This window comes from Mercenaria mercenaria, chromosome 3 (genome assembly GCF_021730395.1).
Source record: "Mercenaria mercenaria strain notata chromosome 3, MADL_Memer_1, whole genome shotgun sequence".
In the NCBI taxonomy this organism is placed as follows: domain Eukaryota; kingdom Metazoa; phylum Mollusca; class Bivalvia; order Venerida; family Veneridae; genus Mercenaria; species Mercenaria mercenaria.
The window spans coordinates 54006571-54283536 of record NC_069363.1 but is presented as its reverse complement, the minus strand read 5'-3'; the positions used below and the strand labels follow the sequence as shown (position 1 = coordinate 54283536).

Genomic DNA, 276966 nt, shown 5'->3' with positions numbered 1-276966 from the left:
GATGCAAAATGCCACGGAACGATGACCCTAATGATACACCGCAATATTGTAATATATGTCATTATGTCTTACTTTTTGTGAGATGTCCAGAAGGGCATTGACTTTTTAAAAACTCGACCTATAAACCTGTGACATCTATCTGAATTAAATTTACCGGAAATAATCTGCGAAAATATTTACTAGGGAAATGAGACGATTGCTGAGTTTTCCAATTAGTTATTTTTTACACTTTTAAGGTGTCATTATCTTGTGAATTAATCGCATTTAAGCCTTATGGATTATTTGAAAGACAGCCCTCAAATAAGGATGCCCCGTTTCTGCAGCCATCTTATTTTTATCCGTAGTAATTTGTACGGTGTCCCATTGGAACCATTGTGCTATCGGTTTTTGCATAAAGTACCCGCAATGTTACAAGATAGTGATGAAACCACAGTACGACAACACGATTGCGGTTGATCGAAATCCTGTACAATGGTGATACTACAATGGTAGATGGCGGGGGACAATGACGCGATATTGCAACGGCTTTTCGTGATTGTGCCTTCGCTTGTGGTGGCTGATTTGTGCCATTTCATTATTTCGTTCTGTCGCAGCGACACAACGACAAATGTAGGTTATGGCGCCCCGCCGAACGTCGCCCCCCAAAGTGTCGCCCAGTCGAACGTCGTACCGCAAAAGGTCGTCCCGCCGAACGTCGTCCCGACAGATAGTCCCGCCAAATGCCGCCACGACAAATGTCGCCCCACCGAGCGTTGCCCTGCCAACGTCGACCCGCCCAGCGTCGCCTCGCTAAACGTCGCCCTGCAAATGTCACCCTCTGACACTGCCCTAAGTCAAACTTGTACGATAACGCCACCTCGTTTATTGCAGTTAGTTATACTTATTTTGGTTCGGATGTTCGAGGGACCGCATCAGGGATTATTAATTTTGTAAGCAACATACACATATGCACAATATGTACGGTAAATTCCGAGCTCCGCAGCAAAATTGAGACGTTCATGGACGTTGTTCTGGAACTTTAAACATTGAAATGCGAGTGGATTTGGGCTTACTTGTAGAACTCTACGTCGTACGATTTTAATTTTTATTTAGACCCATAGAACATCGCACGCAATGGTTTAGGTTGTCGATCGAGTTTTAGTAGCAACTAGCAAAGTGCTTCGCTACCATAATGAAGCGTAACTTTGGAACTCCCACGGATACGTTTTGCTGAAAAACAGTTAATATAGCAACTTGTAAATGAGAAATTTTAATCGTCGCAAAAACAAAATCAAGTTGGTGGAGATAAGTAACTACGACATGACCATAACATTCATCATCATCATCATAATCATCGTCAGCATCAGCATCAGCATCAATGTCATCATTGTCATTTGTTTCATCTTATCTATCATAATTACTAATGACTTATCATTATAAAAATCATCATCATCATCCAAATAAATAACATTTTCAAGTTCCTTATATAAACAAAACTGTACTGTATAAGTAAATGAGCTATATTAGATATCAATGTTTTATTTTTTCAAACTTTTGGAAATATATAAGAGTGTACTTAGCTTGCCCCGTCCGTTCGCATCAAAAGTTAGAAATGATGACAGAACTCTTGATATTGAGTGACTTATACTGATGACAATGATGATGGTGGTTATGACGATAATGGGTTGACTGGTAATTATGATGCCCTTCACAACCATAGTTCTGCTGTTTCAAAAATACTAAAATGCTTTCCATTCAATGATACTTATCAAATCATGAGTACTTTCAATGCCTATTGTCGTGGACGAACTTTGGTATTTGTTACTACCAATTTGCGTAGCTTCCATTTTGAAGAGTGACAAAGCTTCCTCTGACAAACTACCGGTAAATTTCAATATGCAGAGTGATTATTTCCTTCCCTTATAGTCTTACTTTGATTTATAATTCCATGTCATTTTCATATAATGCGGCATATAAAGAACTAAGAGATTAAACAGGAATATAGAAGGTTTCATATCGAACTTTCAATTTTTCCTATAATCGGTATTATCGGCCTTTTAACACATTAAATAAAGAAGGATAAATTCGATTTATTTGTTATATCTTTTAAATGATTTAAGATAACGAATTTGCTTTGGCGGCAAGAGTTGATTTAATCTTACCTCTAAATGATGATATAATTTTAGAAATTAAATGTTTATTATTTCACTTACCCGTTGAACATTCTATATAACCACCTTTGTTTTCCATTGAAGTCAACAGCAAGTCTAATTTTGGACAAAATTTAGGGTCATTTACGTTGATATATTGCGCAAAATACGAAAACCGGTTCAGTGACGATGGAGAACGCAAGTTAGGGTTTGTGAACATTTCCTTTCTAGAGATTTTTTTTCGAAATCTCCACGTGTAATTTTTTTTTCCTTTTAGCTAAGAACTGAGGAATAAAAGCTACAGAACATAGTCACTAATAAGTTTTATATGTTAACAACAGAACTTTAAAATAATCAAGCTGAACTAACTTTTTGGCGCTTAAAATAACATAGAATTATTCTGTGTGTTCAGGTCATTACATGTCATTAGATCTGAGAACGAACAAAGAAACAAAATAGTCCAAATTGTTTTTAGTATGGGAAAAAATGATTCTTTTGTTTCTTCATTAGAAACACCTTCTGTTTCGTCCCCCTTACCTGGCAGGAGCAAGACACAGGCACGTGGCGCGGTCTAACTTTTCTCCCTTATAAGGTTTCTTGCGTGTCGTCTGCTTTCGAATAATTACACTCCATTGTTTGCTTTAATGATCTTGCCCTCGGATAAGTCAGGCAGCGCCATTATCACGAATCAGCCAATAACACGACACACCGTCTGAGAGACAATCCCGACTCTTTCTCTGGGATATTACTTTTTATCTGCCGATTAAATCTCGCAGACCATTAGTATATTTGGTTTCAATTTTGTATCAATTTGGTTCTAGGACACATCTTTGATGAAGTCAAACAAATCGAGTCGTCCCAGGTGAGCAAGGTGCGTACTTGATTAAGTAAATGAAGAGCATGATCGGCGCTGGAATGAATTCCTAGGGAAATCGGATCTCTTTAGAGATACAAACAGCAATTGAAGGAAGCGAATTGCCTTTTTCCATCAATTAAATGGATTCATTGCTATATAATCAGGGATAATGAAACCAGAGTATTGAACTTTCGCTTTATTTATTTTACACGTTGTGCGGGTAAGTGTTTATGAATGGCGAGTCTCTTGTTTTCTTTTGATTATGACGCGGCTTATATTACGTATTGAAATTGCATGTGTCGGCTCCTGAACGGAACAATACATTGCATTTCGTGATGGCATTTACACTAGGCAGTAAAAGAATACATTATCATTTAAAGTGAACTAATAATTATAATACTGATAAAATAAAATGCAAGACGAGCGGTGGAATCAATTGCCACTCCCCGTAGCGCGTTGTGAAGTGATAATATGCATTGCGGGATGTAGCTTGCTTTAGAAATGTACAAATTGCGAATTAATTCTGACATAAATTGTGGCAGTAATATAGTTCTTGTACTCTGACCTTCCTTTAACTGGGTTCATATTGCCTGAAAATTTCAATGAAACCCCCCATCAGTACCTTTGTATATGAACCAGTATGTACCACAAACAAGCTTAAACTAAGTTAATAATTATTTCAAAAAAGTTACGCTCCGGACAAGGAAAAGCAAGAATGGTGCTACAGGATTTTATTTGTAGCAATTAAAAGGGCGAAGCAGGACTATATTTTCCCAGATCTCGTTTCACGCATGGTTCTATTTTTTTTTTCACATTTTCAAATGTGACATATGTGTTTGTCCAAAAAGGGTCACATTTTTCACAAATTCTGTCCGTATCTTTTAGATTTGAAACTAAGAAACCATTAAGCAAAAATATGTCTGATCAAAACCGAAGATATATTCCGTATTAGCGTCGAATACAGTGTTGAAAAGGGGTGGTAACTCTTTTACATTATTGTAGTAGCGTATACTTTACAAATCGCATACATGTATATGAAATATACATGATTCGTGCTTAGATCAATCACACACTGAAAACAAATAAACATCATACCAACCTTTTAGACATTGACTCATTATTTAACAATTAAATGAAACGCTTATACAATATACATATGAGCCGCGCCATGAGAAAACCAACATAGTGGCTTTGCGACCAGCATGGATTCAGACCAGACTGCGCACCGTTAGCGAACAGCATGGATCCTGACCAGACTGCGCGGATGCTGGTCGCAAAGCCACTATGATGGTTTTCCAATGGCGCGGCTCATATTTACGTTGCTATCTGTAAATATATTCAGTCATTTGACAATTCATTTGTGACCAAAAAATTAAACACACATTTTAAATTCATTCTTTAAAACACCTGAGATCTCAATTCAAAGACATCAACCACCATAGAAATGGATTGCCGCCATACTGAACGCCATCTTTCACAAATCGATAAGGTAAAATAAAATAATCGTTAGTTTCTCCAAGCAGAGAGGAAGTGCGATAGTTATTCAAGACAGTCATTATCTTTTGTATTACCTGCTTGGCAATAAATTTCATGTTTTTGTAGCACAGGGCCCCGACTAAAAGGGGGAAGTCCAAAATATAAATGTAGAATATAGAAGAAGGTATATAAAGAATAGCGAGATATACAACTTGAATGACAACCACAGCATGACAAGTTAACGGAGCCATGAATAACATTCAAAAAAACGAAACACTGAATATAAATATCAAACATTCAGTAAGAATAAAGAGATATGCGATAACAAAATACAAAATATGAATAACAAGTTTTAAAACAAGAATAACTAAACACTGAATATTAATAACACACATACAATGAGAATAACGAAATACAGAATAACAACAGCAAAGTATGCAATATGAACAGTAACGAACAAACAAAAATAATAACATAGATGTAAAATTCAGTAACATTTTTCATGACATTATCATGAATAATGAATTTAGGTATATGATTTAGCAACGTTTGACATGTCATGAGATTGATACTCCTGCATGCAGTTAAGACAATAAGTTTTGTTGGCACTACATTTAAGTAGTGTTCATAATAAACCCATTTTTGCAAAAAAAGTACATGAAAGTTTCCACTTTCCTGACTAATCCTTTTGTGTCGTATCAGTAAAAGAAGTAGATTCTACCCGAAATAAACAAACTGGGAACAAAAACAGATCCTTGTTGTACACCAGAATCATATATGAGATGCTGCTGAACGTTTCTCTGAGACCCATACATTTTTGTTTTGGTATCTTTTTAAGACTGATAAGATTTAAACCACAATAGGGTTGTTTGACAAAGTAAAGTATAGTTTTAACAGGAAACGTAAGAGCTATGCCATCGAATGGATCAAAGAAGTATAAATACAATTTTATAGCTCTTTGATTTGATTTAAAATAGACCGATGGACATGCATGAGATTATTTCTATATATTGTTCAAGATTATTTGAAACAGGACACGACAGTAATACCGGCAATATTAATATAGATCTGGAGTTGTTTTGACAGATTATGTGTATTTTTTAAAAATGTATTATGTAAAATTGACAATTTTGAACCGAGCAGGTTAGATACAAGTTGAAATACATGTACTCAGATTTATGATATTTCAACAAAGGTTCATTCATTACAGAAGTAGACACTAATAATTTAGCAAGAAGACCATGAAGAACTGTATCTTCAGTGGGGTGAAGTTCGTATAGGTAACTGTTTCGTTTTCTGCTGTTATTGCTCAGTGCTTAGCAATAACAGGTACAGTAATCTACGTACTGCGACATCAACTGAACTGACATTCATTCATAAAATTAGTTTGTTTTGAAAATGCTTGATTTCTTATATGTTATTGTTCACTGGAATGTGTTACGTCTAACTTTTTATTGTACCTGATTTTGATTTGTGTTTGTGTTGTAACGGTTACAAGATAATTATCTAACTTAAAAAGAAACTAGAAATTGAAAAAGGGATCAAATTCCCCTTTCATGAAACTTTAATTTTTTATTTGCATTTACTTTGTTACCATAGGTGTAGCATTATATACGGTATTAAAACTACGAGACAAAAGTCTTCAATTTTCTAATCCAAAGGTTAATTAAGATCAGTCAAGCAGTACTAAAATGGACTCTTCTAATTTTGTACAATAAAATTGTCATTAAATTTAATATGTTCTCAAATAACAACTACTTAAGATAATGCTTAGGCATTATAATTATGAACAAGTATTGGCCGTTGTTCTGTCTTTATTGCTGCGCTTGAATCAAGCGCCAACATTAAATTGCCCCTATTGGATGTACGCACGCATATGTCACGCCAATTGTCCAATAATTACGTGAACCCAGGTTCACGGTCGAAAAACTAGGATTAACGATCAATAAACTAGGTTTTACGATTGAACTACGAATTTCGGTCGTTATTCTAAGTTCGCGAGCGTGAGCTTATGTTTACGGGCGTAAACCAGGGTTCACGAGCGTAAACCATAGTTTACGAACGTGAACCTATGTTAACGACCGCGAACTTAGGTTTACGACCATGAACATGGGTTTATGACCGTAAACATAGGTTCACACTCGTGAACATAGGATAACGGCCGAAAATCATAGTTTTGTTCGAGAAATCAAGTTTATCGAATTATTGGACAATTGCCATACATGTCACGTCCGTTAACTATGGTTCACGGTCATAAACCTAGGCTTACGGTCGTAAACAGGGGTTCACGTTCGTAAACGTAGGTTCACGCTCGTAAATATAGGTTCATCGCCGTAAACCCATGTTCACGCCCGAAATTCATAGTTGATTTTTTAATCCTAAAATAACGACCGTAAACCATGCTTTACGATTGATAAACTAGGTTCCTCGAATGAACTATGAATTTCGATCGTTATCCTATGTTAACGGTCGTTATCCTATGTTTTCGCTCGTGAACCCCGGTTCGCGCTCGTAATCTAAAGTTTACGAATGTGAATCTATGTTTACGACCGTGAACTTGGGTCTACAAGCGTGAACCTATGTTTATGGCAAGCCAGTTGTCCAATAATTACATGAACTCCGGATCACGGTCGAAAAACTAGGATTAACGATCGATAAACTAGGTTTTTCGAAGGTAAAACTAGGTTTTTCAAATACTAACCTATATTTCCGAGTGAAAACATCAGATACCGGGCGTAAACTATAGTATTCGCTCGTGAACCCAGGTTTACGTTCGATAAACCAGGTTTCTCGATTGAACTATGAATTTCGGTCGTTATCCTATGTTTACGACCGTAAACTTGGGTTTACGAACGCGAACCTACGTTTACGAGCGTGAACTATGGTTTACGATTTTTTCGAGCGAAAACATAGGTAAGTATTTGAAAAACCTGGTTTATCGAACGTAAACCTAAGTTCACGCTCGTAAACCCAAGTTCACGTTCGTAAACATAGGTTCACGCTCGAAAATATAGGTTCACGACCATAAACTATGGTTCACGGTCGTAAACATAGGTTCACGTCCGTAAAAATAGGTTCATGGCCGTAAACCTATGTTCACGACCGAAATTCATTGTTGATTCTATAATCCCAATATATCGACCGTAAACCATGGTTTACGTTTGATAAACTAGGTTTCTCGATTGAACTATGAGTTTCGGTCATTATCCTATGTTTACGATCGTTATCCTATGTTTACATTAACGAGCGTGAACTATGGTTCACGATGTTATCCTATGTTTTCGCTCGAAAATATAGGTTAGTATTCGAAAACCCTAGTTTTACGTTCGAAAACCCTAGTTTATCGATCGTTAATCCTAGTTTTTCGACCGTGAACTAGGGTTCACGTAATTATTGAACAATTGGCTTGCCATATAGTTACAAATCGATAAACACGGTTTTACGAAGGTAAACTGTAGTTCATGGCCGTAAACCTAAGTTCACGCTCGTAAATATAGGTTCACGACCGTAAACAGGTTTACGGCCGAAATTGATAGTTGATTTCATAATCCTAGTATATCAGTCGTAAACCATGGTTTACGTTCGATAAACTAGGTTTCTCGATTGAACTATAAATTTCGGTCGTTATCCTATGTTTACGACCGTAAACTTGGGTTTACGAACGTGAACCTACGTTTACGAGCGTGAACTATGGTTTACGACGTTATCCTATGTTTTCGCTCGAAAAAAATAGGTTAGTATTTGAAAAACCTGGTTTTACGTTTGAAAACCTGGTTTATCGAACGTAAACCTAAGTTCACGTTCGTAAACATAGGTTCACGCTCGAAAATATAGGTTCAGGTCCGTAAACTATGGTTCACGGTCGTAAACATAGGTTCATGGCCGTAAACCCATGTTCACGCTTGAAATTCATTGTTGATTCTATAATCCTAATATATCGACCATGGTTTACGTTTGATAAACTAGGTTTCTCCATTGGACTATGAGTTTCGGTCGTTATCCTATGTTTACGATCGTTATCCTATGTTTACGCTCGTAAACCCCGGTTCACGCTCGTAAACCATAGTTTACGAACGTGAACCTATGTTTACGACCGTGAACTGGGGTTTACAATCGTGAACCTATATTTACGAGCGTGAACTATGGTTCACGGCGTTATCCTATGTTTTCGCTCGAAAATATAGGTAAGTATTTGAAAAACCTAGTTTTACGTTCGAAAACCCTAGTTTATCGATCGTTAATCCTAGTTTTTCGACCGTGAACTAGGGTTCACGTAATTATTGGACAATTGGCTTGCCATATGTGTTTACGAGCATGAACCATGGTTTACGGCGTTATCCTATGTTTTCGCTCGAAAATATAGGTTAGTATTCGAAAAACATTGTTTTACGTTCGAAAAACCTAGTTTATTGATCTTAATCCTAGTTTTCGACCGTGAACCTGGGTTCACGTAATTATTGGACAATTGGCCTGCCATACACGTATACTGACTAAAGTAGTGTACATTCAATGTGTGTACACTCAATGCGGGAGATTTAATGCCGGCATTGAAACAAGCACTGAGTATTAAGAGGAACAGTAACACATCACTTAAGAGGCCAATAAATGATCGATATGAAGTTGACAGTAGCAGCAGAAGCTAAAACGTAAAATTTGCAGTAGCAGAGCAGCAATAGCTGTAGCAAAAACGTGAAATTGGCAGTAGCTGCAGTAGCAAAAACGTGAAATTGGCACTAGTAGCAGTAGCAGAAGCATCAGTAGCAGTAACAGTACCAGCAGTAGCAGTATTAGCAGCAGCGGTAGCAGCAGCAGTAGCAGTAGCAGTAGAAGCAGCACTAGCAGTAGTAGAAAAAAATACAATCGACTCAGTGACTTTATTCACTGAAATATTGTCCTTTTGTGGAATCGAACGCAAATGAAATAGACCCTTTTCTTTCTTTGGATAATTAATGAAATTGAAAATGCAATAGCTGTAAGTGTGTTTTAACAATTCAAGTTACCTATGTATAAGTGCTTTCTGAGTATTTCGAATGCCATGCTCTTGTTGCATGATCTTAACATGTTTTATTTATTTACAACAGCTGGGTCTTATTGGAAACATAAATCTGCAAGTGAGATCAACAGAATAGGACCGTATGACAAATGTCTCGAAATATTGTCACATTTTCACAATTTAGGTCGATGTAAAGCACTTTTCCCACTGCGATCTGGGAAGAAAATAGTTTTTTGCCAACTAAGAACCAAGTATATTAGATATAATGTAAAGCTGTAAAGTAACAAATGGAAAATGGAATAGTGTGTGCCATCCCGCCGAGAATTCTGGGGCAATGTTGTAAATGTACTCGTAAATGTGTTTTGATTTAGTTGAGCCGCGCCATGCGAAAAACAACATAGTGCGTTTGCGACCAGCATGGATCCAGACCAGCCTGCGCATCCGCACAGTCTGGTCAGGATCCATGCTGGTCGCTAACGGTTTCTCTAATTGCAATAGGCTTTGAAAGCGAACAGCATGGATCCTGACCAGACTGCGCGGATGCGCAGGCTGGTCTGGATCCATGCTGGTCGCAAACGCACTATGTTGGTTTTCCCATGGCGCGACTCAGTTGTAGATATTGTCAGGCATCAGTTATAATGCATTCCTGATTTTGTAATCTTTGTTCAATCTACTTTGAAAGGGTTTTAATTCGTGTCTCTATCAACAAGACAGATGCGTACGTGCGTGCGTAGGTGCATGTGTGAAAATGCAATGCATAAGAATTTTACTTGAAAGAAAACACTTATTTGCAAATATCTATAGTACAGAAAAAAAATGCTGTTCCATTTCTTGCATTTAAAATTCTGTTTTCGCTTCATTATTTTTTTTATTTTTTATTTTGAAACATTTTATCGTCGTCGTCTTACATTATCCACACACTTATTTATATATATTTTTTTTTTTTTTTTTTTTTTTTTTGTTAATCAATGTAATAGTCAGATAAATACTGGATATAAAATATCTTACATGAAAGGAATAGCGATTGTAAACTGTACTTAAAAGACAAAGAGTTTCACAGAGGTACTATGAAATTAAAACACAATCTCACATGTACGATAGCTCAAAATGACAAATAAATTACAATGAGGCTTCAAGCCTATGAGTCGCAGGAACAAAACAAACATATTCATATTGTTGTTTTTCTGGTAGGGAAATTTCACCTTCAATCTTAACGCTTGACATTTATTATTCATAAGTATCATTTGGCAATAATTTTTGACATTAAGTATAAAGCAATTAGCATTTGGCATTACACACAATACACTTATACGGGGAGGGATCTCTGTGGCCAAATGATTTTTATCGCTGACTATGAATTACCTCCCCCTAACCTCTGTTGACCCGGAACATCGCATGGGATGTAAGTTTTCTTTTATATGTGAAAGGTTCCATCTAAATACCCGCCAACTACATACCCGCCATCTACATACCCGCTAATGACTGGTGAAAACGAAACAGCTTACTTGCTGAAGGTCAGTGGTTCCATCTACATACCCGCCATCTACATACCCGCCAATACCTGGTGAAAACGGAACAGCTTACATGCTGAAGGTCGGTGATTCCATCTACATACCCGCCAATGCCTGGTGAAAAAAAACAGCTTGCTTACTTGCTGAAGGTCAGTGGTTCCATCTACATACCCGCCAATGCCTGGTGAAAACGAAACAGCTTACTTGCTGAAGGTCGGTGGTTCCATCTACATACCCGCCAATGCCTGGTGAAAACGAAACAGCTTACTTGCTGAAGGTCAGTGGTTCCATCTACATACCCGCCAATGCCTGGTGAAAACGAAACAGCTTACTTGCTGAAGGTCAGTGGTTCCATCTACATACCCGCCGATGCCTGGTGAAAACGAAACAGCTTACTTGCTGAAGGTCAGTGGTTTCATCTACATACCCGCCGATGCCTGGTGAAAACGAAACAGCTTACTTGCTGAAGGTCGGTGGTTGCCGGCCAAGGCCTGGAAGAGAAACAGGGATCTTGTTCCATCATCAAAAACTAGCATAGTCCTTATATGACTTCATTTGTGCAGATGTAACTCTAAACCCAACAAAACGAAACAGGCAAGGCCGATGCACCATGCTAATTGCCAAGTGCTACATGCCAAATTCTCGATGCTAATTGCAGAATACTTAATGCTAAATGCAAAAATACATAGTGCTTGATACATAATGACAAACGCTAAATACCAAATATTAATATGTCCCAGAAGATGGAAATAACATCTCGTCTATCTCGGAAAGATCAGAGTCTCTGCTTCAGTAAGCTGAAATTACCTGAAATTAACGAATCGATCGGATTTCACGAATGTGCCTATAAATGAGTCGATGATGATAATATCTTTTCCGCATATCATAAGGGCCTCATTTGGGAATAGATCAAATGTTTTTATCCGACGATAAGTTTTAAGTCATTTTAATTGATTGGTGCAAGCATGGCGAAAAATAAATGGAGGAATGTCAACAGGTGAAAAAATATGAGGAAAAAATGTAATGAATAGTTTTCCTAATAAGCATTTATTATTTTGTTTTCATTTTTAACATTTATAATTTTTTTGTCAAGTCATATTTGAAACCTTAGAAGCATTTAAAATCGAAAGCATGACATTTTAATTCTGAATTAAGATATTTGCATTCCTCTAATCATTATTGTCTAAAATATCACTTCTTTGTACAAGAAATTCGGCTAACAGGAGCTAATATTAAACTTATGAGCTAAAATTAAATTCTCTTTATACATTTAAGCCGCGCCATGAGAAAATTTACATAGTGGCTTTGCGACCAGCATGGATCCAGCGCAGTCTGGTCAGGATCCATGCTGTTTCGCTTTCAATGCCTATTGCCATTAGAGAAACCATTAGCGAACAGCATGGATCCTGACCAGACTGCGCAAATGCGCAGGTTGGTCTGGATCCAAGCTGATCGCAAAGCCACTATGTTGGTTTTCTCATGGCGCGACTCATTTGATATTATGACGGCTTTGTTCGGTCCCGCTTGAAATGAAATAGTAACCAAAAACTTAAACAGGTCAAAAATATAATATCAGAATACACTTAATTTCTTTGTTTAAAATGTGAAAAGAAGGAACGTCATATCATTGTCCCACTATCAGATAATTCCATTATTTTACCAATACATGTAGGTTACATTATGTACTTAGGGCCATTTCTAACCCGGCACCTATATAATGTCATGTAATTCGATTATTTGAGAACGGATTTCGTTCAATTTTGAATGTAAATAATTTAACACATTAGACTCACTTTCCCGTAATTAAATCGCAATTAATAACTATATAGGTATAAAACTTAACAAGTAAAAAATATCACTGTAAAATCCGAATTCTCAAAATGGCATAACGCAAAATTCTAAAAATGTGAAAAGTAACAACAGTTTGTACGTCCGAGTAATTAATACTTCTCCTCCTGTGTTCTCCGATGGCTCCCACAACATGCAAATGCCTCTTCCTCATCGACAGCACATAGTTTCAGATGACCCATTGGGGAATATTCCTCCATTCCTGCACAAGGGCCTTTTCCAGTCCAAGGAGATTACGAGGGGCTGCTGGTCGACCCCGTACCCTCGTGTTCTGCTCGTCGTTCCAAAGGCGCTCAATAACACCGAGATCCGATGACTTAGGCGGGAAAGGCAGCAGCCGCACATTCTGTTGTTGCAGCAATATCTGCGTCAAAAGAGCAGTATGGACCGGTGCTCTGTCTTGCAGCAATTGCATGTCACGTCTACCTGCTCGTAGGTGCGGAATTGCGACAGAGACCAAGATGCCCTTCTGGTATCTAGCTGCATTAAGGTTATCGCGAACAACTATCAAATCTGTCTTGGTGTGTAACGACACTGGCCCATACCATCACGGAACCAGCGCTATGCTGGTCTCGTTGAAACACACACGCGTCAGACTTTCACCTCGATGTCTGTACACTCGCATCCTTCCCGTCGTTGTGGTACAATTTAAACCTACACTCGTCCATGAACAGGACATTTGACCACTCAGCCTCTGTCATACGCTAGTTGTGGCGGGCCCATCGCTCTCGCTGTTGTCGGTGGCGCGGTGTCAGAATAAGTCCCCTGAATGGCCGCTAGCTCTTATTCCCTGTTCGTGTAGCCGCCTGGCGACTGTTTGTCGACTTACGGGTTTAGCATGCCTTCCATTGGCCACCCTCACAGTGCATGTCGCGGTCAGGAAACGATCTCGAAGATGATCTGTAACAATTCGCGCATCCTGTGCAGACATTGTCACCCTTCTGTGAGGCTGCCTGTGCTCATCATCAACTTGTCCTGTGAAACTTCTGCCGCAGGCTAGCAATGGTAGACACATGTCTGCCAAAGTCTCGGGCACTGATAAATGTACATTTGTTTAATAATTTATTGTAAATAGATTGTTTTTTTAATTATTTGCAGTCAAGATATCGTTATATATATACAATCCGATTTACTTATGTGTCTGAGTGAATGTCTGGCTGCAGAAGTGTATACGTTTCCTACACAGTACTGAGAACTGATGTCAGACGCTCTGTACGGAGGAAAGCACTTATTTTACTGTCTTCGATGCATTTTTTTATGAAAATTTGTCAAGTAATAAGGAAAATTTAGGCAAAATGCCACCTGAATCGAAACGATTTCTCGTATATGGTATCCAAAAGTCACGTGGGTTGGCAACCGTGTTAAATCTAGAGAACTTGAAATGATAGCTAAAGCAGATTTTTCGTACGGCAAAGATCTAAACTGAGTCGACAAAACTGTGATTTATCGTTGGATTTAACAAACTAGGAACTTAAAGTAATTTTTAAAATCTGAATCGCTACTGAGACTCAAGGAACTCCAGCGAGAAGGGGGCAGATGATCCGGTGTAAGAAAAATCAAAAGATAGGATTCTTGGGAATATCAGAAGAAGCAGAACGAATATTTTACATACACAGAGAATATTAAATGGATTTCTTCCTATTTAAATAATCGGCAAGCAAAGAAATAAGACACAGCATAATTACAAGAAGGGCACATTTCAGATTCTAGGCACAGTACAGTGCATTCGAGCTAGAATAATGGGAAAAAAGACACAGTTGTCCGGACGAAATGAAATGTGATTTAGTTTGCTGTACAGTGGTGTGTGTGTTGTTGTGTGTGTGTGTTTGATGAGAAGAGATCGGGGGGGTGTGTGGGATGGGAGGAGAGAGATGAAGGGATAGGGGGCGCGGGCGGGGGGGCCTAAAGAAAATTAACGTAATACCCTCGACTATGTCTTATTCTATCAATGGATAAAGGGTGATGTCAGTTTTACGGATACAGTCAAACTTTCTCTCGAATTGGACCGGCAAAATTTGTTCGAGTTATCGGTAGTTCGAGCCATCAAAGATTGTACGTTATACGATAGGGATTCTGCCGGGACCTGAGGATAAATTTGATCGAAGGGTGGCGCTTGAATTATCCGAAGTTCGACTGTATGTACAATGGGATTTTTTATGTTGTCTAGACAAAATTTGCTCCCTGCTTTCAAAAAAAAAAAAGAAATCTGGAGTGCGATATAACTGTGGAAGTCCACAGAAGGAAACCTTTGAGCGGAGAAAAGTGGAGTGCACATTGACGCGGCATTTACAATTATTAGCTATTTATGTTTTCAGCATAGTGTCAGCTCAGATAGAGATGTTTAAAATATGTATTACATCATGTATGAAAAGATGAAACCTATACTCGCAGCTAAGCAGGATAATCCATCAGTTTTGTCTAATCAGAGATTACAAGAGTTGGAGCACCAACTGGTAACACCGTGACTGATCATAGGTACGGGCCAGTCGCAATGGAAGTTGTTCCAGATTAAAACCATTGTGCCTTTTTTCTTTTGTTGAATTTAACGTCGCAGGTCATATGGCGACATTCCAGCTTAAGATGGCGGAGGAAGACCTTGAGTGCCCCTACATGCTTATTTCATCACGTGCGGGAACCTGGGTAGAACCGCCGACCTTCCTTAAGCCGGCTGAATGACTTCTCCAAATGAAGAAATTAACACCCCAAGTGTGCATCGATCCCACATCGGTCAGGGGCAAGTAATTCAAAGTCAGCTACCTTAACCATTCGCTGTTTATATGAACTTACATTTAAATGCTGTGAGTATCTCACTGTCATTTTTATACAACTTGGTCAAGGTAACGACTTCTGCTTTGTGTTCACACCATTTATTAAATTCCGTTTACGTCTTCTATGTTTAGTGTCATAACTATTTTGAAATAGGCCGATTAATTAATTACTATTTACATATATTTACATTTCTTCAGTGGAAGTAACTATCAGAAGACAAAAGAACCCATTTCACGGCTTATTATTATAACCCTATGTTCCGTATTATAAGCATGACCATTAAATTGCTAATTAAGTGCCAAGTTGTCTTCATGTTTACATATTTTTTCTGCAACCGGATGTCATATTTTTACTGTAGTGGTTACAAAAATTGAAAAATATGGTAAGTAAAGTTTTTAACAGTTCATTAAATAAATGCGTGTGCATTTGCGATTATATTAAATAATTATTTGCCATCTAAATTTTATCACCCCAGTATGTAACTATAAATTAAACAAGGATTCGCACATATATATCTGCAGCAGCTGTAAATTATTTTCATAAAATGTTATATTGACCAAATTAATATATGGATCGGGCTTTCCAAAATCATGGTAAGAACACATTGTGGATTTCTGTTATTTTCACAATTTTCGCTGGAAGAAAATGGGGTGACAGCCAGCTTATATGTATGAACTGTGAATGCTTGTTGATAAACACAGTACATGTATTACGAAACATATTATGCAGTCAACGGTCAACCCTTTTAGATATGGACAAGGAATTACTTTCCCACCCACCAACTCTTCAAACATACTTCATGATACATTTACTATACATTAATGTATTTACAGATCTTTGTTGTCAACACCAATTTTGTTACATGGATGCTTGTACTATCTAATCTTGTCCATGTCGGTATGTGTGTATGGAGTTCTTGATTAAAATCATCAACATGCTTGTTGCAAACCCTATTTAATATTGCTAATTATGTCATGGTTATATCATTCATTCTAATGTTGATGCAAAGTGAATCTGTGATTCACGTTGACAGATTCCATTCGGGACACAAACTTTCTATAGTCTAGCTTTACTTCATATTGTATCTTAAATCCGAGAAAATTCACGTAAATACACACGCCAAACTCGGTAGATATACCAGTATGTTACAAGCATTTCTTTAAGATTAACAGCAAAATCAGTTTCCATGTGAGCGAAGTAGGTTTTGCAAGTATATACAACAGTTGAAATATGATTACACCAGTCTACAATAACCAACATACTTTTATTTTCAAAATGCAGCAGTAATAACTCTTACAAGCGTAGCAGACGACAGTCACTGGGATGATACCGGAAGCTTAGACTGGTACAATGTGGATGAAGGAAGTAACTACAGTTCAAACTCAATGTACGAAAGTTATACAGCAGACACTGACTGGTCAACTGGTGCAGATTATAAGAGCCATTCAGATTCTTACTGGCTCAATTTTCCTTCTATTCATCCAACAGCAAGTACATCTGTCTTCATTGACTGGTACGATGATACAACTTCCTATCCCGACATGACGATTTCAAACTTGGAATACCGGGATTGGGATAATTGGCTTTCAGAATTTGATTCGAAAACGTTTTCATCTTACCCATCTTTTTCAATAAGTAAATCAGTATCTAGCATTGAAGACTGGTATATCGATGGCAGAGTTTATCCTATTGCGTCTGTGACATTTTCGCATTCAAATCTCTGGAAGAGGGAAGATTGGCCGACTTATTCGGAAAAACTTTTATTGTATCCTTCAATGACAATAAGTAAATCTGTATCTAGCATTGAAGTCTGGTACATCAAAGACACAGCTTATCCTAGTTTTTCTGTGACATTTTCAAGTTCAGTTGACTGGTACTGGAAAAACGGGCCGACAGACTCAGACACACATTCATTCCATCTTTCCCTGACTAAAAGTATGTCCTCCGTCAGTGTAGACTGGTCTGTTAGAGAGGACGTATCATATTCGGTGGACTGGTCCACTTCGGAATCCATGCGTTATTCTGATATATTTGCAACTACAGATGCTATTCCGACTTCAAGCATGAAGATGAATGAACAAAGCATCCCCGACGTGTCATATCTCTCATCGCGGTTTTCAAGTTCATCCGATGGCCCAGATTGGTATGAGGAAGACACTATTTCAGTGTTGTTTTCTTCAAGAAGCGTTGATATTGATGGCAGTTATGAGACCATATTTCCTTCGAGAAGTAGTGACTGGGATAGTTATTCGCATATCAGCTTTACTCCCATTAGCTCATCACCTACAAGTAATTACATGCTAAGTGTTTCCTCAAGCCTTGCTGACTGGGAAGACAGCTCCTCAAACAACAGTGGATATGACCTATTGACCCCATCATTCGATGTACTCTCATCGAGCCTTGCTGACTGGGAAGACAGCTCTTCAAACAGTGGACATGACCTATTGACCCCATCAAGTCATATGATGTCATCGAGCCTTGCTAACTTGGAAGACAGCTCTTCAAGCAGTGGTTATGACCTATTGAACCCATCAAGTCATATGATGTCATCGAGCCTTGCTGACTTGGAAGATATCTCCTCAAGCAGTGGTTATGACCTATTGGCCCCGTCAAGTCATATGATGTCATCGAGCCTTGCTGACTTGGAAGACAGCTCTTCGAGCAGTGGTTATGACCTTTTGACCCCATCAAGTCATATGATGTCATCGAGCCTTGCTGACTTGGAAGATAGCTCCTCAAGCAGTGGTTATGACCTATTGACCCCATCAAATCCTATGATGTCATCGAGCTTGCTGACTTGGAAGACAGCTCCTAAAGCAGTGGTTATGTCCTATGGACCAGTACGTATTAGGTGACTTCTACAGTATTATCGACTAGTACATACTTGGTGACTTCTTCAAAAAGTAGCGATACCGGTGTAAGTTCTACACCAATTAGCGACATCGATTTAAGCTCTACAGTGATTAGTGACACCGGTGTAAGTTCTACTGCAATTAGCAACACCGGTGCAGGTTCTACAGCAATTAGCGACACTGGTGTAAATTCTTCAGCAATTAGCTACACCAGTGTAAGTTCTACAGCAATAGGCGGCACCAGTGTAAGTTCTACAGCAATTAGCTACACCAGTGTAGGTTCTACAGCAATAAGCGGCACCAGTGTAAGTTCTACAGCAATTAGCTACACCAGTGTAAGTTCTACAGCAATTAGCTACACCAGTGTAAGTTCTACAGCAATTGCGACACCGGTGTAAGTTCTACAGCAATTAGCGACACCGGTGTAAATTCTTCAGCAATTAGCGACACCAGTGTAAGTTCTTCAGCAATTAGCTACACCAGTGTAAGTTCTACAGCAATCAGCGACACCGGTTCATCAGGAATAAGTTACACTAAAGGAATTTCGTCAACAAGTAGCGGTATCCAGATAAGTCCTTCACCCAGCCTTGATAATTGGATAGATTGTTCTTCCGTTTCATCAACCCAATCGTCATCAACGAGTGTGTATAATGAAACGAATGTTGCTGCACAAGACGACAACAGTGAGGGTAAGCTAATGATTTTACGTATCTTATGAAAATAAATGATAGTTGACACAGAAAATAATATGTAAACAATATATTTTTTTTTGTATTTAGCGCCGCCATTTTTTCTTAAAGGAGAATTTTGTGTTTAAAAATGAAAACAAATATTTTATATGTACATGTATGTTATAAAAAGGGTTTATGGGGCATAAATAAGAAAATAGCACTTAATGCTTACATGTTTTAGTTGATGCTCTGTACACATTGCCTGTGTAAGTGTGGACACTACATTTTTTTATTTCTGTTATTTCCTAGCATCAACAGCGTCATCTTCTGTTACGACTGTTGCGATTGCAGCTGCATGTGTCGGCGTCGTCATTAAAGTGGTTATAGTAAAGTCAGCGGTTTACAGTGTCGCCGCGGCGGCGCAGGCTACTGCCGCAACTACAGGCTCTACTGGTATATCCGGTCAGTCTACGACAGCCAGTATGTCAACTGTTAATGTGAACTTACCGCCATCAACAAACATGAACGCAACTCCCCAGTGTAATACTTTAGCAGGAAATTTCCCGGCTGCTCCGCAGAACGTCCTTGCTACCGCTGTCTACGGAGTTGCTCAGGCTCCTGCAGTATTTGTCTACTAACTTAGAGAAATGCTCTGTAAGAAAAGATATCAAACAGACAGTCTTGATAAGACACCATATTTGGACTGAAATGATACAGTCTGGTACTGTATTACTTGTTTTATTATGACATTCTATCATTGAAGTATAAGTAAAATATAACAAATATTTGATCTTAAAAGTAACTTCTTTATGTTTAAAGAGTTTACATCACATTACTACTTACAGTCATTATGGCAAAGTTACATTTTTAAGATTTGAAGAATACACCGCATGCCCCCCTCCCCCTCCCCCATCCCTTGGGCATTACTTCAAGCATGGGTGTCACCTGGGTAGAACTGCTGGCCTTCCGCAAGGCAACTATCTAGAATGGGAAACAGATACTCCAAAATATAGGTTAGTCAAGTTGTAACAAAAGCAATAGTCTGAATTTCAGGTTATCCGTGAAAACATAACATGTTGAATATGCCGAACTGTTTAATCTAATCATTAGATCGGCAGTGTCGTAACAGAATAGTAAAGACAATGCGAAACTTACTCAAAGATTTTGCATCACGCTGGTTCCAAAGTTGTGTTACATTAAAATTAAATGCTGAACGTGATATATAAGTATGTATCACGGTAATATAAATCAGGTATAATTTTGTGATCGGCAGTATAAGGTCAGATTATATGTATTTTTCTGAAAATCATAGAATCCACCACGCCAAAAAGAAGACCTTGCGCTATCAACATCAAGAATGAATAATCAATCGAAGAGTAGTTTAGACCTTGGTTACATCACTGACTTCATTTAATTTCATTTGAGGTTGCACAAGATTCAACTTTGATCTCAGCCAAGAAATGCTCATGTTTTCATTCAAGCCGCAAATAATAATATACGAATATTTTGGCATTGAATCGGCGTCATAAGTAGGTTATAGCGGTGCGAGATTCTTACACGGGATGTGGATATATCATTATGGGGTTGTTTTTAATTTCTTCTTTTTAAAAAATGTGTTGTATAAAAGATTTTGTTAGAACATCAATCAGTCCTAGCGAACTTTGATTATTAAATAGATATTTGAAGTACGACTCTTTTTCGGAGCAGCCGTATTAAGCTCGCCCGAAGTCTAAACGAGTAAAATGCTATCGTCCACCAAAGACAAAAAGTAAGGGTATATTTCTCGGAAGCACAGAGCACCACAAACAACGCCACAGAGCCACGTATTTGCAAAGTAGGCCCACCAAGGCCACTGAATATTCAAGAAATGCGCGGAGTTGTCGGCATTGTCTGAGGCTCCATTTGAATTATCCGCTATAGGGCCATTATACGATTATACTTTGTCACGGAACGCGCGTATATAAAATGTGTTTTTAAAACACGTGAACGCGAGAATCTCTCTGTTATAGGGCGTTTAGCTGTTTTATGCTTACATGAAACATACTTTATATAATGTTTAGGCATCTACCTCGTCTGATTCAGGAGTTTTCTGCTGGAAAAGTTTAATGCAAAATAGAACTGTCTCCCAATAAAACTCATCTGCCACTCCGTAGATGTACAAGTCTGACGTCGCGGCATGTACATGTACGTGTAACGTCAAAAAGTGTCGTAAAATACGAACGTTTTTTACTTTCTATTTGCCGTCGAATAGGTCCAACATCAGTCCTAGCAGCACTAAACGAACCAGCATGTAATCGCGTAATCGACGGACAGTTTATTGAACACTAATAGTTCATTTGGGAGGCAGCCGAAGTATGAATACAGGCTTGTTTTTGTTTAAATGTCACTGCTGATGCATTTTTTTTTTTTTTGCATTTTGGTAAAAAAAAATAAAAATGAAAGAAAATGTTGTATTTGGCGAAGTTAAAGAGCAGTGTCTCAGCCATTCTTTCCTCTTCATTTTAAATCCGTTTTATAATAGTTCTTCAAAATGTGGTAACGGGTTATACTTTGAAATGGGTCTGCGTTTTCCCGAAGATACATGTTACCCTATGGTAAAGAAAAAATATTACTATTACAGAGCAAATGAAAAAATCTTAATTTGGTATAATACAATGTATACCTTAACTAGAGCTGCTTTTGGGAAAAGCGCATGTCTCCCACAACTGCTTTATCTGACTTTCAGTGCTTTGATTATCAAGTTTCAAGGGCCATAATTCCGAAGTGCCTGGGCCGATTTGGCTAGTTATCGAACTTGGCCCAGGTCTTACAAACACATTTTGTTCAAGTTTAGTGAAGATCGGATGAGAAATGTTCGACTTTATAGTGCGGACAAGCTTTGTGACACACACACACACACACACGCACACGCACACACACACAGGAGTAAATCAATATGTCTTCCACACCACTATGTGGTGGGAGACATAATTAATTATTCAACAGCAATACCCGCATTACCCTGAAAACGGAGTAAGCCTTAATTTCTGACGCTATAGGTCGTTGTATTCCGTATCAATTTTCATCAAGTTTATTACACTGATATATGTTCTAAAAAGATAGAAGCCTGGCAAATGCCGTATTGTGCAATATATTAATAATGTTTCTATGTACTTGACTGTTTTGCTAATATGGACTCATCAAAAATTGACGTCGTGCAGAAATACGACGCTTTTCAAATGTTACATTTCAACGGTTTATAAAAAGTAAATCCTTTGTGTTAACTTAAGTGTATTAAACGGATCGCCGCTTTGCGAAAACTAATGTAAGGGCTTTGCAACAGTACGAATCCAGATCAGCCTGCACTGGCATCCGTGCAGTTAGGGGCCAGTTGTTCGAAACTTTAACGGACGATTAAGTTAATGGTAGATAAACATTTTAGAAGACTTAGAAAAACAAAGTTATAACTTAAGGATTATGAATTCGTACTGTTTGCTTCAGTTGCATACCAGTGCTGAAACTGAAAAACGCAAACATTCATGCAGAATGGAATGATGGAGAGGAGACAGAAAGGATGTAGAGAAAGCATGACAAATATATTCATCGAAAGCAAAAACACTGTCTTCGGTAGAGGGGAAGACAAATCTAGCGACTCTGTAAATTGTCTGTCTGTAAAAAAAACTTATTTATCTTTCCTTTCTTTACAAAGTTCATTTTGACATAAGTAAAATGGTAAAACAAAGGGATCGTTCCCACGGAACAAAAGTGTATAGATACTCATATACCGTATCCGCCAATCTGCTTATTAACAACATTCAATCTTTAATTAACGTCATGAATCTATATATATATATATATATATACCTGTAATAAAAGACTTCCTGAGATATACCATAGTACCTTAGTAATTTAAGGAATGAACAAAATGGTGAAATAAATGGATTAAAGTAACCCAAAAAGACTTATTAAGGAAAACTATTTCAAGTAAATCTGTGAGTATTTAAAAAAAAATACAAGTCAAACAAGAATAATTTTTTAAAAAAAATACTAGTCATTCTAGGGAATTAGTGTTTAATAAACGGAACTGCTTTAGTTTCAAATGTTCCAGTGGTTTTCATTTTTAGACCGAAGTGTTTTCCAGGCTTTATATATTCACAGTTTGTTTTATTCTTGAAAGTACCTCGTCACATGCGTCATTTTACAGTATTTGGTGAGCGTCTAAAGGTAGTATACATTAACATGTATTGTAAAAATTTAAGGAGTCACTGTAGTTATATTCAATGTTGAAATAATTTTCATTTCAAAATCTGTAAAATAATTTATTTTTATAGCTCTTTGAACTGAAATTTTACTTAAGAAATAATGTATAAAATCGTGTTTTAACGTTATTATATTATTGTAGGGATAACGCATGTTTTTTCGTGTTATAACATCTGCAGAATCCCGAGGGATTGGTTGGTACCCGAGCCCGGTAAAACATGCGCAAACGCTATTCTAGCATAAATCGCGTTAAAACCAAGTAAATAAATACATTGTCCCTCAACGTCATTCAATTTCCATGAAATTCGCGGTAAAGTCTACGTTTTTTTCACGTTTACGTCATTTTCTTTTGAATTATCCGTTTTGTGGCCGTAATACGTTTTCGCTTTGCGACGGAACGCGCATATATAAAAAGGTGTTATAACAGCACGTGAGCGCGAGAATCTCTCTGTTAACACACGGTTTCTCTTTTGTTAAAACAGCCCCAAAAAGTGACAAAAACAGCAATTTTATGCTAGAATACACAAAACAGAGGTTATATAAATACGTCCGTGGATTAATTTCACGAGGACGTAGCCCGAGTAAATTATTCTGGCGACGTATAACCGAATTTTATCAATTTAAGTAAAATCTAGAATTGTGGTAAACCTTAAGCTAGTTCTGCATGTTCGGATCAAATTTTATTTCTACAATGTAGAATTTGATTAAACTCTGATTTTTCTAAACTTCAGAATATATTCGGCAAACAAAAAAAAATAAGGTCGGGTGCTCAAATTTTTGCTAGACTGAATTGGAATTTTTTGACCTAACACAAGTTTTCATAGTGGGAGTCAATGTGAAAATCACATTTTTGATAACATTTTCGCGAATAGCGAATAGATTTTTTTTTCTACAATGTAGATTTTAATGAAATTTCTCGCAGTCGTACTGGTGAAATAAAATGTATATGTCCGAGATATTTGTAAATGATTAAAGAGATCCGCGAGTTCGGGCTGATTTTAAGGTATTTTTTGGAATTATGTAAAATGTCTGATGTTTTAATATCATATTTTAACTTTAGAAAGATAGTACTTAAAGTTGCCGTTGTAGTAAATTTACTCACCTGCTGTCATTAATTCATAAAATGACGTTCATTGCCGTACGCCGAATCCAGGATTTATTCTACAATTTCCGGATAAATGACGTTGTGTCATTACTTACGGTTTATCAAACGTGCAGAACCACCTTAATTAAAATACATTGTATTATTGCAGACCTTGCTATATATAATAACAACAAAAAGCCGTTAAAAACGGTTTTTAAGACCACCTTTGACGGATCTATAATGATGCCATAATCAGAATTGTCCCAGGTAACTGGACCGTCCGTGCGTTCTGACGTTGACGTCATTTAGCAACTGAGAGGGTTTTGAAATCGTTTCCAAATCGATTCTCAAATAAATATAGCATTGTTGATAAAAAAAGCAATACAAATGATACGTACACGTTTGTAGAAAGTATAAAAAAAATGAAAATACCTACATGTATATAAATATGAAGAGAAGGTATAAAACATAATGGTCAGTTCACGGCTGGAGTGTGCCTTCTAGCCATAATGGCACATCTACTTTAGTTTTTTATGGCCATCGGTCAATTACAATAATGGCAAGAAGGCACAACCAATCCGAATATTTAAGAGGTTAATGCACGGCTGGGTTGTGCCTTTTATGGCTAAATGGCTCAAAAAGAGTCATAACTGCCCGAGGTTTTTTTAGGTCGTGGACCATTATGAACCCGGGTCTGCCGTCATGGCTAGAAGGTACACACCAGCCGTTTGTTAACCTTTTTTATTATATATACCTTCTCTTCCTATTTATCTTGCTATTTCAATTTTTCATATTTTCCACAAACGTAAAAACATCATTTGTATTGCTAAACCGGTTCAATTTTAAAAAAGAAATCACTTCTTTGGTTTAATTACATTACTGACAAATCAGAAATGACTAAACACTACTTTATTCCCAAAAGTACGATTACCTTGTACTTGTAAGTTCCCTGTACTTTTGAATTGGTGGTCTCTGACCTAATGGCCCCGGGTACCCGGAAAGTCCGCGAGTTCCGACGTTGACGTCATGTAGCAACGACGTCGTCATTGCGGCATATGAAAGGGTGTTGACTCGTTTTCTGATCGATTCTCAAATAATGATGGCATTGATGATGAAAAAAATCAATGCAACTCATACTTATAAGTTTGTGAAAAATATGAAAAATGAAAATATCAAGATAAATATGTAGAGAAGGTATATATAAAATAAAGGTCAGTTGTCGGCTGGTTTGTTCTTTCTAGCCAAAATGACACATCTAGCGTTATAACTGGACGAAGGCTAAAGCCCTCGGGCAATTATGACACTAGGTGTGTCATTATAGCAAGAAGGCACAGCCAAGCCATATATCTTATTGGCATCCAGTGTGAGAAAAATACAGGATTATGTGTTCCTAAATGAAATACAGGCTGAATTCGTAAGTATATAATAACAGTACGTATGTTTGGAACCTTTAGAAATATACAGTTCTAAGTGTTATAGACGCTAGTACGACCCTGGCTCATCAAAATGTGATTTATTTTGATATATAAAACATACATTAATCATTTTTTCATCTTCAACAGTTTTTTTTATTTCTACCAGTTTGCAAGAGGAAATGTACAAGCTTTTTTACTTTCTTCAGTCAAATGCATTTACAATTGCCCTTTAAATACCTTCGATATCAAATATCGTTTTATGATATATAATCAGTCGGATGTACTCGTCCGCTTCGCTAAACATTTTATACAATGTACAGATATTACCTTTGCCAATCAGGAAGTCACTGTTGTAACAGAATTATTGCTGATTATATTTCGGCTCTTTAAAATTTTACTTCAAAAACGACTGCCTGATAGAATTATTGCTGCTTAAATTTCGGCCTTTTCAACTTAGTGACTGACTTGTCACCTACAACAAACGGAACAACACAACCTACAAGTGGAACAACACCACCTTCACGGACAGACGGACGGACGGACGGACTGATCCATCTATCAGCATATAACTAACATAGTGATAAACATTTTTATAAAATAAATATTTTTATGATTTTGTCGTTTTCAGGTTTGTTATGAAAATAAAAATACTTTCTGTAACCCTGGTGCTGCTGGTTGCAACCTGTGGGGCGGCTACAGGTACGTAAAACAGTTATGTAGTGCTCGAAGACAAACAAAATTCCACAAAACTGAGAGTATTAGTTAATGTGAAATTAAGTGTCAGTGACTAGAGACAAGTCCCACAAAATATGTAATACATGCATAGACACTTTCCAGTACATATAGACCACTTTCCTGTGACAGTGAATACAAACCACGTTCCAAAGAAGCAGTGAATGTACACAAGTTTCCACTAACAGATATACTTAAGGATAAAAATGTGCATGGTTGACAAATAAAATGCGAAAAGGACCAAATGAAGTAACAGTAGAAGTAATCCATTCGCAATGCGAATACATTAAAACAAAAAACTGAAGACTTTAAAGTTTAAACACATTTTGTAGCGTCAATATCAAAATAAATTCTTGCGGGTGTACGTCTACATCGTACGTCGGCGTAGTCACAGTTAACCATCATGCGATAGGCGGTTACAGATATGGAAGTGATATAAAGTTGGAAAAGTTGGGACAGTTTAAAGCGGGAAATAGGAAAATGTTACCTATCCACGTTCTCGCCTCTTTGACCCATGAATGTCTCCGGTTACTGTGGCAGTGGCCAACCTAGCCTCATGAATCAGCTGGAGGTACTTGCAGCTGGGGCGATCATAACTAGAAATCGATTATCAGCGTCTAGCTCCAGACGAGATTCCAAACGTTTTAGCACTTGTGCGAATTCATTATAACCACTTTTATTCCGGTAATTAAGCGTTGAATCCAAATCTTCTCCAGAAGTTTCGTCGTTTTTAGCATCCATGCTGTCGAGACCTGTCAACGGACAAGACAAATTATTATTACACAATAATAACTAGTTCTGTATAACTACGCATACCAAGTCAGGAGCATCGGCTGCCGCAGATGGTAGACCGTTCCGCGTGACAATAGGTCTTGGGAAGAATAAGTTTATGTGTTTATTTTTTATGACGTAGATGTTGGTGGTTGCAGATATTTATGTTGTTTGCTTATCTGGTGCGGCTTAATGCTGGAGTAAGGAATTGTCGGGTTGAAATATCTACTTGGTTGTTGACATTTTGTACAACATTGGCCTTGGTTCTTCGACAACACAGCGTTTCCCAATGTAAATGGTCCAACATGGAAGCAATGTTACATGTATAACATTAATGGTGCCTGTTTTTAACATATCTGGCCATAATTTCTCTACTATCTCTAGCGTAGTCTGGTCCCTTGTGTAGGGGTTCCAAATGGTGAACAGTGCTCTAGGTTCAGACATACAAACGAGGTGTAGGCTGCAGTTCTAACTTCCGCATTACTGATCCTTAGCGTTTGTCCTGATTTTGTCAATACCAGTATGCGAGTTCCAGGAGAAATTATGTGTTGGGTGCAGTCACAGGAACTTTGTTCACGCCTCTGAATCATGTGCGTGTGACCATTGAGGTTATAAATAATACATGATGGGGCACCCCTTCATGTACACTTAAAGGACACTGCGTTTTAGTGTGAAAATACATACCCCATAGTTTCTCCCAGACTGCAAAGTTTTGTGTAGGTATTGTTGAAGTCTTTGGCTGTGCTCTTCAGAGTTGATCTTCCAGTATACAGCATAATTATCAGGACTTGGATTGTACGATGAGTGGCAAGTCGTTGGTTAACAATGCTGAGGGAGAATCACGTTATCGGCAGGTGTCGCTCTCGCTGTGTTTTGTGCTGAGAGAGAATCAACGATGGGTGTCGCTCTCGCTGTGTTCTGTGTTGAGGGAGAATACTGCTAACGACGGGTGTTGATTCCGCTTTTGTCTGTGCGGAGGGAGAATCCCGCCAACGACGGGTGTCGTTCTCGCTGTGTTCTGCGCTAAGGGAGAATACAACTAACGACAGGTGTCGCTCTCGCTGTTGTCTGTGCTGAGGGAGAATCCCGCTAACGGCGGGTGTCGTTCTCGCTGTGTTCTGAGCTAAGGGAGAATACCACTAAAGACAGATGTCGTTCTCGCTGGTGTCTGTGCGGAGGGAGAATCCCGCTAACGACAGTTGTCGTTCTCGCTGTGTTCTGAGCTGAGGGAAAATACCACTAACGACGGGTGTCGCTCTCGCTGTGTTCTGTGCTGAGGGAGAATCCCGCTAACGACGGGTGTCGCTCTCGTTGTGTTCTGTGCTGAGGGAGAATACCGCTAACGGCGGGTGTCGCTCTCGCTGTGTTCTGTGCTGAGAGAAAATCCTGCTAACGACAGATGTCGCTCTCGCTGTGTTCTGTGCTGAGGGAGAATCCCGCGCGCTAAGTACGGGTGTTGTTCTCGCTGTGTTCTGAGCTGAGGGAGAATCCCGCTAGGTACGGGTGCCGTTCTCGCTGTGTTCTGAACTGAGGGAGAATCCCGCTAACGGCGGATGTCACTCTCGCTGTGTTCTGTGCTTAGGGAGAATCCCGTTATCGGCAGGTGTCGCTCTCGCTGTGTTCTGTGCTGAGGGAGAATACCGCTAACGACGGGTGTCGCTCTCGCTGTGTTCTGTGCTGAGGGAAAATCCGCTAATGACAGGTGTCGCTCTTGCTGTGTTCTGTGCTGAGGGAGAATCCCGCTAAGTACGGGTGTCGTTCTCGTTGTGTTCTGAGCTGAGGGAGAATCCCGCTAACGGTTGATGAAACTCTCGCTGTGTTTTGTCTCATAAACAAGCCTGCATCGATGCCAGGGTCTTCCCTCTGGTAGACATTTACTGTAAATAGCTCGTGTGTCCACAGTGTACGTTAACAAACCAGATTCATTAAACATTTAGAATATCGTGAACTGATTTTACTATCACATTTCAATATCGACAATATCCATTCTCGACTCTAGTTCTTTTTATTTATTTTTTTATTTTTTATATATTTTTATTTTTGTTAACTATGCACAACTTTTGTCCTTCAGTATAGTTCAGTTCCTGTTGACTACATAGTGTGACTACTTTCAAGTTTCCAATGACATTCAGTCCAGACCAGGTCACCAGAACGCCATATGCTATCGCTTTAAATTTAACTTTCAATATATAATTTAATGTATCAAACTTCTTATTCCCTCGCTAATTTTTCACATTATTATTTTTTCAGATGAACCTGACTGGTATGATGGTAAGTTTAAAATCAGTAGCCATTTCGTTACTTTTTAAATCAAAGATACGTAGATTCCTATTTTTTTTTTCAATTTTGTAACATTATTTTCTGTAAAGACTGGCATATTTTCTGAATATTTATTTTATAATGGTTAAATGTATTCAACCGGAGCCAAGGCTCAAATACATATCGAAAAGATATTGCCATGCCTAGTAACAAAAAAAAAAAACACGGAAAAAGTGTTTAACTCATTGTCATGTATTTTTCAGGAACGCAGTACACTTTTCGGGACGAGCTACAGCCGAGCTCAAGCTCGCATGAGCTCTGTAAAAGTTGTGTGCAATCACTTCCCGGTTACGTCACAGATGGACCTAATATTGTAGCTACAGATTATATTCTACCGCCCTTCAATAATCCTAACAGTCGTGGACCAGATCAGTTCGCATCACAGATACGGAACTACTTTCTTCAGAGCACGGACTCATTTTCTGGCAAAAATTGTGTAGGATGCGCTCATTCTCTCCCATCTTATGCAACAGATGGACCTATAGTTGTAGCAACGGATTATATACTATCACCACAAAGACAAGAGTTACCAGATCAGTACGCATCAAAGGGGTGGAACTATTTTTATGAACGTTTCTACAATAAAAGGCCTGAATATATTGTAAATTGGTTCGATCAAGATGTTACGGTCCCAGAGTCTGTAACCTGTTCAGAAAAGAAGTCATCTTCAACTGACATTGACATTTTTCCAACAAGTTTTACAGCTACAGTTACAACAAGCTGGGAGGAATATTCTTTTAGCTTAACGGAAACAGGCATATTTTCAACCCCTGCATTAAGCAAAACCCCTGAAAGTGGAACATTGACGCCTGTCATTAGTGAACTATTGTCAACAACAAATATTGAAACAACACCTACAATAAGTGAAACAATTACACCTACCAGAAGTGGAACAATTATACCTTCTATAAGTGGAACAGTTGCACCTACGACAAGTGGAACAGTTACACCCATGGCAAGTGAAACAGTTACACCTACAAGTGGAACAGTTACACCTACAAGTGGAACAATTACACCTACAAGTGGAATAATTACACCTACAACAAGTGAAACAATTACACCTACAACAAGTGAAACAATTACACCTACAACAAGTGAAACAATTACACCTACAACAAGTGGAACAATTACACCTACAACAAGTGGAACAGTTACACCTACAACAAATGGAACAATTACACCAACGACAAGTGGAACAATTACACCTATGACAAGTGGAACAATTACACCTATGACAAGTGGAACAATTACACCAACGACAAGTGGAACAATTACACCTATGACAAGTGGAACAATTACACCTATGACAAGTGGAACAATTACACCTACAACAAGTGGAACAATTCAGCCCACGACAAGTGGAACAGTTACACCTACAACAAGTGGAACAACGCCACCTACAACAAGTGGAACAACACCATCTACAACAAGTGGAACAATTGGAACAACAAGTGGAACAATTACACCTACAACAAGTGGAATATTTACACCTACAACAAGTGGAACAACACCGCAAACAACAAGTGGAACAACGCCATCTACGACAAGTGGAACAACGCCATCTACAACAAGTGAAACAACACCATCTACAATAAGTGGAACAATTACACCTACAGCAAGTGGAACAACACCATCTACAACAAGTGAAACAATTGGAACAACACGTGGAACAATTACACCTACAACAAGTGGAATATTTACACCTACAACAAGTGGTACAACACCACCAACAACAAGTAGAATAACGCCATCTACGACAAGTGGAACAACGCCACCTACAACAAGTGGAACAACACCATCTACAACAAGTGTGACAATTACTCCTACAACAAGTGGAACAATTACATCTACAACAAGTGGAACAACACCATCAACAACAAGTGTTACAATTTCACCTACAACAAGTGGAACAATTACACCTACAACACGTGGAACAATTACATCTACAACAAGTGGAACAACGCCTTCTACGACAAGTGGAACAACGCCATCTACAACAAGTGGAACAACACCATCAACAACAAGTGTAACAATTACACCTACAACAAGTGGAACAATTACATCTACAATAAGTGGAACAACGCCATCTACGACAAGTGGAACAATTTCATCTACAACAAGTGGAATAATTACATCTACAACAAGTGGAACAACACGGTCAATAACAAGTGTTACAATTTCACCTACAACAAGTGGAACAATTACACCTACAACAAGTGGAACAACGCAATCTACCACAAGTGGAACAACACCATCTACGACAAGTGTAACAATTACACCTACAACAAGTGGAACAATTACATCTACAACAAGTGGAACAACACTATCAACAACAAGTGTTACAATTTTACCTACAACAAGTGGAACAATTACATCTACAACAAGTGGAACAACGCCATCTACGACAAGTGGAACAACGCCGCCTACAACAAGTGGAACAACACCATCTACAACAAGTGTAACAATTACACCTACAACAAGTATAACAATTACACGTACAACAAGTGGAACAACACCATCAACAACAAGTGTTACAATTTCACTACAACAAGTGGAACAACACCACCTACAACAAGTGGAACAATTACACCTACAACAAGTGGAACAACACCATCTACAACAAGTGAACAATTACACACTCTACAACAAAGTGGAACAACACACTACAACAAGTGGTAAACAATTACACCTACAACAAGTGGAACAACACCATCTACAACAAGTGGAACAATTACACCTACAACAAGTGGAACAATTACACCTACAACAAGTGGAACAACACCATCAACAACAAGTGTTACAATTTCACCTACAACAAGTGGAACAACACCACCTACAACAAGTGGAACAATTACACCTACAACAAGTGGAACAACACCATCTACAACAAGTGGAACAATTACACCTACAACAAGTGGAACAACACCATCTACAACAAGTGGAACAATTACACCTACAACAAGTGGAACAATTACACCTACAACAAGTGGAACAACACCATCTACAACAAGTGTTACAATTTCACCTACAACAAGTGGAACAACACCATCAACAACAAGTGTTACAATTTCACCTACAACAAGTGGAACAACACCACCTACAACAAGTGGAACAATTACACCTACAACAAGTGGAACAACACCATCTACAACAAGTGGAACAATTACACCTACAACAAGTGGAACAACACCATCTACAACAAGTGGAACAATTACACCTACAACAAGTGGAACAATTACACCTACAACAAGTGGAACAACACCACCTACAACAAGTGGAACAATTACACCTACAACAAGTGGAACAACACCATCTACAACAAGTGGAACAACACCATCTACAACAAGTGGAACAATTACACCTACAACAAGTGGAACAACACCACCTACAACAAGTGGAACAATTACACCTACAACAAGTGGAACAATTACACCTACAACAAGTGGAACAACACCATCTACAACAAGTGGAACAATTACACCTACAACAAGTGGAACAACACCATCTACAACAAGTGGAACAATTACACCTACAACAAGTGGAACAACACCATCTACAACAAGTGGAACAATTACACCTACAACAAGTGGAACAATTACACCTACAACAACTGGTACAACACCACCAACAACATCTACACACACGCAAGACACATCAACAAATGCACCGGACCCAGGAGACACTGATCAACAGACAGCAGATGAACGTGAGTAAATTCGACACATCTCAACATATTTATTTACTGTCATTTAATGTAATTTGTAATGGAAAGATATGAAAACAGACCCATAAAAAAGAACTACAATGGTATGTATTGTTTTGACAGTTTGTGCTAAAAAAACTTTGTATAATGCATGCTTTTAACTAAAGTCATATAATATTCATATTTTTTAACTCTTCAGTACAACTAGTTGTCTACAAATATTTCCATGCAATTATATTTTCAGAAGATAACTTTGTTTGAGAATTACATATATTTAATAGCAGCGGAAATTGTCGCTAGATTATACAAATAGTTAGTTACATGTACCGTACTATAATCTCAAGGTAAAACACTCTCCCGTATAAATTGCCTCTAGTCCCCTCCCCTATATATCTGATTTTTGACAACAGTGAAGATGATTATGGATTACCATATAAAACATATAACAGTTTTTGTCAGAAGCAGCAAATAACTGCATACATATATTCAACTATTGTTGTGTTTTTTTTCAGAGCCAACATGTGCCACTATTGTAAATACTTACATATATTTACCATTTTCTTTTTCAGAAGCAAAAATGAACAGTATGGAAGTTATTTAAGGAGTCCTGCATAATTATAATTACCAACTTTTTTTCAGAAGCAAAGAGGAACAGTATGGAAGTTATTTATGGAGGCCTGCATAATTGTAATTATCAACTTTTTTTTCAGAAGCAAAGATGAGAACAGTATGGAAGTTATTTATTGGGGGCCTGCATAATTATAATTACCAACTTTTTTTCAGAAGCAAAGCGGAACAGTATGGAAGTTATTTATGGAAGCCTGCATGATTATAATTACCAGCTTTTTTTCAGAAACAAAGAGGAACATCATGGAAGTTATTTATGGAGGCCTTCATAATTATAATTACCAACGTTTTAGCTCACCTCAGCATTGCTGCTCAGGTGAGTTATTGTGATCGCTCCGTTGTCCGTCATCTGTCAACATTTAGCTTGTGTATGCGATAGAGGCTGTATGTTTCAATTGATCATCATGAAATTTGGTCAGAATAATTGCCTTGATGAAATCTAGGTCAGGTTTGAATATTGGTCATCTGGGGTCAAAAACTAGGTCACTAGGTCGAATCAAGGAAACACCTTGTGTATGCAATAGGGACTGCATTTTACACTGGATCTTCATGAAATTTGATCAAAATGTGTGTCTGAATGAAATCTAGATTAAGTTCAGATATGGGTCATCTGGGATCTAAAACTAGGTCACCCGGTCAAATCAAAGAAAAACCTTGGATAAGCAATAGGGACTGGATATTCATAAACTTAGTCAAAATGGTTGCCTTGTCAAGTTCGAATATGGGTCATCTGGGATCAAAAACTAGGTCATCCGGTCAAATTAAAGAAAAACCTTGTGTATGCAATAGTGGCTGCATTTTACACTGGATATTCATGAAATTTAATCAGAATGTTTGTCTTGATGAAATCTAGGTCGAGTTCAAATAGGGATAATCCTGGGGTCAAAAACTAGGTCACCTAATAAAATCAAAGAAAAACATTTTGAATGCAATAGGGGCTACATTTTAGGCAGGATGTTCATGAAATTTAATGAAAATGTTTGCTTTGATGAAATCTAGGCCGAGTTTAAATATGGGTCATGTTGGGTCAAAAACTAGGTCACCTGGTCAGATCAAAGAAAAACCTTGTGTATGCAATAGGGTGGGGGGTATTTTTCACTGGATCTTCATGAAATTTGATCAGAATGTTTGTCTTGATGAAATCAAGATCCAGTTCAAATAGGGGTTAGCTTGGGTCAAGAACTAGGTCACCTTGTAAAATCAAAGAAAAACTTTGTGAATGCAATACGGGCTATATCTTAGGCAGGATGTTTATGAAATTTGATTAAAATGTTTGCTTTGATGAAATCTAGGTCAAGTTCAAATATGGGTTGTGTTGGGGCAAAAACTACTTGGTCAAATCAATGAATAACCTTGTGTATGCAATAGGGGCTGCATTTTTCAGTGGATCTTCATGAATTTTGATCATAATGTTTGTCTTGATGAAAGCTAGGTTAAATTCAAATATGGGTCATGTTGGGTCAAAAACTGGGTCGCCTGGTCAAATAAAAGAAATACCTTGCCTATGCAAAAGGGGTCGCATTTTATGCAGGATATTCATTAAATTTGATCAAAATGTTTATTTTGATGCAATCTAGGGCAGGTCCAAATATGGGCCATCTTGTTTTACGTAGACATTTGCTGTTTTGAAGCTGTGGTAAAGAAATTTGCACCACAAGTAAAATATTAGATACAGATTTCAATATTCATCTTAAATTGTCTTAATCGTGACCTACTGACCTACTTTCTCGTTTTTTAAGTTACAGTATAGAAATTTGGGCCACATGTATAATTTTTGATACCCGTACAGGAACAATTACATCCACAACAAGTGGAACAATTACACCCACAAGTGGAACAATTGCACCTACAACAAGTGGAACAATTACACCTACAACAAGTGGAACTATTACACCTACAGCAAGTGTTACAATTACACCTACAGCAAGTGGTACAACACCACCTATAACAAGTGGTACAACACCAACTGTAACAAGTGGAATAACACCATCTACAACAAGTGGAACAACACCATCTACAACAAGTGGAACAGTTACACATACAACAAGTGGTACAATGCCACCTACAACAAGTGGAACAACACCATCTACAACAAGTGAAACAACACCATCTACAACAAGTGGAACAATTACACATACAACAAGTGGTACAATGCCATCTACAACAAGTGGAACAACACCACCTATAACAAGTGGATACAATCACCATCACAACAAGTGGACAACACCACTATACAACAAGTGGAACAATACACATCAACAACAAGTGGAACAACACCATCTACAACAAGTGGAACAATGACACCTACAACAAGTGGAACAATTACACATACAACAAGTGGAACAATTACATCTACAACAAGTGGTACAACACCATCTACAACAAGTGGAACAACACCACCTATAACAAGTGGAACAACACCATCAACAACAAGTGGAACAACACCATCTTCAACAAGTGGAACAATTACACCTACAACAAGTGGTACAACACCACCTATAACAAGTGGAACAACACTATCTACAACAAGTGGGACAATACCACCTATAACAAGTGGAACAACACTATCAACAACAAGTGGAACAACACCATCTTCAACAAGTGGAACAATTACACCTACAACAAGTGGAACAAAACCATCAACAACAAGTGGGACAACACTATCAACAACAAGTGGAACAACACCACTTTCAACAAGTGGAACAATGACACCTACAACAAGTGGTACAACACCACCTATAACAAGTGGAACAACACCATCAACAACAAGTGGAACAACAGCACCTACAACAAGTGGAACAACACCACCTACAACAAGTGTTACAATTACACCTACAACAAGTGACACAACACCACCTATAACAAGTGGAACAACACCATCAACAACAAGTGGACCAACACCATATACAACAAGTGGAACAATTACACCAACAACAAGTGGAACAATTAAGCATACAACAGGTGGAACAATTACACATACAACAAGTGGAATATTTACATCTTCAACAAGTGGTACAACACCATCTACAATAAGTGGAACAGTTACACCTACAACAAATGGTACAACACCGCCTACAACAAGTGGAACAACACCATCAACAACAAGTGGACCAACACCATATACAACAAGTGGAACAATTACACCTACAACAAGTGGTACAACACCACCTACAACAAGTGGAACAGTTACACCTACAACAAGTGACACAACACCACCTATAACAAGTGGAACAACACCATCAACAACAAGTGGACCAACACCATATACAACAAGTGTTACAATTACACCTACAACAAGTGACACAACACCACCTATAACAAGTGGAACAACACCATCAACAACAAGTGGACCAACACCATATACAACAAGTGGAACAATTACACCTACAACAAGTGGTACAACACCACCTACAACAAGTGGAACAGTTACACCTACAACAAGTGGTACAACACCACCTACAACAAGTGGAAGAATTACACCTACAACAAGTGGTACAACACCACCTACAACAAGTGGTACAACACCACCTATAACAAGTGGAACAATGACACCTACAACAAGTGGTACAACACCACCTACAACAAGTGGAACAGTTGCACCTACAACAAGTGGAACAATTACACCTACAACAAGTGGTACAACACCACCTATAACAAGTGGAACAATTACACCTACAACAAGTGGTACAACACCACCTACAACAAGTGGAACAATTACTCACCACCTACAACAAGTGGTACAACACCACCTACAACAAGTGGAACAATTACACCTACAACAAGTGGTACAACACCACCTACAACAAGTGGAACAATTACACCTACAACAAGTGGTACAACACCACCTACAACAAGTGGAACAATTACACCTACAACAAGTGGTACAACACCACCTACAACAAGTGGAACAATTACTCCTACAACAAGTGGTACAACACCATCTACAACAAGTGGAACAATTACACCTACAACAAGTGGTACAACACCACCTATAACAAGTGGAACAACACTATCTACAACAAGTGGAACAATTACACCTACAACAAGTGGTACAACACCATCTACAACAAGTGGAACAGTTACACCTACAACAAGTGGTACAACACCACCTACAACAAGTGGAACAGTTACACCTACAACAAGTGGAACAACACCATCTACAACAAGTGGAACAATTACACCTACAACAAGTGGAACAATTACACCTACAACAAGTGGACAACCTACAACAAGTGGAACAATTACACCTACAACAAGTGGAACAATTACACCTACAACAAGTGGAACAATTACACCTACAACAAGTGGAACAATTACACCTACAACAAGTGGAACAATTACACCTACAACAAGTGGAACAATTACACCTACAACAAGTGGAACAATTACACCTACAACAAGTGGAACAACACCAACTACAACAAGTGGAACAATTACACCTACAACAAGTGGAACAACACCTACAACAAGTGGAACAGTTACACCTACAACAAGTGGAACAACACCATCTACAACAAGTGGAACAATTACACCTACAACAAGTGGTACAACACCATCTACAACAAGTGGAACAATTACACCTACAACAAGTGGAACAGTTACACCTACAACAAGTGGAACAGTTACACCTACAACAAGTGGTACAACACCATCTACAACAAGTGGAACAATTACACCTACAACAAGTGGAACAATTACACCTACAACAAGTGGAACAACACCATCTACAACAAGTGGAACAATTACACCTACAACAAGTGGAACAATTACACCTACAACAAATGGTACAACACCGTCTACAACAAGTGGAACAATTACACCTACAACAAGTGGTACAACACCATCTACAACAAGTGGAACAGTTACACCTACAACAAGTGGAACAATTACACCTACAACAAGTGGTACAACAACATCTACACACACGCAAGACACATCAACAAATGCACAAGACCCAGGAGACACTGACCAACAGACAGCAGATGAACGTGAGTAAACTCGACACATCTCAACATATTTATTTACTGTCATTTAATGTAATTTGTAATGAAAAGATATGAAAACAGACCATAAAAAAGAACTACAATGGTATGTGTGTATTATTTTGGCAATTTGTGCTAAAAAAAGTTTGTAGAATGCATGCTTTTAATTAAAATAAATCTAATATAATATTCACATTTTTAACTCTTTCCTTGCAATTATATTTTCAGAAGAAAACTTACAGTTTGATATTTACATATATTTAATAGCAGCTGAAATTATCAGTATATGTATACAGATAGTTAGTTACATGTACATGAAGTAGCATATAATCAAGTTAACACACTCCCCGGTATATATGTTTAAGTTAAGCAGTATGATAGTGCTATAATAGCTAAAATGCCTGAACTATAAGTTACTGATATAGTTGATATTTACTAAAAAAATGTAAAAAGATACCCATTTGTTAGGCCTTAATAAATATCCCACCACCCCTTTTTGCACAATATAACGCCCCGGTGGTGGGGGTTGATAGTAAGGGAATATCTGATTTTTATAATTTCAGACAGAAAGAGCGACCACAGTGCAGATGATTATGGAGTACCACATTAAACATATAACAGTTTTTTTTCAGAAGCAGCAAATAACTGCATACATATATTCACCTGTTTCTTTCAAAACGAACGAGTGGCATTATTCTAAACACTTACATAATATTTACCTTTTTTTCAGAAGCAGAGGAACAGCTAGTATTGAAGTCATCTATGGACGCCTGCATAATTATGATTACCTACTCTTCTTTTCTGAAGCAAAGGGAAACAGTATGGAAGTTATTTATTGGAGGCTTGCATAATTATGATTACTTTTTCCAGAAGCAAAGATGAACAGTTTGGAAGTTATTTATGGAGGCCTGCATAATCATAATTACAAACTATTTTTCAGAAGCAAAGAGGAACACTATGGAAGTTATTTAAGGAGGCCTGCATAATTATAATTATCATCTTTTTCAGAATCGAAGAGTATGGAAGTTATTTATGGAGGCCTGCGTAATTATAATTATCAACTTTTTTCAGAATCGAAGAGTATATTTATGGAGGCCTGCATAATTATAATTACCAACATTTTTTCAGAAGCAAAGAGGAACAGTATTGAAGTTATTTATGGAGGCCTGCATAATTATAATTTCCAACTTTTTTCCAGAAGCAAAGAGGAAAAGTATGGAAGTTATGGAGGCCTGCATCTTTTTTCAGAAGCAAAGATAAAGGTCATGGAAGTAAATGTTTTTGGAGCCCTGCATAATTACAATTACCAAGTTTTTTATGCCCCTGAATATTAAAATCGCACTGTCCGTCCGTGTAAATTCTTGTCTGGGCTGTAACTCTGCCATCCATGAAGGGATTTTGAAATAACTTGGCATATATATTCACCATAATGAGACGGCATCTCATGCACAAGACTAAGACCCTTAGCTCCAAGGTCAATGTCACATTTAGAGGTCAAAGGTTTAACAGGGTCTGTTTTGTGTCCGGTCCATAACTCCGCCATCCACGAAGGGATTTTGAAATAACTTGGCATAAATGTTTACCATAATAAGACAACGTGTCACGCGCAAGACCCAGACCCCTAGCTCCAATGTCAAAGTCACACTTAGAAGTCAAATGTTAGCAGGTGTCTTGTTCATAACTCTGCCATTCATCAAGGGACTTTGAAATTACTTGGCATAAATGTTCCCCATTGAGACGACCTGGCATGCGCAAAATTCAGACCCCTAGCTCTAAGGTCAAGGTCACGCTTAGAGGTTAAAGGTTTACATGGTTTGTTTCTTATCCGGTCCATAACTCTGCCATCGATGAAGGAATTTCAAAATTACTTGGCTTAAATGTTCGCTATATTGAGATGACATGTCATGCGGAAGATCCATACCCCTAGCTCCAAGGCCAAGGTCATTCTTAGAAGTCAAAGGTTAACATGGTCTTTTTCTTGTATGGTCCATAACTCTGCCATTTATCAAGGGATTTGAAAATGTTAACCATATTGAGGTGTGTCGTGCTTATGATCCGGGTCTCTAAGGTCAAGGTCAAGGTCACAAAATGTTCCATACCTAAACAATTCTGGCACATTTTGCGCAGACAACTGTAGCAATCTTGGGCACGCTTAAGGAGCATTTTCACTAATAGTGACAGCTCTTGTTTTCAGAAGCAAGAGGAACAGAATTGAAGTTATTTACAGAGGCCTGCATAATTATAATTACTTTTTTCAGAAGCAAAGATGAACAATATGGAAGTTATTTATGAAGGCCTGCATAACCACTTGCTATTATTTCTTTTTTCAGAAGCAACAAGTAATAATATTCCCATAATTGCTGGAGGTGCAGCTGCCGGTGTTGTTGCATGTGCTGTTGTTGGAACTGTTATAGCGGTGAAAGTCTGCGCAAAATCCGCTGTCTCCAGCGTTCCTCAAGCAGCTACATACCAGCCACCACCATCAGTTCCCAACGCCGCCAGCTACGACAGCCCCCCAGGCAATAATTCTGGTAACCAAGGCAACACAAGGAATAATGGTCTTCGAGGAGGTCAAGATGGGCCCGCAAAGACAAAACCGCAAATTAAACTTCCTAAACCGACGAAACCGCCACCAACTCATCTGCCTTCAGTGCCGAATGCTCCAGCACCTCCTGCTGCAAACAATGGCCTGTTTATGGACTACCAGATGCCTCAACTACCATCAATCAATGGGCAATTTCCACCAGCAAACATGAGTGGTGTTCCAGGGGCTTGCTCATATACGGCAGGCACTGTACCGTCTGCTGCAACTTACTGAATGTCTATCTTAGTACCAAATATTATGACTGCATGACAAGATGCTGAACATATCTATATAGGCATATATATACTGTCTCAATATTTAGCATCAATATGGTGTATACTACTGATTAGCCTGCGTATCAATATATGACTTCAATATTCTGAATTCTCTGATATCTAATAATTTAATACATGTAAAACAGTTCTGAAATAAATGAATAAGTGCACGAACTGAAGATATGAGAAGGAACTGGTATTGATGACTGGCTTTTATCACTGCTAATGTATAAAATGATTAAGTTTTCTACATATCTTAAGTTAACTAACTAATGCCTTCAAAAGTGGCAGAATTGTGGACATGACCCGACACGACAGTATTATTATAAAGGAACAGATCGTCAACATATATTTACAAACCGTATATTTTCCACCTTTGAATACGACAGTTCTTACCAGTTTGAGCATATATCATTATACTGTGTTTGCATATTGTGTATAATGAATGAAGTATGTGTAAGGTTGTTAAATGTTTAATAATGCAGCAGTTTCATCCAGTATAATAACGCTGTGCTATTTGATACCCAAGTCAAGACAACTTTTGTACTCCAAGGCAACTTTTTCATTTTTGTTGTTCAAATATGACAAATTTAGAGAGAGAAAAATACAGTAAGTTCTATATTTTTATGTTAAGAATTGCCTCCACATTATTGTCAAAATATCATAATTTTTGAACTAGATGAAAATGTCTTAAGGTATTGTAAAAATACATGGGTAGGACTTGAATTGACAAAGTTCCCGGATACAACTAAATTCTGCTGTTTTTCACGACAATTTAATTGCACAACTAAGAAAAGTTTCTATACATTTTACACTTTTAAGTTGTAACCTTGTTATATACAGTCATAGCCATTTTCTTCGAAAAGACCCATAGAACTTGGTGTCATATTTTGGTATATTTTACATCATTTACGCAAGCACTGTATTATATAGGATGAAACTGCTGAGGACCATATTTAAAATGAGTTATTACCATTATTATCATCATAATATCATCATCCTTCTGCCTGAAACTCTTCAGTTATTATCATCCCCACCATCGTTCTGTCTGAAACTCTTCAGTTATTATCATCACCATCATCCTCATCCTTCTGCCTGAAACTCTTCAGTTATTATCATCACCATCATCCTCATCCTTCTGCCTGAAACTCTTCAGTTATTATCATCACCATCATCCTCATCGTTCTGTCTGAAACTCTTCAGTTATTATCATCACCACCATCGTTCTGTCTGAAACTCTTCAGTTATTATCATCACCATCATCCTCATCGTTCTGCCTGAAACTCTTCAGTTATTATCATCACCACCATCGTTCTGTCTGAAACTCTTCAGTTATTATCATCACCATCATCCTCATCGTTCTGCCTGAAACTCTTCAGTTATTATCATCACCATCCTCCTCATCATCATCGCTCTGCCTGAAACTTCAGTTATTATCATCACCATCCTCCTCCTCATCATCGTTCTGCCTGAAACTCTTCAATTATCATCACCATCATTCTCATCATCTGTTCTGACTGAATCTCTTCAGTTATTATTATTATCATCATCCTCATCATCATCTCTTTTGTCTGAAACTCTTCGTTTATTATCATCACCATCATCCTCATCATAATCTGTTCTGTTTGAAACTCAAACCATACTGCTCCCACTTTCTATTTATAGTAACTGGAATAAGTGCATTCCCAGGATAAGTGTTTTTAATACTAGCCTAGACTTGGGTCTCTTTTCATGTAATCAAAAAGTGTAATTTGAAATCTGCAAAACATTTTTAAAATATACTTACCAAATCACGAAATAAACTTGATGTGAAAATTATTCAGTCTATGGTAAAAATCTTAGCAACTTATAATATTATGTTTTTTATAGCAAAAGGTTATCATTTTAGACTTCTTTGTTTTCTTTGTGTTGCTGGGCAACTGATTTATCATTTTCATGTGTTATTTTTAAACAAGTTATCTTTATTTTAACATGTCTTTGTTATTATTTACAAATAACAACAGGTCTGAATGGGCCAGGTTGGTGAACATCCATTATACAGTTGAATGTTCATTAAGTTATTTAAAGGCTTTCCTAACTGATTTTTACTGTGGTAGCCACTAAAACCAGCCATGCAGAACCAATTGAACAAATGTGAGAGAGATCTACACAATGAGTTACAGACCAAATTTAGTGAAGAGCTATCAAGTTGTTCCTAAAAAGAAATCTTTTGAAGTTTCTTTTTCTGTTTTTAGCTTTAGCAGTAAGTAAAACCATTAAGAAAATGAGAAAACACCATATAAAGATGCTGCAGGCCAGGTTTTGTTTTGATCTATCATGCAGTCCATGAGAAGATGTAGTTCCCATTTCTTTCTATTTATAGCAATGGAAACCACTGAAATGACCATAAAAGGATGCTAAAATTTGGTGAAGATCCATCAAGTGGTCCATGAGAACAATTTGTTTCTAGTTTTTTGTCTATGTTAGCTCTGGTGGCCCTACAAAGTGGTCTAGCAAAATAATCTATTTTTTAGCTCCAATGGCCCCTAGCAGAAATATTTGTATAACTTCAAAGGAGGTCCATACAAGGCTGCTACGGACCAAATTTGGTCAAGTACCATTGAGTGGTTCATAAGAAGTTACTTAAATGTGTTTTTTTTACTATTTTTAGCTCTAGCAGTCCCTACAATAGGCCAAGCAAAATTATTTGAACAAACTTTAGAGAGGTCCATGCAGGGATGCTACAGACCAAGCTTGATGAAAATCCAACAGGTGTTTCATAAGAAATGGTTTTTTAAAATTATTTCTATTTCCAGCTCTAGCAGCCCCTAAGCAAAACCATTTGAACAAGTCTGAAAGAGGTTCAAGTCAGGATGCTAGTGAATAAGTTTTATGTATTTCTGACAAGAGTTTCAGAGGGGAAGATGTTTAGGTAAAAATGTTGATGCAGGAAGACCAAGGCAGGGAAATGGATGGTGGACTTTCCATCTAAACTAATGGACAACCTTAAACAAAGCTGAAGATAGATACAAATATACTGTGAAATCAATTAATTTTGCGGGCATGAAATTTCAAGGTTATGTCCAAAATAGTTTTTTTTTGTGGACTTAAATTTGTGAATTTCGTAAACTGATGATTATACAAGTCAGTCTTTTATTTGTTTGCCTTCAGGCGATATTGGCATACTAGTCCAGTATTTGCCCTCCAGCCAATACCTCTCCTAGTATGCCAAAATTGCCTTAAGGTATTAGATCACTAATAGAGAACCTCCTTTTTGAAGAGTATTCAATTCCTACCATAAACCTACTTTTACTGCAATTCTTAGAGGGGCGTAGGTTCAAGCCCTACTGGGACCAAATTTTTTTTCCTTATTTTTCTATTCTTCTAGTAAGTTTTTACTTCTTTCAAGACTAATTATTGATTTCTTGTACAAAAATGGAAAAAGATGAATCTTATATGCGATTTCTTGGTGTTCCATGTGAATTTACTACTTAAATAGAAGGGGTAGAGTTACACATCTTTAAAAATATTGAGTTACACGCTGTGAAAGTTCTCTACTTTGCTTTCACTCTTAGATTATATATTTTGGAAGAAATTTAGGTAGGTTTTACGTCAGTCCTTAGGTTATTTTTAAATGGAGTAAGCAAAATTCAAAACAGAAACACAGCATTCGACCTTATTTTTCAATGTTGAAGTAAATGAATTCTGTCTCGTTAAATCTGTTTACTTGAGGCACCATATAAAAAAAATAATATTGACATTTTTATTTTGTGTTTTATAATTGTTTACCAATAGTTTGATGCTTCTTTTGTTAACATCTATGGTAAAATGAGTTCTCTGCAAACGTTTTGGAAAGTGGCTATCACTTTGAAATTTGTCTGTACTTGAGCTTGAGGAGCTACCATAAGTTATACAAAATTTCTAAAAAAAAAACGGCACGGTAAAAGTTGTTTAACAAGAGGACCATGATAGTCCTGAATCGCTCACCTGTCCCCACATGAACTGAGTATGACGTCGTTTTTTCTATTATTTGACATAGTGACCTAGTTTTAGAGCTCATGTGACCTAGTTCTGAACTTGACCTAGATATCATCAAGATAAAAATTCTAACCAATTTTCATGAAGATCCATTGAAAAATATGGCCTCTAGAGAGGTCACAAGGTTTTTCTATTATTTGACATAATGAACTAGTTTTTGAAGGCATGTGACCCAGTTTTGTACTTGACCTAGATATCATCAAGGTGAACATTCTCACCAATTTTCATGAAGATCCATTGAAAAATATGGCCTCTATAGAGGTCACAAGGTTTTTCTATGTTTAGACCTACTGACCTAGTTTTTGACCGCAGTTGACCCAGTTTCAAATCTGACCTAGATATCATCAAGATAAATATTCAGACCAACTTTCATACAGATCCCATGAAAAATATGGCCTCTAGAGTGGTCACAAGTTTTTTCTATTATTTGACCTACTGACCTAGTTTTTCTCCGCATGTGACCCAGTTTCAATCTTGACCTAGATATTATCAAGATGAATATTCTGGCCAATTTTCATGCAGATCCAATGAAAAAAATGGCCTCTACAGAGGTCACAAGGATTTTCTATTTTAAGACCTACTGACCTAGTTTTTGACGGCACGTAACCCAGTTTTGAACTTGACCTAGGTATCATCAAGATGAACATTCTGACCAATTTTCATGCAGATCCCATGAAAAATATGGCCTCTACAGAGGTCACAAGGTTTTTCTATTATTTGACCTAATGACCTAGTTTTGGACCGGACATGACCCAGTTTAGAACTTGACCTAGATATCATTAAGATGAACATTCTGACTAATTTTCATGAAGATCCAATGAAAAATATGACCTCTAGAGAGGTCACAAGATTTTTCTATTATTTGACCTAGATATCATTAAGATGAACATTCCGACCAATTTTCATGCAGATCCATGACCTCTAGAGAGGTCACAAGGATTTTCTATTATTTGAACTACTGACCTAGTTTTTGATCTCAGTTGACCCAGATTCGAACTTTATCTAGATATCATCAAGATGAACATTCTGACCAATTTTCATGCAGATCCCATGAAAAATACGGCCTCTACAGGTCATAAGGTTTTTCTATTATTTGACCTACTGACCTAGTTTTAAACTGGACGTGACCCAGTTTCGAACTTGACCTAGATATCATCAAGATGAACATTCTGACCAATTTTCATGCAGATCCCATGAAAAATATGACCTCTAAAGAGGTCACAAGGATTTTCTATAATTTGAAGTACTGACCTAGTTTTTGACCGCAGTTGACCCAGTTTCGAACTTGACCTAGAGATTATGAAAATGAACATTTTGACCAATTTTCATGATGTTCCATTGAAAAATATGGCCTCTAGAGAGGTCACAAGGTTTTTCTATTTTTAGAACTACTGACCTAGTTTTTGACCGCACATGACCCAGTTTCGAACTTGACCTAGATATCATCAAGATGAACATTCTGACCAACTTTCATAAAGATCCCACGAAAAATGTGACCTCTAGAGTGGTCACATGCAAGTTTACGCACGGACGCACGTACGCACTGACGACGGACGCTGCGCGATCACAAAAGCTCACCTTGTCACTTTGTGATAGGTGAGTTAAAAATTGCAAAATAGTGCAAAACACGGTTACCTTTCAGAATATACCAAGCAAAGGCCATTTTGTAAACATTACTATTAGTGACCTAATACCTTAAGTCACACCAGCCCTGTAAAATAACCTCTAAACATTTTATGTTAATCTTTAGAACTGCATTAACGTCAACTATCTATTTTATCAATATACACACATATTGCTTTCTTTCCATGTTAACACTTCCCAAATTAAGATATAGGTTAAGTTCTAGCATATATACACAGGATAATACTATATCTAGCAATAAAAAGTCTGGAAATGTAGTAACGATACCAATATAATGTGCAGAACAAAATCATATCAGAGGAACAAGAGCTGTCAGAGGACTGCTCTGTCACTAAAAAAAGTTAAATAAACACCAACAAGAGTGCAAGAATGTCACAATATACGCCCGTCACAGCAAATTTCTTTACTCTAGCACCTGTATTTGCACATGGAATTTTAATTTTGTGGCTGTTTAGTAATCATTGCAAGTCTTTTGTTTTTCCAAGTCCACAAAAAACTCCTTACCAGCTAGAGATACCTTAAAATACACCTTAAATTGGAAAGTAACATCTATGTTGTTCCACAGAAAAGTGGTCTTGGTTTTTCCCTATGGTCAATTATAAAAAAGTTACAATATAAATTATTTATAGTAACAACTAAGGGAAGTAAATCTTAAAAAAAAAAAAAAAAAAAAAAAAAAAAATTAAGTCCACACAAAAACTCAAAATACACCTCAAAATTGGATGCAGCATGCATGTTGTACTACAGAAAAGTGGTCTCGATTTTTCCCTACGACTAGTAATGAAAAAGTTACAATATAAGCTATTTATAGTAACAACAAAGGGAAGTAATTCTAAAGAAGGGAACTGCATATGACACTTCTTCTCATGATGGTGTATATTTGTGCCAAGTAACATCAAAATCCCTCCATTCATGAAGAAGTGCTCCGGACAAAGTCATTCTTGTATCTGACCTTTGGTCTCTAAGTGTGACCTTGACCTTAGACCTAGGGACCTGGTTCTTGCGCATGACACTCCGTCTCGTGCCAAGTTATATCAAAATCCCTCTATGCATGAAGAAGAAATGCTCCGGACAAAGTTTTCATTCTTGAAACCTTTGACCTCTAAGTGTGACCTTGACCTTAGACCAAGGGACCTGGTTCTTGCGCATGACACTCCACGTCGAGGTGGTGAACATTTGTGCCAAGTTATATCAAAATCCCTCAAGGCATGAAGAAGATATGCTCCGGACAAAGTTTTCTTTCTTGTATCCTTTGACCTCTAAGTGTGACCTTGACCTTAGACCTAGGGACTGGTTTTTGTGCATGACACTCCGTCTCATGATGATGAACAATTGTGCCAACTTTCATCAAAATCCTTCCATGCATGAAGAAGATATGCTCCGGACAAAGTCATTCTTGAATATGACCGTTGACCTCCAAGTGTGACCTTGACCTTAGACCTAGGGACCTGGTTCTTGCGCATGACATTCGTCTCATGATGGTGAACAACTGTGCCAAGTTTCATCAAAATCCCTCCATGCATGTAGAAGATGTGCTCCGGACAAAGTCTGTGGACGCCACCCGCTTACATACAAAAACTTTACTAATTAGGGTAGAGGATAAAAGGGAACAGGTGTGTGAGGTAGCTTCACCTATACTTTGACTAGTTCTGCTAAAAATGATGAATACTCTTTCTTTTATCACTTTTTTATTCCAAGACTGTTTTACAATAACATCACCTAAAAACAGTACTTTGAAATTGGGATTGTTTTAGTTCACATTTTCGTTTCTTGGTTCTCCATTTTTTACTTATCCAAAGGAAATAACCAGGCCTTACTGACCATCTGACAATTATGAAAAAAGTGCCAGGTTAGAGGAAGTCATTTGTCCTAAAAACAAAAACAAACAAAACAAGGCAGTCTGAAAGACAGCTATATCCCCCGCCATTGTTATGGATAGTGAAAGGGTTTATGGTACTGGGTGGAACCATTAAACAATTGAGTTGTGACCTTGACCTTAAGCTGGCAGGGGTGAATTTTGAATTCTGCACATTGTCTTGATAAATGGAATATTACAGCCAAGTCATATTAAAATCCTTCAAGGGGTTAAGGAGAAACAGAGCAGACATAAAATGGGAGGCTCAAACTTTTGACCTTGAGTTGTGACCTTGATCTTGACCCAACAAGGGTGACTCACGAGTTCTGCACATCGTCTTGATGAGGTGATTAATTGACCCAAATTTCATCAAAATCCTTAAAGAGGTTTAGGAGATACAAAGCGGACAAAAAAATGGAAGGCTCAAACATTTGACCCAGAGTTGTGATCTTGACTTTAAGCCGACATGGCTGGCTAGTGAGTTTTGCACATCATCTTGATGAGGTGATCATTTGACCAAAGTTTCATGAAAATCCTTCAAGGGGTTTAGGAGATACAGAGTGGACACAAAATGGAAGGCTCAAACTTTTGACCTTGACTTGTGACATTGACGTTGAGCCGACATGGCTGACTCATGAATTCTGCATATTGTCTCGATGAGGTGATCATTTGATCAAAGTTTCATGATTATCCTCCAAGGGGTTTATGAGATACAGAGCGAACACAAAATGGAAGGCTCAAACCTTTGACCTTGAGTTGTGACCTTGACCTTGAGCCGACATGGCTGACTCATGGGTTCTGCACATAATCTTGATGAGGTGATCATTTGACCAAAGTTTCAAGAAAATCCTTCAAGGGGTTTAGGAGATACAGAGCAGACAAGAAATGTTATGGACAGATGGAAGGAAGGACGGAGACCATTCCGAGTGGTGGGGGATTAAAAACTTGACAGAATGACCAACTTTAAGAAATGTGTTTCAATAAAATGTTCCATTTATTACACATGTATCTATATACTATTTTCTCTAACAACAAACTTAAGTAAAAAGCATTGTACATCTGACTAAAATGGTAACTACCGTTTCTTCTAGCAAATTTAATTTCTACAAAAATTGTTAGAATTTCCTCTAATGAAGGTCATATTTTCCTTTTGAAATTTAAAGGAAATATTCTGTCATATAAATAGCGAAAAATTTGATGAAAATCACTGTTTTTAACGAGTGTGTGCTCGATAACTAATTTTTCTTTAATCTCAATTTATACAGAAGGTACTCTAAAATCTATTTCTATACCTATAACATGCATGGCACATACAGATACTTCAATCTGATGCAATATAAATTATGGAATCTAAAAACATCACTGCAATGATAAAAAAGACTATTTTCTTCCTTTTACAATCTTGTATGAAATTGACTGTAACAGCATGTAATATATCAGTATATTTTGGTATTGTTTTTTTTCAGTATAACAATTAAAGGAAGCAGAAAACTACTGACAGAAACAAGATTCATGTTCCAAATAAGCTCTTGGTCTTTTGCCCTAGAGTAACTATAGCAGTATCATTTGTGCAACATTTCTTGAGGATTGCTGCTAAGTTTGATTCCATGCTCCCAAAAATCAAACCATAATATTTACTTACTTCGGTTGACTTTAATACAAAAGTCAACAACAGTCAGGCAAAAGTCAAATTAAACAGAAGACTGCTGATTCAGTTTCAACTCTACTGAATTTGCAAGAGTTCATCACTTTAATTTTCCTGAACAATTCTTTTTTTTTTTTTTTTTTTTGGATTTAACGTCGCACCGACACAGGATAGGTCATATGGCGACTTTCCAGCTTTAATGGTGGAGGTCACAGACAACTCCGGATAGTTTATAAATATGAAATCTGCTAATGTAAAGTAAACCTCTATAATCCCCTGTATTACAAATGTAATGGTCACATTAGAGATTCTATTGTCTTTAACCCATCATCTGTAATACAGGCAAACACTTCCTGTTAACAAAATTCAGGAGCTAGCACTGTTTATTTCTAAAATGATTGAGGCATCCAGTTATCTTCTGTCTTTCATTTTTTGTTTACTTTCCTCTCTGCGTCGTTTGGTAAGTGGGTTACGTGGATCATGGATCTCGTATCTATCTACATCGTGAATATTGGCATCTAGCACTTTCTTCTTTCCTTCCTCCTCAAACTGTAACTTATGATGCATCCTGAAATATACGTAATTATTAAATTAACCTTTGCCTTCTAAATTTCTAAAATGGACTGGTCTGTCATTCAATTTGGGCAGTACCATTTATTATTTGAAAGTGTGTTCACGGAAAATTTACAGACTGAATAACGAACAGTGCAGACCGAGATCTTGGTCTGCACTGGTCACAAAGGTAGAATAACTTGCCAACAGCAGTCTAAAGGTTAAATATATTCTGTCTTTACCTCATCTTTAAATTTAAACACTTTATTATAGATCCTGTAACACAGCCACTGATTATTCTGTAGGGGATGTATAACTTCTAGCCACTAAATATAAGGTTCTATCTCATGTGATGTGGATTTTACAAATGCTATAAGAAAATGTACTAAAAAATACAATATGAATTTGCATTACTATCATTTTCTCCATTGTGTATCATGGACAATGGAGACATACTTTGAAAATTCAATCCAATTCAGTTAGCTGTTTCTGTGAAAAAATTTCGTTCAAACAGAATTATAAACTGCTATATATCAACAGATCATTTCTGACAAATCTTCTGATAAAATATACTGGATTAACTGGAACAACTATAGAATGCTATTCAACTTTCAGTGACTAAAGGGAGATCACTCTTAAAACCTGAACACTGATTTTTGCTTTTCTTCTACAGCAACAACATATAGTCATGATAAGCAATACAACAATGGTTTGGCCAATTTTTGCAACAAATCTAAGAGCTTGTGTAATGCTTGATTCACTTTTCCACAGACAGTTTTTTTTTGTTAATTGATAATCAAGTATGCCATGATAATATCATTTATCCTTTTAAACAACTCTGACAAAGTTTTAAACAGGAATTTAAAAAAATCAAGGAGCTGCGTTCAATAAACGCTTGATGCCCCCGGTGGCATCCTTGTCGATACAAAGCAACCCAAGTCCAAAACGAGGTCAAGGTCAAACTGAGGTCAGGTGATGTTTGAAGATGAGGAATGGTCACAGGTTACATCTGTATTAGTATCAATTCATTCTTGTAAGCGGTATTGATGCTAGACGAAACGGTCCCATTTGGTTAACCAAGAGATGGCCCATATAAAGCAACCTTAGTCCAAAATGAGGTCAAGGTCAAGGTCAAACTGAGGTCAGGTGATGTTTGAAGATGAGGAATGGTCACAGGTTACACCTGTGTTAGTATCAATTCATTCTTGTAAGCGGTATTGATGCTAGACAAAACGGTCCCATTTGGTTAACCGAGAGATGGCCCATATAAAGCAACCTAAGTTCAAAATGAGGTCAAGGTCAAACTGAGGTCAGGTGATGTCTGAAGATGAGGAATGGTCACAGGTTACATCTGCATTAGTATCAAGTCATTCCAGTAAGGAGTATTGATGCTAGACGAAACAGTCCCATTTGGTTAACCTCGTACAGACGGACGGACAGGACGATCACTATATGCCTCCCGCATCAGTAGATGTCAGGGGCATAAAAAATAAGTTTTGAATTAATCATAAAAATCAAATTTCATGTTTGCAAGGACTAAATCAGAAATGAAGATTTCTATATAAAAATACATTTAGAACCATGAAATGAAAACAACTAAAGATTTCCTTAAAATACATGGTTCACGCAACCACCTCTGTGGATTTTTAGATGGATGTGTAACTTCCATTTGTTCCATGCAAACTTAGGCTGAAAACCTTGAAAAGCAGTTATGAAAAATGAGCTCTAACAATAGAAGTAATTTCGATCAGCAAATCTTGTAAATTTTCATAAAAAGCATCTACACATTACCAAGATAAATCTGTCGCATCATCTTCCAGATCCTCATCTTTATCTTCATCGTCCGAGTACCTGCCTGCCAGTTTTCGTGAGCCTTCTAACTTAGTCTTAAACTTGTTCAGTATAGATAATGTTATTTCCTCTCTGTTCAATCCTTTCTTACCCTGCTCCTTTCTCAATGCCTTGTACTTTAGGCGTTCACGTTTAAAATCCGCTAACGGGTCATTACTGACTGGCTGTGGCTCTGTGAAAAAGCAAAGGTAAAGTCTTTAAAAAAAAAACTGGAATGTCCTGAACAATTAAACTGAGCCTGGAAAGAAATGAAAACAAAATAACTTTTTAAATACTTATTTAGAGTCTGACTTTTTTCTAATTCCAGGAGTGTTTTGGTCTTGTATCACATCAAAATTATCTAGACTTACTGCATTCAACATGCCTTTCTGATGAAAAAGCTTTTGCAACATAACTAAATGTTTGAAAAAGTATTCAAATTACCCGATTCTCCTACCACCGCCTAACAATATTATATTTAAAGCTAAAATACAGTAAAACGTGAAGCGAATGTCTGGTTAAACACCACTAAAATGTCATATAACATTGCTGAAGAATTTTAGAAAGTAACCGGGTACATTTACATACCCTTTGCAACATGCCTTCAGAAAAGTCTGCAGAAGTCAATGACAATATAAATTTTGCATAAATACATGCCACATTTATCACAAAAGATTTCCAGGAAGTACTAGTATGCAGAGGAACAAACGAGAATCAATCTGCCTCATTTTAAGAGGGTGGGTCACATCTTTAGAAACGAAAAAAGTCCCTTGCAGAAAAACATAAATGTTATACTTAAAAACCTATCCAATTGCTTTGCCTGTGCATCATAATTTTGCAGCTATACAACATAGAAATGAGCTTACCTTCCTCCACAACTTCTTCTTTCACTTCCATCTTTCTCTGCTGTTCTCTCTTCTTTGATTCACGAATTTCCCTCTTTAATGTCCTTGCTTCCTGTTTTAGCTCTTCACTGTGAAAACAACAGAAATAAGTCAGAACATATTGATGAAAAACATTTAGATAAAGAGCGACTATTGGTAAATCATGTATGCCTACTTGACAATCCTGTGACCTCTGATGATAATAGGCCCTATACTTTTTGATATATGCACAACATAAATCTGAACAGACAGATAAATTGACAGATATACCGGGGACAAAGGTAAATCTAAGTGCCACCCCACAACTTTTTTTACAGGAGCACAACCATATACTCTGACTCTAACAACAAGTAGTTGAGTTTTCTTTCAAAGTGTTTTACACATCATCAACTGGCATCATATTTATACCGGTCAACAGTTCTTATGCATTGCTGACTTAATACTTCATGTACTTTGACACAGATGAAAGTGACACAGGAACAAATACTCTGTGAAAGACATTGATAAAATACGACCATCTCGGGACTGGTTTATTTCCATATATAAAACATTGCTTTATTCTTTATCAGTTTTTTCACTGAAAGCCAACAAAACATTACAAAATTTGAAAAGGTAAATAGGGGACTGGTAGTTCATAGCTGAATGCCAGCAGCTGTAGTCCTGAGATTTCATAGAAAGGTATTGGTCTAGCTTTCTCACATTAAACCACTATTTCAAATTTCACTTAAAAAAAAATACTTTTCAACACATAAAAGGTGAAAATAATCTTTAATATTTCTTGCAGAATTTATTAAGTGAAAATCTTGGCACAGAAAATAGAAAATCATGACTTGAGCATTTAGCATATTTATCTAAAGTGTAATGGAATAGAAACAACTCTGTATAAGGACTGAAAATTAGTTATATTTTGTTACCAGCGGTGCAAGGGGATAAGTTTTGATTTACAGAATGATATCTTGGTACTTAAGATAACTGTAGATGTGATATATGAATCACTGTATATAATTTTGCTTTGAATTGTATTTTGTGTAAATATATTGAAATATTGTGAAGTATTCCTACAAAGTACAAAATAAAATGTTTCAAGCAAATGAAACAAGAGCACCACCTTGCGGGTGCTGACGCTCATCTGATTTTTTTTGTATAATAGAAAAATTGTCCTACCCATGATTTTCTAAGTCCAAAAAGGGCCATAATTCTTGCAAAAAGCAGGATGGAGCTATGTTTCTTAATGTACAGAGTCAGCTTATGATAGCGAACAACTGTTGCAAGTTTCAAAGCAATAGCTTAAATAGTTTAGGAGAAAAGCTGACCTAAACATAAAACTTAACCAATAAATCTGTTATAATCTAAATCCAAAAGGGGCCATAATTCTTGCAAAAAGAAGGACAGAGTTATGTTTCTTGCTGTACATGGTCAGCTTATGATGGTGAACAAGTGTTGCAAGTTTTAAAGCAATAGCTTTGATAGTTTATGAGAAAAGCTGACCTAAACATAAAACTTAACCAAGAAATCTGATTTTCTAAGTCCAAAAGGGGCAATAATTCTTGAAACAAGAGGGCCATGAAGGCCCTGTATCGCTCACCTGACCTATTGACCTAAAGATCATCAAGATTAACATTCTGACTAAGTTTCATTAAGATAAGGTCATAAATGTGGCCTCTAAAATGTTGAATAGCTTTTCTTTTGATTTGACCCAGTGACCTAGTTTTTGACCCGACATGACCCAGATTTGAATCTGACCTGTAGATCATTAAGATTAACATTATGACTAAGTTTCATTAAGATGTGGTCATAAATGTGGCCTCTAGAGTGTTAAACAGCTTTTCCTTTGATTTGACCCAGTGACCTAGTTTTTAATCCTACATGACCCAGATTCAAACTGGACCTTGAGGTCATAAAGATTAACATTCTGACCAAATTTCATGAAGATACAGTAAAAAATGTGGCCTCTACAGTGTTAACAAGCTTTTTCTTTCATTTGACCTGGTGACCTAGTTTTTGACCCCAAATGACCCCATATCAAACTCATCTAAGACTTGATTAAGAGTAACATTCTGACCAAGTTTCATTAAGATTGGGCCCAAATTGTGACCTCTAGAGTGTTAACAAGCTTTTCCTTTGATTCGATCTGGTGACCTAGTTTTTGACCTGAGATGACCCAATATCGAACTCGTCCAAGATTTTATTGAGGGTAACATTCTGACCAAGTTTCATTAAGATTGGGCCAAAATTGTGACCTCTAGAGTGTAAACAAGCTTTTCCTTTGATTTGACCTGGTGACCTAGTTTTTGACTCCAGATGACCCAATATCGAACTCGTCCAAGATTTTATTGAGGGTAACATTCTGACCAAGTTTCATTAAGATTGGGCCAAAATGGTGACCTCTAGAGTGTTAACAGTCAAATTGTTGACGACGGACGACGGACACAGGTCGATCACAAAAGCTAAAAAGCAGGATGGAGTTACGTTTCTTGATGTACAGGGTCAGCTTATGATGGTGAAAAAGTGTTGCAAGTTTCAAAGCAATAGCTTTGATAGTTTAGGAGAAAAGTTGACCTAAACATAAAACTTAACCAAGAAATCTGATATTTTCTAAGTCCAAAAGGGGCCATAATTCTTGCAAAAAGTAGGATGAAGTTATGTTCCTTGCTGTACATGGTCAGCTATTGATGGTGAACAAGTGTTGCAAGTTTCAAAGCAATGCCTTTGATAGTTTAGGAGAAAAGCTGACCTAAACATAAAACTTAACCAGGCAACGTCGATGCCGACGCTGACACCGATCAAGTGGTGACAATAACTCATCATTTTTTTTTCCAAAAATCAGATGAGCTAAAAACCAAAATCATCATTTTGCTCATGTTGCTACAAATATTTATTCCAATTTTTTTAGCTCACCTGTCACATAGTGACAAGGTGAGCTTTTGTGATCACCCTTCGTCCGTCGTCTGTACGTGCGTCAACAATTTCTTGTCTGCATGATAGTGGTTTTATCTATGATTTTATTTTAACCAAACTTGCACACAACTTGTATCACCATAAGATCTTGGTTCCTTTCTTGAACTGGCCAGATCCCATTATGGGTTCCAGAGTCATGGCCCCTGAAAGGGCCAAAATTAGCTATTTTGACCTTGTCTGCACAATAGCAGCTTTATTTATGATTTGATTTTTACCAAACTTCTACATAACTTGTATCACCATAAGATCTTGGTTCCTTTCTTGAACTGGCCAGATTCCATTATGGGTTCCAGAGTTATGGCCCCTGAAAGAGCCAGAATTAGCTATTTTGACCTTGTCTGCCAATAGCAGCTTCATTTATGATTTGAATTACATCAAACTTGCACAAAACTTGTGTCACCATAAGATCTCGGTTCCTTTTTTTTTGAACCAGCCAGATCCCATAATGGGTTCCAGAGTTATGGCCCCTGAAAAGGCCAAAATTAGTTATTCTGACTTTGTCTGCACAATAGCAGCTTCATTTATGATTTGAATTTAACCAAACTTGCACACAACTTGTATCACCACAAGATCTTGGTTCCTTTCTTGAACTGGCCAGATTCCATTATGGGTTCCAGAGTTATGGCCCCTGATAGGGCCAGAATTAGCTATTTTGACTTTGTCTGCACAATAGCAGCTTCATTTATAATTTGAATTTAATCAAACTTGCATAAAACTTGTATCACCATAAGACTGTGGTTCCTTTCTTGAACCGGCCAGATCCCATAATGGGTTCCAGAGTTATGGCCCCTGAAAGGGCCAAAATTGGCTATTTTGACCTTGTCTGCAAAATAGCAGTTTCATTTATGATTTGATTTTAACCAAACTTGCACACAACTTGTATCACCATAAGATCTCGATTCCTTTTTATACGCCCAAAGGGACGTATTATGTTATCGCCACGATGTCCGTCTGTCAGTCTGTTGGTTAGCAATTTCCCTTCCGCTCTGTAACTCTTGAACCCCTTGAAGGATTTCAAAGAAACCTGACACAAATGTTCACCTCATCGAAACAACGTGCAGAGCGCATGTTTCGGATGGCTCACTTTAAGGTCAAGGTCACACTTAGGGGTCAAAGGTCATATGACTTTGTTTTGTGTGTATATTGCTCTGCATTTGCGTTGCATTGCAGTGCTCTTGTTTTTATTTGGCAGATCCTTCTTTTGTTCACTTACAATATTTTTTTTTTTAATTACTTCCCTTTTATGTTACTATAAATAGCTTATTTAGTAACTTTTTTATTATTGGCCGTAGGGAAAAACCGAGACCACTTTTCTGTGGTACAACATGGATGGTGCCTCCAATTTTTAGGTGTATTTTGACATATCTGTACCTTGTAAGATGTTTTTTTTTCTTTTTGGTTAAATTTCTTCTCTTTGTTGTTGATCTTGATAATGATTTTTTGACCTTCTTGTCCTTAAGTGCAATGATAACAGGTGAGCGATATAGCCATTATGGCCCTCTTGTTATTACAGTAAAACAGCGCTCGCTCGAGGTCGCAAGGGGATGATCAAAATGCTCGAGTTATCCATGGTTTCGAGCGACACAAACATTGACCAACATACGAAGAAAACTAAAGTTTGTTTTACGGTCACCGGGACAGTTTGCTGAGTAAACGGTGATGCGTAATAATAACATACTTGTGACATTTTCGAAAACAAACGTTTCACAAACGTTACCTATTAATAGACGTTTCAATATGTTATTTGTAAATGGCATATGCGATGAAACAACTAAGATTTTTTTTAAAAATTATTCATCAACAAATGCATATCATAATTATCTTCTCAATTTTATGAAACGGCTACATTATTTCCTTCTTTTGCATTCAAACAACCGCTGATTAAGTTACTAAGATTTCGATCCCGTAGAAAAGATGCTTTGAGTTATCAGTAATTAATCGATATTTGATCAATAAAACTTTTCTTTAAGCTTTTATCAATAATTAATCTCATCATAATGTCAAATATACCGAAAAACAAACATTTAAGATAGTCTGGGAATAGACTACGCAATTCTCACGGTGTGTGAAAATGTTTAATTAACCGATACATTCTGACCGCCGAAGGTGTGAACAATTTTGACACCTCTGCCCGAGTTAGCCAGAAGCAACAAAGAGTAAATTAATACACAGGGACCAGGTGTCATGCTTGAGCAATCGAGTTATCGATGCTCAACCCAGCCATGGTGATATCACATAGAAAATAGAAGGAAATCGGCCGGGACCACATGAATTGCTCGAGTGAGCCTGGGTGCTCGAGTCATCGATGCTCGAGCGAGCGGTGTTTCACTGTATTTCTAAACATCAGAAATTCTTTTTTATCAAACCATGCAGTATATATAATACATTGTAAATGAGGAATTAAAACTTTTCATCATAACAGAGAAATAGTACTTTTAAAACATTACCTTCTGTTAGATGGTTTCTCTACTGGAATTGTCTTGCTTGTTGGTGTAGGTTTGCTAGTGGGAGGACTACTTTTTCTTGGTGCTGCTGCTTTGACTGCTGGCTCGGACTGAACTGTCGCTGGCTGCTTGTTTGATACACTGTCTGGTGAATGTTTATTTTGTTTTACATTAATGTTTTTCTCTGGAGGTTCTTTCTTTAATTTCTTTTTTATACTTTCTCTCCTTTCCTCTTTCTCCTTTTCCTCTTCTGAATCCTGTAGCATTACAACCTCAATATATATTAAGCAGTTTCTGACAAGATTTAAGAAGTTTCTACTTAATGCATATAGGGGAACGAAACCATGGTCTCTTACTGCCAATTGGAACAATTTAAAGGGTCTTGGTAAAGAGTCAGCCTGGATCATTTATGTCAAATTAATTATAAAATATATATGTTAAATCACAGGGCCTCTGCCTGCAAAATGTAATTCAATGTTTATATCCCCTGAAAAACTTCAGTTCTGATTTTATAACCATAGCTCACACCAAACAATTAATGAACTCCTTCCAACTAAGTACTGCTCCTTTTGTTAAGTCTTCAAAATATATACTTTAAGAACTGTTAACTCAGTGCCTTTAAGCAGATTTTTTTCTCAATTTTCAAATAAAATAACCTCAGTTTGACAATGTTGAATCAGAAATATCATTATAAATGTATACAGTTGAAAATCGTTAACTCGAACTCGACAGGACCAGCAAAATTTGTTTGAGTGATCGGTTGTTCAAGTTATAACAAAATTCATTATACAGTGATTTTTCCGGGACCCAATGATGAGTTCGAGAGAAGTGTGGTGTACAAATTATCCGAGTTCGAGTTAACAATGTTTGACTGTAGTTACAATGTCTGAGGAATCAGCTTTCCGCTTCTCTGTTTTTTCAGGGCTGATATCTACAGCTGGTACTGAACTCAGTCGTGGATCATTGGTCAGCTCATGACTGCTCTTGCCTTTACCTTTCCAACCCTATACACAAAACAGAAAAAATAAGCATACTTCTACCGTCATACCTATATAAAGCCTACAACAACTTTTAAATCCAATCTCATTTAGGATAAGTTTATGTGGGAAAACACTAACATTCTGTTATATCATTATGTTTACACTGTAAGATCCACTGGACTTGCTGCTGAACATAATTATGTACATGTATAACAGTGTCTTGCATTTTGACCAACTATATCTGAACCAATGTCCAGGCTGTCAGATGAAGTAGTAAATCAGAAAATGCTGCAACATCTTGCTGATGTCATGTCCATAAACACAAAATATTAACCTTTAGCCTGCTGGCGGCAAGTGATTCCGCCTTTGCAACCAGTGTGCAGGCTAATCATGGTCTGCACTGTTTGCTATGCAGTCAATAAATTTTCATTGAACACCCCCTCAAATAATAAATGGTACTGCCTAAATTCAATGATGGACCAGTCCATTTGAGAAATTTAGCAGGCTTAAGCTTAAACCAACATTTACCTCAGAAACTTTGGTAACTTGTTCCTCATCTTCTTCTGCCTCTTCTCCAAATGACAGCAACTTAAAATTCCTGTAATATAGTACATTGTGTGTATTCAAATAAAGCAATTTAACAAAGACAGTTTCTGTTTTGTTTGTATATTTATTATTTTAGTCAGGTAACATTAAACAAGAGCTGTCCGTAAGACTGCCAAGCTCGACTATTCGAAATATTGTCCCAGAAGCAGGAAAATATTACCCAAAAAGGTTAAATATTAAAAGAATTTTAAGTTCAAAAGGGGGCATAATTTGACCAAAATGCATATCAGTTATGGGACTTGCTGCTTTCAACTAGTTTTATAACCCCGAAGGCACATGTGAAGTTTTAATTCAATATCTGCATTAGTTTTGGAGATAGAAACTCGCATGTAAAACTTTAACCAGAATTTTCAAAGTCCAAAAGGGGGCATAATTTGCCCAAAATACATGTCAGAGTTATGGGACTTGACCCAGTGAGGTTGGTAATTGATCTAGAAAAAGAAAAAAAAAGTTTCAAATCTATATGCCTTTTAGTAATTGCTATATGTACTTGCATGCAAAACTTTAACCAGGATTTTCTAAGTCCAAAAAGGGGAATAATTTGCTCAAAATACATGTAAGAGTTATGGGACTTGATCCAGTGAGGTTGGTAATTGATCTAGAAAAAGAAAAAAATAAGTTTCAAATCTATATGCCTTTTAGTAATAGCTGTATGTACTTGCACGCAAAACTTTAACCAGAATTTCAGAAGTCCAAAAGGGGGCATAATTTGGCCAAAATGAAGGTCAGAGTTATGGGACTTGCTGCTATCAACTAGTTTTATAACCACAAAGACACATGTGAAGTTTCAAATCAATTTCTGCATTAGTTTTGGAGATAATAACTTGCATGTAAAACTTTAACCAAAATTTTCTAAGTCTAAAAGGGGGCATAATTTTCCCAAAATACATGTCAGAGTTATGGGACTTGACCCAGTGAGGTTGGTAATTGATCTAGAAAAAGAAAAAATAAGTTTAAAATCTATATGCCTTTTAGAAATAGCTGTATGTACTTGCACGCAAAACTTTAACCAGAATTTTCTAAGTCCAAAAGGGGGCATAATTTGGCCAAAATGAAGGTCAGAGTTATGGGACTTGCTGCTATCAACTAGTTTTATAACCCTGAAGACACATGTGAAGTTTCAAATCAATATCTGCATTAGTTTTGGAGATAGTAACTTGCATGTAAAACTTTAACCAAAATTTTCTAAGTCCAAAAGGGGGCATAATTTGCTCAAAATACATGTCAGAGTTATGGGACTTGACCCAGAGAGGTTGGTAATTGACCTAGAAAAAGATAAAATAAGTTTCAAAGCTATATGCCTTTAATTGATGGCTGTATGTACTTGCATGCAAAAACTTAACCAAGGTGTGACGCTGACGCCGACGCCAGGGTGAGTAGAATAGCTAGACTATTCTTCGAATAGTCGAGCTAATAAATACTGAGTGATTTTAATTCAGGATTGCATGTTCTTAACCTTTAGCCTACTGGCACCAAGTGATTCTGCCTTTGCAACCAGTGCAGACCAAGATCAGCCTGCACATGCACATGGTCTGCACTGTTCACTATTCAGTCAGTAATTTTTCAGTGATCACCCTTTCGAATAATAAATGGTTTTGCCTAAATTGAATGATAGACCAGTCAATTTTAGAAATTTAGAAGGGTAAAGGTTAAAATAACCGTGATGAAATGTGAGTCAACATGTACATGGGTAAAATTTTAAACTGCACTAATCCATACAATTCTACAGTACAATGGAAATCTGACATGTCACCAAATTATACAGTATGTGTTATTTGGTATAAAGCAGGTGCCCTATGACTCTAAATATTTTCCTCATATTTATTTTCTTTAACTTTGCTGATCGAAATGTTAGCATACTTTGTTGCCTTTGATTTGCTCCTTGATTTCTTTTCTAAGTCACCATCTTTCTTGGATCTTTTTACCACTCTTGGAACAATGTCATCATATGGGTTTGCTAAAACCTAGAAAATTGGATAAATAAAATTTATTTATTTATTTTGTTGGGTTTAACGTCGCACCGACACAATTTTAGGTCATATGGCGACTTTCCAGCTTTAATGGTGGAGGAAGACCCCAGGTGCCCCTCCGTGCACTATTTCATCACGAGCGGGCACCTGGGTAGAACCACCGACCTTCCGTAAGCCAGCTGGATGGCTTCCTCACGTGAAGAATTCTACGCCCCAAATGAGGTTTCGAACCCACATCGATGAGGGGCAAATGGTTTGAAGTCAACGACTCTAACCACTCGGCCACGGAGGCCCCTAAATAAAATTTAACTGGGAAACAAAATACTTATTTATTTTTTGGAACAAAAAATTTGAAGCTTACAGTGTTAATGTGAAGTTTTCTTCTACATCAACAACAGAAAGATATTTAGCAGTATAGGTGGGTACATAGGTAGGTAGGTACGTATGTATTTAGCAGTACAGGTGGGTCACATGTGTATTTAGCAGTATAGGTGGGTACGTAGGTAGGTAGGTATGTATGTATTTAGCAGTATAGGTGGGTACGTAGGTAGGTAGGTACGTATGTATTTAGCCACAAATGTTTGTTTCTATGTGACCAAAGACATGTACTATGCTGATTGTCAATAAATTTGATACATGAAACTTGAATCATACTAGATGCCCAGGGGAAACATGTCGAGCCTGCCAGCTGTCAAAAGGACTGGGAGTTGCACCTGACACTCCCTGTCTCATTGAGGCAAACATTTATGCCAAATAAAAAAGAGATTGCAAAACGTTACAATATAAGTTATTTAAAGTAACAACTAAGGGACGTTAATCTTTAAAAAAAAAAAAAAAAAATTCTAAGTCCACACAAAAATCCTCACCAGTAGAGATAGGTCAAAATTCACCTGAAAATTGGATGTAACATGCATGTTGTACTACAGAAAAGTGGTCTTGCTTTTTCCCTACGACCAGTAATAAAAAAGTTACGAATATAAGCTATTTATAGTAACAACAAAGGGAAGTAATTCTAGGATCTTGCGCATGACACTCCGTCTCATGATGATGAACAATTGTGCCAAGTTACATCAAAATCCCTCTATGCATCAAAAAGAAATGCTCCAGACAGTCATTCTTGTATCTGACTTTTGACCTCTAAGTGTGACCTTGACCTTAGACCTAGGGACCTGGTTCTTGTGCATGACACTCTGTTTCATGGTGGTGAACATTTGTGCCAAGTTACATCAAAATCTCTCTATGCATGAAGAAGAAATGCTCCGGACAAAGTTGTCATTCTTGTATCATTTGACCTCTAAATGTAACCTTGACCTTAGACCTAGGGAACTGGTTCTTGCGCATGACACTTTGTCTCATGATGGTGAACAATTGTGCCAAGTTACATCAAAATCCCTCCATGCATGAAGAAGAAATGCTCCGGACAGTCATTTTTGAATTGGACCTTTGACCAGTAAGTGTGACCTTGACCTTTGAGATAGGAACCTGGGGTTTGTGCATGACACTCCGTCTCACTGGGGTAAACATTCATGCCAAATATAAACAAGATTGCTCAATATATGTCAAAGTTATGGTCCGGACAAACAAATCCGGATGGACGCACGCACGCACATACACCGAACCGCCATTTGGACAACTATGTCTTCGCATCCGCAAGCGGGCTCGACAAAAATGGGTGAATGGTTTAAATTTGTTTGGCTTGGAAGACTAAATACAACAAAAACCACAGTAATTTCAAGGTGAACAATCACGAATCTCATATAATGGAAAAGAAATATTAGTTTTCTCTCTCTACTGATGACCATTTTCCCATCTGTATGATTTCTGAATCAATAAAGTTGAAAGCAAAATATTCTGTTTAATAGTAGTTTTTAGAATCTTGTTTTAGATTTTGAAATTTGTTTTGTATAATCCAGGTCCTGTTATTAAAATGTTTTGAAGCATTTGACCCTCACACACCATGCCAATCAACTGTTTTCTATGTACTGGAGACTTCATACCTGTGTTTTAAGAATTTTATTTGGATAAACAGGTCTGTCCTCTGGACCAGTCTCACACTCCTGCAGCTTAAGCATATTGTAGACTGTGTTACCAGATACCTGAAATGTTAATTTAATCTGAGCATATTGCAGACTGTGTTTCTTGATGTATTTTAATGTAAATGAAATATGAGTACATATACGTTGGAGATTGTGTTACTTGATACCTGTAAATGTAAAATGAAATTTGAGCATGTTGTTCACTATGCTACTGGATACCTGTAAATGTAAAATGAAATTTGAGCATGTTGTTCACTATGCTACTGGATTCCTGTAAATGTAAAATGAAATTTGTTGTTCACTATGCTACTGGATTCCTGTAAATGTAAAATGAAATTTGAGCATGTTGTTCATTATGCTACTGGATACCTGTAAATGTAAAATGAAATTTGAGCATGTTGTTCATTATGCTACTGGATACCTGTAAATGTAAAATGAAATTTGAGCATGTTGTTCACTATGCTACTGGATACCTGTAAATGTAAAATGAAATTTGAGCATGTTGTTCATTATGCTACACGATACCTGTAAATGTAAAATGAAATTTGAGCATGTTGTTCACTATGCTACTGGATTCCTGTAAATGTAAAATGAATTTTTTTGTTCACTATGCTACTGGATTCCTGTAAATGTAAAATGAAATTTGAGCATGTTGTTCACTATGCTACTGGATTCCTGTAAATGTAAATGCAATATGAGTATATTGTAGAATGTGTAACTGAATACCTGTAAATATATCAGCAATATGAGCATGTTGTCAACTGTGTTACTGGATACCTGTAAATGTAAATCACATTTGAGCATATTGCAGAATATTTAATTGGATACCTGTAAATGTAAATGCAATATGAGCATGTTGTAAAATATGTAACTGGATAACTGTAAATGTAAATTTGTAGACTGTGACTGTATACCTGTAAATGTTGTAGACCTTGTTACTGGATACCTGTAAATTTAACTGCCATACAAGCATACTGTAAACTGTGTTACCAGACACCTGTAATTGTAAATGTAAGTAACATTCTTCCATAAATGTTTAATGAATGCATACACCATGAAACACTGCACAATGCACACTACAGCATCAATAGCTAGCTTAAGCAATTTGTGCCATCCCTTGGCCATTTTTCTTCTATTTGCTATTTTTGGATCACATGAAACCCTGGAAAACTGGAGCATTTTACTTACCCTCGTGTGAGCTCCAGAAATTTGTGATTTATTGTACCTATCACTCAAAAATTCAACTTAATTAAATATTAAGTGGAAAAAAATCATTTTTTACTCTTACCTTTCCAAAAATAGTATGTTTATTCATCAACTCAGGAGTCGAACCCATTGTAAAGAAAAACTGGCTCCCATTATCATTGGGCCCAGCATTTGCCATGGCAACCAATCCTCTGCGGACAAATCTAAGCCGTTGATGGAACTCATCCTGAAGACAACAAGCCAGCGAAGAGATAAATCTTTACAAACAAGAAGACTACCTTATATATCTATTTTTTTGTATTGGCTAGCTAGCTCAAATTTGCTCTTATACTTAACTGAACTACAAATTAAATGATAAATGATAAAAACTGGTAAAGATCTTCAAGACAAAACTGATAAAAATAGAAACTGTTCAAAGAACCTTATTTGGGCCAAAGATTCTGTTAACTGTTATATTTGTAATTCAATGTGTAACATGATGGCAGTATCCTTCTCTAGAAATTCTAACACTATATAATAGGAAACTATTTTCCTAGTGAGAAGGTTTATAGTATTATGAATACATCATGTCCAGTGAAATAGAATAGCTAACCTTGAATGGCTTGCCATATATACTCTCTCCGCCATGACCAGAACCTGTAGGATCACCTCCCTGAACAATGAAATCTCGTATCACTCTGTGGAATATAGTACCATCATAGTAGCCTTCCATACATAGCTGAACAAAGTTCCGTGCAGCTTTTGGTGCCTCCTTTGACCACAGCTCAATATCTATATCCCCTACAGTTGTTACAAGGAGAACCTGAAAGTAACATTTATAACATTTAAAGATCTCAAATCAGAGCATCTTCCCATGAATACTGACATGAATAAAAAAATCAACATTGAGACACAAGACTTTATGTGAACAGGAAAGCCTACAGTGTTTATTCCAGAAATTGACATCCCTCTTTGTCTGAAACAAGAGGGTCATTGACCCTAAAGCGCTCACCTGTGTACAAGGCTTAAAGTGTGTTTGTATAAGTACAGAGTTAGGTTTCTTCTTTGTTAGCCTATATTATATACATGTCACACACACTTTTGAACCTATTTCAAACAATTATGGTAGACATTACAAATTTGATATCACACACCAAATATCAAGGCTCTAGCTATTATTGAGTCAGAGAAGAAAAGTGACCACACCCCCTGGCAGCCATGTTTTTTGACGAATCAGAAAAATTTGAACATTATTGGTAGAGGGTCACACAAGGACCAATTGTGTAAAATTATTTAAAAATCGGGCCAGCAGTTTCACACAAGAAGATTTTTTAAGTTTCCACTATATACATATAGGGAAAAAACACCACGCCCTCTGGCGGCCATGTTTTTTTGACGAATCAAAATAATTTGAACAATCTTGGTAGAGGGTCACACAAGGACCATTTGTGTAAAATTATTCTAAAATCAGACAAGCAGATTTTTTAAGTTTCCTCTATATACATATAGAGAATAGAGAAAAAAGACAACGCCCTCTGGCAGCCATGTTTTTTGACGAATCGGTATAATTTGGATAATCTTGGTAGAGGGTAGCATAAGGACCATTTGTGTGAAATTATGTCAAAATCGGACCATCGGTTTAGGAGGAGATGTCATTCGAAGTTTTTATATTTTTAGCTGTGGCAGCCCCTTCCTGCTCAGGTGAGCTAAAAAGGGAGATATTTAAAACAACAACAGGGGGATGCCCTCAGAGATGTGCAGAATGTCATATACTCAAGCAATGACTTTTTTTATGATGTTTAATACAGGTAACACGGCAAAGCGGCGCCGGTAGCTCTGCTATTAATTATCTGTCGAATTTGCAATCTACTTTTCCCGGTATTAAAGAATTATAAATACTTATGTAGCAATAACAGACGATTTCTTTTCTTTTAAATAAATGGCACACACTATATACTGTTAGAGAGGTCTATTTTTAAGAGAAACAATGGTGAAAACCATTTTTTAATAGCTTTATCTGTTAAAAAGTTATAACGAGTTAAACCTGGTGATTGTCAGAAATTCATATATCAAAACTAGGGCAAATCCATATCGGAAAATTGAAGAGTATTTGTCAAGGGAAGTAATTTGTTTATTTATAAGTTTATCATTAGAGCGCACCTGCTGAGGGGGGTATTTGGAAACAATGGCGCAAAAAGCGCAAGGTTAAACATATATTTTTATGTTATCAACTTTTTCTTTAATGATTAAATTCGATAAAAAAAATGGGTCCTGGGAGGTCCGGTCAATAGGCAATGCCACAATTCGTCACCAAAAAAGACCTATTTTCAGTTATATTTTTTTTTAATATTGCTTTAATTTTCCGAAAAAAAAAAATTCACCCCCTTTGGAGGCCTCTTATGAACAGAAATTAGCCTCGTTTTAATAATTTTATATATAGTAGGATGCGTGTACAGCTATTTTTGTTTCCCATATGATACTATTCGAAACAAAAATGGCAGCCGAATTCCTCGTAAACTAGAAATTTACCGCTTAAACAAGGTAAAACTACACAATCTCAGTTTAAAAAATATATACCGGTAGATATTTTTACATATTTGAAAAGATAAATCTTTCCTTTATTTAACAGGTCCCAGAAAAGTCACAAATTAGCTATATAGCTAAATCTAGCTTTATATAGCTAGAAGTAGCTATAAAACCAATAACAATAATGCAAAATATGTCAAAATCAAATGTAAAATGGTCACAATCGCGTCCAAATGTTTACGAGAAGAAAGACAATAACACAAAATTAAGGTCTTTATAGTCACATTTTCAATAAATGCAGCAGTATTTTGCGATAAATCATTACTGAATTTTTCACTTGTGATAATCGTCGTAGTTTTAGACAAATTTATAAAAGACTTATCGCAGAAATTCGCAACATGTACGGAAACTAAAACTGCAAATGTTCTTCGTGATTGTCTTTTGTCTCATAAACCATTTGAATGGGAAAATAACTAATATTTGATATTGACATATTTTGAACAACTTTTATTGGTTTTATAGCTATTTCTAGCTATATATAACTAGATTTAGCTATAAATCTAATTTGTGGCTTTTCTGGGACCTGTTTCATGAAACTAAACAATTGTAATTTAATTAATGAATAATGAAACTACAGCCGATTGAAGCAGGTAAGGTTTATAATGGTGATAGATAGCGCAGCGCTCAAGCGGCCGATACGTTGTTATTCCTAACTTATGGGCCAATTCGTTTCACTCAATCCGGGGCACGCCGGTCACATGGGCAAGAAAAAAATCTCACCAGTTTATTGATAAAATGAACGTTTCGGCGTACGCCAGCCACGAAAAGTGCAAAAAAAATAATAATAATAATTTTCCAATTTATTATGATTTTCTCTTGCGGCCTTTTCCAAATAAGTTAGCAACTAGTTCTTGCAGCATGTTTCTACATTTACTGGTACTAACAAAAATTTTCAAATGTTTACTCGATTTTGTATCGCGAAAATATATCCCAGACTCACCAGTTTCGACGCACATAACAAGCAGCATGGCCGCGCTTTTTCATTCAGTAACATACTTCATTCTATTAGATATTGCATGTACACTAACCTTTTATGCATTGAATCATACCAATAACATCTTATTCTAAACAACTGACTGCCAGAAATCAAATGGTAAACAACAACTAGTGTGATCGGCCATACTTTTTCTAACACACCTATTTCGACGCATCTTACATGATACTTGTTACGAAGCTTTTGATTGGCTTAAATATTTGTGCAATCACTGTAAGTAATGCGCTACACCATAACTGTCATGGATGCTGCAATAAAACTTGACATAAAGGCAGATGCAAGTAGATAATCAATATTAAAGGCCAAATGATAGTAATAAATGGGAAAACATTTAAACATTCATCAACATAAGGGGCTAAGAACATAAATAATCACTTTGCTTTTTTAATACACACTGTCTGATTTTTTTCTTTCATTTTTCTGGACTGCAGTGTTTACAGAGGAATTTGGCACATTTTGTTTTATACAAAACTTTAGATGAACCCAGTGTTCGCAGCCTAGTTGAAAAGAGAAAAAAAACGAAGTGTGTAGTAATGATCGCATTGATATATAATGCGTACACCTTCCAAAACAGTGCATAAAATGTGCGATTACATATGTCACGTGGCAGTGATGTGACCTTGATAGCACCAAAGTCGGCTGCAGACGTACAACAAAATTTCCCGTAACTTTTTTAATCTAAGCTTCCACAGGGACGTTTTTAAAATGGATGAAAATTTGCATTAGTAGAAACATTAAAAATCATGTATGGGGTAAATGTAAGTTGATAAATATCTTCAAATTCCTGAACTTTCCAACCTTTTTATCGGTAAAATTAACCATGATGTTTTCTGTCATTACACCGAGTAACTACGTCATCGGAAACCCCAAGTTAATCGAGAACGAGGTCAAAACAAAAATGGCGTCGAAATAGGTGTGCGTAAAATTACGTGGTGCGACGATATGATTTGCCGATTAGCCTATCTAGAAAGACCAGGGCACATCGGCATACGCCGGATAGACCCGGGCAGCGCCGGCAAGCCAAACGAACGCCTAGCCGGTTGTACGCGGCGAAACGGCGTATGCCGCATAAGTGAAACGAATTGACCCTATGTTTCCTGTGACTAAACCATGCAAGACATCGAGAAAAATATAAAAATATAAGAACAAACTTTTGAATACACATTACTTTAAATTGTGTTTTACCTTTCCATTAGTAGGTGGCTCCTGGATGTAGATGTTACTCATGGTTTCAGTTTAAATCTAAAATTTCTTGAAAAATCTAAAAACGAAACCATTTCCTTATGGGCGCAGCCATTTTCCGAAAATACAGTTAGTTCATAAATTAAAATAAACTGTATAAACATGTAAAAATCAAAATTTCTTGTAGATTCATTAGATCTTATTTCAAATTAATTGTCATAGCAAACTGAAAAATTTTGATATCAAATTAAACAGTAAAAAGTAAGTTTTTGTGGTATTTTGTTTATGAAGTTAAAACTTATTAAAGGGGCGTAACTCTTACTACTCGATTGAACAAGATGCAAGGTAAATTAAACTAAAGAAACTAAATTTTCTTCAGGTTAATATGGAAAGCCGACGCGCCATGCGTTTTGTTAAATGCGAAATGCGCAATGCCACATGCGGAAGGGTGTCATGCAGTATTTATAGATAGATATCATAGAATTGCACAATGTGTTATGCTTTTTGCTAAATGCAAATTTCCTTTTTGCTAAATGCTTAATGCTTCATGTGAAATGCGTCTTTCTTCTTGCTAAATGCTTTATGCGGCATGCAAATGCGACGTGCTACCACGCGTGATTTTGTTACTATTTATAGTGATGCTTGCTAATTATAGTATCATAGAGGTTTAAGTTTCGACCAGTCAGATATAGCAATTGTCGGTACTGCCGTACATGGGGATTTCCGTAAATTTCCATGCCAAACTGTCATGGAAGCCGCATGTAAGACGAGTGGTGCGTCCCTAAGTAAATTTCCTGCAGCTCACTTTTGTGTGGACAAAACTTGTATTCCATTTCGCAAGTGAAATTGCATCTCAGACAGGTTTTCTTTCTCATCACTTTTGCCCCACAATATAAAACAAACTGTATACGTCGGATTAGTTCGACTACAGTTTGACCGTCACAATATAAAACAAACTGTATACGTCGGATTAGTTTGACTAGGATAAAGGGAAACTGGATTAAAAAGTAATAAGAAAAAGCACAAAATTAGGAAACCTATGTTAGTATGTAGCAAGAAACAACAGATTTTACAAGATTGTGCAGTTTTTGTACTAGGGTAGTAGAGGAGGGGCTGGGGCAGGGGTGGGGTCCAAGTCACACGCAGAATGCATGTGAGTGTTGTGTAAATCTAGTCCCAACTATAAATGTATGTGAGTCACGATCGCTACTCCTGTTTCTCGTATTCTCAGGGTTTCTCATATTCTCGTTTTTTGCCTTAAAGTTGTCAAATAATTTAATGTTTGTTATTTTCTAGACAGGAATGGTTCAAAACTAACACACTGAAAATTTCAAGTGATTTGAACGCATATTGACGAAACTATCGGCATTTTACTCAGTTTTCAAAAAAATCGTTATTTTTTTCTGGTGGTTTTAGCAAATTTGCCATAAATTATTGATTATGCAGTTAATTGTCATATTTCTTGATGTATTTACTACAGAATATATCTTTTTATTACGCAATGGTAATTTTAATGTTTTAAATTCTACAACTTCTTTGTGATGAAAAGTCAAATCTAAATCCACGGGAATACGAGGAACTCTTGGTCCATTTTTGCGGGTGAGGGTGGTATGAAATACAGTAACAAAATAATTATAAATAGGATAATTTCTGTAACATTTTATTACTCCATCTGAGAGACAAGTGAATTTTCTACAAAACAAAACCCAAATGCTGTTTATGAAATGGTTATTCTGTTACTGGGAATAAAAACAACCCCTTAGGCCCCCGAGAATATGAGATAACAGGATATAGTATGGGGGTTTGCGGGTGTCCGACCACAGTTGGTGGTTCAAAATGCCTCATGAGGGTCCCGTGCCCAGTTTGGGGTTGCCCCACGGGGTTTAATCTCACCCCAAGTGTTTTACGTGTGTGATTGAAATTCGACATACCGCTCACACGTAGTCCCTAGCTAAAAAGCTATATGGGTAGAATACGATGTATTATTAATCGTATAAGACAAGCTGGTTCTCACTGAATAAGTTTTAAATATATTTGCGGTTTAAAGTCAGTAAAAAGTGTATCATATACCCCCAGCCTGGGTTAGTTTTACACTTAAAATCAAGTAGGATTTACTGATTTTACCAGGAAAACAATATCCTGACGCAAAAGCGCTTTCGACCCGAAGGTCTTCTTCAGTTGCTATAAAATCTGAATCCTAAGTTGTATGAGATATTTTCAGTATATATCAAATATCGGTACTTTTATGTGGGTTCCGATTTATTATAGCCTTTTCTACAATTAGTTATATATGTGTAAGTGCATATAATTGTTTACGCTGGTGTGGCGTAAGGTTTATATAATTTTGAAGGGTAGGTTCCTTCGCTCTAGATTAAATTTCTAGAGCAAGCCTAAAATGGCTTGTATGCACATGCACTTTAAATAAATGCACTTAAGATAAATGCACTTAAGATAAATCAGGGTAGGTTCCTGAATACCCAGAAAAAAGAAAATTTCTGGGATAATTTGTAATCACTATAAGCGAGGTAGGTTCTCGTATAAATATAGTGAGTTGGAGAATAAACAAATTACCAACAAAAACGTTTTAAGAAACGTTAGAGATTTATTCCGTAGGTATGTATTTCTAGAACAAAAGAATGCCAAGTATGTTTGGCAAATGCACAGTTCTACTGAATCAATAAGACTGTGAGGCTATTTTAAGTATTTCTTGCGGACACCACATAAATCGATATTAGTGATGTATTATTAGTCATGGTGAGATTTTTTCTTTCAAGATCATATGGTATAAATGCAGACTGATTGATGTATTAGATGAACACCCGTGACGGTGATTCTCAAAGGCCGCCGCCATTGATAGACTAATTGATCAGTCGTTGTTTCGTAAGTGTATACTGGTGAAAGGATTTCAAGAATTCTTTCTAAGGCGCGGTTGATTAAATAAATAACATTCGCCTAATCAAATTATCCCACGTGAAACGTCTATATTGCGTTAATTTTCAAAAAACTTTGTATGTTACGGCTTTCGGATTAACATATTAAATATTGTTGAACAGTCTATTAGGTAATAAGACAATCCTGAGTAAGCTTTGTAATGCACTAACATATGACAAGACCCGTAAATTTAATTGTTTTCTTTTGAAGATTTTTTTTTTTTTTTTTTTTTTTTTTTTTTTTTTTTTTTTTTTTTTTCCTAAATTAAAAAGTTTTAAAGTAGTACGTAGTTTGGAAGGTTATCAGCATCAATTCTATACCGTTTTTGTAATATCACTAAAATATCATTTAGGAATAGGCATGTGCTCATTATGTATCATATTTAAATATAGTATCGAATAACTATATAGGTTAATAATTTTTGTCCGTAATAAGCAGACTTTATCAATTTAGTCACTTATACTTCACTTTGAATAAAATCGCATTTTGAAAGGTTTAAACACATTTTTCGTTTATTCCCTTTTCATCTTTTCGTTGATTATGATTTATTTAGTTTTTAATCAGATTTCATTTTTATTGTTTAAGTTGTTTGTATTTTATTAATTCTGTTCCACAGGAATGAGTCAATACTTTGTTAATTTGTTTATGTTTCATTTCTTGAGATTCGTGAGCATTTATTTGCTGATGTAATCAATCAATCCGCACATCAATCAATTAGTCAATCAGTCAGTCAATCAATCAGTCGACTAATCAATCATTAAGTCAATCAATCAATCAATCAAATAACCAACAGAACCACCAAACAGTCAGTCAATCAATCAGTTCAACAGCCAATCAATCAATCAATCAATCAATCAATCACTCAATCATCAGTCCATCAATCAACCAAACAGTCAATCACTTCATCACTCAATCAAGCAGTCAGTGAAGGATCATTCACTTATGCTCGAACAAGTACTTGATGATTGTTTAATTTAGATATCATCCTTATTCATTCATTCAATCAATCAAATACATGATTAATCAGTCGGTTAGGCTTTAATCAATCATCATTTTTTCATTTAGATATTAAGTGCGTAAGCAGAAATGCAGGTGTCACTGCAGTGTATAACCGTTTAGTTCATTCACATAATGTCATTTGTTGGTATTTGTTCGTTCTTACATCAGCAACTCAGTCAGTCAGTCAATCAACTAATCAATCAGCAAATCAGCCCATTTATCAATCAGTTTATTCGACGTTTACGTAATTTCTCTTCATTCCGTTTTTTTAAAAACACATTAACAGAATGCTCATTTATTCAGTAAATCAGTAGATTTAATGCATACGTATATATATTCAATCAGTCAGTCAGTACTCATTCAGTCAATCAATCAGCCCTCGTATTGGAGTCTAAAAAGTCAACCACCATGTCTGCATCATACAGAGTCGATCAGTAGATCAATAAATCAATCACTCACGAAGTCAGACAGTAAGACAATCATCAATCAGTCAGTTACACCATTGATTGATCAGTCAGTCAATCAATCAGTCAATCAATCGGTAAACAAGTCAGTCACTGATCTGTTTCCTAGAGATTATTTATATGCTATCTTTTGAAATAATACTTATCAGTTGTTCTAAGTCATCTGAATCTGACTGTGTATCAGATAATTTCGCTCTTACTAGAGAGTCTTTTAAATTTTTCTCTCTTTTGAAAGCGATCATTGGTTTATCTGGGAAGACATTTTTTAAGTATGGATCCTTCTCAATTATTTCCCAGTGTTTGATCAAGCTCGCCCGTAATCCGTATACGTGCGGGTTGTATTTTGTGACAAGTATTGGGGGTATGACTTTTTTGATCGATTTCGGTTTCTCTTTAAGATATTCTTGTCTGTCAGAATGGTTTATTTGTTCATATATTGAATTAAATTCGTGCTTGCTGTACCCTCTACTCATAAGTTTTTCTTTAAATAGTTGCGCTCTAATTTCGTAATCTTCTTTATTTGTAGAGGTTCTCACAAAACGTAAGAGTTCGCCCTTGATTAGGCCGGTAAATACATTTTCTGGGTGTGACGATTGACGGTGTATGTATTGGAACTTATCACTCGGTTTTGTATACGGTTTAAAGTCTAATATGTTCTCAGAGTTAAAGCGTTTTCCTTTAAACACAATGACGTCTAAAAAGATGCCTTCTGTGTAAGACACGTTATATTTGAATTTAAGCGTGTTGTGTAACTTATTTGCATTTTCAAAGAAGGAGTTTTTGTTTAGGGGGGTTGCGGGTGTCCGACCACAGCTGATGGTTCAGAATGCCTCATGAGGGCCCCGTGCCAAGTTTGAGGTAACCTCATGGGTTTAATCTCACCCAACTCTTTAACGTGTATTTTAATAATATATATCCCTGTATGTATGCATACCGCTGACACGTTATTATATATTGTAATTTAAATTTTTGCGGTATTTGCAATGTCAATTAATGACGTATTTTTTGTCAATTGCTGACGTATTTTTTAGTATGGGGGTTTGCGGGTGTCCGACCACAGTTGGTGGTTCAAAATGCCTCATGAGGGTCCCGTGCCCAGTTTGGGGTTGCCCCACGGGGTTTAATCTCACCCCAAGTGTTTTACGTGTGTGATTGAAATTCGACATACCGCTCACACGTAGTCCCTAGCTAAAAAGCTATATGGGTAGAATACGATGTATTATTAATCGTATAAGACAAGCTGGTTCTCACTGAATAAGTTTTAAATATATTTGCGGTTTAAAGTCAGTAAAAAGTGTATCATATACCCCAGCCTGGGTTAGTTTTACACTTAAAATCAAGTAGGATTTACTGATTTTACCAGGAAAACAATATCCTGACGCAAAAGCGCTTTCGACCCGAAGGTCTTCTTCAGTTGCTATAAAATCTGAATCCTAAGTTGTATGAGATATTTTCAGTATATATCAAATATCGGTACTTTTATGTGGGTTCCGATTTATTATAGCCTTTTCTACAATTAGTTATATATGTGTAAGTGCATATAATTGTTTACGCTGGTGTGGCGTAAGGTTTATATAATTTTGAAGGGTAGGTTCCTTCGCTCTAGATTAAATTTCTAGAGCAAGCCTAAAATGGCTTGTATGCACATGCACTTTAAATAAATGCACTTAAGATAAATGCACTTAAGATAAATCAGGGTAGGTTCCTGAATACCCAGAAAAAAGAAAATTTCTGGGATAATTTGTAATCACTATAAGCGAGGTAGGTTCTCGTATAAATATAGTGAGTTGGAGAATAAACAAATTACCAACAAAAACGTTTTAAGAAACGTTAGAGATTTATTCCGTAGGTATGTATTTCTAGAACAAAAGAATGCCAAGTATGTTTGGCAAATGCACAGTTCTACTGAATCAATAAGACTGTGAGGCTATTTTAAGTATTTCTTGCGGACACCACATAAATCGATATTAGTGATGTATTATTAGTCATGGTGAGATTTTTTCTTTCAAGATCATATGGTATAAATGCAGACTAATTGATGTATTAGATGAACACCCGTGACGGTGCTTCTCAAAGGCGGCCGCCATTGATAGACTAATTGATCAGTCGTTGTTTCGTAAGTGTATACTGGTGAAAGGATTTCAAGAATTCTTTCTAAGGCGCGGTTGATTAAATAAATAACATTCGCCTAATCAAATTATCCCACGTGAAACGTCTATATTGCGTTAATTTTCAAAAAACTTTGTATGTTACGGCTTTCGGATTAACATATTAAATATTGTTGAACAGTCTATTAGGTAATAAGACAATCCTGAGTAAGCTTTGTAATGCACTAACATATGACAAGACCCGTAAATTTAATTGTTTTCTTTTGAAGATTTATATGTGTTTGTCAAACAATTTAAATTCACTTGTTTATGTTTTATACCACCAACAAAATATATTTCGCCCCGTCTCTATATTATGTTTATTGGTTTAATTAATCTGGAGATGTTTTTACACCCAATTAGTTTGTTTTATTTTAGCATGTCTTTAAATAATCTATCTCCGTTTTCATGTTTAAATTATTTTGTCTTTTTTAGTTTTTATATTTCTTCATTCTTTTTACATAATCATTTTAGCTTTTGTTTAATAGTCAGACTTTATTTATTCCGACCTTTTTTCTTTGTCCATTCAGATCTTATTCATTCATTCATTCATTCATTCATTTATTTATTTATTTATTTGTTTATTTATTTGTTTATTTATTTATTTGTTTATTTGTTTATTTATTTATTTGCTTATTTATTTATTTACTTATTTGCTTATTTATTTATTTATTTATTTGTTTATTTATTTGTTTATTTATTTATTACTGGACTGTTTATCAAGGTCTGGACTATGTTTTCAGTATTTTATTGTGTGACAATATTCTGAGAGGCCCACTTTCGATCTGTGTGGGTAGCCCTGAAAAGGGCTGGGTAAGAAATCTCAGTTTCTGGCGGCTATTTTTGTGGCGTCTGTTGCGCCATCGTTTCCTTCAGAGTCCTGGCTATCAAAGCAACCATTGTCGTCATATTTTCGTCCTGCTTTTCTTGGATCATTTTCGCCATATCACGGACCAAGTCTTTTTCTTCCGGAGGGTTGTTTTCTCTTTCCTTGGCTTCCATTTCGAACGCCTGTAAATGTAGGTCAATAATTTCCCTACATTTAGTCTTCGTTTCTTCTAAAACCTCATCGATTTTACTGCAGAGAGCCTCCTTATTCGGCGCAAGATGGCAGTTAGTCGGTCGTGGTAAGAAAAATCGTTTCTCAAGTGACTTTTGGAAGTACGTCTTCCAGTCTCTGGCAAGGCGTTGATCATCGATCGCTTTTGCAACCACTTTTCCTCTGTCCGTGCCATCATGGTTTAAGAGTTCTGGCGGAGTAGCCTTAGGAAGATGCAGTCCAAGGTCTCTGGAGTAAGGTGTCGGTCTACCTCTACGGCTAGCGTTGCCTCTGGCTCTGAACGAACGTCTTTGCGAGTGCATTTTAATCAGTTGTTTGTAAGATGTTTGAACAAACAAGATAATTACTCCTTTTAAAAGTAAACTTGTCTTGTATGGTCCATCCCGATTGGTCAACGTGATTAACCAATCAGAGCATATCTTTGGTATCTGATCCCAGTTTTCTGCCCTAGCTTAAAAATCATTGGATAACACAGTAGGGAATATCCGTCAATATCCCTTTTATCATATTATCCAGATGTTAATGTGCCAAAATAGGCGGAGACACATTTTTAATTCATTAAATTCATGTTTCTTATTAACTTTAATTTCTTTTCCCTTTTTTTTCCTAAATTAAAAAGTTTTATTGAACTTTTTAAACATATTAAAGTAGTACGTAGTTTGGAAGGTTATCAGCATCAATTCTATACCGTTTTTGTAATATCACTAAAATATCATTTAGGAATAGGCATGTGCTCATTATGTATCATATTTAAATATAGTATCGAATAACTATATAGGTTAATAATTTTTGTCCGTAATAAGCAGACTTTATCAATTTAGTCACTTATACTTCACTTTGAATAAAATCGCATTTTGAAAGGTTTAAACACATTTTTCGTTTATTCCCTTTTCATCTTTTCGTTGATTATGATTTATTTAGTTTTTAATCAGATTTCATTTTTATTGTTTAAGTTGTTTGTATTTTATTAATTCTGTTCCACAGGAATGAGTCAATACTTTGTTAATTTGTTTATGTTTCATTTCTTGAGATTCGTGAGCATTTATTTGCTGATGTAATCAATCAATCCGCACATCAATCAATTAGTCAATCAGTCAGTCAATCAATCAGTCGACTAATCAATCATTAAGTCAATCAATCAATCAATCAATCAATCAAATAACCAACAGAACCACCAAACAGTCAGTCAATCAATCAGTTCAACAGCCAATCAATCAATCAATCAATCACTCAATCATCAGTCCATCAATCAACCAAACAGTCAATCACTTCATCACTCAATCAAGCAGTCAGTGAAGGATCATTCACTTATGCTCGAACAAGTACTTGATGATTGTTTAATTTAGATATCATCCTTATTCATTCATTCAATCAATCAAATACATGATTAATCAGTCGGTTAGGCTTTAATCAATCATCATTTTTTCATTTAGATATTAAGTGCGTAAGCAGAAATGCAGGTGTCACTGCAGTGTATAACCATTTAGTTCATTCACATAATGTCATTTGTTGGTATTTGTTCGTTCTTACATCAGCAACTCAGTCAGTCAGTCAATCAACTTTGATTGATTGATTGATTGATTGATTAGTTGATTGATTGATTGATTGATTGATTAGTTGATTGATTGATTTCATCAGTAAATAAATATTCAAAAGTTGCAATTAATAAAAAAGAAAACGAGTCAACAAAGTATTAAGATTCATTCCTGTGGCAACGAACCTAAATACAATACAAATAAATCAGAAAGATAAAATCTGGTTAATAACTAAATAAATCACTATTAACATAATTATGAAATGAATATTGAAGGAATAAATTGAACAATGTCAATAAATCTATCAAAATGCGATTTTATTCAAAGTATAATACAATGTCTAGACTGATAAAGTATTCCTCTTACAGTCAAAGATTATGAATCTAAATAGTTGAATAAGACTTTATTTAAAGTATAATACAAAGTCAAAACGGATAAAAGCGCTTCTTCTTACATTCAAATTTAATATATTTAAATATTTGAATTAGAAGCGCGAAGGAAAAATATTTGAGTACAAAAACAATAATCGATATGCGAAGTAAAAATCGAAAATGAGCATTAATTCATCAATTAATTACGGCCACCTTTGAATCTCTTTGACAAGGGTGCTGGTTAATTAAACCAATTAGTCTGCATTTATACCGTATGATCTTGAAAGGAATATCTCACCATGACTAAAATGTTACATCCCCAGGTATCAATTTATGTGGGTACCGTTAGATAAATATGCCAGAGTCTCAAGGAATACTCGCAGTTCTATATTTTAATGTAGACTGTGTACTAGCTAAATTATTTTGGCTAGCATTATTCTTTATAGCATGCATTGGAGATAGTAAATCTATTGTTTGTTAGATCTTACTAACAATGCAAAAAAAGCCTGCATTACTATTTCATTTTTACACGCTATACAAAATAACGAGAACCTACCTCGTACATAGCTGAGCTCACTTACACCAGGTTTCACCTGGATATTCAGGAACCTACCCTGACAGAGCATTAACACAATAACAGGCTTTAATAAAATCTAACGTGAATCCACGTAATATTGATTAATAATTTTAAATGAAAAATGAATACAAATATTAATACAAATCCATAAGATTCTACTAACGTAGGATTTAGATTTTATAGCAACTGAAGAAGACCTTCGGGTCGAAAGCGCTTTTGCGTCAGGATATTGTTTTCCTGGTAAAATCTTCCAATCCTATACCAGTGTATCAATTATAAAACGATACAACTGCTCATACTATGGAAAAAAATACGTCAGCAATTGACAAAAAATACGTCATTAATTGACATTGCAAATACCGCAAAAATTTAAATTACAATATATAATAACGTGTCAGCGGTATGCATACATACAGGGATATATATTATTAAAATACACGTTAAAGAGTTGGGTGAGATTAAACCCATGAGGTTACCTCAAACTTGGCACGGGGCCCTCATGAGGCATTCTGAACCATCAGCTGTGGTCGGACACCCGCAACCCCCCTAAACATTATAAATAGGATAATTTCTGTAACATTTTATTACTCCATCTGAGAGACAAGTGAATTTTCTACAAAACAAAACCCAAATGCTGTTTATGAAATGGTTATTCTGTTACTGGGAATAAAAACAACCCCTTAGGCCCCCGAGAATATGAGATAACAGGATATATAGTGATTATTTTTGCATAGGTCAATATCTCTCATCCACAAAGAGAGGGATTCTGCCTTATCACGAAAATATCTCCGAATCAGTTCTGACGTCAAATTATTTGGACTAGTGTAAATCAAGCCCACCTAACACTACATAAAAATGCATATACAGTAGTAGTGTTATTGCAATGTCTAAGATTATGGATCAATTTTAAGAGGTTTCTGCTTATTATTAACAAAATTAGATCTATTTTTAGCTCGACTATTCAAAGAATAGTCTAGCTATTCTACTCACCCTGGCGTCGGCGTCGGTTAAGTTTTTGCATGCAAGTACATACAGCCATCAATTAAAGGCATATAGCTTTGAAACTTATTTTTTCTTTTTCTAGGTCATTTACCAACCTCTTTGGGTCAAGTCCCATAACTCTGACATGTATTTTGAGCAAATTATGCCCCCTTTTGGACTTAGAAAATTTTGGTTAAAGTTTTACATGCAAGTTACTATCTCCAAAACTAATGCATATATTGATTTGAAACTTCACGTGTCTTCGGGGTTATAGAACTAGTTGATAGCAGCAAGTCCCATAACTCTTGACTTTCATTTTGGCCAAATTATGCCCCCTTTCTGACTTAGAAAATTCTGGTTAAAGTTTTGCGTGCAAGTACATACAGCTATTTGTAAAAGGCATATAGATTTGAAACTTATTTTTTCTTTTTCTAGAACAATTACCAACCTCACTGGGTCAACACCCATAACTCTGACATGTATTTTGATCAAATTATGCCCCCTTTTAGACTTAGAAAATTCTGGTTAAAGTTTTACATGCAAGTTATTATCTCCAAAACTAATGCAGATATTGATTTGAAACTTCACATGTGTCTTCGGGGTTATAAAACTAGTTGATAGCACCAAGTCCCATAACTCTGACCTTCATTTTGGCCAAATTATACCCCCTTTTGGACTTAGAAAATTCTGGTTAAAGTTTTGCGTGCAAGTACATACAGCTATTTCAAAAAGGCATATAGATTTGAAACTTATTTTTTCTTTTTCTAGATCAATTACCAACCTCACTGGGTCAAGTTCCATAACTCTGACATGTTTTTTAAGCAAATTATGCCCCCTTTTAGACTTAGAAAATTTTGGTTAAAGTTTTACATGCAAGTTATTATCTCCAAAACTAATGCAGATATTGATTTGAAACTTCACATGTCTTCGGCGTTATAAAACTAGTTGATAGCAGCAAGTCCCATAACTCTGACCTTCATTTTGGCCAAATTATGTCCCCTTTTGGACTTAGCAAATTCTGGTTAAAGTTTTGCGTGCAATTACATGCAGCTATTACTAAAAGGCATATAGATTTGAAACTTATTTTTTCTTTTTCTAGAACAATTACTAACCTCACTGGATCAAGTTCCATAACTCTGGCATGTATTTTGGGCAAATTATGCCCCCTTTTGGACTTTGAAAATTCTGGTTAAAGTTTTACATGCGAGTTTCTATCTCCAAAACTAATGCAGATATTGAATTGAAACTTCACATGTGCCTTAGGGGTTATAAAACTAGTTGATAGTAGCAAGTCCCATAACTGATATGCATTTTGGTCAAATTATTCCCCCTTTTGAACTTAAACCTCTTTTGATATTTAACCTTTTTAGGTAATATTTTCCTGCCTCTGGGACAATATTTCGAATAGTCGAGCTTGGCTGTCTTACGGACAGCTCTTGTTATAAATGATAATCTGAAAATATATCTGCATACAATATTATTTTGTTTATAAATCTTAGACTGCATTAAAGTTAAATCTCGAGGCGTGAAAAACCTATAAAATATTCTAAACAAAATGATGTAAGGAATAATATGAAAGTAGCTGCTACCTAAAAGGAAGAGCTCCCATGGAAATTCATTAGTGCTCAATGAAAAAAACTTAACGAAGTGATCAAGGTTTGTGTTATTCAGGAATGGCAATGTCTAGGATTACGGATCCATTTTAGAAAGGTTATGTTTTGTAAACAAAATTATTTGCATAAGTATTAATCAAAAGTATTCCTGAATGCAGTATTAGACTATTAGTGTGTTTACGAATCATAGACTGCATTAAACTTAAATCTTGACATGTGAAAATCAGGAAAGTATTCTAAACAAAAGGAAGTATGGTATACTACAACTGCAAGATTAGAAGAAAGAAAACATAATGGTCTCTCTTTATTATGTTTATCATGATTGTATGAACAATAATCAAGTTTACATAAATTATCATTAAAGAAACCAATGTCTGTTTATAATAGCTTCCTTGTTATGTGAAATATTTAAACATAAAGCACCTGTTTAGGCGTCAGTTGAAATTTTTAAGTAAACAACAGTTACTGTCTCTTTTCAGGTGGGTGTTTGGAAATAAAAACTTGATGTAAATATCTTATGTTCTTTTGATAGACTTCTATAATCCAAGTGAAAATTCCAATGCATATAAAAGTATGTAATTCTATTTACTGTCTATTTCAATTCTTTTTAATGCTTGATTATTGTTGCCATGGTTGACCTCTGATATGTGTGAATCACTTGAATGTTCAAATTTTGTAAAATTCAAAAGAAAAGAAAAAGTTATTGACCAGAATTTTACCCAGTACAATACTTCCCCGGACATGCATTGAGGAATCTTGTTTATATTCAGCATGAATGTTTAACTCAGTAAGAGGGACTCTATCTCAAATACTCAATACTGAACTCATAAACAAATTGATTCTCAGATACATAGAAAAACTTGTGGACAGGCTAGGTGTCAGGTTACCAGACAGCTAAAATATAGGCTTGGTGTATGGTGACTTGACAACTCGACTCTTCCGACTTACAATACGGCCTTTAAACTTAGTACTCCTTTCCAATCCATATACAGAAATATCATTGTAATTATTTCTTTTATTCAGCCAGAATTGGCTACCAGTAAAACCAACTTTATAAAGGACTAACAAAAACTGAATCTTGATAAGATCATGTTATGTGATATACATGTATTTCTTACAGGTCTTGGTATCTTTGGGAAAAAGTCCAGTGACGGGTTCAAGTCTGCATGTAAAAGATGTGGCTATGGTAGGTAACTTAAACTTTCCATATTGTTCAGCGCTTTTGAACGTTTATGTCATAGATGAAAAGAGCGCTATAAAAATCTGGTAAATAATAATAATATTGTCATTGAAAATAGAACCAACTTCAGATACATGTATGTTTATGTGGTTTCCTGTCTGCCTTTCAGTGCAATTTATATAAAAGGAAGTACCACCACACTTACTTTAAAGCTTCTAACTCTACAGTAAAGTTTTTTTAACAAGATCCTTGGGAATATAGTGTGCAAACAAGCTAAATAAAAGCTGACTTTGTTTGATTTAGACGCAGACTTTAAGTAATAGAAAGAGCATTGAAACTCGAGGGTAAACGATTTGTACGAGGGGCGTAGCCCCCGAGTATAAATAGTTTACCCGAGAGTTTTAATGTTCTTTCTGTTTTGTATCATAGCCATCCATATATGGTAGTTGTAGGCGTTCCACATTGCCATATACAGCAGTTCAGTGAGTACTTAAAATCCTTGCTTTACAAATGTGTAAAGCCCAGGTAGAATAAACCAATGCTAGAGCAGAAAATCAATAAAATACACTTCGCTGTCTACTGTAACAGTTCTAGACACGCTGGCATACTTACCTATCCAACAGTGCGGTAACTAGCGTGCGGGTATTAAATACCTGCACACTTTTAGTTACCGCACCCTGTACTCAGTGTATACAAATTACCTGCACCAAATTTGCTAAGAAAAAACAACGAGCTATGATACAAGTAATAGAAAGAGCATTGAAACTCGAGGGTAAACGATTTGTACGAGGGGGCGTAGCCCCCGAGTATAAATCGTTTACCCGAGAGTTTTAATGTTCTTTCTGTTTTGTATCATAGCCATCCATATATGGTAGTTGTAGGTGTTCGACATTGCCATATACAGCAGTTCAGTGAGTACTTAAAATCCTTGCTTTACAAATGTGTAAAGCCCAGGTAAAATAAACCAATGCTAGAGCAGAAAATCAATAAAATACACCTCGCTGTCTACTGTTCCAGACACGCTGGCATACTTTCTTATCCAACAGTGCGGTATCTAGCGTGCAGGTATTAAATACCTGCACACTTTTAGTTACCGCACCCTGTATTCAGTGTATACGAATTACCTGCACCAAATTAGTTAAGAAAACTCACCTAGCTATGATACAAACATAATTTGTGTCATAATTACATTCACAGATGAAAAATGTAGATGATAATTATATAAGAAATATTTCAAATTAACTTTTAAAAAAAGGAGAAATAGAGGTTAAAATTAGTATGACAAGCAAATGTATTGAATTGGTACCCCCTGACAGATATGTATTTGTCAGTTGAGTGTTGTTAGACTGTAGGGAAGCTATATATATGCCATGATCATATGGACTGATGTACCGCAAGGGTGAGGTACTTGTGATTTATCTTACAAGTGGGGAAATTGGTTTGAACCTTGCAAAGAGCAATGGCAAATTTGATAAAGAAACCATATGGAATAAGTAACAAATCATCTTGATAATTTCATTATGTAATGCAAAATCATAGTAAATTGGGCAATCCTGGTTCATACATGAAGTCCAAGGCTCAAATGTTTTGACCTACAGTAATTATCTTGATCTTGATATTTGGCTGGCCCAATTGTAATAAGGGTACTGCATTTCATCTTGAAGTAGAGACCATTCCACCCATTTTTTTTAAAGGTGTAAACACAAGACAGGCTTGGGAAGCTGATGGACAGATGTAAAAAAAAAAAGTATCCTGCCATCTTTGATAAAGGGGTGTACCACTACAGTGTGTTAATTATATTACTGTTTAAAGTTGTAGCAATGGTTTAAACCTTTTGAAACATCAGATATAGGACTGTACACTGATGATTTGAAGAAAAAAAACATGTTAAGTTTATACCAAATGCTTTTTCAGTTATATAGATAGTTGTACAGTGTTGTTGAAACCTGTAATTTTTCAGCTGGTCACCTGACATTCCAGTGCCGTAACTTTGTGAAAGCAGATCCAAATAAGGATGTTGTGCTAGATGTTAGCAGTACAAGCTCCGAGTCGAGTGAGGAGGAGTTTGTCTCCCCGCTTGTCAAACTCAGGGAAGGTAAAACATTCCCTCTCGTCGTTTATATATTCATTTTTTGTTTAGGGTTGCTAGGTGACAAACTAAAAAATATGAAGTCTTGCATTCAAATGCATTTCTAATTTCAGTGTTACTTAAGAAGATATAAAAGGGCTTTTCATGATCTGTCTTGCCATTTTTTTTGTGTTCCTTTTTAGTTTTACTAGGTATACAAAGTTTATGATGAGTTATACTGCTCACTGAAATGTGCATCAGGGTTCAGATTCCTGGTTAAAAGTTCTTTTGCAATGTTCCATAGGAGATCTTCGTTAAAAAGCTTGGCTGCCAGTGAGCAGAACTAGTTTTCAGTGTATGGTTATAAAAAAGATTTTAAAAATCTCTAAAACTGCTGGTCTGACTTCAAAATAATGAGACAGCAATGTTCCTTGGGTGACCTTCTGCCAAACTTGTTAAAAAACATGGCTGTACCAGGTTAGGGCTAATTTTTTGTACATGGCTAAACAGAAAACTTGTGAAGCTGGACAGAATTCAAAAAGTAGTTTCATACAAAGGTTCCTTTGACCATCTACCAAATTCCTTCTGACTTCCGCCCACATTGCACATTTTTCATGTCTTTGGTAGCATTAAAAATTGTGGCCGCCAAGTCTTGAAACATTTTGCTTTTCATGCAATTTATTCTCTATCTGTTACATCGTTGACAGTGACAATAATTTTTCAGATGAAGGTGTTCGAAGAGAGAAGGAAAAAAATAAAGACAGGAAGAAAAAGAAACATAAAAGGTACCATGCTCAGGGGTCTGTAAACAATCCATTTCATTGGTTAGGTCTCACCAAATTAAAAAAGTTGTTAACTGAATTTGCTTACAGGACTTTTTCAAAAACATTTTAGCTCGACTATTCCAAGATGCACTCGCCCTTGTGTCGGCAATGGTTTAGCTTGCCTATTCCAAGATGCACACGCCCGTGTCGGCAATGGTTAAATTCTTATGCCCTCCTTCGAAGGAGGGGTATATTGTTTTGCAGATGTTGGTCTGTCAGTATAGAGACCAGTCGGTTTCTGGATAACTCAAGAATGCTTGGGCCTAGGATCATGAAAGTTGATAGGGAGGTAGCAGATGACCCCATTATTGATTTTGAGACCATTAGGTCAAAGGTCAAGATCACAGTGACCCAGAACGGTTAAACTGTTTCTGGAAGATATTCAAGAACGCTTGGGCCTAGGATCACGAAACTTGATAGGGAGGTTGATGATGATCAGCAGATGACCTCTATTGATTTTGAGGTCAAAGGTCAAGGTCACATTGTTAAACCATTTCCGGAAAACGCTTGGGCCTAGGATCACGAAACCAATAGTGAGGTTGATCATGACTGTCAGATGACCCCTATTGATTTTTAGGTCAGTAGGTCAAAGGCCAAGGTCACATTGACCCAGAACAGTAGAACTTTTTTTTTTGCCAAATAACTAGAGAATGCTTTGGTCCAAGATCACATTTGATACAGAGGTCACTTATGACTGGTAAATGACCCATAATTATTGATTTGAGGTCAGTATGACAAACGTCCAGTGCACAGTGACCAAATAATTTCTTCATTACTTACAGTTACAATTGAAATTTACGCTGCTTGCTCACAATGACAATGTACATTAATATGACAAGATGCATAAATCTACCTGCAGTTTAAGTTATGCTCCTTCTTAACTTGGAAATTTGGGTGAAGTTTTTCAGAAAGTACAATACCGTGCTTTTAACCATTGCAGATGCTATGTTAAAATTTCACACTCGTCTTCCAGGTAAAAACATGAGGAATGGCATGAAGTCCCATAACTCTTACAAAATTTTAACAAAATTATCCTTTTTCTTGGACTTAGAAAATCTAGGTTGAAGTTTTGCATACACATTGCTCTCTCCAGAATCAATGCAGGTACTGTATTGAAACTTAATACAATAGCTTGCTTTTAGGAGTAGCTCCTACCTTGTATCATGTATATAAATTACATTGGTGCAGAAGTCATCCAGCTGGCTTGTAAAAGCTTGGTGGCTTTATCCAAATGCCTGTCCTCTAGAGGCAACTAGGGTCTATCTCCTCTTTTGAATGTGAAAAGTTTTCCTAGTAAGCTTTCTGGTATGACTTGAAACTAAAATAAAATATTGTTAGAGCATCCAAAGTTTAAAGAAATTAAACCAAATGTGCCTTAACCACAGTATATGTATCACTTCCAGTTTCTATGTTAAAACAGAGCATAACTTTGCCAGAGTTATGAAACCTGCAGCAAGATCAGTACATGGTGTCAAAGACTAGTTTTTCATGCTATTTCTGTAGTTACGAAGGGGCATTATTTGGAAAAATTTTAAGTTATGAGTTATTTAATGTGACCTATTAGAGCCTCTCATGATGCCAAAACCTTATATGGAGTTTGAAAGCTCTCCGCTCAGTAGTTTTTGAGAAACCTGCATACATACAAAATTTTAACAAAATGTAGAAAGTTAAAAACGACAACAGTTTTGAAAAATTTAAGCTAAAGTAATTTAACTGGTCTGTGATGTGGGAGACTTACGCATATGAGGTTTGAAAGGATTTAGCTGGATAGTGTTATTGTAAAGGCAAATGGTCACATGGACCAAATGTAGTGATAATACTGCTTGTACTCATAGATCATTTTGTATAAATTTTAGGGACAGATCAAGATCACCATTGAAAAAGAAGTCACACAGGAAGAAGAAAAAGAAACATAAACATAAAGACAGCTCAGATGACTCAGATATTACAGACAGCGAAAGTGAGGATATAGAATCAGATAATAAATCTCACAAGAAAAAAAGAAAGAAGAAAAAGAAGCATAAACATAAAGACAGTTCAAACGACTCAGATATTTCAGACAGTGAAAGTGACACTGAATCTAGTGATGATGAATACAAAAGAAAGAAGAGAAAAAAGAGAAAGCACAAAAGGAAAAAACGGAAACACAAAAAGCACATGTCTGGCGATGAATCGGATAGTGAAAGTTGATGTCTAAATGGAGCAGATGACATTTTGTCATAATATTCAAATATGAACGTTAGAGAAGGCTATCTACATGTAATATGAAATTGATGTGAAATAAAAGTGTTCAAAATAAATTTATGCTTTTTTTGCTCTGTTAAGGAAAACACCCAGACAAAATGTGGCATAGATTTCCTGATGGAGAAACTTTCAAGTATTATGGATAAAAAACCTTTTGAATATTTTAGTCAGCAACTGAATATATCAAGGATCAATAAGTAACAAGCATTGGTAGCCATTATTCTCTATCTCCCTTTTCAAAATACTGCATCTGCTTCTTTTAATGTGAAAATGTATATGATACACATTTACCATGATGTTTGGATACTAAAGAATCTCAGTGACAATCTGATAAAAGACATTGCATCTGAAATCAATCGTCCTCCATCTCTGATTCATGTGGGCAAGTTGGCAGTTAGGCCTACTCGAGAACAGGTTTTTACTGGTACAGAATCCAGGAACACTGGTTAGGTTAACTACCTGCTGTTACATAACTGAAATACTGTTGAACAAGCAGCTAATGCCTCCGAATTAGGTGATGAGTTAAAGTTCTAATAAAGGCATACAATAAATAACCCCCTAATTAATATGCACTATTGAAGGAAAAAAGGGGAAAAAAAGAAATGGATAGAAAATGAAATTAAAGAAATAAATTGGTGTAAAAAAATCAAAGTAAGAAAAACACCATTTTCAATGTTTAATCCCTGTGACCTTCGACCCTGAAATCAATAGGGGTCATGTGCGCATCAAGACCAACATACCTATGAAGTTTCAAGGTCCTAGGTGAAATACTTTTCCAGATATTGAGCGGAAACCATTTTCAATGTTCAGGTCCCCGTGACCTTTGACCCAGTGACCCCATTCTCACTTTGGACCAACTAAGGTAATAGGGGATCATCTTGACCAAGTTTCTTGAAGTTTGGATAAGTAGTTGTGAAAAATGAAAGAACAAAAAGGTTAACATGAGACTCATCATCCCATCCATCCGCCTGGACATCCCTAATGTACAAGCCGGATTTTTAGCTCGACTATTCATAGAATAGTAGAGCTGTTGGACTCGCCCATGCGTCCGTGTCGCGATTTGGTTAAGTTTTTGTATGTAAGCTGGTATCTCAGCAACCACTTGTGGGAATGGATTGAAACTTCACACACTTACTCACTGTGATAATCTGACTTACATTGCACAGGTTCCATAACTCTATTTTGCTTTTTTACAAAATTATGCCCCTTTTTCGACTTAGAATTTTTTGGTTACGGTTTTGTATGTAAGCTGGTATCTCAGTACTCACTAATTGGAATGGATTGAAACTTCACACACTTGTTCACGGTCATGACCCGACATGCACAAAGCAGGTCCCATAACTTCATTTTGCTTTTTTACTAAATTATGCCCCTTTTTCAACATAGAAATTTTTGGTTAAGTTTTTGTATGTAAGCTGGTATCTCAGTATCCACTAATGGGAAAGGATTGAAACTTCACACACTTGTTCACTGTCATGATATGGCATGCAGTGCAAAGGGTCAATAACTCAACTTCACATTTTACACAATTATGCCCCTTTTTCAACTTAGGAGTTTTGGGTTTAATTCTTATATGTAAGCTGGTATCTCGGTACCCCCTAATGGGAATGGATTGAAACTTCACACACTTGTCCACTGTCATGAGCTGATAAGCACTATGCAGGTTCCATAACCCTATTTTGCTTTTTTACTAAATTATGCCCCTTTTTCGACTCGTATTCATTCAATCGACAAGGCTGTTGAATAGTCGAGCTTTGCTGTTCTCCGACAGCTCTTGTTCTTTGAAAACCCGGCCAAAAATGGTGTTGTACCAAAAACAAACAAACTAAGTCATTATACTTAAGTACCGATAGTCTGCCCCCTTCTATGGGTCCATCTGCCCATTTTTACAGTCTTTATGTAATAAATCCATATATCAAAGATATATCTGCCCACTTCTACATTATTTTAGGGATTATATATATCAGTCATGATGAGAAGATATAAAAAGGACAAATCTAGTTTCTTATTTTATTCATGGATTTTGACTCTGTTACATTATATACAAATTTTAAAACTATTTTGGAAAAAACAAAACAATACATGATCAGTGTCTTACATTAAGGTTTCTTTTAAACAGAGATAAACACCAACAGTTGTCCTCTTACCCACTGACAGTAATTTTCCGGGGGACCAACAGAAGACTTTCAAGGGGATCATTGAACTCTCAATGCACTAAAAATTCAGAAGTTTTCATTCTTAACTTATGAAGCCTGCAGTCAAAGATGTAATGTGACGTGTATTTTGGCCAAATTATGCCCCCTTTTGGACTTAGAAAATCCTGGTTAAAATTGTGCATGTAAGTTTCTATCTCTAAAACTAATGTAGATATTGGATTGAAACAGGTATTTTAACATTTAGGGTAATATTCCTTCAGGGACAACAATTCGAATAGTCGAGCATTGGCTTTCTTACAGACAGCTCTAGTTTTTAAAAGGAACTGAAATATTTTGTGGATAAGTGGGACCACTTGAATTTTATGCAGACAACAAGGTTTTAAAAGCTGACTGACTGTCCTCCAGGTCACTAGGAAATACAAATTAGTGTCTATCCCTATATTACACGTTTTAAAACTTTATCAAACATATGACATTTGAAGGTCTGATAACTGTTGGTTGCCTTATGAGTAAGTGATAATTAGGTGTCTGATTATAGTTCAGTGCCTGAATAATCAGTCATAAAATAGTAATGTTTCACTGACCTGTTCAGTAACAGCACTTTCAGCCATTTCTCTTCAACTTTTAGTTTTTCTCAATATATTGATTAAGTTTTTTTTTATATTTTTCATCAAAAACCAGTTTTTTTTCAGTTGTGAATTTCGGCCATTTCTGACACCATTTGATCTACAATTCTTACATAACTTCCAGGATATCTTAGTTTAATAGCAGAACAGCAGTGTGTTTATGTTACAAACTGATCATTTTCTTCAAAATACTACCAATAGAGCCTTTCCTATAAAAGATACATTTTTCGCCATGATATTGAAAAACTAGCTGAGATCGATATAATGATGTATATTATGTTTGATTCTGACAAAATTAATAATCTACTTTTGACAGTATTACAGGCATTCATTAGGGAACTTCCATGTTTTTGTTTCTTCTTCACTGACACATACCGTTTAATCCACTTGTTTTGTAACCGCAATGCAAAGGAGGAAAGCAATCCCATGTTGCTATTTCTAATGTACACGCAGATGTTAGTTGTGATTGTTGTCATAATCTATGAAAAAAACCTCTAACATCATTTTCTGTTACTGTGTAGAATTGCACACACATATCCAACATATAAAACAGGTTTCATTTCACAGCAATGTTTACTATACATATATCATCATGAGGTTTGTCTGTTTTCGGGTTTGTTTTCACATTTGCAATACTCTGTACCACTTCCATCCCCCTGGTGACACGCCCAAACACTGTGTGCTTGTTGTCCAACCATGGCTGAAAGAATAAAAGGTTAATATATATTTCAGACGTAACTGACGAATACATTTTATATCCTAAACTTCACTGCATTCTATATGATTATCTTCAATATGAAATTGTTGTTTGTAAGTTAGACGTTAAATCGACAAAATCTTAGGTGATATGGCATTTATCCAGCTTTTGATGGTTGAGGAAGACTGTAGGTGTTTCTCTAGGCATTATTTCAGAGTTTGGGATGGTGTGGTTGCGGGGGGTGGGGTGGAGAGGGACACTTGGGTAGAACCACACAGACCTTACATAAACCGGCTGGATGCTAAGTGTGTTAAAAGCATGTGATCTCCTTTGTAACACATTTACTCTCCAGTTCAAATAACCCTTAAAAATGTCAATCACAGCAGTTTATGCTAGAGTTATATTTACAAGAACTACTGTTAAACACATATGCCTTCCCATTATGACTTGTTGGAGATTACTCAGTATGTAAAGTCTATTTAAAATATACCGAGAACTTGACCTTTGACCCCCTAAAAAGAAGAATAAGGAAAATACTTTTTATACGCTGGTCTGAAAGACGGGACATATTATCGGAACGCCCTTGGTGGGCGGGCGGCATCCACAAACTTTGTCCGGAGAATTTCTTCTTCATGCATGGAGGGATTCTGATGTAACTTGGCACAATTGTTCACCATCATGAGACGGAGTGTCATGTGCAAGAACCAGGTCCCTAGGTCTGATGAATGTCTGGAATACTTACAGTGGGAACAACTGTGATAAAGAATTGAGATCCATTTGTGTTTGGTCCAGCATTTGCCATGCTCAATGTGTACGGTCTGTCGTGACGCAGATTTGGATGGAATTCATCTTCAAACTCACCACCCCATATTGACTCTCCACCCGTACCATTACCTGTAAGGCAAATTAAACTGTGTTGTGGGTTTTAAACACATTTTTACTACTTAAGTTTTACGTTTAATGATGCCCAAGTATGCTTTAATTTCACAAAACACTATCTTACTGAGCTAACTTGGCAGGCTTGAATTTATAATAGTTTCTAGAGAGATGCTTCCTTCTAGCCAGTATAGATATATATGATACAGCTTCTCTCTGTCCACTACTTACATCTGTAAAACAGCTTCCCTAGGTTCACTGCCAACTATATGTTACAGCTTCCCTGCATCCACAACCAACATAATTATGTGAATGTTTCAGATTTTCTCCATTTACTACCAACATATGTTACAGCTTCCCTCCGTTCACTAACAATATCTATAAGTTACAGCTTCCCTCTATTCACTGCAAACATATGTATACCCGTATGTTACAGCTTCCCTCTGTCCACAAGCAACAAAATAACTGAAGTATAAATACAGTTGCTTCCAAAAAATCCTTTAAAATTTAATTCAAGAAAGGATTTTGACTTACCCAGTGGGTCCCCTGTCTGTATCATGAAACCTTTTATAACTCTGTGCACAATATGACCATTGTAGTAACCATCTCTACTGTGAACACAGAAATTCTCTACTGTCTTTGGGCATCTGAAAAAACAATCTAGAGTTCAAATGAGATGTTTAGAGAATAAAATACAGCGTACATAATAACAAATGTGGTGCCACTGGTACAAGACACTTCATTACAATAAAAACCTGGTTAAAACCAAACTGGAATATTGGTATGACTAGAAATAGAACACACTCTAGGCGAATGAACTTAGCAGCTTCATATTGGAACAACTGCTCTCACTACAGAGACATCTGGATCTGTCCACTGTCTAAGTAAGCTTTGAATTGTGTCTAATGATGGGATGAGTCTAATGTAGAGAACATTTTTGTTTTTGTTTGGTTTAACGTCGCACCAACACAGTTATAGGTCATATGACAACTTTCCAGCTTTGGTGGTGGCGGAAGACCCCAGTTACCCCTCCTTGTATTATTTCGTCATGGGCAGCACCTGGTTAGAACCACCGACATGTAAGCCAGCTGGATGGCTTCCTCACATGAAGAATTCAACACTGAGTCCAATGTTGAGGTCTGTCTTATGCTGAAACCTGTTTGATATTGAGAACTTTTCAATGTTGAGGTCCATCTAATGTATAGTTCTTTCCAAGCTTATGGCTGTCAAGTGCTGAATTGTTTCATTTTGAAATCATGTAAAATATTACAGCCACAATGTAGAAAAACCGTACTTACTCTTTTGAGAATAATTTACATGTGATATCTCCTAATGTTGTATAAATCACACAGGTATCTGCTACCCTGGTGTATGATATGTCCTGTAAAGGTAAAATGTTATTAAGTTATGCAACACTGTTCTGTACATGACCTTGATTCATTACATGTTTTCCACTGAGTTATTGAAATAGTAGTGAAATATACTTTTTCACAGTAAAAAATATCAAGTACATTAAATTTAATAAAAACCACTAAAAACACATTAAATAAATACATAAAAAATTGCTTATTTTACGTGTAAGATAAAATGTCTTTTACATGTGAACACCAGATTTCACATTCACATGTTGCTCTAAAACTCATAAAACATACTGCATCTGGTGTTCACTCCATACAAAATAGATCAAATTTCTTTACATGTGAATCCCAAATTTTACATTTTCCCATGTGACTATGCCACTCATGAAAATAATCTGCATCTGGTGTTCAAATATTCTCTATATAAATAGATATATAATAAGTTGCCATTCAAAAACAAACCTAGCAAGCTGATGAACGATGGACATTTTAAAATGTCTATTCCTTTGTTTTCTCTGCTAATCTAATAGTGACAAAAAATAACGGACATATTTCCTCTGAATGTGTAGATTTACAGTTAATGTTTTGATCACTTTCACATAAGTACTACTTAACAGAGTGGATGGACATACTAACAGATCAACGATTACCATAGGGCAGTTGCCAAAGAGCAATAAGGCATAGGTGTCATTTATCTATATAGGTGCTGTCCTAAGAGCTTCAAAACTGAATGAATGCAGTATCATACTGTGAGAGTCCCATAAGACTTTTAGGTCCATTATGGTATATCTTTTACCAAATCGGGGGCCTTAGGTATGACATACTGAAAACCCAAGGTACATATTTATATGCTGAATAACATTCCTACAAAAGTCTTCCAAGTGTAGTTATTTTCAGATACACATTAGCCCCTTTACACATGATTGACAAGGTCAAGGGCCATAAGTCTGGTTTTACTGAAAAATCCCAAACAAAACCATAGGTGCACAACTTCACATGATGAATTAAATTCCTATAAAGTTCCATGACTCTAAATCAAATACTTTTTTAGAGTTACATATTACTATATGGCCTATATAAATACATTTTGACCAAGCTATGGGCCTTAAGTCTGGTCTTACAAGAGTAAACTCCCAGACAAAACCTCAAGGTGCATAATTTCCCACGCTGAATAACATTCCTATAAAGTTTCATGACTAGACCAAACACTTTTTGAGATATATGTGACACAAATTTTGTCAGATAGATAGGCAGACAATTAGACAAGTGCAGTGCAGGGGCACAAGAAATAAATGTAAACAGAATATTAAGTGAATATACCTGAGTAGCTGAAATAAGCTCCTCTTTTGAAGGTTTCTCATTGAAAACATCTCTGTCTGCATCAGCACTGTAATTTGTATAAAAATTTTATGTAGTAATGTACAGTATCTTGACATTTGAAACTATTAGTATTACAGTTCATAATCTGAGTCTTAGGTTATAAAACTAAACTAAGTTTAAAATCCAGTCTTACAATGCAGCCTTTCTATTGGTCAATTTCATGCTCAACAAGAGCTGTCCGTAAGACAGCATGCTCGACTTTTCTCAGTGCTCGTCCCTGAATTAGAGCTTTGCCAGTAAAAGATTTATAAAACTTTAAACAAAAAAAATCTAAGTTAAAATGTGGCAAAACTTTGTCAAAATTCAAACCAGGTTATGGGAGTTGTTTCTCCTGGTGTAGACTTTGATAGTAAAAAATTATTTTAAGTTAAAAGTCAAAAGCTTTGATAGTAATGGAGATATCTGACTTTATCAAAAACTTTAACCAAAAAATTCTAAGTTAAAAAGGGGCATAACTCTGTCAAAATTAAAATCAGAGTTATGGGGGTTGTTTCTCCTGGTGTATTTGACTTTATCAAAAACTTTAACCACTGGGGCGAGCGCAATTTAGCTCTACTTTTTCTTCAAAAAGTCGAGCTAAAAACAACCAATCAGATGCCTGAGTTTTCAGACTGGGCTCCAAATTCAGTTTTATAACCTTGAATCCTAACTTTTTTATTACATTCGATCAGCATGGAGCCAAGTACTTATTGAACAGAATCAAATACACTTATGAGGATCCTCATTCAACTGAGTTACTGGGAAGCATTAAGCAACCAAGATATATAATACTTAGTCTGCCATGAAAATAAATGATTTCATAGTTTTGTTGTTCTAGACATAAAGATTATATATTACATTTAATACCTGCTTTTGTCAAATGGTTCCCGGCGGGTAAACATATAGAACCTATTTTTCTTGTAAGCTGTACAGAACAATATAGGATCCAGAACTTGTGTCTGCAGCAGTGGATTATCGGAGGCAGCTGTAGGAACATCTGTTGCCGCTTTAGCTTTCTTACCACTCCCTTGGAACAAAGCAATCTGTAGAAATCTCGGGTTTTCTGGCTTTCCCAAAATCTTCATACAACGATTTGTGTGAAGATTTATAACTGCAAAAAAAAAGGAAAAAACAAGTTATTTCTCTTACTTTAGTTATCTCTTACTTTTACATCTTGAGTGCTACTGTTAAAAAAACAACCTTGTGGCTTCGCAACAAGCAAGGATCTAGATCAGCGCACATCCATATTGTTCATTTATCAATTTCAGTACATGTACTTGTATGGTGATGTGATTGTTATGTCATTGCGAGTACAACTGCCCTCATTATTCTTTGAAAAGTGGCCTAAAACCATATTAGTAAATACCTATAGATCTCAAATTTTTTATACCCCAACAGAGTAGATGAAAACAAATCATTAAATCATACAATAACTATTTTACCTTTCACACCTAGCATGGTTCCATATAACAGGAAATACCCAGTCTCATCAAATACTGAAAACAAACCATAAATACAAGATAAATACGAAATACAAGGCGATAGTTTGACTTGTAATGTAACCACCAAATATCTAACATAGGTTAATAAAAAGATGATTGGATTACAATGTACACAAAGTATCTGCATGTCTGTATGAACTCCTAGTTCAGTATAACTTGCATGTTTTACCTTCGTGGACACAACTTTCAAGTGATCATACTGAATTAAATATTCTTGGATAATGATTCCTTTTGTACAGCATTCAGTGATTTCTAACATCAACAGTGCAAACTTGCAGTGCAATTCAAAAGCTATCTTACCATAGAAATCGGCCCTACATGAATGCTTTCCACAACAAAATTCTGCCCTACTTTACAGTTATCTGCCATAAAAATCCGCACCATTTAATTCCTTTCAACCATAGAAATCTGCCCTACTTAAAATGTTTTCCATTATAAAAATCTGCCAACCTCAAAACTATCGACCACTGAAATCTGCCCAACTTAAATGCTTTCCACAATAAAAATCTGCCCTACTCAACAGTTATCTTCCATAGAAATCTGCCCTACTCAACAGTTATCTTCCATAGAAATCTGCCCTACTTAAAAAGCTATCCACCATAAAAATCTGTCCTACTAAAACGCTATTCACCACTGAAATCTGCGCTACTTAAATCCTATCCACTATAGATATCTGCCCTACTTAATAACTATTCACAGTAGAAATCTGCCCTACTAAATTGCTATCCACCACAGAAATCTGCTCTAGCAATATTTCGGTCTACCTGCATTTATTCTGCATGGAAAGTATTTAAATCATGTCAGTATACTGTAATCTTCAAAAGTACAAACAAGAAAATTGACACTTGTAATCTACATACATATATTGCAGAGATTAAAAGCGTCTGCTTTTTCTAACTCCTTCTCTAAAGCCAGTCTTCTCCCAAACTCCATGTTAGACAACTGTTGTTTCATCTACAAACAATACATATCAGTTACCAGCAGATCTAAAGGCAAGACATCATCCATATTGTAAATAACAAACAGTACCACATGACTACTTTAAGATTTTCCATGTAGAGAACCAGTCTCTTCATTGAGAAGCTGCTAGTTTGATCCCACTGTGAGATGTGTTTTCCACGTTGTTTTGACAGAAAACAATATTTGAGCCGCGCCATGAGAAAACCAACATAGTGGCTTTGCGGCCAGCATGGATCCAGACCAGCCTGCGCATCCGCACATTCTGGTCAGGATCCATGCTGTTCGCTTTCAAAGCCTATTGCAATTAGGGAAACCGTTAGCGAACAGCATGGATCCTGATCAGACTGTGCGGATGCGCAGGCTGGTCTGGATCCATGCTGGTCGCAAAGCCACTATGCTGGTTTTCCCATGGTGCGGCTCATTTTATGTGAAGTCATATGTCCTCCATCTCTGATTCATGTGAGGATGTTGTCATTTACTTGTGGAGCACATGTGAGTACCAGTACGGATCCAGAAACACCAGTTCAGTCAACAGAGTGCTATCACAAAACAGAAATACTGTAAGGCAATTTCTGTGGGCTTTGAATTTCCTGGTTTTGGCAAAAATGGCCATTCATGGTGACATAAATTTATGACTTTCAATGTTTGAAGAGATAATATAATAGTAATTTCATGAGTTCATTGGGATTAAACTTTGTGGATTCAAGCAAACTTGTAAGTCAGTACTGTAGAAAATAAATGTGTTTAATATGTATCACTGTATACTAATATTCTGTTCTGTGTGTACATTATAAACACAGAATATGTTCAAACACAATCACACACACCCCTCAAATTATTAAAAAATTAGATGTCATTGGTATGCAGGTAATAAGAACAATTTAATCAACAGACCTGTTGTAAATCTATGATATTTTGCAGTGATTCATCTAATACTTTCACCATTTTGCCTGTCAACACTTTGAATATTCGCACCTGAAAAAGAAAAGCCAATGAAACCAATACAATAATATCCAGTTACAGCAATCTCCACTGGACCATTTAAACATGTTCTTTATATCTGGTGTTTTTTTTATAAATGTTTAGCAAATATTTTTTAAGCAGATTTATACAAGGAACTGACTGATTTGTCTCTTTGCTTAACCTTTAGCCTGCTGGCGACAAGTGTTTTAGCCTTTGCGACCAGAGCGGACCATGATCAGCCTGCACGGATGTGCAAGCTGATCTTGGTCTTCACTGTTCGCTATTTAGTCAGTAAATTTTCAGTGAACATTCCTATGAATAATAAGTGGAACTGCCCAAATTGAATGATAGACCATTCCATTTTAGAAATTTAGCAGGGTAAGGGTTAAAAGTATACAGACAGGAAGTAGTTTAGTAAACTGACAAACAATACGATTGTTTATGTTCTGTCAATCTCCTTGAAAAACTGACTTTCAGTGCAACAGTAACATAACTAGAAAATGCTTTTGTAAAAAAGCGCATGTCTCCCCCAATGCAAAGTCCTATAGGCAAGAAGTCAATAGGGGTCAGGAGCGAAAGTCAAAGAGACACTGATGGTTGGCTGCAATAGGGATCATCTACTTGGCATGTCCAGTCATCCCGCTAAATTTCAACACCCTTTGCCTAGTGGTTCTCAAGTCACTGTTGAGGCTCCTGTGACCTTGACCTTTGATCAAGTGACCTCAAAATAAATAGGGGTTATCTACTCTGCATGTCCAATCATCCTATTAAGTTTCAACATTGTAGGTCAAGTGGTTCTCAAGTTATTTCCAAAAAATGATTTTACATGAACAGGCCACTGTGACCTTGACCTTTAATAGACTGACCCCAAAATCAATAGGGGTCATCTACTCTGCATGTTCAATCATCCTATGAAGTTTCAACATTCTGGGTCAAGTGGTTCTCAAGTTATTGATCAGAACTGGTTATCAATGTTCAGGCCTCTGTGACCTTGACCTTTAACGGAGTGACCCCAAAAACAATAGGGGTCATTTACTCTGCATGAACAATCATCCTATGAAGTTTCAACATTCTGGGTCGAGAGGTTCTCAAGTTATTGATTGGAAATGGTTTTCCATGTTCAGGCCCCTGTGGCCTTGACCTTTAGCAGAGTGACCCTAAAATCGTTAGGGGTCATCTACTCTGCATGACCAATCATCCTATGAAGTTTCATCATTCTGGGTCAAGTGGTTCTCAAGTTACTGACCGGAAATGGTTTTCAATGTTCAGGCCCCTGTGACCTTGACCTTTCACAGAGTGACCCCAAAATCGTTAGGGGTCATCTATTCTGCATGACCAATCATCCTATTAAGTTTCAACATTCTGGGTCAAGTGGTTCTCAAGTTACTGACCGGAAATGGTTTTCAATGTTGAGGCCCCTGTGACCTTGACCTTTAATGGAGTGACCCCAAAATCAATAGGGGTCATCTACTTTGCATGTACAATCATCCTATGAAGTTTCAACATTCTGGGTCAAGTGGTTCTCTAGTTATTGATCGGAAATGGTTTTCAATGTTCAGGCCCCTGTGACCTTGACCTTTGACGGATTGACCCCAAAATCAATAGTGGTCATTTACTCTTCATGACCAATCATCCTATGAAGTTTCAACATTCTGGCTCAAGTGGTTCTCTAGTTATTGATCTGAAATGGTTTTCCATGTTCAGGCCCGTGACCTTGACCTTTGACGGAGTGACCCCAAAATCAATAGGGGTCATCTACTCTTCATGACCAATCATCCGATAAAGTTTCAACATTCTGGCTCAAGTGGTTCTCTAGTTATTGATCGGAAATGGTTTTCAATGTTCAGGCCCCTGTGACCTTGACCTTTGACGGAGTGACCCCAAAATCAATAGGGGTCATCTACTCTTCATGACCAATCATCCTATGAAGTTTCAACATTCTGGGTCAAGTGGTTCTCTAGTTATTGATCGGAAATGGTTTTCAATGTTCAGGCCTCTGTGACCTTGACCTTTGACGGAGTGACCCCAAAAACAATAGGGGTCGTCTACTCCAGCAGCCCTACAACCCTATGAAGTTTGAAGGTTCTAGGTCAAATGGTTCTCCAGTTATTACTCGGAAATGAAGTGTGACGTACGGACGGACAGACGGACGGACGGACAGGGCAAAAACAATATGTCTCCTCGGGGAGACATAACTGTAACTATTATTATGAAAATAGCTCAAGTTTGGGAGACAAATGAAAAAAGTTTGGAAATTGTAATAAACTAGTCAGGTGGTCAATGGATGGCACAGTGACACCTGTAAAACACAATTTATAACAAAATGGCATAGATTTGTATCTTGTACATATAATGATAGTATTTCTTAGACTTTATTTTTGATACATAGAAACAAGGTATATTTTAAGTAACAAAATAACAAACCTTTCTGTCAGTAGATATACTTGCAAACTTTTTACCATCTGGTGAAAAACACAAATCTGTTGGAACACACTTGCACTGAATAAATATCGAAGTAAAAAAAATATGCAGACTTGCTGGATACGTACCATAGATCCACATCATTGAATACATATGAAACAGGAAAAGACTGACAAATACTGTAAAATTGTTAAGACGTCATTAATATTCATAGGGTACTGTGGATATCCTTGTTGCATTGATCAATTAAATTAGATCTTAAAGAACTTATAAAATTCCTATATTTCTCTCTAAAACTTTAAAGCCATAAAGTCATGTCCCCATTATACCCAAAAGAATTTAAAAGAATGCAATGTGATTAAGTTGTGTCGAACAATTTGGTCCACAAAAACTGCTTAAGCTTGTTTTTGTTCTGAAGTTGCCCTAGTTGCATTTACAAGTATTAGTGGAAAACCTTTTTAAATAATCAATTGTGAACTGAACATGCTGAAATAAACTATTTCTTGCAGCACCAACAACAGTCTATCTAGCTTATCCTAATTTAGTTTAGGTCAATTGTGGTGAGAACTTGAACCTTATCTGAATCATTCTTGAGTCTTATTCCTGGAAAAACCAGTACTGGTGTCATATGACAAGGCATGGGCGTAACCCTAGTATGGCTGCTCAAACTATTGAAGTTCAATTTAAGAAGCTGACACATTAACCAATATAACATCACTCACCTGTCTATATAAGACCATAAATAAGGTGTATAACTTAAGACCTTACCTTGACAAAATCATACAAATCTGTGTCTGTCTTGTATTCCCACTGTAGGTTTTTCGGGAATTTATAATCACCTTTTGGTCCTGTCCACACCTCCAACATACCTCCTTTATCACATGATAGCACAAGGTCACATACAGGATTATACTGAAAACAGAAACATCTTATTTATCACAAGACAACAAAATATCACATACAGGACTATTTTTACTGAAGAAAGAAACACCACTTCACAAGGTCACTTAGAGAATACACTTAGAAACAAAAAACATATCAATGACAAATAGGCACACTGGTCAAAAACAAAACTTTCCTACATGGTTTCATGCCACGAGGTCAAATATTTTTTAAGATATATGCAAATCAAATATTTATGCACTTAATGCGTATCTTTCACTAAGTTAAGGACCATAACTCTGGCTGTATGAAATTCCAATTAAAACACAAGTTACTCTGAATCAAATACTTTTTGAGATATAAATAAGACAAATTCGGACGGACAGATGGACAAACGGACAAGGGTTACTCTAAACCACGCCCCCCTCCCCCTTCAAATCTTGATTTTACATGTTAGCTGAAAATATTTTTTCCCTCACCAGATTTTTCATTTTCAGCCACTCTTCAAAAAATATTGCATCTAGAGTTCACTCGGTGAAAGACATTTTGATCTTACACTGAAACATACAAACACGCTTTATCTTATATTCATGAAGAAAGATACAAACCTTTATCAGTGTAACAGGTTTATAGTGAAGTTTTTCTATAACGTGTAGTGGTGTGCTGGAGCCTCTTCCGTCATATATATGTACTTTTGGTGTCTCTTTCTCAGCTCTTTTGGAAAGAAAAATATATCTAACATCAGGCAAGATAAACTTACAACACAATTTCCTGGACATTTTTGTCTCACATAATTAATCTATTCCTATGTGTAATATAAAAGTTCAAAGAGAAAATGTTTTCTTCAGTTTATAGGTTGACTTTAGTTTTAACTTTTATTTTTTGATACTGATGTAAAGATAAAGAAGGTACATTTCTATGTGGAAAAACAGAATACAACATAGATAGAAGATATGCCAAAATATGATGCCTATGCAAAGACAAACAAATAAGAGCTGTCACAGGAGACAGTGTGCTCAACTATTTCGATGCTGGATAGTGAAACTGGGCACATCTGAGAAAACTGGAGCTGTCACTGGAGTATTTTTAACTCCAATGGCGGGTGAAGATATTGCACAATAGCCTGAGTCTGTGTCAAAAATATTAAGTAATAAGAGAAGTACAGATAAAGTGTATCAAAACACTATACAAGTACAGCCTAAGAAAAAAGGGAGCATAATTAATTAAATATTGGTGCAAGAGTTATGCATCTTGTATCATATGATGTGGGTGATGATGTGGAACAACTACTTCAAGTTTGAATCAAATGCATTTCATAATAACTGAGATATAGTGAAAATGCATCAAAATTAACTTCTAATTCTAAGTAAAAGGGGGCATAATTCATGAAAAATTGGTGCCAGAGTTATACACCTTGTGTTAAATGGTGTGGGTGATGATGTTGAACAACTATTTTAAGTTTGAATCAAATCCATTCAGTAATAACAGAGATAAAGTGAAAGTGCATCAAAACTTTAACCTGAAATTCTTAGTAAAAAGGGGGAATAATTCATGAAAAATTGGTGCCAGAGTTATGCACCTTGTGTCATATGGCATGGGTGATGATGTTGAACAACAATTTTAAGTTTGAATCAATCCATTCAGTAATAACTGAGATAGAGTGAAAGTGCATCTAAACTTTAACCTGAAATTCTAAGTAAAAAGGGGGAATAATTCATAAAATATTCGTGCCAGAGTTATGCATCTTGTGTGATATGATGTGGGTGATGATGTTAAACAAGTATTTTAAGTTTGAATCAAATCCATTCAGTAATAACAGAGATAGAGTGAAAGTGCATCAAAACTTTAACCTTAAAAACTAAGTGAAAAGGGGAGATAAATCATGAAATATTGGTGCCTGAGTTAGGCCCTTATGTCAGATGATGTGGGTGATGATGAGGAATAACTATTTCAAGTTTGAATCAAATCCATCAAGTAATTACAGAGGTAAGTTGAAAAAAGAGAAAATGTAAAAAAAACTTTAACTAAGGTGGGGACGCGGAAAGACGCCGACGCGGGTCGAGTAGGATAGCTCTCCTTATACTTCGTATAGCCAAGCTAAAAATGTATACCAAAATACAATGTCAATATGGAGAAACAGAAAGAAACAAATAATATATAAAAAATATGATGTCTACACGGAAACAAAGAAAAAAGATAGATATACCAAGATATGATGTCTATGCAAAGGCACATAAAGAAAATACACCAAGATATGATGTCTATATGAAAACACAGAAAGAATATTATCAAGATATGATGTCTATGTGAAGACACAGAAAGAAGACACACCAAGACGTGATGTCTATATGAAAACACAGAAAGAAGATTATCAAGATATGATGTCTTTGTGAATGCACAGAAAGAAGATACACCAAGATATAATACCTATGCAAAAGCACAGAAAGAAGATACACCAATATATGATATCTATGTGAAGGCACAGAAAGAAGATATAACAATATATGATATCTATGTGAAGACACATAAAGGTACACCAAGATATGATATCTATGCAAATGCTCAGAAAGAAGATACACCAAGATATGATATCTATGCAAAGGCACAGAAAGAAAATACACCAAGATATGATATCTATGCAAAGGCACAGAAAGAAGATACACCAAGATATGATATCTATACAAAGGTACAGAAAGAAGATACACCAAGATATGATATCTATGTGAAGGCACAGAAAGAAGATACACCAAGATATGATATCTATGTGAAGACACAGAAAGAAGATACACCAAGATATGATATCTATGCAAAGGCACAGAAAGAAGATACACCAAGATATGATATCTATACAAAGGCACAGAAAGAAGATACACCAAGATATGATATCTATGCAAAGGCACAGAAAGAAGATACACCAAGATATGATATCTATGCAAAGGCACAGAAAGAAGATACACCAAGATATGATATCTATACAAAGGTACAGAAAGAAGATACACCAAGATATGATATCTATGTGAAGGCACAGAAAGAAGATATACCAAGATATGATATCTATGTGAAGACACAGAAAGAAGATACACCAAGATATGATATCTATGCAAAGGCACAGAAAGAAGATACACCAAGATATGATATCTATACAAAGGTACAGAAAGAAGATACACCAAGATATGATATCTATGTGAAGGCACAGAAAGAAGATATACCAAGATATGATATCTATGTGAAGACACAGAAAGAAGATACACCAAGATATGATATCTATGCAAAGGCATAGAAAGAAGATACACCAAGATATGAAATCTATGCAAAGGCACAGAAAGAAGATACACCAAGATATGATATCTATGCAAAGGCACAGAAAGAAGATACACCAAGATATGATATCTATGCAAAGGCACAGAAAGAAGATATGATATCTATGCAAATGCTCAGAAAGAAGATACACCAAGATATGATATCTATGCAAAGGCACAGAAAGAAAATACACCAAGATATGATATCTATGCAAAGGCACAGAAAGAAGATACACCAAGATATGATATCTATACAAAGGTACAGAAAGAAGATACACCAAGATATGATATCTATGTGAAGGCACAGAAAGAAGATACACCAAGATATGATATCTATGTGAAGACACAGAAAGAAGATACACCAAGATATGATATCTATGCAAAGGCACAGAAAGAAGATACACCAAGATATGATATCTATGCAAAGGCACAGAAAGAAGATACACCAAGATATGATATCTATGCAAAGGCACAGAAAGAAGATACACCAAGATATGATATCTATGCAAAGGCACAGAAAGAAGATACACCAAGATATGATATCTATGTGAAGACACAAAAAGAAGATACACCAAGATATGATATCTATGCAAAGGCACAGAAAGAAGATACACCAAGATATGATGTCTATGTGAAGGCACAGAAAGAAGATATACCAAGATATGATATCTATGCAAAGGCACAGAAAGAAGATACACTAATATATGATGTCTATGTGAAGACACAAAAAGAAGATACACCAAGACATGATATCTATGTGAAGATATACCAGAAGAAGATATACCAAGATACAATGTCTATGTGAAGGTAGAGAAAGAAGATATACCAAGATATGATGTCTTTGTGAAGGCACAGAAAGAAGATATACCAAGATATATATGCTGTTTATGTGGTGAAAACATAGAAAGAAGATATACCAAGATATGATATCTATGCAAAGGCACAGAAAGAAGATATACCAAGATATGATGTCTACGTGAAGGCACAGAAAGAAGATATAATAAGATAATTTATGCTGTTTATGTGGTGAAAACACAGAAAAAAGATATACCAAGATATGATGTCTATGTAAAGGTACAGAAAGAAGATATACAAAGATATGATGTTTATGTATAAATGCAGATAGAAGATATACCAAGATATGCTGTTTATGTAGTGAACACACAGAAAGAAGATATACAAAAATATGATGTTTTTGTATAAATGCAGAAAGATGATGTAAAGACAGAAAAAATAAATAACAAATTAAGACGTCTATGTAAAAACACAGAAAAGAAATTTTGTTCTTTAGAATGGAAAATCTTACATTGCAACAGCAGGTATGGCATCACCAGAGTTGTAGATCCAGCCACAACAACCAGGCACAAATTCTAACTTGTACATGTTGATCATGTCTAAAACAAAAATATACGTAAATTTTACAAAAATAAATACACATTCTGCAGTAAAGTAGCTCTGTCTTACTGAGTTAAATACTTAAAAAGTATTCTTGAATTTATCATCAAGAAAATTTTCATAGAATTGTGTCTATTACATTCATTGAAAGTCCAATGACTTTCTGGAAATCTTTTAACACAATCTGAATCCATACCAAAAATATCTCCATTTAGGATAGAACCTCTCCTGTTGTTCTAACAAGTAAACTAAAACCCCTCCCTTTTGAATTTGATTTTCAAAGCCTCTACCAGTAAAAAAAAAGATGGATAAAACCTTTCCAAGATTTTGAACAAGTATGATAAACATCTACCACTGTGCTGTAGAGATATTATCTATGGGACGAATTCTGTCCCATTTGCATAAAGTACAGGAAGGGGTTTTTGCCAGCTCCTAAAATATCTAATATACTGGTAATATGGATCGAACTCCAATATAGTATGAAACTAGACGTGTGTCCATAGGACACAATAATGTGTGCCCGTTTACTGCCACTGTACGGTCATAATTATGATACTTACAATATTATCAATGCATGACCAAGTACACTTTCATATTATCTTTATTAAGAAATCAGAAATGGAAAAAAATTATGTCTAGTGATGGTATTACTAATAATACAATATCATCAATATATATAATCATAAAGATACAACAAAGGCAAATCTAAGTCCCCCTCCAAAACCACCCCCCATCCCCCCAAAAATAAACAAATATTTGGAAGGCAATAAAATAGGAAAGTTTTGCAGGATACTTCAGGGAGTATCTGCAGCTTACTTCATTCTGATGGTCAGATTGTGATTCTCATAGTTTTATAATTCATACATACCAAAGTTAACAACATCAAACACTTTAGATGATTTATCATCAGAGACTGTACAGGCCAGTTCTCCATTGTTGCTCACTTTCATGTCCTCAATAGAACCTGGAAATGCACAAATAAACAATATCTCATAGTTCTTTACAATATAGTAAGCATTTGTCTGAGATGAGTATTTGAAAGGTGACTTATGAATTGTCAGGTAATATGAAATCATTTAATTTCACTGATATGACATTTTGCAGTTTCAGCAAAGACAGTAACATTCATCATTGTGGAGACATGAATTCTTATACTTGAAATTTTTAAGAAAAAATAAGTATGATTTTTGGTTATTCACCAAGACTGAAGCAACAAAATCCACTAAAATCACCAAACAATTGTTGATTGGTATAGTACTGACTGAGTTTTCATTGGGGCACTAGTAATGGCTCCTAGATGATACTGACAATACACACATTTAAACTGTGTTTAAAATAGGTGAATTAATTAAAGAGGAAGACAACATTGTTCTTATACTGAAACTGTCTGCTAGGTCATCATAAAACATTTAAAAGACACTTAAAGAATTTCAAAATCTGAATAAAAATGAGAAAGATATGAACTTTATGAATATCTAAACAAAAAGGCAGCCATTCTGTTTCCGTTGCAACATAACACAAAATGGCTGATTCAGTCTTTTTCCAATTAGAACAAAAGAAACTGTCATTATTTACACCTAAAACTCAAGAGACTGTAAAAATTAATTGTTTCAAAGGATTTTAGCTAAATGTTTAATTCAACACCGTGACATCATAAACACTAAAATGACTGTCTCCACGGTTAGCCATTAATTTTTCTTAAATTTCAAACTGCCATAATCTTTCTTAGTAGTTGTCACTTTTTAAAAATTCTCTCGCATCAAGAATGCTCTGAGGGTATTTTTCTTTTCAAATTCATGTATCATAAGTTAAGTATTCCTTCCACTTTTGTTAGCAACTTCAAGATTCAAGGTATCTTGTCTGCTGGTACAAGAACACTGACATGGAATGTAATAATTATAAACAAAACATTTCAATGTATTTACTGAAGAGTTTAATTACCCAGCTGATTAGATAATTACACATGAATTGGTTAATGTTGTTTGTAGCAAAATTAAAACAAGAGGGCCATGATGGCCCTATATCGCTCACCTGAGTACCATTGCTTTAACCAAAAACAAAAAGAAAAATTCTTACAAGGTACAGATATGTCAAAATACACCTAAAAATTGGAGGTACCATCCATGTTGTACCACAGAAAAGTGGTCTCAGTTTTTCCCTACGGCCAATAATAAAAAGGTTACTAAATAAGCTATTTATAGTAACATAAAAGGGAAGTAATAAAAAAAATATTGTAAGCAAACAAAAGAAGGATCTGCCAAGTAAAAACAAGAGCATTGCAATGCAACGCAAATGCAGAGCAATATTCACATAAAACAAAGTCATATGACCTTTGACCCCTAAGTGTGATCTTGACATTGAACTTAGCCATCCGAAACATGCGCTGTGCACATCCTTTCAATGAGTGAACATTTGTGTCAGGTTTCTCTGAAATCCATCAAGGGGTTCAAGAGTTACAGAGCGGAAGGGAAATTGCTAACCAACATACAGACAGACAGACAGACACAAAGGCGATAACATAATACGTCCCTGCGGGCGTATAAAAAAAAATCGAGGTCTTATGGTGATACAAGTTGTGTGCAGGTTTGGTTAAAATCAAATCATAAATGAAGTTGCTATTGTGCAGACAAGGTCAAAATAGCCAATTTTGGCCCTTTCAGGGGCCATAACTCTGGAACCCATTATGGGATCTGGCCGGTTCAAGAATAGAATCAAGATCTTTTGGTGACACAAGTTTTGTTCAAGTTTGATTAAATTCAAATCATAAATAAAGCTGCTATTGTGCAGACAAGGTTAAAATAGCTAATTCCGGCCCTATCAGTGGCCATAACTCTGGAACCCATTAGGGGATCTGGTTGGTTTAAGAAAGGAACCAAGATCTTAAGGTGACACAAGTTGTGTGCAAGTTTGGTTAAAATCAAATCATAAATGAAGCAGCTATTGTGCAGACAAGCTCAAAATAGCTAATTTTGACCTCTTCAGGGGCCATAACTCTGGAACCCATAATGGAATCTTGCCAGTTCCAGAAAGGAACCAAGATCTTATGGTGATACAAGTTGTGTGCAAGTTTAGTAAAAATCAAACCATAAATAAAGCTGCTATTGTGCAGACAAGCTCAAAATAGCTAATTCTGGCCCTTTCAGGGGCCATAACTCTGGAACCCATAATGGGATCTGGCCAGTTCAAGAAAGGAACTGAGATCTTATGGTGATACAAGTTGTGTGCAAGATTGGTTAAAATAAAATCATAAATGAAACCACTATTGTGCAGACAAATTGTTGACGGACGGACACATGGACCGACGCACAGACGGACGCACGGACTGACGACGGACAAAGGGTGATCACAAAAGCTCACCTTGTCACTATGTGACAGGTGAGCTAACAATGAAAAGAAGAAATGTCGCTTTTGATGCTGCCGACGCAGTTAAATGAAATCTAATTTCTAAATGATTGAAATAAATTTAAATAACTATAAACATGTTTGCTACTGAATGCCTGTAATTATTATTATATCTAAACATAAGTGGTATGTCGCCTCTCACAGACTACTGGCTCAAATTTTGGAGCCACAGGCACCAACTTTTTCTGATTGGCATTTGTTGGCGCAAAGTGAAATTGACCCAGAGAAAACTGTGCATTGTTGTTAGTTTTTACCAATCATGTAAAAAAGCACCTTTTATACAAGCTGGACAGGCAATAGATATAAAATAAATCATATTTTTGATTATATCATTAAACTGTCTCCATGGAAAATATGGCGCAAACAGAAAGAATATTAAACCATACCTAGGTGGCATCTAAAATGTTTCACAAATTCTATGCCAGCCTCCTCTGTTTTCCTCCAAAATTTCAAATGTCCATCAGCACTGGCTGTGAGTATAAAGTCTGTCCTGTAATAAGTACAATTAATTCATCAGAAATTATTTTATAAAAAGTATTTCAATCCTCCATACCTACATGTACCAAGCCTCCCAAAAAAAAACTGTCACCAGACTCAACTTTGGTATTTTTGGCCTGCCTAAAAAAATCCTGAAAATGAACATGAATTTTATGTACTTGGGAAAAACACAAAATTCCATCTAATTTTAAGATAAATACAAAAATTGGTGAAAACAAACTATTTCCAACTTCAAACTATTATTTGATGCTTTAAATGGTAGAGTGTCATATGCTAGTAGTAAAAAAAAGAATGATGTCAACACTTACAACATATGTCCACTGAAAAGGTTTAATTAAGGATTACTCTTAGAAAGGGGCTCACTCCAAAATAAGTCGTCAAACATAGAAGTCCATATAAAATACTCATGTGTATTCCAGGTTGGTGACATATACAAAATTTCATTTGAAATGGGTAAGACTGTATGAGTAGCTGAGTACACAAGGTACAAATGTAGCTGCAATATTGTTTAAATCAGACGAAAGTCCCTATCATATGCATATGTCCATTTCATGCTGATGATGTATAATACCAAGTTTCATGTGAAGTGGAAGGGTGTTGATGATGTGTAATAAGTTTCATGTGCACTGCATTGGTGTTGATTGCATATACCAAGTTTCATGTTGAACTGGATGGAAACTGTAAGAGGAGTAGAATATCTAAACTACAAAATTAAGGTAGCTGTAATACTGTAAATTCCAAATAAAGCGATATAATTTAAGAAAATAAACAGACACAAAGGTTCTGGCAATACCAGCATGTTCACTGTATGAATGGGTCGGAACCTGTTGGAGTTCATTACACAATGTACAGATGAAGATGCAATGTTTCAAAGTCCAAAAAAAGATGCTGAGGTTAAAGAAAAAATATTGGACAATATGCCCATGTCCAGTTGATGATGTATTACAAGTTATGTAAGAAGAGCTGAATATAAAATGTCACGGATGAATGGACAGACAGACAGTTCAAATAATATATGCCTCCCAGGTCTATGAAACTTGCATAGAAACTTAATAATCAGTCCAGTCCAAGTCATGTAACACACTTCAACCTTTTGCCTGCTAGCAGCAAGTGATTTTGCCTATGCAACCAGTGCAGACCAAAATCAGTCCATGCAGGGCTGAGGCTGACCATGGTCTTCACTATTTGCTATTTCGACAGTAAATTTTCAAAGAACACCCCTTTGAATAATAATTGGTATCCCCAAATTGAATGATGGACCAGTCCATTTTACAAATTTAGCAGGCTGAAGGTTAACAATTAATCTTCATACCTACTTACTTTGTGATTTTGTTTGATGAACTGAAATATTTCTTGTTACTAAGCTATACATCTAGACTGAAAGTTTTACTGCACTGAATGAGATATTAAACAGCAGCTGCTGTTCACCTTTTACATTCAACATAGAGACAAGGAAAGTTACATATTGCAAAACTTATTTCAATTATTTTTATTCTAATATACCTGTCTCTGTTAAAACACGCTTACGCTAGAATGACGTCACACTAACGTGCGGTGACGTCAATGTTTTTGTTGCGGCCAAGAAAGAGCGCTACTGTATTTTATCTACTGTTTTAGATTAAGGCCATATTAGAATCAAAATAATTTATAGCAAAACCGTGTTTTAACACTATTTATACACTCGGGCGCTAATACGTCGTACAAATAATTTCACTCGGGCTATGCACTCGTGAAATTATTCCGCCCAACGTATAACCGCCCATCGTGCATAAATAGTGTTAAAACACTCTTTTGCTATAAATTATTTCTTAAATGAAATCTTACTTTGTTACGGCAACAAATTTGACGACATCTTTGTGCATGTAACTCTTCTCATAAGACTCTGAGTTAGGCAAATTTTCCAGGTAAAGCTTCTCAAATTCCAGAACTGAAATATTTCAAATAATATAGTTTTATATGTCAGTGCTATAGATAATTTTTCCTGAAATAAGTATGTTACTCACATTATTTTTTCACAGCTGATTAATATTTGTGTTAAAAATGCTGCTACTTGTAAAGTTACTGTCATTGTTTAAAAGCCTTAACCCATATTATGCTGGACACAATTTATTCTGCCTTTGCAACCAGTGCAGATGATGATCAGCCTGCACATCCATGCAGTCTGATCATAATCTGCACTGTTCGCCATTCAGTCAGTATCTTTTTGACCCCTTTTAACAGTTAATAATGGTACTATCCAAATTGGAAGATGGACAAGTTCATTATAGAAATTTAGCAGGGTATGGGTTAATATTATTCCAATGTTACTTATTGTTGTTGGTATTTACTGTGTGAAGACAAATTTTGACAAATAGCAGTTTCAAAGACAACCTTAAGATAAAGTTCTGCGTTAGAAGAAAGTAACAAGAAATGACAGAAATCCTCTTTCACCAAGCTTGACATTCTTAAACAAAAGTAAGAATTTGCTTTTAGAATTTCTTTAAACATCTTCTGCAAATCATTCCTTTATCTATTTCATTTTCTTCATATCTCTATAGAAGATATTATTGATTTAATTCAAAATTTATATATTGTGTCTATGAATAGTCAATAAGCAAGTGACTTGTATAAATGTACTGCAGTGACCATTTTTATCTGTTGAGAAACAGTTATCAAAAATCTATTGAGTTTTAGTTTGAATTCAGCCTTGTATGTACAGGTAATTTCTACAAACAATATATATATATATATATATATTTTTTTTTTTCTTTTTTTTTTTTTTTTTTTTTTATTTGGCACAAGTGTACATGACATGGCAATATAGCGATAAAACAAATGACAAATGCATAATAAATATTACATAGTGACAAACCAACAAATCATTAGACAGTTATATCATATTATTCAGCAAAACCATGTAATGCTCACCAATACCAGGGATAACACAAAAAAGATGAAATGATTCTTCTTATTTCCATTGTGGTCCCTGTTATTGGCGGCATGACACAGAAAGTCATGTTTAACTGTTATATTTTGAGTAATAAAGCAAGATACATAATCTTAAATACTGAATAATTTATGAAAGCTAATTGAGATCACATATATGTATCACAGTTAAGGATTTATCACATAATATTTCATGAGGAATGATCAGTGAAGGATAAGATGATCACAAAGTTGTCAGCCAAAATAGAAAACTCACTACTTCTGACGAAAATAAAAATATTTATACTTTAAAAATGTAAGTATAGCTACATTTAAATGAAATCAGTACAGCAGCAAAAATAAAAAAATATAAATGACTGAGATAAGAATTATATTGTCTGTTTAAATCAATTAAAAGATTTCAATATGCTACAACTAAGAGACTATTAAAATAAATTAGGCATTAAAAAGGATTTGATGGCATGCTTAAATGAATGGGAAGATTCAATATCCCTAAGATGTCGAGGGAGACCATTCCACAAAACAATCCCATTGTAAGCAAAAGACTTTCTACCAAAGCTACCCATCCTCTCTGGCAAAGAAAACCGACCAGTATCAACAAAGGAATAATTAGAATCAAAAGAATTTGATGATGGAAGTGCAGACACTCTAGATCTGGTGAAATGGTCATGGGCTGGAAAATGGGATGTAAAATGCTCCTTAAGATATTCCGGTGCAGTGCCTGACTTTATTCTATGGACATGACAGAGAGTTATCTGATCTACTCTCTTTGAGACAGGCAACCAATTTAGAGACTTGAATTGCTCTGACCCAACTTGAGACCTACTATCGATGTTCAAAACAAATCTGATCATTTTGTTTTGAGTAGTTTGAAGCCTATTTTTCCAATAGTTGGTCAATCTTGGATACCAACTAGAGCATACATAATCAAAATGACACTGTATCAGAGACATTACCAAAAGCTTCTTAGTATGAAGATCCAAGAACTGGTTCTTTCTATGAAGGAATTTTAACCGAGCATTAGACTTTGTGACCACTGAACGTGCAATTTCATCACCGGAAAGATTTTGGTCTAATGTAGCACCCAGATACTTCACTGAACTGGTTGCTTGAATGTTTGTACCATTACAAGAAACATTTAAAGCATTTTGTGTCTTTAACCTAGGCTTAGACCCAAAGAGAATAGACTCTGTTTTACCAAGATTGAGTGAAAGCTTGTTGTCAATAAGCCATTCACTTACATTTTCCATTTCCATAGATAAAATAGACTCAATATCAGCTATACTTTTACCATATACAAGAATTCCAGAGTCATCAGCATACAGTAATAACTTATTTTTGACCACAGCTGACATATCATTGACATAGATTAAAAATAAAAAGTGGACCAAGGATTGAACCTTGGGGAACCCCGCAGGTTACAGGGGCACGATTGGAATGGACACCTGAAACAGCAACTAACTGGTGTCTATCAGAAAGATATGATTGGAACTAGAGAACAACATCTGAACTAAGGCTATTCAGTTTCATTAACAAAATACTATGATTAACTGTACCGAATGCCTTCTGTAAATCCAGCAGAACCATTCCAACCATGTTACCTTTATCCATTTGAAACTTGACAAAATCTGAAAGATGGATAAGACAGGTATCCGTGGAAAATCCACGTCTGAACCCCGACTGAAAACTGTATAAAATTTTTTTCTCATTCAAGTAACCTTCCATTTGATCATAGATGACCCTTTCAAAAATCTTGGAAAGTATACATAAAATAGACACAGGACGATAGTTACCAACATCTGTTTTATCATTCTTCTTATAAAGATGGATAACCCGGGCATTCTTAAGATCATCGGCAACAGAACCCTGGATAATTGAAAGATTGATAATATGAGTCAAAGGACTGGCTATAACTGAAGCACTGTCCCTTAAAAACCTACAGGGGATGCCATCTAAACCAGTAGCCTTATTAGCACTGAGTCTGTTAAGATACTTCAAAATCTTGTTTTCAGAAACAACTGAAAATGAAAAACTATTTGGAAAAATACCTTTAAATAAATAAAATTTATTTACAAATGATTTACCATATTTAAAACAACTACTTGGCAGTTTTTCAACTAATTTTGATGCAACGGTTATATAAAAACTATTGAATTTTTCAGCAACATTTAAAAAATCAAAGCTAACTTCTCCATTAATTTTCAAACCAATGTTGCTAGAAGAACTAACACCTTTCTTAGATGACAAACCAAGCTGTTTTAAACATTTCCAGAGAGATTTAGAGTCTGATTTATTGCTTTCTACACTTTCTTTGAAATAATTTTTCTTTGCATTATCAATAAGAGTTTGAATACTATTTCTATGTTGTTTAAAACTTTCATAATGTTCAGCTGTTTTATTCTTTTTGTACAAATTAAAAGCTTTGTCTCTAGCATTGATACTTTGTAGAATGTCATCACTGATCCATGGCTCTGTTCGCTGTTTAATGCGAACTTCCTTTACAGGGGCATGCATGTCCAAAACAGACATAAAAATGTTTTTAAAACCCATACTTTGTGGAGTCATCTACAGACCACCAAAACAGCTTAACTTTTATAACATCCTGGAAACACTGTGCCATTCATGTGATGAATGTGTCACAATTATCATCTACAACAATTGACCTCATACTTGTTTCAAGCAGTTAATGAAGGATCCTACCAGAATCTCACAATTATCATCTACAACAATTGACCTCATACTTGTTTCAGACAAAGATAAAATTTCAAATAGTGGTGTTGTTGATGTATCTTTGAGTGACCATTAATTCATAATGTACATTATCAGGGTTGTGCCTAATTATTTTATAAAATAATTTATTATCGTACAGTTACCTGAATCAGTGGGGCACCAGAATCGGTGTATTTTGTTTAAGCATGCTCTTTGTTTGAACAGGGAGTCGTATGACATAATAAGTTTTTGCACTGGTTGTGTAAACTTATTAACTACATCACAGCTGTCAAACTTTGCAAAATGTGATTTTAAATAAAAAGTAATGATGATTTAAAATACCCATGTGTAAATTTTCATGAATTTCTTATTACTTTTTACCACTGTTACAAAATCTCCCCCACTTCCAACACTTTTTAACCATTTGAAACACTATTTTGTATGATGTAATTTCAAGATATTATGCCGAAATTATAAATATATGGTAATATGATATGCATTACCCAGAATTAGCATACAGGGTATTCCCAAAATTTCATCTTCTTATATATTTTTGTTGTAAAAAGTACTGTTTTAATTACCTCCAATTGTTTCACATGTGAGTGTAAATAAATCTTGTTTTTCTGCCAGAAATGGAAAGATTGCAGTTAAGTTGTTGCATCTCATTTGTATTCCCTCAATTTGGAGAATGTAACCATAAAGGATGTCACCATCATCCACCTCTTATACTGCTGCTTGCAAATGGAGGCTAGACTGCATGGTGGTTTTCGCTGCTAGTGCTTTGGTTAACCTTATTTGTTACAAATATTACAAATCCCAGTAAATATATTCATTTTCATGATAAGAAAGTATTGCTTTTATGATAACTTTAATGTTTTGGACATACTTTTCCATTTTAATATCACTTAACCATATGGACTGTGAGTACACTGATTCGGGTGACGGCATTTAGACATACCGCTTATAGGGGTCATGTTATTAAAATGGCTCTGATTTTAAATTGAAAGCTACTTATAAAGAATGTGGATCTCTTTAAAGGTGGATAATCAGATTTTGGCCATGTAACGGATTTGTTCGAAACTTTAGCATCTGATCATTTACACTCATTTATGTTCACTTAACACTTAATACAAATTAGATTTTCAGTGGAGGTATTTTTAAAATTTCATTTTCCTATCCTGGTTGCCCAACCAAGATAGAGTTATTTTATCATAAGTATAAATTTGATAAACATACTTTGCCTAAGGAATGTATAAATATTAGACATATTGTAATATATTTGTAAAATATTTGCATTAAACATTATATATTTAGATGGAATTCATTAGATTTAGAAACGCAAGTTTGAAAAATTATTATTACCTCCCTTTGCCTATCTTGGTTGCGCAACCAAGATAGATTGGAAATAAATGAATTCAGAAGCTACACACAGCTTTTAAACTTGCATTTTGGTTCAGATTGTTCAGTAGTTGATATGTCTATCAAATGCAAATGTAAAACTAGACATTGTATCGAAATAAAAAGAAATACCGAGCTTTTTATATACTTTCATATTAAAGGGGAGTAATTACAAAATTTTATAAAAATAATAAAATATACATTTCAAATAGGAATCTAACTCTATGTAATCGGTCTTTTTGTTCCTTAAATAATTCTCTACCAGAATATACAAAAAGTAAAAAATGTCATTAAATGTTGTTTAAATGTGACTGACCACCTTTAAAATGCACAAGTAAATAATGTATCAAAATAAGTTCATTTTGATATATTCAACCAAAGTTTAGACAAATGCACAAGAGATGAATCCTTATCCCCACCAATACTGGTAACTCCAGGCTAATTACAATTATTTTGGCAATCTTCTCAATTAAATTACAATTAATTACTTGCTTTTTGGGACAAATAATTAATTAATTACAATTATTCTGAAAGGGCAAGTAATTAAATAATTAAATTTCATCAAATTCTGCCTTAAAATTTCCACTTATATCCTTCGGCAAAATAAAATGTTTCAATGCAGCCAAGTTCAATTTCTAGGTGTCTAATAATCAGTTAGTTTATAAATAATGTAACATTATTTATTGTATATTTATAAACTAACTGATTATTGGACACTTAGAAAAACCGTAGATGATAGGCTAGACTCTCAATTGTAGATGGCTAGAACGTAAGCTGGGCATCAGGTTACCAGATGGCTAGACACTTCCATGAGCTTAGAAACGACAATGAAGTGGAACATTTATCAAAAGAACATAGTGAGTGGGTAGGGTTTTAACTTTCGACTCAGGTCAATGTAAACTCAACTGGTACAGTCTTAACTATTACGGAAAAATGAGTGTGTCGCGAAAATGGATGATAAAAAGAAAAGACAATGTTCTAACAGGTTATATCAATAATCTTCCACATTCAGTGTAAAGACCTTTTTGTTTCTTGTTCAAAGAAGATGTATCCGGCATAGGTCCAATACATTCATCATCCTCTTCGTCAACATCTTCGTGTTCCCTTTTTGAAGTCATGTTTACCAACACACAAACGCTCTTTTAGCCAAGCGCTTAAATGATACCGAAGAGGGTTTATCAATAAGTTTCAGTGCTAGCCACTGTTTCGGTTAGTTTATAGTACAAATACGTTTCAGCGGATAAGTTGATACATTCTATAGTTATGTTACAGTTTTTTAAAAAAATAACGTTTTTTTCTAATGACGTTTAAAAAAATGGATGCAAATGTGTTTAATTAAAAAATGTTCATAAACTACAATACATTTTCTTCACCCTGACTTTACTCTACATAAAACAGGGATAAACATTGGGGTTTTATATTGCTATTTATCGACTATACTCACCTGATAAAACTTTATTTCAATTGAGTGTAACATCCCATATATCTGCATGAATATTATGTAAATGATTTACATAGATTAGGTGGTAGAACCCAGTAATAATGGACATAAAAACGCATTGTATGCCATTTTACCCCGCCCCCCTTTATCTATTCCATTCCTCGTATTATTTCTCATACTTTATGTACTTTGAACATCTAATATACAGATATTAGATATGGCACTGACAGACCTGAAGTGGTAACTAGCACTTCTAAGCCAAAGAAGTATAAAATACTTTATTTAATTTTTATAGCTCTTAGCCTAAGCCTATACTGGCAAATATAGGTTTAGTCATGCTAATTACAACATTAGACCAAAGAAGTATAAAATACATATATTATTTTTATAGCTCTTTGTTTAGACCATCTCTTATAAACTCCCAACAAGAGGACCACGATGGTCCTGAATCGCTCACCTCTTCCCACATGACCCAGTTTTGAGTATGACATCGTTTTTTCTATTATTTGACATAGTGACCTAGTTTTTGAGCTCATGTGACCCAGTTTTGAACTTGACCTAGATATTATCAGGATAGAAATTCTGACCAATTTTCATGAAGATCCATTGAAAAATATGGTCTCTAGAGAGGTCACAAAGTTTTTCTATTATTTGACCTATTGACCTAGTTTTCGAAGGTACGTGACCCTGTTTTGAACTTTACCTAGATATCATCAAGGTGAACATTCTCACTAATTTTGCATGAAGATCTCATGAAAAATATGGCCTCTAGAGAGGTCACAAGGTTTTTCTATTTTTATACCTACTGGCCGAGTTTTTGACCGCACGTGACCCAGTTTCGAAAATGACCTAGATATCATCAAGATGAACATTCAGATCAATTTTCATGAAGATCCATTGAAAAATATGGCCTCTAGAGAGGTCAAAATATTTTGATAATTTTACACCTACTGACCTAGTTTTTGACTGCAGTTGACCCAGTTTCAAACTTGACCTAGATATTATCAAGATGAACATTCAGACCAATTTTCATACAGATCCCATGAAAAGTATGGCCTCTAGAGAGGTCACAAGGTTTTTTTATTATTTGACCTACTGACATAGTTTTTTAAGGCACGTGACCCAGTTTCAAACTTGACCTAGATATCATCAAGGTGAACATTCTGACCAATTTTTATGAAGATCCATTCATAAGTATGGCCTCTGGAGAGGTCACAAGGTTTTTCTATTTTTAGACCTACTGACCTAGTTTTTGACCGCACATGACCCTATTTCGAACTTGACCTATATATCATCAAGATGAACATTCAGACCAATTTTCATACAGATCCCATGAAAAATATGGCCTATAGAGGGTTACAAGGTTTTTCTATTATTTGACCTACTGACCTAGTTTTTGAAGGCACGTGACCCTGTATCGAACTTGACCTAGATCTCATCAGGATGAACATTCAGACCAACTTTCATACAGATCCCATGAAAAATATGGCCTCTAGAGAGGTCACAAGGTTTTTCTATTATTTGACCTACTGACGTAGTTTTTGATGGCACGTGACCCACTTTCGACCTTGGCTTAGATTTCATCAAGATGAACATTCTGACCAATTTTCATCAAGATCTCATGACATATATGGCCTCTAGAGAGGTCACAAGGTTTTTCTATTTTTAGACCTACTGACCTAGTTTTTGAACGCACGTGACCCAGTTTCGAACTTGACCTAGATATCATCAAGATGAACATTCAGACCAACTTTCATACAGAGATCCCATTAAAAATATGGCCTTTAGAGAGGTCACAAGGTTTTTCTATTATTTGACCTACTGACCTAGTTTTTGACGGCATGTGACCCAGTTTCGAACTTGTCCTAGATATCATCAAGATGAACATTCAGACCAATTTTCATGAAGATCTTTGAAATATATGGCCTCTAGAGAGGTCACAAGGTTTTTCTATTTTTAGACCTACTGACCTAGTTTTTGATGGCACATGATCCAGTTTCGAACTTGACCTAGATATCATCAAGGTGAACATTCTGACCAAATTTCATGAAGATCTTGTGAAATATATGGCCTCTAGAGAGGTCACAAGGTTTTTCAATTTTTAGACCTACTGACCTAGTTTTTGACCACACGTGACCCAGTTTCGAACTTGACCTAGATATCATCAAGATGACCATTCTGACCAACTTTCATAAAGATCCCATGAAAAATGTGACCTCTAGAGTGGTCACAAGCAAAAGTTTACGGACGGACGCACGCACGCAGCACGGACGACGGATGACGCACGATCACAAAAGCTCACCTTGTCACTTTGTGACAAGTGAGCTAAAAATCAAAACTGTTTATAACATGACTGTTATTAAAAGTTACAAATGTCTCACTGGGTGCAGTATTTTGCAGCTTTTGTCATAATTCCTAAACTTTAAAAGTCCAAAACTAACTAAATGATATTCTAGATTTACAGTACAGAAAATAAAATGTAAATGTTTACATGTAACTTTCTCTTGATATAAATACTGATATTGAAGTTCTGCATTAATTATTTTGTTATTTTAAACCAGTATCTTTGAAACTGTTACATATAGCATTAATAAAAAAAAATATATCCCTGCTATGTGTGTTTAAAGGATTTTAAAACTGGGAAAATGATGTCTTGAACATCATGTATTTGCGACCAACTTAGTTCACTATTTCAACAAACTTTAAACTGGCACATTTTCTTTTGTTACAGTGCTTTAGGATATGAAGGATAGCTTGCAAACTTGTCCTGCATTCCAATTCAAGGAAAAACAAATTTGTAGTTTTTCCTGGATATCACAAGGAAAAAGTAATTGTATTCCTTTCAGAACATTCAGCTTTCAATAAAAGTTCATGTACTTTTTTTCTTCTTTCTACTGTTTACATATGAATTGATTTAGTGTGTAGTAGATAGTTTTGGTCATTTTTAGCTATTAATACTACCCAGGATTTCTTTACTATAAATCAGAATAATAATATACATTCTTTTCATCCTGAAGCACTGTACATAGTAATTGTCTGATTGTGATTCGCCTCATCTAAGTAAGGATTATTTCTGCTGTGTACTTGCCCAGTAGAATTCAGTATTGCACACTACTCTGTTAAATAATAATCTTTATTTCACAAGATAATAAAAATGAAATAGCGTAAAACATACGATTGGAAACATTTCCAAACAGATCTACATTAAACAAACTTTTTTATTTTTAAGTCCACGTTCTTCTCTGAAAATACATATTATTACTCCTATTTTATTTTACCTTTATCTTTATTTACATACGTTAATTTATATGTGTGTTATAAGGCAAAGTTTTCACATACAGGAACACCTAAAAAAATATGTAGATGTCTAATTCCTTAAACTTCAAATAAACCCATTTTTCTCAGCAACGATTTTTCAACATTTGTTGCCGATGCCCAAATACACGCCCCCATCCCCACCCTCCCTCAACTTTCAGCAAATTTTGAACCGAAAGCATGACCATTGTTAGGAAATGTTCTAACTAAGAAATTGAATGCGCACTTGTATGTTCAGAAATAAGAAAGTTATCGCCAGTGTTTCTTCTTCTTCTTGTTTTTTGTTCTTGAATTTTATGATCTGTTTACATATACAAGGAAAGTAATACCGAATGACTCTTCTAAGGAATCGGAGTAGTTGTCTCATCCAATTAAAAAAATATCAATTTTTGGACTCAAGTCCAATAGGAAAAACATGGCTTTTTTTTATCGTAGATTTTGGATGCTGCTTTTATATTATACTGGTACACAAGAAATCATGGCTGTATTGTAAATCATTACCTCTCAATCAAACTGAGTCTGCTATTATTGTTCCTGGTTGCGTTCTATGCTTTCAAAGGATTATTTTTTTTACAGATTTTATTTCTATTGAATCGCCACATAATACAAAGGAAGAAGAGCTATTAATTGGATAAATTTATAGAGGTATGAAATAATAAAGAATATTTTAGTGCTAAAGATGGCTATAAGCAATTATTTGATTCCAACATTAACATGGATATTTGACTTCATTGAACATCAAACTGTTCATTTCCTGAGATAACTTTTAAGCTAATAGACTTGAGATTTTCAAAATTATTTAATTTACTTCTGTTATGTAATGAATAAATTTGACATAAGAACATAACCTAACATAACATATGGAGCAACTGATCGGATTGTGCATTCAATTTCAATGCAAAGTTGGAGAATATCAGTTATGAATTGTGCACACATTAATGTATCCTAGATAATTTTCTGTCATCACCTGGTTTCGTATTGGAGACTCCTCTAATAGAAATTTTGGAGGATAGTGCATGATACAGAAGCTACATATCTACTCCAATTCGAGAAAAGTCCTTTGCTCTTTTCGCCTGTAAAACTTAGTTATTTTGGTTGAATGAAGGGTTAAATCGAACACAATACCACAAAAGTTCTTCAAGGAATAATCTGTTATCAGTAATATTTTTCTAATATGTGTCACGTTGAAAAGGTGATGATCTTCTTCACTTATTCACTGTATACCTCATTTATTTAGGTCCTAGGTCAGGAAGACCTCGTATTTCTTATATGATGTCAACATTATTTAATATAAAGAGTGTGGTCAATCTTATTAAGATACGAAAGATGTGCATAGAGTGTTAGAAGGTGCAGAGTACTTACTTTAAGGTAAGGCAACCCGATAACACATTAACGCTTTCAAGAATTATTAATTCATACGAAAAAAAAAAACACACACCTACGGCATTGATGCTTAACTGCATTGCCAAAATAAAATATATCATTCTGAAGCTTTTGGAACACCCCTTTATGATTTTCAAATCATCGCGCCGCCGGATGTTTAAATCACGTGACCTATCGACATGGTTAATTGGTTGTTATTAGTGGATATTGACAGGAACAGAATAGTGCTGTACTGAATTAACCAAAAAGGTATATGTCTGTTTTATGGTGGGACAAGCTATGTGTGCCATAAATTGTTCAAACCGAGACTGCAGTTACTCATGTGTTTCATTATATTTTGTTGTGAATTTATGACAACAATGTGAAAAAGACCTGACAGGTTTGGTAGAGTTGTCTTTCTTTTACATCATACATGCTATCAAACAAATACTGTATAGCATTTGCTAAAGTGTGTTGAAGATATTTTGTCAAGACTTGCAGACAGTGATAATAGTTTTTACAGCAGGTAGTCTGTTTGTACATTTGTATTGCTTTAGCCTTTACCTGTATTAAAGTATCCATGTTCTATTTAACCCTCACCATGCTAAATTTCTATAATGGACTGGTCCATCATTCAATTTGGGCAATACCATTTATTATTCGAAGGGGTGTTCACTGAAAATTTACTGACTGAATAGCGAACAGTGCAGACCATGATCAGACTGCATGGATGTGCAGGCTGATCTTGGTCTGCACTGGTCGCAAAGGCAGAATCACTTGCCGCCAGCAGGCAAAGGGTTAAAGAGTTGATCGGGTCGGAGACCACCTGGATTGAGAGACATTCTCTCGATCTTAGAAACTGACTGATTCTATCTAAACTGACTGTCTATCGTTCAAAAGACAAAATGTACGTCTTCTGATAGAAAGAATGGATTCAGCTTAAGTGCTGAAAAACCATGAAATCTTTATTAAAACAATCATTTCATTCACATACATTGAGTATTCATTTAAACAACTTGTTATTTCAGATAAACTTTACAAGAAACACTTTTCATGAAAGTTTGCTTAAGCATTATAATGCTTAAACAAAATTCCCAAATAATTTGGATTTTGAAAATTTGACAAAATTAAGGTAATTTTCTATCTTTGAAATAAATTTGCGCATTAAATATTCAATGTGGTATAATTGTAATAATGATAATAATAATAATGTTCAAATTATTCTTTCATTGATTTTCATTGCTTAAGCAAATTTGAGTCTTTCGATCAAAGGACATTTTGTCTTTGGAATGAGAGACAATGTTTAAATCAAGAGAATGTCTTTCAATTCAGGTGAAGTCTCCAACCTGTTTATAGATGAGAGATCCAGTCATCTAAATTCTTCTTCATCATATGGTGATGTAGGTTGACTTGTTCCTTTATGTGTTGAAATGCAGTAAAATCAAGCTCATTCATTTATCCGGTACACAGGCATGAAGATGTTTTTGCTGTTCACTAGTTCTGGCAGCCCTATTAAACTTAACTGACACTTTATTTTTTGATGGCCACGTCCATTAAATTATGGCGTAACCTCAGAGGTTTACATAACCAGTGTCGAACTGCAACATATGTGCACTGACTCTCATAAGAAACTGATGACGTCATGGGAAGTTCAAAGCACTAACTTGTTATTTTTGGTATCAATGTCAACATTTTTTATATTTATAAATTTTACTGAATTATCTATCTTCGGTTGACGTCAAACCCCTTGTGGGAACGTAGACGTTATAAGTATAAGCATTAATCAGCACTGTTCATAAAGAACATACCTCAGAGACAGAAAGTTTAAATTCAGGAAAATAACATAAATAACAGTTGTATATGCCCTTTTTTTTTTTCAAATGAAAAGTACCTTATCACGTGACAATTGCAGTGGTTGGCAAAATATTGCAGACAGTGGTAGCCATTTGAAATTCAGTGTGTAACTCTTCTTTATGTTATGTTGCATGGTTTATTTTATGTCATATCAAAAGAAATATGGATAAAAACATATAAAAGTATAATTTGAGTCTGCAGTATTTGAATTTATGAAATTATAGTATGACAGCTTTTTGACATGATTTTTGGTTCGATTTCGATATGGGGTTTGTTTCAGTGCAGAGATCCATAACAGCTAGCATAATTATAAACATCTCTGAAGCTGTGACACTTGCACTGAATACTGCATGCAGTTTGGTAGATCATGTCATGCCATGTGCAAAGAGCAACTGAACTACCCATGAATAATGGGTTACAAAGTCCCAAAATCTCTTGCTTGGAAATCTCCTCCTCAACTGATTTTAGGCGTGTTTTATCAACACGATTTTGGATATATATTACACTTTAAGTATTGATTAGCAGTTTATGACGCTTTACTTAATGCGTCTTCAGCAGGTTTACAAAATATTATTTCTGTAGTCGAGTTGTTAACGTGTTGGTGGCTAATGCATGTAACACTTTTTGTGCATTATTATTTTAGCCAGTTCACTAAGTAACGGGCATTATGTCCTGCAGTTGCTAGGATTTTTCTTACACCTTTCTACTAAATATGATTGGTTAAGATAAAAATAGACTAAAATAAAAAATGAAAAATATATATTTTGGACAGATAACTTTGTTCACAAGAATACTTACAAGTCTTTGGTGCCTTTTCACTTAAAAGTTATAATTTTTGAACTGCAAATGAAATTATTGTTGAAGTGTTTGACTAGCCAGTTGAAGTATGTCCCAGAGTAATGTGTTTTAGAATACCCAATTCAATGTAGTCAATTCTTAATAAAAATAAAAACTGGTTGGGTAAATACCCAGTTGACTCTGAAAGCTTATCTTTTGTTTTGATTTGTAAAAATAAACGTATTACGTTGCATTAAACCTGACCTTCCTGCAGCATGATGTATTGTTGGGAAAAACTGCACTGAGACACTTTGAATGTGCACTCTTTCTGCTATTCTGACATAAACTCTTGTGAATATTTAATTTGAAATGCTTGATACCAAGATAATTTTAGACTTATTTCATACCATTTCTAATGTTTAATTGTGAAATCATTCATACATGTGAAAAGTGTCATTTCAGAAAGTCATGTTTTTCATCTTTGATGAATTTTATACGATCAGTGAGGTTGATAATCAGTAAATTCTTTTTTCTAACACAGAGCCAATGTACCATAAATTCACTTTTCATTTAATAAATATTGTAAACTTTTTAAATGTTGTGATTTTGCCAAATCAGAATACACGTGGGGCAATTCTACAACACTTGAAATTTCAAAGTAGTTCATTAAATTTGCATACATTTTTTATGTTTTAAACATTTCCATATATGTTTGTGGCCTCTTGGGCTCTAAAATTTATGTGTGTGGGAGGGTGGTGGGGGAGGTTGTAGATTTGCCTTTGTGCATCTAGATATACATCAGATATATTTGTCGTGCCTATTTCAAAGAAGTATTTGGCCTAGAGTCATGAAACTTCAGGAATGTTTTTCAGCATGTTAAGTTGTGTACCTGGGATATTGATTTAACGCTGAAAGACCAGAGTTATGTACCTTGACATAGTAAAAATATGCATAAAAGGCCTGTATCTCAAAGTACATGTATTTGACATAGAGTAATGAAACCTGGTGGGAATGTTTTTCAGCATCTGAAGTTTTTAGCTCGACTATTCGAAAAATAGTCTAGCTATTCTACTCACCCTGGCGTCGGCGTTGGCGTCACACCTTGGTTAAGTTTTTGCATGCAAGTACATACAGCCATCAATTAAAGGCATATAGCTTTGAAACTTATTTTTTCTTTTTCTAGGTCAATTATCAACTTGTCTGGGTCAAGTCCCATAACTCTGACATGTATTTTGAGCAAATTATGCCCCCTTTTGGACTTAGAAAATTTTGGTTAAAGTTTTACGTGCAAGTTACTATCTCCAAAACTAATGCAGATATTGATTTGAAACTTCACATGTGTCTTCGGGGTTATAAAACTAGTTGATAGCAGCAAGTCCCATAACTCTCACCTTCATTTTGGCCAAATTATGCCCCCTTTTGGACTTAGAAAATTCTGGTTAAAGTTTTGCGTGCAAGTACATACAGCTATTTCTAAAAGGCATATAGATTTTAAACTTATTTTTTCTTTTTCTAGATCAATTACCAACCTCACTGGGTCAAGTCCCATAACTCTGACATGTATTTTGAGCAAATGATGCCCCCTTTTAGACTAAGAAAATTTTGGTTAAAGTTTTACATGCAAGTTTCTATCTCCAAAACTAATGCAGATATTGAATTGAAGCTTCACATGTGCCTTCGGGGTTATAAAACTAGTTGATAGCATCAAGTCCCATAACTCTGACTTTCATTTTTGCCAAATTATGCCCCCTTTTGGACTAAGCAAATTCTGGTTAAAGTTTTGCGTGCAAGTACATATAGCTATTACTAAAAGGCATATAGATTTGAAACTTATTTTTTCTTTTTCTAGATCAATTACTAACCTCACTGGATCAAGTCCCATAACTCTTACATGTATTTTGAGCAAATTATTCCCCTTTTTGGACTTAGAAAATCCTGGTTAAAGTTTTGCGTGCAAGTACATACAGCAATTAGGCCTAAAAAAAAAATATGTTTGTTTCCTGTAACCCGACCGACCGTAAGTTTTTACCGCGGACCGCACTTTTTTTATGGGCTGAAATTCGAGATTTCTGATCATATCTTTATTGATTATAGTGGATAATTTAGTTGTACCCGACCTCGTGCACATAGTCATGAAAGTTTCTGGTTTTGTCGACATGAAACAACTGACGATCAAAGCCTTTTCGGTAGACTCGATTGGTTCCGGTTTTCACCGCAAAATCGAGAAGTTTTCTTTGATGCATATCGAGTTCAAAGTTCTGCCCCTTGTCAGTCAAAATCTCGGTGAATTTCAATACTGTTCGCTGCCACAAGCGGAAGTATGGCAGTAGGCGGAGCAACATATACTAATTAGCTACTGACAGATGTCAATCACGCCACGCGCCGACTGACACGTGGTTATCTCGCGGTTTGTATTTAGTACTTCATTATGAAAGGTGTTTATTGATCAAGGTGTAAACGTTAATTGATAAACAATACGTAGAAGAGCAGTCTATTACCATGTTTGTACCACTTGTTCACGGGTCACGCTGTCGGTTGCACTTGAGCCATTTGCGACAAAAGATTAATTGTGGCCCCGAAAATCTCTAATTGGCAAAAACGGCCCGAAGCTACGTCTGTCTGCAAAACTATGAACTTTGCCTGTTACACAATATCTACTGAACAAAAGGAATCAGTGTAGAAAAAAAAACTTGTATGAACAACATCTGATATTGAAAGGCAGGAGCAAATTTTCAACAATTTTATTTGATTAGTAATTACAGGCCTCGGCCTTAGCGGTGGACCGTTGAACCGACGCAACCAAAAATATCGGCAGGTCCACTATCAAAAGTTGGGTAGACCGACGGTCAACCAATTTTCAGTCACGGTCTGCAAATAAAATAAAACCCTTAAAAGTGAAAAAATAGGGGTGGGGGGGGGGGGAGTCGTACCCATATCGGCGAAGGCACGAAACGAAAGTTGATTTTGCCTTAGTACGGCATTCTACAGTTATAAGCATTGGCGAGTTAAAGTCAGGATAGCACAAATGGACTACTCCACCGATCGGGTGAGTGGTTTTTACGTGGTAACTTTACCAAATTGAGTAATTACATCAGGCAAAATTACCTGGACTGACTGGAATTTACCCACGAATCGTAAAAATATCAAAACGTCATGCTGGTAATTTTCCATTCCACAAGCACGTGCGCCCTATCGTAATACTTAATTTACATCGCAGTTACTTTTGACACAAAAAACGCGCGTAGTGCATTCATTTTTTAATAAAATCGCTTCAGATATTCAACACCGCTTGAGAACTAATACATTTTGAATTCTATAACAATTTTAATAAGATATCGACAGGAATGTAGGCAAAATTCTTTTAAAACGATCAATTTTTCATATAATGTTTTGTAAAATTTCAAACAGCGCGATCTTGATTATTAATTTCCTTTTTAAAGTAAATAAACGGTACATACTATGGTAATTAAATTCAGACTTTTGACCAGAAAGTACAAAAAACACAATTAAAAAATCTTAAATAATGAAAAAGCTGCAGCAATTTAAATACATGGAGTAAAACGATTTTTTGGCAAACAGATTTCTGTTAGATCGGCAGAATAGGTTACTTGACCTCATGAACGTAAATAGAAATGTGGTTTTAAAATGAGGCAGTATGATGTCGTTGCGATTTTTAATAAGTTTTAAATGAGTCTTCGTACATATATTTTTTGACACAACACTTTGTTAGATATTCTTCTCAAACAATAATGTAAATTTCTTGAGGGCAAATAGGTCAGCATCGTTCACGGTCTGACACATTTACATGTCAGTTTATTTGGGATATTGCACATTCGCTAGAAAAAACTTTTTTACTGATTTCTTCTCAACAATTAACCTTTAGCCTGCTGGCGGCAACTGACTCTGCCTTTGCGACCAGTGTAGACCAAGATCAGCCTGCACATCCGTGCAGGCTGATCATGGTCTGCACTGTTCGCTATTCAGCCAGTAAATTTTCAGTGAAGACCCCTTGGAATAATAAATGGTATTGCCCAAATTGAATGATGGACCAGTCCACTTTAGAAATTTAGCAGGCTAAGGGTTAAAGGAATCGAGAAAGTACGATCAGACAGTGATGTGTCACATGGCGCGAAAACATGATGTAATGCCATGACAATCTCGTGGAAACTATACCGCTTTGATCTCCACTGCAGATGCCACAATAACCGACACACTTCTTTTAGCTCTTTGAGGGGGTGTTAATTGATGATGAAAACGAGGCCAATTACTTAGTTTATCATCAGAATGATTACCGATAACTGTTGATGTTTTTGGTTTTTTTTCACTTTCAACACTGGTGCTGATTGTGTCCATATTTTGGGACACTTTTCAAAATAATTATTTTTCGGGATAACAGATTGCTACAGTCTTCCATTTTTAATTATTTAGAAATAAGTCCTGTTTCTTTGAGTCATATGAAGTTATGACGTCTACAGGATCACAATTTATGAGATAGAATTGGAGGTCCACTAAAGTCTAAGCAGGTCTACTAGATTTTAGCAGTTGGTGAACCTGCTGGCAACTGCTGAAAAAAGTTAAGGTTGAGGCCTGACAAGGCAGTTAACTGGCGATAAAAAGGTTACTAAACACTAAAATGTTCTGACACCTACTAAAAAAAAATTAAAAAAAAAAAAAAAATCCCTACCTTCCGACCCCAATTTTTTTCAGCATGTTACAGGAAACAAACATATTTTTTTTTTAGGCCTTACTAAAAGGCATATAGATTTGAAACTTATTTTTTCTTTTTCTAGATCAATTACCAACCTCACTGGGTCAAGTCCCATAACTCTGGCATGTATTTTGGGCAAATTATGCCACCCTTTTGGACTTTGAAAATTCTGGGTAAAGTTTTACATGCGAGTTTCTATCTCCAAAACTAATGCAGATATTGAATTGAAGCTTAACATGTGCCTTTGGGGTTATAAAACTAGTTGATAGCAGCAAGTCCGATAACTGATATGCATTTTGGTCAAATTATGCCCCCTTTTGAACTTAAAACTCTTTTGATATTTAACCTTTTTGGGTAATATTTTCCTGCTTCTGGGACAATATTTCGAATAGTCGAGCTTGGCTGTCTTACGGACAGCTCTTGTTTACTTGTTTTTTTTTTATTTAGGATTTCACTTTGCAGGACAATAGTTATGGCCCTTGGTGTTCAATCCAGAATTTGAAAAAAAATATTTTCATTTGCACGAACCATTGAAAATATAACCATCATAAATAACCAGTTGAATATAAATGCCTATTATATCCATCTACGCATTTTAATCAGAAAATTGACAAGGCCAAAACTGAACTGGCCCCTTCTACTTAAATAGATATTACAGAAACATGTTATATCCTAAAATGTAAAAGATGTCCTTTAATATTTCTAAGCCTTAGGCTTAACTGGTATTTGTTTGCATGATGACAAGATTTATAATTATTCTTGGAGACTTTAAAAACTTAACAAATTACTCCAGAGTAATTATTGTAATTTCCCCAGGGGTTTAAGTTCCAGGAAATACCAAAGTACTAAATTTTATTCTGATTGGTTCTTAAAGGCAGTTTCTGTTATTCAGAGTATTTTGCAGCTTTAAGTTTTTGCTCTGTTTGCTTTGTAATGTAAATTTAGTTTTCGCTCTATGTAGCAACTGTTACATAACCTTGGCTGTTTTTCAGAGATTACTCTTATAAAATTTTTGAAAAAATGTTTTTTTACTTTAACATAATATTATAATATCATTATTCTGGTAAAATCTTTGTTACTGACGGTAAATGTTTCGTATTTAGTGAATGTGAAGTAGAATTAATTCCTTGTAGGGCCACTTTTCTGCATTTGAGATAGGGTCCCTGCATGTGCGGTAGTAGTTTTGGGGCCAGTAACGTCTTCTATGCACTTTTCCACCAGAGAATATTTCAGAGGTACCAAACTGTTTGGCAGGACTGAGTGAAAATAAAAAACATTCCCATTTGAACTATATATGATTTTGCTTTCCATGGACCCCATTCATTTTTGAAAATGACAACTAAATAGAGGACAAGTCCATCATCTTCATCCGTTTTGGTGATAAAACAACAAATATGGTACCAAAAATGGAGCTTGGATAAGGGCCTTTTGTTTTCAGTGTTTTTATGTTAATAGAATCTAAACTTTTTTGCATATTCATGAATATTAATGAGTATGTTACCAAATGACAAATTAATGTTAAAATAACAGTTTCTAAGGTTTTAATCAATTTTAATGCACCAAACAGTTTTAATTTGGTCTTAAATTCCCACAATATTTTCTAAAATAGTATTATATAAATAATTTACTCCACATTTTATCTAATTTACATAAAATCAACCAATGCATAAACCACCATCTCAGGAAGTCGAAACAATATAGTGATAGATCTATATCAGGTTTTGTCAAGGAGACAGTATGAAATTAAAATATTCTTATTTTGTGCTAAAAATAATTGCCTTGTTCGATAAAGAAGCAACAGTGCTAGTGAGGTTTTCCATCATTTTTGTATTTATCAATACTTGTGTTATTCATGTGACCTTGTGATGGTATGAGCTCTTTACTGCACAAACACACCTTAGCAGAAGTTCATTATATTTTATCTAATTACTTTAGTTCTTTGAAATATAAAATGGAACCAGATTCGAACAGTACCATTTTAATGCAGTCAGTAAATATATCTTTAGCTCGACTTTTCGAAGAAAAAGTAGAGTTATTGCACTCACCCCTGCGTCATCGTCGCTGTTGGTTAAAGATTTTGATGTGAAGTAAAATATCTCTATTACTATCAAAGCTATAGACTTGAAACTTTAAATGGTTATCTACTATCAAAGTCTACACCAGGAGAAACAATCCCCATAACTCTGATTACGTATTTGATTGAGTTAAGCTCCTTTTACTGGCAAAGCTCTAATTCAGAGTCAGTCACTGAGAAAAGTCGGGTGTGTTGTCTTATGGACAGCTCTTGTTTAAAACAGTATCAGACTGAATTTTTTTTAGCTTGTCTGCTCGAAGAAAAAGTAGCTATTGCACTCGCCCTGGCGTCAGCGTTGCCGTTGCTTAAAGTTTTTGGTAAAGTTAAATATCTCTGTTGCTATCAAAGCTATTGACTTGAAAGTTATAGTAGTTGTTATTTATCAAAGTCTGCACCAGGAGAAACAATCCCAATAACTCTGATTTGAATTTTGAGTTATACCCATTTTTAAACAGATTTTTTTGGTTAAAGTTTTTGATAAAGTCAAATATCTCTGCAACTATCAAAGCATGTGACTTGAAACTTAAAGTAGTTATTTACTATCACAGTCTACACCCATTCTCGCATACCAGAGGTCTACCGTGGTTCCGATGAACCTCTGCACATTTGCCGATATTTGTGGTTTGGTTTCATTACAGGTAAAACGTTTCAGCATTCAGCGTCGTTTCGCGAAAAATGTAGCGAACCAATCAATCGTCGTGAAAGCGTGACCGCGTCTTTCATATCGATGCCGACTTACGAGGATTATTATCATTTTCTTCAGGTAAATTTCTTACATCGAATACAGAAATAAATCTTTATTAATGCAATCGTGGAATACGCCTTTATCATGTTGCAACTACATTTCTTACATATTGTTTGAATTTCAATTCGGGTGCCAAATAGTGGCGAACATTGATTGCTGAAACTTCTCCGTGTAATTCGAGTGCGCATGTCACCAAATAACGAGAATAAATCAGAGGTTCGTCTCGGATTTGACGAATCTGATGGATGAGAATGGTCTACACCAGGAGAAACAATCCCCATAACTCTGATTGAATTTTGACAGAATTATGCCCCATTTTAACTTAGATTTTTTTTGGTTAAAGCTTTATTAAAGTTTTTACTGTCAGGCACTGAGAAAAGTGACAGCTCTTGTTTGTTTAGATTTCTCAGTCTGAGACTGTATTAAGTCACATTTCTCATTAGCTGGTTGATCAGTGGGTCTGAATACTTAGAAGTCCTTGCAGACAAATGTCTTTGCAGACATACCCTTTGTTATAATATGCTGTGCTATTTGCCATAGTTGACAAATGAGACAGGTTCTTGTAGTGATGGAATCGTTTTGAAATTGCAAATAAGCATGAATATTTAAATACTTAAAGGAAGTAATGAAGTTTTTTGGGAGGTACAGAGTGGTAAAACATACTCATAATGGGTACTAGAATATTAAACAAATGACTTTACCAACTGCCTTTATTTTTATGCCCGAAGGAGGCATATAGTTTTTGACTGTCTGTCGTCTGTCGTCTGTCCGCAATTTTCGTGTCCGGTCCATATCTTTGTCATTGATGGATGGATTTTCAAATAACTTGGCATGAATGTGTACCACAGTAAGACGACGTGTCGCGCGCAAGACCCAGGTCCGTAGCTCAAAGGTCAAGGTCACACTTAGATGTTAAAGGATAGTGCATTGATGGGCGTGTCCGGTCCATATCTTTGTCATCCATGGATGGATTTTCAAATAACTTGGCATGAATGTGTACCACAGTAAGACGATGTGTCATGTGCAAGACTCAGGTCCGTAGCTCAAAGGTCAAGGTCACACTTAGACGTTAAAGGTCATTTTTCATGATAGTGCATTGATTGGCATGTCCGGTCCATATCTTTGTCATTCATGCATGGATTTTAAAATAACTACGCATGAATGTGTGACACAGTAAGACGACGTGTCGCGCGCAAGACCCAGCTCCGTAGGTCAAAGGTCCTAAACTCTAACATCGGCCATAACTATTCATTCAAAGTGCCATCGGGGGCATGTGTCATCCTATGGAGACAGCTCTTGTTCTTTTATTGTATTATGCCTTATAGCCCTTGACTTAGTCAAAAGTATGCAGAAAGTGCCTAAAAGTTTATGTAGTACATATCTCAGCAAGTATCCAGTGTTACAGCTTAGAGTTAGTAATAGAAAGCCTCTCTACATTGGGCCCTTCCATTGGCCACCCCTCTAAAATTAAGAAAATCTGTGTGGTTGATTGTTTATTGCCGTGGGTATTCCAGCCTTTACAACTTGTTTGGAGTATTCCTCAGCAGTAACTGGCTTGAATTCGTCAAACTTCATAGGAAGCTAATAAATCAGATTCAGTCTGTAATTCTTAATATTTAGGTATGCTTTCAATACCATTTCATTTGTAAAAGTATTTTACCAACTCTGTATACTTTAATAACAGTGTAATAGAAAATATTTTTAACTATTTTCCTTATGGACAGATCTTTCAGCACCAGCTTTGCAGAACACTTTTGAAACCTGAGAACTTCACAAAAAAAAACAAATTGAGAAGTGCATCATCATGCTATCATTGCAGTTTATTGCATGAAATATGTCTCTGTAAACAGTGCGCAAACAATAATCTCAGTTTACACCAAGGAAACAATATTGTTGTTTATTATCTTTGTCCATGAGTAAATCCATGAGGTTACTAGTAAATTATAATTTTCTGTGATTGAATCCATGAAGTTAAATCCCTCCATGCAATACTAATTATGTTCCCCCCACCCCACACCTCCCCAACCTTAATGTTTGAACACTTACTATTGTTACTGTTTCCTTCAGGTTCAAATGAAACATGGTATACATTTATTGACATGAAGTGAACATGCTTATTTTGTTGGAATTTCATGTTGATTTTTGTGCCCCCACCACTCAGTGGAGGGGGCATATAGATTTGGGCTTGTCCGTGCGCCCATCTATCCGTCAGAAGAAAGTTAATGATGCACCTAGCTAAAAATATATTTGATATAAATTGATGAAACCTTGCATGAGTCTTTATCATGATATGAACTTGCTTATCTCCTATTTTTCATCTGGCTCTGCCCCCTATTTCCACAGTTATGGCCCCTGAAATAGTCAAAAATGCACATTTTCACCTTGTGATGCACCTTAGTAGCTTAAAATATATTTCATATGAATTGATGAAACCTTGCATTCATTGAGTCTTTATCATGATATGCACTTGCGCACCTCCTATTTTTCGTCTGGCGCCAGTCCCTATTTCCAGAGTTATGTCCCCTGAAATAGTGAAAAATGCTTATTTTTCACCTTGTGATGCTTCTAGCTCAAAAAGTATTTCATATAAAATGATGAAACCTTGCATAAGTCTTTATCATGAAAACCTGAGTTATTAGATTTGGGTATGTCGTTGGTCGGGCGGGCGGATGGCGGCGTCAAACTGGTGTTTCCGGTCAATAACTTTTGTTTTGGTAAATATATTTGAATAAAACTTGGTATGTATGTAGCTTATATCAAGACAAAGGCTGGGATTGATTTTGGGGTTTCTGGGGTCAAGGTCAAGGTCACTGTTACTTAAAATATAAAAGGGTTTCCGGTCAATAACTTTTGTTTCGGTAAAGGTATTTGAATAAAACTTGGTATGTATGTAGCTTATATCAAGACAAAGGCTGGGATTGATTTTTGGGTTACTGGGGTCAAGGTCAAGGTCACTGTTACTTAAAATAGAAAAAGGATTTCCGGTCAATAACTTAACTTAGGAATGAGCTATCGTGATGAAACTTGGTGTATAGAAAACTTATATAAAGTCTTGGGATTGATTTTGGGATTTCTGGGATCAAGGTCAAGGTCATTGTTACTAAAAATAGGGTTAGGTTAGGGTTAGGGTTAGGGTTGTGCTTTAGGGTTAGGGTTAGGTTAGGGTTAGGGTTAGGGTTGTGCTTTAAAGTGGTGCACTCTGATTCAGTATACTTTTTTATTCTTATGAAAAGTGTTGAATACCTGGTTTCGTGGCATTGCCGTGTTTCTTGTTTTTGTCTGTCTCCACCCCTTATTTTTAAAGTTTTGGCCCCTGAAATAGTAAAAAATGCATATATTCACCTAATGACGTGCCTAGCTCAAAAAGTATATGGCCTAGAATAATGAATCCTTTATATAAAATGTTTGTTGAGGCTATACCCCCTTAAGACTACAAACATTTGAATTATTGCCCCATATTTATGTCAAATGTACCAGTGAGAGTACAGCCTGTGTCCTACAGACACATTCTTGTTCCTCTTTTCTTGAACCTGTGTATTAAAAAAATTGTTATGGACATCTGGAGGCAAAACCATTAAATAGCAGTTTCCGTGTCTCGGGGTCGTCTATAACAACTTTAATAAGGCGCAGCTGCGCTCAGCTTATAAGCTGCATTGAAAATACAAAGATGCATCTATAAATTTTGATGCAGTGAAATTAGATATAAAATGCATTGCACATTCTGAAATATCAGAGTCGAGGTGCATGAGGAAGCAGATTTTGTTAGAGTCAGTTTAAATTAGCTTTGTAAATTAATAGTTACATGGGTGAGCATTGAAAGAAGGATTCTATACTCAAGAAAACAACTGCAAGTTTCATACATTTACTAAGGGTGTAATAGTCTCATGATACAATACATAATTGAGCCGTGCCATGGGAAAACCAACATATTGGCTTTGAGACCAGCATGGATCCAGACCAGCCTGCGCATCCGCGCAGTCTGGTCAGGATCCATGCTGTTCGCTAACAGTTTCTCTAATTTCAGTAGGCTTAGAAAGCGAACAGCATGGATCCTGACCAGACTGTGCGGATGCGCATGAGGGGATCGCAAACCCAATATGTTGGTTTTCTCATAGCACGGCTCATATCAGGATGACAGAATGCAACGATATGTGCGATACAAATTGAGTACCATAAGGAAGCATTCATGTGACAAAATGAAAAAAATCCATGTTCCTACACGTGGAAAGTACTTGAAGTTGAAATTTTGCTTTTAAGTTAAAGAAACTGTTATAAATGATACATTAATTTTGTTTATAGTTACCATCTTTAACACTGAATGACTGATTGTTTGAAAGTCGTCATTCAATGTTTCTACATTTAACTGTATCGTTTCTGTATTGTGACACAGGCCTATGATACGTTACGCATTTTGCCATACTAATGTATCGTGATACAGTGAATTTCAATATATCATTACACCCTTAACATTAACTATATAAATTGACATGAAAATAAGGGGGCACCCTGTATAAATGGCTTTATTCTCTTTGATTTTTGAAGAATCATCAGCTAGATTTTTTCATAATTTTTTAGAAAACATTTATTTGATAAACACACATGTTTGATCATTCTGTGGATATAAGAGAGGTAGGATGAAAATTATGTAGGCCATTTTATCAAATCACAATGCTGTACATAAATGGGTTTCTCTTGCTTAACTATCCATTCCAGCAAACAAAACATCAGCACATATTTTCCAGGATAAGTTTTTGTTTAGGATAGAGTCAGGGAAGTCTACAAAACAGAATGATTTAAAGAATAAATTACCGTAAATTTGTCAAATTTACTTGTGCAAATCCTAGTCGCTCATCGGTAGTGCTGCAATTCTGTTGAGGTGACAGATTTGGTATACAGTCAGACTTCGTTAACTCAAACTTGACGGGACCAGCAAAACTTGTTCGAGTGATCGGTTGTTCAATTTATCGAACAAAATTCATTATACAGGGATTTTTCGGGGAACTGACGACGAGTTCGAGAGAAGGGTGGTGTACGAATTATCCGGGTTCGAGTTAACGAAGTTTGACTGTATGTACACAGTATACAAATTGATTATAAATGAATATTAATGTCTCATCTGTCCTGGCCATAGTCTCAGACAGTTTTAAGCTCTCATGAATTATCCAGGGATCCATGTCTGTGATTTATGGTACAATTTCTCATTCATTACTTCTGGATATAGACAAAGAACAGTGAAGGTATGGTAAGGTTTCCATTAATCATAAGTTATGGGTTTACATTAAGTTGTGAGTATATGACTGTGTAATAAGCTAAGATAGAAGTATTAGAATGGAGACAGACTGTTGTTTTGTCTTACATCTTTTACAGACATTGTCCTCTTGGACATTAGGCCCGCCCGCTTAGCTCAGTAGGTAGAGCGTCGGTCTACGGATCGCGGGGTCGTGAGTTCGATCCTCGGGGGGGGGGGGCGTATGTTCTCCGTGACTATTTGATAAACGACATTGTGTCTGAAATCATTAGTCCTCCACCTCTGATTCATGTGGGGAAGTTGGCAGTTACTTGCGGAGAACAGGTTTGTACTGGTACAGAATCCAGGAACACTGGTTAGGTTAACTGCCCGCCGTTACATGACTGAAATACTGTTGAAAAACGGCGTTAAACCCAAAACAAAAAATCTTGGACATTAAGTTCATTAAGTTCTTAGATATTTTTTCTTGATGGTGCCAAAATAAGCCATTTTACATTTTGTAAGATATATATATGCTATCAGCTTTTTTCCCACTAAAATCAAGGACGCAGTTAGGTCTTTTACATTTGGGAAAAGTGTGTGGCAAACATCCATATTGGGAAATGTTAATTAAAAAAGATAGTATTTTGATTAAAATTTTACATTGGTATTGGAAACTAATATGTAAGTACATTGCCTTGTGCTTTAAGTTTTCGTAAGTAGCATAGGAACAGTTCCTTTTTTTATATTTTTGGAATTTTAGCTTAAAGAATTGGAAAAAAGACAAGTCAAATTGGCCAGGGAAAATACTGATGCTTAACACCCTTCAACAGATACTGCTCAAGAACTAGGCAATTTCGAAACAAACAAAATCAAAGCCTTGAAATGTCTTATGGTTGGGGGTTTTTTTTGGTAGATTTATTTTCTGTTTAAATACCAGTCTATGAATATACATGAATGAGAAACAAATAAAAAATTAATGTGCCTCATATATAAGATGAACATGGCCTGGAATACCATATCATTGATAGATCTTATATAATCTAAATGGTCAGTGTGAGTGGATACAGGTTGAATAAGAACTGCTTTTTCATTGATAATTCATCCGCATTGTTCATGAATGGGACTATTTTGTGTAGCACATGAACATCATTTGGATGTGATTCGGAATAAAATAAAGATGCTATGATTGTCAGAAATACACTTTAACTTTGGTAGCGGGATAAACCCGCAACCAAAAGTAGATGTTTGGTGTATACTTGAAACCAGGCTAAATTTTAGTTAGTTCTGTTTCAAGTCCAATTTGTATCCTGTAGTAATTCTGATGGAGGGTGCAGTAGATGATTAGTTCAAGGTGTCAGGCTTTACTTGATTGATTCTCTGATAATGACTGTATTTGCACAGAGGTCTTTAATGTTTCTGTCTAACAATTCCAGGGTTCAACGCAGTAAGGGCATATCTACATATAATAACTATATGTAGATACGCCCTTATTGCGTTGAACCCTCGAATTGTCACTGTGGGAGATGATATTAGATTTATGAAACATTTATAAATACCATGGGCTTAGTGCAGGAAATTACTTTGACAGATTAGCTATTTGTTTCAGAGTTAAAGCCACTTAGAACCTTTTTCCTATTGATTCACAGTTGTGACTGTTTAAAACTGACAGACTCTGGGAATATATTCCTCTGCCATTTGTCTTCTTACATTTTCTTGAAAACTGTAACAAAATTGACATAGCCTTGGCCAGACAGTCACTTACACACAAACATGATTTGCAAAATAAAAAGGCCCCAAAAATGTGAATCAGTGGATTATCCCTTATCATGCTGAACACGACTGATTCTGCCTTTGCACCCAGTGTAGATCATGATCAGCCTGCACACCTGTGCAGTCTGATCAAGATCTGCATTGTTCGCTATTCAGTCAGTATCTTCTTGGTAAACACTCCTTTTAACAGTTAATGGTACTGTCCAAATTGAAAGCTTGACAGACAAGTTCATTATAGAAATTTAGCAGGGTAACGCTTACTGCACGGCGTTTGGGGTAGCAGCATGTTCTAGGGACAGTGTTCACACAGGCTTAAAAAGTTCTTAAACTTGACTTCTGTGTTAAAAAGTGCTTAAAAATTAATATTAGTTCTTAAAAGTGCTTGAATTTAACACCCCTCTTAAAAAGTGCTTAAAAAGTCCCTGAAATTGTCTCAGATGTGCTTAAAACTGCTTAGAATTCGGGAAAAAAATCTCTGACAAGAAGATGAAACTTTTATATTATGCAGAAAAAAAAATCACTATAAATAGCATTCGTTTCAATCACGTTCAAATGGGTTGAACTGTATTGGTGACAAATCCATTATTATGACTGGTTTCCTGCTTTATGACTAGGTAACAGTCAAAAAACATGGTTTCCAGAAAGAGTGTTTTCAACAAGAAATGGCTAATTTCTTATCCCTGGATGATGGACATTGGCTCGGTGCCGTTTATGTGCGAAAGACATAAACATTGGCAGCATGGGGGAGACAGCGCTGAAATCTCATGCATTGAGCAGCAAACATTTGAAAAATGCAGCAGCTTCATCTGGAACGATGTCGTTGCACTATTTTTCTAGTAACAGTAGTGCTGGCACTGCGATCGCTGAAAATGTACAAACAACTCCAGATCTGACATTGTCTCCTCCACCACCTGCATCTTCATGCAGTGACATGAACAATGACAGTGTATACTAGGAAACACTTTTTGCAAAACAACGCCTTAAAGTTCTGTAGTCCCTATTTTGCATTCTGATTATTTTGAATTACATGTATGCATATGATAGGCACTGTTAGTGTTCTTTTCCTGCTGGTGAAAAGTGCTTAAAATAAAAATAAAGTGCTTAAAAGGTGCTTAAATTTTGCCACTCAAAGTGTGTATGAACCCTGAGGGAGATTTTCTAGGAATCTCTCTTCCCATCTTCCTTTCCTCTCCACAACCAAAAAAACCAACAAAAACTGCTGCAACTGAGGTTTAACATAAATAAAACTTTAAAACCATCTTTTCTCAAAATATGTTATACTTGAACACATGGTACCAAAACTCAAGCCGACTCTTGCAGGCTGCATTTAGCAATATCATGTTGTTGTTTTTTCAGTTGAGTAGCGTTAGGACCAGTTGAGCCCTCAGTTTTGTAATCTTACAATTGATTTAATTTAAGCCAACTTGAGTATAATATCTTCATCATGTTTTTCTATATTTAGTTCTTTTTTAGCTCATCTGTCACAAAGTGACAAGGTGAGCTTTTGTGATCGCGCTGTGTCCGTTGTCCGTCGTCCGTCCGTCCGTCCGTGCGTCCGTCCGTCCGTAAACTTTTGCTTGTGACCTCTCTAGAGGTCACATTTTTCATGGGATCTTTATGAAAGTTGGTCAGAATGTTCATCTTGATGATATCTAGGTCAAGTTCGAAACTGGGTCACGTGCCTTTAAAAACTAGGTCAGTAGGTCTAAAAATAGAAAAACCTTGTGACCTCTCTAGAGGCCATATATTTCACAAGATCTTCATGAAAATTGGTCAGCATGTTCACCTTGATGATATCTAGGTCAAGTTCGAAACTGGGTCATGTGCCATCAAAAACTAGGTCAGTAGGTCTAAAAATAGAAAAACCTTGTGACCTCTCTAGAGGCCATATATTTCACAAGATCTTCATGAAAATTGGTCAGAACGTTCACCTTGATGATATCTAGGTCAAGTTCGAAACTGGGTCACGTGCCTTCAAAAACTAGGTCAGTAGGTCAAATAATAGAAAAACCTTGTGACTTCTCTAAAGGCCACATTTTTCATGGGATCTTTATGAAAGTTGGTCAGAATGTTCACCTTGATGATATCTAGGTCAAGTTCGAAACTGGGTCACGTGCAATCAAAAACTAGGTCAGTAGGTCTAAAAATAGAAAAACCTTGTGACCTCTCTAGAGGCCATATATTTCACAAGATCTTCATGAAAATTGGTCAAAAGGTTCACCTTGATGATATCTAGGTCAAGTTCGAAACTGGGTCATGTGCCGTCAAAAACTAGGTCAGTAGGTCAAATAATAGAAAAACCTTGTGACCTCTCTAGAGGCCATATTTTTCATGGGATCTGTATGAAAGTTGGTCTGAATGTTCATCTTGATGATATCTAGGTCAAGTTTGAAACTGGGTCACATGTGGACAAAAACTAGGTCAGTAGGTCAAATAATAGGAAACCTTGTGACCTCTCTAGAGGCCATATATTTCATGAGATCTTCATGAAAACTGGTCAGAATGTTCACCTTGATGATATCTAGGTCAAGTTCGAAAATGGGTCAAGTGCCATCAAAAACTAGGTCAGTAGGTCAAATAATAGAAAAACCTTGTGACCTCTCTAGAGGCCATATTTTTCATGGGATCTGTATGAAAGTTGGTCAGAATGTTCATCTTGATGATATCTAGGTCAAGTTTGAAAGTGGGTCACATGCCATCAAAAACTAGGTCAGTAGGTCAAATAATAGAAAAACGTTGTGACCTCTCTAGAGGCCACATTTTTCATGGGATCTGTATGAAAGTTGGTCTGAATGTTCATCTTGATGATATCTAGGTCAAGTTCGAAACAGGGTCATGTGCGGTCAAAAACTAGGTCAGTAGGTTTAAAAATAGAAAAACCTTGTGACCTCTCTAGAGGCCATACTTGTGAATGGATCTCCATAAAAATTGGTCAGAATGTTCATCTTGATGATATCTAGGTCAAGTTGGAAAGTGGGTCTCATGCCGTCAAAAGTAGGTCAGTAGGTCAAATAATGAAAAAATGTTGTGACCTCTCTAGAGGCCATATTTTTCATGGGATCTGTATGAAAGTTGGTCTGAATGTTTATCTTGATGATATATAGGTCAAATTTGAAACTGGGTCAACTGCGATCAAAAACAAGGTCAGTAGGTCTAGAAATAGAAAAACCTTGTGACCTTTCTAGAGGCCATACCCTTGAATGGATCTTCATGAAAATTGGTCAGAATGTTCACCTTGATGATATCTAGGTCAAGACTGAAACTGGTCACGTGCCTTAAAAAACTGGGTCAGTAGGTCAAATAATAAAAAACCTTGTGACCTCTCTAGAGGCCATATTTTTCATGGATCTGTATGAAAGTTCGTCTGAATGTTCATCTTGATGATATCTAGGTCAGGTTTGAAACTGGGTCAACTGCGGTCAAAAACTAGGTCAGTAGGTCTAAAATTAGAAAAATCTTTTGACCTCTCTAGAGGCCATATTTTCAATGGATCTTCATGAAAATTGATCTGAATGTTCACCTTGATGATATCTAGGTCACTTTCGAAACTGGGTCACGTGCGGTCAAAAACTAGGCCAGTAGGTATAAAAATAGAAAAACCTTGTGACCTCTCTAGAGGCCATATTTTTCATGAGATCTTCATGAAAATTAGTGAGAATGTTCACCGTGATATCTAGGTAAAGTTGAAAACAGGTCACGTACCTTTGGAAACTAGGTCAATAGGTCAAATAATAGAAAAACCTTGTGACCTCTCTAGAGACCATATTTTTCAATGGATCTTCATGAAAATTGGTCAGAATTTTTATATTGATAATATCAAGGTGAGCGATTCAGGACCATCATGGTCCTCTTGTTTTCTGTTGTTGCTGGTGGAGTGCTTCATCTATTCATGAGAAACACCTTTGCTAGATGCAAATTTCAGGAGGATGTTCGTGCATATTATGTCTTGATGTGCTTAATCTTAAGTTTGCTGGCAGCAAGTGATTCTGCCTTTGCGACCAGTGCAGACCAAGATCAGCCTGATTATGGTTAGCGCTGTTTGCAGTTCAGTCAGCACACCCTGGTACCGGCGCTCCCAAGTACAGGTGGCACTCACACATACAGCGCTCGATAAGCGATTTTAGAGGAGCGGTGGTGTAAGTATTTCCTATTGTATCTCCGGTAATTCAAAACTTTTCTTAAAATGAAATATATCTGCGCCCTGATGAATAATTGGTGACTATGTTCTGTGAGTGTCACAACATTTCATCTTGAAATAAACAAAATACGGCGAGTTAAACGTGAACTTTTGATAAAAAAATGTCAAATGTCAAAAAAACACGTAAAATACTCAGTAAATACTCCAAATGTATTCATTTTTGATACAGTATCGTATAGTCATATCTTCCTACAATAACCAGTTCAAATTCCAAGACTTAATTTGTTATATTTAAAGAATGACTCGTGTTTAAAGATGGTATGGGGTTTCAAAACGGCACTCACATGGCACAGGTGTTATTTTTTTTGGCGCTCAACAAGTACAGCTAGAGAAAAGTCTTCAGAAATGTAGACCTTGTTGTTGTTTACTCTCAGTGTGGTGCCTGTATGATCATAAATCTTTATACCGTTAAAAAAAACTGACTCTAGAAGTCGACCTTTCTATGTTAAAACTTACGGCGACGATATTTTAACATTATTTTTTATTTAAAAGCTTCTTGAAAACTGATTAAGCTGGCGTTGAGTGAGATTCAAGATGTAAAGCGGCTGTGTGCCCGGGTGCCCACCAATGTTATGCCTTTCAAACCTCAACTTCTTGCTCGGCGCCCGCTGATCAGCCAGTTTTCGCTCGACTCCCCCCGACGATTTAAAAAGTGTCTGCGATTCTCCATACAGAAAATACTAGGAATAAGAAAGGGAGGGAGCGTGGATTAATTAGTGGGGGCGCTGAGCGAAAAGTCGATATTTACGTTATAAATCGGCGCCCAAAATTAGTGGAAAGACGGAATGGTATAAATCAGCCACCAAAGAATTTTGTTAAAATGTCTGTTAGGTACAAAGGACGCTCATATTTTAGTATCTTATTAATTCAAGGAATTTATCAATTAATGAGTTCTTGTTTGACTCTCTCAGGAATTGATGTGAGTCATAGCAGACATGAGACGTAATGACTAGTTCCATTAACTACTGTTTAATCCAACATAAACTGTTCTTGGTGGTGTAATCTCTACCACACATAACTAACCAGTCCGATTCATCTCTTTTCCGTTGTAGTTGCCTAAGAGCTGACGATTTCTTCACATTTCTGAAGACCTTTCTCTAGCTGTACTTGGTGAGCGTCAAAAAAATACATAGCTGTGCGATGTGAGTGCCGTTTTGAAACCACTTACCATCTTTAAACACGAGTCATTCTTTAAATATAACAAATTAAGTCTTGGAATTTGAACTGGTTATTGTAGGAAAATATGACTATACGAAGCTGTATCAAAAATGAATACATTTGGGGTATTTACTGAGTATTTTACGTGATTTTTTTAACCATTGACATTTTTGAGTCAAACGTTCACGTTTAACTCGCCGTATTTTGTTTATTTCAAGATGAAATGTTGTGACACTCACAGAACATAGTCATCAATTATTCACCAGGGCGCAGATATCTTTCATTTTACAAAAAAATTTGAATTACCGGAGGTACAATAAGAAATACTTACACCACCGCTCCTCAAAAATTGCTTATCGAGCGCTGTATGTATGAGTGCCACCTGTACTTGGGAGCGCCGGTACCAGGGTGTGGTCAGTAAATGTTCAGTGAACACCTCTTTGAATATCAAATTGTACTGCCCAGATTGAATGATGGACCAGTCCATTTTAGAAATTCAGCAGGGTAAAGGTTAAATGTAAGTAAGTCACCTTAGTATATTATCCTTATGATACATGTTCTATTTACAGACTGGAGTGACAAGGAGAGAACAACAAAACACTCATTTCAACTGATCAGCTCAGGTAAGAAACTTGAAAAAAAGAAGGCACATCCTCCACCTGTTTTTGCTCTCTTTTTTTCAGAGAAACGTAGGCTCTTGCCCTGGCTATTACTTTTGAATAAGAGACCTTCAGTCCGGGAACCCTGTTTTAATATGTGTGGGGAGACTTGTAACATTTTAGCTCACCTAAACTGGTGGATGTTCTGTCACCCTATGTTTGTTGTCTCATTTAAACATCTCTGAAACTGCAGGTCAATATTACCTTAAACTTGGTCAGTAGCATCCTGGTATGGACCTCTTTCTAACGTATTCCAATGTTTCAGCTTTGCCCCTTTTAGAGGCTGCCAAAGCTAAAAATAGAAAAACCTTTAAACAAGTCCTTTTGATAAGCCACTTGAAGGATGTTCACCAAACTTTGCCCCTCCGTAATCCCTCGAATGATTTTTTTCTCATAAACCGCTAGATATATCACTACCAAACTTGTTCTGTAGTATCTGGCATGGACAGCTTTGAAATCTTGTCCAATGGTTCTGTTTGTGAAATGAAAGGCAGTGACAGATTCGAAAGTGGAAGTAATTTTCTTGTTTTCTTGTAACCCCAACTGTCAACATGTTGACAAATGCGAAGTGTCAAACAGGTGACTACCTTGCTAATGGACTGAATGCAACCATGTCTCCCATATCAAATAATTTGATTTCTGAAATATATGTAACTGACGAGAAATTATGCACAAAAATTGCAACTGCATATTCTATGGCAATAAGAAGCAGTTTTAACCCTAATATCATGCTGGACACGAATGATTCTGCCTTTGCGACCAGTGTAGATCATGATCAGCCTGCACATCTATGCAGTCTGATCATGATCTGCACTGTTTGCCATTCAGCCAGTATATTTTTGGTAAACACCCCTTTTAACAGGTAATGGTTCTGTCCAAATTGGAAGACAGACAAGTTCATTATAGAAATTTAGCAGGGTAAGGGTTAACATGATTGTGCATATTGCACATTGCAAACAGCCTTGGACACTGAATCTAATTTCTTCATTTTCAAGCTGAAGATATCAACTAATTTTTTTAGCATTCTTACAGTTTAATATGTCATCATTATGACCTGTTTAACATTTACCATTATACGGGTCTGCTGGTATTGTTCTCTATTTAATGTCTTTTGTAATGATTTTGCTTCTAAAGGATTGCTGGCAGTTTACCAGGAATCAATTTTCTTCACTAGCATATTAGTTTTATATAACCAAACTACAATATAGCCTTAACCTTTAGCCTGCTGGCAGCAAGTGACTCTGCCTTTGTGTCCAGTGCAGACCAAGAGCAGCCTGCAGGCTAATCTTGGTCTGCACTGTTAGCTATTTTCAGTGAACATCCCTTGCAATAATAAATGGTACTGCTCAGATTGAATGATGGACCAGCCTATTTCAGAAATTTAGCAGGGTAAAGGTTAATGTATAAACCTAGCACAATCTTCAATTCTATCTATAATCAATGGGTGTTATTTGTTTTCAGGTAATATCATCATCATCATCAAATAACATTAAGTGATTCACTATCAATAAGGTATTTCGTCAGAGACTTGGAGAATCTTATAAAAAGGATTAAATCCTTTTGAATTCCTGAATAATTATAGACAGTTCATATTTTGCTGTAGAACCAGAAGAAAGATACAATGGTAATTAAGTTGGAAGTGTTGGTATTGATTAGATTTTTGTACTCGAATAGTGCTGTCTAAGGAATATTACGGTATGTTCCTTATTAATGCCCTCCCTCTAATAAATGCACCTTCAATATTTTCAAAAATAATTCTTGTTAAATAATAATGTTTGATATATAACTATATAAATTCTGTCAAAAATACGACTTGTGTTTTACAAATAAATATGAACTGGCAGAAAAAAATCTGTATTGTACCTTTTGTATTGCATTTTGCCGGACTGCTTTCATTTAATATGCATGACCTGACACAGTGCTATAAAAAGCGCACACAAAAGGCCGGATCACACTCGGCGCTTGCCTGATAATATGCACTCTAGCTGAATACAGCATCCCAGATCAAGCTACTATTAATAAATAACCCTGTTATATCATAAGTGAATACCAACACGGTTGTACTGCTATAATAGTTAACATTATAACTTTAACAAAATTAATGTCAAAAAAAAACCGAAATATTTTTTTAAAGCCTTTATAAACGCCCCTTTTGCATAATGTAATGTCTGTGGGGACCTTATTAAGGGACTGTATAGTATAAGAGGTCAATTAATAGTTCATTGAAGAATGTCAAAAATAAGTGATTACTTGTAATTCAAGGTCCTGCGATAACTGTCTCAAGCTTTCAGACTTAGGTTGCCCTCCTGTCCAGCCTATCCATGTGCCCCAAATTGTTGTTATGCTATCGTAAGAGGTATGGCTCAAATGATTCATTCACAATTGATGAGTTATGTCTCTTTGAAAATTTATAGAATATAATATATTGTTTTATTGTTTATTGTACTGTATGGAAAGCTTATACATATATGGATTCTGAAATTTGCTGATAAGCAAACGTGTGCCGTAAATGAAGTTTGTTAGAAGACAAGGGACATAATTATACAAAATTTGATTAACCTCGATCAGGAGTTATCTCCTGTTAACAAAACACAGAATCTGAACACAGACTAATGTGTTTTGCACCTTTTAGGAATACCAAAGGGAGAAAATCAGGAGCAATAATCATCTTTCTTTATGTAACGATATCCTTCCATTTCTCATGCTGCTCCTGCAGTTCATTTCACTCTGGTCTATCAGTGAAACTTGGAAGAAATAGGAATAATCTGGAGGTTTTCCTTCTGGTGATAGCGCCTCTTGATTTTCTTAAGTCATTTCTGTAGAGACAGCACTTCAGAATATCAATTTTCTACCTTACCATAAATTCAGTATAAAGTCTGCAAAATATCAGATTGCTTTGTAATGTTAACCAGTATATAATATTCCAGATTTATGAACACCATTACTCTGCTATTGTTTTCTTCAGTGTGTTCATTAGTCTGAAATTTCACCATGTGTAAAGAAACCTGACATCAGTCTAGAATTATTGAGGTTTTGGATCAACATTGACATTAAATTTAAATGGAGATCCTTCTCTGTATAGAGATACATGTTGTTAAATTAGCTGTAACTTTTCAATATGAGTGCATGCCTACAATCTTTTTCAGTTACGGTTTTTAGCTTGACTGTTCGAAGAATAGGTAGAGGTATTAGACTAACCCATGCACTTGTGTCAGCATCCCGATTTGGTTAAGTTTTTGTATGGAAGCTAGTATCTCAGTAACCACTTGTGGGAATGGATTGAAACTTCACACACTTATTTACTGTGCAGAACTGACTTACATTGCACAGGTCCCTTAACTCTGTTTTGCTTTTTTACAGAACTTAATGGCCCTTATTCAGCTTATGTTTATTCAGTTGACAACGCTGTTGAATAGCCGAGCATCGCTGTTCTAATTTTCTGGTTTGTACCAACTTGGTGAAGCATAATTTCGGCTCAAAAACAATGTTAATTTTATATGTAATATAGTTAGTAACCAGATATAACATAATGATATATAGGTTAAGGTTGCTGACTTCAAATCACTTGCCCCGCTTCGATGTTGGTTCGAGCCTCACTCAGGGCATTCAATTCTTCATGGGAGGAAGCCATCCAGCTGGCTTACGGAAGGTCGGTGGTTCTACCCAGGTGCCCGCTTGTGATGAAATAATGCACGGAGTGGCTTCTGGGGTCTTCCTCCACCATCAAAGCTGGAATGTCGCCATATGACCTATATATGTGTCGGTGCGACATTAAACCCAACAAAAAAACCCAAACATAATGATATATATGTTCTATAGTGTATTTACAGTGTAAGTGATTTTCTTCTGCATGACCTCCACCATACATGGTTCTAGAAGCTTAATTAGCTAGTTCTGCTAAAAATCAATTAGCTATATGGCTAGGACATTTGATGAGACGCTGGCATTTAAAACTCCCAATCAGTGTCATTCATGGACATGGGGAGAGAAATTTTATCGCATCTTTAGCTGATGTTTATATCATCCCAAAGGAGAAAATCTTCTTGTGTTTGATGACTATCGGAAAAATAATCCTGCCACAAAAACAATGTTGCCAGTTATACAAAGTATACGGTTACTGTCAGAAAAGTTTCGATTCAGGCCAGTTTTCAAAATGTTTTATCTTTTATGTCTCTAAAATTTTCCCGGTCACATTTGAAAAGGACATTTTGCAGATTTACAGATCTCAGGGTTTTGAATTTGTTCTCCAGGTTAGGCATGCGATATGTCCTTGACCATTTGAGAAAAGATGGCATGTCTGATGTTCTTCATCCTCCCCTTATTCATGTGGACAATTTGCAGTTACTTGAGAACAGGCCCTTAATGATACCCCTGCCAGTGAGGCGACAATGCCAGTGACATGAATCTTGTTATTCCATTGTTTGCTAATCCAGAACATTTTCCAAAAATACCCGTCAGCTTTGTTCAGATTATTAGCTGAATCCTGGAGTATTGATCAGATTTTGTTGAAAATGTTAAAAGTATAAGATTCTTGGAGGCAATGAGCGTGCCAAAGACAATCACAGAATCTCACACAGCTGTTACCAAGCCACCCATCAATGTACATGTAAAAGGAAATAGCCGGCAAGCCTCATTTTGATTTTTACTTTGATACCTGCTCTTAAAATTTTGGCCAAAGCCAATTAATCAAGTTCAAATTGTGATCAGTCCAACGCAGGTTGCTGCTGAAACTGTTCATGCTGAAATTCTGTTCATATAATGTTCTAATGTTCCAACTAGAGAGTGTTTGATGCCAATGTCTAAGGCAAATCTTCTCTGTGACAATTTGATTGGAAGTCAATATGTCTGAAGTAAATTCCTCCATTGTCTTTGATACATGTGAGGAAGTTTTCAGTGACTGCTGGAGAACAAGTAATGAAGAAAAACTAAATTTATCATGTTTAAATAACCGAAACAGATGATGTATTAAGACCATATTTTTTACCAGTCTCTGATATTGCAAAACATGAACATGTCCACCTTTCTCTTATTGGTTTATTTATATTTCAGTATCACAGAAATAAAACTGATCTTAATCCAAGAAGTTCAGAAATAGAATTACAAATAGTTTCTTAACCATTAACCTGAACTCTAAACTGGCAAGCTTTCAAATTTTAAGACTGTTTCAAGAAGAAAGTAGTGTATCTTATTATAGTTTTCAATGAATCACGCTTAAAGCTCCTATCGGTTTCTGTGTTCTCAGAGATGTTATTTTCTTTTTATTCTTTTGTAACAGAAAATTAATTACTCCTTGATGCTAGGCAGGTAATAACTTTCTTAAAATTTGAAGGGATAAGTGTGTACTGGGATTATTTCAAGAAAATTGGTTATTGAAAATAAAGATCGTTTTGTTTCAAATTTCTTGTGTGTATGTTGGAAGATTAGCTGTTGGAAGGCGTGTGATCATTTATATTATGTGGCACTATTGCTCCAGTGGATTATATTATTTCATATAATATCAACTTTTATACAGATTCAGCATATTACTGGTGTGGTACTTTTGATACATAAATTATACAAGAATCATTTTATGTTTTATTAGCTTATATAACAAGGAATGTGTTAATAGATATAATTATATATTACTTCTGTCAATAATTTCTGTTGGAAGTAGAATTTAGAAACAATTAATCATCACCTCGATGAAAAAGTGAATAACTGGATTTACATAGAAAGCACTTGCTCTTTTTTGCACTTGGGTGACAGTTGTTGTTAGTATTATATTTTTTAGCAGTTTGGTTACACATAACATAATAAAAATAATTTTGATGTATGGAGATAAAGTGTTAGAGGAGTTTTAATGTGTAAAAAAGGAATTTACTCATTTCTAGTCAGGGAATTTCTGATGTTTGGAGATAGGTGGTTAATTATTGATAGTCTAATAATTGATGTGTGGAAGAGGGAAGCTTATCACTGTTAGTCAATGGACTTTTAATGTGTGGAAGGAGGAAGTTTATTATTGTTAGTGAATGGACTTCTAATGTGTGGAAGGAGGAAGTTTATCACTGGTAGTCGATGGACTTCTAATGTGTGGAAGGAGGAAGTTTATCACTGTTAGTCAATGGACTTTTAATGTGTGGAAGGAGGAAGTTTATCACTGGTAGTCAATGGACTTCTTATGTGTGGAAGGAGGAAGTTTATCATTGTCAGTGAATGGACTTTTAATGTGTGGAAGGAGGAAGTTTATCACTGGTAGTCAGTGGACTTCTAATGTGTGGAAGGAGGAAGTTTATCACTGGTAGTCAGTGGACTTTTAATGTGTGGAAGGAGGAAGTTTATCACTGATTGTCAATGGACTTTTAATGTGTGGAAGGAGGACATTTATCACTGGTAGTCAATGGACTTTTAAATTGTGGAAGTAGGAAGTTTATCACTGGTAGTCAGTGGACTTTTAATGTGTGGAAATAGAAAGTTTATCACTGGTAGTCAATGGACTTCTGATGCGTGGAAGGAGGAAGTTAGAGGAAATTTATCACTAATAGTCAATGGACTTTTAATGCGTGGAAAGAGGAAGTTTATCATTGGTAGTCAATGGACTTTTAATGTGTGGAATGAGTAAGTTTATCATTGGTATAAATGGACTTTTAATGTGTGGAAATAGGAAGTTAATTGTTACCAGTTTTAAGGAATTTTAATGAATGGAAGGAGGAAGTTAATCATTGCTAGCAAAGAGATTTTAATGTGTGGAAGGAAGAATATAATCTTTGCTAGCAAAGGGATTTTAATGTTTGGAGAGAAGCAGTAAATTATAGCTTGACAGAGAATTTGTAGAAAGTGGACTTAGAGTTTTTGATGTGTGGAAGGAAGAAGTAAATGTTGATAGAGGATTTTTATTGTGTTGAATTTGTGTTCAAGGGATGATTTGGAAGGGCAAATTAATCATTTAATCATTGCTAGTTATATGTTTTTAATATGTTGAAAGAGGGAGTAAATCGTTGCTTGTTTGAGGAAGTTCTTCATTGCCAGACAAGTGGATGTTAATGTGATGAAAGAGGTAGTGAATCACAGCTAGAGAGAGGACTTTTGATGTCTCGAAAAAGAGAATTAATAATTGGTTGACCAGAGGATATTGCATGCGTATATATTTTTATTCAGATGATTTTTTAATGTGTGGAAAGAAAAAGTGAATAATTATACCTCCACTTGAAGGCCAAAGGTCAAATAACTTTGTGTCTGCTTCATATCTTGTAAACCACTTGGAGAATTCTAATAAAACTAACATCAGTTATTCACCACATCAGGGTGGCACGCAGAATGCACAACCCAGGTCTGAGGTTAATGTCACAGAGGTCAAAGAACAAGTAGCTTAAAGGACTTCGGACACTTTCTATATGAATTTGCCTACTCCAAGAGTGAAAAATAAACCACTAAGAAATAAGTATTTAATTACATATACCATCAAAATACATATTTGAGATTATTTCTTAAAGTCAAGTTTTTCAATATTTGTTTCATAAAATGGTAATTTTTGCTCTAAATAGAATTACGTACCCTCTTAAATACATATAAAAGCTATTTTGCTTTAAACAACATTGTTCCCCCCCGTGCAGCAAAACCATATTTGGCCAACATATGTAGATATTAATTATACACATTTTCTGTGACTATTGTGTTGATGCAAGGGGTGGAGCAGTACTTTTAAATAAAAAAATATAACTACAGGGTGTTCCCAAATGTAATGTAACCAATACTTTTTATATTCATTTTTAGCTCATCTGATTTTTTGAAAAAAAATGATGAGTTATTGTCATCACTTGAGCGGTTGTCGGCGTCGGCGTCGGCGTCTGCGTCGGCGTTGCCTGGTTAAGTTTTATGTTTAGGTCAGCTTTTCTCCTAAACTATCAAAGCTATTGCTTTGAAACTTGGAATACTTGTTCTCCATCATAAGCTGACCCTGTATAGCAAGAAACATAACTCCATCTTGCTTTTTGCAAGATTTATGGCCCCTTTTGTACTTAGAAAATATCAGATTTCTTGGTTAAGTTTTATGTTTAGGTCAGCTTTTCTCCTAAACTATCAAAGCTATTGCTTTGAAACTTGGAATACTTGTTCACCATCATAAGCTGACCCTGTATAGCAAGAAACATAACTCCATCTTGCTTTTTGCAAGATTTATGGCCCCTTTTGTACTTAGAAAATATCAGATTTCTTGGTTAAGTTTTATGTTTAGGTCAACTTTTCTCCTAAACTATCAAAGCTATTGCTTTGAAACTTGGAATACTTGTTCACCATCATAAGCAGACCCTGTACATCAAGAAACATAACTCCATCTTGCTTATTGCAAGAATTATTGCCCCTTTTGGACTTAGAAAATCAGTTTTCTTGGTTCAGTTTTATGTTTAGGTCAGCTTTTATCCTAAACTATCAAAGCTATTGCTTTAAAACTTGCAACACTTGTTCACCATCATAGGCTGACCCTATACAGCAAGAAACATAACTCCATTCTGCTTTTTGCAAGATTTATGGCCCCTTTTGGACTTAAAAAATATCAGATTTCTTGGTTAAGTTTTATGTTTAGGTCAACTTTTTCTCTTAAACTATCAAAGCTATTGCTTTGAAACTTGCAACACTTGTTCACCATCATAAGCTGACCCTGTACAGCAAGCAACATAACTCCATCCTGCTTTTTGCAATAATTATTGCCCCTTTTGGACTTAGAAAAATCATTTTCTTGGTTGAATATTATGTTTAAGTCAACTTTTCTCATAAACTATCAGCTATTGCTTTAAAACTTGCAACAGATTTTCACCATCATAAGTGGACACTGTACATCAAGAAACATAACTCTATCCTGCTTTTTGCAAGAATGATGGCCCTTTTTAGACTTAGAAAATCATGGGTAGGACAATATTTCTATTATACAAAAAAAAATCAGATGAGCGTCAGCACCCGCAAGGCGGTGCTCTTGTTAATAATTTGATAGTCACATATTTTTACATCTGTTTGTAACTCAAATACTATACAAATGTTTGAAAGGGCACACATAGGCATGTTATACATGTATAGTAGTGAGAGAAGCAAATACAAAATGTACTGTGAATTCATTATTATTCCTTGGGTAAAATTTTCATTGGCTTATCCTGGTTGTTTGTTGCAGTAGATTGGCAAATGTGTGCTGTAAAATACTAGCAACACACCAGGTAATCTTCTGCATGCCCTCCTCGCAACGCGCACACCACTAGCGATGAAGATGTGATTTGTTTTCCATTTTGTTTTTATTATTTTTTGTATTTTTTATATATTTTTCGTTTCCTTATTTCTTTTTCTTCTTTTGTGCATTTATATTTATTTCTTTTAGACACATACTAAATGTCACACGCATTCATTACTTCATGTTCTTCCTTCTGTGAAAACTGAATTGAAGATTGTTCTTTGCGGCGGACTAGGCCTAAACACAACAAAAAAGAGGCAATATGTGCACAGCAGTTAATCTGATTCTGATTATAGTCTATCCAACAGAAATAACGCTTGGCATTGATATGCCTGTCATGCATAGGTGAAGAACAGTAGCTTCTTGGCAGGTCAGATCGGTGACGGTTTCACATTCAGTGTGATGCCACGAAAGTGATGTGTCAAGTCGCTTTCCTTGCAGATGGCATATACAAATACGGCTAGACGCGAAAACGAATAAACGGTCCAGCCGAGTTTCAGGTGGAATTTTTATGCAGAGACCTGCTTCTACCTTAGCCCTACAGATGACACATTTTGAATATGTTTTGCCCACAACTTCAGCCCTGAATAGACATTATCTATAGATGGGTTGTTGTCAGACTTATCCCGATTTAACTTTTTTCCGATCCAGCTTCCTTAGGCAAGCCTCAGAAGGAACTGTCATTTCGGATACATTTTTATTACATGTTTAAGCGAAATGAGCCGTGCCATGAGAAAAACACCATAGTGGCTTTGCGACCAGCATGGATCCAGACCAGCCTGAGCATCTGCGCAGTCTGGTCAGGATCCATGCTGTTCGCTTTCAAAGCCTTTTGGAATTAGACAAACCGTTAGCGAACAGCATGGATCTTGACTAGACTGCGCAGGTGCACAGGCTGGTCTGGATCCATGCTGGTCGCAATTACACTATGTTGGTTTTCTCATGACGCGGCTCAAATATTATCTGTGCCACTGGTACTTATCCCAAGCAAACCCACCCTACGGCCTTGATAAGATTACTGCCTTTTCTTAGTAGTATAGGATAGACAACGAGTGCCGTTGTCTAGGGGATATATACAACGAGCAAAGCAAGTTGTATATATCCCGTAGACAACGGCACGAGTTGTCTATCCGACTTAGACCACGTGACATAAAAACTGCAATTATTGAAAACTCTCCCACGCGTTCTATAAAAATTAGGATTAGCGTGTTTTTATAAGAGTAATATCATCTTTGTACCATTAGCGCTTAATTATCAGTAGGGCATATGAAAGAATGCAGGTTATTTGTATAAATTCAGTTTTACTCAAATACCGGATTTACTAAGATTTAACGTTCATTAACACTTTGAGTCATTTGCAATCACAAAATTAATGCTAAACAGTTAACAATTAAATATGGATTTCTCAAAAATATTAAAAATTGGACTGCATGCTGAACAATTAGTTTTTGTGAGGAGTTTGCATGTTGGCGAAACACGATGACAGATACGTTGATTCGTTGATTCAAGAAGATAGCCAGGTTATTTATTTATTTATCTATTTATTTACTTAGTAAGTTATTTTTTTATTTGTTTACTTTGTTTATCAGGATATAGTTAGTGCGTAGATGCTCGTAGGACTACGAATACCTTTTACTATATCGTGCCCTTCTTGTAAGAATTATGTAGTTGTTTTACTTTCTAACTGGGCCAAGTTGTTCGAAACTTTAACGGACTGTAATTTAGTTTAGTTTATACTAATTTGTTTTAGCTCGATTGTGATGAAAGCTTTAACTGTTTAAGCTTATTGTAACCACTCTCGAGTCCGTTTCCTATGAAAACTAGTACTGGGGTCATATGAGAAGTCATGGTCGTGACCCTAATGATGCTCGAACCCACGACCACTGCATTAAGCTGTTAAACTAACCGCCTGTTAAATTTCTATTTATGATACTAGTCTTGGTGGGTGGGAAACACTAGTATGATGTTTTAATTTTACTGTAAAGATGGTTTAGTGTTTATAATCCTTAACAAGTGCATTTGATTTTCTAAGTTTTCTAAACTGTTGAAATCTACTGCTAAAGTCAATCGACCGTTAACTCAATCGCCTGTTAAGTTTCGGACAACTGGATCCAGTTGATTGCAAATGTAAGGATCGTGCTGACATGTCTTTTTATAACAAGTGAACATAAAATGTTACAACTGTTGGAAACGTTTCAGTGAATGTGTAAATTACGTTTTTACCCAGTTGGTTCTACACTACAAATATGTAGTTTATTGTAACTCATTTTTAGCTCATCTGATTTTTTGAAAAAAAATGATGAGTTATTGTCATCACTTGAGCGGTTGTCGGCGTCGGCGTCGGCGTCTGCGTCGGCGTTGCCTGGTTAAGTTTTATGTTTAGGTCAGCTTTTCTCCTAAACTATCAAAGCTATTGCTTTGAAACTTGGAATACTTGTTCACCATCATAAGCTGACCCTGTATAGCAAGAAATATAACTCCATCTTGCTTTTTGCAAGATTTATGGCCCCTTTTGTACTTAGAAAATATCAGATTTCTTGGTTAAGTTTTATGTTTAGGTCAACTTTTCTCCTAAACTATCAACGCTATTGCTTTGAAACTTGGAATACTTGTTCACCATCATAAGCTGACCCTGTACATCAAGAAACATAACTCCATCTTGCTTTTTGCAAGATTTATTGCCCCTTTTGGACTTAGAAAATCAGTTTTCTTGGTTAAGTTTTATGTTTAGGTCAGCTTTAATCCTAAACTATCAAAGCTATTGCTTTAAAACTTGCAACACTTGTTCACCATCATAAGTTGACCCTGTACAGCAAGAAACATAACTCCGTCCTGCTTTTTGCAAGATTTATGGCCCCTTTTGGACTTAGAAAATATCAGATTTCTTGGTTAAGTTTTATGTTTAGGTCAACTTTTTCTCTTAAACTATCAAAGCTATTGCTTTGAAACTTGCAACACTTGTTCCCCATCATAAGCTGACCCTGTACAGCAAGCAACATAACTCCATCCTGCTTTTTGCAATAATTATTGCCCCTTTTGGACTTAGAAAAGCATTTTCTTGGTTGAGTATTATGTTTAAGTCAACTTTTCTCATAAACTATCAAAGCTATTGCTTTAAAACTTGCAACAGTTTTTCACCATCATAAGTGGACACTGTACATCAAGAAACATAACTCTATCCTGCTTTTTGCAAGAATGATGGCCCTTTTTAGACTTAGAAAATCATGGGTAGGACAATATTTCTATTACACTAAAAAAAATCAGATGAGCGTCAGCACCCGCAAGGCGGTGCTCTTGTTATTGATATCTAATAACATGGGGTCATTTTTACGATTTTAATATTTAGACGTTGTCAACTGAATTAACCTTCTAGTCAATGTTATTTTTATCCCATTGATAACTGGTGAGAATATTGCAAGGTCATTTAACTCCGGCGTTAGCCTGTATTGTTAGATGGTAAATTGGCACGAAATTCACGCGTTTTTTGCCCAAGTTTCCCCCAATATATATACAACAATACCGTTGTATATGAAATATAGACGGTTACAAGTCTGCTTTGCGATTGGCTATTTACCGATTATTGTGGTCTAATTAATGTTATACAGCACACACTCGGTGTGCCGGGCTGGATATGCACAACTTCGCAGAATAGGTCACATCAGACGGTATCTTACCAGTGATGCCACAAAAACCCTTATAAACAGCCTGGTTACTTCACGGTTAGACTACTGTAATGCCTTGTTAAGTGGTATACCAAACAGCACACTTAACAAGTTGCAACATGTCCAGAACACTGCAGCTCGCGTAATCACTAAGACGCCCCGTCGCAATCATATAACACCGGTTCTGAAGGAGCTTCACTGGTTGCCAGTGAAATACAGGGTGCAGTACAAGGTTCTGACCCACACCTTTAAGGCGTTACACAATCAGTCCCCTGCCTATATTAGGGATATGCTAGAAGTGTATAAACCGGTCAGGACCCTAAGATCGCAAGACACGCTGTCACTGGTTATGCCAAAATCTAATACCATGATGTATGGCAATCGCAGCTTTTCGTGCACTGCTCCAAAGCTTTGGAACTCTCTTCCTGTCAAAATCAGGGAAGCTGACACGCTAGCTGCTTTCAAAAGCCTGCTCAAAACCCACTTTTTTTGTACAATATTTTGTTAACTGACCGATACATTTATTTTTTTTATCTTGTTTTTTTTAAATTATACTTGTTTTCATTCATGATTTTTGTTAATGTGGAATGCATTATCTTTGTATACGTATTTGTTTGTATTTTTGCAATTTATTCTGTAAAGCACTTTTGAACGTGTACAAGTGCATGAAAAGAGTGCTATATAAATGTGGTATAATAATAATAATAATAATAATTATCTGCCATCACTTATAACAGAGCTATATAGACATGTACATGTACTTAAATAACTACCTGAACCACTGTAATAAAACTGACCGGTCACTTATACATGTATACCTATTCACACATGTAATGCATCAATAACTTTACATTACGAACAGTGTATAGATAAATCAAGTACAGGTTGTTTGCAAAAATATCGTTCCCTTTCTTATTTATTTATGGGATTTTAATCTTAAAATGTCATTTTATCCTTAAATAAACAGATTTTGTCACCGTTTTCGACTGGAAATCATATATTTAAAACTTCCGTAAAGTGATGACATTATATTTTTACGGAAATTAAACATTTTATTTTTTCAAGAAAATATACCCTAGCCCACATAAAATAAGAAAAACATCTTGATAGGAACAGATACAAACCAGTTTCTGCTGTAATAAATTAACTAATACATTGGTTTATCATTGACTTGAAACAATTTGGGTATTGTTCAAATACTTAATGAGAAATTTGCATTTAAAGTGTAGGCTAGAAGCATACGAAAGTGTCCGAAGAACTTTGTGTCTGCTCCATATTTTCTTTGCCACTGGAAGATTTTCATAAAACTTAGCAGTAATCATTAAACCTAGCAAGATAGAGTCCATATTTTAGGTCACAAGGTTCAAGGTCAAGGTCATACTTCAAGAATAAATTCATGATCACACCAAGTTGCATCTGCCCACCTCCTTAGCGCAATAGCAAGGAATAACAGTTCACAATAATTTTTTAATTTTTAATTTGCAGAATGAGGACATTTGAATCATTTGTTGTCACATGAGTATTTAATTGTGTGGAAGCACTGGAATTGTTTAATTGAATTGATATATTATTACATGTGTATATTCTATTCTTGTTATCCCTATTCTGTTCTGTTCTGTTCTGTTCCTGTCAGTATCCTGATTATCTACAGCTGTGTTGGCAATACCACCAGTCTGTATAAAAGTCACAGAAACATGTGGTGTTCAAATCATCTCAATAATATTTTAAGATAGGAATATGTTTTGCATTCTACTAATTAGAAACCTTTGGTTCCTAAAAGTTTAATTTTCTAGATCATGCAAGTAGTAACAGGTAATTTAGTTTAAGATGAAATAAAACAGCAGTAATATTGCGTTAACATGGTGTGGTAATGATCTATGTGAAAGTTGGCATGATATTATGTAAAGATAGATGATTTTTTTCATTGACGTAAGTTACATTATAATGATTACAAGAACAAATTCAATTGCAGTAGTATGAAATACAGAATGAAAAAGGTAACATCTGGTTTCAAGTCGATGGTGGTCTTCTTGCCTGGTACTTGAGATATTTATCTTGTTACTGGGGAAAAAACAAATACTGAAATTTCTGTTGTTTGACTGTCATTTTATCAGAATTACTTCCCTTTTACATGACTGAAACTGTGACAGTGCAAGTTCATGATATACTGTGAACTTCGAAGTCAGTGTTGCAATAACTTAAATTTATTACGATATCGGACTTTATGTTGTTGGCAATACTTCCTTCACTTATCTCTAACCAGCATTGGACCTTATATTGCCTGACAATGATTATTTTTTTTGTCAGTAATCTGTACTTCACATTGCCTGACATTACTTCCTTCACTAAATGTCCTTAGCCAGTTGGGGTCTTTATATTGCCTGACAATACTTCCTTCACTTGTCCTTAGCCAGTTGGGGTCTTTATATTGCCTGACAATACTTCCTTCACTTGTCCTTGGCCAGTGGGGGTCTTTATATTGCCTGGCAATATTTCCTTCACTTGTCCTTAAACAGTACTGTAGGGGTCTTTATATTGCCTGACAATACTTCCTTGAAATGCCCTTAGCCAGTAGGGGTCTTTATATTGCCTGGCAATATTTCCTTTACTTGTCCTTAGCCAGTAGGGTTCTTTTTATTGCCTGACAATATTTCATTCACTTGTCCTTAGCCGTTAGGGGTCTTTATTTTGCCAGGAAATATTTCCTTCACTTGTCCTTAGCCAGTAGGGGCCTTTATATTGCCTAGCAATACTTCCTTTACTTGTTCTTAGCCAATATGGGTCTTTATATTGCTGGCAATACTTCTTTCCCTTGTCCTTATAGCCAGTAGGGGTCTAGCAATACTTTCCCTTGTCCTAATATAGCCAGTAGGGGTCTAGCAATACTTTCCCCGTGTCCTTGGCCAGTAGGGGTATTTATATTGTCTGGCAATACTTCTTTCACTTGTCCTTATAGCCAGTGTGGGTTTAGCAATACTTTCACTTGTCCTTAGGCAGCAGGGGCCTTTTTATTTCCTTGCAATATTTCCTTCACCTGTCTTTAGCCAGTAGGGATGTTTATGTTGCCTAGCGATACTTCCTTCACTTGTCCTTACCTAGTAGGGTCTTGATATTGCCTGGGAACATTTTCTTCACTTGACTTTAGCCAGTAGGGGTCTTGATATTGCCTGGGAACATTTTCCTCACTTGTCCTTAGCCAGTAGGGGTCTTTATATTGCCTGGGAACATTTTCTTCACTTGTCCTTAGCCAGTAGGGGTCTTGATATTGCCTGGGAATATTTTCTTCACTTGTCCTTAGCCAGTAGGGGTCTTGATATTGCATGGGAACATTTTCTTCACTTGTCCTTAGCCAGTAGGGGTCTTGATATTGCCTGGGAATATTTTCCTCACTTGTTCTTAGCCAGTAGGGGTCGTTATATTGCCTGGGAATATTTTCTTCACTTCTCTTTAGCCAGTAGGGGTCTTGATATTGCCTGGGAACAATTTCTTCACTTGTCTTTAGCCAGTAGGGGTCTTGATATTGCCTGGGAACATTTTCTTCACTTGTCCTTAGCCAGTAGGGGTCTTGATATTGCCTGGCAATATTTTCTTCTCTTGTCTTTAGCCAGTAGGGGTCTTGATATTGCCTGGTAATATTTTCTTCACTTGTCCTTAGCCAGTAGGGGTCTTGATATTGCCTGGCAATATTTTCTTCACTTGTCCTTAGCCAGTACCTGGGGTCATTATATTGCCTGGGAATATTTTCTTCACTTGTCTTTAGCCAGTAGGGGTCTTGATATTGCATGGGAATATTTTCTTCACTGTCTTTAGCCAGTAGGGGTCTTGATATTGCCTGGGAATATTTTCTTTACTTGTCTTTATCCAGTAGGGGTCTTGATATTGCCAGGGAATATTTTCTTCACTTGTCCTTAGCCAGTAGGGGTCGTTATATTGCCTGGGAATATTTTCTTCACTTGTCTTTAGCCAGTAGACGTTGTTATATTGCCTGAAAATACTTCAAGAAAAGGCAATGGTGGGCTGTCGTGTTCCTCTTGTAATAGTATTTTTTTTTCTTAGTTAAAAAGAGCAAATTACCAAAAGTAGTTAAGGTATTATCAGTTGAAATATACAGGTGTTACAGGTAAAAAAAGTCAGTAAAAACTGACAAACAGGTAAGTGTTTTAGATGTTTGTGGAATTGATAGTGTTATAACAGCTCTTCAGTCTGGCAGAAGAAATAAGCAGCTAAGCAGGGTGATTTATGCCATCCTTGTTGGTTAATGTTTAATTTCCTCATAAATTGTTTCTTGACATTTCTGATAGAAGGGTTATTAGCACCAGGTATTTTCTCTGAATCCAGGTATCACAGTAGCTAACAGGTTTCTTTCTGTGGATCCAGCTTATGGTGATCTAAACATAGCTTGTCAAAATGGCTGTAACATGGAAAATATGATATAAAGATATAAGTGCATGCAATTGCATGCAGTTTTTCCTGGGCTTTAACTTTGACAGAGATTGTGCAAGTTTTTAATTCACCTGAACATTGTTCAGTATGTCAGCTATTGGTATAAGTGGGAAATCTGGCATCCATCCTGTGTTGTCTGTCATACATCATCAACCTATTTATTTAAATCTCACTTTTGAAACTCAGAATTACACCAAACTTGGTCAGTAGAATCCTGGGATGAACCTCTCAAAAGCTTGTACAAAGGGTATAGTTTGGTAAAGAGCAAAAAATAGGAAAACCTTTCAAACAGCTTCTCATGAAGCAAACAATAGATCTTCACCAAAGTTGGCGTGTAGCATCCTAATTTAAGATCCTGACTAAATTATTTAGAAGTACTGCTTAACACTTTCGATGGGCCACCAGAGCTTAAAATTAAAAACCGTGAAATTACCTCATGAACATGATGATGGATCTTCATCAAATGTGGTCTTTAATATCCTTATTTAGACCTCTCAAATTGACCTGTTGGTTGTGTTTTGCCCCTTTTAGGGACCACCAGAGCAAAAACTAGAAAAAAACTTTAAAACAACTTAAGTACCATTTAATGAATCTTCAACAAACTTGATAAGTACCATGCTTATAATGATCCTGTACTTTATAAGACCTTTAATAAGAAAAATCTGTAAACAACTTATTGTCATGAAACCTTGAAAGATCTGTGCTAAATATGGTCTGTTGCATTATAAGATGGACCCTTCTCAGTTTTGTTTAAATGTTTCAGCAGAAATGAGGCCAGAGTTTTTTAGTAACTTTGGTTACAGGAGATTTTCCAAAAATGAGCATTAGGAGGAGGGAATAAAAATAAAAATAAAGTAGGAAAATGTTAGCATCGGAAAAAAAAAGGGGAAAAAAAAGGGAAAAAAAACTTTGTAAAAAGTGCCACTGGGTTAAAAAAAATTGTTGTTTCAGGCAAATGTAGATTCACAACACAGTCTAGATAAATCAGACAAGATATTTTCCCAATTTGAAGCATTTTATTCCCACTTTCTTTATTAAAGCCTCCATGTTGTATGTTATAATATTATGTTGTAGAAACTATTAAATACTTGAAATTTTTTGCATGTTGCTTGCCTGCTTTAAACATATATAGCTTGCTAATAAATAGAGACTAAACACGCCTGGCATTGTATTCTGTTTCTGGTGTTGGTGTGATTATATATGGTGTAGTGTAGTATTGTTGTCACATCCTTATGCATATTGTGTTTCTGACCTTTTAACCCTTAGCATGCTAAGTTTCTAAAATGGACAGGTCCATCATTCAATTTGGGCAATACCATTTATCATTCGAAGGTGCAATGTAACAACTGTTAAAAGTCTCCAAATGCATATATTCGTCTTGGGGTAGATTATTAATAGATATCGGTTATTTGGCAAATTGCAAAACCATTTTCGGGTTGTTACGGTGGCAGAGTAGTCTAAGGCGTTCTTACTCATGTCGCCCTACAGTACAGGTTCGAATCCTTATCTAGACCTTAAAATAATCTTTTTAATAATACTATATAAAATATCGACAATATAAAATAATCAAAGTAGTAGGAGTTTTACTTCCCCACAATGGACATACATTTTTTTGTCCTTAAAACCAAAAGAACACAGTTTTTATTGCGATCTCAAAGAGCAGGCCCAAAGGGAATCAAGAATAGAACATTCAGGTAATGCAAGGATCTCTTTAAAACTTATTAAAATTGTTAAATTCAAGCCAAATCAGGCTTCTAAGCTAGATATGGCTGTCCGCAACAGGACGTGGGTTCGATATCTATTGTCATTGCACAATTTTCTCACCTTGTTATATTTTAAAAAGTACCGTATTTTCCCGAATTAAGGCCCCCCCTCTAATTAACGCCCCCCCACCCATTTTGGACGGAAAAAAATCAACAAGAACGGGAAAAAATCACCTACCTCATTTTTATAAGTCCACATAATAAGTAATTTACAGTACTAAAGTCCAATGTATTAAAAATTAAACACACTTTTAAACAGTCCATGTACCGTAAGTCCAAAACATTTGTACTAAGTACGGTATGTAACAGAAAATTAAACGGTAAATACATTTTTGATTTGTTTTTACACCACTCGCGCGCACGCTTCCTGCCGACTTTAAACAATCTTGCAGCAATGTGTTTACGATATACCCTTTTCTTCGGCAGTTTTAAGAACTTTTAATTTAAAAGCAGGCACAGCAGCGTGTCAAACTATTGACATTGTGTATTGTGCAATTAGCTACCCGCATGTACTAAGGAAAATGTTATCGGAGTACACAGCTGTTTGGGTCATGACGTAATGTGTAGTGTCGCGAGCGTGTCAAAAAGCCAGACATGGAATACACGAGGTACCGTATTTAAATGCATAAAAGACACACTGCATTAAATTGGATGCCAAATAATTACGTTTTGGGGGGATTAAACAACACAGAAACACTTTACAGCTAGTTTGAACGATGTTTTTAAGTTTTGTAAAAATTTTCATTTTTTATTTTTTTACCTCAAATAAACGCCCCCTCTTTGGAAAATGTAACGCCCCCGGGGGCGTTAATACGGGGAGATACGGTATGTAATAGCGTGCCCTGAAAACATGTGTCACTTGCTGTCAAAACTATTAATCCAAATAAAACTTGAGTACCAGGTCATACAGTATTTGAAGTCATAGTATAAAACTAAATTTCAAACTATGCAGGGGAGAAAGTGCATTTGTCGATCTAACAGCCTGGTAGCTCAGTGGATGCAGGGTTCGAGTACGGCTCCATGAGTCATACGGCTGCAAAATTTTCTCTTAGACGGGTCTATTTTCATGCAATATCTATTTATAGGATATGCCTAAAATGATTTAGTCTAACCCCAACTCTTTTAAGACCTGGACCGGCGTGTCCAAATCACATCGAAACCGATCCTCTCCTGCTTCAATAAAGCTGACTAGACAATCATCCCCGCATGCTTCTTCTAGGAGAGAATGCAATGCCTCCCCGATTGTTATGCTTGTCTTCAGTGGAATAATTTTTTTCAAATCACACTTAAAACTTTTCACCGATACTTTGAAGAAAGCCTCGAGTATCGCCATTTTGTTGTTGTTGTCTGACGTAACCTAAACGGGTTTCCTTTACAAAAACTAAAGCTCACGTATCGGGGAATATACAATCGATAAAACTTACACCAGTCCACTTTCCGCACTGTTAAAATTACACGCTGTGATATTTATTGTAGGTTAATAGACACTGTTTTATTTTCCACCACGGAAAGTAGATGCAAGCGTCGGGGAAAATAAAAATAAAATTCCAATCTTGAATTTTATTTTTATTTGGATTTTGGAGAATTAGGACCGGCGCTCCCGTAACCCAAGTTATTAAAAAACTCTGGCCTGAGGTGCCAGAGCTCAGATAAGTCTTAAACAACTTCTCATAATCTTGTTGAAACAAACCTGATTTTTAGCACCCTGCATTCAATGAACCTCGCTCAAGTTTGCTCAAATGGTTATGCATTTTGGGGCTATCACAGCAGTTGATAAGAAAAAGCTTTAAATGAACTTAATAAAAACTCAATAACTCAGGCAAGGTCAAAAAGTCAAGGTCCTCCTCAGGTGAGCAGCTTAGGTCCTTTCTTAAAATATTTTCATTTAAATGTTAATTGCATGTCGAGACAGTGTATTTTGTTGTGCTAAAACGGTCAAGGTCACTTTTCACAGAATAATATGCCAGTCGTTCATTCTGTGAAACAATTAGGTGAGCTGATATAGGGCCATCATGAACCTCTTGTCAAACATTGGATTCTTGTACTTTTTCCATTTTGGTGAGCTGTACCAATTTGCATTGACATGCACCGTCTACATGGTAATTACTAGGCAAGATTTCCTGCAGCTCTTGTTTTGGTATTCGCCAATATAAGAGTTGTTAAAATTCTTCCTTAGAGAACAAATTAGTTTCCAACATTTTAAAACCTTTGAAATGAGATAAATTTATTGATATTTGAACATGCAAATCCATAGTAACGTCTGGAAAACAAGGAATCTCTAAAACAGAATTTCATTTCTAGGAACTGAAAGAAGAAGGTAACATGCAGGGGAAATTAATTGCCACTTACTGTAAATGACTTATTTAAGGCTCCTCAGTAATTGATTACATTTTGCAGTTCTGTAAAGAGAATTGGATTTTAAAGACAATTATTACTAGTCCTAATCCGGTTCAAACCCTTTTTTGTTGACAACTTAGGCTAGCACCACATCCATTTGTCTGTCAGTCAGTCAGGCTCATTTTTGTCTGGTCATTGACTATGTCTTTTCCAAATAACTTGGAACAAATACTCACCTTATAACGAAGATGCATCTGGCTTAACATGGACCCTTAGAATGAGAGATGATACCAATTTAGGTAAGCATTAGCTTTTCCATACATGATTACATGGTAAATTTATATGCATTAATCATAAAATAAATACAAAAATGCAAAAATAGTGAACTGTGTTATATTAAACAATGTAAATGATAAAATTACAATTAAAAATTAAAAAAATTGTTTTGAACTGAATTCACTCTAAAAGTAAGAAATCTTACCACTATGCCATCCTGTCATTAATGGTCGATTCTGTAAGTTATAAATTAGAGTAAGTATAAATATTTTCAGGATAGATGTACAGCATTAGATAATGAAAATGCAGATTAATCAGCTCTAGTAAACAATAAGGGATAATCTGTTCCAGTAAACCAGTGGGAGACATATTAATGTATTCCTTCACTTGTTTATGAATTTTACATTTTTCTCTGGTGTAGATAATCGGTCTGTTTTATTATGTTTGCATGAAAATAGCAGTTTGACTTTGATTAAGGCGGCAGAGTTGTCTGTGTCACATGTATACAATATTTGTGCGCATGCTTATTTTTTTATCTCTTGAAAAATGCTGCAACATCTCTTTCCCGATTTAATCATGAATATCACAGTGTGGAATCAGTTGGTTAAATCATTTCAATATTGTAGTCAAAAGTTTTATTTGATATCTGGTAATCAGAATATATCGCATAGGGTAGTTCCCTGTACTGGAATTGTCGTGTCACTGACTGGATCAATAAACTTGCCTTTGTCACAAGCATTTTAGATGTGGAATTCTACACAGTTAGTCAATTACAGCCGTATATTGAAAACTGTTGGCCGTGCTATCGGCCAGGTGAATTGTCACATTGTCATAGACCTTGCAGCCTATTCTGCTATGAAATGTAGTGAGAACTGGAACTTGTAACTTGTGTGACAGGTAACGGTTTCTGTTGATTGCTTGTAATGATTATAGCGACAGTGATTACAGGTTGCAGCAACTGCGTACTGGAATTTAATTTAATAAAGTGGGATTGTCTATCACTTACGTTGACATTCACATAACACATTAAAAAAGGATAATTCTGTGTAAAAAAGGTATTAATTATTTATCTTGTTTTAATTGTTAAATATTTTAGCATGCTTTTTGGTATAATGTTTGATAATGAGACTAAGACTAATGGGGATCATAACGTTTTCAATATAATAATACATGAATTTATTAAATATTCCAAAATTTATTGATGTTTCTAGTTTTAAAACATATCGATCTAAAATTATGAGATTATTATTGAGACAAGTGTTCATCTATTAGCCGTCTTCTGAAGTAAGAATGCTTTTTGACACTTTCAGTTTCTTCTGTCTTGTATTTCTTGATGTCCATAACTGCCCCTTTCCATGATGACTTGCAACCCAAACCCTTAAGGTTATGGAAGTTTACTTAGCCTTACATCGTCAGCTAGTAATATATGACTGTACAGTGACAGGAAGTGGGAGGACAAGTGTGTGTTCTATGGACACACATCTAGTTAAACATCAAGAACTCTTCTTGAAAAAAAGTTCCTGAAAGAAATTGAGTCATACTTCTAGAATTTGTATTCTTGAGTTGTTCTTTGAACATTTAAAGAATACATTCAACAACATTTTTGTTCGTTATATCTTCCAGATCAGTTCTTAGCACAGTTCAGGAACATTTTTGAAATTTAAAACTTATTTTACTCAAGTTGCAGTATTTGAAAATGATGAACATTCATAATAATGTTACAACTACCTTTGTACTGAACTCCTACAGTTGCCATCCTTTTCAAATGAAACTTGGTATACATGGACATTAGCATATTTTCAGGACTTACATGACTTACTGTTTTTATGCCCCCGAAGGGAGGCATATAGTTTTTGAACCGTCTGTCTGTCTGTCGGTCTGTCGGTCTGTCGGTCTGTCAGTCTGTCCGCATTTTTCGTGTCCGGTCCATATCTTTGTCATCGATGGATGGATTTTCAAATAACTTGGCATGAATGTGTACCACAGTAAGACGACGTGTCGCGCGCAAGACCCAGGTCCGTAGCTCAAAGGTCAAGGTCACACTTAGACATTAAAGGATAGTGCATTGATGGGCGTGTCCGGTCCATATCTTTGTCATCGATGGATGGATTTTCAAATAACTTGGCATGAATGTGTACCACAGTAAGACGACGTGTCGCGCGCAAGACCCAGGTCCGTAGCTCAAAGGTCAAGGTCACACTTAGACATTAAAGGTTATTGCATTGATGGGCGTGTCCGGTCCATATCTTTGTCATCGATGGATGGATTTTCAAATAACTTGGCATGAATGTGTACCACAGTAAGACGATGTGTCGCGCGCAAGACCCAGGTCCGTACCTCAAAGGTCAAGGTCACACTTAGACATTAAGGGATAGTGCATTGATGGGCGTGTCCGGTCCATATCTTTGTCATCGATGGATGGATTTTCCAATAACTTGGCATGAATGTGTACCACAGTAAGACGACGTGTCGTGCGCAAGACCCAGGTCCGTATCTCAAAGGTCAAGGTCACACTTAGACATTAAGGGATAGTGCATTGATGGGCGTGTCTGGTCCATATCTTTGTCATCGATGGATGGATTTTCAAATAACTTGGCATGAATGTGTACCACAGTAAGACGACGTGTCATGCGCAAGACCCAGATCCGTAGCTCAAAGGTCAAGGTCACACTTAGATGTTAAAGGTCTTTTTTCATGATAGTGCATTGATGGGCGTGTCCGGTCCGTATCTTTGTCATTCATGCATGCATTTTAAAATAACTATGCATAAATGTGTGACACAGTAAGACGACGTGTCACGCGCAAGACCCAGCTCTGTAGGTCAAAGGTCCTAAACTGGAACATCGGCCATAACTATTCATTTAAAGTGCCATCGGGGGCATGTGTCATCCTATGGAGACAGCTCTTGTTTTTTATTTTTTTTTTTTTTGCATTAATGCCACATTTTGGATTTAGCCATATCAGAGATTAAGAAATTTAAAGTCTTACTTTATATCATACTCATAGGACATGAGCTTGAATAGTATTTTTTATGATTCTTGGTATTTGATTTACACAGATGTCAGTTTTCAAGTTAAAAGTGTTCATCTGGAGGCAATTCCTGCTTTGATATGATGGTGTTCATCTGGAGGTAGTTGCTGCTTTGATATGATGATGTTCATCTGGAGGCAGTTGCTGCTTTGATATGATACTGTTGTCTAGAGATATGCTCCTTTAAGATGATGATGTTCATCTTGAGGCAATCTCCTTTGATATGATGACGTTTATCTGGCACACCCCTTTGATATGATTATGTTCATCTTGAGGTAGATGCTCAGAACTTTAGACATGATAATGTTCATCCGGAGACATTAGGAGCTCCTTTGATATGATGATGTTCATTTTGAAAATTGATCCTTTGATTTAAATTGATGATGTTCATTTAGAGGCAATAGAAGTTCTTTTGATATGAGACTGTTCATCCAGAGGCAGTAGTTAAAGTCTTTTGATATGGCGTTGTTCGTCTGGAGAAAATTGCTCCTTAATTTGATGTGATAATGTTGTCTTGAGGCAATAACAACTACTTTGATATGATGATGTTCATCTGGAGGCAGTACCAGTTCCTTTGATATGATTATGTTCATCTGGCTGAATTTGCTCCTTTGATTTGACAATGTCCATCTTGAGGCTATTTCTCCTATGATATGACAATTTTCATCTGGATGCAATTGCTGCTATGATATGATGTTCATCTGGTGGCAATGCTCTTTTGATATGATGATGTCCATCTGTAGGCAATCACTGCTGTGATATGATTATGTTTATCCGAAGGCAAATGCGCCTTTGATATGATGATGTTCATCTGGAGTCAGTTGCTGCTGTGATATGACAGTGTTCATCTGGAGGCAGTTGCTGTTTAGATATTATGATATTCATCTGGAGACAATGCTGCTGTGATACGATGATGTTTATCGGGTGGCAAATGCTTCTTTGATATGATGTTCATCTGGAGGCAATTGCTGCTGTGATATGATGAAGTTCAACTGGAGGCAGTTGCTGCTGTGATATGATGATGTTCATCTGGAGGCAATTGCTGCTTTGATATGACAGTGTTCATCTGTAGACAATTGCTGTTTTGATATGAAGATGTTCATCTGGAGGCAATTGCTGCTGTGATATGATGACGTTTATCGGGTGGCAAATGCTTCTTTGATATGATGATGTTCATCTGGAGGAAATTGCTCCTTTTATATAACAATGTTCATCTGGAGGCAATTACTCCTATGATACGATAATGTTCATCTGGAGGCAATTAATCCTTTGATATACTGATGTTCATCTGGAGGCAATTGCTGTTTTGATATGATGATGTTCATCTGGAAGTAATTGCTACTTTGATATGATGTTCATGTAGAGAAATGCTCCTTAAATATAAGAAGTGCCAAATGTTCTAAGATTTCAGATGGATTGATGGTAAGCTAATCATATATAGTTAACTTGAGGTATTTTGGTATTTTGTTCCTTGATTCAAGTTCTGATTGTCTAAATATGGAGTTTCTCCAGTGATTTTTATTCAAGGCTTGTCATGGTTTCTTAGATACTGTCTATCATTGGTCCTTGTAATTACCTTTGTAATTAGAGGTTATTGCTTTCTTGACAGAATTTAGGAGTCCGTATCAAAACAATAACATCTAGGTCTCGTATAGATTTGTGAAACATTTATGGATAAGTGACAATCACATTTTGGAAAGATTAATGGCTGTGAATACAGAAATGTACCTTTGGTTTTAAAATGTTCTTAGACTTGAATGAAGGTATATGAATTTGTAATTACTGTTTCAAAAGCAGAAAAACTTCAGCACCTGTTTAGTTGAGACAGACTATGTATGGTTATTGAATTATTCAGCTCCTGAGGAACCCTTTATTTAGTGGACTACAGGTGATATATGACTCTTCCTTCAGGACAGTTGCAGTAGGGAGGTGAGGGGAAGATCTAGTACATAGATTTCAAGTGCAGATGTTCCTCCTTAATTAAGGCTCATTAATTTTGCCACAGAAACTTGTAATTGGTTGCCCAGTCTTTTATTGGCTTTTAGTGGAAGCTTGGTGATTCTTTCCAGAAACTTTCTTCATTCAGATTTGTTTTATTTGGATATGGTGCCAGTTTTTAATCAGGTAATAACAGAACGGTCACTTACTCTTGACCAGTCAGTTACTCTCGACCTGTAAATTATCTACATTTCTATATTCTTAAATTAGCTTGCAGTTTTCATTAATATTCAGCATTCTCGTTGGTGATGTAGGAGGTGGTGTAAATGTGGTGAGAGCTAGATGATGTGTATATGTAAGCAGAAATATAAGTACAGTTGGAAGAACTTCTTCCAGTCTTGGCATGTCTGGGGAGATTGTTTCACTGAAGACAGTATGTCCGAAGACATTTATCCTCTGCCTATGATTCATTTCGGGAAGATGTTAGTTTATTTATACAGTACAAGTTAATTTTTACAGTTCTCCGCCCTTCTGGAAGGTAAACCCTATCTATCAGATTAAGTTAATTGTATTGAAACTATGGTTACCATGTCCTGCCGTTGTATTGTTGTGATCATTGCTTTAACCATGGTTTTGTAGTGATAACGCATGTTTTTATGCCTCCGAAGGTGAGCATATTAAAATCGCACTGTTCCTCCATGCATGCATCCGTGTAAATTCTTGTCCGAGCTGTAACTCTGCCATCCATAAAGGGATTTTGAAATAACTTGGCATAAATGTTCACCATAATGAGACAATGTGTCATGCACAAGACTCAGACCCCTAGCTACAAGGTCAAGGTCACACTTAGAGGTCAAAGGTTAACAGGGCCTGTTTCGTGTCCGGTCCATAACTTTGCCATCCATGAAGGGATTTTGAAATAGCTTGGCATAAATGTTTACCATAATGAGACGATAGTCTTGCACAAGACCCAGACCCCTAGCTCCAAGGTCAAGGTCATACTTAGACATCAAAGGTTAACAGGTTCTGTTTCCTGTCCGGTGCATAAATCTGCCATTGATAAAGGGATTTTGAAATAACTTGGCATAAATGTCCCCCATAATGAGGCGACTTGTCTTGTGCAAGGTCCAGACCCCTAGGGCAAGGTCACACTTAGAGGTTAAAGGTTAACAGGGTCTATTTCTTGTTCGGTCAATAACTCTGCCATTGATGAAGGGATTTTAAAATTACATAGCATAAATGTGCCCTAAATGTTCCCTATATTGAGATGATGTGTCATGCGCAAGACCCAGATCCCTAGCTCCAGGGTCAAAGTCACACTTAGAAATCAAAGGTTTTTCTTGTCTGGTCCATAACTCTGCCATTTTTCAAAGTATTTGAAAATAATTTGACACAAATGTTAACCTTATTGAAAAGGTGTGTCACGCTTATTACCTGGGTCTCATTGGTCAAGGTCAAGGTCAAGAAATGATGTATGATTTTTTTGTGCAGACAGCTGTAGCATTCTTGGGCATGCTTCAGGGGCATTTGTCACCAATAGTGACAGCTCTTGTTTTATGTTATAACATCTGCAGAATCCCGAGGGATTGGTTGGTGCCCGCGCCCGGTAGGGTGAGGGTACCAGCGTTTCCCGAGGGATTCTGCTGATGTTATAACACGAAATGAATATGCGTTAACGCTAACATAAAATGCATAAAAAAACTAATAAACGAATAAATTATCCCTCAACGTCATTAAATTTCCATGAAACGTGTGGGAATGTCCGCGTTGTTTTTTCACATTAACGTCCTTTCCTTTTGAATCATCCGTTTTCGGGCCGTAATGTGTTTACGCCTAGCCACGGAATGCGCATATATAAAAAGGTGTTATAACAGCATGTGAGCGCGAGAATCTCTCTGTTAACACATGTTTTCTCTCCTGTTAAAACACCCCCGAAAAGTGACAAAAACAGCAATTTTATGTTAGAATGTTTGTTTATTGGACAGAGTTGTCAACACTGTTATTGCCATGAGTTTCAGTGTAAAATGACATTGGTTACCCTATAGAAAATTTTCTCTGGATTTCCACTGGTCTTTCACCTGAATTCCACTGGAATCCACCGGTAAAATTGTCTGGTATTTCATGTGAATCCAGTGGAAAACCACTGGTTTTACCACTGGAATCCGGTGGAAAAGCCACTGAATTCCAGTGGAATACCACTGGAATCCAGCAGTAAAATTGTCTGGTATTTCAATGGAATCCAGTGGAAAACCAGTGGTTTTCCACCGGTTTTACCACTGGTATCCAGTGGAAAAGCCACTGGAATCCAGCAGTAAAATTGTCCGGTATTTCATTGGAAACCACTGGAAAGCCACTGGTTTTACCACTGGTATTCAGTGGAAAGGCCACTGAATTCCCGTGGAATACCACTGGAATCCAGCTGTAAAATTGTCTGGTATTTCATTGGAAACCCTTGGAAAGCTACTGGTTTTACCACTGGTATCGAGTGGAAAAGCCACTGGTTTCCAGTAAAATACCATTGAAATCCAGCGGTGAAATTGTCTTGTGTAGTTTGTAGAACATCGCATTGTTTCTACCAATAAGTTCCCATACTCAGAGGGGCAACTGGGTTCTTTTTCCAGCAGACAAAAATTGAAGTGACTTTGTTATACATACTTTAGCTTTACTAACTTAATTGAAATAAAGTTCATTATGTTTGAGTCAGTAAAGGCGGGCAGTTAACCTATCCAGAGTTCCTGGATTCAGTACCAGTACTAACCTGTTCTCAGCAAGTATCTGCCAACTTCTTCATATGAATCAGAGGTAGAGGATGAATTATTTTAAACACAATGTCTTTAATCAAATCCTCAACGAGAACATACATCTTGCCCAGGGATCGACCTCACAACCCTGTGATCCATATAGATCTGCTCTCTCCCTAACGAGCTTAAAGCAGACAATTCAAATTAAAAACAAGGGGGTCATGATGACCCTGGATTGCCCGCTTGAGTAATATGAGCTTCATGTTTCAAATATCAAACAGATGAAAGGTTAGTAGTTCACTGAAAGTCAGTTTTAAGATTATTGTGCAAAACTGTACATGTCTTCAAAATTTCAAGGCTGTATCTTAAAAAACATGAAAGTAGGTCAAGGTCAAAGTCAAGCGACCCCTAATTACTTTGGGTCATCAGGTAATTATAATTAAACAGTCTAGGAAATAAGATCAGAAAATTTCTGAATTTTTTTTCGTATAAAACTAATAAAACAAATGACCCCCTGGCTGGGGCCTCTTTTCATCCAAGGTGCATAATTTGACCAATCTTATAAGAGAACCAGTCTAGGCAATGCTAAATACCAAGTATCAAAGGCCAAGGCCTTGAACTTTCAGGCATGAAGATTTTTTTTTTTAAACCCTATATAAGTCTGTGTAAAACTTGGGACCCCCGTGGTGGGACCTCTTTTCCCCCCTGGGTAATAATTTTAACAATCTTTGTAGAGGACCATAAGTCAATATTGCATACCAAATATCAAAGATCTAAGTCTTGTGGTTTCAGGCAAGAAGATTTTTAAAGTCTTTATTTCCTTTATAAGTCTATGCAAAACTTGAGACCCCGGGGTTGGGCCTCTTTTCACCCCAGGGACATAATTTGAACAATCTTGGTAGAGGACCACCAGGCAATGCTACATACCAAATATCAAAGGCTTCGAGACAAGAAGTTTTTTTTCAAGTTTTTTGCCTACAGTATATCATACTGACATCATCTAGTGGTCTTCAACTAAGATTGTTCAAATTATACCCCTAGGGTCAAATATGGCCCCGCCATATGGTTTACATAGACTTATATAAGGAAAAACTTTCTTTTTGTCCAAACCACAAAGCCTAAGGCTTTGATACTTGTAATGTAGCATCATCTAGTGGTTCTCTACCAAGTTTGTCCAAATTATCCCCCTAGGGTCAAAAATGGCCCCGCCCCGGGGGTCACATGGTTCATATAGACTTATATAGGGAAAAGTTTTTAAAATGTTCTTGTCAATAACTACAACATTCAAATTTGGACCACATGTATATTTTTGGGTGGCAAGATGAACCTTGACATGAGTTGACCTTGATTTTGACCTAGTGACCTACTTTCACATTTCTGTAGCTACAGCCTTCAAATTTGGACCACATTCATAGTTTTGTGCACTGGAAAAAACTTTGACCTTGATTTTGACCTAGTGACCTACTTTCACATTTTTGAAGGTACAGGCGTCAAATTTGGACCATATGCATAGTTCCGTGTTTCAAAATGAAATTTGACATTGATTTTGACCTAGTGACCTTCTTTCACATTTCTCAAGATACAGCCTTCAAATCTGGACCACATGCATAGTTTTGTGTACCGAAAAAAACTTTAACCTTCACATTGACCTAGTGACCTACTTTCACATTTTTGAATGTACAGGCTTCAAATTTGGACCACATGCATAGTTTTGTATTCCGAAAAAAATTTGACCTTGATTTTGACCTAGTGACCTACTTTTACATTTCTCAAGCTACAGCCTTCAAATTTGGACCACTTGCATAGTTTTGTGTACCGAAATGAACTTTGACCTTTACATTGACCTAGTGACCTACTTTCACATTTTTAAGGTACAGGCTTCAAATTTGGACCACATGCATAGTTTTGTATTCCGAAATAAAATTTGACCTTGATTTTGACCTAGTGACCTACTTTTACATTTCTGAAGCTATAGTCTTCAAATTTGGACCACATGCATAGTTTTGTGTACCGAAATGAACTTTGACCTTTACATTGACCTAGTGACCTACTTCCACATTTTTGAAGGTACAGGCTTCAAATTTGGACCACATGCATAGTTTTGTATTCCGAAATAAAATTTGACCTTGATTTTGATTTAGTGACCTACTTTTACATTTCTCAAGCTACAGCCTTCAAATTTGGACGACTTGCATAGTTTTGTGTACCTAAATGAACTCTGACCTTAAGATTGATCTAGTGACCTACTTTCACATTTCTGTAGCTACAGGCTTCAGATTTAGACCACATGCATAGGATTGTGTACCGAAACAAACTTTGACCTTGACATTGACCTAGTGACCTACTTTCACATTTCTCAAGCTACAGCTTTCGAATTTGGACCACATGCGCAGTGTTGTGTACGGAAATGAAATTTGACCTTGAGCTCGTCAATAAGTCTTGAAATTTGGAACACTCAAAAATGGCAGATTGGTGGGCACCAAGATCACTCTGTATCTCTTGTTAATTCATGGACAAGTTCATGAATAAAAATTCATGAAAATCAAAATTTATGTTTCATGAATAAATTTATGTTTCATGAATTTCAATATTCATGAACTTGTTCATGTATTATTTTTAATTCATGAACAAGTTCATGAATATCGAAATTCATGAAACATAAATTTTGTTTCTTATTAATATTTATTCATGAACTATTATGAATTTGTTCATGAATAAATTCATGAAGTTCATGAACCTTTTTCACAGGGGCAGAAACTGTAGAAATAGACCACTCTGATATCTGCCTTGCAATCAACCATCTGTTTATCTGCAAATCAATGAAGTCTAATTTTTCTTATGTCTTTTATGCATAACAGACAGAATTGATGAAAAAATAACAATGTTACAGCCATAATTTCCATTTGGGGAGTATTTTGAAGAGATTTTTACACATTGCTTGTGATTATTCTATGTAAGCTGCTGCCACGACTGAAATAACCAGACGTGTTAGTGATGCAAGAGAATGGTGACACAACTACTTCTAAATACAGAAATACTTAGATAAATATTTCATCTGTTATTTGTGATTATTGATTAACTGAAACAAATATTTTATCTTATATATGTAAATACACTGCAGCCTCCATCAGAAAATTGGGCTACAATAAAAAAGGAAATATTTTACCACTTGTTTTTCATTGATTTGTAGAGCTTGATCTTCTGTGGAATGCTCGAAATCCATCTTCACTCCTTTAAGGTGCTTCAGAGGAAAAAGCCCCCCCGGGTCGGCTAAGCTCAATAGGGAGAGTGCAGATCTAAGGGTTACAGGGTCAGGAGTTCAATCCCCAGGCAAGGCGTATATTCTCTGTAACGATTTGATAAAAGACATTGTGTCTGAAATCAATTGTCTTCCATGGCTGATTCATGTGGGGAAGTTGGCAGTTACTTGTGGAGAACAGGTTTGTACTGGTACTGGATCCAGGAACACTGTTTGGTAAACTGCCCACTGTTACATAACTGAAATACTGTTGAACTAGAATGTTGCAGCCCAAAGGGCAACAATGTCAAGCCCATTATTTGTTGATACACGGCCTGAATTACTCAAACATTTCAGCCGATTAAAACAAGTTTCATTCTGGTCAATAATAAAAGAGTTACAAAATAAACTATTTATAGTAACAACAGAGGGAAGTAATTCAATAAAAAAAAATTGTAAATCCACAAAAAAAGTGATCTGCCAAAAAAGAAAAAGATTGATCATTGTGCATGTGAAAGTTATGGCCTAAGAACTTATATGACCTTTGACCCCTAAGTGTGAACTTGACCTTTGAGATAGGGGCCAGGGGTTTGCACGTGACACTGTCTCATTGAGGAAAACATTTTTGCCAGATAAAAATAAGATTGTTCAATGCATGTCAAAGTTATGGCACAGACAAGCTCTAAAATGACCTTTGACCCCTTAGTGTGACCTTGACCTTTGGGATAGGGGTCTGGGAGTTGCGCATGACACTCCGTCTCATTGAGGCAAACATTTATGCCAAATAAAAAGAAGATTGCTTTCCGTATGGCAAAGTTACAGTCTGGACAAGCTTTAAAATCACCATTGACCCTTAAGTGTGACCCTGACCTTTGACGTAGGGACCTGGGTTTGCGCACAACACTACGTCTCATAGAGGTGAACATTTATGCCAAATAGAAAAAAAGATTGTCCATATTTACCAAAGTTATGGCCCGGACAAGCTCTAAAATGACCTTTGACCCCTAATTGTGACCTTGACCTTTAAGTGGGAACCTGGGATTTGTGGTTGACATTCGTTCTATTGAGGGATACATTCATGCCGAATAAAAACAAAATTCCACCGTGCATGTCAAAGTTACCTGACATGAACTTTGACCTCCAGGTGTGACCTTGACCTTTGAGATAGGAACCTTGGGTTTGCGCATGACACTCTATCTCAATTAGGTTAACATTCATGCCAAATATCAAATATAAACAAGATTGCTCCGTGCATGTCAAAGTTACCATCAAGTCCGGACAAACAAATCTGGATGAAAGCACGCACTAACGCACATACACCGAACAGCCATTTGGACGACTATGTCTTAACTTCCGTAAGTGGGGTCGACAAAAACGACATTAAACCCAAAACAAACAAAATAGAGTTGAAAAAGTCCTGTCCTTTCAGGGTGATTCCTTTGTTTGTAATATGTTATAATATACAATAATTACTGGCAATGGTAATGAGCCTGAAGTGGTTATTTAGCACGACTATATTCGCATGGGGGTGTAGCTTGAGTGCTAATATAAGTTTAGGAGTGCTCATTACCATGTATTAAAGGAATGTCTTTGCTGTTTATTGAGTTTGTTACTGTATACCTATACTTGATATCATCAGTTAATTATATAAAAAATATGGATACAACCGATTTTTCATCGCGACAACACCGGGTAGAATGCTGTCAAAAATGATTTTATACATCCCTGATGGACAAATAATCAGTTATAATGCCCTCTTCCGGTTATATTGCCAGCTTCTAGATTTTTGGCCAGGGTTACAGGAATCATGCCATTTGGCTACTTGTTATGGTACTTGGTATATAATACAAATGAGCCGCACCATGAAAAAACCAACATAGTGGGTTTGCGACCAGCATGGATCCAGACCAGCCTGCGCATCCGCGCAGTCTGGTCAGGATCCATGCTGTTCGCTAATGGTTTCTCTCATTGCTATAGGCTTTGAAAGCGAACAGCATGGATCCTGACCAGACTGCGCAGATGCGCAGGCTGGTCTGGATCCATGCTGGTCGCAAACCCACTATGTTGGTTTTCTCATGGCGCGGCTCAAATAGTGACAAATCTGTATGATTCTTGTGATCAGTAAGGTTGCTGATTTTAATAGATATTGGCTGAGTGTGTGGGTCTGAGAACCCAATGTTCAAAGGCAGCTGGATTTTTAATTTTGTTTGTTGTTTGCAATTTTCCATCCATTATCTCAGATACTACTTTCATCATCCCTTGCAACTTGGAATCCATGTGCAAAATTCTGTCTTGGCTCTAATGTTGTTTTTAGAAGAAAAGGGGCATAATTATAATGTAAGGAGTTATTTCCTTAATGGACTAATTTTTAATTTTGGGGAACCACAAGTGTCACAGTCCCTCGACGTCAATGTCTTCGCAGTGGATGTTGTCGAGTACCCCCATTGAAGTTAGAAGTCCCTCTTTGAAGATATGCTACATCACAGAGGATGGGATAAGTAAACAACTTCAAGCTGCATTGTCCAGGAATGAGACTGTTTTATATAACATCAAAAGTATTACATAAATGCTTCCCCAGCAGGAGATAATCTCCAGTAGAAAAGAATGTTCATAAAAATCCTCTTTTACCCTGAAGCTTTTATTGTTTAACCCATAAACTGTGCTTACTGAGAGGATATTGTAAATTTGATGTAATTAGGCATTGCTAACCTTTTGGAAATGAGATAGATCTATACAACTCATAAATATTTAGTAGCCATAAAAAGTTGAATATTTGAGCCTTGCCATTAGAAAACTAACAATAGTTGGTTTGCGACCATTATGGATCCAGACAGCCTGCGCATCCGCGCAGTCTGGTCAGGATCCATGCTGTTCGCTAATAGTACCTCTAATTCCAATAGGCTTTAAAAGCGAACAGCATGGATCCTGACCAAACTGCGTGGATGCGCAGGCTGGTCTGGATCCATGCTGGTCGCAAACCCACTATATTGGTTTTCTCATGGCACGGCTCAAATATTTAGTAGCTATAAAATGATTCTTAAACTGTCTGCTGAGCATATAACAGTTGCAATCAAGTCAGGACAGACCCTGAAATGCCACTAACTAACTACTGCACAATATCGGTTAATTATATAGAATTAGCGGTGACATTAAAAACTTGTGTTCTTTATTAAGTCATTCTAAAACCTGTTGCCATTGTGTTATGACCTGCATACTTTAAGGTCACATGAGCAATATGATTTGCTGATAGTGGCCCGGAGCTTGTCTGAACACCCTCTGTCCATTGTTGTTTGTTTTAAATTTCAGTGATTTACTTGGAACAATGTGAGATAGTTTGTCTATACAAAGTCCAGTTCTGACAGTTCAAGTTTGAAACTGGATCATGTAGGAACTAGGTCATAGGGCAAATCATGAAAAAACCTTGTCAATACTTCACCGGTCACAGTTTGAAATGTTCATGAATCTTGGTTAGAACTTTTGTTCTTATAAAGTTTAGATCAAATTCAAAACATACAAGAACTAGGTCACTAGGTCAAATCATAGAAAACTTAATTAACACTCAAGACGGCTGAAATGAAACCTGATCAGAATGTATATCTTTATGAAATCTGTCAAGTTTCAAAACTGGGTCATCTGCGACTGAAAATATATTACTAGGTCAAATCATAGGTAAACATGAAACCTGGTTAGAATGTTTATTTATATGCCATGTAGAGCAAGACATTTGTTAAGTTTAAATATCATAGCAGAAACTTGTTGACATTCTGATAGTCAAGTTTTTGACTGTATCTACATTAAAAAAAGTGGCATTATGCGCATTTTACTGCACATAGTGTGTTTTTGGTGAAAGTGTGTTTTTGGTGAATGTTTTATAAAAGCAATTTTAGGTTGCTGTGCATTTAAACGTGTTAAATTAACAATAATGCCACATAAGTATTTGAAGTTGATGCTTTAGAAATAAAGAAATCACACTAATAAAATAATAGTTCTTTTCTTCAATCTTCTACCCAGTGATCTCCCTTACCTATAGGTATGTTGAACCTATAGGTATGTTGTAGGGAAGCAACTCCTGCATGCAGTTTGACTTTTCTTAAAAAGACTCAGTCTGCCCCAGTCAAAATAAGAAAAGTCATATTTGGAAACTTATTATTTCGTACTGGTAACAGGAAAAGTATGTATATTGGGTTAAAAGCTATAATTTCCTCCACCATTTTTACACACACATCTATTTCAGCTGGATTTTTACTTGAAAATTGTGCATAATTTGACTTCAAGAATGTGTATCTTTATCAATTCCAACTGGTTAACTTTGGTTCAAAAACTAGGTCACTAGGTTAGAGCATAGAAAAACCTTGAAGGCCTCATTTAAACCAGGTATTTAAATGATGTTCTTTGTCAAGTTAGAATCTGGGTCACCTGGATGTAAAATTTGGGTCACTAAGTCAGTCCTTAAAGAAATTCAGTTACCCTTATTATAGGCTATAATAATATGTCAGAACTGAGAAAGCAGGGCATATTGATTTAACAAATTGTGCTTCCAAACCATTTTGTCAATAAAGTACTTCTAATAAACTACTTTAGTAGTTTTATTGACTTTTGAACAACTGTCACTTTGTTAAGTAGGTATTCCCCACTGCATGAAGGGTGGTCACAGGTAACTTGATGTTTAATTTTCAATGCCGGATTTATTGTAATATTGACCTTTGACCTAGAGACCCCTAAAACAGTAGGTTTTTTTTACTGACCATAGACCATTGTGTTATATAGTAAAATGACCATAGGCTTAATTATTAATGTTCTTCAGCTAAAGATCTTAGACAGTTTTTAAGTATCAAGGTCACTGTGACATTGACCTCTGACCTCCTGACCCAGCAACAACAGGTTTGATCTACCTAATGAAGTTATTTATCACCTGTGAAAAGTTCCTTGTTTGGTACCTTTTGATATATTGTTATTTTCTTTTTATTTTAAATGGAAAGTTGTTGTTAGAATGTCTGTGCTGTCAAACTATGGATTTCAGGTAATACCCAGGGTAAACATTAATATCAGGTAGTGTCCACAGTTGTCAAACATATTCTATAAACTGATGTTATGAAAGTGTAGTAGTATCCGTATGTAAAGTTTTGGACACCTGGAATATATTTTGTTCTTTTTGACTTCTGAAAACTTTAGGGATGGGGGCTCAGACAGGACCCAGCGAAAATGAGAATCTAATAGTTATTTTTCTGTTGCCTTGCTGCAGCTAGACCAGTCATTCCATTGACAGCTTTTACTATAGTTCGCACATGAATGAAAATGAATGAAAACAATTATAGGTGAGCTGTAAGTACCAATAATGATGAGGATGTTCAATAACAACAGGTACTCCATGCTGACCGACACATTTGTTTGCTATTAACCAATTTATAAGCTTGGTAAGAGCAGGAGAAAGGGTACCATACTATAAGCCAGCCAAGATATATTGATCTGAAGATATTTATTGCTAGCTTTTATATAGATCTCAATTTATGACACTGTTCAAATCAGGAAAGAGAGGGGAGGATTTGTGATATATGGAAATTACAGTGGTGAAATTGGTGGAAAGGAAAATTTTGGACAGATATTTTAATTGGTAATTCTCTTTGCTAGATTCTACGGAATTAGCTTATCACTGACAGGTCAGAAACTGTTTTCATGTTTATTGCAGCCCTGGAAATTACTGGATTTTATTTCATTCGCTAAAATGGTATGATCAATAGAAAGCCCTAATGTGGTTTTCTCCCCAATGAGACAATAATCTAATGACTGAAGATTTAAGATGTCTGTGATGCTCAGTAAATATAGTTTGGTTTTATCTTCTCTTCTCTTCCGTACTCTGAAATACTGCTTTTTCCTGAAGGCTGGGAAATGGAATGGTATAATAACCAGGATTGTTCTATATGGAGTTATTAATTATCTATATGTATAATTTATAGTTTTAGTAAAAAAATAATTTTAATCTTCATTTTCTTAAGTCCACATTGCTTGACCTCTAATACTTAAGAGCGGACATTTAGTTTCCCTAAATTCCCTTTTCTCTAAAACCAATTACACACCCTTTTTTCCTCTCCTCACTGTCTTGTAAGCTGTACGGTCGTAAATGTTTAGACACTTCCAAGATGGCGGACGCTGAAAGTCAACACAGGTAGGTGTTCCAGTTTTTCATTAATAACATGTTTTCTTCAACACTTTTACCAGCCACACTTACAGCAAATGATAGCGGAATAACATGTTCCTCCGATGCATTATCTAAGAGTTTGTTGATTTCATTGTTTCTCGAATTATATTGACGCAAAATGTGCCAATCTGATGAAATTAAAATCGAATCGAGGAACGCACATTATTTTCGGTCGTATCTTATTCAATATTTATATCTGTTTGAATATTTCTGTGGTATTTTGAAGCGTTTTACTGGTTCTTTACGATGGTAATGCTTGATCTTACGAAACAGATCTGGAAATATAAACTTTCTTACGATTTTTAAATTGTCAATACAGCGGCGTAGACTATACCAACATATTCACGCTGAGCGGTGTAGACACGTTTTTTGTGAACGGTTTATACATAAAATTAAGCGAAAAAACTGAACGGTGTAGATACAAGTTTTGAATGGTGTATACATTGTTTTCCATTATGGGTTTATGCCATTCACGTGTTATTACTGTTGACACTCAGAAAGAAGTTAACGTATCTGACCATTTGTTAACGTATCTGACAGCAGTAATTTTCGTTTTTAGAATAAACATACATTGATTTTTAATATGTTTGGTGTATATTCCCATGTACATGTGGTGTGGTTTTAGTGTATACACTGATGTATACAACTGATGCTAACGGTTGGCTATAAAATGGGTTAACGTATCTGATGATTTTGTTAACGTATCTGATGATTTTTTTCTGTGTACAATCAAATGCATATCTATGTCCAGATTATTCACCCAATGTGAAAAGGTGCTTTGCACAGGTAATTGTTACATACTTTCATTAAGAACGTATGCTAAAATCTGTACTTTTTCATTTTTCAGGTCTATAATGGCGAAAAGTCGAGCTTAATATAAAAAAGAATATATATAGAGAAAAAAGAAGAATGATTAATCATACCTTGAAAAGGAACATTTACGAGCTAAAGGAAACCGAGAGTCCATTCACAAGCACAAATTCGTTTGAGAATGATACAACAAGAATGCAAATGATGCCTAGATCACAACATGATCTGAATCTTCTTGGAGTAAAAAATCATTCTAGAAAAGTAATAAAAAAAACTGGAGATGTCAAATGCAATTATTGCTGAAGGGAGAGAGGCAGCACAAAAAAGCAACATCTCAGTCAATGAAAAGAGTATGATGAGAGTAGTCAGTGGAAGAATAGTAAAAAAGTGTAAGTGTTAGACACAATCAGAAAGCAAACAGGTCTTGGTAGAAAAGGGCTGAAAAGTTCCAACACGAAAATAGTGAGACCTATTTGTCGAAAATGACTCGACGAAGAGAGAACATGATGAAAACAGAAATCATTTAGTTCCTTGAAAGGGAACATCATGTCAGTATTCAGATGCCTGGGAAAAAGATACCAAAGACCATGAACCAAGGTGATAAGAGACAAGTGCATATCCTCAATCATTATCTAGAGAATATATATCAAAAGTATAAAGCAGAAAACCCAAACATAAAGATTTCTAAATAAAGTCCAAGACAGTAAAGCCGACAATGAAAACGTAAAGTGACAGATGAAAGTTCCTGTTGTTGGATCATTTGTTTTGGCTAAATATGAGGGCAAACAGTATGTGGGTAAAGTCCTATAGGTCGACTCCAATAAAAAGGATGCGCATGTTTCGTTCATGGAAAAGACCCGTGTCAAATGGTCGATACCACTGTTCAGATGGCCTTCAAGAGCTGATGAATTGTGGGTAGACTTTGAAAACATCATATCTTTAATCTAGAAACCTTCCCCCTATGGCAAGACCAAAAGGCAGTACAGATTGAACAATAATGACTCTGCTTTCTTTGCTAACTGATGTTCAGACTGATGTTCAGTTTACGACAATTTAACTTTAGAGTTTTTGTGTTAACGTATATGATGACACTTTTTCTTTGACTCCACTAGCAATAGCAGAAGTACTAGTATAAGTTATATTCACATAATTATGTAAATTTACATTGAATGTGTTTGAGAAAATGCAGTATTCTTTATAAACCACTTTTCCTACTGAATTTGCATTTAAACTTTAACCGTAATAAATGATTAATTTTTAACTGTTTTTTTTTTTATTTATTTTACTGATGTATGGACATTATACAGAAACGATGCAGTAGAAAAAATTGTGAGGCATAAAAATCGGTCAATCAATATGCATATGTTATGATAATGTTTGTTGTAATAGTTCTTTTTCACATTTCCATTCATTAGATGTGTTCATTCATTCATTGTTGCCTTTCATCAGATATACCTCTGGTTTACGCATAAAATTATTATCATATATATATAAACATAAAATAATTAGTATTAATCAAGTAAGGTAGTAAGCAAAAGATTTTTTTAATATAGTTACCTTTGTAATATGATAGTTATTGTAAGATTTGTGTTAAACAATAGCGGTGTAATTTTGAAAGAGATATGAAAGTGGTCAGTTAACAAGAAATGTTTCATTTGATTACACTATGCAAAACGTAGAACAAAAACGAAAACATTGTTAATTTTGATTTACATACATAAATGTTTCTAAATTTCCATAACAAAGTTTTACATGATACAAAAGTGTAATTTTGTCAAACTTAATTTCACTGATTAACGTATCTGATGAGGAAAGTCAACACTTAAAAAATATGATTTTTTTGGTGTATTTAGTTGGTTGGGAATCACCCATTATCAGTATTATGAAACTTGTATGTTGTAATTTCAATGAACATTGAGATAGGTTTGATCAGATTTACTTTCATTTTTCCCATTTTCAAAAATGAAGTTGGAACTTTAAGTGAATTTGAACGCGTAGTTAATTTACATATATTTTTAAATGGAATTTTTAGCATAGCCAAAATTAACTTGTATCTACACCGTTCAGTTTTTTCGCTTAATTCTATGTATAAACCGTTCACAAAAAAACGTGTCTACACCGCTCAGCGTGAATATGTTGGTATAGTCTACGCCGCTGTATTGGCAATTTAAAAATCATAAAAATTTTGAAATTTCCAGTTATGTTTCGTAAAATCAAGCATTACCATCGTAAAGAACCGGCAAAAAGCTTCAAAATACCAGAGAAATATTCAAACAGTTATGATTACTGAATAAGATACGACCGAAAATAATGTGCGTTCCTCGATTCGATTTTAATTTCATCAAATTGGCACATTTTGCGTCAATATAATTCGAGAAACAATGAAATCAACAAACTTTTAGATAATGCATCGGAGGAACATGTTATTCCGCTATCATTTGCTATAAGTATGGCCGTTAAAAGTGTTGGAGAAAACATGTTATCAATGAAAAACTGGAGCACCTACCTGTGTTGACTTTCAGCGTCCGCCATCTTGGAAGTGTCTAAACATTTACGGCCGTACAGCTTACAAGACAGTGCTCCTTCAGATACTGAATACAGCAAGACTGCTATAATGTTCATTGTAGTTTTTGGATAAAACTTCCTTCACCTTCCTGTGAGGAAATAGATTTGTTTTGTTTTTTTGCATTATAATTATAACCAAGTTGTTTAAAGTGTCTTAGTCTCCAAGGGATGTAATTTTAGATTATCAGAATCAAATTTTCAGAGAATTATTCTGTTAGTTGATGAGTTTGCATGTGCATTGCATGTCTGATTTTAAAAGCATGCCTAATATTTTGATAATAAATTAGTTAACTTGTGCAGGAAGTCCTTTGAGGCTTTCTTTTAGAAGTAAACAAATTTTGCCTTTTAATCTTTACCCTGCTGGCGGCAAGCGATACTGCCTTTGCGACCAGTGCAGACCAAGATCAGCCTGCACATCCGTGCAGTCTGATCATGGTCTGCACTGTTCGCTATTCAGATAGTAAATTTTCAGTGAACACCCCTTCGAATAATAAATGGTACTGCCCAAATTGAATGATGGACCAGTTCATTTTAGAAATTTAGCAGGCTAAAGGTTAATGAGAAAATATTGACATTTAAATTGAATGAGTAGGCAAGTGAAATTGGTATAAATGTAAACATTTTGTTTGTTTGTTAGTTTGTCAGCTTACTGTTTGTTCAGGTTGAGCAATTAGTGTAGGTGAAACCACTTGATGGACTTTTACCAAAGTTTGTCTGCAGCATCCTTGTAGGGTCCTCTCTTAATTTAAATGTGTTGTAGGGGCAGTCAGAGCAATATAAAACAATTATAAACAATTTTTTCTCATGAACTGTCTGATTGGTCATGACCAAACTTCACCTCTAGCATCCTGGCATGGACCATTCTCAAGTTTGTTCAGTGGTTCTGCTCAGTCCCTTTTAATGCAAGTTGGAACTAAAAATAGAAAACCCTTTAAACAACTTCTCATGGACCACTAGTTGTATCTTCACCATTGGTCTGTGGCAGCCTTGTACGTTCCTCTCTCAGTTCTGTTTGGCCACGTAAAGGGGACACAAGAGCCAAAAAAATGTGCCTCTTATATTCGTAGGATTGACAGTACATTTTAACAACTTCCTCTAATGAACTGCTTTATGCATCTTCACATCAAACTTGGCCTGTAACATCTTTGCATGGACCTCTGTAATCAAGTCTGTTCATATGGTTTTGCTTGGCACTTTTTAGGTAGCTGTATGAGCTAAATACAGAACATAATGGATCGTCAAAAAACTTTGCCTGTAGTATTCTTGCATAGACCTCTCTAAAGTTTGCTAAAATGGTTCCATGTGGCCCCTTTAAGGGGCAGCCAGTCTCATGCAGTTACAGACATTGAAAAATCTTCAAACAGATGGATGGACTTAACTTGATCTGAAACACCTTTTTTCAAATTGGACCTCACTCAAGTTGGTTCAATTAGTGACATGTTTTGGGTTACAGCAAAACATAGTAAAAATTTTGAATAATTTTTAATTTATTGCTTTGATAGTAGAAGTTAACCTGACCTGGTCATAAGCAAGGTCAGATGGTCATGGGGACCTCCTCAGGTGAGTGACTTGGGCCCATTTCACTATAGCGTGAGACTCCCCTGTTATTTATGTTGCTGACTGGCTAGGAAAATGCAATTGTTTAAAAGGAGTTAGTAGCTGCGATAAGCTGTGGAACGCTATTTTAAGTTTTAGACATGGTTTGCCTAATGAAAATTTTCAGTATTACCATTGCATAATGTCAGTGTATTATCAGTTTGTTACCAATTTAATGTCAGGCTGTTGTCACTTTAATGGTATGCTATTATCAGTTCAAGATAATTAAAACAAGTGCATTACCAGCTTAATGCCAGATCTGACAACGGAATGGTAATAATCTGGCAACACAGTGGAAATAAGCTGACAACAAACTGGACAGTGATTAAAATGCTTCATAATCAGACATCATCAGAAGTGACATTTTATTCAAAGAAAGACATGAAAAACAACTAACATCAAACTGACTTAAAACCTTGTACGCGGTCGGTATCCTATTAGTGTTGTAAAATCGGTTTCAAAACAAAATCGATAATCGAATCGAATCTGAACAGCTATTTCGATTCACAATCGATTATATAATCGAAAGTAAAAGCATTCAGACTTACCTATAATTATACTCTTATTATAGATTCCACTTAGGCAATACATTTCAGATAATTTGATAAAACAAAAATATACTATGCTTTTATCATTACTTGGGACTAGGGATGTTTATTAAAATTGTACTTGTAAATACTTTTCTTGATAAGTAAATTAAACAAATAACAAGTGTCAAGTGATCATGGTGAATACATTTAATGTATTTAGGGAATGCATTTTTACTTTTAACTATAAATTTCTGTAAGTATAAAATTGATTAATTTAATCTCAATCTCGTTGGCTTGATAAGATAAATATAAAACAAGACAGTTCAAGACTATTTCAAAATAAGGTTGACAAATTGCAGACACAGAGAGGTACATCGGGATCATTGTTTAATAATTCACAAAGTCCATACGAATTAGGAAGGGTTCGAATAGTTTGGGTACGAAAACATACCGTTGTTCACATATAATTTTCGGCAGAGTTTGCAAATAACAGATTGCATGTTGAAGTTTTCTTTAATAGGTGGTCCTTGTTTTGTTTTTTCGAAGCCAAAATAAGCCCACACAGTCGACTGAACTTTTCCTGGAAAGGGAAATATTTCGGTGTCGGCATTGACACTTTTTTCTGCCATATTAAAGTGTGAGAGTGACGTCCCTTGCGGTTTAATTAACGAAATGTATGAAAATAACGGATATATGGAATGAACGGAAAGGGATCAATTGCGCTAAAAGGCTAGCGACATCGATTTCAGAACTCCAACATCGATAGTCGGCGACCTGCGGCTGCCGGCGACGATTATTCGATTTAACTCGATCATCGTTTCATCACTATATCCTATACATAATGTTTACATTAGATAAGTAACTACGTCAGTGTAAAACCAGTATTGTTGTATTGTCATAGCATTGTCAGTGTATGGTAAGTTTTGTTTCCAGTTTAGTGCTAGTATATTGGTTCTTTATATTTATATCTTTAATATGAATATTAATGTGCAGTGCAGCCTGAAACTTAAAACCTTCATTTGCTTGCGAGTCAATTTTATTACAAATTAAGATTTGCAATATTTCAATTATTTCAATTTTTAATAATATAATATTAAACTTTGGACAGTACCATGTATTATTCGAAGGGGTGTTCAATGAAAATTTACTGACTGAATAGCGAACAGTGCAGACCATGATCAGCCTACCTTTGCACTGGTCGCAAAGGTAGAATCATTTGCCGCTAGCAGGCTAAAGGTTAAATCAAAAGAACATCAGAATATTTGACCAAAATAATGGTAAGTCAGCTTGTTTAATTTGACAGGGTAGCGAAAATACATGGCTTTTTAAATTTTCTGTAACTGTTTAGCACAAATAGTTGTTGAGGACATATTCTGTGTTACAATGAAAACAAATAACTATAAAATAATGAAAAGGTACTTTTACAATGTGCCCATCAATGCTGGAAAACTATTTAAAACTGAAAATAATTTTGGAGGGAGCAAAAGCAATCATACTCGGCCATTTTTATTAAGTAGATAGATTAGATTCTTTTATTTCCTCCATTCTTGAAGAGCGTAACATATACAAACAGGTAGACATAAATCAGCAAATTTACATGTAAACAACTAAATATTATGTAAAGAGTGTACATGAATAAATAACAATTTAGATACTGTGACACAGCATTTTATACTTCAGTCTTAAGCATAAATTCTACAAACATAGTACCACAAATATACATAATTATTATACCATTAATTAGCATGAGAAAGTACACCCATCTTTTAAATATGCTAATATGGTGACGATAAATAAGGTATACTCTTTTTCGTCAAAGTAACTGCATGCATTAAAACTGGAGATTTCTATTCTCTGCAATGATGAGAACAATATGAATAGGAACTAGTGCATTAAACATTGTCCACTGTTTACCTATATTAACAATGCAAATTTTAAGGTACTAACATAGTTACTTAACTAATGTAAACATTATAATATACTAGCAAAAGTTTGTCTTCTTCGAATGCCAGATTAAAGACAGGCCCCTAGTAGCCAAACTAAAGAACTGTGTAATTAGTTATATACTGTCATTTCCAAAGAGAACAATCTTGCCAGATGCTAAGATGGATATATTGCCAGTGTATTGCCGATTTGTAACCAGTGTATTGTCAGTATCTGCTCTAAGTAAATTTATATCAAATGTACTGTCAGACAGACAAAAAATCCATACCATTGTGAGGTGAGATGCTGTCCAGTGTATTGCCATTCAGTAACTAGAAACTGATAATATACTGACACTAGTGCCAGAAATGGAAATTGTAGTGCCTGCTGAGTATCATACCATGTTGTTGCCAGTTTCTTGTCAGTGATGCCATCCAATAGCCAGTCTGTTTGCAGCTTCCGGCCAGTGTGTTGCCATTGTCATGCCAGAAACGAGTTTTGTAAAGGTGACTTCTGAACAGGATTATTGGGTCATAACATTATTAAGGATGAGAATTAGGCCTTGAAAAACAAAACACAAACAACACCAAATCATAGAAAGAAAGAGTTTTTTGACATGAAAATTGAACAGCATGTAAAACATGTATATTACTTTACCAAACTAGTGTCAGTATACTGATAAAAGCATTGAATTCATGAAAAGGACTGCCTAAAGGGTCTCCACTTCCGGACAGTTAAAACGCCTTTAAAAACTCACCATTTTTAAAGAATAGTCACACATGTTCGTTTTGATGCATTTGCAATAGCGTGCGAGTGGTGAAATTTCGAACAACAAGGTGGAACACAGTTTTCAGCAATTGTTTATCTTTATTTCTTTACAAATGGTATTCATTTTCAAAGGGAAACAACTTTTTCGGAATACTTTAAGTACAAATGGCATTCATTTTCAAAGCGAGACAACCTTTTACGATTATTTTAAGTAATTGTTGAGAAAAAGTTGTTTCCCTTTGAAAATGAATGCCATTTGTAAAGAAATAAAGATAAAGAATTGCTGAAAACTGTGTTCCACCTTGTTATGTGAAATTTCACCACTCGCACGCAATTGAAAATGCATCAAAACGACATGTGTAACAGTTCTTTGAAAATGGTGAGTTTTTAAATGCGTTTGACTGTCCGGAAGTGGGGCCGCTAAAGACAGTCATTTTCTGGAATTCAATGTTTATGTCAGTATACTGACACTTGTTTCGTAAAGTAATATACATGTTTTACATGCTGTTCAATTTTCATGTCAAACAACTCTTCCTTTCTGTGATTTGGTGTTGTTTGATTTTTGTTTCTCAAGGCCTTCCTCGAAACCTTAATGTCTTCATTTGTTTGTAGCAGTAATATGATGGAACTTAATATTGGCTTTCATCTTTAATTCATTAATGCGCAATTAGCATATATACAGAAAAACATATGGTTGCAAAAAAACTGATCATCTGTCACATTTCCATATTACTTGTTTCATGAATATTTTACTATGTGTGGTTACTACAAAGAATAAATATAAAACCTTTGGGACTAACTTGAATTCTATTCTCATAGAATTACAATCAAACATCGACTTTAAAACCGAGGTTAGTCTCGTTTAATTTTCAGCTCATTTGATTTTTTGAAGAAAAAAAAAATGAGTTATTCTCATCACTTGATTGGTGTCGGCGTTGGCATTGGCGTTGGCGTTGCCTGGTTAAGTTTTGTGTTTAGGTCAGCTTTTCTACTAAACTATTAAAGCTATTGCTTTAAAATTTGCAACACTTGTTCACCATCATTAGCTGACTGTCACTCTGTACAGCAAGAAACATAACTCCATCCTGCTTTTTGCTAGAGTTATGGCCCCTATCAGATTTCTTGGTTAAGGTTTATGTTTAGGTCAATTTTTCTCCATAACAGTCAAAGCTATTGCTTTAACATTTGCAACACTTGGTCACCATCAACAGCTGACCCTGTACAGAAACATAACTCCATCCTGCTTTTTGCAAGAATTATGGCCCCCATTTGCACTTAAAAATTCAGATTTCTTGGTTAAGTTTTGTGTTTAGGTCAGCTTTTCTCTTAAACTATCAAAGCTATTGCTTTAAAACTTGCAACACTTGTTCACCATTAAAAGCTGATTCTGTACAGCAAGAAACATAACTCCATCTTGCTTTTTGCAAGAATTAAGGCCCCTTTTGGACTTAGAAAATATCAGATTTATTGGTTAAGTTTTGTGTTTAGGTCAACTTTTCTCCTTAACGGTCAAAGCTATTGCTTTAAAACTTGGAGCATTTATTCACCATTAAAAAGCTGACTCTGCACAGCAAGTACCGTAACTCTACATTGCTTTTTGCAAGAATTATAGCCCCTTTGGACTTAGAAAATCATGGTAGAACTTTTCTATTACTGTTAAATCATAACTTTAGCATGCTAATAAATTCGTCTGCTGGAATTCGTTTAAAATTGTAAGTTCATTCAATTTGCTCCAAAATGGAGAAATATTGTCAGAGTACAAACAGCTTGGAACCTGATCAGACGCCGATTTAATCGGCGTCTGATCTGGTTCCAAGCTGTTTGCAAAGGCTGTTAAATTCGCCTGCAGCAGGCTAAGGGTTAATATTCATGGGGGACTAATTTTCATGGATTTCGTGGTTGAGTCAATCCACGAAATTTAATCCCAACAAACAAGTAAAATTCCCATTCATTTTATGTTGAAAAGTTGAATTCCGTGAATTCATATCCCAACGAAATTGCCGTTTTGACCAAAACCACGAAATTTCCTGCCCACAAAATTAAATGATTTTACAGTATACAGAGACAAAAATCTTGTAGCAGTTTAGGCCAAAATGGCTAATTTCTTGGGGGCTTAGATTCATTGATGTCGAGGTTAAAAGATAAAATATAAAAGAACTTCCTGTGTTCATCGGGATTAGGGATTAAAAAATTTTTCCCCTCAATAATAAAATACAAGTCTCTCTATTTGGTTAGAAATTTATTTTTGAATTGAATTGTTAATATCTATATGTGTTTTCAAAAGAACTTTATTTATGGCAAAAGGTAAAATTTAAAAAAATACAACTGAATGTTTCTTCAGATAACTGTAAGGACATACGAAATGTGAATTTTTTAAGGAAAGCGTGCATTGTGAGAATTACACAGGAATATTTTCTAATTTCTTAAAATTGTCATTACAGTAAAGACTGCCTTAGCGACCCCTTGCTTTCAGCGACTTTCTGTCTACAACGACGTTTTTATTTCCTCCCGATCCATTTCACATTAAAATTGGCTTGTTTCTTGCAACCCCTTGTCTGATGTGTACAGCGACCATGATTTCTTGGCCCCAAACCAAGACTTCATACCTCTATAACGACTTTTTGACCAATCCTTTTAAATGGAGAAAACTTCTCTAATACATTTAATGATGGACCGTGGTTTTTGATCTTAATAACTGCGTCAACGTCTAATCGATGAAAATTAAGTGAAGCAGACTGAAAATTCATTAAAAATGATTCCATGTTTATAGGTCCTTTGATAAAACATGGAGTGCTTAAAAGTCTTTAATAAAATGCTAACTAGAACATGTCTTATTTGCCTTTAACCAAGACCTCTCGTAGTCAGATTGTGTATAGAGACTTCCTTGTCTGCAATGACCTTTTTGAAATTCTCCGAAGATTGGTCAGTGTAGACAGTCTTTACTGTAGTTAACAGTAATTATTATAAAAAGAATCAAATGATGCAAAACATATGTTAATGAAGTGAATATTATTTATAATTTTCAATAATCTTTGAAATTGCAAAACTGCTGGAAAATTTATGCATACAGCTGTTCTTGTGGGTGCAGTTTGTTAAAGTCATAGCTAGAGCTTGACTTTAGTTTATACTTATTAATTTTATGTTGATTCTGAAACAAATTCTACAACTTATATTAATCACTCTCGACACCTCATTCCTGATGGAATCCATTGCCACAAGGGTATCAGAGAAGAGGTCAGTTTCCTTTTGAATGCTGAGCACCAAGCAAGGAAGCTACTGGTACCATTTTTCAAGTCTTTGGTATGACACGGCCGGTGATCGAACCCATGACCTCCCGCCCTCGAAGCAGACGCTCTACCACTAGGCTATCGAGGGGGCTCTGTTGAACACTTGCCTATAGGGCAGCTTCTTAGAAGTATGTCTTGGGATTTTTCATATACGGGCAACTGAGTATGATTTTTGCCCTCCCGCCCTCTACTTTGACCTGCTCCGGGCAACAGGTCAGTGTGTCAGAGAACAAAGACTGGTATCAGGCCCAGTTCATGGGTTTAATGACTGTTATTAAAGAATCTAAAGTTCATTGGTTGAAGGAGCCTGTATATATATATTGAATGTATATAACCTCACTCCAGGTTAACTGAGCGTTTAAGCAAGGCTGGGCTGAGTAATTGCAAAAAAAAGTTACCTGTGAGCCAGATATTTCCATCCACACCTACAACCAGTGATAGATTCAACTAATATATTAAGAAATGAAATGAAATTAATACTTTTCTATTTAGAACTATTTTCTGAATATAATGCATTCATCTATAAATTACAGCACGAGAGTCATTTTACACTCTAGGGTGTAAGATGAGTTTTTCCAGCTGCTAAAATCTTGTCTGGCTTGCTAGAAAATAAATGTTTTTTCTACATTAGTGTGAAAGTGTCTGATTCCTTACACTAATTATCCTATTGTTGTCGAAAGGATATGTAATTATGACCAAAACACTATATGGATATTTGTTTGTTTCACAGTAAGATTGAAATGTCTCTCACAGAGTTAATTAACACAAGTTAAATATTCTCATGAATGGCATAGCCTGAGTGAAAATTTAATTCTAGTGTTTACTAGGGAAAGTGTTCACTAGGGAAATATGTTTTATGTAGCATGTCAAACAAATTTTCTTCTTATTTCATGTAATTTCATGCTGAATTTGTTAGCAAATTATACAGGTTTTGCATGCATTGGGTGACATCACAAACAAAATCATGATATCACAATGTTAGATATAGAAAAAAGTTAAATAGTTCTTGAAGAACCCCCCCCCCCCCCGCTTCGAATAATAAATGGTACTGTTCGAACTCAATGATTGAACAGTCCATTTTAGAAATTTAGCAGGGTAAGGGATAATCCACAAAAAGAGGATGATAGAATAGATGACCCCATTATCTGATTTATGATGATAGCTCAGAGAGCCAAATAGTCCAGTCCATTATAGGTCCTTTAAGAGGCACTGCTCCACTGAAGTAAAAATTCATAGAAGATATACATGTACCAAGTAGTTCAGTTCAAAGGCCAGTTTTTGCTTGAATCCCTCTAGTCCAAAAGTCTGAATGGTTTCTTCCTTTTGTGATCACGACTTAAGGGATATGCATACTGTAGGTTAATTTTACTTTTCTGACCGGTCAGGGTCAGATCATCAGGTACTTAAAGGGGTTAGAACATTAGGGGATCTTTAGACTACCTGACTTTTGAACTACCAGGGTATATTAACCAGATTTATATTTTAAATTTAAACGATCATTGCGCTAATAAGTGAAGAAATTATATTAAGACTGTATACAGTTGTTGCACTTTATGAAGTAAAAGTAAATTACGATGTTTATAAATACTTCTTTTAACTTTATATATTAAGTAAATTTATAGTAGCAAATTATTTTCAAATGAATTGATTTGAAGTGTATCAATATACTGAATAGACAAAGTTTACTGACTGTAAATTTGTGGATTGATTTTATATTTTGGGCATTTTATCGATTGAAATTCTCCAATTGGTAAGATTTGTGGTTATTTTATGTTTTTCTTCAGTTTATTGTAATTTCTAAATAAATGAAAGTAATAAATACTGATTTAAGATGTCATGAAGGCATTCTGGTTATACTCCTAGTATTGATATAAAAGATATGTTGTTGTTTTTTGAGTTTCAAGGAAGTGGCGTCAATATTGGCAGAATTATATATGGAAGAATATCTTCAGATGTTTAGTGATAATTCCAGTGCATGTTTTTACAAGACTTTAGTAGGGTTTTGGATTGAGGCAGCAACTGTGACATATTATTTTAGTTAACCGGGCAACTGTTAAAAAATGTATGATAATTATCATCCTTATGTGATACCATGGCTGAATGATTCACTGTTAATTCTCATGCGTAAAAAATAATATGTTTATTATTATCCGAAAGTTGTGTTTGCATCTATAAACCACAGCATGTCGATCTGACTCTATGAAGGTCTGTTTGTACCTAATTCTTTCGGTTCATCGTGAACTTCCTGAAAAATATTTTGCATTTATCTGTCTGATTGAGATACAAAATTATGGGTCAAATATATTTGCACATTTTTTGCCAATTTTATCACCTATTCAAAAAAACATTTTGCTTCTTTCAACAGTAATTCTTATTGATGAATTACTTAGTAGACATGAATAAACAACATTACAATAGTTTTGTATTTGGATCAATTAATGCTTACATTTTGCATATTGTAGAGGGAGAAATAAGGAGTGTCTGTCTTTAATTCATGGATGTGGTCTAACTTACTTAAGTGAAGATCAATGTTTAGTCAAGTTTTAACAGTAACAATTGTTCTGTGTCATTCATCATTCCTCATTTACTGACACCAAGGATTCTCTGCAGAATTCTCTCCTTGGATCATTTCCTTAATTACCAATATACTTCTCTTTCTGTTGAGTGTTAAGTTTCACTCTAGAATGTCTTTGTATTCTTCCCTGGTAACTCAATTTGTGTCTTTTTAGCTCACCAGAGCATTAAGTGCTTGAGGTGGGCTATTGTGATCACGCACTGTCCATGGTATATATATCTATTCCTTAGACCTAATAGTCCATCAACATTTTTTTTATACGCCCGTTTGAAAAACGGGACGTATTATGAGAACGTCCCGGGCGGGCGGGCAGCGTCCACAGACTTTGTCCGGAGCATATCTTCTACATGCATGGAGGGATTTTGATGAAACTTGGCACAGTTGTTCACCATCATGAGACAGAGTGTTGTGAGCAAGGACCAGGTCCCTGGGTCTAAGGTCAAGGTCACTCTTAGAGGTCAAAGGTCAAATTCAAGAATGACTTTGTCCGGAGCATATCTTCTTCATGCATGGAGGGATTTTGATGAAAGTTGGCACAATTGTTCATCATCATGAGACAGAGTGTCATGCGCAAGAACCAGGTCCCTAGGTCTAAGGTCAAGGTCACACTTAGATTAGAGGTCAAAGGATACAAGAATGAAAAATTCAAGAATGACTTTGTCCGGAGCATATCTTGTTCATGCATGGAAGGATTTTGATGTAGCTTGGCACAACTGTTCACCATAATGAGAGGGAGTGTCTTGCGCAAGAACCAGGTCCCTAGGTCTAAGGTCAAGGTCACACTTAGAGGTCAAATGATATAAGAATGAAAACTTTGTCCAGGGCATATCTTCTTCATGCATGAAAGGACTTTGATGTAGCTTGGCACAATTGTTCACCATCATGAGACGGAGTGTCGTGCGCAAGAACCAGGTGCCTAGGTCTAAGGTCAAGGTCACACTTAGAGGCCAAAGGTCAGATACAAGAATGACTTTGTTCGGAGCATTTCTTCTTCATGCATGGGGGGATTTTGATGTAACTTGGCACAATTGTACACCATCATGAGACGGAGTGTCATGCACTGGTCCCTTCTTTTGAATTACTTCCCTTTGCTGTTACTATAAATAGCTTATATTGTAACTTTTTCATTACAAGTCGTAGGGAAAAATCGAGACCACTTTTCTGTAGTACAGCATGCATGTTACATCCAATTCTGAGGTGTTTTTTGAGCTATCTCTACCTGGTAAGGATTTTTGTATGGACTTGCAGTTTTTTTTTTCTCTTTAAAGATTAACTTCCCTTAGTTGTTACTATAAATAACTTACATTGTAACTTTTTTATAATTGACCGTAGGGAAAAACCAAGACCACTTTTCTGTGGTACAACATTGATGTTACTTTCAAATTTTGGGTGTATTTTAAGGTATCTCTACCTGGTAAGGATTTTTTTTGTGGACTTAAGAATTACAATAATTTCTTAAAAAAAACATTGTAAACAACTACAAAATTAAAATTCCATTTGCAAATACAGGTGCTAGTGTAAAGAAATTTGCTGTGATGGGCGTATATTGTGACATTCTGGCACTCTTGTTTCACATCTCAAAAACCATTAGTATGAAATCGATGAAATTTAGCTTGGATACTCCTTTGATTAGTCTCCTTCCAAATTAATAGCCCCCTCAACCCCCTCCGCCCCCATATTATAGAACTTAGAATAGAGATATCTCCAAAATCTTAAAATACTCTCATAAAAATGTTCCTCTGGACTTGTACCTCTACACCATGGCCCTGACTTGTCGTCAGGTTGACTCTAGAGGCTTTATTATAGGGATCTAAATTTTCTATGTAATCAATTTTGAATAAATAATGATAATTAAGTTTTAGTCAATGATTACTTTCAGTTCTTAAAATGGTCTTTGTCACATGGTTGTTCTGAGTGTCTCATATCTCCGCAAATATACATTGTATTGCAGTTTGTGCCTATACACCCTAATTGTATTCTCTAAGGAATCTTACTGATTTAGTCCTTCTGAGTGAATATCCACAAATGATAGCCTGGCTGACTTATGATCTAACAGCATCATTGATTATTATGTTACCAATAGGGTTCTTGGACAAGTCTAAGGACTTCAGGGCCAACAGGAATGTCTCACATCAATCTGTCATTGCAGCCAATTTATTCCAAGTCTGTACTGTGACATATACTCTTATATTCTCTTATTTCCAGCAGAACAAACATAGTAAAAAATTGCAGACAGAGATGTACAAATATAAACATATACAAAACATAGACCAGAAAGATAACTTAAATTAAGTTAAGTTATACTTAACTGATACTCTTGTAAATACTGTAGTTATTTCATTTCAAGATTAACATTCAGAAAAATGCAAAAGCCTTGTCTGCAACGCAACATTTTATGACATTTTTCAGTTTTTGTTATTTTTATGCCCCCGAAGGGAGGCATATAGTTTTTGAACCGTCTGTCTGTCTGTCGGTCTGTCGGTCCGTCCGCAATTTTCGTGTCCGGTCCATATCTTTGTCATCGATGGATGGATTTTCAAATAACTTGGCATGAATGTGTACCACAGTAAGACGACGTGCAGTGCGCAAGACCCAGGTCCGTAGCTCAAAGGTCAAGGTCACACTTAGACGTTAAAGAATAGTGCATTGATGGGCGTGTCCGGTCCATATCTTTGTCATCGATGGATGGATTTTCAAATAACTTGGCATGAATGTGTACCACAGTAAGACGACGTGCAGTGCGCAAGACCCAGGTCCGTAGCTCAAAGGTCAAGGTCACACTTAGACGTTAAAGGATAGTGCATTGATGGGCGTGTCCGGTCCATATCTTTGTCATCGATGGATGGATTTTCAAATGACTTGGCATAAATGTGTACCACAGTAAGACGACGTGTCATGCGCAAGACCCAGGTTCGTAGCTCAAAGGTCAAGGTCACACTTAGACGTTAAAGGATAGTGCATTGATGGGCGTGTCCGGTCCATATCTTTGTCATCGATGGATGGATTTTCAAATGACTTGGCATGAATGTGTACCACAGTAAGACGACGTGTCATGGCAAGACCCAGGTTCGTAGCTCAAAGGTCAAGGTCACACTTAGACGTTAAAGGATAGTGCATTGATGGGCGTGTCCGGTCCATATCTTTGTCATCGATGGATGGATTTTCAAATAACTTGGCATGAATGTGTACCACAGTAAGACGACGTGTCACATGCAAGACCCAGCTCCGTAGCTCAAAGGTCAAGGTCACACTTAGACGTTAAAGATCATTTTTCATGATAGTGCATTGATGGGCATGTCCAGTCCATATCTTTGTCATTCATGCATGGATTTTAAAATAACTATGCATGAATGTGTGACACAGTAAGACGATGTGTCGCGCGCAAGACCCAGCTCCGTAGGTCAAAGGTCCTAAACTCTTAACATCGGCCATAACTATTCATTCAAAGTGCCATCGGGGGCATGTGTCATCCTATGGAGACAGCTCTTGTTTGTTTGAGATTTTTGTAAGTAGCACAAATGCCTGAACTTATTGCATAGTCTTTATAAAATTTTGTAATTACCTCCCTTAAGCATGAGACTATTAATTTTTGAAATCTGTATACCTCCAGATTTATTTTTTTGTTATTTTATTTTAGCTCACCTGTCACAAAGTGACAAGGTGAACTTTTGTGATCGCGCAGCGTCCATCGCCCGTCCGTCCGTGCGTACGTCCGTGAGTAAACTTTTGCTTGTGACCACTCTAGAGGTCACATTTTTCATGGGGTCTTTATGAAAATTGGTCAGAATATTCACCTTGATGATATCTAAGTCAAGTTCGAAACTGGGTCACGTGCGGTCAAAAACTAGGTCAGTAGGTCTAAAAATAGAGAAACCTTGTGACCTCTCTAGAGGCCATATATTTCACAAGATCTTCATGAAAATTAGTCAGAATATTCACCTTGATGATATCTAGGTCAAGTTCGAAACTGGGTCACGTGTGGTCAAAAACTAGGTCATTAGGCCTTAAAATAGAAAAACCTTGTGACCTCTCTAGAGGCCATATATTTCACAAGATCTTCATGAAAATTGGTCAGAATATTTACCTTGATGATATCTAGGTCAAATTGGAAAGTGGGTCACGTGCCATCAAAAACTAGGTCAGTAGGTCATATAATAGAAAAACCTTGTGACCTCTTAAGGCCATATTTTTCATGATCTGTATGAAAGTTGGTCTGAATGTTTATCTTGATGATATCTAGGTCAAGTTTGAAACTGGGTCATGTGCGGTCAAAAACTAGGTCAGTAGGTCTAAAAATAGAAAAACCTTGTGACCTCTCTAGAGGCCATACTAATGAATGGATATTCATAAAAATTGATCAGAATGTTCATCTTGATGATATCTAGGTCAAGTTCGAAAAGGGGCCATGTACCAACAAAAAGTAGGTCAGTAGGTCAAATAATGAAAAAACGTTTTGACCTCTCTAGAGGCCATATTTTTCATGGGATCTGTATGAAAGTTGGTCTGAATGTTTATCTTGATGATATATAGGTCAAGTTCGAAACTGGGTCTACTGCGATCAAAAACTAGGTCAGTAGGTCAAATAATAAAAAGACCTTGTGACCTCTCTAGAGGCCATACTTTTCATTGGATCTGTATGAAAGTTGGTCTGAATGTTCATCTTGATGATATCTAGGTCAAGTTTGAAACTGGGTCAACTGCGATCAAAAACTTGGTCAGTAGGTCTAAAATTAGAAAAATCTTTTGACCTCTCTAGAGGCCATATTTTTCAATGGATCTTCATGAAAATTGGTCTGAATATTCACCTTGATGATATCTAGGTCACTTTCGAAACTGGGTCACATGCGGTCAAAAACTAGGCCAGTAGATATAAAAATAGAAAAACCTTGTGACCTCTCTAGAGGCCATATTTTTCATGAGATCTTCATGAAAATTAGTGAGAATGTTCACCTTGATGATATTTAGATAAAGTTCAAAACAGGGTCACATACCTTCAAAAACTAGGTCAATAGGTCAAATAATAGAAAAACTTTGTGACCTCTCTAGAGGCCATATTTTTCAATGGATCTTCATGAAAATTGGTCAGAATTTTTATCTTGATAATATCTAGGTCAAGTTCAAAACTGGGTCATATGAGCTCAAAAACTAGGTCACTATGTCAGATAATAGAAAAAATGACGTCATACTCAAAACTTAGTCATGTGGGAACAGGTGAGCGATTCAGGACCATCATGGTCCTCTTGTTACAAGAAATGGGATAATTCAACAAACTAAACAATTTGTAGCTTTAGAATTGCAACAAAGTTAGACAAAAGGGAAAATAATTGTTATTTAAGAGAAATTAATTGGTACCGAGTTGCTGATAGATTTATAATTTTATACTACATGTTGTAATCGTCCTCTTTATGCAATTTAAGCTTAAAAAATTAATTCTTTTTTTGGATAGGCAACCAATACTTAGAAAATATACTAAATTATCAACCATTATCTCAGAAACACAAAGCTAAGCTTATCCAAGTCATCAAATGGACTGAAAGAACCAAGTAAGATAACTCTTGGTAGAACTAGTTGTGAATTATTGCCCTTTTTCCATCTCGAAAAAATTAAGTTTAAATTTTGCATGTAGTGATCATGCAGTTGCATGTTTTGGATTGAAACTTCACAAAATTTCCCAGTCATCAAATGTAATTTGATTAAATATCTAAGTTAAATAACTCTTGGTTGAATTTTCATCTAAATATTTGTGTGTGTTGTATCTCAGAAACACCTAATAATGATTGTGTTGGATTGAATCTTCACACATGCCTTTCTAGTTACTTAATCAAGTTAAATAGCTCCTTGTGGAATTAATTTGGAATTTTTAGCTCACCTGAGCACGTAGTGCTTACGGTATGTGAGCTTTTAGGATTATTGTATGTCTATTGTCTGTCTGTCTTTTGACCACAATTTTTCATCTCAGAAACCATTTGGCTGATTTCAAAATAGTCATTACAGCAATGTTCCTCCGATGATTCTTTGTCATATTCCTCAAGTCTTTCTGTTTGTTAAAAAGCGTGGCTGCCGGGAGACAATGTCACTTTTCCCTGTTTGGAAAACTTTGGAAATCTTCTCCTCTGAATTTAACCGTTATTTATAAAATAATTTGAAAGTAATGTACTTACATGACCCTCTACCAAATTATTCCAAATCATTCTGTTTCAATCAAAGGTATGGCTGCAGACGGCAAGGCTAGTTTTTGCTTTAGCACTTGGTGGAAAACTTCAAATGAAACCACTGATTTCAGAATATATACTTTGACAGCAGTGTTCCTTGGGTGACCCTCTACCGGATTCCTTCAAATTATTCTTTTTTTGTAAAACAACATGGCTGCCTGGGGACGGGGCTAGTTTTCTCGATACTGCTGTAGGCCATGGAATCGCCTTTGAAACTGCAGTACCAAATTAAAAGCAATTTCACATAAATGTTCCTAAAAAGTCAACATCTCCCCTGACTCCACTCCACTCCATGGCACACACACAAACATGCTATGTCATTACCCACCAGTAAAATTGTGCCTGACAGAAAACACTATGAGTCCTATTTCAAAATCATGCATATTATCCAGGTGTGAACCTTTACCAAAACTTTTCAAGCAAATGATAAAAAATCAGATGAGCGATCCAGGACCCTCATGGCCCTCTTGTTATCATTTTTTCAGTGCAACTTTTGTGTGCAATTAATTGTCAAGCTGTGTCTCTATAACAACTTTTTTTATTGGATTGAAACTTCACACATGGCATCCTAAACTAATCAAGTGAACTTAAATAACCCAGTTGGGGAGTCTTGAATGAAATAGGTTCAGATTGTGACCCAATCTGTACTTAGAAAATAGAGCTGATACATTGGTTCAGTCAGTTAATACTGACTATAAAACTAGGAGTTGTGAGTTAGATCCCCAGTTACTCTAATCAAAAATAACTAAGATGAGGATTAGTCTTGTGTTTGGGTTCTTTATACCTAGCATGCGAAAGAACCAGAGTAGCTTCTGGAGTTGGAGCATTTTCTGTATCTTGCAATGTCTTCCCACTAAAATTACAAACATGCTTCTTGAGAAATTGTCGTCCATATTAGGTACTGATAGCGACCAAATACGAGGGGTGTTCAATAAATACCCGGAAGAGTGCTTTCATTCCTTCATGTATCATCAAAAATAAATGAAACTGCTATATAATGTAGACTAGGGAATACCAACTTTGTATGTCAAAATTATATTGTCTTTCGATAAATAACAAGTAGATGCGAGTCCCCATGGCAACGTCATGTGACGTCATCCGGCCCAATTTTGTCTCGTTTTTTTTTTCTGTGTTACATGCGCTAGAACATTATACTTGCCACTTACATACCGTATTTTCCCGAATTAAGGCCCCCCCTCTAATTAACGCCCCCCACCCATTTTGGAGGGAAAAAAAGTCAACAAGAACGGGAAAAAATCACCTACCTCATTTTTATAAGTCCACATAATAAGTAATTTACAGTACTAAAGTCCAATGTATTAAAAATTAAACACACTTTTAAACAGTCCATGTACCGTAAGTCCAAAACATTTGTACTAAGTACGGTACGTAACAGAAAATTAAACGGTAAATACATTTTTGATTTGTTTTTACACCACTCATGCACACGCCTCCTGCCGACTTTAAACAAACATGCAGCAGTGTGTTTACGATATACCCTTTTCTTCGGCAGTTTTAAGAACTTTTAATTTAAAAGCAGGCACAGCAGCGTGTCAAACCATTGACATTGTGTATTGCGCTACCCGCATGTACTAAGGAAAATGTTATCGGAGTACACAGCTGTTTGGGTCATGACGTAATGTGTAGTGTCGCGAGCGTGTCAAAAAGCCAGACATGGAATACACGAGGTACCGTATTTAAATGCATAAAAGACACACTGCATTAAATTGGATGCCAAATAATTACGTTTTGGGGGGATTAAACAACACAGAAACACCTTACAGCTAGTTTGAACGATGTTTTTAAGTTTTGTAAAAATTTTCATTTTTTATTTTTTTACCTCAAATAAACGCCCCCTCTTTGGAAAATGTAACGCCCCCGGGGGCGTTAATACGGGAAAATACGGTACTTTTGCCTGTTCTTAGATTGGGAGAATATTGATGTGAAAAGTAAGTGTTACGCTAATAACGTCAAATTAGGAATGTACGTGACATCATTAAAAAATTTGGCAGGCATATTGTGTTGGTCATCGCTTGAAAATCAGTGTTGAACGGAGACATGAGATAACATTTTGTGTTTTGAATCGAAACTCAAAGAAAGAGACAAATGCTATGCTGCAAAAGGTTTAAGGGACAATGCTCTGAAGAAAAAATCTTATTAGTGGAACGGGACATTTAAAACTGGTCAGGAGAATTTTACTTACAACTCGTGGTACAGACATGAAACATAAAGTTCAGTCACGTTTCATTAAAGAGCTCCTTGATATCAGCATCGCAGTTCAGTGTCTAGTTTCTTCAGTACAACAGAAATACCATATGCACAGTATTTATTTATTGGTTGGAAGGTATAAAACCTGCATTTAATGGCGATAAATGATAATAACGAGTTGCATTGATTAATTGTGTGTGATATGACAGCGTCATAATGACGTTGGGCCGCTTCTGAGGTAGTAACGTTGCCTAGGAGACGACAAATAAACATTGTGAATGTTTTGAGATCTGTAATTTAGATATTCGCATTCAATATGTTCATATTTGTCATATTTTCAAATTTTAACAAAAAAGGGACCAGAAATATCAAAAGAAATGAGAGCACTTTTCCGGGTATTTATTGAACACCCGTCATTATGTCTAAATACAAACAAGACCTGGAAAATATGCTTTTAGTTTTGTTAACTTAAATTGCCATAATAAAATTTCAATGGGCTTGTGTAAGTCTTGCGTAGCTTATGAAGTTGTTGCCCTTGTGTGACTTGGAAATAGTTCAATAGTTGAGCATGCTGTCTGTTAGTCAGCAGCTGTTGTTTTAATGGCATCATTCTGTCCATCTGAGCCGCACCACGAGAAAACAAACATAGTGCGTATGCGACCAGCATGGATCAAAACCAGACTGCGCGGATGCGCAGTCTGGTCAGGATCCATGCTATTCGCTAACGGTTTCTCTATTTGCAAAAGGCTTTGAAAGTGAACAGCATGGATCCTGACCAGACTGCGCGGATGCGCAGGCTGGTCTGGATCCATGCTGGTCGCAAACGTACTATGTTGGTTTTCTCGTGGTGCGGCTCATCTGTGTGTTAGTCTGTTCATTTGTTTATAAATTTAGAATTGTGGCAGCTATCAAGCTGTATCACAATAACAAGTGTATGTATTAAATTGAAACTTTGTATAATCAAAGTAATGTTCACAGTCATCCGACCTACTGAAATAACCAAGTTAGATAACTTTTGGTTGAATTTGATGTAAACTAATGACCCTTTTTCGAAATTTGTTTTTATCAAGTTTTGCATTCTTCTCCAAAAATTAATTTCCATGAAAAATATTTTGATTTGAATTGTAAATTTTAAAAAAAGTGTCTCTGACTTTCAAAATGCTTTCAAAAAAATCAAGGGAAACCACCCATCCGCCATTATCCCTCTTTTATATCCCTGTTGGGTCTTTAAGCTGTAGCTTAGTAAAACCTAAAAATGTATCGGATTGAAAATTGACAGTGATATAATCTACTCAGATTATCATGTCAGATTGATTTTTATAATAATTACTGGCCTTTCCTGATTTAAATAATTTGGTTTAGTTTTATGTGCAACTTAGTAAAAAAAGACTATAATATATACAGGTACTTGATATTTAAGAGAACTCATGAAGGTCTTTGACTTAGAAAATTTAATTGAAGTTTTGCATGCAAGTTGTTATTATAGTACAATAGTTGTAATAAAATTGCTAAATTTTGGGTCATTGTGCCAAGTCTCAGCTTTGATTTTTATATGCCCATTTCAGTGTTCAAGTTTCAAACTGCTTTGAAAGATCCTGCGTGCATTATCTATGTAACAAAAAATTAATCTAAAACATTTAAGAGGTAGATGAGTTTTCAAAATTGATCGTATTTTATTGCCAAATTTGAATTGGACTATTTATGCTGATGATTTAAAAAAGGATTTATTTAATCTTCTTGAGCCGCATTTAGAATATTATGATCCTGTTAGATTTCATATAAATCATTAATATTTTAAGTCTACATCATAAAAATGTCACAGTTGAATCAACAATTTGATCAAATATTTTCTTTTTTGGAGTGTTTGTAAAGATACTGTTTATGTCATATACATGTTGTGTATTTTAGGATTGTAAAATTTTATACTGTGAGAAAGTTTTCCATAAAAGCAATTAACTTTGGATTTTTATTATGTTTGCAAAGGTAAAAATGATAATAAGTAATATGAAATAAGGCACTGCCTCAGTCAGGAATCGATCCGACTTCAACTCATCCCATAAGATTTGAAATGAACTGTCTAATGACAGCAGGGACGGACACACAGTTTTAATTCGATAGTAAATGTCTCATTCGGTATATCGCATGTTACCGTAGACGGATCGATTCCATATCATTTTAAATAAAAACAACAATGCCCAAATTTGTATTGATGTGCAAGACGTTGCGGATTGGACAAGTTCTTTGGACGCTTATTAGGCACAAGGAAAAAGCATATTCTTCTAAAAAATCCGAAGTCAGATGCTCTGTGCACGTGCTGGAAGGACACATTTTTTAATTTGATAGTATATATCTCATTCGGTATATCGCACGTTACTGTAGAGGGATGGATCCCGATTTTCGTCTCAGTAGGATTGATTCCCTATAAAATAAGAAGTACAAAATAAGTGGAAAAAAGTTTAACCTTTAATAGGCTGCTGGCGGCAATTGATTCTACCTTAATTTGCTTATCCGACTCTGTCTGTCCATTCATTATTCAAATTTATGTTGTGCTAATCTGAAAAAAGTATCACACGTGGAGTGTTCGAACATAATAGGATTGTTATGGAGCATGTGAAGTTTTGTTAGGGTTTTTTTACTCTATAAAATCAAGAGTTATAATATGTCCCTTTATTTAGTGAAAAATTTGCCTAAAGGACCAAAAGCTTTATGTCACATGTATTTCTAACGACTAGACCTAGAGTTATGAAACATTATAGGAGCAGCATGTGAAGTTGTGCACTTCAGGTTTTGGTTGGGATTTCACTGAGTAAGGTCAGAGTTAGGGCCCTTGACTTTGTCAGAATATGCTTAAATATTCTAAATGTCTGTCCCATGTGTCTGAAAAAGTATTTGATATAGATCAAACTTTATAGGAATGTTATTCAGTATATATGAAATTTTGCACCTGAGATTTAGTTTCTAAGGATTTTATGTAACCAGACCAGACTTACGGCCATTTACTAAGTCATGCAGAAATATGGCAAAAACAAAATTGTGTCACAGTCATAAAACCACAATAGAAAATATTATTCAGCATTTTATTTGGGATGTCCCCCTCCACTACCAGCATCAGGTAATATGAAAGTTAAGTAGGTCGTGCATTTTTGTAGAAACCCTTTAAGCATTTGCTGTAATTATTTGAAATTCGATATCAAAATAGTAGGATTCTTATACATTAAATTGAATATCATATTAACTTCGAGAATACTGGTTTATCATTATAATTTTCATATGAAGGCATAATGTCCCTTTAATTGGTCATGAATCTCAAGACAGATAGAATATTTACAATTTGTATCAATATTGTATCAGTTGGTAGCATTTTATATTGAATAAATTCGATTGAATAAATATATTGTATAATTTATAAGCATTTGCCATGTTGCGGACCACTTACGTGCAGAAAATAACCTGATTGCTATATTAATATAGGGGAAATTTGATTGAATTATTAATATTCTTGTTTTATTCTTGCCAGAGAAATGCCAGTTATATGTGCCTTTCCAAAGCAGAAACAAATTTGTTTAGTTCAATTATGCGATAAAATCTATCAATTAGTTGGCAGATGGTGCTTTCTGTTGTTTTGAATTATTCATGTATGTGGTGGTGGTTGTGTAACTATGATTGAATTGTGGGGGAGGAGAGAAGGATTGCTATGGATAATGGTATATACTCACAGATGAAAATGGTATAATTACCACAGAAATAGGTATACAAACATAAATGCATTAATTGCCATAATGCTCTATTTTGTTCCCAATTATCAGCTGTATTTTAAGCGTGAAGCCAGCGAATAATGGCATATAGCCCTGTACTAAATGGTGAAGTGATTATGTTTACCAGAATAACAACAACAAAAAAAGATTATAAGAACTTTGCCACTATAAGCTAGGGTTATTGCATTATAAATAGTAAAACAAGTGACTTGTTTAAAACCCAGTCTCTGAACAGACATTCATCAATATTGGCCAGATTTCACCAAGTGGCATCCTTCAGTGAAAAGTTCAAATCATCTTGAGAATTTAAATGCCACCATAGCACATTTGTTCCAATTTAGCATATACATATACTTGGGACACTAAACATTCTTTGGGCCCCAAAGTCACATTAGTCAGTTTACATAAAACATGCACCATGCTTTTAAATGTATTTGCATTTTCAAGTCGCTTTGTTCATTGTGTTTGTTTTGTAGACAAAGGCAGTTTATGTAGATCACTGATTCTTTTCAACTTTCTCATTTCAAAAGTTTCATATGTAAAAAGTGCATAATTTTGAATGAAATTCTCTTGTAGTCATTCTGCCTAATTTAGTAAAACTATTTAGTTTCAACCCATCCATATAGACACCCACCCACTCATCTCCATATCTATCCTGGTCCATCCATCTGTAGACATTTTATATCCCCAGCCACTAAGGTACATCTGTCGAAGAACAAATGGATTGAATAAAGTTTTTACTGCATCTCTGATTCCCACAGAGCAGGCCGTCAACTGTAGAATGGAATGTAAAATGGATATAAAACCTCTATTTGTATGTATGACGTACTTTGTCTGGTCATGTGTACATCTCTAATATTAACATTCAGTACAAAGGTATTATACCTGATTGTTATATAAATATTTTTTTTGCATTTAATGTTTTCGTGGGAAGCTTTATTTACACTTGGTCTCCATCCTTGCCATACTATATAGCAGTTATGAAGGGTAGAACTTGTTAATATGTATTAATGTCAGCTTGCAGCTGCTCCTAAATGAATATGAGTGCCCTTTAATCTTTAAATTTTATTTTTATTCTCTGTACCCTTATCATGCCGGACACTATTGATTCTGCCTTTGCGACCAGTGTAAATCATGATTAGCCTGCACATCAGTGCAGTCTGATGAAAATCTGCATTGTTTGCTGATCGTGAATCTACACTGGTTGCAAGTGCTGCTCAGGGAATCAATAGTTTCCAGCATGATAGATTTGATGTAGAATATACATAGAAACTTTGGTTAAAGTTTTGCATGCAACTTATATATAACTACCAGACGACTGAAACTTCACATAAGACATCCTTCTCATCAAACATACCTACATTCCTAAGTTAGAGAACTCTTGGTTGAAATTAATTTTAATTTTGGCACTGCATAATGAACAGCTCTTGTAAATTTCAAATGAAGTTTTAGAAGCACTTTTGTGTAATTTACACCTAGTAACAAAGACATGAGAGTTAGCAGTAACCATGGTAATTAAAACTCATTAAAAAAATCTGGTTAATAGCAGATAGATAAACACACATTTTATTATTTATAACTGATATGGATGAACACATAATATCATTCTTACATTGATCTCCCATCAAATAAAATGAGCTGCACATTGAGAAAACCATCATAGTACATTTGCGACCAGCATGGATCCAGACCAGCCTGTGCATCCGTGCAGTCTCCAGATCAGGATCCATGCTGTTCACTCTCAAAGCCTATTGCAGTTAAAGAAACTGTTAGCAAACAGCATGGATCCTGACCACACTGTGCGGATGCACAGGTTGGTCTGGATCCATGCTGATCGCAAATGCACTATGTTGGTTTTCTCATGGCGCGGCTCAAATGTTAATATTTCAATTCACTCATATTAAATAATCAACACATTTTTATTGAACTACAGCTGTTTCATTGATTTTGCTGTAAATTACTTAGTGAATGTATTGTATATATCATAGTGGTATTTCAGATAGAGAAAATTGTTTGTTTGGCAGACTTTTATTACCTAGAGAATAATTATTGCAACAGTTATTTGATTCCTGATTTTGCTGAACATATTGCAGCTAAATTGCCAAGTTATAAAAATATAACCAATGCTGTACTCTGAAATAATGCAGATCTGACTTTATTACAATTGAAATAAGAGTTTGCATCAAGATTTGGAAAGGGAATAAGATAGAAATCAGGAAGAATAGGTGGTATCATATGTTTCTGAAATTAGTTAATATCCCTGTGGAAAATTTTGTGAGATATTCATGATCTGTTTGTGTTCTAAAATCAGTACTCCAGCAGTAGATATCTTTTCAAACTTGGTTCTTTTAAGTTAATGGAATGTTGCATAAAATAGAGTGTTAGTCTTGTAGGCAGAGGCACAGAGCTATTTTAAGTATAGAGCAGTTAAATTAAACAGTAAAATGACCGTAAAAGGGAAAAAGCACCAAAGAACACCCAGCATTAAACAAAATCCTGAGTAAATTAGGGTACCGTAGAGATTGCAGGCTGTTCCTTACTGGATTAACCTTTAGCCTGCTGGCAGCAAGTAAATCTGCCTTTGCGACCAGTGCAGACCAAGATCAGCCTGCACATCCATGCAGTCTGATCATGGTCTGCACTGTTCGCTATTCAGTCAGTAAATTTTCAGTAAACACCCCTTCGAATAATAAATGGTATTGCCCAAATTGAATGATGGACCAGTTTATTATAGAAATTTAGCAGGGTAAGGATTAATGTATCTGTCTCTGGCTAAATGGGAAGGAGGAGGAAACTCATTAGTCTCATACTTTATTAGGTATTAAAGCATTTGGTGCTCGTCCTCGGCCACATATTTCAGGGAAATCTAATTATTTCTTGTGAATGGATTTATGCATGAGCTGGTAGGGCGGACATTACATCTGAAGAGGCAGTGAGTAAGGGAGAAATAAATTCATGTCCTTGGTAATAAAAAATGGATATCTCACTGATTGCACCCTGGAGGAATTATGACAGTTTTTAGCGTGACTGTGAATTTTTCTTATAGATGAGCTTTAGTTATAATTATCTCCCTTTCGTGGGTGTTTGTGTCCCTGTCACAAAAGTTTTGCATGTAAGCAGGTTGCTCTAAAACATCAACGCCAAATGCTTTCAAACTTCATACACATATTTAGCATCAGGAGATGACCTTGCAGGAAAAGTTAAAGAGTTGTAGCTTTTATTTTGTAATAAATATGCCCCTTTTAAGTTTGCATGTAAGCAGGTTTCTCAAAAAACTGCTCATCCCTTTTTGAGCAATTGTTAGTATAAGTGCAGTATATATTTAATATTCTGTATTACATATTAAATTAGTTGGATATATCAGAGAGAATGTGAATTACTGTGATAACTTAAATTTTAAACAGGGAACTTTTATAAGACATGATATTTTTAGTAAGAAAGGCATTTCTAGACAATAATAATTATAAACTCACTCAATAGGCCATAAATGGTGGTGTAGAGAAAGTTTTGCTGTTGCCACAGTAGAACTGATTCAAAAGGGTCTGGTTTGAAGGCAGGTGGGATTATTCAAGTATAGGGAATAGTATCTGGGAAAGCTGCGAGCGTTCAAAACAAATTTATTTATATTTTCAGTGGTAAGAGTTTGAGCGATGGGCAAGGCGAACAGCAAACTCAAACCTGAGATGCTGCAAGATCTGCGACAGAACACGGAATTTACAGATGATGAATTACAGGAGTGGTATAAAGGGTTCCTGAAAGACTGTCCCAGCGGACATCTTACTGTTGAAGAATTCAAGAAAATTTATGGAAACTTTTTTCCTTATGGTGATGCTTCAAAATTTGCAGAACATGTTTTCCGTACATTTGATGCAAATAGTGATGGTACAATAGATTTTCGAGAATTTATATGTGCACTGAGTGTAACCTCACGTGGGAGATTAGAACAGAAACTAAAATGGGCTTTCAGTATGTATGACCTGGATGGCAATGGTTTTATATCAAGACAAGAAATGCTCGAGATAGTTACTGTAAGTAAAGTTTTATTTATTTATTTTGTTGGGGTTTAATGTCGCTCCGACACAATTATAGGTCATATGGCGACTTTATAGCTTTAATGGCGGAGGAAGACCCCAGGTGCCCTTTTGTGCATTATTTCATCATGAGAGGGCACCTGAGTAGAACCACCGACCTTCTGTAAGCCAGCTGGATGGCTTCCTCACATGAAGAATTCAACGCCCCAAGTGAGGCTCGAACCCACACCGATAAGGGGCAGTTGATTTGAAGTCAGCGACCTTTACTACTTGGCCATGGAGGCCTACAGTTTTATAAAAAATAATTTGTATGATCTCTTTTTTTAAGTAGAGAGGTATATTGTTTTGCTCATGGTGGTTGTTAGTCATACTGTTGTCTCTCCCTTGTTCAGAAGACCATTTGGTTTATGGAACCCTTTGGCCTACATTAGGCAGACTTAATCGGATGGGTTCCTGAGGTCAGTAGATTTACTCAAACAGTAGGTCAAAGGTCAAGGTCACAGTGACATTTAGAAACAATTGCTGATAAATAGCTGGATAGCCATTGGGTCTACAGTGGTGAAACATTTTCTGATGATTGCTTGTGTTCAGTTTATTATAGGGTTCAAAGGTTAAGGCCAAAGTGACCTTGAGAGTGGAAGAAATTTTAGAATACTTCGGCCTTCATTAAGATGATATCCTGTCATCTGTAGATGACCATTATTGTTTGCCAATTATCAGCAAAGGCATGTCTTTGCCATTTATTGAGTTGTTTGTGATATGTTCTGCATAACCTGATTTTGTTTTCCTGTAAAGCAAAAGAAAACAGAAAATGTGTCATTTTTGTGCAACAAACCCACAGTTTTTACCTCACAATTATTACATAATAGCATCAGTTGTCACAGCAGCAAACTGAAAATGAATATGACACAAAACAGGCAAATATTTGATGGATGGCGGTCAAGGTTGTAGATAGCTACCCTTGATATTTTGTAGAAAAATTATATATCTCAAACGGTGATTTTGTCGTGCATAAAATCAGTGTTTTGTGCTCAGATGCATATTGTTATATCACTCGGATAGCATCTCCGTGATACAATTCCTGCACATGTCAACTGAAAACGGGAGATTTTATTCAGTGATAAATTTACTGTTTTGAATAATTATTCCTTAACCAATTATAGGAATGTCACAGAGCATGCCAGTAACTGTCTGTTTAGCAGGCTTTAGGTTTTCGATACGACAATTCTGTCCTGTTGAGTGTTGTTACTATTTATAGTAAAGTATTTTCAGCCAGTTAGGAATAAGTAACCCAATGATTCAGCTATGATTTTAAAAGCAGACTGTCACAAAACTGCCATGCTGTTCATGCAGAGAAATAATTTGTGCACAAAATTCAGAGAATTTTCACTGGAGGCAAAACATGTCATGTCTTGTTATAACAAATTATTGTTGCTACATGATTACATTCAAATATATGCCTTTTAACCATAAATGCTGTTTCTGCGGCTAGGATTTTCATTTATCTAAAAGTTTTTACTTTTTTCCATTTAGAAGTAATTTATAAATCAGAAAGATACTGATTTCCTCAGGTTATGTTTTTGCGCATCTGTAAAATGTTTTTTGTTAATTATTTCATTTTGAAGCCATTATATAGAAAATCAAATTTATTTGAGTATAGAAAGCAATCAAGCAAAATGCTTTACCGACCTAGTTCATGAGAGGTTTTCAAATCTGCAGAACCTCTCACACCACTGTGTATATCTATTTAGCAGCACAGAGTCTCGTTAGGTAATTGGGAAGTACTATTATTTTCCAGAAAATTGACTTTCATTACAGGCCCTATACCTATCTACATAATAATTTTACTCCCAGATACAAAGTATATTGGGATAATATTGGTTACATAATGTCTGTCCACCCCATTTTGTCTTCACTGCGTAGAAGATTTTCATTAAACTAACATTATTTGTTAACATCATCAAGATGATGAGCAGAGCACACAACCTAGGTCACCAGGTCCAGGGTCAAGGATAGACTTGGAGGTCAAAGGTCAAATAGCTTAACAGTGTGTCCACTTAATGTTATATAAACCATGACGGAGATTATCATAAACTAATATCTGTTGTTAACCATATCAAAACTACTTGCAAGGCAGACAACCCAGGTCACTTGGTCCAAGGTCAGGGTCATTCTAAAGGTCAAGTAGCTTAACTCTGTGTCTGCTCCATGTCTTCTTACAGGGTTCATACGCGTCATGGAAAAGTCAGGGAAAAAAATTTTTTTTCAAGGTCAGGGAATTGTCAGGGAATTTTACAAAATGTCAGGGAAATTTTGCAATTTGGAAAATGTCAGGGAATTTACTGATCTGGTTAGGCAACAATTTGTAAAGGTGAGCTAGATGCCAAGATATCATCACTGCAAGAGAAACTGAACACTTCCTAAATCCTTTGTATTGTTGTCTTGTTCAGTATCTTTTTTTCTTTACAAATGGCATTCATTTTCAAAGGGAGACAACTTTTTCTCAAAGATTACTTAAAATAATCGGAAAAAGTTGTTTCCCTTTGAAAATGAATGCCATTTGTACTTAAAATAATCGGGAACAGTTGTCTCCCTTTGAAAATGAATGCCATTTGTAAAGAAATAAAGATAAACAATTGCTGAAAACTGTGTTCCACCTTGTTATGCGAAATTTCACCACTCGCACGCTATTGCAAACGCATCAAAACGAACATGTGTAACTGTTCTTTGAAAATGGTGAGTTTTTAAAGGCGTTTAACTGTCCGGAAGTGGAGCCCCTTTAGGCAGCCCTTTTCCGGAATTCAATGTTTATATCAGTATACTGACACTTGTTTCGTAAAGTAATATACATGTTTTACATGCTGTTCAATTTTCATGTCAAACAACTCTTTCTTTCTATGATTTGGTGTTGTTTGATTTTTGTTTCTCAAGGCCTCCATCGAAACCTTAAAGACATGCTTTTGCTACCAAGGTGTTTTGCATGGTATATATCCTATAGATGTTACTCTTTTTAATTGGTAATCAGAATGACAATTCCATTTTAATGTAATTTAGTAAAGCTATGTTCAGAAAAACAGTTCGATTTGGCTAATATGTTCAGGTTTCCAAAAGTAATTGCTTTATTGTCTATTGGTCATAACATAAAAACATTTGTTTGTTTGAAACAGTGTATTTGATTACTTTGTAATGCATGATAATTCATGTCATTTTGCTTGCCAATGTGTTTTGTATAATCACCAGCTCCATATCCAGTTGATTTGGAATAAACAAACAAAATATTAAACAATGTAAATGTTTGTCAAAAAAGGAGGTAAGGGTTGGCTGTAGGGGTGGTGGAGGCCAACATTTAGTGATGGGACATCGGTTGGAAAACTCCAACCGATTATCGGTTGGAATCGGTTAGCAAACCGATGCGATGTATCGGAAAAATAATCGGTTAAATGTTATTTATTTTCATACTTGTTTATTCAGATAGTCATGTCTTTAAAGTGACTGTTTTACTTAAAATTCATATGCTCTTTTGAAAAATAAAGAACTACCATTAATCAGATGTTTTAAAGCTGGTTCATGGTAAACAGAAACTTGTTTAGTAATGATTAATTAGTTGCAGACAGGGAAACAACAATAAATTGCAATCTGGTTTACATACATGTATCGTAGACTCATAGCTGTCATTTGTGACAGTTGACTGGTATACCTGTACCTGTAACATATCTAGCATATAGCAAGGAAGTACAGATGTTTCAGTCTTTCTCCGGCTGACAAAAATAGTGATTGTAGAAAATCATAAAATGAATTCAGTTATTTTTCGGTAATATTAATATATTCATACAATGGTTACCATAGCCTGACACTTCTGAGCAGCACCAGGTTCCAGCTACTTGTTGCTATTGCATATAACAATGCCATGAAGCTTGGTAAAAAATGATCAGATAAAAATCAAGAGTTTAATCTGTTTCCACAAAGAGCTATAAAAATCCAAAAGAGTATCAAAGTATTCAAGCAAATCCAAACATGTCCCCCAAAATAGTCCCTTTTTTTCCAGAAAAATAAATTTAGGGGGACATAAATTTCCTAGGGAAAACCCTGGATTTATAGTAGTAAGATTTTTTGTATTTTATACTTCTTTGGTTTCCATATGTACACTGGTCAGCGATACTGGGTAAACGGAATTTTGGCAGAAAAAAAATTATGACAACTGCAACTGAAACACAAAAGTTCTTTCTATTGAAATTACGTCATGGACACTGAAATTTGACTGCATTAGTGTCCAGTTTCAACAGATAAATTCCCTCTGGCATACCGTTGTAAAATACGGAAATTTATCAATGTTTCGTTAATTTTTTTGGCCCCACTTTTATTGACGCTATGGACGCCGCCATGTTAACAGCTGATCCTAACTGTAAGATGTTAAATCCATTTTCATTGGATAACTGAAACGAAATACTAACGTTTGATTGTCGGCATACTTCTGTTTTATCCGTTATGCATGCAGGTAGTCCATATTTCGGATATTTCTAAGGTAAACATAAATTCTCACGCACCGTATTTCCCTTCGGAAACCTTCGTTCATACCCGTGTAGATTCGTACCCGCTATCGACTCTGAGAAAACATAATCGATTATCGGAATCGGTTGGACTTTTCTAGCCGTCAATCGATTATATCCGCTAATCGGCCCATCACTACCAACATTCTATTTTTCATTTAAAATTGAACCACTAAATGTGCACATTTTAAGATAGCAAAAGTCATACTAGGTGACTTGGTTTGTACCGAACCAAAAAGTCAGGGACAAAATGCTTTCATGTCAGGGAAAAGTCAGGGAAATGTCAGGGAATTTTGTCTGAAAGAATGTGTATGAACCATGTCTTAATCACTGCGAAGATTTTCTTAAAACTAATATCAGTTATTAACTTCATCAAGACAGCGTGCAAAGTGCACAACCAAGGGTCACTAGGTGCATGGTCAAGGTCACACTTGGAGGTCAAAGGTCATGTTGCTTAACTTTGCGTCTGCTCCTACCTTCTAAACAGCTTGAAAGATTTTCATAAAACTAGCATCAGTTGTTTACCTCATTGAGACAATATATATCAATAATAATAATCATATTTTGCAGAGCAAAGGTCAAATAGTTTAAATTCGTGTTCACTCCACCTGTTCTTAACCAGTTGAAGGATTTTCGTAAGTTTGTTGACTTTATCAAGATGATATGCACTACATCCAGATGACATGCAGAGTGCATTAAACCAATTAGGTCCAAGGTCAAGGTCACACTTAAAGGTCAGTGATCAGATTGCTTAAAGTTGTGTCTGCATGATATATTTTTTAACCTCTTGAAGGACTTAGTAAGCATCAGTTGTTAACCTTATCAAGATTGTTTGCAGAGTATACAATGCAGGTCTCAAAGTTTATTCTTGCATAAAAACTACTTTTTTCACCGGATCCGCCCATGTATAAACGGGAGAAAATCGTGTGCAAACAAGGCAATTCACGTGCTGTTAATACATGATTTTTATTTTTGAAATGCTTTGCCAGGGACGTATGAATGTATTTCTGCGCAGACTGATATTTGGCATCTGCATTCTTGTTTCTTCCATAATAACCTCTTCTTGTAGCATTATAGATACAATGTAATCCATAGTATGTTTAACTGTTGTCTGTTCAGTTATTGTAAATAACTGTGAATAAATAAGTATCGCGTGTAACTTGTGCTATTGCCCGTTTTTAGCTCGACTATTCATAGAATAGTAGAGCTATTGGACTCGCCCATGCGTCGGCGTCCGCGTCCCGATTTTGGTTAAGGTTTTGTATGTAAGCTGGTATCTCAGTAATCACTTGTGGGAATGGATTGAAACTTCACACTTATTCACTGTGACAAACTGACTTACATTGCACAGGTTCCATAACTCTTTTTTGCTTTTTTACAAAATTATGCCCCTTTTTCGACTTAGAAATTTTTGGTTAAGGTTTTGTATGTAAGCTGGTATCTCAGTAACCACTTGTGGGAATGGATTGAAACTTCACACACTTATTCACTGTGACAAACTGACTTACATTGCACAGGTTCCGTAACTCTTTTTTGCTTTTTTACAAAATTATGCCCCTTTTTCGACTTAGAAATTTTTGGTTAAGGTTTTGTATGTAAGCTGGTATCTCAGTACTTACTAATGGGAATGGATTGAAACTTCACATACTTGTTCACTGTCATGATCTGACATGCACTAAGCAAGTCCCGTAACTCTACTCTTTTTTTTCAAAATTATGCCCCTTTTTCGACTTAGCAGTTTTTGGTTAAATTTTTGTATGTAATCTGATATCTCAGTATCCACTAATTGGATTGGATTGAAACTTCACACACTTGTTCACTGTCATGATCTAACATGCACTGTGAAGGTCCCATAACTCTGCTTTGCATTTTTACAAAATTATGCCCCTTTGACTTAGCAGTTTTGGTTAAGTTTTTGTATGTAAGCTGGTATCTCAGTATCCACAAATTGGAAAGGATTGAAACTTCACACACTTGTTCACTGTCATGATATGACATGCAGTACAGAGGTTCAATACCTCTACTTTGCATTTTACAAAATTATGCCCCATTTTCGACTTTTGTATTCATTCAATTGACAAGGCTGTTGAATAGTCGAGCGTTGCTGTCCTCCGACAGCTCTTGTTAGGTATTATATTAATGATTTTTGTTAGTATCAGTCGGTTTCTTTTTACCTGATTGTTCGCAGAATTCATACAATAAACCTCGAAAGCTAGTCACTAGCTTCGTACTCATCCGTACTCTGTTTGTTTGTACTCAAAATAATTCGAATGTGAAGTTGTTATTCTTAAAATAATTTTGTTCCTGTTTATCAAATTTTAAGTTATATGCAAAATTATGTGTAATGTAACGTTTGTAATAACTAAAATAAAAATAAGATGCTCAGAAACCTTCAAATCACGCTTTTAGTAGTGTTGTTGTTATGTGTGCCCCGGTTATGGATATTTAAAACATGTTTACCGTTTCCAAGAACAACAAGAATGGTAAATAAAAAATGTACCGGAATCGTCAAGTCATCACATATGAAAACAATGCATTTAGTCGTCGTGTAAGTTTTTTTATGCAAGAATAGCGACAATACACGTTTGTTTTGTGTATTAACGCCTGCATAAGCCCTTGGGATATGTTTGTGACCTTGACCTTTGGTCTTGGTCACAAACAATCCTGCGGGCTTCTGCAGACGTTAATACACAAAAAAACGTGTATTATCCCTACAAAGTCAAGGTCACAACATTTACTTTCCCTGTATCAGAGTGGCATCTGGGGGTGTTAATGAGGTTAGGAGCTGCTGTGTAATTAAAAAAGATTGTGACATTTTATTGAACTTGAGGACAGACAATTAGAGTTTGTTGCCTCAGCATGGAACGGTTGTAACTGTATATGAATAAAGACGCCAGGGCAACGAAAAACGAAATGACATTTGTCAAGGTAATATATCCTTGCAAAGTATAATCGTCTGCTAATTTGCTAGCAGCCAATCGTTTATTCCTATTTATTACTGCTAGACTCATGAATAATGGTGACATGTTGACAATTTCCAGCATGTGACAGTTGGTTGACAAACATTAAAGCATTCCACACTGAAAATGGTCTGTTTCAAGGGAAATAATAGCAATTACTGAACTTCCTGTGACTCTTACACACCATTCAAATGGGTGTTAAAATCGACTTTTGACTGCTTATTATAATTATTCAACAACATCAAAAGAACTTTTCTTTGAGATGCCATATATAAAATAAAAAAAGAGGAACAGCATCATTCCGACATAATAACAACAGAAAACGAGAAATGTTGTCTTCATAAATTCAGACATGATCATAATATAAGCTGATTGTTTCTGACCTCACTGATTTCCCAGAGCAGTCTTCAAATAGTATTACAAGGGCCATAAGATCACTGAGTGTAGAAACTGTAAATTGTTGGTGATGACAGAGAACAGATTGCTGATTAGATCTGATGCCTCCTTCATCAAAATAAACACTGCATGAAAGAATGCACAAGAGGTTTTCTCTGAAAATGCTTTTTGTTTGATGATGATATTTTCTCTCCCTTGTCAAATTGGTGAAAATGCCAATTCACATGTCTTATATTGAGAGCGTTTCGGTGTGGAAATTTTCAAGCTTTCCATGTAGTCACATAAGGCTGTTTCATTGTGTGCATTGTCAGATAGTGTATCCATTGTCAGGTCACAGGTAGACATTGTCAAGTCACACAAGTGTCTTTCAGTGTCACATATGACTGTTGTGAAAACATAGCTTGCCTCAGTGTGTTCATTGCCAAGTTACAGGTAGACATTGTCAAGACATGAATTGTGTCATTCTGTGCAGTGTGTACATTGTGTAAGTCACACAAGTCTGTATAAAGGTGTGCACTGTCAAGTCACATATTTCAAAATTGTTTCAGTATGTGCATTTTCATGTCACATCATGTCAGATCTTTTTCGGTGTGCACACTGTCAATTCACATTTAATAGTAGGCAGTTTTAGTGTGTGCTTTGTCAAATCACATTAGAGAGTTAGTGTATTTTAAAGAATTGAAGTTATTTTCAAGTCACATTAGACTGTTTCATTGTGTGCATTTTCAAGTCACATTAGTGTTTTTATATTGAAGACATTTTCAAGTCACATTAGACGTTTTCATTGAAGACATTTACAAGTCATATTAGACTGTTCCATTGTGTACATTTTCAAGTCACATTAGTCTGTTTCAGTGTGTGCATTTTCAAGTCGCATTAGTCTGTTTCATTGTCTACATACATTTTCAAGTCACATTAGTCAGTTTCATTGTCTACATACATTTTCAAGTTACATTAGTGTGTTTCATTGAAGGCATTTACAAGTAACATTAGTCAGTTTCATTGTGTGCATTTTCAAGTCGCATTAGTCTGTTTCATTGTCTACATACATTTTCAAGTCACATTAGTCAGTTTCATTGTCTACATACATTTTCAAGTCACATTAGTGTGTTTCATTGAAGGCATTTTCAAGTCTCATTAGTCAGTTTCAGTGTGTGCATTTTCAAGTTGCATTAGTCTGTTTCATTGTCTACATACATTTTCAAGTCACATCAGTGTGTTTCATTGAACATATTTTCAAGTCACATAAGACTCTTTCATGTGTACATTGTAAGTGACAGTTCATTTGTGTTCATTGTAAGTGATTTCAATACTATTAGTCATGTTTCAGTGTTGACATTTTCAAGTGCATTAGTCTTTTATTGCTCTACATTTTCAAGTCACATAGTGCGTTTCATGTGACATACTTTTCAAGTCACTAGGCGTTTCAGTGTGCAAGCATTGTCAAGTGAACAGTTCATTCATGTGCATTTCCAACTGCTACTGTTTCAGTTGTACTAATACTTTTGGCCATTTTATAACGCCAACATCTGCAAGGCACTTGGTATTTATTGAATTACTCAAGACCAGTCATTTAGCTTGTCGCTCTCAAGTCAACAGTTTTCATGATTTCACAACTTGTGACATTTTGGCATAATATCTGCATTTTGATAACCATCAAATCCCAGCACTCTTGGATAATCCTTGATTACTGGAAAACAGGTATTTAGCCTTGTGCTTCAAGTCAAAATTTCTCGATCTTACAACTGCGACATTTGGGCATATTCTCAGCAGAGTCGTACAGAATCGCCCAGACACTCTTGGATAATGGCCTGAATTACTGGAAAAACAGCGAATTTAGCCTTGTCCGCTCTCTAAGTCAAACAGATTTCGTCCGATCTTCACCAAACTTGCTGACAATGTTTGTGGGCATAATATCTCGGCCAGAGTTCGATAACCAGCCAAATTGCCCAAGGCACTCTTGGATTATGGCCCTTGAATTACTCGAAAAACTGCAAATTTAGCCTTGTCCGCTCTCTAAGTCAAACAGTTTTCATCCGATCTTCACCAAACTTGCTGACAATGTTTGTGGGCATAATATCTCGGCCAGATTCGATAACTAGCCAAATTGCCCAAGGCATTCTAGGATTATGGCCCTTGAATTACTCGAAAAACTGCGAATTTAGCCTTGTCCGCTCTCTAAGTTGAACAGTTTTCATCGTATCTTTACCAGACTTGCTGACAATGTTTGTGGGCATAATATCTGGCAATTTCGATAACTAAGCCAATCGCCTAAGGCACTCTTGGATTATGCCCTTGAATTACTGAGCAATTTGATCTGACAAGACGTTCAGTATTCATTTGTGACATGTTTCATATGTGCATGTCATACAAATCGTTTCAGATCTTGTATGAAACTGTTTCAGTATGTGCATTGTTCGAGTGACAAGACTGTTTCAGTATGTGCATTGTGGCGAATGATGCAGACTGTTTCAGTATGCTGAGCACTTTGGTGCCTTGAGTGAAAGAACTGTTCAGTTTGTAGTGCATTTTCATTGTATGACTTTCTGTGTGCTTGTAGACAAGATTGTTCAGTATGCATGTCGAGACAAACTGTTTCAGTATGTGCTTCAGTTGAAACTGTTTCAGTGTGCATTTTAAGTGACCTGTTTCTGTATGCTTGCAGTGACATGTTCATTATGTTTGGTAATGTCGTAGTGCAGTGATGACAAAACTGTTTCAGTGTGTGCATTGTCGAGTGACAAGACTGTTTCAGTATGTGCATTGTCGAGTGACAAGACTTGTTTCAGTATATGCATTGTCGAGTGACAAAACTGTTTCAGTATGTGCCTTGTCGAGTGACAAGACTGTTTCAGTGTGTGCCTTGTCGAGTGACAAGACTTGTTTCAGTATGTGCCTTGTCGAGTGACAAGACTGTTTCAGTGTGTGCATTGTCGAGTGACAAGACTTGTTTCAGTGTGTGCATTGTTGAGTGACAAGACTTTTTTAGTGTGTGCATTGTCGAGTGACAAGATTGTTTCAGAATGTGCATTTTCAGTTGACTGTTTCAATGTGTGCATTATCGAGTGACAATACTGTTTCAGTGTGTGCATTGTCGAGTGACAAGACTTGTTTCAGAATGTGCATTTTCAGTTGACTGTTTCAGTGTGCATGGTTGAAAGTTTTCCGTATTATGACGGAATTCCTTATTTTGGACCTTCCCAAAGGTCATTTTTCCAAATCGTGTAAATCCGATGAGGTTTTCAGGGGCGGGGTGGAGAGAGAGAGAGAGGAGGGTAACGTCCAGTTCGGTCATCTATCAATTGCAAAATAATGACATTCATATTTTCCAGGATGCTAAAAATAGCGCTGATTGCAACAGTATGATCGTCCTTTTCCGTTAGGAATGCCCTATGTATCATTATTCGATAGCCGAAAATATCTGAACGCTGGCGATTATTCATCCAGAAATAGACTGTAGATCGGTTATTTCTGCGGATAAGACTGAAGATGCTATTCGAAATTTCCGTGTGTAACCGTTTGTAACCGATGGTTAATGAATCATTTCTGCACGCGTGATACTTTATGACCTCCTTTTACGACAACCAAAAACCTGTTCATTACTGCAAATCGGAGGAAGAAATTTCGAATGTCCACAATATTTGAAGAAATAAACCGATCTAACCATTATGAAGTTTCTACCAACAGGTTAAAACGTCAAGAGTTTGAGCAACAAGCCAAGAACAAAATTTAACAGTGATGGCAGTTGTCCGAGTTAGATTCTGAGGGGTTGAAATGGTCTGGTAGACATTTGCTGTGTTGCATATTGCACTTTCTATGAAAACGATTAATTACAAATCCAATGGAAAGAAAGGCCTCAGACTTCACCGCGAGGACGCCAAACACCAGAAAAACATTTGAGTTGCGAAAACTGGGAATGACTCAATGAGGTGAGATGATTTACATTATCTGTTTATAAATACTTGATCTATGTGGAAGAGATTCTCAAGCATCCATGACAAATATGCCTCGGATTTAGTCTAAATAATGAGACCTCGGGTAGACCGATTTTACATTTTGATATCTTATGTTGTCTACCTAGAGGTCTCAACCAGAAACAATCAAAACTGTGGTGGAAACTGTGGTCGATTGAAATAACGATTTTTCAGTAGTCACGATTTTTTTTTAGCCCTAACAGCTTACCTGTTGTTTTAAATCATAAATAGTAAATAAAAAACATAAGAACATGACATATTTATCAAGAATTTCTGTTGTAAAAAATTTAAATAAACATTTCAATCGTCTTCATGTAATGGCGGTCGGAGGCGTGACCAATGAAAACGCTTCGTGTAGTAATGTGTTTACCTGTATCGGCCATTTTCCAATATGTAGTACACGCGATTTAAACCTCTGAATTTTTTTAACTGCCATAGTTTGAAACTTTTTTAAGGAATGTAGATAATATATACATCTTTGGAAAGGAAAAATTACAGGCTTTCTATGTATGTATTTCTTTTTTTGATCTGTTGCTTTATTATAACATAATTCCCGCCCAACAGATTTCGTTGGATGTTATTTACGTAAAGAAGGGGACAGTGCTATCACATTCTTTTCCTTTTCTGGTTTGTACTCGGAGGCGGATATCGACAGTCAAAAAAATATTAACGATATTCAACTCTCGATTACAATTATTTGGACTAGCCTCAGATTCAAATAAAAAATGGGTTTTCAACATACCCCAAAAGACTGAAACACAGTCTTACAATGTTACCTAAACTTCATACTTATTACTGTATTCTTAATTCAGGCAATTTTGGCATGGATGTGACCCCACCCTCTTCCTTTCTTCTGTCTTCTCCCTGCTTTACTGGCCATATACACTGTTGCTTGCTGGAACTGGTCTGTTACTACTGAGTAAATATTAGTTTAACTAGTCCTCAACTTATGAGCCCAGAAGCAAAGTGTCCGTTTAAATCAATGAAGCCAATATGTTAGGGGAACCTATTCCCGATTTTTTAGAAGAAAAAAAAAATACATATATACATGGTCGTTACAATTTTGGACTGGTCTTTTGTTGGCTCTACTGTATAATGTTGTATGTCATTAAATAATGAGTCCATTTGTTTACTTTCAGGTTCTGCCAGGTTCTTCTTAAGTTACTAAGAACACTGAATCTATGCAAGACAGGGTGGCTAAACAACACGCCATAACCATAGCCTTCCAAAGTTGACACTGCCATTTACATTAGCCCCATGCAGAGCTGCTGAAATTCACAAAACGGTTAGATGAGGATAAACCTGCTCTTGACAAGACCACAATTATGTAAACACATATAGCATTGCCAAAAATTAGAAGGATGACCTAAAGAAAAAACTTGAAGGACAGATCTTATCACTGAATTCCATTGAGACAACAAACAATAACAATGATAAGATTTTGAATGTTATTGCATTGTATATTGTGAAATAATGTGGAAATAATAAAATGACAAATTAATTTTTGAAGAATAAGGTCTTGAATTCATGTTTGCAGAAGTCTCAAAAACTGAAATGCAGAGGACTCTTAGATGACTCTACTTATCAGGAAAAGCTTTGTACAGTACTTCGTAAAGGCATTATTTCAGGCCCCCTGGACCCCTGGCCAGGGCTTTGCCCTGGACCCACCGGGGGTCCTATCGGCCCCCAGGCCCCCAGATATTCTTTTTCAGTATTTTCAGTTTTTCCAACTTTCACCCATGAGTGTGTGCATTGTCAAGTGACAAAACTTGTTTCAGTATGTGCATTGTCGAGTGACAAGACTGTTTCAGTGTGTGCATTGTCGAGTGACGGACTGTTTCAGTGTGTGCATTGTTGAGTTACAAGACTGTTTCAGAATGTGCATTTTCGAGTGACAAGACTGTTTCAGTATGTGCATTGTCGAGTGACAAGACTGTTTCAGTATGTGCATTGACGAGTGACAAAACTGTTTCAGTATGTGCATTGTCGAGTGACAAAACTGTTTCATTTTTTGCATTGTTGAGTGACAAGACTGTTTCAGTATGTGCATGGTCGAGTGACAAAACTGTTTCAGTGTGTGCATTTTCAATTGACTGTTTCAGTGTGTGCATTGTCATTGACATAAAACTGTTTCTGGAAAATGCTTATAATTTTACAGGGAATTTACTACTTGCATTAAGAGACCACTTTTTCAGTTCCCATCTTGTGTTGATAAAGAACAAATTATGTTGCATAAAGGACCAGTTGTGTTAAGAGACCGCTTCTTGTCATTCCCTGGGTTGATCTCTTAATACAAGTTGTACTGTATCTGTTCTGAGATAGAAATCCATTTTACTGACATTAGCCTTCGAATAGCCGAGCATGGTGTAATGAGAGAACTCTTTGTTTTTTTTGTTTTTTTTTTCAAGTCTCATAAGTCTGTTTCAGTGCATGAATTGTCAGGTTTTATTGTGTACAGCCAGATAGGAAGTCAGTTTCATTTAGACATTCCATATTGAGGAAATATTTATGTAGGAGCAGTGTCAAGTAAGTCTTATTTCATTGTGGAAATATGTCATATCAGACAAGTGTACCAGGCTTCATTTGTTACTGTGTAGGTCTTCCCTGATGTTTTATGTCTGTCAGCCATTAACAGTTGTCAAAGAAAGCCTTTGAACTGTCCATGCGTCTCTCTGAACTGTCCATACATCTCTCTGAACTGTTCGTGGGTCTCTCTGGACTGTCCATGCATCTCTCTGAACTATCCACACATCTCATATCTTAGAACCACACATCTCTAAAGTGTCCAAGCATGTCTCTTTTACAGTCAGCAAGTAACACTGAAATATAGAATTTTGTAACTTGATATCTTTACTCAAACTTTGGCTGTTTCCACACCAAATTAAAGACAAACAAAATTTATTGATGAGATGTACACAGTGTTTACATATACCCGACATTTGGTCCGGGCAGTAAAAGGGAATTGTCATATCTTTGTTTCTAGATTGAAAAAATATTTGTTATTCCAGAAAAAATAGAATATTTGCCTCCTTACTTCCGTTGACATTTCCACAAAATGAGTTGTAACAAGAGTTTGTTTTCTAGAATGAAACAGTAAATACTGCTGTCATAGATTGTCCTCACATGCTGAGCACATGAAGAAGGAGTAATTTGTAGTTTCATCATCTTAAGTTCAACTTAACCCTTACTCTGCTAAACTTCCATAATGGACTTGTCTATCTTTCAGTTTGGACAGTACCATTAACTGTTAAAAGGGGTGATTACCAAAGGTACTGACTGAATGGCGAACACTGCAGATCATGATCAGACAAGACATGTGCAGGCTGATCATGATCTATATTGGCTGCAAAGGCAGAGTCAATCGTGTCCAGCATAAGGGTTAATCAGAAGGAATGGATTGAAACGACTCTGATGATGCGATACCATAACTCTGTGTTGTAGCTACTAAACTTCTATATAATATAGGTTATGCCCCTTTTTGGACTGTTTCACCAGGTTTCAAGTTTTTGTATGTAAGCTGGTTTCTCAGGGACAATGTGAGGGATTGTTCACTGTGATGAACTGACATGCACCATGCATTGCTAGGAATATTTTCATTAAACTAGCATCAATAATTATTGTTTACCTCATCAAGATGACATGGGGAGGGCACAACCCAGGTCACTAGGTCCAAGGTCAAGATCACACTTGAAGGTCAAAGGTCATGATCACAACGTTTTGCTTTCCCTGTATCAAAGCGGCATTGGTGGGGGAAGGGAGGGGTATTAATCGCTTTTAGTGATAAATCTAGTTAAGGTTTGATAAGAGGAAAATGGCATGCCTTATGATATGCCATACAAGACCTTATAGGCTGACGTGTTTCGTTTATTCCTGAATGAAGTTTAATCCATGAATTTGTTATGTAAAATGAAACTGATTACAGTGTCCTCAGAAAAGAGTTTCTTTGCTCAAGGGTTCCATAATTACTTCAAAGCAAATTACTGAATCGTGATTTAAATCAGAATCACTCGGCTGAAAATTAGAAACAGTCCTCTGAGGCCTCAAGATGTCTGCAATCCAATCACCGATCCCATAATGTCATTCCCGAGAGCAATGTGCGATATTGTAAAAATGGAAAGTGGAAAACAGTCCGGCATATTCTTCACTGACTTTACTAACAATTTGTATCTTGTTTGGCTCTATGGATAACTTAAAGAATGTTTTTTAGCCCACCATCATCAGATGGTGGGCTATTCAAATCACTCTGCATCCGTGGTCCGACGTCCGTCCTTCCGTCCTTCCGTCCTTCCGTTAACAATTTCTCGTTATCGCATCTCCTCAGAAACTACCAGGGGGATTTTGACCAAACTTTGTCAGAATGATGTATTGGTACCCTAGTTGTGAAAATCAGACTGGTTCAACAATTCTTTAGTGAGTTATGGCCCTTTGTTTATTTCTATAATTTACATAGATTTATATAGGGAAAAACTTGAAAATCTTCTTGTCCAAAACCACAGAGCCTAGAGCTTTGATATTTGGTATGAAACATCATCTAGTGGTCCTCTACCAAAATGATTCAAATTATTTCCCTGGGGTCTAATATGGCCCCGCCCCGGGGGTCACATGGTTTATATAGACTTATATAGGGAAAAACTTTGAAAAACCTCTTATTCAAAAACACAGGGCCTAGGGCTTTGATATTTTGTATGCGACATTATCTAGTGGTCTTCTACTAAGATTGTTCAAATTATTCCCCTAGGGTCAAATATGGCCCCGCCCCGGGGGTCACATTGTTTACAAAGACTTATATAGGGAAAAACTTTGGAAATCTTCTTGTCCAAACCACAAAGCCTAGGGCTTTGGCATTTGTAATGTAGCATCATCTAGTGGTTCTCTACCAAGTTTGTTCAAATCATCCCCTAGGGTCAATTATGGCCCCGCCCTGGGGATCACATGGTTCATATAGACTTATATAGGGAAAAGCTTTTAAAATCTTCTTGTCAATAACCTACAACATTCAAGTTTGGACCACCTGTATGGTTTTGAGTGGCAAGATGAACCTTGACACGAGTTGACCTTGATTTTGACCTAGTGACCTACTTTCACATTTCTGTAGCTACAACCTTCAAATTAGGACCACATGCATAGTTTTGTGCACTGAAAAAAACTTTGACCTTGATATTGACCTAGTGACCTACTTTCACGTTTTTGAAGGTACAGGCTTCAAATCTGGACCACATGCATAGTTCTGTGTTCAGAAATAAAATTTGACCTTGATTTTGACCTAGTGACCTACTTTCACATTTCTCGAGCTACAGCCTTCAAATTTGGACCACATGCATAGTTTTGTGTTCCGAAATGAAATTTGACCTTCATTTTGACCAAGTGACCTACTTTCACATTTCTCAAGCTACAGCCTTCAAATTTGGACCACATGCATAATTTTGTGTACCGAAACAAACTTTGACCTTTACATTGACCTAGTGACCTACTTTCACATTATTGAAGATACAGGCCTCAAATTTGGACCACATGCATAGTTCTGTGTTCCAAACTAAAATTTGACCTTGATTTTGACCTAGTTACCTACTTTCACATTTCTCGAGCTACAGCCATCAAATTTGGACCTCTCGCATAGTTTTGTGTACTGAAATGAACTTTGACCTTAAGATTGACCTAGTGACCTACTTTCACATTTCTGTAGGTACAGGCTTCAAATTTAGACGTACATGCATAGGATTGTGTACCGAAGCAAACTTTGCCCTTGACATTGACCTAGTGACCTACTTTCACATTTTTGAATATACAGGCTTTAAATTTGGACCACATGTATAGATTTGTATTCTGAAGTGTAATTTGACCTTGGTTTTGACCTAGTGACCTACTTTCACATTTCTAAAGCTACAGCCTTCAAATTTGGACCACTTGCATAGTTTTGTGTACCAAAATCAACTTTGACCTTAAGATTGACCTAGTGACCTACTTTCAAATTTATCAAATTACAGCCTTCAAACTTGATGCACATGCATAGTTTTGTGTACAAAGAACTTTGTCCTTGAAATTGATATAGTGACCTACTTTCACATTTCTCAAGCTACAGGTTTCGAATTTTGACCACATGCACAGTGTTTTGTATGGAAATGAAATTTGACCTTGAGCTAGTCAATAAGTCTTAAAATTTTGGAGTTCTCAAAAATGGCACATTGGTGGGCGCCAAGATCACTCTGTGATCTCTTGTTTATTCTTAAAATTTCATCTGGTAATATATCTTGTTTTGTGTACTTCAGCTATTGTTGTTGGTTTCGTGGGGATAGTTTCAGAAGATGTATTTGACAGGTGTTCTGTTGGCAATGCTGATTCTTTGCCAGTTTAAGTGAAGACCTAAACAAGGTTGTTTGACCGTCACCTCGATTTTACTAGCTGTACTATTTGAAACTTTGTCATCTTTTAGTCATCATCCGAGTCATCATTAAAGTTTTGCATGTAAGAAACTAAAACGGTGAATGTTTTTGAACTCCACATGGCTTTAGCATGATGAGGTGACCTAGGAGGGCAAGTTACACAACTCTGGTTTACATTTTGTCAAAATTATGTCCCTTTTGTATACAGAAATTTGATAAAAGTTTTGCATGTGAGCAGGTTTCCAGAAATCTCTTGAAAGATTATGCTTTCGGACGATATCACAGGGGCACTATGTCTTTGCCCTCAACTTGTGCCCCCACTGCTCCCTAGTAAGAATATTAATAAGGGCCTGGGAGTGCTGGAATACAGTGAAAAAGTAAAAAAATGTTTCTGCTGGTAGCAGTTGTTTTTCTTGTATTACTTCCTATATAAACATTATCAGTGTGATTATGATCAGTGCCTTCTGAGAGCTAAATGTCAATAGTTCATTAACAGTCAGGTTCACTGAATGGTTACAGTCAGAATTAGACACATGGCATTAATCATGTAATGAACTACAAATGTTTGTTATGCTGACACCTTATTAATGTTTCATGACAGGCAGAATAATAAGTTGTTGTTCTTGATCTGTTACATTTAAAGCTCTACCTGTGATGTCTTTTAGTTATACTCATTTACCCCAACTAAATCATATTTTTATGTGTTCTTGGGAGATAACTCGTGAATATATTCAGATTTTATACAGTTGTATATGGCCTTCCCTTCTCAAAACATAATCAGGGAGGAGCAAGATCAAGTCTAGATGTATAAGAGAAATGAAAGTGAATCTATCAGGCATACGAGTTGTGGATAAGGAAATTCCAGCCGAGGCTGAACCAGGTTCTACTGTTACCGAATTTATTTCAAAACTAAGGATTTGGGTGTACCTACCATAATATACAGCAGTTTTATATACCACTTCCATTATCACATAATTCAACTGGAAACATTTTCCAAATAAACTAATTTATTACTGATGTCATGGAACTAAAAGTATATCCTGGGTTTAAGTAATTGACTTCTGCTAAACTATCAAACTTTCACAGAAAGAGATTTCAATTGAAATTTAATCAAACTTCTAGAGTCAGCTCTAAAGTTGTACATGTACCACAATGTCAGAACTAATGCATTTTTCCTTTAATGAAAATTATTCCATTGGAGTTCTGTCATTATTTTCCATTTCCCAACTCGAGTTTTAGGGCTACAGCTTTCAAACTTAACATGATGACTAGGCACATACTACTTGAGGGACCTGACAAGGATCAGACTTCGCTTCTTGATTGATTATACAAAGTATAATATAGAGCTATCCCCACAGTGTCTGCATCCATAGCTTGGTTAAAGTTTTGATGCATTTCACTTATCTCTGTTTTTATTTGATAGCTTTGCTTCAGACTTATAGTAGTTGTTTCTCATCATCACTCACAAAAGAAACATCATATGATGCAAGGGCCATAACTCTCACACTAAACTTCTGTTTATTTGTTATTTTCTGGGCTCTTAGTCAGAAATGTATAATAGCTGCCACCTTGTATACTGCCCAGGTGTCCTGGGACATTTTGCTTTCCAATGGGTACATTATGCCCCATTAGGTGGAGCTCTTGTTTCATTTGTGATACTACTAGACAGCATTGTCCTCTGAAATAACATGTCAACGTCTGAAGAATACACGAGTGAACTTGCTGCATGTCTGATTAAAAACAGAAGCTTTTAACATTATGATCAATTTCCATTGGTGTCATATCGCATCATATCGTCACTGTTTTTCTGTACACAGCATAGAAATACTAATAAATGTTCCTGCAGCTTTCATAAGAGAGAATTCAATATGATCACATGGTATTTGGGGCTGCTGGGGTCAAGTTCACTGTTGCTAAAACAAAAGAGGAATCAGTTTCCGCTTATAACTAAACTTTGGATTTATATTTAGAAAGAAACTTTGCCTTTAGAAAATCCAAGGTTGGAATTGCATATGGGGCATGAAGGGTCAAGGTCACCTGTAGTGAATATTTGGGTTTATACTCTTACCTGTAAATGTATGGCTGATTGGTCTAAGGTGTTAGTCTGTGGTACCTTTTTTGAATGTAGGAATTTTAATGGATAGTGGTTCAAATTCATAGAACAGTTATAAATACATGATGAATGAAGGAAATCTCAGAAATGATTTTGAATGAAATCATACAGTGATACACATTGTTTTACTTAGTTAATCTAAAAAATTCACATTTTTAATTTTTTTCACTATTCCCAAAATATCACATCCAAAATATGTGTTTTTTAGAAATAAATCCAATGTTTTCATGTTGAAAGCTCTGTCGTCCAACAGATGAAGTTATTTTACAGGCTCCGCCTCCACTATCAAATTTTGCAAAAGTATACTTCATACAAAAAGTTACCACTTACAGACCCGTGTACCTTACGAGGTTTTCTTAATCAATTGGTTAATGAAATTTTAAATAGTAGTAGTAAAGTTGTTTTTCTCTGTTTCTTTTCAGAATCATGTGCCCATTAGGGGATCATACAGACCTTATGATGATAATATGTAAGGGATGGGTACACTTTTCATATTGTATGTAACAGTGAGGGTAATCGGAATAGGAGAAATGTTCATGTGTCCCATTTGTGCTGATCCCACCAAATAACTCCATAAACTAACACTGAAAATACTTTATAAATACGTTTTGGGTAGTTTTCTTGATACTAACAGTTAAAATGAATGTTCGAAATTTGTTTAAACTGTTTCTGACTTTTTGTGACGTAAACGTTGGAGCGCAGTATATTTTGAAGCAGGTGTCCGAAAACGGGTTGTACAACTTCCGGTTAATGGAAAAGTAGGTTAGCCGTGTTGGAAAGGATATCTAAAACATGCTGCGGGATGAGGTTTGTTTACTTGCGTATTTTTTAGGATAAATGATTGTTGAACAAAACTCCAGCATTTATAATTGTTGTACAATTTCCATGTAGCGAAACCGTAGCGATATACCGTTAGGTGTCCGAAAACGGGTTGTACTGGGGTACACTTTTTGTTGTCCTCTGGCCCAGAAATGGTATAGGAGACTTCATACAAATTTTCCTTATTAAATTTCTCTGCTTTTAGAAACATTGAGAAATTGAGAAACTAGTGCATGATCCATTGGTCAATATATGTATTATGAAAACCTACTTGCCGAACTGTGTGTTTTAGGTGAGAAATGCATAACTGAAATGGGCTTGTATATTTTCTTTTTGGGTACCTGACTCTCATAGTATACCTAGAGGTAGGGTATGAAATAAACAGTGGCATATTCTTTCCGGTCTGGTGCCAGTCAGCATGCAGTACTTACATGGTTATAGTGACTAGGATTTGGTGGTTGAATTGAGTGGAAAGGATTTGGTGGTTGAATTGAGTGGAAAGAGCTGATAGTTTAACCAGTTTCAAGTTATTTACTGCTTTGAATGTAAATAGAAATCATAATCAAATGATGTGAGCATGCTCATGAGTTTGACGAACAAAATATTTGTTAGGGAAGCTTAGTGTATATTGGTGCTTGTAATATCAACAACTGTGAGGATTTTGACAGATTTTGATATTTCATACATTCTAGCTTATGAACATATTTTAAGCATAAGATGTATATTTTGATTTTGTGTGTGTGTGCGATATACTTGGAAAAAAAATTTTATCACCAGGTTAATTTGAGCAGTATGTCTGTTCATGGCTGTTCAACTTTGATTTTCTGTATCAATTAATCTCTGAATTTTTTTAGGAAACTTGAGCATTTTTGTCATCCCCTTGCCACTTTGAGCATTCAGTCTGCTATTTTAGAACAATGATTCTGATACTTTGTATTATAACCATGGCAAATAAACTACGTTTTATGAAATGCAATTCTTCCCAGAGGTTATTCAGCAATTTTCTTTTATAACTTCTGTAGCTAAAGGCAAACGGTGAGCTGTCATGGCCCACAGACACTTGGAGATCAAGCCCTAGCCAATAATTTTAGTCTTTTAAAACACACTGAGCATATGTCTCAAACATTGAATATGTTTTATTACAAATTCAGCATGTTTTAAAAATTACCATTTACTGATTAAAGACAACTTACTCTGAGCATTTCAGTATAAATTGCTTGTCCAAGGAATACAAGAATCGATCCGAGCTTGGTTGGTGTTGTGCAGTCAAATTTACTAATGGAGGACGGACACAGACAATATCATCAGTGGTTATAATTAAAGTACTTACCCGCAACATCATCAGCAGTGATAGCCGAGATAACCGAGAGGTCTAAGGCGCTGGTTAATAATGCTACACATCCTTATCTCATCTGAATTTTTGAAAAAAAATGAAGAGTTATTGTCATCACTTGATCAGCATCGGCATCGGCGTTGCCTGGTTAAGTTTTATGTTTAGGTCAGCTTTTCTCCTAAACTATCAAAGCTGTTACTGTAAAATTTGCAACACTTGTTCACCATCAGTTTCTGACTGTACAGAAAACATAACTCCATCCTGCTTTTTGCAAGAATTATGGCCCCTTTTGGACTTACAAAATACCATAAAAACACACGGGTAGGACAATATTTCTATTATACAGAGACAAAACAATCAGATGAGCATCTGCACCCGCAAGGCGGTGCTTCTGTTTTAAATACTGTTTTTGAATACATGTGTGTTTGCTGTAGTGAATCCACAGGCATAATTGCAAAACTTCGCCTTCAAGTTTCATTGACACCTACCATAACCTAGTGGCAATTTTGTTTACTCTTCTGCAGAAAACTTGTGAAAAGTTAATTTTCTTTCAGTTATTTTCAGCAAATTCAAAAGAACAAGGTCTGTGTACTTTTATCTTAAGTGAAGAGTGTGATTTATTCTAGCTGACAGAAATCTAAAGGCAAATATATCTTTAGCTAATGTCATCCCAGTTCCAGACTAACCTGAAAGTTTTTTACAAACTACTTAAATTGTTGTAGATAGTTGTCATGGTTATAATGCTAAAGAATATGGCTGTCAGTGTAATGTACCTTGAAAAATTGTTTCCCGTAATCGGTAAAACTCATAACTTCCTCCTTATGGTTACAGATCGTCAAAAGCCTCAGCTGGTGACATGTGGAATATTTTTCATTAATTTTGCTTCGCATATGACAGATTTTCTCTTCAGTTTGAGACAACAAGATCCTGTGCATAAGTTATTATGGACATGACTTGGACATATATTTTCAGGTTTCCTTTCTGATCTGTTGTGTGTTTATCAGTGAGCTGTTGTGAAGGGTAACTATCTAATACATTATGATCTGTTCTGCCATTGTCAGCTGTAGTTCCCCCATCCTGCCCTGTAGACATCTTTGCATTTCACTTTCTGGCACTGCCCCAGTATAATAGGCAGACATGGGTGCAATGGTCATGCACCTGTCTAGCAATGGTCATGCACCAGTCTCACAATGGGCATGCACCTGTCTTGCAATGGGCATGCACCTGTCTAGCAATGGCCATGCACCTGTCTAGCAATGGGCATGCACCGGTCTAGCAATGGGCATGCACCTGTCTAGCAATGGTCATGCACCAGTCTCGCAATGGTCATGCACCTGTCTAGCAATGGGCATGCACCGGTTTAGCAATGGGCATGCAACTGTCTAGCAATGGTCATGCATTGTGCACAATGGTCATACACCTGTCTAGCAATGGGTATACACCTGTCTCCCAATGGTCATACACCAGTCTCACAGTGGTCATGCACCTATCTAGCAATGGGCATGCAGCTGTCTAGTAATGGGCATGTACCTGTCTAGCAATGGGCATGCAACTGTCTAGCAATGGTCATGCACCTGTCTAGCAATAGTCATGCACCTGTGCACAATGGTCATACACCTGTCTAGCAATGGGCATGCAGCTGTCTAGTAATGGGCATGTACCTGTTTATTAGCAATGGTCATACACCTGTCTTGCAATGGGTATACACTTGCCTCCCAATGGTCATACACCAGTCACACAGTAGTCATGCACCTATCTAGCAATGGGCATGCACCTATCTAGCAATGGGCATGTACCTGTTTAGCAATGGTCATACACCTGTCTTGCAATGGGCATGCCCCTGTCTAGCAAGATAGAAAAGCTGCAGTATAGCTTTGTGCGTTTGCTTTTGAAAAAAGTGATTAATATCAGTAAGGTTTGATGAGAACCTGCTATCTTAATTTCAACAACCATAACAAATTAGAAATTGGATTTTTTCTTGTCATTCCTGTAACAAGCAAGAGCCAGAGTATTTGTTGGTTCAAAAGCTAAGTGAAAATTTGTCTTGCCACACACTGTAGTGGCAACTGGTGTAGGTTTGATATGATGTATGATCTGCCAAAGATGGCAAATTTTTTGTGACATTGCATTGTTTTTATTTTTAAGCACCAACTGATACTGTGTACTATGTATAGAAAAATCAATGGAATCACTGTCAGAATTCTGGAATTTCTCCAATTGTGGATAACATCAGACTCCTGCCAGTTATCACCTATTCAAAAAGTCGAGTTTTTAAATGATATTTTTAGGAGCAAAGCATAAGTTATAAACAACTTCCTGGGCTATTTATAACCTAACAAAACAAATAAAACAATGATTATTATTAAAGAGAAAGAATAGAACAGACAAGAATTTTCAGGATTACAGGTTATTTGGTACAGAGATGTCATTAAAAAAGAGGAGAAAACAGCTGCAGAGAATTTGTTGCTTTTTCGGCTATGAATGATGTATGTCTACAAAGAGCAATTATTTTCTGGGCAGAGTATGTGCCCTGGAAATCCTGACATGATTAGGTCCCTGAGGAGCTGAAAGGAGTGCTTGATTCCTTCCAGAAAAAGTCAACATTCAGTAACTGGCTTAATCTGGTGACAAAACAAGGAAAAGTAAAGACAAAAATGTAGTGAATGTAGTTATACAAGAAACTGAGAAAAGCAAAGACACTTGAACAATCAGTGAAAAATACCTTATGTAACATTGCAAGTGATAAAATAAAACCCAAATTAAACATTGAATTTGGCTTTGAAATGTCACAGCATCTTTCCTGTTTACGGATGTTGATTTCCACGCTTTGTTTAAATACGCCATTTTAAGAAAATAGTGCTAAATAGAAAGTCATTTGTTTGATTTCATTTTTACTGTTATATCTTGAATATTGTTTGCAAGAAAAAGATAAACAGTTACCCTTGAGCCGGATATCTGCTTCTAAAGCCAGTGAAAGAATCTTATAGTCTGGAAATGTGACTGTATAGACGTTTGACAAACAAAACAATTTCTGACCTTCAGACAATGTCAAGGTCATTGCTATATAATACAACAAAGCCTGTAGGGGAAAACACAGTAACTGAGCTACAGTTAGCTTCTAGACAAAGAAAATTAATTCAGGTGCTAAGTGCTACAATTTAGTGAGTTTATGCTATCTATTGTAAATACAATGGAAACAGAAAGTTTTTGTTTCTTTGTTTTTTGTTTCTCATCCATTTCAATCAGAACCTATTGAGTTCCTGTTGTTCTGTTATCATTGTTTTGTACCTTCAAGGGTTTGAATTAGAAACATTGAAAAGCAATTGTTCAAGAGCAAATAACAACTGGTATTTTCCATTCAAGTACATGTACATATTCTTTGCATGCGATTTCAGGTTGTTGAAAACAATTTTCTGTTCCTGCTGAAGAATGCCAATATAGTGCACAGTCATGAACATAGATTCTGACTTGGTCTTTTTCAATGTATAAAAGATGGTGTTCAGATTGGCTGCTACATTAAATGTGGCTGATGATATAAAACTTTTTAAAAAAGGGGTGTATATCCTTTTGTCAATAAAGTATGTCAAAGGTCAGTGTTACAGTGACCTTGAGACTAAAATTGCTTTGAGAGCACTTAGGCCTACAGACAGTAAACTTCTTTGTGTGATTGTCTGTGGTCAGTAGATGATCCTTCAGGATTTCTGAGGTAATTAGGTTCAAAGTGGTGTTGAGACTTAAAAGAGTTCCGGATTAGTAACTGGAGAATGAATTGGACTAGAAATATCAAACTGAATTGGATGATTGCCTGTGTCATTTACATCTGACAGGCCATCATGGGGAGGCATTTGTGTTTTACAAACAGCTCTTGCTTAATAGAACTGTAATAAGAAATAGATAAAATATGGAGTAATTATCTTGAAAGTTTTCAGGTAGTTATCTTTTCTCAACAAATTCTGTCAGACTTTACATTGATAGATTGCATACAGACTTCACCTACTTTTACACTGTCATTAATACTTTCCATCTAATTTTCAGGCAATTTACAAAATGGTTGGAACAGTCATGAAGATGCCCGAGGATGAATCGACACCAGAGAAACGCACTGACAAAATATTCCGTCAAATGGACAAAAATCTTGATGGCAAATTGTCACTGGCAGAATTTATCGAAGGAGCAAAAAGTGATCCATCGATAGTTAGATTATTGCAATGTGATCCAAATTCTGCAAGCTGAGAATGTTGTCAGGAAAATATGACATTGCCATCTGCAAAACTGGAATGGAAGCCAATTCCTTAAAATTATGTTTAGAAGAGAAAATTGAAGCACAAGACACAACAGGAAATATGTTATGTTAATATGGATTATGTTTCCTGTGACTCTTACTTTAATATTGTATCATTGCCTTGAAACTGTTACTGATCAAATCGAAATGCACCATATTTATTCTAATAAATGCTACATGGATGAAACATTCTCCAAAATTATTACGAGTTACCTTCAAATAGAAATTTATGAAAAAAAATTTAGAAAATCTATAACAGTCTGTAACAGGCTATGATTTGAAGAAATGTTGTCATAGGCATTTATTGTAATAAGTATGGTCATTAAGAAAAAATATATTTAGTACCTGTGAAATCCAATTAAAAAACCGGTACTTGATCACATCTCATTCCTTGGCCTATATTTTTCTTCTTTTCATGTAAATGTCTCCTTTTCCATTCTTGATAATTTTGATTTTTTTTATGAAAAAAATTAAATCAGCTTTTTATTTAGCTTGTCAACATGAAAGTTATTTGTACCTCATTTTTGCATCATCATCATCATCATCATCATCATGTAATCATGAGCTTATTATGACAGCAGCATATGAAATAACCTAAAATTGTTAGTGATAATTTACAAAATAGTGTTTTTAAGACATAAGCACCAAAACCTATTAATATGTACATGACAGATCTTGAGTATATCTATTTCTTTTGTGTGTACAGTTTAAGGAGGCAAAAAGACAACTATTTACAGTCATTGACAGTATATGCAGGTGAAAATACAAATGTTTACAGTCATGTACAGTAAATGAAGGTGAAAAGACAAATGTTTACATGTACAGTATATGTAGGTTAAAAGACAAATGTTTACAGTCATGTACAGTAAATGGAGGTAAAAAGACAAATCAGTACATGTACAGTATATGGAGGTAAAAAAAAAGCATACTGGGCTTATCTGTATATGCTATATTTAAATGATATATTATGAGGTAAAAAGATGTTTACATGTACAAATATGGAGGTAAAATACAGATGTTTACATAAACAAATAAGGAGGTAATATACAGATGTTTACATGTACAAATAAGGAGGTAAAAGACAAATGTTTACATGTACAAATAAAAGACAAATATTTACATGTACAAATTAGGAGGTATTTTACAGATGTTTACATGTACAAATAAGGAGGTAATTTACAGATGTTTACATGTACAAATAAGGAGGTAAAAGACAGATGTTTACACAAGAAGCATAATTATTACAGTGGTAATAGCAGTTTGTTTGATACTGGTGCACAGCAAAGTCTTGGTCCCAAAATTAAATAAAGGTAATTCCTTCAGAACACCTACCTATATAAAGTTTTTGAAGTTAATAGTTATTAGGTATACGTTTATAATTAGCTTAAGGAAGATCTATATAACTTACATCCAAGTAATTGAGAAAACTTAAGTTTAGAACAATAACACTTTGAGAAGGATTGTATATATGGGACTAGAAACCAGAAATCTTATTGCTATGCTCCTGACAGCTGTACATTATTGCTCAAACATCATTATATTTGTAAAAGAATCCACATTCCATGTTTTAAATGCAAGCTGTTATAAATACACAAATCTAGGGAAACATAATGTAGAAAATTTCAGGCAGCATTGTTTTTGTATCTGGCTTTAATACAAGGCATAATTTCCCATTCTTGGCTTTAACTGAAGACCAACGTATGTCTAAAGTTTTCATTTGTAGATATTCATGGTTTTGTTTGTTAAGGTATTAATGAATCTAATATGACTTTTGTTGATGATTTGTTAAGATACCCACGGGTCTACAACTAGTTATCATTATGTGAAAAGATAACCATTGTTATTATGTCTCCCCCAGGAGACATATTGTTTTTGCCCTGTCCATCCGTCCGTCCGTCCGTACGTCACACTTCATTTCCGAGCAATAACTGGAGAACCATTTGACCTAGAACCTTCAAACTTCATAGGGTTGTAGGGCTGCTGGAGTAGATGACCCCTATTGTTTTTGGGGTCACTCCGTCAAAGGTCAAGGTCACAGGGGTCTGAACATTGAAAACCATTTCCAATCAATAACTAGAGAACCACTTGACCCAGAATGTTGAAACTTCATAGGATGATTGGTCATAAAGAGTAGATGACCCCTATTGATTTTGGGGGCACTCATTCAAAGGTCAAGGTCACAGGGGCCTGAACATTGAAAACCATTTCCGATCAATAACTAGAGAACCACTTGACCCAGAATGTTGAAACTTCATAGGATGATTAGTCATAAAGAGTAGATGACCCCTATTGATTTTGGGGTCACTCCATCAAAGGTCAAGGTCACAGGGGCCTAAACATGGAAAACCAGTTCCGATCACTAACTAGAGAACCATTTGACCCAGAATGTTGAAACTTCATAGGATGATTGTACATGCAAAGTAGATGACCCCTATCGATTTTGGGGTCACTCCATTAAAGGTCAAGGTCACAGGGGCCTGAACATTGAAAACCATTTCCGGTCAGTAACTTGAGAACCACTTGACCCAGAATGTTGAAACTTCATAGGATGATTGGTCATGCAGAGTAGATGACCCCTAACAACTTTGGGGTAACTCTCTGAAAGGTCAAGGTCACAGGGGCCTGAACATTGAAAACCATTTCCGGTCAGTAACTTGAGAACCACTTAACCCAGAATGATGAAACTTCATAGGATGATTGGTCATGCAGAGTAGATGACCCCTAACGATTTTAGGGTCACTCTGTTAAAGGTCAAGGTCACAGGGGCCTGAACATGGAAAACCATTTCCAATCAATAACTTGATTCCAATCAATAACTTGAGAACCTTTCGGCCCAGAATGTTGAAACTTCATAGGATGATTGTTCATGCAGAGTAAATGACCCCTGTTATTTTTGGGGTCACTCCCTTAAAGGTCAAGGTCACAGGGGCCTGAACATTGTTAACCAGTTCCGATCAATAACTTGAGAACCACTTGACCCAGAATGTTGACACTTCATAGGATGATTGAATGTAGAGTAGATGACCCTTATTGATTTTGGGGTCAGTCTATTAAAGGTCAAGGTCACAGTGGCCTGTTCATGTAAAATCATTTTTTGGAAATAACTTGAGAACCACTTGACCTACAATGTTGAAACTTAATAGGATGATTGGACATGCAGAGTAGATGACCCCTATTTATTTTGAGGTCACTTGATCAAAGGTCAAGGTCACAGGAGCCTCAACAGTGACTTGAGAACCACTAGGCCAAGAGTGTTGAAATTTAGCGGAATGACTGGACATGCCAAGTAGATGATCCCTATTGCAGCTAACCATCAGTGTCTCTTTGACTTTCGCTCCTGACCCCTACTGACTTCTTGCCTATAGGACTTTGCATTGGGGGAGACATGCGCTTTTTTACAAAATCATTTTCTAGTTGTTTGTTATTTTACAATAATGGTTTGACAATATGTCTGTCTAAGGTTATGAAGTAGTTAATTTTATGGTAACTGTATGACAATACGTCTGTGGTTGTATCATGTGTAAGTTTAAGGTAACGCTATGGTTATATCGCGTGTAATTCCACAGTAATGATTTGACAATATGCCTATAGTTATATCATGCGTAATTTTGCAGTTATTATTTGACAGGATATCCATGGTTAAAGCATGGCACTTTCCAGTCATAATTTGCACAGATATATATGATTATGTTTTACATTATGGTTAAGTTAAAATTTCAAAATAGGTGTGGTTATGCCATGTGTAGTTTTACAGTTCATTTTGCAAGAATGTTCCTGTGAAGCCTTGGTCAGTGATGACTTTAAATCATTCCCTGTTAACACGAGCTTGACACAATAAGCAAAGGGGTGTCTTGTCTTGTATACTGAGCAGAACAACTGAAATCTGCTGGTTACTTTGCCAATCTCTGAACTATTACTGATAATTACTGCAGAATCTTCAAAATTTAGCATAAATTTGGGAAATAGATTTTAGTTTTGCATGCTTTGTTGGCAAATAAAGCGTGGTTTTGAGTTCAGATGCGTTGTAATTTAACCATGAAGGCCAAAGGCCCGAGTGTGTAATTATGACGAATCTGAATGAAATAACGTGTTTTATTCACCAACAAAGCACACAAAACCAAATTCTATTTCCATTCTAACACGTCCAAATTACACCAGGAAAAGATACTAATCTGGAATCCTTTGTTAGGCGGAATAGTCGAAAGTACTCCATTTTGCAAAGCGTGTTTTAATTGACAAGACAGTACACAGTAAAATCCTTTGTTATATAAATGAAAATCGTAAAAGTGTTAGAATAGTTAATAAAATGTCAAAACTTTATATATATTGAATAACACAAAGATACAATTTTATTAATTTTACTACCTAACTTAACCCATTTAAAAGAAGATCAGTAATTTATAAGATATAAATTTGGAAAATAGCAAAAAAAAATTAATGGCATGTTAGCTGTTTTGTTCAGTATAGATTTCCTATTCCACAAGGTTAATTACTGTAGGACTTGTTTTCAGATGTGTACTATATTTTGTACAGGAAATTTTGTCTCAGAAAGTGCTAGTCTTAACATTGGCATTGGTGTAGCAAAGGTTGTAAAGCTGGTGGGTGTTGAAGAGAGAATGCCAAGATTGTTTCAGCTACCATACTTTATTGCAGAAATCAGTCTGGAAATTTTTTGCTTAGCTGTAAAAGACACAATATCCCTAAAATTAAAGCACATAAAAACCAATACTAATACGCAGTTTTTGTACTCTTTAGGACTAGATTATTTAGTTACAGTGTTGTTGATTATGTTAATACTCTATATGGGCAGTGCAGCCTGTATACTTGTTCAGGTTTTACAAGTTTAGGGGTTAGTTTTGTTTAAAATGGTTCAGTTACATCTGTTAACCCTTAGCCTGTTGGCGGCAAGTGATTCTGCCTTTGCGACCATTGCATACCAAGATCAGTCTGCACATCCGTGCAGTCTGTTCATGGTCTGCACTGTTCGCCATTCAGTCAGTATCTTAGTAAGCACCACTTTTATCAGTTAATGGTACTGTCCAAATTGAAAGATAGACTAGTTCATTATAGAAATATTGGGGAAAAAATGAAAAATGTATAATGTCTGCAAACATTGAAATTCATAGGAAGATAAATCAGTGACAGAATATATAAGTTAAAGATGGCAAGATCTGACATGCTACTTTCCTGCTGAAAAGACAGGGCTACTTCAAATCAACTACGTTTTTTTATGCCCCCGAAGGGAGGCATATAGTTTTTGAACCGTCTGTCTGTCGGTCTGTCCGCAATTTTCGTGTCCGGTCCATATCTTTGTCATCGATGGATGGATTTTCAAATAACTTGGCCTGAATGTGTACCACAGTAAGACGACGTGTCGCGCGCAAGACCCAGGTCCGTAGCTCAAAGGTCAAGGTCACACTTAGACATTAAAGGATAGTGCATTGATGGGCGTGTCCGGTCCATATATTTGTCATCGATGGATGGATTTTCAAATAACTTGGCATGAATGTGTACCACAGTAAGACGACGTGTCGCGCGCAAGACCCAGCTCCGTAGCTCAAAGGTCAAGGTCACACTTAGACATTAAAGGATAGTGCATTGATGGGCGTGTCCAGTCCATATCTTTGTCATCGATGGATGGATTTTCAAATAACTTGGCATGAATGTGAACCACAGTAAGACGATGTGTCGCGCGCAAGACCCAGGTCCGTAGCTCAAAGGTCAAGGTCACACTTAGACATTAAAGGATAGTGCATTGATGGGCTAGTCCGGTCCATATCTTTGACATCGATGGATGGATTTTCAAATAACTTGGCATGAATGTGTACCACAATAAGACGACGTGTCGTGCGCAAGACCCAGGTTCGTAGCTCGAAGGTCAAGGACACACTTAGACGTTAAAGGATAGTGCAATGATGGGCGTGTCCGGTCCATATCTTTGTCATCGATGGATGGATTTTCAAATAACTTGGCATGAATGTGTACCACAGTAAGACGACGTGTCGCGCGCAAGACCCAGCTCCGTAGGTCAAAGGTCCTAAACTCTAACATAGGCCATAACTATTCATTCAAAGTGCCATCGGGGGCATGTGTCATCCGATGGAGACAGCTCTTGTTTTTCATCAATATCAATGTCATCTTACAAAATATAACTACACTTCAGATATTATTGTGTTTTTTGTATATATTTAATATATTCATACATGTAGTAGTGTTTGACAGGTAGAGTTCAAACTTGTTATTGATAAACATTTGTTAATATAATACCTCCACTTAAACTGGCACAGAAGTAGTAACATTTTAATTACAGATTACAGATTAATTATCAGACTGGATTCCAAATCAGTATGACTGCATCAATACTTCAAAATAATTTTAAAAAATCTTCCAGATATGGTTTTATCCTGAGAAAAGATGCTTAACTACATGCATACGAATTGTGACAGTTGGGTAACTCAGACAAAACCTGTATGTCTATTCTGTTAAAGGATGGAGACTTACATACTGAGGGCTTTAGGACTTTGGTTGGGGCTGGGGGAGGGGGGGGGGGGGGGGGGAAATTACTACATTTATGAAAATTACTTATCACCATAGCTACCTCTCACTCAGAATTTATTGTTCATTGGTAAAAAGAACAAACCTGAAACAGTGATGTACAGTAGATTTTTCCAAGTTTCTATAATAAAAGTGGCATACACCATTCCTAGCCTTTTGTGCCAATTTAAAGTGAAAGGGATGTTCTTTTTTTTTTTCATTTTTTTGTTAATTTCTTTCATTATTGTTGAAAATACCAGTGTCTGTCATTTATAAAGATGACCGATTATTTTGTACCTGTAATTGTTTGATTAATTTGTATTTTTTTCTCTCAAATATTTATGTAACAGTTATTTTGCTTTTATAGTAAACTATGTACACCTGTATATACTAGCAACATTACTGAAGCTTATCGTTTGTATGGATATTATAAATTTGCGATACAAATTCAAGTTGGACAAATTCAAATTACAATGTAAACAAATGCATATTTTATGTATAATTATTTACAACAGGAAAATTCAAATATGGTATAAGATATTGAGAATGTCGGGTTTAATTCAGCCTTTTGAAATCATTCTTAGTAGATGGGACCAACATGGTAGTTTCTATTCTTTTGACTTATCAGAACAGGTTGATTGATCTATTCAGATAGAGAGCGTACTGTTACGTAACTACGGAACTACTTTTCTAACCAGGAATTTTGCTTTAACATACCAATAACAGTTTCCATTTGCACCATAACAAAACAAGTAAATCAGTTTGTAGGAAATACTTCTTTATAATTATATAACACAGTACGTACAAGTATCAAGTTTATATCAAAATAACATGATTTTTTTCATAATATTGTACTCTTTTTATCATATATTGGAGAGTGTGAATTGTGGAATTCTCTGTACAGGTTAGAAGTACTGAAAATTTTTCTACATTTACTCTTAATTTAGGTAATATTGAAGCATGTGCCTGAAAGAGAGAATATGAAAAATGGTAGTATTGGCAATGTCTGATCACAGCAAAGGTCAAATACTTATAGACTATCCATTTTAATGTGATGGCACAATTATTGAAAATCTACAACTAGTGTATTATATGTCTAGCCAACACTTTTATATATACCCAAATTACATAATACTTTTATTGTAGTTTAGTTGTCAGTAAAATTTAACCCACCTCTCTGGATTCTTAATTACAAGTTGTAAGCAAAATTGAATTAAAGTTTGCTTGGAACACTTTTGGGAAGAAATCACTGCAGATCCTTTGGGGTTAAATTGAGTTTTTTTATGCCCCCAAAGGGAGGCATATAGTTTTTTAACTGTCTGTCAGTCTGTCATTCTGTCAGTCTGTCCGCAATTTTCGTGTCTGGTCCATATCTTTGTCATCCATGGATGGATTTTCAAATAACTTGGCATGAATGTGTACCACAGTAAGATGACGTGTCGCGCGCAAGACCCAGGTCCGTAGCTCAAAGGTCAAGGTCACACTTAGACGTTAAAGGTCATATTTCATGATAGTGCATCGATGGGCGTGTCTGGTCCATATCTTTGTCATTCATGCATGGATTTTAAAATTATTGGGGATGAATGTGTACCACAGTAAGACGTGTCACGCGCAAGACCCAGGTCCGTAGGTCAAAGGTCCTAAACTCTAACATCGGCCATAACTATTCATTCAAAGTGCCATCGGGGGCATGTGTCATCCTATGGAGACAGCTCTTGTTCACACTTGTATTGATTTTATAAAGTGCAGTGTACTGGTAGAATAACAGAATATAAGATTTTTTTTCTTATAAATAATAGACAATAATTCAAAAGTGTTCTTTAGGTGATTTCTTTGTCCTGCATTATATATAGTATACCCTTTATAGAATCTTTCTAACTTTGCGCCCATTTAATATCACTAGCCAGATTACTAATATAAAAAGTTCAGTGTCAAATGATCAAATTTCTTGGAAGATGTTTTTAAGACAAGTGCAATGTGACCAAAGAAATTTTATCTTTATCTCAGTTGTATGTGGGGAAGTTGTTCTTTCACAGCCTTTTTACCTTTTTCTGCTTTCAGTTTTAATTTTGAAGCCATGAATCTCTGTAAAACAGAATCTATCTAGATGTGCCTTTAAATTTCAATAGGTTCCAAATAATATGGTCAAGTCACTAAAGCAAAGAGCTTGTAAAATATAAGTACTGTTCTGCTTGTTCAGTGTTAACGTACCAGACCTATTAACTGCTTAAAGCTTTTCTTTTAACCAAACTATGAATATTGAGAACTTCCTAAAGTACTATCAAAAAAACAAAAACTGTGTAAAAGAAATATACATAATAGTAAAATAGCAGGGTGTTATAATCAGATGTCCAACTCTTGATTTACCAAACTTTCTGTTTAATGTTAAGAAAGGGATCTCAGTGTTACCAAGGGTTTTGGACAATCACTAGGTGCATAGCTGCTCGACAAGTATGCAGTTGCATTCTACATCACTTTGCCAAAAAAAGAAATGAAGACCGATAATATAAAAGTATCACAATTGGTCATCCAGTAGTCATAATATCATGACAATTTACCTTCTTATAAACTTAAAAGATAAATTAGCAGTTTTACAGATGCGGCAAACCTGCCAAAATTTAAGCGAACTGACAAGAATGGCATTCTGACAACAGGAGCTACTAAGCTTATTATCTTGTGTCTTGTACAATTTTGCAGCCTGACAATGTAGTTGATTGGAAATGTGTCTTTAAAACCCTTTCTTCTTCAAGTTTGTACACACAAAAAATTAAAAAGAAAACACTTTGGAAGTAACTTTACAAATAAATGACATTGTAGAGCAAATTTACTATAAAAACAGAAGTAGATGAAGAATTTTGTAACAGATTTAAAGATGCTTTTGATGTAATATTTCTTGTAAAAGGTGTGAAGTAGTTATGAACTTTGTATTGTATTTTTGAAACTTATTTACATTGGTTATTATGTTTGTAGATGTCGTGTATACACCCTGTCAGCTGAGTGTATTTTGTCATATAAACTGATAAATAAAATACTTCTTCTTATTTCGTTTTTGTTTTGTTGCTTACTTGTAGGGTCTAGGCTAGTTTGACCAGACTATAAAAAGTATAGGAAAGCTGGTCGACTCTTGCTTTTGGACCAATTTTGATTCACATTATCTTCCTTTAATGGACTGGCTTCAAACTTAAAATAGTGATTCCCCATCATCACCTGTATCTTTTTAGCTCACATGTCACTTTGTGACAAGGTGAGCTTTTGTGATCGCACAGCGTCCGTCATCCGTGCATCCGTCGGTAAACTTTTGCTTGTGACCACTCTAGAGGTCACATTTTTCATGGGATCTTTATGAAAGTTGGTCAGAATGTTCATCTTGATGATATCTAGGTTAAGTTCGAAACTGGGTCACGTGCAATCCAAAACTAGGTCAGTAGGTCTAAAAATAGAAAAACCTTGTGACCTCTCTAGAGGCCATACTTTTCAATGGATCTTCATGAAAGTTAGTCAGAATGTTCACCTTTATGATATCTAGGTCAAGTTTGAAACTGGGTGAAGTGCTTCAAAAACTAGGTCAATAGGTCAAATAATAAAAAAACCTTGTGACCTCTCTAGAGGCCATATTTTTCATGGGATCTTTATGAAAGTTGGTCTGAATGTTTATCTTGTTGATATCTAGGTCAAGTTCGAAACTGGGTCAACTGCGGTCAAAAACTAGGTCAGTAGGTCTAAAAATAGAAAAACCTTGTGACCTCTCTATAGGCCATACTTTTGATTGGATCTTCATGAAAATCGGTCAGAATGTTTACCTTGATGATATCTAGGTCAAGTTCGAAACTGGGTCATGTGCCATCAATAACTAGGTTAGTGGGTAAATTTAAAAAAAAAACCCTTGTGACCTCTCTAGGGGCCCTTTTTTTTTTCAGGGGATCTAATAAAATTTGGTCTGAATTTTCATCTTGAGATATTTGGGTAAAGGTTTCAAAAACGGGGTAAACTGCGATCCAAAACTAGGTCATGGGTCTAAAAATAAAAAACCTTGTGCCCTTTCCCCTAGGGGCCATATTTTTTAAATGGATTTCATAAAAGTTAGCCAGAATTTTCCCCTTTGATGAAATCTAGGAAAATTTTTTAAAAAGGGGTCACATGCTTCAAAAAACAAGGTCGAAAAGGTCAAATAATAAAAAAAAACTTTGGACCCTCAGGGGCCCAAAATTTTTTTCAGGGGATCTGTATGAAAGTTGGTCTGAATGTTTATCTGATGATATCTAGGTCGGGTTTTCCAAAACTGGGCCCAACGCGGTCAAAATCTAGGTCATTTGGTCTAAAAATAAAAAAAACATTGTGACCTCCCCTAGGGGCCCATATTTTTTGAATGGATCTTCATGAAATCGGCAAAAAAATTTTTCCCTTGATAAATATCTGGGTAAAGGGTTCGAAACTGGGTCATGTGCCATAAATAATAGGCAGAAATGTAAAATAAAAAAAAAAACCTTGTGACCTCTCTGGGGGGGCGTTTATTTTTCAGGGGTTTTCTTTATAAAATTTTTTGGCCCTAAATTTCATCTTGATGATATCTGGGTTTAAAGTTTGAAACGGGGTTTCAATGGGGTTTCCCAAAAACTAGATCAGTAGGTCAAAAAAAAATTGAAAAATCTTTTGAGTTTAGGGGCCCATTTTTTCAAGGATCTTCTAAAAATTTGGGGTCTAAATGCTCCCCTTTAAATGATATCTAGGAAAAGGGTTTAAAACTGATCACATGCATTCAAAATCTGGTCATTATTATAAAAACAGAAAAACCTCGTGCCCCAAAAAAAGGGGCCATTTTTTTAAAGGGGAAATCATGAGGTAATCTGACGATGTGCAGAACCTTGTGGTCAGCCATCCCGGGGCTCAATGTCAAGGTAACAACCCCAAGGTAAAAGGGTTTTGGGAGGCCTTTCCTTTTTTGTCCCCCTTATATCTCCAAAACCCCCTTAAAGGGAAAATTTAAAAAATTTGGGTCAAATATCACCTCATCAAGACGATGTGCAAACCCCCCAAAAAATCAGTACCCGGCTAAAGGTAAAGGGTCACAAAAAGGGTCAACGGTTTGACCCTTTCCCTTTTTGGTCCGCTCTATATCCCCAAAAACCCCTTGAAGGTTTTTCATCAAACTTGGGTAAAAACGATCACCTCATCAAGGCGATGTCAAGAAATTAGGAGCACCCATGCCCTTTAAAAGGGCAAGGCCAAAACTGAAGGTAAAAAGGTTTGACCCCTTCTTTTCGGTCCCCTCTATATCCATAAACCCTTGAAGGAATTTTAAAAAATTTGGGGGTAAAATTAAATTACCTCACAAAACGATGGCAAAAAATTTATGAGTCAACCATCCCAGCAAAGGTCAAGGTAAAAAGGGGGTCGAAGGTTTGAGGTTTCCTTTTGGGGTGTCCACTCGTATCCCTTAACCCCTTGAAGGTTTTTTTCATCAAATTTGGGGGTAAATAAATCACCCACAAAAAATCTTTGAGTCAGCCATGTCAATCAAGGTCAAGGTCCCCAACTGAATTAAAAGGGTTTCAGCTCTGAAATTCCCCTAAACCCCTTAAGGGTTTTTCATGAAATTTGGGTCAAATGTTCACCTCATGAAGACGTTGGCAAAAAACATGATCACCCAAGTCATTTCAAGGTAAAGGTTCACAGCTAAAATCAAAGGTTTCCCCTTTTCACTATCTTTTAGTAGGGGCGGGGGATTTAGCTGTTTTTTCAGACGGGCCTTGTTTTTTTTAATTTTAGGGGGTAGAAATTTGTATTCAAATCATTGATTTGGGTGTTTGGGTCTCAAAATTGTAAAAACTTCACAGTATGTTTTGCCGTAGTTTTTTAATTACCCCTTTATTTTTTGGGAGGTCAAAGTTCAAGGTCTCAGAAAACCAGCGACTAAAAAATGTTTCCCCTTTTTAAACCCAAAAAAAAGGTTTTTTTTACCCTTTAGTTGTTAAAATTTTCAGAGGATGCCCCCCCGGGGGTAGTGAAGGGCTCCTATTGCTTTAAAAGCCAGTAGGTCTGGGTCAAGGTCACAGTGTCCAAAAAGACTAAAAATTTGGGCCCTCCCCATCAAAAGGGGACATACATTTTTACAAACCCCAGTTTTAAACTAAAAATTTATTTAATTTTGGGATTTTTAAGTTGTGCAACTTAGTTTTAACTTTTACTTTGACAAATCTGGGCCCAAAGGGAAACCATTTTTTCCCATATGCCATTTTACTTGGAAATTTTTCACAAAAATTTTTGCCATAGTTTGATACCGTCATTAAAAACAGAAAAAAATGCAGTCTCTCCTGACAGATCATTTGCCCCAAGGTTATAAAATTTGTTTTTGGAGACGGCCCGGGGAATGCGTACGGGGTCTGGCTTTTTTAAATCAACCAGCCCATTCAAGGCGAATTTCATTAGGCCAAAAAAAAAGATTTTTTCAGAAAAAAATGCTAAAAAAAATTAGGGTAGGTAGGTTGGTAAATTTTTTTAATTTTTTTTTTTTTTAGCTTTTGTTATCACGCGTCGTCTGTGCGTGCGTAAATTTTTGGCTTGGGGGACCACTAGAGGCCCCACATTTTTCGGGGATCTTTATAAAAGTGGTGGGTTTTTTCTTCTTGATGAAAAAGTAGGTCGGGTGTTAAAAACGGGGTCATGTGGGTCCAAAAATAGGTCAGTGGGTCAAAAAATAGAAAACCCTTTTGTGACCCCCCTAGGGGGCCCAATTTTTTTTCAATGGACCTTCATAAAAATTTGGGCAAAATTTGTTCCCCTTGATGATCCCTAGTTGAATTTTGAAATGGGTCTTTTGAAACCAAAAACTAGGTCATAGTCAAAAAATAAGAAACCCTTTGGTTGACCTCTATAGGGGCCCCAAAACTTTTCAAGGGGATTTTCCCATAAAAATTTGGGTCAAAATGTTCTTTTTTAATGATATCTAGTTCAATTTCGAAACGGGGTTTTCCCCCCCCCGGCCTTCAAAACAAGGCATTAGGCCCAAATAATAAAAAACCTTGTGACCCCCTTAAGGCGATATTTATCAGGGGAATCTGTAAAAGGGGTTTCTGAATTTCATCTTGATGATATCTAGGTCAATTTCGAAACGGGGGTAAAACTGCGAAAAAAACTGGGTCGGGAGGTCTAAAAATAAAAAAAAACCTTGTGCCCCTCTCTGAGTCAAATTTTTCAAGGGAAATCTTCAAAAAATTGGTCGGGAATGTTCATTTTTAATGATTCTGGGTCAAGTTCGAAACTGGGTCCATGGGGTAAAAAAACTAGGTCAGTGGGTCAAAAAGGGAAAACAACCTTTTAAACCTCTCTATTTTTTAAGATTATTAAAAACCCCTTAAAATTTGGGGGATGACTTACACATTTAGGGCACACCAATCGAAAAACTGCAAAAATTTTTCATTGACCATAAATTTTGACCTACTGGCTGTACATACACAGTTTTCCACCCCAAATCTAAAACTAAATTTTCCCTTTGATCTGAAGGGAAACCCTACTGATTTTCTTTTCCCCCTAAAAAAAATTTTTTTTAAAAACATTTTTGACATTTAAAACCCATGTAGCTTTATTACTCGGTGGCGATCCAGGGTCATCATACCTCTTTTTTTATTAAGTGGGATTTTCCGGAAATTTTTTTTGGTATAAAAAAATAAATTTACAAATAAGGGCTTTTTTTGCCTTTAGAGCAAAATTTAAAATTTTAAATTTTCAAACCATCACGGGACCTTTTTTAAAGCAAAAAAAAGGTGCATTTTGAAATTTTTGGGTTTTTAAAAAGTTGGGAAAAAAAAAATTCCCCAAAGGGCCAACCCGGCCCAAAAATTTTTGGGCTAGGTCGGGATACGGGAAACATTTTTTTTAGGCCTTATGGTCTTAAAACTGAGGGTCATTCTTCCCAAAAAAGTTAAAGTTACATGAAAAGAAAGGTAAAAATTAAGTTTTTCATTTGCATGTATTTTCCTACCTTTTTAAAAAAATTAAAGGCATTAATCCCCAAAGGGACCCACCAAAATCAAAGCATTTTACTGCAATCCCAAGTATGGAGAGTTTTTCCCTTTCCGCCCCGGGGGGTGGCGTTTTCCCGCGTCCGCATTTTGGTTTAAGTTTTGATGAAATTTCTCATTTCTTTGTTTTTTAATTTGTTGGATTTCTTCAAATTTAAAAATAGTTGTTCCTTTAAAAAAAAAATTTTTCGGGGAAATATTGATGCAAGGTTATGCCCCCTTTTTCCCATATATTTTTGGCCCAACTTCAAGGGCCCAAAAGGGGTTTTAACTCTTTTTTCAATATTTCATAATTACCCCCCGTTTTTTTACTTGGGTTTTGGGGTTTTAAATTTTTTGGCCCCAACTTTCATTTATCTCAGTTATTATTTAAAAGGATTTATTAAACTTAAAAAATTGTTCCAGATCTTTCACCCAAATCATATGACACAAGGTGCATAATCTGGCACCAATTTTTCCCTAAATTTTTTCCCCCCCCTTGTTACATAGAATTTTATGTTTTTTTTTTGATGCATTTTCATTAAAAACTGTATTTTTTTCAAAAGGGTTTTTGGGGTAAAATTTAAAAATAATTGTTCATCATCATTCCAAATTCTTTTTAACAAAAGAGGCTTAACTGTAAAACCCCTGTATTTTATGATTTACTCCCCTGTTTTTTATTTAAAAATTTTAAAATTTAAAAAGGGTTGATGCTTTTTCACTTTTATTTTCCTGTTATTACTCATGGATTTGTTTAAAACTTAGTTTGTTGTTCCTCCCCAACACCCCTTTTGGCAAAAGGGTAAAAAACCGGGCCAAAAAAGTTTCATAATTATCCCCCCTTTTTTATTTAAAAATTTTCGGGTTTTAATTTTTGTGCTTTTTTCACTTTATCTAAACTTATTACTGAAGGGAAATTTGTTTCAAAAAAAAAACGGGTTGTTGGGTTTTTTTCCCCCCCACATCTTTTTGACAAAAGGGTGCATAACTCTTTTCCAAAATTTTTCATAATTTTGCCCATTTTTTAAACTTAAAAACTCATGTTTTTTTTGATGCTTTTTTAAACTATATCTCATTTTATTAGGAAATGTATTTGATTAAAATTTGAAGTAGTTTTTCCTTTATCATCACCCCCCTCATATGACACAAGGTGATAACTCTTGCCCCAAAAATTAATAAATTTATGCCCCCTTTTTGCTTAGAATTATATTTATTTTTGGGATTTTGATACACTTTATTTTTTCCTTAAATTACTTATTTTTGACACAGATAAAGGGCTATTGTGCAACATCTTTTCCCATCTTTGGGAAAGTCTTTAAAACACCCAGTGACAGCCCCAAATTTTCCCTCAATGTTCCCAGTTTTTTTAACCAGCTTCAAAATAGTTAGCGCGCTGTCCCCCTGGGGACAGCTTTTTTAAGGGAATGTTGTCTGGGTTTTCCAAATGCAGGGGAAAAGGGACTTGTAAACAACAAGAGGGCCAAGTTGGCCCTGGGTTTGCTCCCCTGAGAAAACACCATAACGTGTAACATGTTTGCCCTGGGAAAATTTCAGGGAAACAAATTTTCTGACCAAATTTTCATTAAACTGGCCCAAAAAAAAGGGGTCTCAAAAGTGAAACCCAAGAAATTTTTCTTCAATTTGCCCAAGTGACCTTTTTTTTGACCAAAAGATACCTACTTTCGAATTTGCCCTTTGATTTGCCCAAGGAAAATCATTCTGACTAAATTTCCCAACATCAACAAAAAATACGCCTCTATGTACATAAAAATTTTTCTTTTTTTTCCCAAGCAACCTATTTTTGTCCCCGGAGACTCCATATTCATCTTTCTGCCCAAAATTTCATGAAGAAAATTTGAGAAATACGTTTTTATTCCTAAAAAAGGGTTTTTTCTTTGATTTGCCCCTAGTGACCTAGTTTTTGATCAAAAGGGAATGACCCAAAATTCAACTTGACCTGATTTCATCAAGGCAATCTTTCTGACTAAATTTTATGAATACCCATGAAAAAATGCACCCCTATTGCGTCCCAAAGGTTTTTTCTTTAATTTGACTGGGTGACCTATTTTTGTTTCCTAGAGGGGGGACCCATTTTAAAAACCCTCCGCCTATATTTCATATAAACATTTGATTAAATTTCATGAAGACCCAAAATTAAAAATATGCAGCCCCTATGCATAAAAAGGTTTTTTTCTTTTATTAAACATAGTGACCTTTTTTGGGCCCCCCGTGCCCATTTTAAAAACTTGACCAATATTTCATAAAGGGGAATCAATCTACCAAAAATTCTTTAAGTTTATTTGAAAAATACCCCTCATCGCATACACAAGGTTTTTTTTTGATTTGACCTAGTGACCTTTTTTTGACCCCAAGGCCCCTTTTTTCGATCTTGGCCTAGATTTTTATAAAAAAAACCATTTTGACCAAATTTCATAAAGATCATTTAAAAATACAGCCTCTACCCCAAAAATTCACAAGCTAAATGTTGGGGACAACGACGGACGCCCGCGGACTTTGAGCAAATCAAAAAAAATCACCTGAGCAATCTCAGGTGACAAAAAAAAATTTTTTTCGAAGCCCCTTTTGACCTAAAAAAACCCTTTTAAAAAACTTGCAGACAAGTCGGGGTTTCTGCAAAAACCTGGGTAAACAGAAAATATATGCCAGAATAATGAAGATATAAGAGGAAATTCCCTTTTAAAATCAGAAGGTGACAGAAAACGTATGTCAGAATAATGAGGATATAAGAAGAAATTGCTTTAAAACTCAGAAGGTGACAGAAAACGTATGTCAGAATAATGAGGATATAAAAGGAAACTGCTTTAAAACTCATAAGGTGACAGAAAATATATGTCAGAATAATGAGGATATAAGAAGAAATTGCTTTAAAACTCATAAGGTGACAGATAACATATGACAAAATAATGTGGATACAAGAAAAATCTGCTTTAAAACTCCTAAGGTGACAGTAACATATGTCAGAATAAGGAGGATTTAAAAGGAAACTGCTTTAAAACTCATAAGGTGACAGAAAATATATGCCAGAATAATGAGGATATAAGAAGAAACTGCTTTAAAACTCATAAGGTGACAGATAACATATGACAAAATAATGAGGATATAAGAAAAATCTGCTTTAAAACTAATAAGGGGGCAAAATAACATATGTCGGGAAAAAGGGAAAAATAAAGAAGAAATTGTTTTAAAAAAAAAAACCTTTTGGGGGACAGAAAATTATTCCAGAAAAATTTAAGGTTTATAACAGGAAAAATTTACAAAAGGGAATTTGTTTTAAAAAACCCCAACAATGTCACAGAAAAATTAATGCCCGGATAAAAATTTTAAATCATTTGATTTCTTTGGGGCATTAAATTTCCGGGGCCCTTGGAAAAAAAGGGTTTTTTTGTGATGACAGATAATAAAACCCAAGGTATCCCCGGTATGCCTTTGGAATTCAAAAAGTGAAAGCTAATATTTAACCGGGATCCCAAGGGGAACAACAGGGGTCCCTTTTTGGGAATAACAGCTTTTGTAAGAAAAAAAAAAAGAAAAACTTCTTTTCATTCCCATTTTTTTAAATGAAGTTTAATTAAAAATCACCTTCCCAATTTTAAAATAAAAACATAGAAAAAATTAAAATCTTTCCCCCTACACACTTTTAAAAATGACTTCTATTTAATTAATATATAAGTAATCTTTTATTTCATTTAAGGCTCTTGTATTGCATCAAAATCAACCCTGAGCTGTTAAAAGTAAAAAAAAAACCTGCTTTGGGAATAATGACAAAAAACAACTGCCCCTGACAAAAAAAGGCATTTCGCAAGAAACATTCTGTGAGACAAACCCTTTATCTGCTCCCGGAAGTAAATTTTGCCTTTGTGACAATTGAAACCAAGTTTCCTTACATAAATTTTTTTTTTGAGTGAACATACATGAAACTTATTGTATCTACAAAAAACAGTTAAAATTTAAATGCGGGTTACAAAAGAAATGCACATTTTCTCTTTTATCACATATCCCGGCTCCAAAAAAATTTTTTTTAAATATACATTTTCTCTATCTTTACTTACTCCTATAAGCATATTAATACGAAACTTTTTTTATTTATTTTAATTTAAGACGGAAAAATTAAAAAAATAATATTTAATTTTAACTAATAACTTGCCCTTTGGGGGCCTCATTTAAAACGAGTGTTTAAAGTAGCTGGAAAAAATCCCAAAACCCTTTCACTGCTGTGGGTTAAAAACCTTGAAAGGGGAAAAAGAATTCTAAAGAAAGGGAATTTAAAGGAAAACAGGAAAAGGGGTTTAAAACCAAAGGTTACTACCCATACCTGAAAAAATTCCCCCGAGGAGCATATGGGGCCAAAAGGGGAAAGCCCCATATAACCTAAATTGTTTTAAATTTGGTGAATTAAAAACCAAATAAAAAAAAACAAAACTTTTTCCTAAAAAAAATGGGGAACCCAAAATTTAGTTTCTAAAAAACAAACATCATTTTGGAGAAAATAAAAAACCCCTTTTTAAGGGTTTACCAAAAAAATTCAATAGTTTTAAACAGAATTTTTCATAAACTTTAAGTATATTCGGGCATTGCTTTAAAAACTTCTGCTGCAAAACCCTTTTACTTATTTTACTGTATTTGGAAAAGGGTTTAAAAATGTCTGTTTTGACAGATAAAAGTCCTTTGTCAAGGGGAGCTTATAAAACTGGAAGTTTTTTTCCCCCTTTTTTCCTTTGACAAAATTCCCCAAAATACAAACCAAAAAAGGAAAAAACAAAGACAATATTTCCTATTTAGTCAAAACACCCTTTAAAAGTATTCTGCACTTTTGGGAAAACCGAAGTAAAGGGAAAACGTTTTTTTTTAAAACCCCGGAAAACGTAAAATTTAAAAAATGGTTTCCCGCGTAGGGAAAATTAAAATCTTTTTAAGAAAAAATGGCAATCTTGAGGTAACGTATTATACTGGCCTGCTACTTTTTCTTTCTAAAGTTAAAATGTAAAAATTAAAACTTTTTGCCCACCTAAATTTTTTCCAAAAAAAGGTCTTAAAATTTTAGCGTGAAGTGTAAAATTCACTTTAAACCTTGGTCAAAAAACTCAAAAAAAAATACCGGACCTATTTTTTTTTATTTCATCAATTTATAGGCCATATTCTTTTTAAACAACTGTGAGAATTTTCTTTAAAAATTTACTTTGAAAAAAATTTCTTTTCGCGAAAATTTTAATTGAAAGGTTGATTTTCCCTAGATCCCTTTTATGAAAAATTGCGTGGGGCCCAAAATTTTTTTAAAAATCATTCTAGAAAAAAAATTAAGCCCCGGGCCCCCTATCTTTTTTTTTGCTTTTTTTCTAAGTATAGATTTTCTGAATTTTTGAAAAATCAGATTTTAATAAAATTTCCCTTCCCATTGTTGAAAAAATTTTGATCAAAACGGCAAAATTACCCTTAAACCCCAAATCCATATTTTTTTAGTATTTTCTTTTACACACGTCGGGTTTTGTGGCGTGAAAAAAAATCATGAAATTTTATTTTTTTTCCCCCTTGTGAAAAAAATTTAAACCTAATTTTTTTTTTAAAGTTTAGAAGCTTTTGTAAAATTTTGTTTTTATCTATAACAGAAAAAAACCCCAATAAAAATGAATTTTGATGATTCACAAAAAAAATAATAGGATGTAAAAAAAAAGAATATTTTTGCAAAAAACTGCTGGTTTTTTTTTTATTTTTTTGTTTTTTTAAGGGGTTTTAAAATTTAAACAGGAGATTTAAAGGGCGATTTAAAAAACGAGGATTTCCCGGAAATTAAAGTGCTTTTAAACAAAAACCCTTTTTCATTGCTCGCCCTGGGGCCAAGCCTAAACCTAAAAAGGGCCCCATAATGGTAATTTAGAAGGAAATGAAAATTAAGGATTGGTTTACCTTTTTCCCGGGGTAAATTCAAATCAGTAAACCGCAAAAATTTTTTTTTATTTCTTTTAAATTTTTAATGTTTGTACTGCTACAATCTAAAATTTCTTTTTATTTTGTCCCTTCAAGTCAATTTTTTACCCCATTTGAAGTACAGGGACCTTCAAATGTTTTTTCCCATTGAAAGAAGAAGGAAAATACAGATTTTTAACATTTTTTCGGGGTTTTTCATTTTCATTGTTTTTCCGTGAAGTTGCAAAAAATATTTCTTCTGTATGCGTGTTAGCTTTTAATATAACAAAAATTGTATAGGGCCCGGGGGCTTGTGTTTCCAGGGAAACGCTTTTTCCCTTCATTTAAATAACTAGGGTATAAAAAGGGGGTTTTTTGGGCCGGTTTCAGTGCCATTCTTTTTAATGACCAACAGGAATTTTTGGGGGGAATATTATTGCAAAACACCAAGCACTTTACAGGGAAACCTTTTTTTTTCCCTTAAAGTTTAAATTTAACCATGGCAACAGAGATTTAAAATAGCGAATATTTTTCTTTTGTCATAAAATTTTTTTTAAAAAAAATTGAATTTAAAATTATCTTTTTTTTTAATGTACTTTTAAAAAATTTTTTTAACGTAAGTTATATTTTCATGTTTTTTGCTTTATTTTAAACCCAAATTTTACATTAAAAAACTTATACAGACCCCTTTATTTAGCATTTTTCATGTAAAAATCGTTCAGCAAAGCTGCTTTTTATTCTCATAGATACTGTTGAAATGGGAAAAAAAAAGCCAAAACGTGTTCCTTTGATAGAAACCCCGTGTCAACCCTTTTTTAATTTTAATTTTAGATATTAGGTCCCCGGGTTTGTTTCCCTGGGCATCCCAATTTTAATTCAAAAAACCCCCAAAATCCACTGAAAAATTTTTAAAAATTCAAGCTTAATTTTAAATATATAAGTAAAAATTATCAACGAAACTGAAAAATGGTATTACAGATCCCAAAATGCCAGCCTTTGTTTTTAAAAAGGGCCCTAACAAGTAACCCCTTTTACCCAACTATTGGTTTCCATTTATCGATTTTCCCTTTTATTCACATAAAATTTCAATATAACTACATAAAAAAAGCAAAAATTTTTATTTAAAATTCAAGAAAAGGGCTCATAAAAAAATTTTTTAGCAAATAAAAGGGTGTTTGGAAATAGTTCAAATGAAAAAATGCACAGAATTACTACTTTCAAAAAAAAAAGGGTATTGATTTGGGGCGGGGGCGACACTTAACCCTCAAAGACGTTTAATTTTTAAAGGGGGTTCGCGGGGTTTTCCAAAAGGAAAATTTTGAAGTTGAGATATAAGACTGATATTTTGGGGCTGTAGGGACTTAAAATATCCTTCTTTCATTTGGGGGAGAAAAAAAAAAAATCGTTCCCAGTCCACATTTTTTTTGAAGAGCCCACCCCGGCGGGGGTAGTTTTTTTCAAGGGGAAAACACGTTTTACTGGAATTTAAACTCATTAAAATAATTTTATGACATTTTTTCAAACCAGGGAAAATACTAAAATTTAAATTTTTTTGTTTTCTGTTTCGTTTTTTAAAAATATTTCAATTTTAAAAATTCTTTAAAAAAAAGTATCCGTAGTAGGGGTGGGGAAAAATAGCAAAATATTCAATGTATTTCTTTTGGGCCGTTTTGCCCAAATTTAAAAAAAAACGGGAAAGGGCCCAAAATTTTGATTTATAAATATATTCTTCTTTAATCTTTCTGAACAAAAAAAATAAAATAAAAATTGGGGGGTTTTACGGAAAATTTTTTGCAAAAATTTTCTTTTTAAAATTTTTTTGGTTTAAAGTAAATTTTGTACCCTTGATACCAATGAAAAGGGGGTTAACTGCGCAAAAAAAGTGATTTCCTTATGTTTTCATTGATATAAAAGGGCCTTCAGAGTTCCCCAAAAATCTTTAGAATTTTTTTTTTGAATATATTCACATATGTACATTGTTGCTATTTTCAGCAAAGTATATTAAACTTGTAAAAAATATCAGAGTCATTTTTAAAACTATTGCCCACCGATTTTTGGTGAAAAATTTTTTAACATGTTCATTTTCACTTCACCAAGTTTTTGGGACAAAATGTAATATGTCCCCAAAAAAATTAATATAATAAATGAATATGGGATAAGTGGGTTTAATTTTTTTTTGAAAAAAGTTTAATATTGATAAAAACCCCGGGATTTGGGTCCCTATTTAAGGGTTTTGTAAAATGTTGGGGGGGAAAGGGGGTGGGGGGTTGAAAAAATCTTAAACATTTTTTCCCCTATGAATTAAAAAAAGAGTTTTCAAAAAATTTTTTATTTTTTGGTTTCTTTAATTTAAATTTCCCCCCCAAAAAATTTGAAAAAAAAAAAAAAAAGTGGGTTTGCAAAATTTTCATTGACCCGCCAAAGTGAAAAACAAAATTTGTGTTTGCGACCCCGCATGGATCCAAAAAGCCTGCGCATCCGCACAGTCTTGTCCCAAAACTTCCCCTGCTGTTTTGCTTCCCAAAACCTATGCAATTAAGAAACTGTTAGCCAACAGAAAGGAAAACTGCCCGACTGCGCGGAAAGCAAAACCCTTATGCTGGTTTTTCATGGGGGCGGCCTAATTTTTTTTTTGTATGGAATGTTTTAAAAGGGGAAACCCGAACGACATTCCTTATTTTTTTTCAAAATTTTTAAGTGGGTTCAAAAAACCAAAAATTTCAAAGTACAAAATTTTGGGGAAATGTTTTCGACAAAAAATGAAAAACATTTTTTAAAGAAAAAAAAACATTTTTTAAGGGGGGCGGGAAAAATCTGTATTTTCCGTTTTTGTTATGATATGTAACTTTTTTTAGAGGTTTTTTATTTTCATTATAATTCTAATTGTGTATTTTTATTTTTTGTTTTTTTTTTTAAAACTATTTTTGATTTTTCATTAAATAAAATCTGGAATCTTAAGAAAATGAGGGGTAAAAAGAGATAATGCCCCCTTACGGTAAAAAGTACTTTATCTGTGAACTTGGGAAAACCCTTTTCTTTAATAAAGGGTCTTTTTGGGGGCCGCTTTGTGCATTAAATTAAAAGTCAACGTGAATCACAATGCAAACCGTATTGAGGGAAAACTTGCTTCAAAAAGCAGAACAAAAATAAAAATCCCAACTCATTTCGCTTCAAAACATTCGGAAAATAATAAAAAACAGATACCCGTCATGCAACGATATTTCAGGGTAGAAAGATGGAAAAAAAGTGGGTTTTAAATGGGGGGTGTCTTGCGGGAAAAGGGTTTTGAGGCATGCGTTCATTGTTTAGAAACCCCTGCTTTTTTGTCAGATGTTTTCAAGGACAAGCACTTTCGACATTGTTCACTGTTGCTTTTACCAAAAAATTTCGATATAAAATTTTTGGGGGGCAAATTTTGGGGTCATTCTTTTTTGATGAAGGTTTTATTCCCAAAAAGGGAAATTGGTATTCCAGAGCTGAATGTAATTAAAAAAAAGTAAACCCCTAAGATTTATTTTGTGCATTTATTTTGGGGGTTTCAAAAATTTTTAAAAAAACGGATAAAAAATATGAAAAAATATAAAACCACCATTTACAAGTACTTTGAAATGTTTTTGCCCCGAATTGAAAAAAACCCTTTAAATGGTATTAGTGTAAAAGTGTATTTTGCGCCGATCGAATAAAATTTGGATATTTCGGACGCAACTCACTGCAGGGCCTGGAACCCTTATTAAATTTCAGACCCCGGTATATAAACCGGTTTTAAAATTGGAATTTTCAAATTCCCTTTTATTTTATATATTTTGGACCAATTTTAATACTAACCCAAAAATCTTTTCAGTATATTATAATTTTTATACACAAAAAGCATGCTGTCGTACAATAATTTAAAGTATTTTTTTCCGTGCGCTCCCAATTTTTAAATCATTTATGGGCCATGCCAAAGCCCGCCCCGCTTGATAGCTGCAATGAGCAAACATCGCATAAAAAAATGCCGGGACAGTGAGCGCAAAATGAACAAAGTTACGATATGCAAGATTAAATGGGGGTTTTACATTTAAAGCGTTTTGAAAACGCCTTGTCAGATTTTTTTTGTTGATTTTTTTTTTCCAAAAGTTTTTTCCTACCCTGGAAACACAAATGTATCCCAATTAAAATGATTTTAGTGAAAATCTACAAGCCACCCCCGACGGTTTTAAACCTTTTTGAATTTTTTGTGATCATTGGTTTGGGGGATTTCCCCGGGTTAAAAAAGTACCATAATTGATTACAGTGAAGTCTTCAAGCAAATTAAATTAGCTCTAAAATTTTTTCCAAAAAAGGATAAAAAAATTTTAGCAGAAAGCGTTTGGGTTGCCGCACTGCTAATTAAAAGAAACCCCGTTTCAGAAATCTATGTGAATTAAACCCCTTTTTCTTGCAGACAAAGTCTAATAGAATTTGAGACAAGGGTTTTAAATTTTAAAACCCGACGAAACGGCAAGGGTGTCCGTGGGGCAACATTTTTTAAAAGACAATTTTTCAAAAAAAATAAATTAAATTTAAAAAAAAAAAATATTTAGCGTCTTTTAAGGGGAAATTTTTGAAAATGCATTGAAGAAAATTTCTAGATGATATTTCTTTGATTGAAAATTTTCTTAACACTGTAAATAATGTGAACTTTTAGTACAATATTAAATTTTTTTGTACTTTCATCATCCTGTTTATACAAAAAAGTATCTTTAAAAAGGGCCAATGAACCCAAAAAGTTTTTGTGACTTTTAAAAAACCATTTAAAAGACGTACCAACGTCCCCAATATTTACATTACCAAAAAAAACAAGGGGCCAAGAGGCCCTAGGTTGCTCAACCCAAAAAAACACAAACCCTAACAGTTTTAAAAAAATTTTGACCTAGTGATTTTATGGAAAAAAATATTTTTACCCAATTTTCCCCTTTAAAATTGGACCAAAAAAAAGGTTTTTCTTGCGAAAAAAACAAGCATTTTTTAGATATGACCTAGTTTTTGATCCCAGAAAGACCCTTTTTCAAACTCGACCAGTTTTTTTCAAAGGGAATTTATTCGACCAAAAATTAGAAGAACAATTGAAAATACAGCCTCTATCACATACACAATTTTTTCTTTGATTTGGGCCAAGTGACCTAGTTTTTGACCTTTTGATACCATATCCCAAAAATTTGAAATAGATTTACAAGGCAATCACCTCACCAAAAATTTTATGAAGGAAACAAAATTTAAAAAAAAAATCCTCTACCGCCCTACACAATTTTTTTCTTCGGGTTTGGCCTAGTGACCCCAGGTTTTTTACCCCCGATGACTCATTTTTGAACCTGCCCAGATTTTTTTCAAGGTAATATTCTGGGTAAATTTCATGAAGATCAGTTTAAAAATAAAAGCCTCTATTGCATACAAAAGGTTTTTTTTTTGATTTGACCTAGGGGACCTAGTTTTTTTAACCCCAAAATACCCATTTTCGAACTCGGCCTAATTTCCAAGGGTTTTAATTCTTTACCCAAAATTCTGAAGGTTAAATTAAAAAAACAGCCCCTATCGCTACCCAAGGTTTTTTTTGATTGGAAAGTGGGCCTAGTTTTTTTACCCAGAGCCCTTTTAAACTCGGGCCCAGATTTTTAAAAAAACCCCAAAGGGTTTTCATTCTGGGGCCAAAATTCTGAAAATTAATTGAAAAAAAACAGCCCTATCGCCTACACCCAAATTTTTTTTTTGTTTGGGCCTATGACCTAGTTTTTTACCCGAAGATGCCCATTTTCGAAAATCGGCCTAGGGTTTTATCAAGGTTATCATTCTAAACCAAATTCATGAAATTAATTGAAAAATACAGCCTCTATCGCATACAAAGGGTTTTTTTTTTGATTTTACCTAGTGACCTAGTTTTTAGAAACCCCAGTTTACCCATTTTCAAACTCGGCCTAGATTTTTTTCAAGGGTTTTCATTCTAAACCCAAAATTCATGAAGATTAATTGAAAAATAAGGCCTCTATCGCTTTCACAAGGGTTTTTTTTTGATTTGGGCCTAGTGACCTTGTTTTTGACCCCAGATGACCCATTTTCGAACTGGCCTAGATTTCATCAAGGGTTTTCATTCGACCAATATTCATAAGTTTAATTGAAAAAAACCCGGGGTTTTAACGCATACACAAAGGGTTTTTTTTTTTGATTGCCTAGTGACCTAGTTTTTGACCCCCAATGACCCATTTTTTGAACTCGGCCCAGATTTCCCTCAAGGTTTTTCATTCGACCCCCAAAATTCATAAGATTTAAATTTAAAAAAAACCGCCTCTATCGCATAACAAGCAAAAAGTTTTAAGACGACAGAAAGACGGGGGACGGGCGCCGGACATCGGCGATCAGAAAAACTTCCCCGAGCATTGCTCCCGGTAGCAAAAAAAAAGTTTAAAATTTTCAAAAAAAATTTTCCCTGAGGGCCCCCCCAAATTTTTTTTTTTTTTTTCTTGTTAAGAAAAATGAAGAAGAAAAAATTTTTAAAATTTAAGGGAAATTTGACCGTTTTCCCTTTTATTTCAATTTTGGCTAAACGGCCCCTGAAATACAAAGAATATTTTCGCTAATTTTTTCCCCCCCCCTACCACGGATTCTCTTTTTTTTAAGCATTTTTTTTAAAAAGGGAAAAAGTTTACAAAACGCAAAATGTAAAAAATAAAATTGAATTTAGCTATAAATTTTTTTGGGGTTTTAAAAAATGGAATAAAATTAAATTTTTAAAGCATAATTTCAGAAAAAAAGGCGTTTTCCCCTTTAAAAATACATTTGCCCCTTGGTGGGGCCTTCAAAAGGGAAAGTGGACTCCAAACCATTTTCTTTTTTCTTTAAAAGAAAAACAGGGAATTTTTTATACAACAGACTTAAAATCAGGCTTAAATCTCATACTTCGAAAATTTTGGGATGAACCCCCCCCGGGAAACCCCCTTAAAGGAACATTGTTTTGAAGCGTTCCCCAGCAATTTATTCATTATTTCCCGGGCCCTTATTAAACCTAAAAAATCAGATCGGAGACGGTTCATGATTTTTTTCAAAAAATTTGGGTATACAAACACTTTTTTATGTCGTAAAAGAAATTTGTAAATCGCCCCCTTAGCTTCCGGGTTTGGGCTGCGCACTTTAAAAAAATTTAAGGTAAAATGAAACAAACCCAAAACTGACTTTCCCCTGAAAAACTTTTTGGGTGGAGGTCAATATATTTATGGGTTTTGCTTTTTAAAAGTTTTATACCCAAAAATGGTTTTGCAGTTTTTTTCTTGTAACAACATCAACAAATCCCTTGGGAAAAAATTTGGAAACCCTTTCCCTTCCCCCGTTCCCGGGGACCAACCGATCCCTCAGGGTTCTGGCGTGTTTAAAAAAGCAAAAACAAAGCATTATCCCCAAATTTTCAATCTGTTTTTTTTCCCCACCAAATTTATTAAAAAAATTGAATTTAAATTTGAGCAAGGGGCCTATCAATTTTTAGCCCTCAAAGATAAAAACATTTTGCAAATTTTTGAGTAAAAACTAAATCGCAAACAAAAGATGAATGACCTTAAACCCTACAAAAAAACGTCCATCCAAACACTTACATACGTGAAACCCTGACTTTGGGGCTCTTGACGTTTGTTTGTATCAAAAAAAATTTTTTTTTTCCAACAGTCCCCTTTGGCCCCCTTTCCAAAGTAGCCCCCCATTTTCTGGCACTTAAACTCCCGGTCCTTAATTGTAAAATTTGGGAAATTTCCCAAACCCTAAAAAAGATGAAACCGTACTTTTTATTGAAAATAATTTTTTTAGGGGGATAATTGGCGACAAATAGACAGAAAAAGGGTGGGGCCAAAAGATCCTGAAAGCTCTACCTGGTCCCTTTTGACATATAGAGGAGTAAAAACAAATTTTAAAACAATTAAAAATGCATGTGGGTTTACAGCTTGATTTTTTAAAAACTGTTGTAGAAATAATTTTACCTCACCTTGGGAAAAAAAACAAAGTTTTTATTTTCAACCACATGGGTCCAGAAAAGCCTGGGGCATCCCCTAAAAAAATTTTCTAAAATTTCAATAGGTTTTTTAAAACGAAAAGCATGGGTCCTACCAAAATGCGGGATAAAGCCAGGCTGTCCCGGGTCCGCTTGGGCGCAAATGCATGTAATTTTTTTTTTTCATGGTGCGGGGTCAAAATTTTATGTACAACTGCACCCTAGGAAAAGATATCATCCTACAACAGATCTAGTTTTTGCTCAAACATACAGTTTGTCACAGGAAAAACACCATGTTCTGTGATTATAAATTTCCGGGAATAAGCCTGCAGGGGTTCTTTAAATGCGGGTTTTTAAAAATTTTTTAAAATGAATACAAAGTCAAAAGATGTACAAGTGGGACCCAGGCAAACCTAAATTCTCCAAAACTGTGTTTTAACCATTTTACATTTCATCTTTTTGGATAAAAACTTCTTTATGAACGTCAAGACATTTTTTTCTTTCAATTTTTGACAAGTTCAAGTCTGACGGATTAATTGATGAAACTGTCTCAACAGTCTTGCTTCTTTCTTTCTTTTCTTGGCATTCAACTTGCAAAAAATATTAGAAAAAAAAAAAGATTGACAAATTTCTGATTACCACATGCTACACAACCATAATTTCAACAATATATCCTTTTGAAGTGAAAGCCTGTTTTAAGTAAACTTGCCAAGTAAATTTTTTGCCACTTTTGAGCTGTTATTCAATTTAAAAACCCAAAAAATTTTAATAAAAAATTTTATGCAACTACATTTGGATACTTGTCCCTGGCACTTTTAAAATTCCCGAATTCAAATTCTTAATTAAAAAAAATAAATAAATAAAAACTATATCTAAGGCAAAAAAAACCCAATTTTCTGTAAAACCCAAAACTTGTGCTTTTTAAAATTAAACAAATTGTGAGGACAGTTTATCACAAACATTAAAATGGCTGCAAAAAAATTTTGTTATTTAAAAAAACTTCTATGATATTTACTTGGGCAAATACCAACAAAAATAGAACCGGGGGGAAAAAAAAAAAAAAAGTCAATCAAAAAGCCCCAAAAAAAAAAAACCAAAATACAACAAAAATTTTAATTTTTTGTTGGGAAAAATTTCTTGGTTTAAAAAGATTATTTTTATTAAAACCCCCCCAATTTTTTTGTCTGAAGTACAGCCTGTATTTCCCTAATAATTTAAAAAACCTTTTTATCCAATTCCCATTTTAAAAATGGGAAAAAAATGAAATGGTTTGGGCCACCGGGGATTTGTTTTTTTTTTTCCTTTTTGTTCCCCGGGAATTCAACATTTTTTTAAACCTTTTTTGCTGAATTTTAACCGTAAAATAGTTTCAAAAAAAGTTTTCAAAAAAAGGGTCAAAATTTTTTTTTAAAAAAGTACCTTTAAGGGGAAAGATGCCCCTTCCACTCCCGTGGATTTTTTCTAGGAAAGGATCCACTTGGGACAAGCGCTTCATGGGGGTGAGGGCCTTTTGGGGAAAAATCCAAATTAAGGCCCAAAAAAAAAAAACCAAAATGCAGAAACAAGGTAAATGGTTTTTTAAAATCCCTATTATATTTGAAAAAAAGGGAAAATATTCCCCTTTTTCCCCTTTTGCTGCTATTTTTACACCCTTTTTTTATGGTCACCTCTTTTTGAGGTCTTTCTTCATTTACTATCTCTTTAAACCCTCCCTAAATTTTAATTCCAAAAAAAAATGTTGTTTGGAAAACAAGAAAAAATTGGGAATTAAAGGGACTTTCGCACAAAATACAAGTTGGTAAGTTTTCCCAAAATTTTTTTTTTCAGTTCCCCTTTTTCACAACTCATCTTTTCTCCTAAAAACAATGCTGACACCCTTTTTTTTTCATCACCATGGCAACCCTCTATCACAGGGGTGGGTTGCCGGGTTTTTCCGAAGCCCGTTCATATGCTGTTTAAATCTAGCTCCCTTTGGGTTTTTCGGTCTTGTCTCTTGTACAGAATTTCTGCCCTATTTTTTGCATTTTCCCGCAGTTTTCTCACAACACCTTTTTTTTTTTTTTTTTTTTTTTTTTTTTTTTTTTTTTTTTTTTTTTTTTTTTGTTTTTTTTTAAAAAAAATTAAAAAAAAAATGTCATAAAATGAATCTTTTTTTTAAACCCTTTTCTTTTTTGTTTTTTAATGAACAACATTTTTTGGGGTTTAAAAAAAATTTTCAAACTGGGTTTTCTACTGCTGTTTTTGGAAGGGGGTTTAAATTTGTGGGTTTTACCAAACAACCCAAAATTTGAACCCAAAAATTTGTTCCAAACAAAATGTAAAGATTTCATTGTAGCATTTTGGTTAGGGTTCAAAACTCGGAAGGGCCCGACGAAAAAAAAGGAGGTGGCAAATTCATATTGGGGGGGGGGGGGGGCCCTGGGGGGATGGGGAAAAAACCAAAAAAAATGGTTTTTTGGGCCAGCATTGGGTCCCAAACCCGCCGCGCATCCGCGCGTTGGTCTGGGGCCTTTCGTTCGCTTTTAAACCTATTGGGTTGGAGAAACGGGTTTGCGAACAGCATTTGGGTTTCCCGGGCCAGGGCCCCGCGCGGAAAGCGCAGGCTTGGGTTTTTTTGGGGGCCCTGCTGGGTTTGCAAAGCCACCATTTGGGGTTTTCCCCCTGGCACGGGTCATATCCCTGAATTTAAGATTACCTGCCCAAGGGGTTTTATTAATTTATATGACCCCAAATTTTTTTTAGCTAGGCAAAATAAAAAAGGGGGAAAAAGTATATTTTGGGGCTATTTTTAAGAGCTATAACTCTGGGAAAAGGGGGGGAGCCAGACAAAAAAAAAGAAGGGGACAAGTTTTAAATCAAGATAAGTCCTTGCAAAGGTTTTTCAATTTATATCAAATACTTTTTTAAAAAGGGTTTTTCCCAAATTTTTTTTTTGGGTGGATGGGCATACGACAAGAACCCAAAACTATATGCCATGCCCCCCCTCCACATTAAAAAACCCTTAACATTTTTCCCCTTTTTTTTGTAGTTTTTAAATCTCCCAAGGGTGCTGGACCCTTTAAACCCTTTTTACCCCAAAACCCCAGGGGTCACTTACTGACAATAAAAAAAATGAAGTTTTTTTAATTGTAAAATAAGCAAATTTTTCCCTTTTTGTGGGTCCTACCCAAAAATTTTGAGTCTCAGGGGTATTCGACTATCTTTTGGCCCATTAAAACCCTTTATAAAAAAAGAGTCATTTACCCCCATAGCAAATCATCCAAAGAAATCTAAAAGCGCATGCCCCAAAGCTTTTTTTAATAATTATCAGGGGGAAAAATTTTCATCTTTTACCTCCTGGCCCAAAAACCCCAAAACTGTTTTATAACGACCCCCCGCCAAAGGCCCCCGCTTTTTTAATAAAGTTTAAAAAAACTTAAAGGTAACTGGGCCTTTTAAGGGCCCTTCCCTTAAAGGTTTTTAACAGCTACAACTTAAAAAATTCTCCACTTTTTTCAGTCTGAAGGTCAGGTTTTTACTTGAACCCTTTTATGTACTGACCCCTAAAAAAAACAAGGGTTTATCTTCTATCCACAGGAAAATTTTCCCGAGTTTTTAAGGCCAAAGGGCCCCCCCCGTTCTACAGTTTTTTGACTGAAACAGACGGGGTTTTCTAGATAAATTAATAGACTTTCCGAAAAGTTCCGAACTTCAATACAAGCTCTTTGTTTGGGTTTATTTTTTTATTTTTTTTTGG

The 276966-nt window shown here is 35.8% G+C and overlaps 7 protein-coding genes across 15 annotated transcripts; 5 read left to right on the top strand and 2 right to left on the bottom strand.

Annotated features, from left to right (window-relative positions):
* Positions 1-15173: 15173 nt before the first annotated feature.
* On the top strand, positions 15174-19859 carry LOC123523484 (uncharacterized). Its single transcript, XM_053539711.1, has 5 exons — positions 15174-15266; positions 16416-16479; positions 16864-18433; positions 18813-19123; positions 19415-19859. The coding sequence occupies exons 1-5, from the start codon at positions 15174-15176 to the stop codon at positions 19741-19743; spliced, it is 2367 nt and encodes a 788-aa protein (XP_053395686.1). The 3' UTR covers positions 19744-19859.
* Positions 19860-22936: 3077 nt separating this feature from the next.
* On the top strand, positions 22937-37990 carry LOC123525748 (mucin-2-like). The gene is made up of 6 exons (XM_053539710.1): positions 22937-23076; positions 26472-26542; positions 29597-29617; positions 29869-32340; positions 35785-36235; positions 36358-37990. Exons 2-6 carry the CDS (start codon positions 26479-26481, stop codon positions 37988-37990), a joined length of 4641 nt encoding a protein of 1546 aa, XP_053395685.1. The 5' UTR covers positions 22937-23076; positions 26472-26478.
* A 786-nt stretch (positions 37991-38776) lies between these two features.
* On the top strand, positions 38777-41795 carry LOC128555902 (uncharacterized). Its single transcript, XM_053539709.1, has 2 exons — positions 38777-38987; positions 41308-41795. The coding sequence occupies exons 1-2, from the start codon at positions 38777-38779 to the stop codon at positions 41793-41795; spliced, it is 699 nt and encodes a 232-aa protein (XP_053395684.1).
* An 8528-nt stretch (positions 41796-50323) lies between these two features.
* Positions 50324-71364, bottom strand: LOC123524724 (spliceosome-associated protein CWC27 homolog). The gene is made up of 11 exons (XM_045303150.2): positions 71208-71364; positions 67056-67265; positions 66546-66689; positions 65219-65317; positions 63112-63215; positions 61174-61243; positions 60547-60669; positions 59669-59922; positions 54246-54352; positions 53341-53572; positions 50324-51565 (listed from the first exon to the last, which is right to left on the bottom strand). The coding sequence occupies exons 1-11, from the start codon at positions 71247-71249 to the stop codon at positions 51409-51411; spliced, it is 1542 nt and encodes a 513-aa protein (XP_045159085.2). The 5' UTR covers positions 71250-71364; the 3' UTR covers positions 50324-51408.
* A 146-nt stretch (positions 71365-71510) lies between these two features.
* LOC123524725 (protein SREK1IP1-like) lies at positions 71511-90254 on the top strand. Its single transcript, XM_045303151.2, has 5 exons — positions 71511-71549; positions 85003-85068; positions 87023-87157; positions 87855-87915; positions 89811-90254. Exons 1-5 carry the CDS (start codon positions 71543-71545, stop codon positions 90142-90144), a joined length of 603 nt encoding a protein of 200 aa, XP_045159086.2. The 5' UTR covers positions 71511-71542; the 3' UTR covers positions 90145-90254.
* Positions 90255-92194: 1940 nt separating this feature from the next.
* LOC123524726 (peptidylprolyl isomerase domain and WD repeat-containing protein 1-like) lies at positions 92195-120783 on the bottom strand. 2 transcript variants are annotated; one of them, XM_045303152.2, is made up of 17 exons: positions 120646-120783; positions 114417-114519; positions 112481-112584; positions 109561-109656; positions 108604-108691; positions 104607-104712; positions 103885-104028; positions 103120-103194; positions 100627-100707; positions 99633-99726; positions 98713-98766; positions 98138-98381; positions 97232-97298; positions 95852-95934; positions 95088-95200; positions 94420-94571; positions 92195-93680 (listed from the first exon to the last, which is right to left on the bottom strand). In XM_045303152.2, the coding sequence occupies exons 1-17, from the start codon at positions 120740-120742 to the stop codon at positions 93537-93539; spliced, it is 1845 nt and encodes a 614-aa protein (XP_045159087.2). In that variant the 5' UTR covers positions 120743-120783; the 3' UTR covers positions 92195-93536. The 2 variants fall into 2 exon arrangements, with proteins under 2 accessions (XP_045159087.2, XP_053394506.1); XM_053538531.1 differs by lacking the exon at positions 114417-114519 and having other exon boundaries at positions 120646-120770.
* A 5130-nt stretch (positions 120784-125913) lies between these two features.
* On the top strand, positions 125914-254368 carry LOC123524727 (neurocalcin homolog). Of its 8 annotated transcripts, XM_045303153.2 has the most exons (4): positions 125914-126012; positions 148826-148879; positions 217592-217986; positions 244547-254368. In XM_045303153.2, the coding sequence occupies exons 3-4, from the start codon at positions 217609-217611 to the stop codon at positions 244742-244744; spliced, it is 576 nt and encodes a 191-aa protein (XP_045159088.1). In that variant the 5' UTR covers positions 125914-126012; positions 148826-148879; positions 217592-217608; the 3' UTR covers positions 244745-254368. The 8 variants fall into 8 exon arrangements, with proteins under 8 accessions (XP_045159088.1, XP_045159096.1, XP_045159093.1 ...); XM_045303161.2 differs by lacking the exon at positions 148826-148879 and having other exon boundaries at positions 125933-126012; XM_045303158.2 differs by lacking the exons at positions 125914-126012; positions 148826-148879 and adding an exon at positions 171360-171483.
* The last annotated feature ends 22598 nt before the right edge of the window (positions 254369-276966 follow it).

Coding starts and splice junctions, on each gene's coding strand:
- LOC123523484 (XM_053539711.1), top strand. CDS start 15,174: ATGTATGAAAAGATGAAACCTATACTCGCAGCTAAGCAGGATAATCCA. Junction 16,480..16,863: donor ATCTAATCTTGTCCATGTCG/GTATGTGTGTAT, acceptor TTCAAAATGCAG/CAGTAATAACTCTTACAAGC. Junction 18,434..18,812: donor TATGGACCAGTACGTATTAG/GTGACTTCTACA, acceptor TAAGTTCTACAG/CAATTGCGACACCGGTGTAA.
- LOC123524727 (XM_045303153.2), top strand. CDS start 217,609: ATGGGCAAGGCGAACAGCAAACTCAAACCTGAGATGCTGCAAGATCTG. Junction 217,987..244,546: donor AAATGCTCGAGATAGTTACT/GTAAGTAAAGTT, acceptor TCTAATTTTCAG/GCAATTTACAAAATGGTTGG.
- LOC123524725 (XM_045303151.2), top strand. Junction 85,069..87,022: donor ATGTAAAAGATGTGGCTATG/GTAGGTAACTTA, acceptor GTAATTTTTCAG/CTGGTCACCTGACATTCCAG. Junction 87,158..87,854: donor GCTTGTCAAACTCAGGGAAG/GTAAAACATTCC, acceptor ATAATTTTTCAG/ATGAAGGTGTTCGAAGAGAG.
- LOC123524726 (XM_045303152.2), bottom strand. CDS start 120,742: ATGACTTCAAAAAGGGAACACGAAGATGTTGACGAAGAGGATGATGAA. Junction 104,713..108,603: donor GCCATACCTGCTGTTGCAAT/GTAAGATTTTCC, acceptor TCTTTCCAAAAG/AGCTGAGAAAGAGACACCAA. Junction 98,382..98,712: donor AACCATGCTAGGTGTGAAAG/GTAAAATAGTTA, acceptor TTTTTTTTGCAG/TTATAAATCTTCACACAAAT.
- LOC128555902 (XM_053539709.1), top strand. CDS start 38,777: ATGGTACAACACCGTCTACAACAAGTGGAACAATTACACCTACAACAA. Junction 38,988..41,307: donor CAGACAGCAGATGAACGTGA/GTAAACTCGACA, acceptor TTCTTTTTTCAG/AAGCAACAAGTAATAATATT.
- LOC123524724 (XM_045303150.2), bottom strand. CDS start 71,249: ATGAGTAACATCTACATCCAGGAGCCACCTACTAATGGAAAG. Junction 67,266..71,207: donor AGCCACCTACTAATGGAAAG/GTAAAACACAAT, acceptor TGTTACTTTCAG/GTTCTCCTTGTAACAACTGT. Junction 59,923..60,546: donor AAGCTGATTCCTCAGACATT/GTAACTACAGTC, acceptor GTAATGCTACAG/GATTCAGAAGAGGAAAAGGA.
- LOC123525748 (XM_053539710.1), top strand. CDS start 26,479: ATGAAAATAAAAATACTTTCTGTAACCCTGGTGCTGCTGGTTGCAACC. Junction 26,543..29,596: donor AACCTGTGGGGCGGCTACAG/GTACGTAAAACA, acceptor TTATTTTTTCAG/ATGAACCTGACTGGTATGAT. Junction 32,341..35,784: donor ACAACACACTACAACAAGTG/GTAAACAATTAC, acceptor ATACCCGTACAG/GAACAATTACATCCACAACA.